The sequence below is a fragment of the Tamandua tetradactyla genome, chromosome X, assembly GCF_023851605.1.
Source record: "Tamandua tetradactyla isolate mTamTet1 chromosome X, mTamTet1.pri, whole genome shotgun sequence".
Taxonomy (NCBI): domain Eukaryota; kingdom Metazoa; phylum Chordata; class Mammalia; order Pilosa; family Myrmecophagidae; genus Tamandua; species Tamandua tetradactyla.
In genome coordinates, this window is record NC_135353.1 from 154554960 (window position 1) to 154832051 (window position 277092).

Here is a 277092-nt window from a genome sequence, read left to right on the forward strand (position 1 = left end):
TTCCTAAATGTCCTTTTAAAAAGCTTAAGTAGAAAGATGTTGTAGTCATGGATAGTATGACATAGTGTTATGAGTGGCAATTCTCCACAAATTAAATCTCTGACTTCACTATACTTCCAATTGAAATTCCAGCAGGGTTTTAGGGAGGAATTAGAAAAACTGATTCCAAAATAACTTAGCATGTAATTCATGAATTTCTAAGACAGTTCTTAAAAAAGAGCAAAGGAGAAGTCACTCCATATATTAACACCATATGCCATAGTAACAGACAAAAAGAAAAGAGAGCTCATGATCACTCACTCATGTACACATAGGAATTTGGCATATGATTAGAGTGGCTTCAAGACCATTGGGGATAGTAGTCAATGAGAGGTGGTGTAAGGGTTATGGGGTGTATGAGGTTTTTTTTATTTCTTTTTCTGGAGTGATGCAGATGTTCTAAAAATGATCATGGCGATGAATACACAACTGTGATGATATTGTGAGCCATTGATGGTACACCATGTATGGACTGTATGTATGTGAAGATTTGTATATATATATATGATCATTGGGGAAAGGAGGGTTATTTTATAGTGCTGGGAAAACTACTTCACTTAACAGAAAAAAAAAATTTGGATCCCGACCTAGCCATATACAGAAAATAACTTGCTTAACAGTAAAGGTAAGTCTATAAGCTCATGTACGAAAATGTAGAAGAGTATCTTGGGGGTAGGATGGATATATTAAGACCCCTAAAGCACAAGCCATAAAGGTGAAAAATTGGTGGGTTTTTATCATTTGTAATCATCATGGAAAATTTTGGATCAGAAAGATATCATCAATGGATGCTAAATCTAGGAGCAATTTTTCATAGGAGTAGGATATTTGCATGGGCTTAAAGAGCTTCCCCACACATTACTTATTAGTTGGAAGAGAAAATCAGTAACTGTAAGGGAGAAACTGGACAATATCTTGACTGGATTGTCAAAATGCCAGCCACTGGCAGGTGGACATCTTGTGCCTCTGCCATCACACAACCTGGGCAGTATTCTTGCTGAGAACGCATATCCTGAATCTAATGATGAGGAAACTCCATGTGAGGAATATTCTAATTAAAAACAACAAAAGAAAAGTATTGAAAAGTTAATTTCATAAAAGGCAGGCTGTGAAGACCAAAGAGACATGTCAACTAAATGCAGTAGCTGATCCTAGACCAAATCCTATTCTAGAGGGGGAAAAAGTACTATAGAAAACATTGGGTCAACTGACAAAATTGGAATAATGAGAATCAATTAGATAAAACTATTGTATTCATGTTAAATTTACTGAAGATGTTAACTCTGGTGTAGTGAGAATAATCTTATTCTTAGGAAATACACACTGATGTATTTAGGGGTAAAGGACCTGCATATATATATGTAACTCTTACAAATGGTTGAGGAAAAAAACAGAAAAATACAAATGATAAAGCAAATGGGGTAACATGTTAACAATAGGTGAATCTTGGTAAAGGATGTATGAATATTAGTAAACTTTGATTCTTGACATTTTTCTGAATTTGAATTTCCATATAAAAAGTTTTTAAAATCGATGGATTTTTTGCATAAAAATTAAGGAGTTTTGCTAATCTTAGAAAAGGTTAGCAAACTAAGAAATATTTGCAACATTTAAATCCACAAGGAATTATCTAGAATGCAAGAAACTCCTGGAAATCGACAAGAAAAAGACAAGAAGCCCAATAGAATAAAACGGACAAGGATAAGGATTGAATAGTCAATCTACAGATGGATAAAACAGATTGAATGGCTAGTCCATGTCTGATAAATACATAATTTACAATGGCTAGATCTTGAAAACAATACCGAGCAATGAAAACCAAGCAGGATATCTGTTGTGCAGTGTTGTATATATAAATTAAAAGTGCATGCACATCTTCACAATTATATATACTTTCAGCAGAGAGTTGCAAAAACATTAAATGGGGCCTCCGACTAGGAAGAGGAACGGGAATGGGAATAGAGATCAAAGGGGGCAGGGAATAGAATAAAACTAGAGGAGTGCTACACTGATGATGTCAGCAAGCCAACAGCTCAAGAATTTGATGATTTAAAGTCGTACCCAAGGTCTTTAATAAGAGGGAAAAGAAAAAAAAGGTGAGAACAGGAAAAAAGCAAAACGGCTCCTATGCCATTATTAACTTGGTTCAAGAAACAGCCAGCTTTCCATACTGACCAAAAGGGGGAAAAGAAATGTAACAAATAAGGTATCAGTGGCTGAGAGAGTTCAAACAGTCTAGAGGCTACTCTGGAGGTCACTCTTATGCAAACTTCAGTTAGACATTACTACTATCATAGTTTGCCAACCCGCAACCAAAACCATCCTGCCCATCCTAAAGAACACCTATCCTAAAGAACACCTAGGGCATTATAGAAGATTCTACAAAGGTTCCATGCACTAGGGTGACTTTCCAGAAACCTACAACCTCCAGATGGATCCCTGGACCAGATAAGTCCTGAAATGCAAAGGGGCTAGCCTCTCCAGAACATCAACTAGTTCCATCCCGTATCCCATATTATCGACAGCCCCTTCCAACATGAAAAAGTTAGAATAGGCATAGCCCAAACACCCCTAAAGAGTGGGAGAAAGATCAAAGATGATGGTCAAGTTATACAGAGAAGGTAGGGTTTAACAAATGAGTATGAGCGCTGAATCATTATATTGATATTTTAGTCTTCAGTATCTTAGAGCAGCTGGAAGTAAAAACCTAAAATTGTAAAATTGTAACCCATACCAAACTCTGAAATCTGTTCTACAACTAAAAGTTTCCATGTGCTTTGAAATTTATTTCTTTTTTGTATATATGCTATTTTTCACAGAAGAGAAAAAAAGTCGATTGTAATGATAAATGCACAGCTTATATGATGATGTGAACCATTGATTGTGTACTTTAGATAATTACATGGTATATGAATATATAATATATATCAATAAAAGTTAAAAAAAAATTTAAAGAGAGAGAAAATAAATACATAAAACTTAAAAAAAAAAAAGAAAAAAAGAAAACAGCCAGCTTTCAGCACAGCCCAGGATACCAGCCCCGACTTGTCCACTTTCTCCTGTATCTGTCTGAACTCTCCTTCTGGCTTTCTTACTACACTCGCACCTTCCTCCGGACACATCTTTGGGCATGTCGGGAACACGTTCATCACTGAAACATTTGGGGGCCGAAAAGGGACTCTCTGAGCTTTTCGCCAAGAATTCTGATGCGGTCTTTGGACGGTTTCAGCTTTTTGTTTTTTTAATTGAATTATTATTTATATACCTTAATGTTCACCTGCTTAAAGTGTACAGTTCAGTGGTTTTCAGTACATTTACGCGGTTGTGCAACCATTACCATAATCTAATTCTAGACCATTTTCATTATCCCAAAAAGAGACTCTGCACCCATTATCCAGCGTCATCTTTCATCAGGACTTCTTCTCCCCGCTTAGGGTGGAAATAAAAAACCTCCAAGCGAGCTGGTCACCATCCAGGAGCGAGGCTCGCAGCCTGGGTGGACTCAGGGAGGAGGCTAAACCGGGAGGGGTTATCACTTGGCAGACTGGGCCTGAATAAACGCCGGGAGGCTGGGCGAGCCGTGCAAAGAGGTCTTTTTCAATTATGTGTGTTTTTGAAAAGATACACGCACAATGCATTTCCAGGGGTAAGAAAGCACACAATACCCTCCCCCCAAACACACATCCTTCCTCGACCCCTTACTCCCAAGGCAACACGTTTAGCAGTCCCTTGCGTTTCTTCCCAGAGAGGTCCTCTTCGCAGAGATTTCTCAAGTGCGTATTATAATTTGCACCGGAGGAAGAAGGGAAACCCTGGTGAGGCTTTTGGGCGGAATCGGTGGGGGAGGGGGGAGGTCGTTAAGCCCAAGGTCGGAGGAGGACGTGCGCTACGTTTCCTTGAAGGGCGGCCCAATGGCCTGCTGCAGTGCCGCCTCGGAGGACCGCACGCCTGTCGGGGATGGGGGGGGGGGGGGCGCACTGAGCGCGAGCCGCCGTGCACCTCGAAGACTCGAACCAAACTGTGTGTGGAGAGGGGTCTCAGAAGGCTCCCCTGGCACCTCTAGGGTTCCCGGGGCCCCCCTTCTGGTGCCTGCACACGTGGCACTGGCCCAGGTGGGAACCGTTCCCGGAGCTCCAGCGCTGGGTATATGTGCGGATGCCTAGTATGTGTGGATGTGTGCGAGCTATCTGAGGAAGTGTGTGCACGGCGTGTGAGAACATGTGCATGCTGGGTGAGCACAGTGTGCATGTGGTATGTTAACTCTGTGCTCACACGCTGTATGAGGATGCGTGCACATTGTGCACGTTGTGCATGAGAAACTGCACCCTCTGTGTATACACGCTTTAAGTGTGTGCGTGCACTGTGTGAGGAAGTGTGTTTTCGCTGTATGTGCACGTTGTGCGTGCATGCTGCGTGTAAGCGCTGTATGAAGAGGTGCCTGCCTGTCGTGTGTGTGCACGCGGTGTGCCGGCTGGCGTGCGCATCGCATGTGCACGCGGTGTGCGCGCGCGCGCGGGGTCGATGCGGCGCGGCGGGAGGGGCAGTGCGCCTGTGCAGCCCGCGCAGCCCAGAGGAGCGCGCGGAGGCTGTGGGGCCGACGCCGGGACCCAGGGGTCTGCGCGCGGCGCACCTTTCCCTGGAAGATGGCCGAGCCCGGCGCGGTGCGGACCTCGCCGCCCAATGCCCGGCTTCCAGGTAGGGGCCCCCGGGGTGGGAGGGTGCGTAGGGTCTTGGGCGCCCGGGAGCGCTGGGGGGCGGGGCGGATTCGCTCCGGCAGCGCCGGGCAGTGGCTTTGGAAGGTCTGAGGCGCGGGCGCAGCGCAGAGCTTGGGTAAACGCCCTGCCCCCGGGCCGGACGCGTGGCCGGACCCCCTCCTGCGGTGGCCTGAGTGAGTAGGTGCGCCGGAGGGTGGCTCGGGGGTGGGGGACTGACAAGTGGGTTTGGGGTGGGGGTGTCCGGGCCCACGCTTGGTGCTGGAGGGGGTCCCGGGAGGTCGGTCTCTCTCGTTGCCGAGCAGCCTGTGGTGGTGGTGGAGGGGTGGACACCAGGGCCGACGGAGCGGGCTCCTGGGGTCGCCTTGACCCGCGCGCCCGTCCTCTGCGCGTCCTGGTATACGCACGCGAGCGGCCACCGCATCCTGGTGGCGAAGGTGCCCCATCGTCGGCGCTTCGCGACGTTCCGCGGGGGTCAGAACAGGCTTGATACTGTTGGCGGGGGTACTGGGAGCGCCAGCGAGCGACGGGGTGCCGCTGGGCCGGCGGGCGCGTTCCCTGGACCGGGTGCCCTGGGCACCTAGATGCGCTCACTGAGGCCTTTGGAGCGGGCGGTCCAGGTGTCTGGACCGACCGCGGGCCCTCACGTGGCGGCGAGGCAAGGGAATCTCCTAGTTGCCAAGGCTGCAGCTGCTGGAGGCCACGCGGGGCTGGTTCCCAGACTCGCTGCCCAGTAAGGGAACGAGGCACTGGGCAATTTTGAGGACCTTAGGCAGAATTTCGCATAAGGTGGTCTTGCTTCTTCTGATGCTGACGTTCTGTAAAGTGGTTGCAGGTAGTGTGGGGATGTAAAAAGCGTGTCCTGGCGACACCTATGTATATACACACACACAGAGGCACATATATGTTAATGCGAGCCATTTTTAAGACACTTTAAAAACGTGCAAACAACAAAGCACATAAATCTGAAATGTACAATTGGATGAATTATCGAGTAGTGAAGATATGAATATTTTATATCAGATGGGCCAAGGAAGGGAAAGAAATCAAGAGAAATGTTTTCTAGTCACTTAAAACATGCTTCTCGTTTTTGGGGGCAAACTCTTTTCTGATTGGACCCCTAGAGCCTCGTTTATAGATGGAGGGGGTGGCTTAAATCATTTCCAGTTTGTGTTTTTCAGCATGCGTTCTTCTAAAGGCAGAATTTAACAAACGTTACAGGGTAGTGACATAAGTACATTTAAAATATGTACTTCTGTTTTCATTCTCCGTGCTTTAGAAACTCAGCTGCATCTGCTAGCCAAGAAACCCAGAACCCACCCACTCACCTGAGCAGGTCCTCCCTTGTGGATTTGGAGTAGAATCTTGGAAAGGGGAAATTCTTGAAGTTTACATTTTCATTTGACTGGGAGTTTAGGTAATGGGTTTCCTTAGATGTTTTGTTGTACTAAGGAGAGGAGGAAAGAGGCTTGTGTGGTTTATTTGAAGGAATGAATGGGGGGGGGGAATTCTGTGGTTCTTGTTGGAAACTTTTGTGGAACCATTTAATGTGCTTTATACTAACATTAAGATGAGCTTGAAGCTATTTTCCATCATTTGAAATCGGAAATATGGAAAGGCATGTCCTGCGAAGGTTTACAGTACTAAATAAACTTTTGTGTACATTGGGGTTGGTGTGGAAAAATTGGAGTGTTCGACCTCAATGGCAGGTGGCACCAGGTTTTGTTCTTTTGGGGATTACTGAGGCCAAGTACTTAGAAAAATAACCTCAGCTTCAGAAATGTCTTGATTCTTGAGGTTTTATTATAATTCACCCTGGATGCTGATCATTCTTGGTCGCCCAAGGCCTTATGATTTGGGATCCATTCCTAATGAGAATCAACCGGCAGTTCTTGAGCTTCAACTACGTTCCTAAGCTGGTGCTGAGCACTGTGAGGACCTGAGATGCTTAAGCTCCCAGTTGGTTTGTCCAGTTGCATCTCAGCATGGTTGGGAGGATATGGGTTGGGAGTGGTTTTCCTGGAAGAATCAAGGGATTAACTCTGGTTGGTTTGTCTAGCAGCAGGTTCTTCTGATACTGAAATTCTGTGCCCGTTTCCATAACCACCAGCAATGCCTTCTTTCTTTCTAATTACCCCTAGGGTGGAAATTACCGAATGTACTATTTTTTTTTTTTAGTGCTTGTGTCATATGCACAGTATAACAAATGAGGAGCAGTGCCTGCTTACATACCCTGTGCCCTCAGGTACAATCACCAAATCTCTGCTGTCACACTGTCCTGTACTCACACAGGTCCTGTGTCCCCCTCAGCCTGAAATGCCCCCTTTTCTCCTTTCTGTGACCTACAGAGCTCCCTCTCCTTTTGGCATTTCACTCCCTTTAGGCTCCTGTCAGTGCAGATTAATGAACTTCCTCCTGTCTGGGCCTGCACCACCTCCAGTGAAGCACTCTTCCTCTGCCCATTGGTTTCTACAGACGTCCCTGGTGTGCCTGTAGCCACTGCAGTGATTCTGGGGCCAAGCAGGTTGAGTTCCCCACTGCCCAGGCATGAAGGCTAGCACTCCCTTCCTATTGTGCCATCTTGGGGGTCCCTTGGTTTTCTCATCTTAAAAATGTACTTGAGGACAACTCTGGGAGATAGAGGCACTATTTTGAGAAGGAATGAACTGATACCCATAAAGCAGTACCTGACATGTACGACCTGACTGCTCCAGCAGTGTCAGGCACTGTTGGCTACAGGCTGTCCCTGTTAGGTCACAGGCTTGAGGGCAGGGCCTGGGTCCAGGTCATGGTTGTCTCCCTCAGGACCACCTGGTAACAAACACTGGGAGACTCCAGCTGTTCTTCTCAGGTGCAGTAGGTATCTGATCATCATCTTCCCCACTCTCAGAGCTTTTTCACACAGTAGGTCTGTAATTGATGTCTGCCAAGTACATTATGCTGGGTGCTAATACACTGGGTTGAGTGTTCCGTAAATACTCAGGAGTTGAATTAAATAAGTATGTGGGTGGAAGGGATCTGAGCTGATGAAACTACACAGCATGTTTCCTGAGGCCTATTGAGCCTTCCAGTGTATTCTGCAGGTAAACCTTATTGGACTACGTTGGCTGCTTTTGCCTGTTATTCCCTAGCAAGGGGGAAAGTCCTCCAAGATGAGACGAAAGAAAGATTTCTGGGATTTTCTCTTTGGATGTGGCACTTCAGGAACTGGAAACGTTGCCCACCTGCTGCCTTCTCTGGTAGAGATGCTGTGTGGGCCCCCTCCACCTTCTGTCCCTCAGCTCAGCCTCGGGTGGGTTCCCTGTTGTCCTACCACCTGTGATCTTCCATTCCCTTCCCTTCGATCAGGAGCAAGTAGTGGGTCAAACTGCAGGTTCTGTCCAGCCTTCCCCTGGGGATGTAGTTGGATGGTGCCAAGCCTTAAAGGCTGAGAGTTAGGCCCCCAAGACATCAAAGTTGTTCATCCTTTTTCAGAGTTGGATTGTAAACCATTCTTGAATACTTTAACCTTAAAACTGCTTGGATCTAGGGAGGACAAGTTGAGTGCATGTGCATGTGTTTGTGTGTGTGTGTGTGTGTGTGTGTGTGTGTGTGTGTGTGTGTGTGTGTGTGTGAGAACGTGTTAACATGCGGAGTCCCATTGGCAGGGTTAAGGATCACTGGGGTCAGGAGGGAAAGGCACAAAGTTGTATTCGACTGTGGGGCTTCTGGCTCTGTTGTGTGGTGACAATGTAGGACGTGGGTTTACAGGACCTTCCGGGCAGACTGCTGAAAGTCTTCCTGACTGATGACTGACCCTGGGGACATGCCTGGTCAACTGTATTGTTTCTGTTTCTACCCCTCCTTCCTCTCCAAGATAAAAGGATGCTTTCCTCTCATTTAGGTGCCCCATCTTCTGTAGTGGTTATTTTTTTACAAGAAGGTTTCATCTTCTGTAGCAATGACATCGATCGAGTTATGTAACAGAAGAATGCACAGGGTTGGTTTGAGCAGGAGAGAGGTGGGGAGTTCTGGGGGATGTTGGTAACTGCACTGATGGGCCTCGTTGGGAGGATTTAATAAGACATAATCCTCAGTGTGTGCTTGCCATAGTAAGTGGTCAGATGTCAGGTGGTGTGATGATGCTGAGGGCACTGATATTATCGGGTTTGGGGGAGTGTCCAGGTGTGGAAGTGGCTTTGACAGCAGAATTGAGATTTGAAAACATTCCATGGCCCTCACCTGCAGCTTCTTTTGAAAGGAAGGACATCAGAAATGAGGAGGAGATCAAGGGGGGCTACCCTTGGTGTGCCGTGGCGGTATTGGTCCCTGCCCACTAGTGTCTTATGTGGCCACCTTCAAATGTGAGGAGGGCACCATTGGGTCATTTGTGCCTCTTGTGCCAGCCTGGCCTTGGGATCCCCCCTCTCCTGCCTCTGGGGGCCTTCTGAATGTGGTCCCTGATCTGACAGAAAAGTCAGGAACCATTCAGTTTCCTCTTGCCTAGAAAGACTTCCTCTTTTTTAAAACCTTGTGATTAGCAGAATTTAGGTTGTGATTCATGCAAAAGGAAACAGGTATGAGTGAGCCATATGACATACATAGTATTTGAGGGAACAGCTGTCACTAGCCATGCCAAATGCCTGCCATCTCCTGGAATGGCAAGATCTGTCCACACGGCACACAGCTCCTGGCTGGTGCTGCGTTAAATCACTATCTGAACAGACTTGCCAAATAGGCTGACTCTTGGTTGTCCCCCGCCCCACCGAGAGCCCTTTGCAATGCTTGTGGCTCCTTTGTCATCTAGGCCTCTTCACTCCCCTCACCCCCTATTTTATGTAATAGCAGCTTATCGAGATAGAATTCACATCCATGCCTTTCACCCACTTAAAGTGTGCAATTCAGTGTTTTGTCATATATTCACAGACTTGTGCAACCATCACCAGTCAATTTGAGAATATTTTCATCACCCCAAAAAGAAAGCTCCATACCAGTTAGCAGTCGTTATCTAGCCCCTGCCCCCACGTCCCTAGCCATTGGCAATCATTAATCTGCTCTGCCACTTTGGAGACCTCTAGGCTTCTGCCATGGTGGTCTTCAGCCTTTGGTGCATGCACATGTAGTCACCTAGAAGTCCATGGGTGGTTTTCATGCATTAGAGGTTTGGAAACCATAATTCTGTACTCTGCATCCTTCAAATCCAAGACTTGCTTTCTCCAGGAAGCCTTGTCTTACCACCTCTTGTGCACTCCTGACTCTCAGGGCTTCCCAAGGACTCAGACAGAATCTGAGTGTAACCTCCCACAGAAATCTGAAGTTATAGACTGCATGTGTGTTAATTTTAGCTCCCCATGTAGTAAAAGCTGCTAATTGATGAGCACTCACTGTGCCACGCACCATTATAAGCACTTGCCATGCATTATTTTACTTTATTTCCCACATCTGCTTTTTGTACTGTTTTTATCCTCATGTTAGAGATGGTTTGGTTGCCTCATTGCTGTGTAACCAACCACCCTGAACCTTAGAAGCCTTACATAACAACAATTTATTTCTCATGATTCATTGGGTTGGCTGGGCCCAACTGAAATGGTTCATCTGCTCTATGTGGCATCCTCTAGAGCTCAGCTGGGCTGAAATGTCCAAGATGGTCTCTCATTGTCCAGCTATCTAATCACTGGGTATCTCAACTGGGCTACCTAACAGCATGATGGCTGTGAGTCAAGAGTGAGAAGGTAGGGCCACGGTGGCTCAGCAGGCAAGAATGCTTGCCTGCCATGCCAGAGGACCTGGGTTCAGTTCCCGGTGTCTGCCCATATTAAAAAAAAAAAGAAAGAAAGAAAGAAAAAAAGAGTGAGAAGGTAGAAGACCTCTTAAGGCCTGGGCTTACAAGGTCCAGAATATCAACTTCTGCTGCATTCTAGAGGTCAAAGCAAGTCACAAGGCCAGCCCGCATTCAAGAGGAGGAGAAATATTCTCCACCTCCTGATGGCAGGAGTGGCGTGCCTACTAGGCTGACTATGAACTCCTAGTGGTCCTTTTTAGAGATTGTCTACTCGAATGCATGTGTAAATTGAAATGAAGAGAGTGTAAGTAATTAGCCCAAGGTCATGCAGTAAATGCAAGGTGGGGACTCACAACCAGGTGAGTTTGCCTCCACAGGTGTGTATTTGTAACCTGCATGCCACTGTGCCTCCATAGACAGACTAGAACAGGCTCCTTTCACACGTGGGCCATGCTTTCCACATGTTCTGTGCCATCTAAGATCTACCTCGGTACTGTCTATACAAATACAAGGGTTTTGTGTGCCTTTTCCTTACTAGATACTTATTTTTCTCCCCAAAGTGATGAGGACCTCATTTCTTAATATCATAGCAAACATTTTATTGACTGAAAATACTTAGAGGGAGAGAAGCTCCAGTTAACAGAATTTCCTGGCTTCTTAGAAATTACCCCCCTATCGTCTTTATACCAACATGTATCGTTGAGAATGTTTGAAGAAGTACCTTAATGTTTTCCTGCCGTTGGGTGTGATTGAGGACTGAGGCTCTTGCTGTGTTCCTAGGTCATCACTCTTTTTATTTTTTTAATGGAGGAACAGAAAGATAAAAGGAATTTGGCCATTGGTGACATTTGGAAGAATTTAAAATTAAAGAAAAATTTCTATTAAAACTATTTTAATTTTTAAATTCTTTTTTATATTTGATTTTTTATTTAGGTTTCTTTTGGTTTGTTTATTTTTTTTTTGTGGGAGTAAGGCAACTTTAATTTCTCTTACTGTATTCTTCAGCTCTGCTTGGTTTCTTTTCAAAATTTACATCTCTCAATTGATATTCTCTGTTCATCTATCATTTTCCTAATTTCCTTTACTTTTGTTTTTCCCTCTTTTTTTTTTTTTGCATGGGCAGGCATCAGGAATCGAACCTGGGTCTCTGGCATAGCAGGCAAGAACTCTGCCTACTGAGCCACTGTGGCCTACCCATTTTCCCCCTCTTTTTAAAAACATTTGTATTGAGATATCTTTATGTACCATACAGTCAATCTAAAATATACAATCAGTGGCTCACAATATCACCACATAGTTGTGTATTCATCACCATGATCATTTTTAAAACATTTGCATCACTTCAGAAAAAGAAATAAAAAGGAAAAAGAAAAAACCCATACATCCCATACCTCTTAACCCTCTCTTCATCGACCACTAGTATTCAATCTACCCAAATTTTTTTACCTCTTATTCCCCCCCATTATTTATTACTTTATTTTCATTATTTTTTTACTCATCTGTCCATTCTCTGGATAAAGGCGGCATCAGCCACAAGGTTTCCACAATCACATGGTCACATTGTAAAAGTTTTATAGTTATACAATCATCTTCAAGAATCAAGGCTACTGGAACACAGCTTAACAGTTTCAGGTACTTCCCTCCAGCCACTCCAATGTACCATAAACTAAAAAGGGATACCTATACAATGCATAAGAATAACCTCCAGGGTAACCTCTTGACTCTCTTTGAAATCTCTCAGCCACTAACACTTTATTTTGTCTCATTTCTCTTTTCCCCCTGTTGGTCAAGAAGGTTTTCTCAATCCCATGATGCCAGTTCAACCTGGGTCATCACTCTTGAAGAGTAGTGGAAGACTGTTATATGCTAAGCCAGTGGTGATTAAGGTAACCTGAGAAGGACCAGGTGTTTTGTTGTTGTTGTTAGTTTTTTCTCCCTAATTTCCAATCTGTTGTAGTGATAACTTGGTAAATTACAATAAAAAAGAATTACTAGAAGAATAAAATAGGAAAGACATATAAAATACAAATCTCCATTTTAAAATACTGAATCAAATTTAATATTAGATTAAAAGATATCAGTGGATATCAAATTACTCTTTCAAATTGCTGTGTTTCTAAATGCTTCTTCTCAGTGTGTGCCCTTACTGCGGACTGAAATAGAACAATTAGAAGACTGGCCTGGGTGCATAGACCATACTTTGACTAGCTCTGCTCTGGGCCAGCATTTCCCAAAGGGTGATGGGATGCAAGAGGATTTTAGTTTGCATACATGCAAGCTTATTTTTTTTTAAATGTTGTGTTAATACTTCTGTAGATTCTTTAATTGTGTTATATTTACAACTAGTACATCAAACTGTAATTTTGTGAATATTATTAGAATGAGTGAAAGGTGGAAAAAATCAATTTAAAGAAAAGCCCTAAATAATAGGGTTGATGCTGGCTAATACAAATACAATGCAAACCACATCTTCTAGTTTTCTAGCTGCTGAAATGTAATATACCAGAAAAGGAATGACTTTTAAAAAGGGGGAATTTATTAAGTTGCAAGTTTGCAGTTCTAAGGCCATGAAAATGTCCCAATTAAAGCAAGTCTATAAAAATGTCCAAATTAAGGTACCAACAAGAGTGCCTTAATTTTACCTTCACTCAAGAAAGACCGATGAAATTCAGGGTTTCTTTCTCAACTGGAAGGGCACATGGTGAACATGGGATGTCTGCCAGCTTCTCTCTAGGCTTCTTGTTTCATGAAGCTCCCCCAGGGGCATTTTCCTTCTTCATCCCCAAAGGTCTCTGGCTGCATGGGCTTTTGTGGTTCTCATGACTCTGAAGCTTTTTCCAAAATGTTCCCTCTTTTAAAGGATTCCAGTAAACTAATCAAGACCCACCTGGAATGGGTAGCGTTGCATGTCCCTCTAATCAAAGGTTAATACCCTCAATCAGGTGAATCACATATCCATGGAGATAATCTAATCAGACTTCCACCATACAGTACTGAATAGGGATTAAAAGGAACAGCTGCCTACACAAGGTGGCTCAGGATTAAAACATGGCTTTTCTAGGGTACGTAATCCTTTTAAACCAGCATACCATGTATGTAATTTTTAATTTTCTAGTGGTTGCATAAAAAAAAAGGAAAATGAAACAGGTGAAATTAAATAAAACTCATTTAACCTAGTATATCAAAAGTATTATATTCCAACATATAATAAATATGAAAATTATTAATGAGATATTTTACATTCTTTTCTTCACACCAAGTCTTGGAAATCCAGTGTGTATTTTATACTTCTAGCCCTTCTCAATTTGGACTAGCCCCATGTCAGATGCTCAGTAGCCACCTATGGCTTAAGGCTCCCAAATTGGAGAGCTCTGACCTAGAACATTTCCATCACAGCAGAAAGTTCTCTTGGTCTCAGATGAGCTTCATTGTCACTTGGTGTACTCTAGCATTTGAGAACGGTTACCTTGCTATCAAGCATGGTTATTAAGTGCAGTGCGTGTGCTGAGGTATTGAGTACATCTCAGTGAAACTGCAAAGACATTTTGATAAAATGGTGTCCCCTTCAAGAAGGCAAAACAGGCTTGGGTCTCCCAGACTCTTAAGGCAAGAAACTGCTTTTTGCTTTTCGGGTCTGGAGAGGGGAGTGTCTGGGGTTGTGACTGTGGGGAAGGGAGAGGCTGTTGTCTTGAGGATCCCAACAGACAGTGGAATGTCGAGGGGCTTAGTTTCCTGTCAATTGCTCATCTGTTATTGAGGGAAGACATGGCATAAAAACAGGGAACCACAGAAGGGCAGAGCCATCTTAGCCAGCTCAGGATCTAACAGGTTCACCAGAAAACGCCCTCTGGGGGTGGGGTCATGCTGGGCTGGGCGAGGGCGGGTGTGGCAGTCTCCCCATCCCCTACGCCCCCACCCCCCCCACCCCTGCCCCATCCTACCTTCTACAGCCATGTTCACGGAAGCTGCTCACTCATTACAAGCGACAAGTACCTGTTTGGCTGATAGAACCAATGGGCTCCCGTTGTGGGACCGTTTCCCCACAGTCACAGGCTGCTCCTGTGTCATTCATCCTCAGGGGATCAGGCGGGAGAGTGGGCACTGGGTATGCAGGGCCATCCTGGGCATTACTGGGCAGGGTCAGTTCCCAGATCCCAGTTGAATTTAGGGCCTGCAGGACAAGTCCATGCCTGGATCAAGTTATCCCCCTCCTGAAAAGTTGGTCTCTTTTCACCTTTGGACAGTGAGCCCCAACGAGTTGACGGTTGGCTTGGTGAGGCAGCCAGCATGGAACCCCACTTGCTATGGGAGACATGTTGGATTAACTTCCCTCTCAGCTCCAGTTGTCTATCCCTATCTTTGTTTTTTTCCCCCTCTCTTGCCTACTTCTTTTCATATTTGTTTCTGCTGTGTTTTATCTAAGCAGTGGTAATCCCTTCTGGAACATGGGAGCAGGGCAGGCACAAATGAGTGCCTGAAGTTAATAAATGCAGAGCACAAAGGCCCTCGCAGTGCTCCTCCCCCTCCCCCCAGTGCTGGAGCCCTTTATTAGTAGTGCTCCATGGCCGGTTTCAAAACAACACCTTCATGTGATCGCTGTTAATTTGAAATAACCATCTGAATTGTAAACTGGGCAATACAGAGTTTTCCTGTAGTTGATGCTGTGCTTCATTTGTAAAACCATTTTTCCTCCCTATGGGATGTCTGTATGTCCTGTGATTGGACACAGAGACCTGCCTTTTTTGGCACTCCGCTTAGAGAGAGAAACATAATTGTGCAGGGTGCTAGCATCACCTCTTAGGAATTTTTGGTCTTTTCTATATTATTAATTTTGTGTGCTCGGTTCACTTGAGTACCAGTCAGGGTGACAATTGGTGGTGAAATATTATGACAGCCTTCAGTGGAAGCTTTCCTTGCACTTGGAAAATTTTATTTTCCCAACGGAGATATGTGTTATGAGCAAAATTTAACAGTGATCATTTCCGTTAGCTAGATAACCAATATTATTTAAGCAGCTTTAGTCAGGTCTTCTGACCGAAAGCTCTCTTTAAAATAATTACTAATTGTAGACTTCCAGGTCAAGATGGCAGCTTAGCAACATGCACATTTTAGTTCGTCCTCCAGAACAACTACTAAATAACCAGAAACAGTACAGAACAGCTCCTGGGGCCACGTCAGTGACCAGACACACAGCGTACCCCAGTCTGGACCAGCTGGACCAGCTGCGAGCACCCCCCAGAACCGTGAGTTCTCAAAGCTGCGGTGGCCAGCGCCACTCCCCCACAGACTGCTTCCCAGAGGGGAAAGGAAAGGACTTTACCAGCAGCATGGACTGGGCACAATCAAACGCCAATTGTGGAACTAATTAACAAATTCTGACTACTAAAAATAGGCCCCCAGCTTAGGTGAACCTGATGAAAGCGGAGGTTGCTCATTTTTGCCACAGCACCAAGGGGGCAGGACTGACAGAAAAAGGGGGGGGGGAAAGAAGGAAACAGAGGTTTTTGTGGCTGTGTATCTACAAGGCTTGACTGCCTCTGGATACAGCCGCAGGACTTTTCAGGCTGCAACTGCCCCAGGCATAGGCAGAAGTGAGCTCTTTTGGGGGCTTATCTGGAGCCTGTGCCTTCCCCAGGGAAGGGGTGAAGCCCCACCCAGGTGGAATCCCTCCATCAAAGAATTCAGACACCAGGGCTTGGTAATTTGAAGCCATTAAAACCAGTCTACAACCTCTCCTCTGTCTCCACCATGCCCCCAGCAGGGAGAGTCTGCCAAAGTTAAAGGTACTGCATCATCTTATGCTGGTGGGACCTGCAGTCAGACAAGAACCACATACAGGGCAGGATAAGTAAAACAGAGTCCAGAGACTTCATAGGAAAGTCTTTCAACCTGCTGGGTCTCACCCTCAGGGAAAACCGACGCAGGTCCTGATAGGAGGCCAGTTTGGTCTGGGAAAATCTGGCTGGGGTCTATAATATCTAAGTAGACCCTCCTAAGTGTGTGTGGGGGAAAGGCACCACACAAGCAGGGCAAGAAACAAGAAAACAAGAACTGAAAAATTCTCCTCTGTTAAACAAAACTTAAGCTAAAGGTCCAGATAAAGCTGAACAGAATGTCAAAGAACAGGTAAACAACAAATTCATCCAGCAAGAAAACCCTAGATAAAAGAAGTGAAATCAATCTCCAGAATAAACTAATTAAGGTAATTAAATGCCTAGACACCAGCAAAAAATAACAAATCACACTAGGAAAATTGAAGATATGGCCCAAAGGAACAAACCAACAATTCAAATGACATACAGGAGCTGAAACAATTAATTCAGAATATACGAACAGAAATGGAAAACCTCATCAAAAACCAAATCAGTGAATTGAGGGAGGATATAAAGAAGGCAAGGAAAGAACAAAAAGAAGAAACTGGAAGTCTGAAAAAACAAATCACAGAACTTATGGGAATGAAAGACACAGTAGAAGAGATGAAAAAAAACAATGGAAACCTACAATGGTAGATTTCAAGAGACAGAACATAGGATTTCTGAACTGGAGGACAGAACATCTGAAATCCAACAAGAAATAGAAACTATAGGGAAAAAATGGAAAAATATGAGCAGGGACTCAGGGAATTGAAAGACAATATGAAGCGCACGAATATACATGTTGTGGGTGTCCCAGAAGGAGAAGAGAAGGGAAGAGGAGGAGAAAAACTAATGGAGGAAATTATCACTGAAAATTTCCCAGCTCTTATGAAAGACTTAAAATTACAGATCCAAGAAGTGCAGCATACCCCAAAGAGAATAGATCCAAATAGACATACTCCAAGGCATTTACTAATCAGAATGTCAGAGGTCAAAGAGAAAGAGAGGATCTTGAAAGCAGCAAGAGAAAAGCAATCCATCAGATACAAGGGAAGCCCAATAAGACTATGTGCAGATCTCGCAGCAGAAACCATGGAGGTGAGAAGACAGTGGGATAATATATTTAAATTATTAAAAGAGAAAAACTGCCAACCAAGAATTCTATATCCAGCAAAATTGTCCTTCAAAAATGAGGGAGAAATTAAAACATTTTCAGACAAAAAAATCACTGAGAGAATTTGTGACCAAGAGACCAGCTCTGCAAGAAATACTAAAAGGAACACTAGAGACAGATACAAAGGCAGAAGAGAGAGGTGTGGAGAAGAGTGTAGAAAGGAAGACTATGAGTAAAGGTAAAAAGAAGGAAAATTAGATATGACATATAAAATCCAGAAGGCAAAATAGTAGAAGAAAGTACTACCCATGCAGTAATGACACTGAATGTTAATGGATTAAACTCTCCAATCAGAAGACATAGTCTAGCAGAATGGATTAAAAAACAGGACCCATCTATACGCTGTCTCTACTCAAAGGACACGAGGCTAAGGACACAAATGGACATTTACACACCAATGTTTATAGCAGCATTATTAACAATTACCAAGAGATGGAAACAGCCAAAATGTCCATCAACAGACAGTTGGCTAAACAAACTGTGACATTTACATAAGATGGAATATTAGACAGCTGTAAGACAGAATAAAGTTATGAAGTCTTAAGGACATTGTGCTGAGTGTGATTAGCCAGAAACAAAAGGATAAATACTGTATGGTCCCGCTGATATGAACTGACATTAGTGAATAAACTTGGAATATTTCCTTGGTAAAAAAAAAAAAAATTTACTAATTTTAATTGCCATTTTCTTACTGCAAAACATTTCCCTGCTCTCCTTTTTTCTCCTGTAATCACCCACCCAAATTTCCACTTCACTTGATTTTGTTTTTGTCAGTCATGCATTGCTTCTAAAAAGTAATTGCTTTGTATTAATGGTCCATTAATTTCTACATATCTCTAATCTTCTGGGATGGGGGTAACTCTTTTTATAGAAGAACAAATAAGTGAGAAAAATAGACCATTCTCACTATTCCCTGATTAGAAGCTGTCTCCTAGTTTCTCTCAGTTTCTACCAAGGGGTCTAAGGGGCCTCAGTGCCTTTCCTACTACCTAGGAGTGGTAAATGCCCATCATGGTACATACTTTCATCATTACTTCTTAAAAATTAAGAAGGATTCTTTCCACTTTGGCATGTAAAGACGACTTAAGACTAAGTGTCTCATATAATCAGGCTAGTTCAAGCAGGAGATAGCACATGCATGTACAATGCTGTCCAGTAGAACTTTCTGCGATGATGGAATGTTCTGGGTCTGCACTGTCCCATACAGTAGCCAGTAGCCCACATGTAGCTGTTAAATGCATGAGGCTAGTGCAACTGATGAACTGAATATTTTATTTTACCTACATTTTATTAACTTAAATTTATTTTTGGCAGTAGCTCCCAAATTGGACAGTACAGATGACTAGATGTTGACTAACCTTGTGAGATTAGGTTCAGAAATGAGGAATAAGTTTCAGACCTCAAACAAATCACTTCAAACCCATCTGTTTTGGGTTCTTCTGTATGAGCTCTGGTGTTTGGCAGTTGTCAGTCAACCACTTGCAGAAGCATGCAGGTCACCAAGAATGGAACTGGCAGCTCCTTGTCCACTGGCTCCTATGGTTCATAACAGGCCTACAGGACATCAATAAAATCTGGTAGCCAAGACTGATTTCTGGTTTCTAGTGGGCCTGGGGTACCTGTGGTCAGCCAGCCTCTCTCTGGCCCTACCTCAGTTTGTCAAGTTGGCCTGTTGGAAGGCTAAAGACTGAAGCCAGAGTCTTTGGTTACACAACTTGATTGGTATTTTCACTTCCTAGGCTGCTTAAAGCAAATACCATGAGATGGATTGGCTTAAACAATGGGAATCTGTTAGCTTATAGTTTGAGGCTGACAAAATGTCCAAATCAAGTCATCATCAAGATGATGCTTTCTTCCTGAAGACTGGCTGATGGTAATCCTGGGCTCCTTTGCTATATGGCAGGGCATATGGTGGCATCTGCTGGTGTCTCTCTCTCTCTCTCTCTCTCTCTCTCTCTCTCTCTCTCTCTCTCTCTCTCTCTCTCTCTCTCTCTCTCTCTCTCTCTCTCTCTCTCTCTCTCTCCCCCTCCCTCCCTCCCCCCTCTCTCTCTCTGTCTCTCTGTCTCTCTCCATTCTGCTTATAAAGGAGTAATAGGAATAAGACTCATCCTGAAGGAGGTGGGTCACACCTTAACTGAAATAGCCTCATCAAGCATACCCACAGGAATTGATTAGATTAAGAATGTATTTTTCTGAGGTACATACAGTTCCCAACTACCACAGTTGGAGAAATCACATTGCCTTTCAGGGTTTATGAAACCCTTCAATGAAAGTATGAGATAATGAGGACTTGGGTGAGCAGGGAGGATAACTTTTTCAGCAAGAGGTTCGCAGACCTGAGAACCTCATGGCAAGAAGTGACATTGGTGAGGGCATTTGGAGGCATGTGTCTTGGGCATCACAGCTGAATTGGTCATGTTTCCTGTTCTCTAGAAAGTGCTCTCTGAAGTAGATAAGCCTCAGCATTCTAGTTCCAGCTTGCTCCTCACAAAGTGTGGCCTCTCATGTTGGCCCGTCAGAACTCAGTTCCTTGTCTGTAAAATGAGATGGTGCCCAAGGTGATCTTACTGGTGTCTTTTACCTCTGAGATGCTGTGTTCCTCCACAGCTGACCCAGGGGGTGGGAAAAGGGCCGGCTTGCTCTTCACCCTTCTGGTTAGCAGAGTCCCACTGGCTTGCAGTCAATGGACTTACCACCCTGGCCCTCCCCTGCTGACCTCCAAGTCTTGGGTTCTGCCTCCTCCATCTTGTCTGACCTCATCCCCACTGCCAACGCCTTGGATTAGGCCCTGTCAGCTCTGGCCTGACCTTTATCATGAGAACCATCATGGTCTCTGTCCTTCCGTCCAGGTCAGCCTCCCTGTTGCAGCCAGTGGAGCCATCACAACACTCTCTTACTTAACCTGCTCTGACATCTGCCTAGCACTTGCTGGAGAGTAAAGTTTAAATTGCCGGTGGGGTTTCCCAGGAGTGTCAGGATGGACTTTCCCAGGGGTGTCAGAGTGGGGCTCCTGCCTACCTCTCCAGCCACCCCACATCCCAACCCAGCCATCGACCCCCCAGCTGGTGGTGTCCGTCACACTTGGTACCCTCTTGCATCAGTGCGTACTGTTCCCTTCCTCTCTACATCTGCCGTGTTCATCCTTCAGTCCTCAGCTCATTCCTCACACCTCATCTCCCTGATGCCTTCTCTGACCACCCACACTTTTGGTGGTGGTTTCCTCTCTCTCCCTTTTTCCATTACAGTGTTGATCATGCTAATGCTAGCAAAGCATGTGCAAATAAACTTGGGCTTGGCATGTTAGTATCTCACGTGCACAAATCTGAAGTACATAGCTTAATGAATTTTTTTGTATCCACCACTCAGATCAAGAAACTAAACATTCCTTGCACCCAGAAGGCTCCCTCGTGCCTCCTCCTAGTCCGTACCAAGCCTCCGAAAGGTAACCACTGGAGTGACCTCTTTGAACTTTAGTAAAAGAGAGTCACAAAAAAAGAGATTTATACCTGTTTTTTCCCACTCAACATTAGGTCTGTAAGATTTAACCATGTTCTGAGTGTATGAGTAGTTAATTTCTTTTCATTGTTGAGTAGTATTACATTTTGTGAATATATCACAATTTGTGTTATCCATTCTTTTGCAAATGGATGATTGGGTTATTTTCACATATTGACTCTTGAATAATACTGCTGTGAACCTGCTTGTATGCGTTTCTTGATACCCACACATGCAGTTCTGGTGGATACATGTCTAGGAGTGGAATTATTGGGCATATGGGAGACATATGTTCAGCTTTAGTAGATGCTGCCAAATCCTTTTTTTTTTTAATTTATAGACAAATCTTCACACACATACATTCCATACATGGTGTACAATCAATGGCTCACAATATCGTCATATAGTTGTGTATTCATCACCATGATGCCAAATCCTTTTTAAAGTGGTTTATATTAATTCCTTACTGCTGCTGTAACAAATTACCACAAATTTATTATCTTATGGTTCTGGTGGTCAGAAGTCCTAAAGCCAAGTTGTCAACAGGACTGTAGCCTCCTTTCTGGAGGCTCTAGAGAAGAATCTGTTACCTTGCCTTTTTCAGTTTCTAGAAGCCCACTTGCATTCTTTGGCTCGTGGTCCCCTTCCTCCATCTTCAAGGCCAACGCATAGCATCTTCAGCGCTCACATGTGCACTTGCTCACTCACACTCTCTCTTGCTCGCTCACTCTCTAACCTCTGGTTCTGTTGTCACAGCTCTTTCTGACTCTAACTCTTTTGCCTCCCTCTTCTAAGAACCCTTGTGCTTATCTTGGAGCCACAACACAGTCCCATCTGAGAAGTCCTGTTTGCCCTGTAAGGTACCCTAGTCCCAGGTTCCAGGGATTAGGACGTGGCCATCTCTGTAGAAGCATTATTCTCCTCCTGCCTGGCTGTATCCTCTTGCATTCCTTCCAATAGCATATGAGTTCCAGTTCCTCCATGTCTTTGTCAGCACAAAAATAAGACTGATTAAAATTATCAGTTATTTTAATTTTAGCCATTCTGGTGGGGGCAGTGGAGCACACTATGGTCACCCCCACCCCAGGCCTTGTGAGCTCCTTTACCCATGAGAGACCTTTATTATAACTCATCAGTATTATACTCAAAACATTTGTTCACATGCCCTGTCTTAGCCAAATTGTACACTCCTTCATGAAGCTGGGCACGTAGTAGGCGCCGCAATGAATGCTACTTGCATAAATAAACGTATGCAGGTCATTTTCAACAGAGAAGGGAAGCAGAGCTGCCGATAGAAATGAAAGCCTGTGATTAAGTCCCATCTCTGACTTGAGCTCCCTGGATCCATGGTTGGGTTTCTCCAAAATCAAAGTAGGACCAGCGTGAGGAACCTGGCTCCTAGCTTCTGCACGTCTTCCCCAGGATGGTTAATCTTTAAGTGAGTAATGCCCTATAAAGGAGGTTTGGGTCACTGCTCCTGAGGGCGTTGGTTGGAAATGACTTCACTGTGTATGTAAATGAGGGAGGAAAATGCAGTTCCGGCAGGCCTCTGGGGAACCTGATCTTGGACCTTTTGCATGGGCTCAAGGTCTTCTTTTCTCTGGACTCTGCTCATGTAGAAAATACTGCAATTGCAGAGGAAAAGCCTGGAAGGTGAGTAGTCCTGCTTTATCTGAGGGAATGCAGTGTGTGTACTTAAAACCCCCTTGAGAACTCAAGGTGGGAATTTGTGAGGGAGGTGAAGCCAGAAGAGCAGTGAATTTCCAGTGTCCCTGGATACTGCGTGGTGGGTGCGATGGATTGGTGAGAGGGAGACAGAACCAGAAGGTGGGATTATTAGTAGACAAAGGGCAGACAGGATCGTGGCTTCCTTTGGGAATCTCCTGACATGAGTAACCTCTTTCTAGAGTTCTGTTTCATTCCCAGAGTTGATTTTGCTGGGCACACACCTGTGTTACGAGGGCTCTAAGGTCTCGGGGCCTCAGTCTTATCTTGGCAGGCTGCTGGGTTGTTGGCAGCATTCCTGAGGCTTGGCATTACTTTGACCCTTCAGGGTGCAGTCTCGGTGCAAATGAAACCTCGTGCTGTGGCCGAGGACTCTCACTGCCCTCCCAGGCAAACCTCTTATCTTTTGGTCAGGACCTGGCTGGTCCGTAAAACTATTATCTCAGGCCTGTCCCTGAGCAATTGATCCCTCTTTAGAAACACTCTGCCGGTGTCAGGGCTTTCATGGCTTGAATAATTGCAAGTCTAATGCATAAATTGATTTGATAATATGAAAACCATGCCAGAATGAAGGCACAAGTGTGCCTTGAGAGCCGGGGCCAGTCGACACCAGGTCAACTGTGCCGGGCTTAATAGGGCCCTGGTCACATGGGGAAGGTGTCCTGGGTGGTCTCTGAAGTTTCCTGCGAGGCAAGGCTGGTGTATTTGCTTTGTGGAGGAGGTAGCTGCGTTCATGTTGAGACTGCCTCTCTCAGATTTAGAGCCTGGCTCCCTCTTTCGTCCTCCAGCATGGTGAACCAAGGAGGTTGAGGGACTGCCCCTTGGGAGTTCCTCTCTGCAAGCTTCAGGTCTGGAGACTAGAGGGGGTCTTGAGAGAGAATGTGGGGTGATCTGCCTTCTGTAAACAGGTAGGTATTAACTTTTTACAAGACAAATATCGGATCTTCACTCACTGTTCTCTGTGGCTGAAGGGGTGCCCCTCACTTCCTGGGCCCAGAAGTTCTTTATGTTCACACAAGTCTCCATCTCCTCATTGCCTCACCTCTTTTTTTTATTTTAATTGACAGATTTTCAGACACATGCAGTTCATACATGATGTATAGTCAGTGGCTCATAACATCATCACATAGTTGTGCATTCAACACCATGATCATTTTTTAGAACATTTGCATCACTCTAGAAACAGAAATAAAAAGAAAAAAGAAAAAAAAATTCATACATACTATACCCCTTACCCCTCCCTCTCATTGACCACTAGTATTTCCATCTACCCAATCTATTTTACCCTTTGTCCCCCTATTATTTATTTATTTATTTACTCATCTGTCCATACCCTAGATATAAGGAGCATCAGACACAAGGTTTTCACAATCATAGTCACATTGTAAATGTTACCTCGTTATACAATGGTCTTCAAGAATCTAGGCTACTGGAACACAGCTCGTTTCAGGTACCTCTCTCCAGCCACTCCAATACATAAACTAAAAAGGTATATCTATATAATGCATAAGAATAACCTCCAGGATAACCTCTCGACTCAGTATGAAATCTCTCAGCCACTGAAACTTTATTTTGTCTCATTTCTCTCTTCCTCCTTTTGGTCAAGAAGGCTTTCTCAATCTCTTGATACTGGTCTGGGCTTATCCCAGGAGTTCTATCCCACGTTGCCAGGGAGATTTATACCCCTGGGAGTCATTTCACATGTAGGAGGGAGGGTAGTGAGTTCACCTGCCAAGTTGGCTTAGAAAGAGAGGCCTCTCCTCTTGCCATACCCTCGTGATCATGTAGAGCGGTTACTCGGCCTCCTTTCCACAAAACCTTCCAATCTCCTGAGGTGCAGTGGCCAAGCAACCCTAGGACTTTCTATGGGCTGCACCTGTCTGGTACCTTCCTAGTATGACTTTTGGTCTGGCTTTCACTCTGGTGACATCAGCGTTTCCCTTCTCTAATGTTTTGCACACATTTCCTGGAGTGTAGCACTTTCACTCCTTTCTTCAGTTAAGCTATTTCAGTTCAACAAGAATTTACCACTTAAGACCTTAAGCTGATCAGATCCAGGCTTGTCCACTAACTTTGGGACTATGGGTCAGTATCTTGGTCTTTTCACCTCAGTTTCTTTACCTCTTAAGATGGGGATAATAACAGAAATGCCCTCAATGGGTTGATGTAGAGGTTTTTGGATATGATGCATGGAAAGTGCCTAGCAGAGTGGTTTGCCCACAGGTTGTACCACATGACATATTGGGGTGGCTGTCATCATCCACATTTGGGGTACAAGATACCAGGCTGGAGGTCTGGTAGCATAAAATGCATTTTTGCATATAGTATGCATTTATATCAATAAATTTACATTTATATACAGGAGCTAGTGACTTGGGGAGACAGGCTGTCTCTAACTTACTATAATCCAAGACAGGCACTGAAAAGTACAGTACATGGAAATATTAAAATGGACCAGGAGGCCACAGACGAGCAAACATCTCATTCTGACTGGAGGGCCAGGGACAGTTGTGTGTGTGTCTGAGTCCCCCACCGCAGGTGAGTTCTTTGAAAGGGACAGTTGCTTACACTTGGGTTCCTTGTGGTCAGCAGGACAGCGCCACCAGTACTCAGTAGGGTGCTGACATATTCCCATGTGCTCCAGTTTCTGCACAGGAATTGGTGCTTCTTTTCCTCCCCCTCGAGCTTCATTTATATATTGACATTCTTAAAAGCTGCAGTGGTATCCCACTCAGGAGCCTGTAGAGCCACTGCCATTCCTTTTCTTCCTCCTATGAATGCGTCTGAGTCTTCTCTCCTAGGTACTGTTTCTCATTGTCCTGGGCCACCTTTCTCTTCCCATTTTGTGTGGTTAGCATTTATATATAAATGTATATTATACATAAAGGTACAGATATTATGTACATTTACATTAATGTAAATATATTCTGTTATATAAAAATTTACATAAATATAGTTTATCTTTAATAATATAACTATATTTATACATAAGTATAAATGTATATGTTATATATAAATGTGTACATTATGCATTTATATAATTTTTTTTTTTTTGCTGAAAGTACAGAGAGTAATAGAGGGGAAAGCCTTATTTCCCTACCTCCTTCTCTTTAACACACACTGCTAGATGCTTTACCCCACAAATTGGCCCAAGGCTCAAGAGAAGATCATTCATAAATAAGGGGGATAAGGGGTGAAATAAATTGGGTAGATGGAAATATTATTGGTCAATGAGAGGGAAGGGGTAAGGGGTATGATATGAGTTTTTTTTCTTTTTATTTCTTTTTCTGGAGTGATGCAAATGTTCTAAAAAATGATCATGTGATGAATAAACAACTATGTGATGATATTGTGAGCCATTGATTGTACATCATGTATGGAATGAATATGTGTGAAGATTTGCTAATAAAAATATTAACAACAACGAAAAAGATCATCTGATTTTCCTGAGCTGAAGAGGCGGCATGCAGCTTTTGATATGAGAAGAGTTGTGTGGCATGCTGTAAATTTTTCAGTTGAGGGTTTTAGATTTTGCACTTCCAGTACAGTAGCCACTAAGCCACGTGTGGCTGTTTAAATCTGTATTAGTTAAAATGAACTAAAAGCAAAAATTTAATGCCTCAGTTGCAGTAGCCACAGTGCAAGTGTTTCATAGTCACACGTGGCTAGCGGGTGCCTCATTGGGCAGCACAGCTCTGGAAGGGGCCTGCGTGCCCCACTGAAAGTTCAGTTGGCCAGCACTGGTCTCAAGAGTTGTCTGCAGTTGTAGACTACTTCTCAGATGTCCATCCCTGGCCGTGATGTTTTTGATCCTTCTTCCAAATTGACTGAGTTGAACATCTAAGGCTTAAATCTAAATGCCTAACCAGCTGAAACTTGACTAATTCAATTACTTTTTTATTTTTTTTACCTCCTTAAGTTAATGGAAAAAGGTGTTCATTTTCTGAAGACTTTATTGTGTAGCCTTATTGCTCTGAAGTGGATATCATATGGGAATGCTTAGAGGCAAGGCATCTTTTTTTTTTTAACTTTTTTATTGTATAGTATAACATATATACAAAGCAAAGAAATAAAAAAGCAATAGTTTTCGAAGCACTCTTCAAAAGGAGTTACAGGACGGATCCCAGAGTTTGTCATGGGCTACCGTACGATCCTCTCAGAGTTTTCCTTCTGGCTGCTCCAGAATATTGGTAGGCTAGAAGGCTTAAATATTTTTTATCACCACATCGGCTTTTTTTTTCTTTCTTTTTTGTGAAAAATAACATATATACAAAAAGCAATAAATTTCAAAGCACACCACCACAGTTAGTTGTAGAATATATTTCAGAGTTTGACAATGGGTTACAATTCCACAATTTTAGGTTTTTACTTCCAGATGCTCCAAGATACTGGAGACTAATAGAAATATCAATTTAATGATTCACCAATCATATTTGTTTGTTAAACCCTACCTTCTCTGTATTACTCCACCATCACCTTTGATGTTTCTCCCACTGTTTAGGGGCATTTGGGCTATGCCCATTCTAAATTTTTCATGTTGGAAGGGGCCGTTGATAATATGGATTAGCAGGATGGAACTAATTGATGTTCTGGAGAGGCTGGCCCCTCTAGGTTTCAGGACTTATGTGGTCCAAGGACCCATCTGGAGGTTGTAGGTTTCTGAAAGTTATCTTAATGCATAGAACCTTTGTAGAATCTTATATAAGGCCCTAGGTATTCTCTAGGATTTTCAGGAATAGTTTTGGTTGGGGTTTGGCAGGTTATGATAGGTAGCAATGTCTAACTGAAGCTTGCGTAACAGCAACCTCCAGAATAGCCTCTCTATTTGAACTCTCTCTGCCACTGATACTTTATTAATTACACTTCTTTTCCCCCTTTTGGTCAGGGTGGAAGGCCATTGGCTTTTTTTTCAGCATTGAAAATTTATTTTTGAGAAAAAATTATTATTGAGATACAATTCACATAACATAAATTTCACCCTTGTAAAGTGTACAGTTCTGTGGGTTTCACTACTGTGCAACCATCCCTAATAGCCACTGACTTATAGCCTCCTAGGAAGCAGAGAGAAGGAGCATGTGAATTTTAATCTTGAAGGTGGCTTGGGTGTAAAGAAGGGAGCTTTTGGAATTACCATGAGACCTGTAAAGAAGGGGAAGGATCATTGTACCAAAATCCTTGAAATGCCGCACAAGTATTAGCAAGAATATTCTGCCCACTGTGAGGCTTTTAGACCTGAAATTCAAAAAAGCTCCCCTGCTACCTGACATATTTTCAGCTACTGGTGAAATTATAGCTACTTATTTTATGGAACAGATGTTGAATAACCTTACAAATGGGTCAGAACTCACTAGTTCTGGGAGCCTGGGTCTGTAGGAGCAGATAGGCCTGTATGTAGCTTTTTCCTTCTTCGTTGCCGTTCCCACGTTTGCTTTGTCATTAAACCTCTGCCTTTGTCAGACGCTGACAGTCTGACAATCGGAGAGGTGCCTTCCCTGGCTGGGAACTGGTTGAGTTTCCTTCACTGTTCTGATCCCAAATCCTGCAGCTACTTGTGTTTCCAAACATTAAATAAAACCGGTCATTTACAGTGAATGTTATATAACCTTACATATTTGATTTCAGATTGCTCTGCTTTGGAGGAAGTAGTAAAATTCATCCCCTTTTGTTATGTATATTCACAAATATATATATTTAAGTATATTCGTATGTATCGGGGTGCTTTGTTTTTTGCTTCTTCCCAGTATGTTGTTGTGGTTTTAATATTTGATGTTGTGGGGATGGCTTTATTGTGGTTTCCTGATACTTAGCTTGTTCTTCTTCCTTGTTTTAAAAATAACAGCTTTATTGAGAGAAAATTCACGCACCATACAGTTCTCGTATTTAAAGTGTACAATTCGCTAGTTTTTAGTAATATGCACAGAATTGTGTAACCACCACCACAGTCGATTTTAGAACATTTTTGTCACCCCACATGGAATCCCCACACCCATTAGCAGGCACTCCCTATTTCCCCTCAGGCCCAAGCCATAGGCAGTCACGAATCTACTCTGGGTTTTTGGCCAGCCTTCTTGTACCCTTGTTTTAACAGTGACTTTTTTCCTCCCAACTTAGAGTATAAATCACCCACCCGGCTTTCGCTCCCTGTGCCCTTCTGCCTTTTCTCTCTCTTTTTTTTTTTAAACTCTTCGTGGGTGATTGGCAGGTGAGCTGTAAACCCACCTTAAAAAGCGACCCAGCTGCAGGAATTATTCCCGTAGAAGGGAGGGGATAGACAGAGAGCCGCCGGCGGGCCTTGCCCCGTCCTTTACGTCGGCGGCTTCCGTGACGTCACGAGGGCCCGCCTCTCTTTTTCCTGGCGGCTGCGCCCGCGAGCTGAGTATCGCGAGGCTGGCGAGAGCGCCGGCTGGAAGCGGCTTTGGGATTGCTCGGTCGGTCGGTGACGCGGCCTGTGAATCGGGGATGGGCTTTTCAAAGTACGGCCAGTGGGAGATCGTACCGGCACAGAGACAAAGTGCTAGCCTTAGAGGTGTACAGTACGGTTGCTAGATGCGTCAGTTCGGTCATTTGCTTCTCTTCTGACAGAACAAAATATTCAGTAGCCTCTCATGGTGGAACAGTTTCCAACCCCGCAAATATCTCTGTATGCCAACCCCTGTTATTGGCAGTGAGAAAATATCAGTGGCCTGGGGCAGAAACAGTTGGTTCATTCAGGATAGTTTTTTGCTTGCTTTTGTAGCCAAGTGACATTGGTTTGAATCCTAGTTCTGCTGCTTTTAGTATCTATGTGCCCTTGAGCCTCGGGCTCCTCAGTGATGGAGGGAGAGTAAAAGACCTATTTAGGAGGCTGTTGTGGAATTTCACGTACTTCACCCAGTGCTTGGCACTGAGTAAGAGCTCAATACATGTTAGTTGCTTTTAAGCGGCCGGGTTTTGTTGTGTGCCTGCTGTATATAAGGTGCCAGGTTAGGCCCTGGGAGGTATAAGCCAAAGCCTCTTGAGGGGAAGCTGAGCTCCCTTTATGTTACAATCGTGCCTTGAGCTCCCGGTCAACTCAGAATATGATTTGGCTGAGAGTAGGTTCTTGTTAGGAATCGTAGATATTGTAATTTCTTGCGAGCAAATTAAGACATTTTATCATTTCCTCTTGGCCACTGATTAGTTTTAAACAACCTTGACAGAGGGGATGGTCAAGTTCCCCCTTAATCAACCTACAGACTGTTTTTAGTGTTTAAAAAAAGGCATGTGGAGTGTTCATTCCTGGGCATGCTATATATATATCTTCCTCTGGATTTCCTCTCCCTATTGCTGGGCGGGGACAAGTGCCAGCAAGTCCTTTCTGTGGAATTTTGTGAGCTACATGAGAGGGTAGCACAGCATGCTCCTAGAACAAGATCTGTCATGCTTCTCCTTGTGTTCAGGTGTGTGCTTGGGTTGAGAGAAATAGAACAAGCTCCTGTTTGGGGAGGAAGTTTTGGTTTTTGTTTGATTTTTTAAAACAAAATGGTGAACATTGTGATAGTAGAAGTCCTGTCTCTGTTTGAGCCTCAGAGGACCTTTTTTAACTTGGGTCTAAATAATCAAATGGCTGGTTGGAGTCAGGTGTGGGCTCAGCGCTCAGGCTCCCAGGAGGACAGTGGCAGGGTGTGGGCATTATAGCGCCTCCCAGAGTCCTCTTCAGATACATCCTTAGCCTCTTACTAGATGTGGCCTTGGGAAAAAAATCTTTGAGGCCCTCCATTTCCAGTCAGTAATAGGGGATTAATAACACCTGCTTCTTGGAGGGAGTACGAAGGATTAGAAAAAATGCCTCTGAGGTAGCCAGCAGGTTGCCTGTAGTGGATCAGAGCTGTTGAGTTGTCATTATAGGCCTGGAACAGGCTGGTAAGCCTGTTCTGTAGCATATTTCCTTGGGCCCAAACAAACATCCCTCAAGTATTTAGTCCAGGGCGGGCAAATTGTGTGGGATATGGATCCGACACCTTCCTATCCAGTCTGGAAGTAGCCTTGATAGCCTTCCGATTCCATGCTCCAGGGCCCCACTACCAGTGGCTTCCATCCCCACAGCGTGCTTTGCAGATGAGGTCGTAATGGTTAGATGTGTGCCGGCCTACACCTGTCAATTCCTCATGGTAATTTCTTTTGAACGTCCTGTCTATACATGAGCCTGGCTGAACCTCAACTCTCTGTAACACCCTTTGCTCTGTTTTTACAGCTGCTCTTATTTTCTACTGAAGATCTCTATTCATCCTTGTTCCTTTCTAGTTTCTGTTTCGGCAACATCTCTTTTAGTGTGGAAATTCTCAGAAGCTTTTTTGAAATGACCTAGACAGATTCTAAACACAGGTGGCTAAAAGAAGCTCTTTATCCATCTAACAAGTGTTTACTGAATGCCTAATATGTGCCGAGCCTGTGATGGATAGATGATGGGTTCAACATAATCCTTGCTTTCAAAGAGCTGGGGCTGGTAGAAGAAGTGGACAGACCTATGTGACAAAGACATAACTAACCTCATTTTGCAGAGGAGGAAAGGAGGTCAAGAAAACTGTTTATGTTATGTTACATTCATTTTAAGTTTATGTTATGTAGCTAGTGGGTGGAGCTGGATTTGTTTCTAACAGCATAAGGGTACAGGCTTTGGGGACATGCTCCTTACTGGCTGGCAGTTGGGCATCCAAACAGAGGGACAGCCAATGGCAGTGGGTGCTGGAGCAGACTGTTAACAGCTTGCCCCATAGCTGTTCTTCTTCTTGCAAAGCTCAGGTATCAGGGTATGTGGCAATGGGGTCAGGCTGTGAGTCACTTCATGTCATTCTTGGTACACTTGGTAGGTCCATTCCTCTCTGTCATGTGTTCACTCTCCTGGCCTCCCTTGTAGCCATGTGACCCAGTACTGACTAAGCAGACATAAGAGGAAGAACACTGAATATGTTTCTGCGATTGGAGAGAAATGAGCATGAGAGAGCCCCTTCCTCCCCATTTTGCCGTTTGCGCTCCTCCTTTCTTCTTTTTGCTTGGGGAGCTCTCTTTAAGGATATGATGCTTGGAGCTGTGGCAGCCAAAATGTGAGCATGAGGAAGCGATACACTGAGGATGGCTGAGTGGAAGAGCAAAAGGATCTTAGGTCCTTCATTCTCCAACTACTGAACCAAGCCGTAGACTCCATAAGACATTTTGCTAAATGAGATCATAAATCTCTTTGTGGTTTAAGTGGTTTAAGCCTGGGCTACTCAAAGTGTGGTCCATGAACTGGTAAAATCATCATCACCTGAGAGTTTGTCAGAAATGCAGATTCATGGGCCTCATTCCAGCCCTACTGAATCAGGATCTTTGGGTGTGGGAATCTGTGTTTTTACAAGCCCTCAAAGTGATTCTGACTGATACAAGGTCAAATTTGAGAACCACCCAAACTTGCTTCCATCTAAGAGCATTCTTGAACCTGATCCAGTCAGGTTCGATAAGAAAAGACTTGCCATTTACTAGTCAGTTTTCATTGTCATGGTGAGAACCAGGTTTGTCTACACTGGCAGCCAGGTTGCCAGTAGCTGTGACACAGATCCATTGACTCTGTGGTTTGATGATGCTCTTCCCAGGGGACCACCCATTAAACCTCCCTGGGCCCTGGGGGGGTCAATGCCTGGGTCTTCAGGCACCTGTCTGAGTCCAGCCCATACCCACATACTTCCTGGGGAGCCTTAGAAGTATTTTGCCTTTGGAACTGAGTGTGACACGTAGGTGATCAGGTTAGGCATTTAATTATTTCCCCTAAAGAAAAGAATTTTTTTATCTAATATGTAGAGGCTGATGGGGGAAGACATTAGGGTTAAGGATCTCACAGATTTACAGATGGAATGATGTATGAGGTTGTTCTAACAACATGTACTGAGAGCTTGCTTTGGGCCGGGCTCTGCACTGGGTGTTGGTGGTAAACAAGATAAAAAAAAGTTGTGGTGGACATTTGCACACTGATGTTCATAGCAGCATTATTCACAATCACCAAAGGATGAAAAAACAATCCAAATGCCCATCCTCAGATAAGTGGACTAACAAAATGTAGTGTAGACATACAATAGAATATAATGCAGCTGTAAGACAAACTGACATCCTGAAGCACGTGACAAGATGGATGAGCCTTGAGGACATAATACTGAGTGAAATAAGCCAGATACAAAAGGATATATACTATATGATTCCACTTTTATGACCATGGTAAAGATAAAATCGGAGGTGTATAATACAGAATATAGGGGACTAGAGATACATAGAAGCTACAGATGAGTAAACGATTAGCTAATGAGATTGAACTCAAATATAAGGGAATAGATAGAAGTGAAGGTAGTTCGTTAGTGGGTCTGTATATTGAAGGTGAACATAATTAAAAGGGGTTGCATAGATCTATGTGTCCCACTGATTAACACTACAAATATAAATAAGTTCTTGCACGAACTACTTCAAAGGTATGATTCTTGTACAAAGATGTTCAGGGTACGGGGGGAGAATTCTGTTGCATGCTATGCACTGTGTTTAACAGGATTACATCAACAGTACCACACCAACAACAGGGGTAAATAGTGGGGGGGGGGGGGGCAGGGACAAGAGTTGAAGGGAGGTTTAGATTTCCTGTTTGGTGAGGATGTGTTTATTGGTTGTCTTTCTCTTGGGAACAGTGAAATTATCTAAAATTGAGAGTGTTGATAGACCATGGACTTTGGGCATTATACATTATGCCTGATGAATGCAAGTAGCTGAAGGATGCGCTGACTGAGAGGCAGATTGGCAAATGATGGTGTATACATATGATCGAATATTGTGCTGCTACAAAAGGAACGAAATTGTGAAGTGTGCAACATTGTGAGTGAATCTGTGGGACATTGGGTAAGGGGGATGGGCCAGAGACAAAAGAGCAATTGTTGTATGGTTTCCTTTAGAGAATGCTTATAGGAGAACAGGGACCTAAATTGTGGGCTCTTGTGGCAGTTACATTTAGTCCAAAGTGGTGATTATTATTTCTGGATTTTGAGAGGGTGTTTTTTATATATATATATATAAAACCTCATATTTAGAGATAAGAGGGAAGCCAATCAGGTTGGGATTAAGGTAATTCAGAACACAGGGGTAAGAAAGACATTGTCTGTGTTTTGGAACCTCACCTACTCTTTGGGACCAAAGGCGGAGAGGTTTATTTTGTCCAGAAGCTAAGTTTTCTGTAACACATGGTCTAACTCAACCTATCTGGATAGCTCATTTAAATAATTGAAGTGCGGGGAGCCCAGAATAAGAATGAGGGCCTTTGATCCTGTGTAGCTTAAAGTGGTGCCTGGATTTATCTTAGAATATATTAAGCAGATGATCAAAAAGTATTGGCAAAGTCCCTTGAGGGATGGGAGAAAAAAATATGCAACTATGAAACTTTACCTCTGGGGAAACCCTTGATACAGTGTCAGACACTGGGGACACTCAGATCGATAGGCCAAGCTCTTGGTATTGAGTCTTGCTCTTGTGAAGCTTATGTATATAGCGGAGAAGCTTAGCTTACCTATAGGTGTGCCTAAGAGTTACTTCTGGAGGACCTCTTTTGTTGCTCAGATGTGGCCTCACTCTCTCTAAGCTTAACTCTGCAAATGAAATCATTGCCCTCCCTACTATGTGGGACATGATATTCAGGGGTGAGGGTCTCTGTGGCGGCGTGAGAGATGACTCCTGGGGATGGGTCCAGCCCTAGCACCATGGGATTAGCGGTGCCATCCTGACCAAAAGGGGGGAAAAGTGTAACAAGTAAGGTGTCAGTGGCTGAGAGAGTTCAAGTAGAGTCAAGAGGCTACTCTGAAGGTCACTCTTATGCAAGCTTCAGTTACACATTGCTACCTATCATAACTTGCCAACCAAAACCATTCCAGCCAATCCTAGGGAATACCTAGGGTAATATATAAGATTCTACAAAGGTTCCATGCACTGGGATAACTTTCCAAAGTCTGCGGCTTCCGAATGGGTCCCTGGATCAGGTAAGTCCTGAAACCTAGAGGGACCAGCCTCTCCAGGGTTTCAGGTGGTTCCATCTCCCTACCTTATATTGTGGACGGCCCCTTCTAACATGAAAAGGTTAGAATGAACATAGTCCAGGCATCCCTGAAGAGTGGGAGGGAGATTGGGGGTAGTGGTGGAGTTGTACAGAGAGGGTAAGGCTTAGCAAACAAATGTGATTGCTGAGTCGTTATATTGATGTTTCCTTTGGTCTCCAATGTCTTGGAGCAGCTAGAAGTGAAAACCTGAATTTGAGGAATTGTAACCCATACCAAACTCTGGGTTCTGTTCTACAGCTGATTGTTATGATGTGCTTTAAAATTTATTGCTTTTTTGTATGTGTGTTGTTTTTCACAAAAAGAAAAAAGGATCAATTGTGATGATAAAAAAAATATTTATTCCTTCTGTCCTCTGGTGTTCTGGGAGCAACTAGAAGGAAAAATCTGAGATGATGGTGTCATGGCCCATGACAGGTTCTGAGATCTGTCCTGTAACTACTTATTGAAGAGAGCTTTGAAAACTATTGCTTTTTTCTTTCTTTGTTTTATATATATGTTATACAATAAAAAAGTTTTTTTTTAAAAAAAAGGTCATGTTGGAGCTGGATCCATGAACTGGTAATTATTATTATAATACAGTGTCACAACTGCAATGATAGGGTGGGAGGGACCAAAATGACCCCTCCTGGGACAGAGTAGGGAAGGCTTCTTGGAGGAAGTAGCACTCATCCTTCAATCTCAGAGTGTGTTGTATGGGGTAGGGGGTGGGGGAGGTGTTCCAGACAGGGGTCACAGCTTGTGCAAAGGCCCGAAGGTGGGAAGAGCTCCTGGCTCCTGTGGCAGGAGGGCACAGTGCCTGGGAAAAGGCTCTGTTTGAGCTTTCAGACACAGGGATACATTTGAGAAGCAAACTGAGATGGAGACAGAAAGATGTTTAAATGATTTATTAATGTGAACTGGGCTCTTAGATGTTTTAAATGGAAATAATTTATTTACAGCTTTTTATTACAACCCACTAAATGCTGCTGTGAACTAAGCAGGCATGTCACAGACATTTCTTCCACCCCCCTGCCCTATCTTGCTTTATTCCCTCTGCAGTCTGTCAGGTCATTCCTCATGCGTGTGGGGACTTGTTGACTATTTTTCAGTGACCTGCCTCAAACCCCTTTAACTCCCCAAGCCTCCATTTTATGTCCTGTGAAGTGGACCCAAGGAGTATTTCCCTCACTTGACTGATATGAAGACCCACCTGGGCTTGTTGAAGTTTCATTTTCTCTGCCTCCTCCTGGGAGATGGTGGTTCACTAGGTCTGAGAAGGAATTTCAGAAACCGTGTTTTTTTTTTTTTTTTTTTTTTTTTGACAGAATACCAAACTATATTTACTGTTTACAGTAGTAAAGAACAACAAATAATGTACAAATTGGTGAATAAACACAACAGAGCCAACAAAACATCCCACCATAGCCTGTACAGCAAAATGCCAAGGAAATGAGGACATTTGCAGCAATATTTCAAGCAGGCAAGAGATGAGTGGTCATCGTCCAACCGCTCAGGTGACTATAAAAAAGGCAGAGAATGGCTGTCAGGCAGCAATGGATCCTGATTGAAGGACAACAGGCAGAACTATGGAAAATTTTAATTGGCATAGATCCCAAAATATTTCACAGAACCAAAATCACCATACTAACGCATAAATTCAATACATATTTGGAAAGCAGTAGAGCAAAGGTCCATGAGCTCCAGAAGAATAACACGAAGTCATCTTCCCATGGGTCTTATTTTTTAACCACACTTCGAATAGCTCTTTTACACAATGATGTAACTGCAAATTCAGCAATACTTAATCTTACTTTTTTATATATAGACCATAATTACTCATCAGAAGCAAATACTAGAAGAAATCTGAGGCCACAATGTTATTATCAAATGAGAACTGTGGTAATTACCTTCTTTCATATTTAAAAAAGGAGGGAAAGCCAATGCAGCCTTGCTCGGTGCTGCCCGGTGCCCGAGCAGTGGCGTTGGGCATCCTGGGCCTCAAAACCTGGAGAGGCCTCATGGAGCAGGGGATGCTTGGGGCTGTAGTTCCTCCTTTTACCTTTTAAGAAGCAATGCAATATTTCCCCCTCAACTTAGCCATATTATGACAAAACTTAAATTTGCAATATTTAGCATTTTAATAACAGTAAGTCAAATTTTGCCTTCCATCCCCATACCCCCCTAAAACTTGTCCAACAGAAACACCCCCACTGTGGTGGACATGAGTTGGTCACATGATTAGGAAAAGCAATGGGGTGGGGCATACAGAGGTGGGGAGGACTGGCAGCACCTGGGAATAAGATCGCTATCCACAGACTAAAAGTGGACATTCAGGTCACAAGTTTGAGGGAAAAATCTAAGAGTAAAAACAAAAACAAAAGAAAAAACTGGCAACTGATTTTACCTAAACAAAGATAATTCTTGTTGGCCCAATTTAAAGTTGTAGATTAATCCCTGCAGATATAGTTTTGAGTTGCACTCACAGTGCATCAGAGAGAGAGGAAAATAATTTTGGTGAGTGTCCTTGAGTTTCTGCAGACTCCTTTGTGATTGGCATGTTCATGTGTTTACTATTTAAGAGCAAATACAAGGGCAGGTGGCATGGTGTTTCAATGGTGCTTCTAGATGCTGCGCCCACTGGGGACCTCACGGACTGCCCCCGTCTGCTGCTGGACCCCGCCGACAGCATCTCCCCCTGTCTGCTGCTGGAAGACGTCAATGGTGTCCTCGTCCTCCATTTCCAGCTGTGCTGGGGTATCTGTTTCATTAATTGGTTGCCCATCAAACCTGAATCTAATTTGTCTCATTGACAAGCCCTGTCTCTCGCAGTACGCCTTCATCAGCTTGCTCAGCAGAGTGTGCCTTTTGATTTTGAACTGGACAACTGACCCATCTTGCCCAGCCACTTTCAGATTGATGTGATCATTCTCTGTCTTTACTCCCTCCTTGGGTTTCTCCTCAGACATGGCTGCTGCGGTGGCGGCTGCAGGGGGGAAGGCAGGCAGCGCGCAGCGGGCGAGTCCAACTGTATGTTTTTAATTAACCTTATTGAAGTATAATTAGCACTCATTTAAAATGTGCAGATAGGTGTGCTGTGAAAATGTATACGCCCCAATAACTACCACCACAGTCGATATATAGACCATTTCCATCACCTCCACTCCTGCCCCCACCCTGATTCCCAGCCCTAAGCAACCATTGATCTGCTTCCTGTCACTATAGATTAGTTCTGCCAGTTTTAAAATTTCTTATAAATGGAATCGTATAAAATGTACTCTTTTCTGTCAGGCTTCTACCACTCAATATGTTTTTTTTCATTCATTGAGTGTTTGTTATTTTTCAGGTAATGAGTTAAATCCTTTACAAATGTATCACATATAATGCTCACAACAGCCCCACAAAATAGGTATTATTATTGTTATCATTTTACAGATGAGAGGGAGGGTAAATGACTTGGGTCAAATCTCATAGACTTGGCTGAGCACAGTGGCAAAGCCAATGTTCTCTTCCAGGTCTTCCTGGCTCCACCAGACTCAACTCCTTTTTTTTCTTCTAATTTTTTTAAATTAGAGAAGTTGTAGGTTTACAGAAAAATGTAAAAAATACTAACACTTTGCATTAGTGTGGTACATTTGTTACAGTTGATGAAAAAATAGTATAATTGTTCTATTAGTTATAGTCCATAGTTTACATTAGGTCCACTCAGTATGTTTTTAAGATTCATACATGTTGTAGTATGTTTTTAAGATTCGTACATGTTGTATGAGTGTAAGTAACTCACTACCTTTTATTTCTCAGTAGTGTCCCACTGTGTTTGTGCTGCATTGCTGTTTTATCCATTCTTTTGCTGATGGACAATTGGGTTGTTTCCAGTTTTGGGCGATTATGGACAAAGATGCTGTGAACATTCATGTGCAGATATCTGTGTGGACACACGTTTTCATTTCTCTTGGGTACTATCCTAGGAGTTGGATTGCTTGGGTTTCCTTTTTATTTTATTTTTTTATTGGGTTTCCTTTAAAAAAAAAAAGACTGACCACCCTACCCCTCTCTATGTGGGACATGACTCCCAGGGGTGTGGACCTTCCAGGCAACGTGGGACAGAAATCCTAGAATGAGCTGAGACTCAGCATCAAGGGATTGAGAAAAACCCTAGAATGAGTTGAGACTTAGCATCAAGGGATTGAGAAAACCTTCTCACCAAAAGGGGGAAGAGGGAAATGAGACAAAGTGTCAATGGCTGGGAGATTCCAAACAGAGTTGAGAGGTTATCCTGGAGGTTATTCTTATGCATCAAGTAGATATCATCTTGTTATTCAAGATGTAGAGGAGAGGCTGGAGGGAACTGCCTGAAAATGTAGAGCTGTGTTCCAGTAGCCATGTTTCTTGAGGATGATTGAATAATGATATAGCTTTCACAATGTGACTGTGTGATTGTGAAAACTTGTGTCTGATGCTCCTTTTATCTACCTTGTCAACAAATGAGTAGAACATATGGAATAAGAATAAATAATAGGGGGAACAAATGTTAAAATAAATTTAGTTTGAAATGCTAGTGATCAATGAAAGCGAGGGGTAAGGGGTATGGTAGGTATAATCTTTTTCTTTTTTTTCTTTCCTGTGTTCGTTTTATTTCTTTTTCTATTGTCTTTTTATTTCTTTTTCTGAATTAATGCACATGTTCTAAGAAATGATGAATATGCAACTAAGTGATGATATTGTGAATTACTGATTATATATGTTGTTTTATTTTATTTCTTTATTTTTTAATAAATTTTAAAAAAGCTGCCCAGCTGTTTTCCAAATGGTTGTACCATATCACATTCTCACCAGCAGTATATGAGAGTTCTAGTTTCTCGCATCCCCACCAGCACTTGATGTGGTCTGTTTTCCATGGTATTATTTTATTTTAGCCATTCTAGTGGGTGTAGAACGTTATCTCATTGTGGTTTTACTTTGCATTTCTCTGACTGAAGATGGTGAACATCCTTTTGTGTGCTTATTGGAATGTGAAGTATCTGTTCAAATCTTCTGCCCATTTCTTTGACTTGTTTGCCTTATTATTGAACTATACAATTTTTATTTGCTTGTATTTGGGGTTTTTACATCTTTATTCACAAGTAGCGTTGGTGAATAGTTTTTCGTGTGTGTGTGTTAGGTTTGAAGTGCCTTCTGTTTTCCATAATAATTTTTTAAATATATTCTGGATACAGTTTCCTTGTCAGATATCTGTATTGTGAATATTTTCTCCCTGACCAGTCTACCTTTGCATTTTCTTAATGGTGTCTTTTGAAGAGCAGAAGATTTCAATTTCAGCAAAGCCCGATTTTTTACTTTAAAAAAAAAATAGTTTGAGCTTTTTGTGTTCTAAGAAATCCTTAGGTTTCTATGCCAAATTCATAAGGATTTTCTCCTGTTTTTCTTGTAGAAGTTTTGTAGATTTAGGTTTTACACTTTGGACCATTTTGAGTTAATTTTTGTATCTGGTGAAAAGTATGGGTTAAGGCTCATTTTTCTTGCATGGAACATTCAATTGTTCCAGCACCTTTTGTTGAAAAGACTTCTCTTCCCATTAAATGACCTTGACCCCTTTGTTGACTATTCAATTGCTCAAATATGTGTAGTCTATTTCTGGACTCTCCATTCTGTTCCACTAATCTATGTGTCTTGTCATTTTGCCAATATCACCCTGAATTTTAATCAGTACCCCCAGTTGGTTCTCATGATCATAGCAGTTTGGGAAACACTGGATTAGTATTTCCTAAGGACTTTTCCAGCAATAATGGTTTTAAGTCAGTATATAATCTGCAGCTCATCTTCAATTTGTACCCTAGCTCCTTGCTACTCAGTGTGGGGTCCACAGACCAGCAATGTCAGCATTACCCACAAGTTCCTTAGAAAGGCAGAGTCTCTACCCAGGCCAAGACTGACTGGGGATTCCTATCCAGTTAGCCTTTAAAAAGCACTGCCCTAAATGTCATTCCCCTCAAGTGGTGGCTTTCCAGCTTTTTAGATCATGAATAACTCCACAATTAAAGATACACATTGCAGTATGTATCGCCATGTAGCTGAAAAATGTTTTTACAAGATATGTTCCCTTACTGACAGTATTTGTGCTTTCTTTTTTCTTTTCTCTCTTGTCCTACTCCACCTCTCTTTTCTTTCCTTTCCCTCCCTTTCATCCTATTACAGATTTTTTGAGGTGTAATTTATATACCATAAAATCTACCCATTGAACAATTTGAGTTTATAGAGTCATGAAGCTCCCCTCATGGTCAGATTTTAGAACACTTCTGTCATTCCAGAATGTCCCCTTGTACCCCTTTGCAGTTAGTCCTATACTGTTTATTTAAAATTCTAGTAACTAACTACAATTTGCAAGGATTCCCAGACTTGAGTCAGACCAGCCCTGCAGAAGTGCTCAGACACAGCTAAATGTTGTTCTTTGCTATACCAAGAGCCCTGTAACATGACTTCTAAGCACAAAAGTAACTTAACCAAAACTGCTTAATATACTTCTGTCAAATATCAATGCTTCATATAATTACAAGAGATTTAATGTGTAGAGATTAGTTGCTGAATCTGTAAGTTAGAAGAATCTTGGACTGTCTAAGATACTTGTGTACTGGTCTTCATAACAGTATTATTCACAGTAGCCAAAAGGTGGAAACATCCCAGGTGTCCCACAACAGATGACTGGATAAACAAATGTGATCGCTCCATAAAATGGAGTATCATTCAGCCATAAAAAGGAATGAAATACTGATACGTGCTACAACATGGTTGAACCTTGAGAACATAATGCAGACACAAAAGGATACATATTGTATGTGTCCACTTATATGATGTGTCAGTTTGAAAATAGTATGTACCCCAGAAAAGCCATGTTTTAATCCCTCCAATCTTGTGGAAGCAGCTGTTTCTTTTAATCTTGATTCAATAATGTAGGTTGGAATCTTTTGATTATATTATCACCATGGAGATTTGACACACCCAATTGTGGTATTAACTTTTGGTTAGATGGGGATGTGACCCCACACATTCCAGGTGGGTCTTGATAAGAGTCTTTAAAAGGAGAAGCATTTTGGAAAAACACCACAAATGAAGAGCCTAGAAAAATGACAGAAACCTCAGAGCCAACAGAGAGAGCCAACAGAAACTTCAGAGCAGAGCTGACACAGATGCGGACACATGGAGAACAGAGACACAGATGTTTGGAGATTCTTAGAGCCCAGCAGACATTGCCATGAGATGTTAAGCAAGCCAGAACCTGGAGAGAGCCAAGGGAAGCCAAGAGATGAAAGCCAGCCCTGGAGAAGCAAAGTGAGGAACTCCGACAGGAATAGAGGCTGAAACATCGGGAGCCCAGGAGCAAGGGGCCAGCATGCCTTCCCAGCTGACAGATGCATCAGCCTTTCTTGAATTAAGGTATCTTTCCCTGGATGCCTTAGTTTGAACATTACCATAGGTTTAGAACTGTAAACTTGTAACTCATTAAATTCCCCTTTAGGAAAGCTATTCCAGTTGTGGTATATTGCATTCTGGCAGTTCGCAAACTAACACATATGACAGTTCCAGAATAGGCAAATTTGTAGAGACAGAAAATGGACTAGAGGTACCAGGGGCTGGGGTTGGGAGCATGGGGAGCTATTGCTTGGTAGGTTCAGAGTTTGAGGTGATGAAAAATTTTTGATAATAGGTGGGGGTGAGGGCAGCACAACATTGTGAATATAATTAATGACACTGATTATACATTTAAAATGATTAAAATGGCAAATTTTATGTTCATATATATGTTACTATAATAAAATTTCAAAAAACTTTAAAGAATTTTTACTTCTTTAAACCTTCCAGTGGATTTTCCTCCATGTTTTTGAACCTGGACTTCCTTTTGGTTGTGAGCTAGACCATGACAGTTTGCAGACAGGATAAATGATTTTAAATATTTTCCTCAGCAGCAGTCCACATGAATGTGGAACATTATAATTTCTGAAAATCGAGAGGGATAAATTTGTGAAGCTTTATTGTCTGAGGCAGGTCCCCAAAATTATTTTCTTAGATGAGTTAGAAGCCCAGAGTTGAGTATTGCATAGTTGGAGACTTCGTTTGTGTATGTGAAATGTATTTTCCTTTTGAGTCAAAGTCTATACGGTTATGTGAGCCATGGGGCTGGCTCCCAAACATACTTGAAATTGGGGGGGGGCATGACCTGGTTTCTGTGGGCTCAGCCTGGACCCACCTGTGTGGGGTGAGGATCAGGAGGAGGCAGGAGAACAAGATTGGGTGCAGGGTGGACCTTGTGGTGTGAGGGGGCAGGGTGAGGAAAGGACAGTGGGAAGAGGCCCCCGTGGAAGGACTGGCCACGCCTCAAAGTCCCCTGTGTTTCAGGTGCCTTTTGCATGGTCCTCATAGACACCTATCTGCATAGAGTAAAGGACTAAGAGGTAATCCACCAAAGTGGGCTGGTTATCAACTTGAATGATCACCTGAAGGAAAACTGAAGAAAGTGTTTACTCCATACCTACCTTTCTTAAGTTTGGTGACCATCTAGGCTATATATGGTGTGCTTAGAAGCCTTGTGCCTTGTGCTTAGCAGAGAAATCTAATTGTTAAACCTCAAAAGATTGATACCATGCCTGATGAAAGTGCTCAGTGTGTATCGATGAGTGAAATCTCCGGTTACCTTGGGAACACAAACTTCATTCCCATTACTATAAAAAGGAACACAGTAGCTGCATTGTGAGGCAACCTACATTTTATGGGTTCTTTATGGTGAAAAGGTGCCCAAAGAGAAATACCTTCTTTTTTTTTTTTTAAATAACTGATCAAATACATAAAACTTTCTTTTAGTGCTGCTCAAATAAAATAAACCCACTTTTCAAATGCTTATTGGTTTTTGTGGGATCAAATCCACTTCCATCTCTCTCTCTTCCCTACTCCCCACCCCTTTGCCAATGTCCACAGAAAGGAGACAGGATATTAGTTGTAAGACACAGCATGAATTGTTTTCATCAGCAGGGATTATGATTAAAGGGTGTGATTTGTGCCAGTGTCCTTGGAGGGAACTCTTTGCCAGGTAGGGCCTATGCAGGCCTTTGGGAACACAGATGGAGCATGCTTTACCTCTTCAAGGTGGCATGTTGAAAGGATGATGGGCCTTCTCACTCCAGATCTGAGGCAACCCACTTCTTTTTTTGCCTCCGTTGCTGAGTCCCACTGTGGTTTCCCTGCACTGCATCTAGGAATTGGGGGAATTTGGGCATTTGTGTCATTAGATTGTTATAAAAACCTCACTACTGGTATTCGTGCACTTTGCCACAGCCCTGGATAGGGGAACAGATGATGCCTATTGATGCTGTGGAACACTTATGAGAAGTCTATCAATTCTCTGTTTTTGAAGTATTCTAAAAATAGGACAGATATTGCTAGTTTATAACATAGTTGCCCAAATGGGAACCATGTTTATTCTGTGTCTTATCATTTTATAACCTTTCTGGTATGCTGTGGATTGAAGTAACATGAACCAAGGTGTGTAGTGGGTACTGTAGGAGGTTTTTCTGTTACACATAGTGTAGCTTATTGGAGTAGATTTTCTCAACCTTGGTACTGTTGATATTTGGGGCCAGATAATTCTGTGTTGTCAGGGCTGTCCTGTACATTGAGGGCTGTTTAGCAGCATCCCTGGCCTCTACCCACTAGTTGCAGGTAGCCCCCCCACCCCCCAAGTTGTGACAACCAAAGAAGTCTCCTATATCGCCACATGTCCCCTGGGAGACAAAATTGCCCCCAGTTGAGAGCCACTGTATTAGAATATAAGAATTTGTGCCAGTTTTAAAAGCAAAGGTCATATAAAAGCACTGGCTTTTGGTTAGCTGTAATAGAAATGTATGTAGGGACCTTTAAGTGTGCCATTTTGGCTAATTTAAATGAATCTGATGAATCTGAGACATAATGGCCTTGGTGGGCTAGCAGGCTTAAATGGTAACAGCATATTATTGTTCTTTGATGAAGGTTTTTGCTGGTGAAAGGTAACATGCAGGATTTGAAAATTCATACATTAGCTGTTTTTATCTTCCTGCAATGAAAAACAAAGAAACAGTGACAGTCACAAGAATTGAGGGGCCTGGATTCAGACATAACTGTAGTGCACAAAACCTTTTGTGTTTGTTGATTTTTAAAGGCAGGGACCTTTTCTGTAGAACACTTGAAATAGAAGCCTGCTTGTGTCCATGAACCTTGGGACTTCATCTTTTGTGTCCTTGCTGTTTTTCAAATATCTTTCCCAGAATCAAATATCGAGATCCACTTTTTCCCTTTTCTTTTATCAATGTAATAATCTGTAATTGTATTATTTTCAAAATGATCTTTTGACCACTGGTAGCAATAAGTAGAACTTAAAGATACATGCCTTTTGTTTTTCCTGTGAAGATTTTAGCAGGGATGGGATGGAGGGTCAGAGTGGGTAGGGTGTAAATTGGATCAACAGGCTGGAGATAATCTGCAAGGTCATCCAGAAGGCAAGCTAGACTGCTCCAAATGTTGAGTGAGGACACACGTTTTGCTCTGGTCTTGCATTTAAAAATAATCTATTTGTGCCAGGAAACTGTTTCTGCCTCATGGTCTCAAGGTGCCCTTGAAGATCTTCCTTGTTTAAGAATTGTGTTGTGGCTGGGCCAAGGATGCAAAAAACACAGGCAAGGGGAGACCCTGATGAACAGACTTTTCAAGGAGGAAAGGAACAGGGTGGCAGCTTTTAAGTCATTTTCATGTCTCAAAATTATTTGCAGTACAGAAAGTGATTTGGTTTTCTGGTCCCTTTATTTCCCCTTTGTATTTTGTTTGAGACCTAAGGAGTCCTCTTGGAGCTTAGGCTGGCTGGTGGATGAAGCAGGCCTCAGCCCTTGCTGATGATTTGGATGTGGTTTTTGTGGCCCTGGACCAGCTGGAGTAACTGGGGTCATCTTCCATGTTGAGGCTGGAGCTGCCATAAGTGGAGACTGGGAATGGAGGGGCCTGGAGAAGGAAAGAGAAGAGTGGCTCACTTGGAATGGTTTGAGCTGCTCACCTGTGGTTGAAGTTCAGGTCTCGGGCCTACTGAGATGGCAAAGGGGAGTGGCCAGTCTGTTAAAAGGGGGCTGCTCTTGGTGGGGTCTGAAGGTTCCTGCCAACCCTGTAACAATGAGGACAGAGTGACCCCAAGTGACCAATTCATGCTCTCAGCCATCATCACCATTTCCAGATGAGAAGGCTGGGGCCACTGGGGTTAGAACCTGGGCAGCCTGACTTTGGAGCTCCAGCTCCCAGAGGCACTGGACCCAGCTGTCTTCTCTGTACTTTCTGGGGAGGGAAGGGCATTTCAAGGGCCATTGTGTCTGCACAGTTGCATCAGATGAGACTTTTCTCTTTACCCAGTGATGCCCTATCTGTGCCAAAGCCCTGTGTGTCAGGCCCCCCCACTCCATCCCTAAAGGAACCCAAGGTGAAGTCTTCTTCCCACAGCAGAAGTCTCCATACTCAACTCTGCTCACCATACTTGCTCCTTTTGTGGAGCCAGCCCCTCCTCCCCTGTTTTTATTGTGATCACCCCCAGTGGCATGGGTAGTGGCCAATTTCTTGTTGCTGAAGAACCAGGCACACAAAAATAACTCCGTGATGAAGAGAAGAGCACAGAGCAGGGAGCCATGGAGGAGGAGGGAAGATGATGGCATAGCTGCTATGCAGGGAAGGAGGTGCAGATAGAGAAGGAGGCACAGATGGGAAAGGAGGCACGGAGAGCATCTCAGAGCTGTCATGCAGTTCCTCTGGGGAGTCCCATTCTGTGCCTGCTGTGCATGCTCCATTTAACTAGCAAAGGCTGTTGGAAACAGAAAGCTGTGCATGTGTTTTTTTTTTTAAAAAAACATTTAAACATTTTTTTACTGTGAAATATAGCATATCTACAAAAACAATAAATTTCAATGTACATTGTAACAAATAGTTGTAGAATAGATTTCAAAGTTTGGTATGGGCTACATTTCCACAATTTCAGGTTTTTCCTTCTTATTGTTCTAAGATACTGGAGACTAAAAGAAATATCAATATTAATGATTCCACAGTCATACTCATTTGTTAAATTCTATCTTCTCCGTTATAACTCCTCCTTCGAGCCTTCTCCCAATCTTTAGGGGCATTTGGGCTCTACCCTTTCTAACTTCCTCATGTTAGAAATGGGTGTCAACAATATGGGATAGGGGGATGGAATTAGTTGATGTCCTGGAGACGCTGGCCCTTTTAGGTTTCAGGACTTACCTGACCTAAGATCCATCTGAAGGTTGTAGGTTTCTGGAAAGTAATCTTAGGTCATGAAACTTTTGTAGAATCGCAGATAGCCCTAGCCGTTCTTTAGGGTTAACGGGAATAGTGTTGCTTGGGGTTTGGCAAACCATGGCAATTAGCAATATCAAGCTGAAGCTTGCGTAAGAGTTGCCTCCAGAATAGCCTCTCAACTCTGCATGTTGGGGTTATTTTGAAACCATGCATATTTGTATTCTATTTATTACCGAAACATGAATCCAGGTAAATCCTGCTTCTACACTTGGTGAAGGAGCCAGGGAAGGAGTTAATTTTTTGTTTCATGGTGCTCAGCAGATGCTGCCTCAGTTGGGTTTTTCTAGCCTTTGTCTTGTTTTGCTATTTTTGACGTGGTTCATCTCACCTCCTAAGTAAGTTAGCCCCACAGAACAAGACTTAGAGTAGAGACCGTGACGTCTTGGGAAGTTGGGCCAGAGGGATTCCTGGGGGGATTTAGTGGGGTTCTTGGGAAGACTGAACTGTGGTGCTTATGATTCCATGCCTGGGACTCGGAAGGCATCTGCCTCAGCTTCTCTTGTCTGTGTTCTCATCTGTCATCAGGGGAAGTGAGCTGACCTTGAATTCCACTGCGTGCCTAGCATTTTCACAAGCCCCAACCCCCACCCCTGGGAAGTATGTAGTAAAGGTGGTGTGATGGTTTGAATCTGTGATCTGTGATGGACCCCAGAAAAGCCGTGTCCTTTCATCGTCATTCAGTATTGCTGGGTGGGAGCATTTTGATTGTTCCCATGGAGATGTGACCCACCCAATTTTGAGTGGTAACTTTTGATCAGATAGCTTTCATGGAGTTGTGACTCGACCCATTAATCCTTTAAAAGAGGATACATTTTGGAGAGAGTCTCTTCTTAGAGCCTCAAGGCCGAGAGAACCAGAGTCCATCAGCCAGAGACTTTTGGAAATGATGAAGGAGAACGCCCATGCGGGAGCTTCATGAAACAAGAAGCCAGGAGAGAAAGCTAGCACACGCCACCATATTCGCCATGCGCCCTTCCAGCTGAGAGAGAAACATTGAACATCATCAGCCTTCTTGAACCAAAGTATCTTTCCCTGGATGCCTTAGATTGGACATTTCTATAGACTTGCTTTAATTGGGACATTTTCTCAGCCTTAGAACTGTAAACTAGCAACTTTCATTTAATTCTCCTTTTTAAAAGCCATTCCGTTTCTGGTGTATTGCATTCCAGCAGCTAGCAAACTAAAACACCTACTAAAGGAAAGGATCCCACTTTTACTGATTTACCAGTAGGGGCATGTGTATGCAGGTGTAGACAGAAACAAGCAAACAAACTAGGAATGGTGGGTGACTGATACTGCTTGTAGAAGATGAGAAATCAAGAGAACATACACCTGTGCCTAATATAATATTTATGGAGAAAGAATGTTCATCCTGGTTTTACCCTGAAAGTATTGTAATAAGTATATCTTATCATTCTCTTTAGGACAGCATTGCTTGTTTTCAGGCATGTGAAACAGGAAGACTTCAGTAGTAGAAAAAGGAGAAGCACAAATAGGAACATGTGTAATAGATTAAGCTAGCATCAAATAGCTAAGTTTGTTGAGCTCCTACTATGTACTGAATACAGTTACGCATTGTAGATGATCTCTCATTTAATCCTCACAGTAAGATAGGTACTTACTCTTCTTACCCCTATTTTATAGAAGGTGAGACTTGGAGAAATTCTTATAGGACTTTGCTGTTTGTCTCTTCTTCCATTAACCCTATACAGATAATTTTGTGACAGCCTGGTGATTATTATATGGCAGATTTCGGGATAGACATTTATTCCTATTATTGTTTGACCTTCATGTTAATGTGCTCTGCTTTTCTGGATTGTTTGGACTTCACCCAGTTCTACATTTTTTTGTTTTGTTTATTTTAAGCCAGTCATTCTCTTAGCTGTACAAAGTGTGATTTAAGGAAATAATTTAGGAATCATTTGAGTCATTTAGTAATGGCTTTTATCAAGTGTGCATTTCTCTGGATAATGTAGTTCAGTTAACTGTTTTAGGAGAAACCTCTATGAATTCAGTGAGCATATTTTTAGAAAACATAGAACCAGAGATTTTTTTATATTCCTAAGGTAGTTGTTAAAGTACTCTATTTCTCTAGTCCTTTCTTTTCCAGGGCATTTTGGCACCTGTATACATGCTTTAAAGTGTATTCTTGGTATTGCTCAGAAGTGGTGGGTTCTCTGCCCAGTGTGCTCAAATGACCAATTCCTGAGACACCAGGGTTTCAAAGAGAGAGAGCATTTATTACTAGGAACAAGCAGGAGATCAGGATGGCCTATTAGCCTAAAAATCTGTCTCCCCAAACTGCAGTAACTCTGATAGTTTTAAATTATCAAAAGATGGGCAAGTTTTAGGATAATGAGCACAATGGCCCTGGATGATATAATTAGAGGTGATCTAATTATTGAGCATGCACATATTGATGACATGCTTAGTCACAGAATGTATGTAAGAAAATGGCACCCTTAATATGATGATGGGTGTAATTTTTAGTATTATAATAAGTTATAGGTCACTTATAGGTTAAGTTTAACTACTGCACATGTCAAACAGGCCTATTTTGGTTAGATCCAGCCTCGTTTATCAAGACAGCCTTAGAATTAGGGTGGGTTAGTTCTGGACTGACTCAAGGCCCTTCATTAGTAAACATTAGGGGCTTTCTTTAGCGATTATAAAACTCTGAAGTTGAAAAGCCGGATAAAAGGGATGCAAGTGAGGGTCAGTCACAAGGTTTTTTTTTACAGTCTCAAGGGCACAAGATAAAGGCTTTACAATCATCATACATACATACATACGTCTATACAACCCCTTTCAATCTTGTTCATGCTCAATATGGTAATATTACTTATAGGAGTGCAAGGGTAGTTCAGTGGTAGAATTCCCACCTGCCATGTGGGAGACCCAGGTTCCATTCCTGGCCCATGTACTTCCCAAAAGCAAACAAACAAACGAAAAGACAAACAAAAACAAAATAAAAATTCAACAAATGGTGCTGCAATAAGGGGATACTCATATGGAGAAAGAATGAAATGTGACCCCTACCATGCAGCATACAAAGAAAAATAAAATATTACTTATAGACCCACTGGAGAACCACCTTCACTTCTATCTATCCCCTTACGTTTGAATTCAACCTCATTAGCTATCTGTTCACCTGTCTCTAGCTTCTATGTATCTTTAAGTCCCCTATATTCTGTATTATAAACCTCTAATTTGACTTTTACATTGGTCATCTGGTTTATTTCACTCAGCATTATGTCCTCAAGTCTCATCCATCTTGTCATGTGCTTCAGGACATTATTTCGTCCTACTGCTGCATAATATTCCATTGTATTTATATGCCACATTTTGTTAATCCACTTGTCTGTTGATGGGCATTTGGATTGTTTACATCTTTTGGTGATTGTGAATAATGCTACTGTGAACATCGATGTGCAAGTGTCTGTTTGTGTCACTGCTTTCGGCTCTTCTGGGTATATACCAAGTAGTGCTATTGCTGAATCATAGGGCAACTCGATATTTAGTTTCCTAAGGTACCGCCAAACAGTCTTCCATAGTGGCTGCACCATTATACATTCCCACCAGCAGTGCATAAGTGTCCCAGTTTCTCCACATCCTCTCCAACATTTATAGTTTCCTGTTTGTTTAATAGCAGCCATTCTTATAGTTGTGAGGGGGTATCTCATTGTAGTCTTGATCTGCATTTCCCTTATAGCTAATGAAAATGAGTGTCTCTTCATGTGCTTTTGAGCCATCTGTATTTGCTCTTCAGACAAATGCCTATTCATATCTTTAGCCCATTTTATAATTGGGTTGTTTGTTCTTTTGTTGTTGAGTTGTATGATTTCTTTATGTATACAGGATATCAAACCTTTGTCTGATGTGTGATTTCCAAATATTTTCTCCCATTGGGTTGGCTGCCTCTTTGCCTTTTTGACAAAGTCTTTTGAAGTATAGAAGCATTTGATTTAGAGGAGTTCCCATTTATCTTTTTTCTATTGTTGCTTGTGCTTTGGGTGTCAAGTTTAGGAAGCTACCTCCTATTACTAGGTTTTGAAGATTTTCCCTACATTTTCTTCTAGTTTAGCTCTAGCAGTTACTTCAGCTCCCGGATTTCTCTGCCAGCAATCTTTTTTTTTTTTTTTTTCACATGGGCAGGCACCAGGAATTGAACCCGGTTTCCTACATGGCAGGCGAAAACTGCCACTGAGCCACCATTTCCCTCTCAGCAATCTGTTTTTAACACATCTTCCAGGTGACTCTAATACATGCTAAAGTTTGAGAATCACTGGATTATTATTGCTCCACCCCACCAAAAAAGAAAAAAAAATGCTCCAGAGTTGTTAAGCTGTTTGGGGAAATAGCATCTTCCTGAGACACAAATTTCAAGTTGAAGGCACCTGGCTTGGCTCTTGTCAGAGACAGAAGTGCAATAAATGTCAACTGAGAGATCTTTGCAATCCTATGATTTCCATGAGGTTAGTTCTTGCTTAGGTATTTGTATCTGAAATAAATATCCCAAATAAATAGCAGAACCCCACATAATAGCCAAATAAATAGTTCAGTAGTTCAATTAATCTCAGTAGAGATTAAAAACAGTTGAGATCTTTAATGGAGCAGAATGTCAGAGGATGGAATTCCTAACCCACAGCTCTTTGTTCTTCTGACTTCCAATATCAGACACTCCCTTGTACCTTCCAGAAGTCTTTAGCAACCTTTCCTGTGCCTGACTCCCAGCCATAATTCTCCCCACTCACTAGCACCCAAGCATGTCTCCTGGCTTCCTTCTTCCCCATCTCTGTTTCACTTTCTTCTCTCTGGCCCTCCAATTCATCTCTCCCCTCCCGCATTCCAAAGAAGCCCCATTTTATTTTAGAGAACATACAAAGTCCTTTCCTCATAAGGAAAAGTTCTGTTCCCCCTTTCAGGGTAACAGATGTACGACTTCCACAATCCCCAACCTTCTCTTCTACCGGTTGAAGTGTTTGTAGAGATAGCTAATGCATTTGTTAAGGTCGTGAACGTCATCAGTGAACATCTGATTCCCAACCATCTTCTTCTTTCTGATATAGCACTGCAATTCATTGCCCTTTCAGCTTTGAAGCCATCTGGGACCTTTGATTAGTTCTTTGGGGTGCTTTTCAAAGTTTCCCAGATCCCGATGTTGTCATATACCCCAAACATGGCTCTCTTCTCATTCCAATGATCCACCACCTTAGGGGGTGGGAGAGCGTTCTAGTTTGCTAGCTGCCAGAATGCAATATACCAGAAATGGGCTGACTTTTAAAAAGGGGAATTTAATAAGTTGCTAGCTTACAGTTCTAAGGCTGAGAAAATGTCCCAATTAAAACAAGTCTATAGAAATGTCCAATCTAGGGCATCTGGGGAAAGATACCTTGGTTCAGGAAGGCCGACGATATTCAACGTTTCTCTTTCAGCTGGAAGGGCACACGGTGAACATGGCGGCGTCTGCTGGCTTTCACGTGGCTCTACCAAAAGGGACTCTCTCCAAAATGTTTCCTCTTTTAAAGGATTCCAGCAAGCAACTCCACCTTCAGTGGGTGGAGACACACCTCCATGGAAATCATCTAATCAGAAGTTACAACGCACAGTTGGGTGGGTTACATCTTCATAGAAACAATCAAAATGCTCCCACCCAGCAATATTGAATGATGATCAAAGAGGATGGCTTTTCTGGGGTCCACCATAGATTCAGACCAGAACAGAGGGTGAGCCTCACATGGAACAGTCCTGGAATGCCCCCTGTCATGGGCATGACCGAGTAGGTATCCGTCCCAGGAGCGTTAGGATTGGCCAGGTAGAAATGTGGCATCTTTGGTGGCTACCGCAGATGTCTCCACCATCTGGGACAGGAGGTCCCACTACAACCAGCTTTTGGTCCCTTTTCTAAGGTTGATTAATCAAAAGTGATTCACTTCAGTCCTGAAATTCTTTGTACCCATACTCTCCATCTATATAAAAAAAGCCCAAGAACTGACCCACCACATTGAATGGGCAGAATGGAGGAAGTTGAGAAAACAGTTCTCTTTCTAATGGAGGGGAGGGATAGAGGCATCAAGTGGCCTCTGAACAGTTCCACCCAAGATTCTAGAATCCAAGATTCTAGGATCTGAGATTTTGAAAATGCTAATAGTACAGAGTTTTCTTTTTTGCACATCATATGCTGGTGTGATTAAGGGTTAATTTATGGATGGGTTGATGTATGGATGCTCTCTCGGAGGGCCTTTAATGGATATGAATTTCATTTTGAAGAAAAGTCAGGTTGCCAGACAGGAATGTTCTTTAACTGTTAGTGCTTTTTTTTTTTTTAATTTTTTATTAATTAAAAAAAAAATTACAAGAAGCACAAACATTCCCAACACATACACTCAGCAATTCACAATATCATCACATAGTTGCATATTCATCATCATCATTTCCCACACATTTGCATCAATTCAGAAAAAGACATAAAAAGGCAACAGAAAAATATAACAAACAGAAAAAAAAATTTTACAGGCCATACCCCTTACTGATCCCTTTCATTGATCACTAGCATTTCAAACTAAATTTATTTTAACATTTGTTCCCCCTATTATTTATTCTTATTCCATATGTTCTACTCTTCTGTTGATATAGTAGCTAAAAGGAGCATCAGACATAAGGTTTTCACATTCACAGAGTCTCATTGTGAAAGCTATATCATTGTTCAATCATCATCAAGAAACATGGCTACTGGAACACAGCTCTACATTTTCAGGCAATTCCCTCTAGCCTCTCCATTACATCTTGAATAACAAGATGATATCTACTTGATGCATAAGAATAACCTCCAGGATAACCTCTCGACTCTGTTTGGAATCTCTCAGCCATTGACACTTTGTCTCATTTCCCTCTTCCCCCTTTTGGTGAGAAGGTTTTCTCAATCCCTTGATGGTGGGTCTCAGCTCATTCTAGGGTTTTTCTCAATCCCTTGATGCTAAGTCTCAGCTTGTTCCAGGATCTCTGTCCCACGTTGCCAGGAAGGTCCACACCCCTGGGAGTCATGTCCCACGCAGAGAGGGGGAGGGTGGTGAGACTGCTCGTTGTGTTGGCTGGAGAGAGAGGCCACATCTGAGCAACAAAAGAGGCTCTCTTGGGGGTGACTCTTAGGCCTAAATTTTAAGTAGACTTGACCTATCCTTTGTGGGGTTAAGTTTCATATGAACAGGGTTCAGCGTTTCTCACAATGGCGTGGCTGGCTGTCTCCTACTTGACGCCGATGACTGTAGTGGAATGTGACGTGAATAAGAACTGAAACTTAGACCGGGTTGCAAGCAACACTTGATCAGCGTGAAGCTACCCAGGAGCTCCTCGCGGGCCACCCCCACAGCCCGCAGTCCACAGCCCACAGCCCGGCAGAGGCCGGAAAGCAACGCTCCTGCGCCATGGGAACCCGGGCCGAAGGTGAAAAGCCGGGAGCGGAGTGGGGCCGTTGGAGCCCAGGAGCGTACAGAGCAGCGTGTGATTGGGGGACGCCGCACACTCCCAACGTCGCCGTGGTTTGACACACATGGCACCATACTGTCTGGTTCCCTGGCCTTTGTGTCCCTGGAAGCTTAATCCCTGCCAGAGGAAAGCAAGTTTGATTTTATTTTGGATGAGTTTGTTCTTGCAGCAAGATGTTAATAAAATAAAACCAAGACTAAATGTGTTAAATGGGCTTGCCAACAATATGGATGATTTGAAGATAAACACAGATACTACTGGTGCTAAAGAAGAACTCCTAGATGACAATTTTATCTCAGAAAAGGAGAGTGGAGTTCATAAACCAAAAGATTGTCAGCCATCATTTTGGAAAAACAATACGTTGACTCTGCCTAAAGAATTGTTAAAGGACGAATTTGAAAAAGCCTTAAGCGGAGGCCAGTGTACTCTGTACATGCTGGGGCTCCTACTGATTGTAGTGAAAACTTTATCTTGCCTAAAGGAGTTGCTGTTGATGGACCAGTTTCACACTCCTCCTTAACTAAGACTTCCAATATGAATAAAGGCAGTGTTTCATTAACCACTGGACAGTCTGTGGATCAGCCAACAGCCAAATCTTGTTCAACCTTGAAGGTAATAGTTGATCTTCAGCTGTCTACACCCCAGAAAGCAGGTCAACAACAAGTTTTATTTTTGTTATTAGATGTAGCACATGCTAAGAATCCAACCCATTCCATTAAAAAACTACCTACCCCTGCTTTGGTTGGTTGTGACATTCAGAATTCTGTAGGGAGTAGTATAAAGTCAGATGGCACTTCAGTAAATCAAGTAGAGGTGGGTAAAGATAGTGAAGATGTGTTGGTAAAAGATGATTGTGTCAACACATTAACAGGAATTTCCTTAGGTACAGATGAATTTAGGTAAAAAAAATGATACAAACTGGGATCCCCAAAAAGAGTTCATTCAGTTTCTTATGACTAATGAAGACAGTGTGGATAAAGCTCCAGTTCACTCTAAAGGAGGTCAAGAAAAAAAGAGAAAGAGGAAAATGGATGTAAGCAAGATAACCCATTATACTGAGGATTGCTTTAGTGATTCTAATTGTCTACCCAGTAAATAAAAAACGCTAGAAGTAAACTTTTTGGAATAGAGTGAAGAACTATAAGCAGTATACTTGCAGGAATATGCATTATCAAAAGTGAAGCCTGAATCAACTGATGAAAACTTGAAATCTGTGGATGCTTTTCAACATCTAATTTATAACTCAGGTAAGTGTGGAGAAGACAGTTCACCTGTTCATACTAGCACTTTTCTTTCAAATACCTTAAAAAAGAAATGTGAAGAGAGCGATTCTGAGTCACCTGCACTTTCAGCACCAAAGGAAGAGCCAGCAATTCTACCCCTGTACAAAGTGCAATGTGAATTTTAGGAAGAAAAATCACCCCCACAGGCATATGATGTGTCATTTAGATGAAAATAGTCACTTTCACCGTCTTAATGTCCCAAGGCCATATGCTTGTAGAGAATGTGGACGGACATTTCGAGATTGCAACTCACTTCTCAAGCATATGATTATTCACCAAGAAAGAAGGCAGAAGTTGATGGAGGAAATTCGTGAACTGAAAGAACTACTGGATGAAGGGAGAAGTGCACAGTTACAGTGTCCTCAGTGTGTGTTTGGTACCAATTGCCCTAAAACATTTGTGCAACATGCTAAAACCCATGGAAAAGATAAAAGGTATTACTGCTGTGAAGAGTGTAATTTCATGGCAGTGACAGAAAATGAGTTGGAATGCCATCGAGGCATTGCCCATGGAGCAGTGGTAAAATGCCCTGTGGTCAGTTCTGATGTATCTCAGAGAAAACCACCAAAAAAGACTTTCATTAAAGACTCTGTTACAGGGTCATCAAAAAAACAACTACCTATGTATGTAAGATGTGTCCTTTTACTACTTCAGCCGGAAGTATTTTAAAAAAAACACATGAAATGGAATGATTTCTAAATGTTGTGTTAGTTAATTTTTTTAATTAATAATAAAAAAAAAGTTTCATATGAACAAACCCCAAGACTGGGGGCTCTGCCTATAGTTTTGGTTGTCCACACTGTTTGTGAGAATATCAGGAATTCAACTTGGGAAGTTGAATTTCTCCCCGTTCTCACCACTCCCCGAAGGGGGCTTTGCAGATACTTTTCCACTCACTGATCGAATCACTCTGGGATTCATCAGGGCATCACTCTGGACAAACCAACAAAATCTCATGTCCTACCCAAGACTCCAAGAATTTATGGTGTTCAACCAAGCTATCTACATAAGTTATATTAGGAAATGCACTAGTCAAAATACAAATTTTGTACCAAATAAACATTTTTTGCTTTAGTCTCACACATAAGGTGAAATTTTAAAATATTAATTACCATCTATTTTCAGCACCCTGCAGTAATGACATTCCTTGTTGTTCCTCATGCAAAAACATTTTTAAAATTGTACCTTGTACATTTCACTGTTATTATACACTCTAGGCATTCCTAGATTATACCATTTCAATCTTTAACATCTATCTTTCTGATTTCAATATGTCCCCAGCCCTCCTCCCTCTATCATTCTCACATGCAGCTTCATTCAGTGTTTTAACATAATTATGTTACAGTTAGGTAGTATTGTGCTGTCCATTTCTGAGTTTTTGTGTCCAGTCCTGTTGCACAGTCTGTATCCCTTCAGCTCCAATTATCCAATATCTTACCCTATTTCTATCTCCTGATGGTCTCTGTTACGAACAAAATATTCCAAGTTTATTCACTAATGTCAGTTCATATCAGTGAGACCATACAGTATTTGTCCTTTAGCTTTTGGCTAGTCGCACTCAAAATAGTGTTCTCAAGGTCCATCCATGTTGTTACATACTTCATAAGTTTATTCTGTCTTAAAACTGCATAATATTCCATCGTATGTATATACCACAGTTTGTTTAGCCACTCGTCTGTTATGGACATTTTGGCTGTTTCCATCTCCTTGCAATTGTAAATAATGCTGCTATAAGCATTGGTGATGTTAGTGCTTTTGATTTTCATCACTCTTGCATTAAAGCAGTCATCCTGAGGTATGTGTGGATGTTGACAGGACATACTGGGAATTGAGATTTAGTGTTGTACTGAAATAAATTCAAATGGAAAGTTTAGTACCTTTATAGGCATTTAATTGGTTTTGAAGTTGTAGTTGAAAACGATGAGGCAGGAATATGTGATGTTTTCTGATTAAAAACAATATATCTCCATGCAAAGGTGAAAAGTTTCTAGATATTGGTCAATTGATTTTCAGTTCCCACTGACAGGATTGAAGTTCTGTGAGATTTCAGGCTTTTTGTATTATTTTGTACTATATTTTTACAGCCACCATTACCCCTTTCTGGAATTTCCACTTTCCTGCCCTCCGTTGATCTGAATCTGATCCCCTTTCCCCATCTCCCAGAGAGCAACAAAATCCAGAAGAAATCATTGGGTCAAGGGTCAGAGAGATAATTAGAACACTCCCACTAAATGTGACATTGGGTGGATCACCTGGCTTTCTGGAGTCTCCATTTCTTTAATCTCGAAATAACCCCCTCCCCCACCCATCCAAATAAAAAATGGCCACTAACACTTATGAGCATTTATTATATGGAAATTCTTTCCACGCATCATTTAATTTAATCATCACAACAGCTGTTTATTACCGTTCATTTATCATTTCTTGGCAAATTATTTCATCCCCTTCCTTTTTGTTTTTTAAAAAACAGTAGGTTTTTTTTTTAAGGTTCATTTATTTTTTTCTCCCACTACTAGCATTTACTTTTGCTCCCCATTTTACAGAATATAATTAATAACAGAACGCTTGGGATTGTGTAGCAAGTACACTTTACAGGAATATATATTATTTTAAAAAAACCCAAACGAACAACATACATTTGCATTCTATTAAAAATGCATTCTTGGAACCAGATGTATCATCTGCATATTTGGGTGGGAAAAAAACAAACTTGGAGACTGGGAACAGGGCCATAGCCGAGATTAGGAATCTTCCCTAAGGTTGTTCTATGTTTTTGTTTGTTGGCAAAATTTAAAAATTTGAAATATGATTCACACAATGTTCACCCTTTTAATGTGTAAAATAAGTCATTTTGAGTACATTCACAATGCCGTGCAATTCATCACTGCTGTCAAATCCCTGAACATTTCCATCACCCCAAAATCTCATACCTGTTAGTATTCTTTCTCAAGTCCCTCTTATCCCCATCCCCTTCATTCCTTTTTGTGGCTGAATGATATTCCAATGTATGGATGTGCCACATTTTATTTATTCGTTCAATAGGTGATGGACATTTCTGCTTTATGGCTACTGTGAATAGTGCTGCTATAAACATTCATGTACAAAGTTCCCCTCCTTTTTTACACATACCACTCTTTTATTGAGGGGTACCCTCCCAGGGAACTAAGAGTGAGAAGAGAGTAGATGTGAGCCAGGGAAGCAAGGAGGGGAAATAAAAAGTGGTGTGTTATCAAGCTGACCACAACTTTGCAAGCAAACACAGCTGAATGCTTGGACCTACAAGACATGTCCAGAGAGACTGTATGAGATTCCTCTAACTTAGAAAAGTTCACTGGGAGAAACAAGGGCAAGAATTCATCCATTGTCTCCTTCTGTCCCTCACTGGTCCAGGTATATACCAGGGGTCCTTGAGGCCTTTGTCCTTCCGATCATGTTTCCTGGCTGCTCTGGGTAGTCTCTGGTGAAGCCACAGCCTCCTCAGTTCCAGTCTGGCTATTGTAGATGCACAGGGGTCACCTTGCTGTTGGTGCCCTGTCTGGGGCCTCCTCTGGGGCAGTGCTAGTGGCAGCTTCTAGGACATACGGCTGAGGGGAATGCATAAACCATTGCAGAGCCGTTGTGACTGACAAGTGGGACAAGCGGCTGAAGTCCAGGGTCAGGGAGCACATGGGATGGACTCATCTGGAGTAGTTCCAGCAGGGCCCTGGAATCTGCTGGGTATAGGAAGTGCTGTTTGTTTGCTTTTGGTTGATTGGCTGGTTAGTCCTCTGGGTTTATTGCTGTTACCCCAAAACTGCAGATATGACGCCACCTTATTTCTCGTGTCTTGTATCTTGACTAGGCATAGCTGGGTGGCTCTCACTTGGGGTCTCCCCCGAGGTGGCAGCCAGAGGCAGTGGTGGCTGCAGGCTTCTGGGAGCTCAGCTGGGCTGGAGGTCCAAGATGGCCCCCTCTCCAGGCTAGCCATAGGTGCTGGCTGTTGACTGGAAACTCTGTGGTGGCTGCCCACTAGAGCACTTGTACACAGCTCTCTGTGTGACTTGGAATTCTCACAGCATGGCTGCCAGTTCCAAGAAGACGAGTCCCGAGGGCATACATTCCAGGAGAGTGTTTCATCCCCTTTTAAGTATGGGGAAACCGAGCTTTAGAAAGTTTTGAGTGGAGCATGCCGTGCAGCCAGCATGTCACAGGATTGTGGGAGGTAAGGAAATGTGCGTCTTCATACCACCTAGGGCCTGACATGCAGTAGGTGCTCAGTGCTTATTACTGCTCCCCCTTCATGAATTCAGAGCATTTGTTGAGTGTTTGCTGTGTACAAAGTACTGTGTTAGGCCTTTTGGTGGCTACAAGAACAAATGGGACATAGACCCTGCCCCTAAGAAGCTTCTATCCTGATAGATCACATGGAAAGGGGGCAAGTGAGACAGGGCTGAGGGAGGAGCTTCCTGTGTTTCAAACAAACACTTGAGGAAGACCCTGAGGAGAGAGCAGGACTCCAATGCAAATTAGAGTGGAAAAGGCTGTGAGAGGCAGAATACTGATGGGATTTAGAGGAAAGATTCATTTCTACTTCAGTGTGTACATGCGTGTGTGTGTGTCTGTGTTTGTGTGTTTATGCATGTGTGTGTGCTGGGCCGTGGGAAGCAGTAGGGCAAGCTGCCTTCCTGTCTTCAAATCCCCTCCATAAAACTCTAGCAGGTTAATAGGTAAAAAGATGCCAAAAATGTTGGTTGTTTTAATAGACATTTCTGGTATGAGGTTAAAATGCCCTACAGATGGGGATATTTCCATGAATGGGGCATAATATTCATGGGTGTTCTTTCAGCAAGTATTTGACTACCTCCCCATGTGTGAGGTACTGGGTATTGGAGATTAGACAAGAACTTAGAGGGCGGGGGGCAAATGAACAGGTTCAGACAGTAGCACATGAGTCAATAACACCCGCAGTAAAGGGAGATTCAGTGGGGTGGGGGCGTGTGGTTTTCATCCCTTCTGTGGGCCCCACATTATGCTGGGCTTTGGATGTCCAAAGAGCCAAAGGGAGCCCCTTGCCAGCTAGAAGCAGCATAGGCTAGGACAGTGATTCTCAAAATGCTGTCCCAGGACCAATGGCATCATCAGGGAGTGAGTTAGAAAAGCAGCAGTTTGTTTTCCCAAGCCCTGCAGGTAATTCTGATACGTGATCAGGTAGGAGAACCTCAACCCTGGCTTCACATCAAATTTCAGGCCAGTTAAGTGAGACTCTAATTTTTTTATTTTTATTTTTTGCATGGGCAGGCACCAGGAATTGAACCTGGGTCTCTGGCATAGCAGGCGAGAACTCTGCCTGTTGAGCCACCGTGGTTCGCCCACGAGACTCTAATTTTTAAAAATATTTTTATTGACAGATCTTCACACATATGCAGTTCATACATGGTGTACAATCAGTGGCTTACAATATCATCACATAGTTGTGTATTCATCACCATGATCATTTTTAGAACATTTGCATCACTCCAGAAAAAGAAATAAAAAGAAAAAAGAGAAAACTCATACATCCCATACCCCTTAACTCTCCCGCTCATTGACCACTAGTATTTCCATCTACCCAATTTATTTTACCCTTATCCCCCCTATTATTTATTTATTTTTTATCCATATATTTTTAATCATCTGTCCATGTTCTCGGTAAAAGGAACATTAGATAAAAGGTTTTCACAGTTGCACAGTCACATTGTAAAAGCTGTATAGTTATACAGTATTGTTCAAGAATCAAGGCTATTGCAACCCAGTTCAACAGTTTCAGGTACATCCCTCTAGCCACTCCAATACAACATAAACTAAAAAAGGATATCCATATAATACGTAAGACTAACCTCCAGGATAACCTCTCTGTTCTGTTTGAAATCTCTCAGCCACTAAGAATTTATTTTGGCTCATTTCTCTCTTTCCTCTTTTCGTCAAGAAGGCTTTCTCAATCCCATGATGCTGGGTTCTGGCTCATCCCAGGAGTTCTGTCCCATGTTGCCAGGGAGATTTACACCCCTGGGAGTCATGTACCATGTAGAGGGTAGGGCAGTGAGTTCACCTGTCAAGTTGGCTTAAAGAGAGAGGCCACATCTGAGCAACAAAAGAAGTTCTCCGGGGGTGACTCTTAAACATAATTATAAGTAGGCTCAGTTTACCCTTTGAGACTGTAATTTTTAAAGCTCCCCAGGAGATGCCATTGGGTAGCCAAGGTTGAGAAGAAGTGGTCTGGGGAAGATCACCACAGTCCCCTTTGTGAAGTGTACACAAGTAGCAGGAATGAATCAGTGGCTGTGAGGCCGTGGTGGGTTGGGAATGACCAGTTCTGCCAAAGGAACCAGGAAGGGCTTCCCAGAGGAGGTACAAGGCTCTCATTGGGTTTCCTGTTTGATGAGCTCTTGGTTGCTGGTTCCCTTTCTTTTTTTTTTTGCAGATATTGCCGTTGCATGGATGAAAGTATGATTGGGAAGGTTACTTTAAAATTCATTCAGCGCAATTAATTTTTAAAAGTCAAACACAGCTGGCTTTCCCTAAAAATTCTGTATTTCAATAAAGGTTCTTACCAGGACCATGAATAATTGACTAATATCAACTTATTAATATTCTAGTAGAGTGCTTCAGGCTAATAAAATTCATTTTTTAATTAGTTTTTAAAATGCATCACTGTAGCCCCAGGATAATGGGAATTCAGAATAAGAGCAAATCAGTGAAGTATGAGATTTTTATATTGCTCTGTTGCTATAAAATAGTTGTTTGACTGCTAACTATCCTTGTTTTATTCACTTTTCCTGTGGGGCTAACTTGCCCAGGAAAGGGTCTTGGTTTCAGTGGGGCCTGCTTGCCTCAGTACTGTTGCTCTGGGAGGCATTATTGAACCAGTAATGGGGCAGGGGTGCCTCTGACATGGGCACCCTTCATCCTCTGGATGCAGCACCTCAGACGGTGGCCCTGCTCCCACTCTGTCTTTGGGGTCTTTCCTAGGGCTCCACACTTTGGCCATAGGTTGTATGGTGTTTTTGATGTTGTTGTTGTTTATTTAACTTTCTATTTTGAGATCATTGTAGATTTACTTGCAGTTTTAAGAAATAATACGGAGATCCCATGGTCCTTTTACCCTGTTTCCACAAATTCTAACACCTTGTAAAGCTCTAGTGCATTGTCATAACCAGGATATTGATGTTGCTATAGTCAAGATAAAGAAGAACAGTTACATCCCCTCCAGGATCCCACATGCTATCCTTTTGTAGCTACCCCCTTCCCTCTTGCACCTTGTCTCTAACCACTGGTAGCCATTGATCTGTTCTCATGGACCCAAAGATAAAATCAGGTCCCTGGTTGAAAAAAAAAAGAGAGAGAGATGATAAAGGTACCCATGTGTGCTGGTTTGAAAGGAAGTATGCCCCCTAAGAAAAGCCATGTTTTAATATAAATCCCATTCCATAAAGGTAGAATAATCCCTATTCAATACAGTATATTTGAAACTGTAATCAGATCATGTCCCTGGATGATGTGATTTAGTCAAGAATGGTTATTAAACTGGATTAGGGGGTGACATGTCTCCACCCATTTGAGTGGGTCTTGATTAGTTTCTGAAGTCCTATAAAAGAGGAAATATTTTGGAGAATGAGAGATTCAGAGAGAGCAGAGAATGCTGCAGCACCACAAAGCAGAGAGTCCACCAGTCAGTGACCTTTGGAGATGAAGAAGGAAAACGCCTCCCGGGGAGCTTCATGAAACCAGAAACCAGGAGAGAAAGCTAGCAGATGATCCCGTATTCGCCATGTGCCCTTCTAGCTGAGAGAGAAGCCCTGACTGTGTTCGCCATGTGCCTTCTCACTTGAGAGAGAAACCCTGAACTTCATCGACCTTCTTGAACCAAGGTATCTTTCCCTGGATGCCTTTGATTGGACATTTCTATATACTTGTTTTAATCAGGACATTTTCTCAGCCTTAGAACTGTAAACTTGCAACTCATTAAATTCTCCCTTTTAAAAGCCATTCTGTTTCTGGTATATTGCATTCCGGCAGCTAGCAAACTAGAACACCATGTAATGGAAGGTGTATAGGAGGAAGGATGATTTGGTAGATAAAACTAAACATTTTAGGATTAGGGGCCATATAGGAAGAAGGCTTCCTTTTGGAACAAAGTTCAGCATTACCTCTGAGTATACCATATCAAGAGGGTGTCCCCACTTGCCTGGAGTCTGTGAATCTGGTTGAAATCTGGCTGTGTTGCTGCAGTGATAACAACTGCTCATGTCCATGGCCCCTGGCAAATAGGGGCCATCTGGTTTGTGCTCTGCCCCTTCCTCGTCTCAGGAGGAGGGACATCCAGCATCAGATGGTAAAAGCTGGAGACCTGTGAGTTAATCATTTGGCTCCTCTTCAAATGGATGTTCTAGAAATGTTTGCTTGATAATCTTTTGAAGGAGAAAGAGGCTGGTGCAGTGTGGAGGAAGGAAGGAGGCCCTCTGTCAGCCTTCCTTGCCCGGCCCCAACTCAGCCCTGAATGAACCTCTCAGATCTTCCTTAGCCACATCGGCCTCAGAACAGCTAAGGGTGAAGGGAGAGAATCACAAGAGCCTGACTTCACTTTCAACACTGGCTACTGAGGGAACCATTGAGCCACTGAGTACTTGAAATATGCCTAGTGTGATGGAAGACCTGGGTTTTACATTTTATTTCATTTTGATTGTCTTAAGTTTAAATAGCTACATGTATGTACAGCACAAATGATTCCACATTACCCACATTGGGCTTTTTGGGCCCCTTGGACCCGGTCAGTGGGGCCAGAGCTGAATCACCTGGAACCAGCGAGGGGAAGCCTAGGGTTACCTTCCGCAGCCAGCATCAGCCTCTTAAAAAAAAAAAAAAAAAAAAAAGTTGAGCAAATATTTCCAAAACTTCAATGGGAAGAGGAACCAAATAATTAGCCTGCCTGGACAGTGTCCACATCTGTGCCCAGCCCAGGCCAGCACTTGGCTCAAAGTAGCAATTAATATCTCTTTAATGAGACAGGACAGGCCTTTCACTTCTGCCCTCCTAATGTGCAGGCCCATTCCTGGATCTAGGATGGGATTTGTTTCTGTGAGCATTACTGGGTAACAGCTTTCATTCATGGGCAGTAAGATAAAGTGTTAAGTGGTCTTATTTGGCAAGAGAGCCTCAGAGAAAGGCAGTAATGAAGAGCATGGGTCCTGGAATCCGGTTCTGGGGTTGGAATTTGGTTTATCTACTTTCTCACTGTGTGACTTAGGACAGATTACTTAACTTCTCTGTGCCTCTGTTTGTACACCTATAAGATGAGGATCATAATAGGGTCATCATTGGGTTGTTGGGTGGAGTAAATGCAAGCGTGGCCCTTAGTGACTGCTCGATTGTTACCTCCTATTATGATGCTACTGCTGACAAGTCTCTGAGCCTGATGATATGAAGGCTTTCAGAAAAGATCATTTGAAGGTGTGACTCTTGCCTGTGCCCAGAAGGGGGCAGCCAAAAATCATGCATGTATGTGGAACAAACAGCCTTCTCTTTGTAAAACCTCAAGGTAAAGTGGCTAGTTGAAAATGTGCTTGGCCCTTTTTTTCTCTTAAGTTTTTTTTTCTTTCCTCTGTTGAAAAATGCTTTCAGCAGTTCTCAGGCTGCACCTCAGATATGAGGCAGGCCCAGTGACAGCTAGAGAGTGATGTGGACAATCCAGAGTGAAGTTTGTGGCTTGCCTGGGCAAAGGAGATGGTGTGGGTGGCGACGCAAACTCTGGATGGCATAGGGCTTTTCTTTGTAGCTTGTCACATGGAACTAACTCTTAATAATCATTAATCTTATTTTATTTATAATAATTAATTATTAATCCTAATAATATTGAGGTAGAGACCAGAATCTGAAAGTGTTCAGAGAAGAGAACAAGGGTATTTATCTTGCAGCGCCCCTGCCCCTTAGCACATGCCTTCCTCTGAGCATCATGTGTGGGCCTTAGGCCTATTGTGTGTGAGGGCCAGTGGACAGAGCTGGGCAGACCCACAAACAAGGAAGGCATGTCAGGCCACATGTAGCCTACCTGGGAAGTGGCAAATAGAGACTCAAAGGGAAAGAAAGTTTCATGAACAGTGTGAGTACAGAGCATCATGGGGTCTGGGGAATGGTTGGAGTCTTAGGGGTGGGAGGAGTTTAAGTGAGAGGTGGGATGGAAGAAGGGGGGTGATTCAGGTGAAGAGGCTGTCTGAGTGGGCAAGTGCCTGGGAGAAAAGGACAGGCTAAGGCCTTGATGGGAGGAGAGTTTGGAACGACGAGCTGAGGAGTTGGGCCTTGAAATTCTTGACTACATTCATATTGTTGGTAGCAGCATAATGATGAAGAGTTGACTGAAAATGAACACGGAAAATGGCACCTATAGCCTGGGCTTGGTTTTCCAGCTATTTTTCTCTAGAGCTTTATTCTCCCCAAAACATTATGCAGGCTGGGAAATCAAACACATAAGGAGACTCATGACAGTTCTGTATTCGGCACGTCCATCCTCCATCTGCCTTCCCACTGCCCACGCTGCAGGGCCAGGCTCAGCGCCCCTCCCCAGGGTGGCTGCAGGAGTGCCTCTGAGAGCAGTGCGGGTTACCATGGCAGCGAGCCAGACTATGAAGTCAGCATGCTTGCGCACGGCTAAGGAGGAGAGCACCCACGCTGGCAGGGTGAACTTGGCCATACTAATGCTAAAGCCAAGTTCCCCAGAATGTGCTGCTTAAATATTATGGAGATGATACTCACGACCAACCAGTTATAAAAGAGTACACTAAATTATCTCTAATCCTAAAACTACCACAAAGGTAACTTCATTTGTGATTTATAAAGCCTTCAGGGTCCTGCAGGGGTTGGGTGGAGCTGTGGAGCCCCTAGGACTCTTCCGTTTTGGGAGGAGCTGCATTTGTTTCATCTTGTTTAAGATAGATATTAAAGACATTTAAAGGACATATGAACAGGAGTATATTATATTTCTGTCATCTTTGTGATTCTAAAATAATAAGACTGACTTTGGAGCAAACTTGGCAGACCTGAAATTGAGCCTAAGTGTTGTATTTCAAGGTGGTCATCTCACTAGCTTGTATGTGCCCCTCACCAATGTAATATCACATTTCAGATATTACAGTGGATGGTGTCCATGGAAGAGCCGATAGCCAAGACCTTGCCTACCTTTGTGCTTCTGCCCTCCCCCAGCTTTTCTGTGTCAGGCCTGGAAGCTGGTGCTGGTGGAGGCCTGAGGAACATCTATGCACATTGCCCTTCTGCTTTCCGACCCTTCTGGGGCCACACCCGGGCACAAGGGGATTGGAAAAGGGCTTGGGCCTCCAGGACTGGCTGAAAGGCACTCCAGCAGGGTTTGGTGGGCAAGTGTGGGAGCTGTGGCTGGTTCTTGAGCTCTGAGTCCGGGCCCCATGTGGTGGGGAATGATAGGTGAAGTAACAGGTGATGGGCCAGACTCAGCACATTCCTGACCACCTGTGGCCCTCTCTGAAGAGCTCTTCTGTCATGTTTTCTCTCTTGTAGGCATGGATGGATTTCTAAAATCTGATGAGAGACAACGGCTAGCCAAGGAAAGACGAGAAGAAAGAGAGAAATGCCTGGGTACGTTGTGTACTTTGAATGTTTGGGTCCAAGGGAGCAGAAAAGTGGCTGTGTCTTTTCTGAAGATCCACAGACAGGGCTTGTGAATGAAGAGAACTAGACAATCGTTAGGTGAATGCAAAGAATTGGGGGTGAACTTTACACTGCAACTGGCACATTTACAAATATTACTTTACATAATTCTCATCACAGTTCACGCTGTCATTTAGCAAACACTGAACCTCTGCTGTGTTCTAGGCACTGGGCTGGGAGCTAGGGACCTGATGTCGAAGAAAGAGATCTAGTCCCTGCCCACAGCCTGGGCAGGCCCCAGTACCCTAAGGGGTGCATTGTACAGGCTCACTTCTCTCCCGGGTGGCCAACCTTGGGAGGATCAAGAACATTGGCCCTAAAATCACTTCCTTGTGCTAGGATGGGAACCTGTGTTCAAAAAAACTGTGTATAGACATAAGTATAGTATGTTCGCCACAGGGTGGTTTCCCCATGAGCTGAGACAAATAACGGTGAAGGAGGGAGTTTTCAAATGTCTTTCAAGCTTCAGACATTTCTTAAAACTCCTTGGGTTCCCGGAACGAGAGAGAGGTCTTCCCTCTAATTGTCTATGTGCTCTGTGCTCTCCCACTCACCCGGTTTCCATGAAGATTTGGGGGATGTCCATCCCCTCCCCCTCTCCCTTCCCTCCCCTTCCTTCCCTCTCTCCTTTCCTTTCCCTCCCCCCCTCTTCCCCTTATCCCTTCCCCCTTCATCTTTCTCTTTCTCCACTGCATAATTTTCTTTGAGATAAACTCCTCAAGAGGAATAAGTTGATATGGACATTTTTAGGGCTTTTAATATACATCTCCAAATTATTCTCTGGAAAGGTTGTTCCAATTCACACTAAGTGTAGTCTCACACCTTCACTTAAGCTCCTTGGATTATACCCTGTTGCTCTCAGGATAAAATTCAAATGCCAGTGTGGCCTGCAAGCTGTGGTGTACTGGTAAATGTTGAACCACCAGCTCTCCCAGGGGCAGAGAAGCCATGATTTGTAGTGATGGTTGATGTCTGTGGCATAAATACCATAGACACATCCAGTTTCAAGGTATTCACAGTCCAAAAAGTAGCTCACAAATTTCCTTACCTTTCAGCAGTCATCTCTGGCAAGGCTGTACCTGCCTCCAAGATCTCCAGGGCTGTACCCCCTTCTCATCCCTACATCCTTGCTCCAGTCCTTATTTAAGTATTCATAATGTCACTTTGCCATTGTCCTGGGTGCTTTCTTGGGTCAGGACTTTGCATGCACTGTGCCCTTGACCTCCAGTCTCTCCTTCCTTGGCTGGTTGGTTCAGGCATTGCCTCCTATGGGGAGCCCTTCCCTTACTTGGCCAGGCTGACTGAAGGGCCTTTAGTTGATGTCTTGAGGGGAAGGCCCATCTCAGGTGTGTTTGACCCCACTGTCAAGCTCAGCACCTAGTGTGTGGTTGATGCACAGTTCATATGTTGTTGAATGAATGTACACTTAATGGCTGTCATTTATCCCAATGCAGGGTACAGCTTAGCCACTGGGCCTTAGTCTGACTTAACAAAGGCCACGATGATACTGGCTCTCGTGTGAGCGCCCTTACTGTGCACTTTCTGTGCATGGTCATGTTTTGTCTTCACAACCTGGGACCATCCCCACTTCACAGAGGAGGAAACCAAGGCACAGAGATTATGTAGTTAGCATGCCCAGGGTTACCCCACTAGTGGCAGAGGGGCCATCCCCAGAACGCTTCGGTGCAGACACTGCCTCCTAGGTTATCCAGCCAGGCTCCGAGGGTTGGGAACACGGCTCTTGCTTCTTTGTCTGGGCCATAATCCTAGTGTTGGGGAGTGCTCAGGTCGTGACACTTCTGCTCTCGTTTCCCCAGCTGCGCGGGAGCAGCAGATCCTGGAGAAACAGAAAAGAGCCAAGCTCCAGTACGAAAAACAAATTGAAGAGCGGTGGCGAAAACTGGAGGAGCAGCGCCAGCGGGAGGACCAGAAGAGGGCAGCTGTGGAAGAGAAGAGGAAACAGAAGCTGCGGGAGGAGGAGGTGAGGCCCCTGGAGCTGGTCTGAGCCCTTTTGGTGGCTCACCCTGGGCTTAGTGCTCTCGGGTAGGAGAGCTGCTCCTGAACCTTCTCTCTGGTAGCTCTCCATGTTTTCTTTTCAGTAGCATGATACCATACAGCAGAGGCAGCACTAAAATCAGAACAAGGGGACTTGTCCACTCAACTCAGGTGCTGATGTGCTGTGTGACCCTAGGCAAGCCCGTTGGCCTTTCTGGGCCTCGATTTGTTTGTCACCAAAGCATTCAAAGCTGGATGTGGTGGCCTCCAAGGCTTCTTGCCAGGCCTTGGAGTCATACCTTCTCTGACTCTAAATTAAGGAGAGGGGTGTTAATAGAGGCTCAGAGATATATAGCTGGGGGTCACAGCCAGCTGTCTGGGCTCTAGGGCAGACTTAGGCTAGAGGGAGAATAACCTGCTTCTGAGACACTGCTGGAAAGTTGAATGGTTTACCTTCAAATACAATGATGCTAGTGTGTTTAAATTTTAATGTAGTTCCTTGCTTTAATCATCCTTTCTCACCAGGTACCTTTTAAAAAAGAAATAGCACACACACACACAAAAGAAATAGCACGTAATTACCCTTACTGAGTCCTTTATTACTAAACTTTGAAAATATATTTAGAAAGCATATTTGGGGTATAGATTTTCTTAACAAGTATATTTTAAGGATGTAAAATCATAACCTTGTATCAAGTGATGATCATTTTTTATTCATGAGGTATAATGAGTCATCTTTCAGCATGAACAATACATTCGTTAATCTCCAACACTGTAGGATGCAAAGAAATTTATATAAATCGTGGCTATCTTTACCTTTCCTTTTTTTTTAATTTAAAAAACACATACACACATACGTGTACAAACACATACAGAGGCACATATACACACAATTAAACCCATCTTTGCCCAAGAAGCGACCATTTAAATGGTGGTTTCTTATTGAATGAGGGTCTGAACCAGGGCCTCAGCCTGTTGTTGGCAGCAGCCTGACAGCTGTGGCTTCATCCACTGCTTGTTCAAATCAGCCCTCCCACCTAGCAGCTGGTAACCAAGGGAAAATCATGTGACCTTTCTAACTCTGTCTCCTCAGCCCAAACCAGAAAATACTACCACCTGCTTCCCAGGGTTGTTATGGGAGTTGAAGGAGGTGACTCTTGTGAAAGTACCCAGCAAAGGATGTTGCACAGGATAATGGCCAAGAAATGTTTAGGTTCCATGAGTTTCTCCAGCTAACCTTGGCCGAAGCAAGGTCAACAGGGAGCTGCCCAGAAGATATTACAGCATAGGGTCTCTAGACTGAGAAGAACACCAGGGTGGGATAGGCTATTTCGGCAGCTCGAGATGTGCGCCTCCTTTCCCCACCTGTATGTAGCTGTCCTAAGTCCCAGGATGCGCCCACTTTCTTCATGTCCTCCATTACTTGGTGACTTAGACTTTTTCCACTTCCTCCCTGGTCTCTTGATTTTGATTCCTGACATCCTGCGGAACTGCTGATTCAAGGAGAAAGCTTGACACTGCTGCTTCCGGGAAGGGGCACTGCGAAGTTACATTAGACATTTCCTGAGCCTCTGACACAGCCTATGTTGTCACAGGGCTGCTGCCTTTGAGGCACTCTTTGCCTATGATTTTTCTCTATGGAATGTTAGTGCTGGAGGCATTTTAAATTTAGCAGTTAGGCTCCCCTTCTCCCTCTCTCTCCTTCAGATTAGGGAATGTCATTCCAGAGGATGACCATTCCTGATGGAGCTGATTATATTAGCTTCCACAGAATTTTCTATTCACTTTGTATTCTCCTCTCGCTCTGCTTTTGTAAGCACAGATATAAACTGGGCTGGTTACCCTCCCTTCCCAACCGCCATCCCCACACTCCCTCCCTTCTTGCCCAGGCACAGCAGGACAGGGCTGAACGCTGGGCCTGCTGTGTTTGTGTAGCAACCCAGAGCAGCAGCAGCATCCTTCTGCCACCTGCTCCTTCCCTCAGGTCCCTGGGAGACCTGGTTGTAGCTTTGGGACTTTGTATACTCTAGTCTGGCTTGTTAACTATATCAGTGATGGCAGTGGCAGTCCTCAGCCTGGGTAGATTTGTTTGGCATTTGCATGGGTTATCTTTGGGGAGGATGGCAAAGTCTCCACTTCAGTAGCCCCTTTCTGAAGGAAACCCTCTGTGGTTGTCCCATGATTCACTGGTGTGCTCTGGGGCTGCTGCCTGCTTGGTAGTTTTCTGTGGAGAATCTTGATTCTCTTCTCAGTGCCAGATTTAAGTTCTTCTTGTCACATTCTGTCTCTGTGGACCAGGGAGAAGGGAAAGCTTCTGCATGAAGACTGTTCCTCCTGTGCAGTCCATTTTGCTTCTCTAGACTATCAGAAATTGTCTGTGTTGCCCACCAAGTCCTACCTCCCTGGGTCCTGGATTTAGGAGCTCATGGGAAGCCTTTTGAAGCCCCACCCCCTCACCCTCTAGCTCTCCCGCCTTGTCTTGTCCCTAAAGTTACCATGACAGCCTCAGATCCCTGTGGATGAGGCCTCCTTGTCTGCCAGGCAGAAGTAGCCACCCCAGCATGCCTGGCTCCCAGAACTCTCAGGGGCTGGGAAGGGTAGAGGCTGGTCAAACCCATGGGAGAAGTGGGGGCTTCCTATGAACTACTGCGACTCTGACCTTAAGCTCATTCTCTTGCTGGAGGCTGCCTTCTCCCTAAGGTGGGTTTCTCTGACCCTCACATGCCACACAGCTCTCAAGAATCAAGCTTCTGGAAGAAGCTCACATAGCCTATTGTGGACTAGGGCTGCCAACACAATATGCTCAACTATTCTCCATTGGCCATGGGGCTGTAGGTTCCTGACTAGTGGCCCTGGAAAATGTGATTTCTGTAACAGTCGACTCCGTGTTCCTCAGGCTTACCAGATTGCTAGGAGAGAAGGCCTTGTTCAAAGACTATCTTAATCTCTGCAAGTTATTTTGACATGTCAAAACTCCTCATATTCTGCTTGCTTGATGCCTAACAAACCTACTAGGCTGGGTGTGAAATGGGGAATTTCTGAACTTACTTACCAAAACTAAAAACTACACTCAGCTGAGGGCTGGCTGCTGGGGGTGGGGTGGAGAGGCATTGGCTGGCCAGGCATCATGCCACCTCCACAACCTCCCAGCCAGGTGTGGACACGTTTGTTGAGAGAAACAACTATCCCCCACCCCCACAGAGCCCTGCTGTCATCATCCGAACACATCTGCTACAAGGGCAGTGAAGAAGGCACAGCCACCCACTACTCCTGCCAGAGATGGCTGGCTGGGTGTCAGTGCTTGACCAGGTCCTGCCGAAGGTCGTTTATACTGCTCGAGCAGCTCAGCAGGTCACCTTGGTTGTGACTCTGGTCCAAGCTCATCCAGGCAGATCTAGAGCCAGAGTGTTCGACATCCCAGGTTGGGTTAAAGTCTGTCTGATGTTGAGACCTCTTTTTCCTCCCACTACACCCCACCTAATAGAGGATGTTCTCAGGACAAGGATTTGCCTCTTCCTTTTCCCATCCTCTATTGATCATCAGAGGATACTCAGGAGAACTAGAACCTGGCAAGAGTTTCAGTGTGCAGTATACAGCTATAAGATTTGTTAATACTATTTTTCTGATGTGATTGAACGTGCTCTCTCCTCCCCACTCTCCCTCTTCCTCTCCCTCACCTTCACTCCTTCCCCTCCTTCCCTCTATAATGCTTAGCATTTCCTTTAAACAGTGATTCTCAGAGTGTGGTCCCAGAAACAGCAACATCTGCATCCCCTGGGAACTTGTGAGAAACGCAGATTCTCAGGGACCACCCCAGATTGAGTCAGAAATGCTGGGCATAAGCCCCAGCAGTGGTCTAATAGGCCCCCCAGGTGATTCCGATGCACATTGAAGTTGGAGAGCTGTGGCTTGAAACTACCCTGCTTGTAATCCTCTTCACACTCAGATTGGTAGCATTGGTTAGGGGCTCACTGTGGCAGGTACTGTGCTAGTCATTCTCCTGGAAACTAGAGTGATCTGGTGATGGAGGTAAATATTACCCCCCACCCCACCTCCATTTTATAGATGAGAAACCTGAAGCCCAGGGAGGTTACATAATTAGCTCAAGGTCATTGGGCTAAAAAGGGGCAGAGCTGGAAATTGAATATTATAAGTCTCAACTCCAAACCCAGGATTCTTTTCATTCCCTCATAGGGAGCAACAGAAAAATAAGCACACTAGGCACTGCTAACTTTTCACAAAAGAGTAAAGTGGACAGTTTTTGTCTTTGACACTGCTAATCTACCACTTCTGACTTCTTTGTATTCCTTAAGTGTCCTTGCCAGAGTGCTTGTTTACCACCTGTTCTTCATCACCTCTTCCAAAACACTGCATGATACAAAGTGATTGTGTCTTTCTCTAGGGCATAGCTACACTTTACTAAGGATATGCAAGCCCAAAGGAATGGTTCTTTAATGGTGGAATTTGGAGCAGCTCAGTGGACTGGGGGTAGAAGCAGATATATATATATATATATATATATGTATGTTTAAACATTTTTATTCACACACCATGCAATCCAGCCAAAGTGTACAATGACTTTCAGTATAATCACAAAGCTGTGCTTTCATCACCACAATCAATTTTAGAACATTTTCATACCTCCTAAAAGAGAAACCCCGTGTTCCTTATGCCCTTCTATTATTGACACTTAGCATTGGTGTGGTACCTTTGTTATAATTGATGAAAGAAAATTAAGATATTACTGTTAACTATAGTCTATCATTTACATTAGGTGTATTTTTTCCTGCATATATCACCCTATTACTAACATCTTGTAATTGTGACATACATTTGTTCTAATCACATGCTTATTGTTTTTTTTTTTGTATGCTGTATGGTGGGGTCACATTTCATTATTTTTCCATGTGAGCAGCCCGTTATTCATGCTTATTCTTACATTTGTACAATTAATCACCTTCCTCATCCACAACAGGGTTCACTATGTTATACAGTCCCATGTTTTCTCCTCTAGCTTTTCTTCTAGTGATATACCGACCCTAGACTTCTTCTTTCAACCACAATCACAGACCTGGTTCAGCACTGTTATTTACACATGCAATAATGTGCTGCCATCACCGAGGCAGAGAGATTTTTGTTAGGGTTACTGACCAGTTCAGGGGAAGGTCTGGCTTGGAATCAGAATGTCCTTATAATCATGCTCTGCAGATAGCTGCTGGTGTGTCTCGGTATTCTTTGTTCTCATGGGTCCTCTAGTGGGTGAGAGACTGTCTGATGAAGCCTTCTGGCATGTAGAAAATCTACCACCGCCCACCCCAAGCCGAATTCACTCTAGGATGAAAGGTGTCAATACTTACATTAGGTCATCTGTTAAATACTTTGTTAAATCCATATAATAAAATACTATGTAGCCCCAGTCTCAAGTGATCACACTTCAGGGGCCAACTGGTAGAGTTCTGTTTCCGCTAAACCCAAACTCCATTGGGGTTGGTAGACTGTCAGGGTTGGGACAGGGTTAGGAGGATGAACTCTGCCAGCAGCTGCACACTCATGATCGTAGAGTTTCTGGCCAAAAACTAGAGCGCAGTTAGCTGCAAGTACAAATCTAAGACAGAAAGGAGGGAGAAAAAAGCTCTTTCTGTTCATAGGTCCCTGAAGTCAGTCTCTTAGCAAAGTATTATTCAGAGAAAGATTGCACAGAGGAGGCTGAGCTATGGGAGAGAAAATGCTCATCTCATCCCTCTGCTGTGGACAAAGAAATAAATCCACATACCTCCTAAGTGACCTTTATTTGTTTCTAGTAAGTGAGATGAAGGAGCCTTTTGCCAGATCTTTAAGTGACAGTTGCTCAGTAGATGCTGCTCTAAATTAATTTTACTGGCTTTTTAAAAAAATTTTAAACCATGAGAAAACATCTTTTCTGCAGTCAGGCTAAGTTTAGCCTAGTTCCTGAAGCACCTCAGGGTTGGGTTTTATGAGGGCTAAAGGGTATGGGTTTAACAGTTTTCCTTGTGTCTGGCCTTCTCCAGTAGAGATGATAAGAGGATTTGGTATTTGCAGTGTCATGGGGGTAGTGTGGGGGTGGGGAGGTGCAGGGCAGGGCCTGCAGAATTAGAACAGTTTCCTTCTAATGTCAAGGAAATATTTGCTAGCTTTCTGGCCCAACTTTTTGAAAGTACTATTTTGATTTATACAAGAGAGTGCTTTGGTTACATTCTTTGTTAAGAAAGAGAAACCTTTGGTCTGGAAGGCTTTCTCAATCCCTTGAGTCTCAACTCATCCCAGGATTTCGGTCCCACGTTGCTAGGGAGATTTACACCCCTGGGAGCCATTTGCCCATGTAGTGGGGAGGGCAGTGAATTCACCTGCCAAGTTGGCTTAGAGAAAGGGGACACATCTGAGTAGCAGGGGAGGTTCTCTGAGGGTGACTCTTGGGCCTGATTTTAAGTAGGCTTGGCATATCCTTTGCATGGATAAGTTTCATAGGGGCAAACCCCAAGATCAAAGGCTTGTCCTTTTGATTTGGTTGTCCCCACTACTTGTGATAGTATTAGAGATTCTCCAAATGGGGAGGTTGAATATTTCCTCTGTTCTCCCCAGTCCCCCAGGGGGACTTTGCAAATGCTTCTTTATTCACAGCCCAAATATATATTACTCTGTAATATATTGGGCGTCACACTAACCTAGATAAACCAACAAAATCTCCTGCTTGCCTTGTTCAGGATTCCATGTGCTTATGGTGTTCAACTGAACTACCCATACAGGTTGAATTAGGAGACACACTGCCCAAAGTATGAATTTTGCACCAAATAAGCGTCTCTCTCTTTGGTCTCACACAGAAGTTGAAGTTTTAAAATGGGGATGATATTTTTTTACCCTGTATTCTGATTTACTTTAGTCCTATCCAAATCAGCTTCATTCATATCTCTACTCGAAGTCTGATCAATTTTTAAACAGTTCCTGTATAGGGAACTTTCATAGCGGACTTTCATAGCTTCAGAATTCTAACTCTGAATCTTAGGTGTCACATAAATACCTGAAGTTTGGGGAATGGCCAGGTTATAAACAAACAGCTCAGTATCTCAGAATTTGGAAATAACAGTTACAACTCATGAATATATGTGACTGCTGTAAGAGCTTACAATCTCAGACCCTTTACAGTAGGCCCCAACCTGACCCATGTTCTCGACTTCAGTTCACTGAGTTTTTATATTATAGTTAGTGACATTGGCATTTTTGAAGAATACAGTCTGTTGTTTGGTATCATTTATAAAAAGTTCCTGAGTTTAGAAAAAAAAGGGGGGGAACCTTGTTGTTGTTTAAAAATTAAGTTCTCGCCTCTTACCCCCACCTCCACCTACCTAACTCTGGGAATGTATAATGCATGGATGTTTTATTTTGATTTGAGAAGGTTCCATACCTTGTCTCTTTTAAATTTGAAAATATGCACTATTACCCCCAGAATCCTACATAGCAGAAAAGTATTATGTATAGAGGACAATTGATTCCCTTTTAAGAAGTTCTGAAATAAAATTGCGGCTGCTTGTCAAAATAGATCTCAAAGTCATCTGTCACCCCCAAGAGTTATGCTTAATAAGGCTACGAAAACTCAGATGACATTTTAATTCCATTTTTCACAAATCAGAATGTTTTATGCTTTCACTTGGAGGTGGATGTAGTTGGTACTGGAGCAAAATTCCAGTTCTGCTGAATTGAGCAAAACGAGGTTTGAGACAGCCCACAAGGAGTTAATGCTTGGCTGGCATTATTCTTAAACAAATTACTGGCCTGGCCCAGTGGTGGCTTCTGAGCAATAGCCTGGAGTTTGCTCTCCACCTACTAAGAACACTCTGTGTGGTGGGGGAAGCATGTGTGTCCTGGTTTGGAGGGGTTCCATTGACTGCAGTACAGAAAGCCCCCCCCCCCCCATTTGGTGGCTCTCCAGAAGCACTGAGGCGTGGCAGTGCGGGTGGGGGGGGGGCTGGGCAGCTAATTTTGTATTCAGTGCTGACGCTGACGTTTTGCATGAACTGGGCAGGAGCGGCTGGAGGCGATGATGCGCAGGTCCCTGGAGCGGACGCAGCAGCTGGAGCTGAAGAAGAAGTGCTCGTGGGGAGTAGCGCTGGCTGCCGGGCTGGGAGGACGCGAGGGTGAGTGAAGGAGCTGGGCCTGCATTGCGGGGGTGCGGTGAGGATCTGGGGAACCCTTTGCACAGATTTAAGGGGACCTTCTCCAGATGTGATGTTTAAGCCAGGCTTCCTGTGTATGCATTTCTTATGAAGGGGGTTTGTGCATTCCTGTTGCTGGCAAACAGCAGTTAATGCAATACCTGGGTTTTCAGGAGAGCAAAATGCCCAAAAGGCTAGTAGAAAAAAACAAAGAATCAGAATGCAGAGCCTGGTTGAACACCACCTGGCAGGCCAGGGATGCCCATTTCAGGGATGGTAAGCCGCAGTCAGCTGTCACTTCTGGACAGGCTGGAGAGGCAGGGCAGCAGTTGCCTGCTAAAAGGGCTGGGAGTTTCACTTCTCATCATTAATTTTTGTTGCCCTTTCAATTCTGTTTCAAGGTGATTTCTTTCCTTATCGAGTTCATCATCCTCATAAAATTTTCAAATGTTTACTTGAATGTATGGATCGTTCCTTGTCTTTAGATTAAGACTAGTCTAGCTTCCCTTTCTTTGGTGTCTTGCTGCATTTTTATAATCTTAGCATTCTGTCATGCAGGAGTTGTCTACTAGCTCTTTCTGAGAGCAGAAAGGTTTAACTAAATTTCTAGTACAGATTCTTGACTTTGCTGTTTTGTGCTTTTAACTTTTTGACAGGGAATATACTTTTTTCTTTCAGTTTTCTTGTTTGAGAAGTCAACAACCCACTTTAGTTACTCTATCTAATTTCTTCATTAAAAACTAAAAGCCACCAAAAACTTGGGTCTTTTTTATTTTACCTCTCTGTGCTCAGTTTTTTTTTGTTTTTTTTTTTGCTGTGTAGGTGAATCAGAAAATACCCCATCCCCTCCTCTAGGTTTAGCAGCCAGCACCCTCCCTCTGGAACCAGGGACCACTGCCACCGCTGCCGAGTCCACCAACGGTATATCCGAGCATCACTGTTCTGATCATTTGCCTCCATCACCAACTTCTCTGTCTCGAGCACTTTTATAATTTATTTCATAGTCTGAACGGTTATAACTTATTTTCTAGAGATATGAATGACATACATGTATTTCTTTGTTCCTTTGTCATCATGGAGCTGTGCATGCTTTACATCCTTGTGCAGTGGAGACATTTCATCCTTAGCTCACCAATTTCTACCTTGAAAATTTTGTCATTGTTTGATTTTTGTGCATTTAGATCTTTAACACTCTTGTTAATCACCTATTTTAGGTATTAGGTAGCAGGAGCTCAGATCGCTTTGGGTGATAAAAACCTTTAATCATACAGAGTCCCAGATGGAAAGCTTGTGCTTGGTATGAATGTGATGGATTCCTAGAGAGGGGTTAGAAAGGGAGAATAGTAGGGAGTTTCTGTGCGATCTTCATCAGTCCTAACACTAGGGACCTAACTGAGTAGATAGCTTGGCTTTGTTCTTGATTTCTAATAGGTTTTATGTGTCATATACAGACTTCAGAAATTCTTATGGTTTAGATTAAAAACAGAACACGCAAATCTTTGCTTCCATTTCAGAATGGCTTTACAAATGTAACTCATTCTCTCCTGGCAAAGGAAAAAAAAGATCTAAAAGGACTGCAATATTTACCAGCAATGCAGATGGTCAGATTACAGCAGTAAAAATAAATATCCATGGTTTACAGCATTGCTTTCACAAAGAATAATCATTATTGGTGTTGCTTAGTAGCAGAGAGCTTGCTACATGGCCCAGTTAATAGTATCATTTCCGCCCTCCACCCTCCCCATAGACATGCAAGTAGAGTTGAATAATCCCCCTCTGGGAAATCAGTACCCAGGGCCTTGGGCACCAAATTTATGGGGGGTGCCAGAAATCTCTGTAATCAAGATAAAATAATATTTTAGTGCAGTATTTTAAAAATATAATAATGCAGTAGATTTTTTTTTTTGGCATGGGCAGGCACTGGGAATTGAACCCGGGTCTCCGGCATGGTAGGCGAGAGTTCTGCCACCGAGCCACTGTCACACCACCATAATGCAGTAGTTTTAAGAACATAAAAATATGAAAAAGTAAAAAATATTTTTAAAAAAATAATGCAAAATAATCCATGATGAACTGGTGTTCAGATCTCTTAAGACTAGCATAATGCTTAGTCATGTTGGAGCCTGAGGCAAAATACAAAACATGCACCCTTACATTCATGGCTTTACATGCTTTTTAATTTTGTAATTTTTTTTCCAGAATATTAAAGTAGTTGAAAATTATTGAAAAGTAAGTGTATTAAAACTTACATCATTTCAATTGGAGCTGAAGGGTTACAGACTGTGCAACAGAACTAGATACAAAAACTCAAAAATGGACAGCACAATACTATCTAATTGTAATGTAATTATGTTAAAACACTGAATGAAGCTGCATCTGAGCTATAGTTTTTTTGTTTGTTTGTGTTTTTTTCCTTTTTTATATATATTTATTTTTATTATTTTTATTTTTTTCTCTATATTATCATTCTATATCTTTTTCTGTTGTTTTGCTAGTTCTTTTCCTAAATCAATGCAAATGTACTAAGAAATGATGATCACACATCTATGTGATGATATTAAGAATTACTGATTGCATATGTAGAATGGAATGATTTCTAAATGTTGTGTTAGTTAATTTTTTTAATTAATAAAAAAATTTTGTAATAAATACATAAATAAATATCACACACACAAAAAAACTTACATCATTTCAAGTTTAAATATTTTATTTGTACCCGAGCAGAATTTATTATAATTTTATTTCAGCTTAAATTAATGTAAACTTGTTTAAGTTTACATCAATAAAAATTAAGTTTAAATTAATGAAAACTTATTTAAGATTGTCACTTGGCCGAGAGAAATTGTCAAACATGGAAGTCTTCTCTGTTGAAGACGTGATGAGCTAAGGGGTAGATTTTGGAAATGGAGTTGCTTCCATTCAAGCTAAGGGCACACAGTTTTCCTTTGGCTGCAGGCTCTGAGGTGGGCACACGCAGCCATCTCTACGTTTGCTGTAATGATTCACTTCAGAAACCAGTCGAAAATACAGGCTGGTAAATGAGAACACCAAAACCCAGAGCCACATTTTATAATCCTGACCATCAACAGTCAAAGCATTTGAGAAAGGGCCATTTTGACCCCATCTCTTGATAAAAAGAAGAAACCAAAGTCATTCTGCTTCAAATACAGTTTCTTCCATACAAATTATATCCCTCTCCAACCCAAGCTAAAGATAACAGAGAAAGTCCAGTTTCAGAGCACAGTCTCAGTCAGACCCTAGGGCATTTTCCAGTGGCGATTTATCTCTGGGTCCAGGTTGGTTTTGTTTTCATGTAGTCTGAATATACTTAAAAAATACCCTGGACAAAAGGGGGAAAATTCAGCTTCCCCAAGTAAAGAATTCTTGATATTCTCATGAGCAGTGGGGACAGCCAAAGTAATAGGCTGAGCACCCAATCTTGGGGGTTGTACATATGAAACGAGGGTAGACTAAGCCTACTTAAAATTAGGCCTAAGAGTCACTCCCAAGAGAACCTCTTTTGTTGCTCAGATGTGGCCTCTCTCTCTCTCAGCCAACACAATAAGCAAACTCAGTGCCCTCCCCCTCTCTGTATGGGACATGACTCCCAGGGGTGTGGACCTTCCTGGCAACATGGGACAGAAATCCTAGAATGAGCTGGAGCTTGGCATCAAGGGATTGAGAAAACCTTCTCGACCAAAAGGGGGAAGAGCAAAATGAGACAAAATAAAGTGTCAGTGGCTGAGAAATTCTAGAGTTGAGAGGTTATCCTGGAGGTAATTCTTACGCATATAGATATCACCTTGTTAGTCAAGATGTAATAGAGAAGCTGAAAATGTAAGAGGAGGGAACTGCCTGAAAATGTCGAGCTGTGCTCCAGTAGCCATGTTTCTTGATGATGATTGTATAGTGATATAGCTTTCACAGTGTGACTGTGTAATTGTGAAAACCTTGTGTCTGATGTTCTTTTTATCTACCTTATCAACAGATGAGTAAAACATATGGAATACAAATAACAGAGGGAACAAATGTTAAAATAAATTTAGATTGAAATGCTAGTGATCAATGAAAGGGAGGGGTAAGGGGTATGGTAGGTATGAATTTTTTTCTGTTGTCTTTTTATTTCTTTTTCTGAATTGATGCAAAAGTTCTAAGAAATGATCATGATAATGAATATGCAACTATATGATGATGTTGTGAATTACTGGTTATATATGTAAAAAAACTGAAATGGTCATAAGTTAAGAATGTTTTTGTTGTTATATATTTTTTTATAATTTAAAAATTAATTTTAAAAATCACAAAAAAATAGGGGAAACGAATGTTAAATTTAGTAGATTGAAATGCTAGTGATCAATGAAAGGGAGGGGTATGAAATATGGTATGTATGCATTTTTATCTGTTTTCTTTTTATTTCTTTTTCTGAATTGATGCAAATGTTCTAAGAAATGATGATGATATTGTGAGTTATTGATTATATATCAAGAATCGTAAGATCATATGGTGAGAATATTTATGTTTGTATGTGGTTATGTTTAATTAAAAAAAAAACCTGGACATAAGGAAATTCTTTGCTGAGGAATTAGCATGGCTCTCATTAAAATTGAAGAAACACTCTTGCTCCACACCACTGGCTGCTGTAGCCTAAGCATTTCCAAATTAGGATAATTAGATATCAGGGTGATGAAAGCACATGTGCTGGGCCACAGCTGTTTAGGAGGTATGTGGGTAAGGATGAGTGGGTGGGATATATTCTTCTTGGGCTACTGTGGTGGAAATACCAGTATCTTTAATGTGTTTCTCTGCAGCATGTGACAAACTTTCAACATCAACCATGAATTTACCGAAGCCAACAGAGTCTCCCATGAGCAAACGCCTGTCTTCATCCACTGTGCCAATACCCTATTCCCCAGACCGAGGCAAGTGAACACTGAGATCTGTTCTCTCCCCAGCAGTTTGCTTCTTTACCTTTGGCCTTTGTTAGAGCCCCCTCTTGCACCTTTTGCAGATACCGTTGTCCTGAAGTTGTGGTTTGAATGTGGGAGCCCTAGGGCCTTGCTAAGTGAGCTTTAAGAAAGTGGAGCCACTCTTTAGGCCAGGTTGTTACTGAACAGGGACAGGAATTTAATGACATTCTTCCAGTCTGAAAGAGAATGTTCCATTTCCACAGTGCATGGAGGAGTTATCCTGCCCAGGAATTAATTGACCAGTGGGCAGATGTGACCATTAAAAAAGGCAAATGCCTGGTTATACAACATGGCATATTAGCCAAAAAGAGGAGAACCGATGACTCAGGGTTACATAGGAGACTTCCCTGTGTATAAAACCAGAGCTCTGCAGTTGTGGCTTGGAGACCTGCCTATTTTTTCAATGAAAACAGAGGCCCAGAACTAGTATGAGGCCCTTAAGGGGAAAAGAAAGGGCGCCTTTCCAGGCTCTCTGTTTCAAGGTGGGAGATATGTATACAACACTTGCCAATTTGAAACACTGAATAGATGTAAACCCTTCTGTGTTGTAAGTGTTATAAGGCCTCTCCTAGAGGCTCAGGAAACTGCATGCGTACTTTTCAGAGCATGTAATTTAAGGGGTGGGGGGAACCTCTCCCTGTGGTAAATGCTTATTTTAAAGCACTCTTTAAGAAGTGTCAGGTGCCATAGAGTATTTAACACATCCAGTCATCACCCACGGTTAAGGAGGATGACTTTGAAGGGGCTAGTGTGTCTTCCTAGTTGTTTTTCTCTGGTCCTGACCTTGCACTTCTGTCACAAAGGCGTGCCACAGGTGTCAGAGGCCCCGGAAGGGTCAGGATGCTGCTTATCTCTGAGGCAGTTCCTGGGTCAGCACTGGAAACATTGACTTAACTAAGAGCTGGATGAGGAACCACCTACACATTCTTAATTCTATGTACTATTTCACTAGCAACTGTATTCTGTAGGTTTTTCATTAATTCACGTGGTTACAAATTGATGTTCAATTCATTTTCTGCATTGATTAATATGTAGAGATGTCACTAATTGTTATATATTATCAGCAACTGAATTAGCTGCTTGTGGATTATAAATTGAAGTTTTTTTCATCCAAAAACTATGTGTACTATTAGTGAGTGCCAAAGAATACAAACTAATTTATTAGAAAAGTTAATCCACTGCAATGCGATACATTCCAAAACCATACAAATGACATTTTACTCACTGAATTTCAGATTCTGAGTACTACTATCTTCCACTAAAGTTGACAGTTGACTATTTTTATTTTGTGTGCTTCTCATTTGATTGTTGCCCTTATTTACATGGAAAAAGTACAGAAGGTATGCATTTTAATATTATTATAAGACTGCATATTTCATTAACCAAGTCAGTGGTTAATATTTCTTAACAGAGGACCTAAAGCAAGTGTTTTGTAGAAGTGATTTATATATTTTTTTCAGTATTAGGCCTGCTTGATGAGTAAATGGGTTCTTGAGCTCATATACCATCTTGGGAGGTGGACGAATCCTTTTAGGGTGATACAGATCACTGTACTATAATAACATTTTTCATAATGTCTGGCACTCCAGGAGAATTAATGTGCTTTCCCAAACTCTTAAGTTATTCATCATTTGTTTTCTTTTACTGTGATCAACTCCAAAGGCATCCTTTGCTAGAATATTTCTCATTTATTTTCCACATTTGTTCTGCCCCCCCAAAGTTAATTTGCATCATACACTAAGTTGTTTTAAACGTTTGGTTTTTATTTTGTTTTGATTTTGTGTTTTTAAACTTTTGTTTGATTCCATCCCTCAGCTCATCGCATGCCCCTTAGTTCCATGGAAACCTATCTTGTTATGCGACTGTTGACACCCACACAGGCTTCTTTAGCCAGAAGCAGAAGTGCTCTCATACTTTCTGAGCAGTCCAGTGATTCAGGTAAAAGAGGCCATGCTGGTAACACAGAGGAACTTGCCTGAAAGGGTGATGATTGGCCTTTGAGTTATTTCCAAATTTTTACCCTTTGCTTCTCATTTCCTGACTTAATATCTCCAACAGTTAATATTTTCAGCAATTAATAATGACAGTGTTTTGCTATTGTTATGTTTCTTTTCTTTTAAGTGTCCCAAAGGTGAGTAAACTATTTTACACTAAAGGTATGTGAATTAGAAAGATTACTATTTGGTAGGCTATGGAGGTTAGCAGCCTTTATTTTAGGAGATAGTATAGGAAAGTAACCTGTAGGACCAGTCTCTGGTGTCCCATAACCAGCTCTATGGCTTGCTAGCTCTGTTACTTTGGGGAACTTAATTAACTTCTCTAAGCCTCAGCTTCCTTCTCTATAAAATGAAGTTACTTTAAATTGTCAGGAGGATCAATGCATATAAATGAAGTAGCACAACGTTCAGCACAGAGTAAGAGCTCAACAAATGTCTAGAGCCTTGCTAATCAGTATGATCCATGGACCAGCCACATTGGCATCCCCTGGGAGCTTGTTAGAAGGGCAGACTCTCAGGCTCCACCCCAGTCTTATACATTAAAGTCTGAGAAACACTGGATCAGACCATGAGAGCTCTTTATCAAAGCAGAGTGAATCCTCATGGATAGAGGTCAAAGTTGACTTTCTCTTTGTAGATAGGCAGTGGCATATCCATGTAAGGTCAGGCCTGTACTCAGTTCCTGAGATAGTGTATTCACTGAGATGACATATAAATCGCATGTAAACTTCTACCTGGTGGTAGCTGCTTCCAAATAGTTATGCCATTTCTGCAAAGAACATATACATATGGCCAAATAAGCACATGGCAAGATGCGCAACATCATTAGGGAAATGCGAATCAAAACCACAAAGAGATACCAGTTCATACTTACTAGGATGGCTAAAATGAAAAAGACAAATAATACCAAGTATTGGTGAGGATATGGAGAAATTGGAACCCTCTTACATTGCTGGTGGGAATGTAAAGTGGTGCTGCTGCTTTGGAAGAGAGTCTGGCAGTTCCTCAAAAGGTTAAACATACCCATACCAAACTCTGAAATCTGTTCTACAGCTAAATGTTGCGATGTGCTTTGAAATTTATTGCTTTTTTTGTATACGTTATTTTTCACAAAGAAGGAAAAAAAGTCAAATGTGATGATAAACGCACAACTATAAGATGATATTGTGAACCATTGATTGTACACTTTGGACAATTACATGGTTTGGGACTATATAATACATATCAATAAAAAATAAGTAATTAAATAAAATGTGAAAGATTAGAAAGGAAAAAAAAATGAAAGCACCAAAAATGTATCAATAAAAAAAATCAAATGTACATACTAAAATTTCAGTATACACATATTCATCATGGTATTATTTATAACATGTAAAAATTGGAAACACCCAAATGAACAGATAGACAAAATTGATTAAATAGATTATAGTGCCATATCGATTGGTTTTTCTTTTCCATTGGTTGTTTTTTTTGCATGGGCGGGCACTGGGAGGTGAACCTGGGTCTCTGGCATGGCAGGCGAGGATGCTGCCACTGAGCCACCGTGGCCCACCCTCCATTGGCTTTTAAACATAACTTTTTAAAACCACATGTTCCATCAACAGCTAATAATATAGGAAACCACTGCACACGATAAATATTATAAAATTTATCTGGAGAATGATTTTGTTTTAATAACATATATATTTGTTTAGAAGAGTACTGAATGAAATAGGATAAAATATTTTTTTTTAAAAAAAAGGGTTAACATGGAGTTACTATATGGCCCAGCAGTTCTACTCAGAGGCATAGAGTCAAGGGGATTGCAAACATGTCCACACAAAAATTTGTGTGTGGATGTTCAGAGCAATATTATGTTCATAGTAGCCATAAAGTAGAAACAATCCATCAGCAGATGAGTAGATAAGCAAAATGTGGTCTGTCCATACAATGGAATATTGTTCAGCCATAAAAAGGAATGAACTACAACATGAATGAACCTTGAAAAAGTTATGCCAAGTAAAAGAGGCCAGACACAAAAGGCCACATATTGTATGAGTCCATTGACAGAAAATGTCGAGAATAGGCAAATCCATAGAGACAGAATGTAGGTTACTGGTTGTCAGGGATGGGGGATTGAGATGGGGAGTGACCACTTAATGGGTATGGGGTTTCTTTTGGAAGCAGTGAAAGTGTTCTGGAATCAGAGTGTGGTGATAGTTGCGCAACATTGTGAATATACTAACAGATATTGAATTGTACACTTTAAAAGACTGAATTTTATGGTAAATGAATTATATCTTAATTTAAAAACAAATGCTGGTATGTGTAGAGCGGAATGAGCATGTGTTGGGAATGTTTGTGTTTCTTTCTTGTAATTTTTTTTTAATTAATAAAATTTTTTTTTAAATGCTGGGAAGTAAGAAGTATCCCTGTTTTGAGAATGGGGAATGTGTTGGGAGGTCCTCAAGAGGGTCCCTTTGCTAGGAGGATTCATAGGACTCAACATCTAATCATACACATGGCTGTGATGGGTACATGACAAAATCAGCAAAGGGGAAAAGTGTATAGAGCTAAGTCCAGGGGAAAGCAGGTGCAAATTTGCAGAATTGTCTCCCAGTGGAGTCATGTGCAGCATATTTAATTCCTCCCCAGCAACCAGCTGTGACAACACTTGTAAAGTGTTGCCAACCAGGGAATCTCGTTAGAAATTCAGTGCCCAGAGTTTTGTTTTGTTTGAGAGCTAGTCATGTAGGCACCCCTGCCTGGCAGGTACCCAAATTCTAGCCTTACAAAAGAAAAGCAGGTATTTACCATAAACCATATTTTTGTATAAACAATTTAGACCCAGGGACCTGCTCTTACCAGTTACGGGATTGGGAGCCCTCCTGAAATTGAAGTTCCCAGATGCCAACCAAGGGCTGACCTTGCCAGCAGGCCCTTCCAAAGTTAGCACTCAAGCCTGCTGTGTCCACTCTTTTCTACAAGAGGAATTGAAGTTGAGAGGTTAAGTAACCTGCCCTAGGTGTTCTATTAGGTGACAGCACTAGGTCAGTCTGGCTCCAAACCCCAGACTTTTAAGCCTTGAAATGAACTTGATTCTTGAGTATTGAGCCTTTTTAGGATAGTATCTATTCTGTGTACAGTAGAAAAAGTGTGATTTTGAGAATATGTTTCACCCATGTCACATTTTAACAGAAATCTGTTCTTCCTAACTCCTTGCTCCTCCCTTACTTTTCCTATCTCTCTGGCTATTATACTGTAACTCTCTAGTATTCCATACCTGTCCTCGTATAGCTCCTGCTGGTCCTCTTAAATCTTCCTACAAGTCTTCGCCCACCCGAAATGCTGAGAGGAAGAAGGCCACATCAACATCTGGTGTAGGATATGCAGGAAAAGGAGTCCCAGCAGGAGCAGAGGCCTCTCTGGTAGGTGTAAAGCCCACTTACTCATCCCCCTTGGGACTCTGGTTCATCTGACAATGTGATCGATTATTTCCTGTGCTTGACCCTGGGGATGGGGTGGGTACATGTTCTATCAGTTTCTTAAGGGACTGCTCAAAGGACAGATTTGGTGTAAAACTTTACCCCATTTTTGCCAATCATTGAAGTGTTTACACCCTCCTGATTCTTAGTGCCTTAGAGAAAATTCCTAAAGACCTGTCCTTGTTATATAGTCTGCCATCTGGAGAACAGAAGTCAGGAGGAATGTTCCAAATATCCCCTCATTGCTTTTTTAAGAATGCCTGATTCTGGGCCAGTCTTGCATGTATAGGTAACTAGAACTGAGATTCTAGGTCAGCTGTCATCCGCAACAGTGGCCTCTAAACTTTTTTTGATGGTATGCTGACACCGTCAGTGACACACATGTTGAACAGGTACCCCGAGTGTATGTATACTTACTAGAAATTGTGCATACCTTACTACTTTGATTAATTATCAGTTGCTACATACAAATTACCCCAAACCTTAGCAACTGATCATCTCGTAGGTTCTTTGGGTCATAAATTAGGAATGGCTTAGCTGGGCAGTTCTGGCTCAGGGTCTCTCATGAGAGTACAGTCAGGATGCCAGCTGGGCTGCCATCATCTGAAGGCTTGATGGGGCCTCTTCCAGGATGGCTTGCTTACCTGGCTGTTGGTAAGAAGCCTCTGTTCCCTACTCCATGGGCCTCCCTGTAGGGCTGATTGATTGAGTGTCCAAATGACACGGCAGCTGGCTTTCCCAAAGTGAGCCATCCAAGAGAGAGAAAGCAAGGAGGAATCTACAGGATCTCTTACGACTTCATCTCAGAAGTTAAACACCATCACCTCCAGTATGGGCTATTCATTAAAAGCAAGTCTCTAAGATCAGCCCACACTCACTGGAAGGGGAATTAAACTCAGCCTGTCGAAGGGAAGATTATCAAAGAATGTGTGGACCTATTTTAAAACCACTGCATTATTCTACCATTGGGTATTTTATATTTTATAATCTGTATGTATTTTTTTGTATCTAATGTACCCTTGAGGGTCTCAAACGAGAAATGAATGTTTCAGATTCGGGTTTTACTATAGGTTGGGTTACTATGGAGCAGTGCTGATGTATGTGGGTATGGGACCAAATGAGGATCTGCTGCAGCAAAGTGTAGGGTAAGAGGAGAAGAACACTAGCCTTTGTGGAACACCCACTGGCTGCTAGACACTTATAGCCATGTCCTAACTTTTGAGGTGAGAGTAATGAAGAAGTCTCAGGGGAATGGGTGGGCCTGGAGGAAGTAATTATAGTCCCCAGTATACTATGTATTCTGTTCAAGATCCGTAGCTCTCTGTCTTGAACATTATAACTGCGACATTTTACCCACTCATAATTGTTTTTGCACTGAATGTATGTCTTTATACTCTTCACAGTTTCTGTAGGTCCAGGACCATAATATGGTTTTGTTGCTAACTTTTTGCAGATAACAAAGGGAAGAAAAGGTTTGTATATTTAGGCTGAAGACTATTATTATTTATTTTATTGGATGACCTAAATGTCACGACTTTATGGTGCTTGCTTCCCTGCAAAAATTCCTGTTGTGTGACGCACCGTAGCTCTGTATTGGTCCTCTGAAGGGAAGGTTTACATCTCTTCCACTCGGGATATTTTTTGAAATTGTAGGAGTAGTGCAAATCCTGGGCCTTGGCTACCCTGTTCTGTATACTCCTTATAGACGGAGAAGGTAAAGAGGGAGCCGCGAACAGCATCTTCTGTTTCCACCATGGGCGTTGGGTCCCCCCTGAGAAGATGTGACTTTCCAGCAGGCATTTCTAAGAGATCATCGTCTCCAGTGACATACAAGTAAGCATCTTTCCATTTTTCCACAAAGTCCATTTGGCGGGAGATGTGTCTGATTAGGATTTGTGTCTGCTGATTGGTCACCCATGGGACATTGTGAACCACAAAGGCTGAGTAGGAAAAATGGCTGAGTTTGAGTTATCCAACTTGACCATCAGTGTACCTCCTCGATAGAAGATGGGCCATTAAGGCATTTGTTGCCTGGGAAATAGAGGATTCTTACTTACCAAGCTGATCCATTCAGCATTTTCTTTGCAGGTCCCTGAATTTTGTTCTGCTTTTCTCACATTCTCCTTCTTTCTCCTCTAATTGCATCTGGAATGGAATGATTGTATCATGCTTTTATGCCTACTCAGGCTTGCTTGCTCACTTGCTCACTCACTGAGACAGTGAGACAAGACCAACAATAAGTTTTTTTATTGAAACTAATATATATATTGCTTTTGTATGCTGTTTGGCAGGGTCACATTTCATTCTTTTTCCATGTGAGTATCCGTTATTGCAGCACCATTTGTTGAATTTTTTGTTCGCTTGTTTGTTTTTGTTGGTTTCTTTGTTTGTTTGGGAAGTACATGGGTTGGGAATCAAACCCGGGTCTCCCACATGGCAGGCAAGAATTCTACCACTGAGCTACCATCACACCTTCCTGAAACTAATATATATTTTTAATAACTGAGTAAACTCATCAATGAAACCATGTAACTGAAAAGCAAATTTGAACTCACTGCATGACGGCTGTCTTGTCATTAAAATATTTTACTGTTAGTAACTGATGAGAGTAATGTGTAGATTGAAAACATCTTCAGTTGTATCAAGTTGAGAGAGAAATTATTTCATTTGGGAAAACAGAAAAGTTTTTATAGGGAGAGAACCAGATAAACATTGTTTCACGCATCAGTTTGATTCAGAGAATGTAGGATAAAACACAAATATAGTAAACACCTGGAATTTTGTTTAAAATATCTTAAGGTAAATATCAGCTCTTATTTCAAATTTGTTGCTTTCTACTGGAGACTTTTTCACTATTCTTTTGCTCAGAGATCACTATCATTTTTCTAGACTATTAATACCAGTTATTGATGGATCTGTCCCCCATAAGGAAAATCCTATGGAATTAATAGCATCTTGTTTTCTTTGTAAGTTCATTGCACCCTGCCTTTGCTAGTTTTGCCTGTCTTTGGCTATGGTATTGATCTCTTGCAATTTCTTTAAGTCTGTTAGGTGGGCTGTACGATCTCTGTTTTCTCTTTATCTCATTTCTGAGTCTTTTCAGCTTCCATCCACTTGTCACTTTTCTGGTGTTATTTTGGGACATTTATATAAACAGAAAGAAAAGCCTAGTTCATCCTGGGTTTTTTTTCCAGATTTCACCCCTCTCTTGTCCTTGATACTGAATCGTGGTCCCTGTGTGGCTATTCACTCATCATCGTCATCGTTGTAAATTTCACTGAGGTGAACAAGGGAACTGTTGCCCTCCATAGAGATGAGAATTTGATTCTTGGAAGCAAGCTCCCAGTCTGCTCTGTGCTATTTCTTTTCAAGTAGGAAACCTCAAAGAAGATTGTGTTTCCAGAACTATTTTATCTCTTAAAGGACACATCCTCCAAATTTCATATGAGCTTTCCCTGCCCAAAGAGGTTTGAACAAAATCCCAGGTTATTTTTAATGCAGTTCAATTTAGAGAGATTTTTTTACTTCTCCTATATCTGGAACAGTAATTGGTCCCTAGTAGGTGCTTATTAAATATTTGTGGAATGAATAAATGCAAGTCACTGTGCCAGGTGCTCCAGAAAATTGCAAAGTGAGTGAAAACAGTCTCTATTTCAAGGACCCCTAAGCAAGGAGAGAGGGAAGATGTGTCTACAAGATGAGTATAGTACCAGGCCCCAGTCCAAAGACTTGCCCAGCTTTTCATCCCTTGACACAGCTCAGCTGTTGTCTTCTCCAAAGCCACCCAGAGCTAAATTCACCCCCTCCTCTGTGCTTGCCTAGCATCACTTGTATTCATTCACTCATCTGTTCAACAAATATGTATTGAGCGCTTACTCTCTGTCTGGGCTCTTGTGAGGGCTGTGGACATGGGGATAAGGAAAGCAAAGTTCCCTGCCCTCATGGTGTTTACATGGCAATGAACAAGCAAATATAATGTCATGGGGTTGTGGTGCCCTGAGAAAAAATGAAGTCGAATAAGATGATAAGGTAATGGAGGGGAACCAGCTAGATGGGGTGGTTGGGAAGGCTCCTCTGAGGAGGTGATGTCTGCAGGAACCTGCATCACATGAGGGAGCAAACCAAGTAGACCCATGCTTCATTGCACTGTGTTAGAATTTTACATTTGCTTCACCATCTCCTGCTAGACTGATCATGTCAGGGGTGGGGCCTGTCTTGATTTACTGTTGCACAGTAGGTGTTCAGTATCTGCCTGTGATATGAAAGCAAGAAGGGAAGGAGAAACCTGGTAGACAGGGGCCAGGAGTGGATGGGCAGGCAGGTATAGGAAATGCTAGGACGAAACCAGCCCAGGAATTCATGCCCTTTGCTACTTCTTTCTTGGCCAGTCATTGGCTTATTCTCATGCTGATCAGTTCCTTACACATTTTCTCTTCTGGGCTGCGTATTGCACAGAGGATGATGGATGCCAGCTTCTCTACCTGCACTGCAGAGTATTCCCGGCCACTTCAGTAAAGAGAAAGGAATGGAAAGGCCTTTACCTTCAGGGCACTATACATGTCATCTCAAATTCAGGCAGGAAGTAGAATAGATGTTAACACAGCCAGACTTGCTTGTATCCTGTCAAAACTACCAGACTCAGGCGGTGCTACAGTAGCTCCCTGGCAGAATTCTCACCTGCCTTGCTGGATACCCAGGTTTGATTCCCGGTGCCTGCCCATGCAAAAAAACAAACAACAGCAACAAAAAACTACCAGACTCATTCTCTCCTTAAGAGATGCCCTGGGTATGGAAATTGCTTCTGGTACCTCTAAATCAGTATTGCCAACCTGAGAGATAACAGGAGAACTAAACCTTTCTTGATAGTAAACCTTTCTTGATTTTAAAATGTTTCAACAAAAGATAGTTTCTCCCCGATGAAAATGCGTAGCTGAACTACACTGGGTATGGATCCGTACTGAAAAACATGGGAACTTTAGTAGACCATAAGTAAATTCTGAAAATCTGACCAAACTCCACAGCAGTGAGAAAAAGTGAATTGTACCTGTCCACAACCACACAGTGGGTCCCAGGAACATAGTGTTGAGTGGAAAAAACAAGTTGCTAAAGAACGCAATGGTGTGACACGATTTATACTGGATGCCCAGATTTATAAAACTAATATGTTTTTAAGAATCTTCAGGTAGTAAATGATTTTTAGAATATGAAAATGGCAAACATAAAACTGAGGGTGATGGTGGTCTCCAAGTGGGGAGGGAGAAGGATTGGGATCAGAGAGAGGCACAGGCCACAGGAGAGTCCCACATAAGGATGCTTTCTTTCTTTTGGATTGGGATGGGTATGTGAACATGTATTGTAGCATTTTTGCACCTTACATATTTTATAAAAACTCAAAGCACAATACTCAAAGACAATAGAAAAGAAACATGTTTATTTATTTGTTTGTTTTACTTATTTGTGTTTTTAAATGGTACCTTGCTCAAAGTCAGCCCCAACCAAAATGGCATTTTGACATTCCTTCTGTGCAGTCCAAGTGTCTGCATTTTAAACCACAGTGAAAATGACACGGCTTTGAAAAGGGGCTTAGTTAGCCCTTTGAACTCCCATCCCAGAGGCCAAAAGGGTCATGCAATTAACCATCCCCTTTCCCTTTTCCTGTGACCTCCTAAACTCTGATGGTACTTTGTTCTCTTCCCTGATCTTACATAAATTTAAACACTGTCAGGTGGCTGTGCATATTAATAGCATTGATCTATTAAGCATTCAAGTTTATTTTTATTGTTCACATTGTCAGGTAGTTGCATGGATTTTAGAAAACTAGCTTCAGTAACACTATCAATGATATGGATGGAGCATAGTTCTCTTCCTGTAACCTAGAGAGAAGAAATCAAGTGTTGCCAAGTGGATTTGCCAGGCCCTTTTTTGCCCCTGAGTGTTTATGCTGCCTGTACTCCTAGTTCTTCAGTGCAAAATAGTCTCTAATGGTTTTATATTCTTAGAAATATATTCTAAGTCAGTTTGGTCATTATGATGGGTAATATTTCAGTCATCTATTGCTACTCTAACAAATCACCCCAAAATTCAGTGGCTTCAAACAATTTGCTGTTAATTCTCACAGCTCTGTGAGTTGACTTGGGTTCCCTAGGCCATTCTCGCTTGGGGTCTTTTGTGCAGCTACAGTCTGATGACAGCTGGGGTACAGCCACCTGGAGACTAACTTGAGCTGGAGGTCCACAGTGGCCTATTTATATGACTTGGCTGGGGCTATCAACCAGAGTGCATACACACCACATCGCCATGTGGCTTAGGCTTCTCACAGCAAGGTGGTAGTAGTAGGTTCCAAGATGGAACATCCCCCAGGGCAGGAAGCGGAGGCCGCCAGACCAGTTAAGAACTCTTCCTGAATTGTCACAGAGTCACGTATCTGCTGTACTTTGTTGGTCAAGGCAGTCAGTCCAGCTCAGACTCGGTGGGAGGGAAATACAAACTCAAAAAATCATGTGAGATGGGAGATATTGTAGCGGTCATCTTTGGAAAATACAATCTGCTAAAGATAATCACTTCCAGAGATAGTTCATAGCTGAGATCAACGTTTGTATTAGGAATCCAGTTTACTTTCACTTTATCATGCATTGGAAACAAACATATTCTACAAGAGGGGAAGAAATAAAGATGAATTGTCCTGGATGGCTCAGATTCTGTACATCTACATTGTTCAGACTCACAGGCTCCTGGAAGGCTCCTGGCCCAGCTTATTCCTTTAATGTCTGAGGGTATTTAATTGACAAATACTGGAAGCCATTCTGGAAGGTGTTTCTGGTGTGCATGGGCTGGTCGGACCGTACCCCAAGATGATGCTATCACCATCATTCTCAAATAGTTTTTCATATTCTTATCTGATAATTTTTTTGAAAGGGAAAATTGAAAACATTAAGTGGTTTCTGCTCTTCACAGTTATGTACTTGCCCAGTCTGTAGTCCTATATACTTTTTAGTCTTACCAGAGGATAAATTGGGTTTAGATCAGCCCTACAGAAGAATTGCAAGGCTATAACAAAGAATTCCTGTGTTCCTTTTTTTTTTTTTTTAAACAGTGGAGATTTATTACTTATAAGTTCACAACTCTAAGACTGTGAAAATGTCCAAATCAAGGCAACAACAGGATGACACTTTCTCCAGTGAAAACTATTCACTGGAGAGCCAGGGCTGCTCTGTCACGTGGCAAGACACATGGTGACATCTGCTAGTGCTTCTCTCCTGGGCTTTGTTACTTCTTTTGATTTCATCTCTTAGCTTTTGTATGTGTTATCCTTTCATGTAGAAATCCAGTAAAAGGATTAAGAACTACTTTGAATGTGGTGGCCCGCATCCTTTTTTTTAAAAAATATGCTTATTGATAAATCTTCATGCATATATATTCGGTACATGGTGTATAATCAGTGTATCATCACATAGTTGTGTATTCATCACCATGATCATTTTTAGAACATTTGCATCTGTTCTAGTTTGCTAGCTGCCAGAATGCAATATACCAGAAATGGAATGGCTTTTCAAAAGGGGAATTTAATAAGTTGCTCGTTTACAGTTCTAAGGCTGAGAAAATGTCCCAATTAAAACAAGTCTATAGAAATGTCTAATCAAAGGCATCCAGGGAAAGATACCTTGGTTCAAGAAGGCCGATGAAGTTCAGGGTTTCTCTCTCAAGTGAGAAGGCACATGGCGATCCTGTGTTCCTTTTATGCATTATGCAGTAGCTTTTGCTGTATCATTCTCATCCTCCTCACACACTCTCACATTTCCTTTCCATAGACACACATATACACACATATACATGCTTTCCCTGAACCAGTTGAAAGTTGTAGGAATTATGCCTGGTACCCCTAGGAATGAAGACATTCTTTCATATAAGCATATATAATTACAAAATTGAGAAAATTAAACTTTCATGTAATATTATTACCTAATGTACAGTACAGTCACATTTTGCCAATTGTCCCAACAAGGTCCTTCATAGCGTTTTAGTTTCCTGGGCCAAGATCCTACCCAGGATCCCACATGGCATTCAGTTGTCTCTTCTCCTTAGTCTCCTTTAATCAGAAATGGTTCCTTAGCCTTATATTTTTCTGACCTTGGGATTCTTAAAGAGCACTGGCCAATTATTCTGAGGACTCTCCTTCATTGGGGTTGGTCTGAGGTACCCTTGTGATTAGGTTCAGGTTTTACATTTATTTAGGGCAGAAAGACCACGGAAGGAACCACAAAGGGACATCATGTCCTTCTTAGCTTGTTTTATTACTGTTGATGTTGGTTTTGATTCTTGGGTAAAAGTGGTGTTGTGTCCACCAGTTTTCTCTGGTGTAAAATTGTTTTTTCTTTTTGGGAAATAATAAAACCTCGACTAGAAACAGAGATATTTCAGAATATTGGCTGGACTCTCCTGATGAGGCCATCCAGTTGGTGGTATATGTTCACCATCCCTGGAAATCAAGGGGCTTTAGAGAAAATAGAACTAGATTCCAGGATGTGGAGGGAAAAGTCCTTTGGAGTTGTGCTTTACAGTAAATGCCCACGCAGGAGCACCACATGCTTTCCTGAGACTTATTCTGGCTGCTCTACTTACAGAAGTGTCTATTCATCTTTTCTACCAGTGGAACCCCAGAGGTTACATATAATCCTGCCTTATGTCGCAGGAAGGCCTCTCTCTGCCACCCACAAGCAAAACTTGTGAATCCCCTTTGTTATATTTTTAATGATGGAGGTGTTGAGCCTTAAAAAGTCAAAATAAAACTAAAAATTAAGCCAGAGGAAGAATCACATGACCTGGCCCCAGCTCTGGCTCTCTGATCTATTAACATCTCTTTGGGGAAGGCACTTTAAGCTCTTAGGACTTTGGTTTTCTTGTTTAAAATATGGCTACTCGATTTCCCCACCTACCTCATTGAATTATTGTGGGAATCAAATAGAGCCTTAATGAAGAGACAAGCAGGTACTGCAAAATAAAACTCTATAAAAGCAAGGTTTTATTATCATTAGTGTTATTATAATCTACACCACTAATGGGTTCCCCTGATTAATTATTGTTTACTTTCCTTTATCAGCCAAGATAGCTGTTTCCAGGAAATTGGAAAAAATTTAAAAAAATAGCTTAGTCAGACTTCACTTGGCTCCCAGTAATGAAATTGGGGCTGGCCGGAGAGCCATGGTCCTGAACTCAGCATTACCTTGTTCAAAACTGCCCATCCTTAGCAGCTTTTGTAGAGTGGCTGGCAGGGTACTAAGTCCACATGAGGTAGTGGCAAGGCAGTGTGAGCAGAAAACACTACAAAAATATATATAAGATCGTGTGTGTGTATGTGTGTGTGTCATTTTTCTAACTTACTCTGATTAATAAATAAGGCAGTAACTGAAGTAGATAGGAGAGTACAATAAGACGTTTCTTAATACATTGAGTTTAATCCACCCTGACTTCTCAGGTAGAAATTATTCTTAAATGTGTGCTCATAGGCAATGTGCAAAGTTTTATTTAGAATAGAACCTCAGTCTATTGTGTGAACAGAACCCACACATGACAAACCATTCTGTTGAGGCGAATTGAAGCAAAGCTGCTCAGAGGCTTGCACAGCCTCCCCATCCCCTGTTCCGCTGCAGCCCCAGGCCAGCCCGGCCTTTCTTCCTCGCACTGAAATCTTTCCCCATGTTTCCGTTTGTCTAAATGGATCTGACAGAACCATCTGGTCCAGTCACACTGACCGAGGGTATGAGTTGATTTATGCTTCATTCATTCTCTTCTGGTAGTGAACTATTTAAACCAGACCTCTAGGGGTCATGTGGGACCCAGATGCTGGTCTGATGGCTGGGAGGCTGGAAATTTAGAACAGCTGGGTTCAAGTTCGTCCCTGTTCCCCCAGGTCTGGATCTGGAGCCTTATCTGTCAGGGTAGAGCTCCCCCGGGCAGAGCTCCCTCTCCAGGCTTGCCAATTAGAGAAGCGCAGAGTGTGTGGTCACTGCAGGGGGACTCCCAGAGAGGAACTCGAATGGGCTAAGCTGTGCATGCCCAGTGCCTTCGCTTGGTCTCACCAATCAGAAAAATCAGGGACAAGATAAAAAAGAGTAGATGGCTTTTCACTGGTACTTGCTATACCAGGAATTTGTATTTATTGAGCCAAGATTGAGATGTTTTCATCGGTGGCATTTACCATAATGTGGCAGTCTGCCCTAGTACCTCTCTCTCTCACTCTGAATCCAGGGGTGAGTCCTTGCCGTCTCCTCCTATGCACTGTTGCTGGAACAAGGCTGCACCTAGTATCTACTGCCATTCTAAGGAATAGGTGACATATTTGCTCTGAGCATGGAGTAAGACAGTCTCTCGAGAGTCCCTCGTGGTGGCTCGAACAAAAATGGGTGCTGGTTTTATAACTGTGAGCTGGTGGCTTGAACAAAAATGGGTGCTGGTTTTATAACTGTGAGCTGGTGGCTCGAACAAAAATGGGTGCTGGTCTTATAACTGTGAGCACCACTCCTCTGAGTGGGCCACTGTCAGCTTGAGAGAAAGTGGGGGTGGGGCACACAACACAGAAGTGTGATCACAAGTAGTGATCAGGACCCCAGATGAGAGCTAGGAAGGAAGGCTTCCCCAAGCCATAGTTCTCCCACCATATGTTTGTACAGTTTATTTGAACCTAAAAGCAAATTTTTGCAGCTGAAAGGGAAAAAACAAAAACAAAAACAACTATACTCAGTGGAACAATATCAATGTAAGAAGACAGGACTTGGCATTTTCCCCTGTTGCGGTTCATCCTCTTGACTTGGGTCATTCTTGCCTGTGGCGATCATTTGAAATTTTATTTTATCATCTCTGTAATCCAGTGTCCATGTGAACAGTAACACCAATCTCTAATAGCTATTAAGGGCCTACTCTGTGCCAGTTCTGATAAATTTATCCTGGTGTCTTAGTGATCCCAGATTCAGGTTTGGCAGCCATTGCAACACAGGGTATAGAGCAAGAGTTGTAAGGCTGGAGTCAGGTAGACATGGGCTTGACTCCCTGCTCCATCATCTATTCTTTCACCTCTCCATGCCCAGTTTCCTCATCTGTAAAGTGGTTGTAAGACACTGTCTATACCATACAGGTTTTAGACAACTGAAAGACACATACACATGTATATACACACTTAGCACAGAGTCTGGTGTGTAGAAAGCTCTCAGTGAACAGGGTACAACTTTGGAAGGAGCTAGTAGAGGCCTGAGCTCCAGCAGGGACCCCAGGTCTGAGGTGCTGTATGAGAATCTTAGAGGCACTGATAAATTACCTCTTAACTAGAGTTCTCAGGAACTTATTGACATGCCTCACAGTCACCATGGGGCTTAGAACCCTGTCCCTCCAACCAGAGCAGATCCATTTTTATCTGCCATATACAGATAGAATGTGTGTGTGGGTGTGTGTATATATATCTCATCTCAGTAGTTCTCCACAAGGGGGCAATTTTGACCTTGAAGGGAATTTGGCAATGTCTGAGGACATTATCAATAATCAGAACTGGAAGGGAGCTGCTACTGGCATTTACTGGGTATAGGGGAAGGATGCTGCTAAACATTCTACAATGCACAGGATGACTCCCCATGACAGAGTTATCCAGCCCAAATGTCAATAGTGCTGGGATTGAGAAACCCTGGTATATATGCATATGCACCTATATGCTGGGTGGGGGAATTCTATGCAAAATTTTTATTTGGAAAGAGTCTAAGGAAAAAATTAGGAAACTTTGGTTATATAGTGCGTATGGAAAAAAAAAACACCTGTTGCTGAGAGGTCTGAAATTCTGTGTCTCTTGGGAATGGTGGGAGAGCCCATGTGGGGGCTGAGCCAGATGAGCCCAAGGTAGAGGGAGAAGAGTCTGCAGAATCAAGGCCCTGTCCGTATGGGTGAGGTGTCACAGTGGTCCTGTGCAGCTCCCAGCCTAAGTGGGTGATGGTGCAGGCAAGTCAGCCTGGCCAGGATGGAGAAGAATCTTTCTCGGGTTAGAGTGGTCCATCTAGGAAGCAGATGGCCACCATGGAAGTGTGAGCTGGCCTGATTCTGCATAATTAAAATGGCTGATACTGAAACTGCTGAACTTAATAAGCTCAGGTCATGTTAAAGAAGTATTCATGGGATAGAGCAATCACTTCTGCCCACTGCCCAACCACTCCCACCCTGCTGTGCAACCCTTGTCCTTGTGTCAACTGGCGTACTCCCTGTGCAGAGATGTTTTTAATGTGATGATGTCATTGGAAAACTGGTCCATGTCTTGTGCAATGGTCATACTACTGAAGGATTACTGTCCAGCTCAAGACCAAGTTTAATATTGATCTGATCATATGTTTCTTCCTTATCATCAGGATCTGATTAGGTAACTGTTTAAGCCTCTGGTGAGAAACCGGCCTTAAATATGTTGTGGTCTCTGCTGTTTTTATGGCTGTTTTTCTAGGTCAGAAGCAGTTGGATAATAGCTATTTCATATGGTTGAACGTGCTGCAAGATTGAAAGTGACAATTTGTAGTTTCTGTACAGATTACTTTGTTCTTCCTAAAAGAACTGTGTAAAAATGCTTACAGCATCCGCATTCAAACTTCTAGCTAAACTCAGGTGTCTCCAGCTAAGCCATTACCTATGTCACCAACAATCAGCCCTCACTGAGGAGTCCAGCCTTGACTGGCCTACACACCAAGCGGACCTTCTTCCAACAGGCACAAAATAGTCTCTGTATTTTAACAAAGTGGTGTTTCCCTGCATAGAAACGGGCTTGTCCTCACCATGTGTATCTGTCCAGTAGAAGGAAAAGAGATTTTTTTAAACCTCAAGAACCTCCAAAGAGACACCCCCACCCCTGGGCTGCCTCTTTCCCTCAGCATTTGAAAAGGAACTGGATCATGCATTGCCACATGCAGAATCCACAGTCAACCGGGTATTCATCTAACAAGAGGGAGCCAGAAAATGCTTCATTCTCCATCCTTACATTCTCCATCCTTACCTGCAGTGAAATTAGGGCATGATGTCACCATGTGGGCTACTTAAAATATTTCCATTCCATGAGGGAAATTTTATGGATACCATATGTTCCTGTTAGGATGATAGAACTTTAGGAACTTCTGAGTATATATGCTAAGCTTTACATTTTTCCTCTTGAAGGACAAATATGTGAAACTTTTTAGTACTAAGTGTCTTAGGAATGGAAAGTAATTATCTTATGGTATGGATTTTTTTTTTGGTTACAGGTCTGCTTCAAAAGCATATCCACAATCTCCAAAGTATGTGAAGCCATCATATCCAGGGTCTCCCGTGAAATACCGCCTTTCCTCTTTTTCCAACCAAGAAACTCCCAAGAAGAAAGCAGAGAAGGAAAAGACCAACAAGGAACGGGAAGGTGCCATGAGCCAGCAGGCGTGTGGATCACCCGGGGAGGAGGCCCCTGAGAAGCACGTTGTGGACAGGCATCTCACTGAGAAGCACGCTGCAGGAGGGAAGGCTGAGAGCCACGAAGGTGGGCTACCCACGAAGGTGGGACACTGGCATCAGGGCCTTGGGTTTCCAAACAGAGTCCTCTCTCTGACCTGACCTAAGTGGAAGCTCTCATGCTTGGGGGAGAGTGAGCGATTTTTCAGTGGGATGACTTCCTCCCTGAGGCCTTAGGCTTGCAGCTTGCTCCCCTTCTCCTGAGGTTGCCCTGGGGGATGCAACTCAAGGTCTATCTCTGCTAATGTTGCAGGAGCTTACACATGTGCTAAGAGCCTTGCAGCCAGCTGGTATCTGCAGCTCACAGCCAGAGAGGGTTTTGCTTTCATCCTTTATGTCTTTATGATGTAGTGAGTTCACTCCAAGGTGGGCAGCTGTGGTGGCTGCCATGGGACTTGCTTGGTCCTCTGGCTCTCCTCCTTGCCTTCCACCACGAAATGATCCAGGTTGGTGGCTTCTCATGCTTGGAGGCTAATTGTGCTAGTCCAGGCAACATTTCGCATCACTCCTTTGGGTTGGATTGTTCTTTCCTAAGTGGCAGCTGCTGTGTGAGTAGTGCCATTCTGCTCATTCACCTTAATCTTTTCTCTTTGATGGCTCTCCCCCCCCCCCCCCCCCCCCCCCACCACTCAGCCTTGGGCAGGCCCACAGCAGGTACCACCGATGCAGGAGAGGCCGCAAAGATCCTGGCTGAGAAGAGACGACAGGCCCGGCTACAGAAGGAACAGGAGGAGCAAGAACGACTGGAAAAAGAAGAACAAAACAGGTACTATGGTGCTCGGAGTTTTGGGGTTGGTATGTGTAAAGGCTGTGATGGAAAGGGCAATTCACCTTTCTCTTCACAGTTTTGATGTTGATCAAACTTCAGCCACAGTGTAGGAACCTAGAATACCTGATTTGCCTGGAAGGTATTTGGGGGACTGCAGCTACTATTAGATGTAATTAACAGTGATGGAACTTGACTCTTTTCAGATTACCTGGAAACTCATAGCTCCTGGATCTCACTGTTAAATGCAGCTTCCCTTTCTCCTCTTTGAGACCTGCCAGGTCTCGGAGAACTATCAAGGGAGTTTTAACTTTGTTTATAGAATAATCCCCCCTGAGAAGACAGAAGATTCCACATGTAGAGATCTTGATTCTCCTTCCTGAAGTTGTATTTTCTCATCTGAATTATCCTAACTCAACCCCAGAGTGAGAGAGAGGAAAGTTGAGCAGGATCCCCGAGATGGGGCAGAAACCAGCTTCATAGCAGTGGTCACCAGTGAGGTGTGGGGAATCCCATCCTTGAGCAATATGGGAAGATGTCATTGCAGTGGTTCCCAAACTTAGGAAGGTGTCAGAGTTATCTGGAGAACCTGGTGAAAATACATAGTTACAGGGCCCTGTCCTGCTTTGGTAGCTTTCCAGATGCTTCCAGTAACACCCAAGTTTGAGAACTACTGCATTCTTAGTAACAGGGCACTTTGTCAAAATAAAGATACTCCTGCCTTTTCTGATCTTTATATTCGGAGAGGAGTAGGAATGCATTTTTCAGGACAAGATAGATTTTATCATTAAATTGATAAAGGAAGCATTTAGAATCAGAGTGTAATCCAAGACCATTTAGAGAATTAACATGACAGGAAGCAAGCAATGCTGTACCACTCCCACCATTCCTCCTAATTGCCAGCCAGACAGCCAGAGTCCTAATGGACATCTTTGTTGACTTTGACCTTGTCCAGCTTGCCCTTGTTTCTCAAGCCTCTCTGGTCTCTCCTTCTTCCACTCTGCATCCTCTTAACTGTTGCTTGGGCTCATGGCCCTCAGTCCTGGTGAGCCCCCCGCCCCCCAGCAGCATTGTTCCTGCTACTCCATCATTGCCTCTATCATGCTACCAGTTTCCTCTGCCTTCAGAGAATTTGGGGATGGGGTTCATGTTGAACATTTGGAGTACTAAACTAACTGTGCTCTCACCTCACCCTTTACTCTCATTTTCCCTTTGCCTCATTTTATCATGTTTTTCTTTCTTTTCTAATCTGTTTTTTAAAGCTAACTTCATCCTGTTTTATAAACCTTAAATATGTTCTGGAACAAGGGAGACCCTAAATAACGCATGCTGATGACTCCTCAGTCTTTGCTTACAGCCAGCTCTCTGTCTCTGTTTCTCTCCTAATTAATTAAAATGAAAAAATCAGTTCTTCAATCAAAGTTGCCACGTTTCAAGTGCTTAATAGCCACATGGGGCTAGGGAGCCATGGTATCTGGACAGGACCTTGTAGAACATTGTCCCATATGCTTCTCCCATTCATCATTTCCAAAGCAGAACTTATCATCTTCCTCTTCCTTTCAGAGGCTTTGCACCCTCATCTACCCAGGCAGACCCAGTCAGAAGTCTCTGAGCCAACTCACAACCCTTACCTTGCCTTCCCCTCCTGTTGGTTGTCCAGTCCATTCTGGGCTGCCTTGTGACCATCTCTGTTTTCCCCTTTCCCCTCTGGTCCCTCCACTCCTGCATGAGCTGCAGCCCCTGCTGTCTCCGACCTGAACTGTGTCTGCGTTAGGCCTCCCAGAGCGTGTCCATTGTCCAATCCATGTCCTTAGTGACCCATCTAAAATAAATGTGGTCCTGCTCCGGTCCTTAAACAAGCCTGTGATGTCCTAGACCACACATGAACTGACCACTACCCACCTCTCTTACACCTATACTTCCCATTCTCCACTGTTCTTCTGCCCTGGGCACTAGTGCACAAACTTCCCTGCCTCCCACCTCCCCATGCACACACCCTCCGTCCAGCCACGTCTCAACTTATACCAGGCCCCCACATGAACACACATGCCTTCTTGTCCAGATACCTCTTCATTTCTCAAGATCCAGGTAAGACTTTGCTTCCCCTCTTGTACCCGGGATAGACTCCTAATTCTGCACCCTTAATGAACCCATCTACAACTGAGGAGCAAAGCCTCACTTGCTTACAGGCCTGTTTTCTCCTAGTAAGTACCTTATGGGGCTGGAGACTGTTTTCAGATCCCAGGTGCATGGCCCTCAGTAAATGTACCTGGAAGAAGGAGGAGGAGGAGGAGGAGGAGAAAAAGACCCTACTAAGAAACCATTGCAATAGTAGATTAAGAGAATGCAAGGGTTATAGTAGTTATAAGGACAGTAGGATTGGAAAAACAAGGAGAACAGCTCACGTCAAGTTGTGCAGCTCAAGTCTACAGAGACTTTAACAACTCAAGAGAACACAGGCAAATTCAAAGGTGATGCTAAGATTTGATGCTAAGGACCTAGGAGAATGATACACCCAGGAAATATGTAGGAAGGACAAGAGTAATTGGTTTTAGAGGATAAAACTTATCCATTCAGTTCTAGATATATTAAGTTTAAGGTGTCTCCAAAATATCTGGGTGATTGGAAATTGAAGCCTGCAGCCTACATAAAAATTAGAACAGTACATTTGACCCCAAACCAATTTTCCTCTCTCTTGCCAGAATGTGAAGCTTTGCATAGCACCACGTGGGAGGTGAGAAAGGAAAGCGCCAGACAGCTTTGGGCTGGAACACAGCGGACACTTCTTGGACTAAGATCCTCCCTCATGTCTGTTTTGTGTTTAGCATCAATAGTTAAAGCCACAGAAATGTTCTTGCTAATGAGAGAGTAGGGAGAACAATAAAGATACTTGACCCCAACTGTTGAAAGCCCAATTATTGTTACAGTCTGGTGAGGGAAACTCCATCCAAGTCAGGAATGAGGGAAACCACCCAGAAATGAAGGGCTCACCAGGAGTACGGACCACCAGGCCCTAGGAAGGAGCACAAAAGCTGCTCCAGTCCCAATCAGCCATGACTTTGGGGCCCTCTCGGAAGCCAGGACAAGTAATCCTAGAATCTGGGGTTGCCACTGGGGGAAACACCAGCAGAAACTAGCAAGCAAGGGATCTGACTCTGGAATTCAAAAATGGATCACCTTAAGTCACATTGAAAATCTCAAAGAAGTGCTAGGAGTACACGTAGAAAGATGTTCAAGTAAGCCAGCCCCCATGACCAAGGGTGTGTGACTAGGCTGCAGCTGGGTGTCCACATGATGATTCATAGGTGTTAAATGCCACAGGCAGAGCTTCTCAGATTTGAATGATAGCCAGGGCAGGCAGGGGCCGTCAGGTGTGGGGTATAACAGGGCACAGCACCAGCTGAGACAGGAAGAGAGTTCCAGGAGGAGGAAGGAGTGAGGGTAACCGTGGCTACCTCGGCCACCTTGTGCATGCTATTGGCACCTGCAAGATGTGGCCAGAGCAGAGAAAAGGCTCTTGGTCTTGGTGTTGAGGAGACAAACAGAGATTTGGGAGGCTGCATTTCAAGAAGAGTGGTAGACACATAAACTAGATTGAAAGAGGTTGGGAGTGGAAGCACTGGCTTTAAGCTGGGCTTTCAGAGGTTCCTGAATGAAAGACTGGGGAGAGGGGACCTAGCAACTTTGTTTAAAATACTGGAGACCTGAGCATTTTTGCAGACAGTAGGAAGATGTGTGTGGAAGGGAGACACTGGCCACAAAAGAAGAGAAGAAGTAATGGGAAGAACAAGCAAGGAGCCCAGGGAGGGCATGGAATTCATAACACAAGGGGAGGAATTCACTATCCTTTGCATCTAAGCAGAGGAAGGTAAGGGGAAGCCCAGACAGATAGCCTGAGTCTTCTCTGTGAAGAGAAGGATGGCAAAGATCAAGTAAGGTGGAGGCTTGTTAGGACTCTTCCCATAAGGGTCTGGGGGAATGAGGATAAAAGGATGGTGGGGGGGGCAGAAGGCCACTGGGCCTTGTTTGAGCTTTACTTTAACCACTTCCTTGGCAGCCCAGGAGGAATGCCAGTGAAGCCTGGAGGCAGGCAGTGGAGTGGCCTCCATGCCATCCCAAACATGTTTGGGAGGGGATCAAAAGAATGGGGCCCTGAGAGCAGAGGGGTGCAGACACAAGTGGACTGCATGGGAGACAGAGAGACAGATCAAGGTCAAATCAAAGGAGTTTATTTCAGAATTTAGGATTTTGAAGGGTAAGCTTTTAAAAATGCAAACCTTTAGGCGCGCAAGAGGAGTCCAGCGAAGCCCATGTACACACTGCCAGATTCAACAGTGACCCTGAGCACGGGTCAGTCATGTGGTATGAGATATCCTTCTCTGGCTGATGGGAAAGGCAAAAACAGAAAATGAGACCAGGAGGAGCATGAGCAATAAGGGCTGTTATATGGGGACCCTCTTCAATAGCCAGTGTTGGTGATGAGGAAGGAGGGGACTTGGGATGGGTGAGAGGAACAAGGTTGGGGAGGGTGACAGAAATACATGCAGATATTACAGGTACAGTGAGCTTTGGAGGGAAACCAGTAATGAAGGCAAGGGCAGTGGTGTGGAGGTAGCCTATAGCAGAGGGGTGGTGGGAAAATGGTGACATCCACTTCTCTGATTCTTTCAGCCAGGTAAAGAAGAATGCTCATCCTTGGAGAGGAGTTTGAGGGTCCTGCTTTCCCAAAGGGAAGCCAGCTTTGAGCCACTAGAGAAAGCAAAATATGGTGTATGGGAAAACTTCTGTCTGGGAGAGGATGGAAATTCTGCTGTGCAGACCCCATGGAAGGGATAAGAAGAGTTTAATGGGCCTGTGTGTGTGTGGGGGGGGAATTGAGGTTGCAGGTGATAATTGAGGATGATGGAGGCTTGGGGGTTATTCTCTGAAGTCCTGATGGGAAATTAAGAAATAGAGGGGGTTTTAGATCCTGAAGATGAAGATAACTCACCCTTTGTGAATTTGTTTGTACATTAATATACAGGGTGCCCTTTGTATATTAACTGCTTTTCTGGGACAGTCACAACTGGCTCCTTAGAGAGAAGGGGCAAGAAATTAAATGGTGCTCTGATTAACCTTGGGATAAATCTTGTGATCCACATGTTTGGTTTTGAAAATCCTAGGTTGGGCATACTTAGCTTTTCATGGAGGAATCTAAGAGAACTGGAGTCTCTTTCTGATCAGGCCCCATATTGCTCCTCTCTAGAGTTCTCCAGAGTATTTGTTAATAATTTCAGTGTTCCAGCAATGCTTTTAGGCACTGCAACCTCTGCTGACACAGAATATGTTATCAGCATACTATTATACTGCCTTGGGCTAATATCTTTAAGTAATCTGTTTACCTTTTAAAATATTTATTTGGTGACACATAGGCAATTAGCCACCACAGTTCCTGAAGGCAACCTTTAGGATTGCAGGAGGCTCCTTTTAAGTCTTGACCTTTTTGGAACAATAAAACAGCACTCCTGTAACTCAGTGACACATGGTTCCAAGAGAAGGTTATTTCTGATACACAAATGCACTTATAGAGCACTTAAAAGGATGTTGAGGATTGGGGAAAGATTATTTTTAAATGGCAAAACTAATATGAAACCCTCCTAGGGCCAGGATTGTAGTGTTTCCCATGTATTATCTCATTTAATTCACACAGGACTGCCATAGAACAGTAGTATAGTTACTCCCCTTTTAAAATGAACATCAGGGGTGGGCCATGGTGGCTCAGCAGGCAGAGTTCTCACCTGCTATGCGGGAGACCTAGGTTCGTTTCCTGGTGCCTGCCCATGCAAAAAAAAAAGAACATCAGAAATCTTGCGTGACTTTCTAAAGGCACACAGCAAGTGGCACAATCAGGTCTTGCCCATATGTCATATTGCCATTCAATTAAACTTTGGAAGGTAAACATGATTATCCACATTGTTTAATATATAAGGAAAGTGACACACATTTGAGAAGGAAGAACATTAGAAATGTTAACAAAGAAAAAGCCCTTACACATTTATAGAATTCCCCACTGTTTAAAGCTTTTTATCATTATATGTTGAACCATTCCTCCATGGATGAAAGATGTCTAAGCGCCATTAAGTTTGATATAGCAAAGGATAAAAATCAAAATAGATTATTATAAATTGCCAAAATAAATGAAACTAGACGATTTTGATTTAATTTCCACATTAAATGCCAAGTTTCTGTTGAGTTTTTTCTTCCATTTGCTGCTTCAGAAGTCATGTACTGATTAGAACCCAAAGTGAATTTTCACTCATAGTCACTGCTCTTAAGTGGCTGACTGGCATGTTTGTGGCCAGTGAAACATACCCGTTTTTTTTTTTTTTTTCTAGCTTCAGCCAATTTTAAATATTTATTTTGCCTTAAAAATATTTATTTTTTTAAAGTATTGTCATTAAATAAGAATGATGGGATTGACTTCCTATCTGCTTGTGGGTCATTTGTAGATTGACTAGGGAACATTTGTGTCTTCACTACAGTTTATTTCACAAATCAATACATCTTTAATCTTTGTATCGCTGAATGTAAAAGCAACCTTGGATAATACGTTTTTGTAACTATGTGGACTCTAGATCAAGAGTGGATTTCTGGGGCGGGCCATGGTGGCTCAGCAGGCAAGAATGCTTGCCTGCCATGCCAGAGGACCTGGGTTCGATTTCCGGTGCCTGCCCATGTTAAAAAAAAAAAAGTGGATTTCTGAGAAGAATGAGTTATTTGGTTAAGTGGGTACTAATTCAAATGCATGTATTTGTTAATGTGTTGAGCAGTGCTCTGCTGTCAGCACACCTCAATCAGTCCATCTTAAGCATGCCTTCATCTAACCGACAGTTATGTTCTTAAAAGGCTGGAGAGAGAGGAATTGAAAAGAAAGGCAGAGGAGGAAAGATGTCTTCTAGAAGAAGCTTATAAGCAGGAGGAGGAAAGGAAGAGGCAGGAAGAGGAAGAGAAAAGAAAGGCAGAAGAGGAGGCCAAGCAGAAGGCTGAGGAGGAGCTGTCATTGAAAGAAAAGCAAGAAAAAGCCATGCTTGAAAACCAGGTACAGTATGAGTCCTCAGATATATGAAGGCCTTAGTTAATGTTAGATAAAATTTGTTAAATCTGGATGACTCATAATAGTTACTTGAAGTTGTTTTTAACTGCCTAGGCCAGTTATTAAATATGTTACTTTGAGCAACAAAAGTGAACTTGATCATGATTGCTTAATGTCAGTTTGTCCTTCCCCAAAGGCAGGCCCTGAGAGAAAGATTTGCAGGCAAGTAGTTTATTTGGGGGATGGTCCACAAAGCTGGTGGGGAGTGAGAGGAAAAACAATAAAGGGTGGAGTGATGAGTAGATTACTTTGGCTAACTGGGATTCAGTACCATTGGGACCTTCTAAGAGACTGTGGAACATGCCTTAGAATTCTCCCTCTGCGGGATGAAGAAGCTGAAGTATCTATTAAATTCTGCCCCTTGCTGTTGAGGGTCATCCCCAAAGGAGTTAACTTCCTGAAATTTCCTAGCCACATGTACACTCTATGGCCAGGACTGTCCTCAAAAACAAGAAGACCTGGGCCACAGATTAAGAGGTGTCTGCCGGTGATTTGCACAGTGGACCGAGAATATTAGAATGGGGCACCAACCCCATCTGCCATGTCATAAAGCAGGTTGTGTCAATCTATGCCAAATATTGGAGCAGCACCTACTTTGGGGCAGATGATGAGTTGAAGGAACATGTGCAACCCCCCAGGGAATTACTACAGTTTTTTCTTAGTTGACTAAAACCTGTGCCTTGGTTTACTTGCTTCTATCAGAAAGAAGCAGCAGAAGCAAAGGCCCAGGAGGCAGCTAAACAGATGCGTCTAGAAAGAGAACAAATCATGCTTCAGATTGAGCAGGAGCGACTGGAGAGGAAGAAGGTAAGGGCTGTGGGATCAGGAGGACTTAGGAGAGAGACAAAAACAAGAAATGAACCCCATTCTGTTCTGCAGTTGCGGGGTAGAATGCTCTTTTAATGGCAATTAGGTCAAGTTGGTTGATAGTGCTATTCAGAACTTCTGCATCTATACTGATTTTTTGTCACTGTGTTCTATTAATTACTGAGAGAGGAGTGTTAAAAGCTCCATCTGTGATTATGGATCTGTCATATTTTTCCTTTTAGTTCTGTCACTTTTTGTTGAATATATTTTAAAGTCCTATTGTTTGGTGAATATGCATTTTGGATTGTACATATTCCTGTTGAATTGACTCCCTTTATCATAATGAACTGTCCTCCTTTAAATAATACTTCTTGTCTTAAAGTCTACTTTATCTGCTATAATATAGCCACCCCAACTTTTTTTATGATTATCATTTGCATGGTAAATCTTTTCCCATTCTTTTAATTTGAACCTGTATGCATCCTTATAAATCTGCCTCTTGTGAACATTGTGTAGTTAGGTCTTGTTTTTTAATCCAGTTTGACAGTCCTTGTCTTTTTTTTTTTTTTTAGAACAACATTTTATTTATATATTTATTTATTTTAATTTTTAAATTAATGAAAAAAAAATTACAGGAATGAAACACATACATTCCCAATATGTGATCATTCCTTTCTACATATATAATCAGTAATTCACAATATCATCACATAGCTGCAGATTCATCATCATGGTCATTTCTTAGAACATTTGCATCAATTCAGAAAAAAAACGAAAAAGACAAAAGAAAAATAAAATGAAAACAGAAAAAAAAAACCATACACACCATATCCCTTATTCCTCCCTTTCACTGATCACTAGCATTTCAAACTAAATTTATTTTGACATTTGTTCCCCCATTTTATTTTTATTCCATATGTTCTACTCATCTGTTGACAAGGTAGATAAAAGGAGCATCAGACACAAGGTTTTCACAATCACACAGTCACACTGTGAAAGCTATTCCATTATACAATCATCATCAAGAAACATGGCTACTGGAACACAGCTCTACATTTTCAGGCAGTTCCCTCCAGCCTCTCCATTTCCTCTTAGATAACAAGGTGATATCTATTTAATGCATAAGAATAACCTCCAGGATAACCTCTCAACTCTGTTTGGAATCTCTCAGCCATTGACACTTAATTTTGTCTCATTTCACTCTTCCTCCTTTTGGTCGAGAAGGTTTTCTCAATCTCTTAATGCTGAGTCTCAGCTGATTCTAGGATTTCTGGCCCACATTGCTAGGAAGGTCCACACCCCTGGGAGTCATATCCCACGTAGATAGGGGGAGGGTGATGAGCTTGATTGTTTGTTGGCTGGAGAGAGAGGCCACATCTGAGCAACAAAAGAGGTTCTCTTGGGGGTGACTCTTAGGCCTAATTTTAAGTAGGCTTGACCTATCCCTTTGTGGGGTTAAGTTTCATATGAACAAACCCCAAGACTGGGGGGCTCGGCCTATGGCTTTGGTTGTCCCCACTGCTTGTGAGAATATCAAGAATTCAACTTGGAGAGGTTGAATTTTCCCCTGTTCTCACCATTCCCCAAAGGGGACTTTGCAAATACTTTTCCACTCACTGATCAAATCACTCTGGGATTCACTGGGGTATCACTCTGGACAAACCAACAAAATCTCATGTCCTACCCAAGGTTCCATGTACTTATGTTGTTCAACCAAGCTATCTACATAAGTTATATTAGGAAATGCACTAGTCAAAGTATAAATTTTGTACCAAGTAAACATTTTTTGCTTTAGTCTCACACATGAGGTGAAATTTTCAAATATTAATTACCATCTATTTTCAGCACCCTGCAGTAATGACATTCCTTTGTTCTTCCTCATGTAAAAACATTTTTTTAATTTGTACATTTAGTCACTATCATTATACACTCTAGGCAATCCTAGATTATACCATCTCAATCTTTACCATCTGTCTTTCTTTCTGATTTCATTTGTGCCCCCAGCCCTCCTCCCTCTATCATTCTCACATTCAGCTTCATTCAGTGTTTTAACATAATTATATTACAGTTAGGTAGTTGTGCTGTCCATTTCTGAGTTTTTACATTCAGTCCTGTTGCACAATCTGTATCTCTTCAGCTCCAATTACTCAATATCTTACCCTATTTCTGTCTCCTGATGGTCTCTGTTACCAACGAAATTCTCCAAGTTTATTCACTAATGTCAGTTCATATCAGTGAGACCATACAGTATTTGTCCTTTTGTTTCTGGCTAATCTTATTCAGCATAATGTCCTTAAGGTCCATCCATGTTGTTACATACTTCATAACTGTATTCTGTCTTATAGCTGCATAATATTCCATCGTATGTATATACCACAGTTTGTTTAGCCACCCATCTGTTGATGGACATTTTGGCTGTTTCCGTCTCTTGGTAGTTGTAAATAATGCTGCTATAAACATTGGTGTGCAAATGTCCGTTTGTGTCCTTGCCCCCATGTCCTTTGAGTCGCATTCCCTAATCCATTCTGCCAGTCCATGTCCCCCGACTGGGAAGCTTAATCCATCAACATCAGTGTTCTTACTGCCCAGGCTTTTTTGCCTTTTGGCTTTTATATGTCCTTCTATTCTGAATTAAATGTTTCAGCTCCTGTATCTCATTTGAATTGTTGGTTTGTTCCTTTGACTGGGCCATATCTTCAATTTTCCTAGTATGATTTATTATTTTTTTGCTGGCATCTAGGCATTTAATTATCTTAATTAGTTTATTCTGGAGATTGCTTGCACTTCTTTTACCTAGGGTTTTCTTGCTGGATGAATTTGTTGTCTCTCTGTTCTTTTACATTCAGTTCAGCTTTTTCTGCACCTCTAGCTAGGTTTTGTTTAACATAGGACGACAATTTTTCAGTTTTTGTTTTCTTGTTTCTTGCCCTGCTTGTATGGTGCCTTTTTCCCCCCACCTTGAGGAGGGTCTACATAGGTGTTATAGACCCCAGCCAGATTTTCCCAGACCAAACTGGCCTCCTATGAGGAGGAAAGATTCACCTGCATCGGTTTTCCCTGAGGGTGAGACCCAGCAGGTTAAAAGACTTTCCTGTGAAGTCTCTGGACTCTGTTTTTCTTCTCCTGCCCAGTATGTGGTGCTTGTCTGCCTGCAGGTCCCACCAGCATAAGATGATGTGGTACCTTTAACTTTGCTGGGGGCATGGTGGAGACAGAAGAGAGGTTGTAGGCTGGTTTTAATGGCTTCAAATTACCAAGCTCTGGGGTCTGAATTCCTTGAGAGAGGGATCCCACCTGAGTTGGGCTTCACTCCTCCCCTGGGGAAGGCACAGGTTCCAGATAATTCCTCAGAACGAATTTGTTTCTGCCTATGCCTGGGGCAGTTACAGCCTTAGAAGCCCTGCCACTGTATCCAGAGGCAGTCAAGCCTTTGTAGAAACACAGCCACAAAAACCTCTGTTTCCTTCTCTTTTTTTCCTTTTTCCGTCAGCCGTGCCCCCTTGGCGCTGGGGCAAAAATGAGTGACCTCTGCTTTGACCAGGTTCACCTGAGCTGGGGGCCTATTTTTAGTAGTCAGAATTTGTTAATTAATTCCACAATTGGCATTTGGTCGGCTCAGCCCCTGCAGCTGGTGAAGTCCCTTTCCTTTCCCCTCTGGGAAGCAGCCTGTGGGGGAGGGGTGCCGGCTGCCTCAGCTTGGGGAACTCACGGTTCTGGGGAGGCTCGCAACCGGTCCAGCTGGTCCAGACTGGGGTACGCTGTGTGTCTGGTCACTGACGTGGCCCCAGGAGCTGTTCTGTGTTGTTTCTCGTTATTTAGTAATTGTTCTGGAGGACGAACTAAAATGCGCACATTGGTAAGCCGCCATCTTGGCCTGGAAGTTCCAGTCTTTGTCTTTTAATTGGAGCATTTAGTCCATTTACATTCAATGTAATTATGGATGGAGTAGATTTTAAGAAGGCTGATTAAAAGATCTATTCTAATGGTGTCCTAGGTCCAGTGATGGTGACAGGATGACACGAGAATTAAGACAGACACAGATCTCTGGAACCAGGAGCAGGGGATTCTTGAACTTCTAGAGCCAAGAGCACTTTGCTAGTTTTGCTCCAGCTATTTATTAGTGGTTACTTCAAAAGGCGGGAGGAAGTAACATCAAGTTAATCTTTAATGTTAATTACAATTACGCCAATATGTAAAATATGAGAAAATGCAAAACCCTTTAAGCTAAATTGTTTATCTGTGAAATCTTTTCAAAGAATAGCACATTCCAGCCCCCAGCCCTTTTACCCTTCAAAGCTTCTTTGTAGGAGACTAGCCACCTGTAATGTTCTGCAAGAGATACGTGACCCAGTGTTCCAGGTCACCATCTCAAAGTTTAGCCTGGAAGTCAAAAGGTCTGTTTCCCACAGTCCAGTGTGGGCTTTGTAGTGCTATTGGCCTGTGAGCCAGAAGACCGATCTGTGCCTTTTCTTCCTCACTTGCATCTCACCCTTGCTTTCTGTAGAGTGGTCCTTTTAAGGGGAAAGTGGTGATTTGTTAAATTATGGGTAACCTAAGGGGAGGAAGGAGAAAGATGGAATATAAATTGAATGTTGATTCTAAATATTTCCTGATCCACTTCTTAAGCATTTGACCTTGTTCATAGGACACGAGGTATACATCTGCAAAACCATTTGAAAGCCATTCTATGCTTATGATCCTTTGTCAACATTTGTCCTTTATGAGTTTTCTGAGAAATGTGAAATTGCCTAGTAGACACAGATATTTTCATGTTTCTGGTCTTGTAATCCTCTTTCTTGATTCTTTCTGATTCCAGAGAATAGATGAAATCATGAAGAGAACAAGAAAGAGTGATGTATCCCCAGAAGTAAAGGTACGAAATTCAAAGTATTATTTAAATAATGTATGTACTAAGAAAAGAATGGCAGAATGCATCCAGTGAAATTGTAATTCTTGGGGAGTAGCACCCAGAAAAAAGTGGACTCTTCCTATTTTGTTCCTGGCTAGATTAAGGAGAATGTATGTGACTAAAAAGCCTCACAGAGGAGTTTCAGAGACCTAATGCTAGTCAAAGATTTCCTCAGAGAAATAAAGGAAGGGAGGCAGGGAGAGGCACAATAGCCCATGAATGAAAAAGAGAATAGCAATATAATAAGGGGAACTCAGCTGATGTATAATAAGCTCAGAAGAGTCAAAATTACCATGGGACACGTAAATGGAACAAGGATCATTTACCCTGGCAAGATCTCAGATATCCGCTCTTGCTTTAAATAATCATTTATCTTTCTATGTAAAATTGGCCTTCCATCTTTTTATCCACCTTGTATTTGTTTTCAGAAGGAAGACCCTAAAGTGGGGATTGAACCTGTTGTAGGTGTGGAAAATAAGACAAAACCAGTTGTCCCTAACAAGATAGGTGAGTGTGAGATCTGATTCCTGGGTTATTTTTAACAGGCAAGGGGCTCGTTTAAAGCCTTCTTCAGGGGAAACCACCTATGGATTATAAGAGTGTTACCACTGGAATATGCAAGTCCACCTCCTTCTTGCCCAGAGAATATACCTGCCTAGGATCCGTTGTTTGATTGTGAAAGCCATAGGCTTCCTCAGTTCTCTAATCACCCCAGCACAGGAACAGGAGTCAGGCAATCCACTTTCCTAAGACACTTTCCTAAGATACTTTCCAGGAGCTTAGCTGCTGACCAAGGTTTTAATAAGAACGGACTCTGCTGGTCTGTGGAGTTTCTCCTGCCTTCCAGACTTCTTGGTAGTCCAGTTCTTTTCTCTTCTGTATTTTTAAACTCCTTAGGTTTGAATATTCCATGGCAGCCAAAGTCAGGAAAGGCTTCTCCACCTCACAGTCACTGTTCCCATTTCTCCTTTGTCTTATGGCTCAAGAAAATGCTACCAAGAGCCTGGGGACCTGTGCAGTATGTGACATTCAGCCTCCTGGATTTGTCCTGAGCCCTTCACAGACAGGGACAATGTGATTTCTCTTCTTTTGCCCTGTGCATAGGGGATTACAGGTGATTATTTGTGGTTCTTCTCACAGAAAATGTGAGGCTGGGGATTAAATTGATTGCCTCAATATATATTCATGCCCCCTGCTATTTTGTTGTTTGGGATATTTTATGATTCACCCAATGATTTTGTGTTCTCAATTAGAAATCAATGGGTTGAATACCTGCCAGGAAGTTCATGGTGTGGGGCGTGCTGCCCCAGAAACTTTTCCCCGAGACATTTGCTCTAATGGGCTTAAACCAGTCGGAGGACTTATTCATCTCGATGCTCTTGATGGGAAATCAAACAGTCTGGATGACTCAACTGAAGAAGTTCAGTCTATGGATGTGAGGTATGTTGATTTTTTTAGCATTTAACTGTTATCTCTTTCCCCCAGACACAACTGCCGACTGTTAGTTGATTTCTTCATCTTTTCCACAACCAAAGTAGGTTTGGTTGATATTACAGGAAAGCTATTGTGGCACTATCATAGAATCTTGGGTCAGGGTCCCTAGAAGCAGAGCCTGGGACAGGGATTCTCATGCATGCAATTTATTGGGGGAATGCTTTCAGGAGAAAGGGGAGGGAGGGACCCCAGCCCAAACAGGGGAGGGTGCCAAGCAAGAAAGTGGACTCATCTGATCTCCAGGAGCACTGGAGGATAAATTTTACACCAGAAAGTTGTCCCCCTGAGATAAGGAAGGTGGCCATTGTACACTGTATCTGTCTGTTATCAACTGTGGGCCATGGCAGAGTGTGGGGGCTGCCTGGGCCTGGGGGCACCCTTCAGTCAATGGCAGTTCTTCAGAGAAAGGGTGGAGCTGTGAGTCTGAGGCAGAAAACTCTGTCAGCAGCTGGTGGATGGGTATACCCACAGGTGAAGGGGAGCAGGGCAGACCACCAATAGGGTCCACCCACTATCTCCAGTGTTTTGGATTTAAATCAGTTTTGAATTGGAGACGTGATAAAGGAACTAGTGTCTGCCCAAATCCTAACTAAACACTTTAGGAATAATTCTTAAACTGGTCTCATGTTTGTGGATGACCCCAACTGGTCAGTACATCCCAGACAAAACGAGAACCCAGCAGGGGATTGGGGCAGAGGAGTTGGAATTGATAGCCCTCGTCAGGGAAGCAGAATGCTGGCAGGACCCCTACAGCCCTCCCCCCAGGTCTCCCTGGTTCTCGCCCCTCACCATCATGACAGGCTTCCTCTAAGTGGTACCACTCTCCTCCAGGAGAAAATGCAGAGGCATCTTAAGGGTTGATCCAACATCCCCCTTGCTGCCATGTTCAGCCAGCTGTGCTTATCATTTTATGCCTTTGTATTGAGGGGCAGTGGGTGGGATGCACACGATATGGCATTGGCCAGGGCTTCAGAAAGGAAACGGGCTTTGTGTGCACCCCAAGGTCTCCCTGACACCTCCTCTGTTTGGAGAGAAATGATGCCTGGAGGTGACTCCCAGACTTGTGGTGGCATTCTCTCTTCTCTGGGCTTGGGGACTCCAAGAATGTACGTGGGGAAAGGTGGAGACAGGGTGCTGTTTCCATCATCAGGCAGTTCTCCCAAGCCCCAGACACCAGAAGCGATGTTGGATCAGCTGCTGTCCTTTAAGTGCGTCAAGGCCAGGGAGACAGATCCTCTCTCTGAGCTTCTACTGTTCGAGTTTTTCTAGGTTCTTTTCTAAGATCTTATCCAAGAAGAAAAGAACAGAAGAATTTGGCAACAGCCTTACTCTGACAGTCAAGAGAGACTCCTGGGGAACTTCCGGGCCAAGATGGCAGCTTAGCAATGTGAGCGTTTTAGTTGGTCCTCCAGAACAACTACTAAATAACCAAGAACAATACAGAACAGCTCCTGGGGCCACGTCAGTGACCGAACACACAGCGTACCCCAGTCTGGACCAGCTGGACCGGCTGCGAGCCCCCCCAGAACCATTAATTTCCCAAGCCGCATCGGCTGGCACCCCTTCCCCACAGGCTGCTTCCCAGAGGGGAAAGGAAAGAGACTTTACCAGCAGCAGGGGCTGAGCCCAACCAAACACCAATTGTGGAATTAATGAACAAATTCTGACTACCAAAAATAGGCCCCCAGCTCAGGTGAACCTGGTCAAAGCAGAGATCACTCATTTTTGCCTTAGCGTCAAGGGGGCAGGGCTGATGGAAAAAGAAAAAAAAGAAAAGAAACGTGTTTTTGTGGCTGTGTTTCTACAAAGGCTTGACTGCCTTTGGATACAGTGGCAGGGCTTCTAAGGCTGCAACTGCCCCCCGCATAGGCAGAAACAAGCTCATTTGAGGGCTTGTCTGGAGCCTGTGCCTTCCCCAGGGGAGGGGTGAAGCCCAACTCAAGTGGAATCTCTCCCTCAAGGAATTCAGACCCCTGGGCTTGGTAATTTGAAGCCATTAAAACCAGCCTACAATCTCTCCTCTGTCTCCACCATGCCTCCAGCAGGGACAGTCTGCCAAAGTTAAAGGTACCACATCATCTTATGCTGGTGGGACCTGCAGGCAGACAAGCACCACATACTGGGCAGGAGAAGAAAAACAGAGTCTAGAGACTTCACAGGAAAGTCTTTTAACCTGCTGGGTCTCACCCTCCGGGAAAGCTGACGCAGGTGACTCCTCCTGATAGGAGGCCAGTTTGGTCTGGGAAAATCCAGCTAGGGTCTATAATACCTTAGTAGACAGACCCTCCTAAGGGTGGGGGGGGAAAGCACCATACAAGCAGGGCAAGAAACAAGAAAACAAGAACTGAAAAATTCTCCTCTGTTAAGTTAGAGGTCCAGAAAAAGCTGAACTGAATAGCAAAGAGCAGATAGACAACAAATTCATCCAGCAAGAAAACCCTAGATAAAAGAAGTGAAAGCAGTCTCCAGAATAAACTAATTAAGGTAATTAAATGCCTAGACACTAGCAAAAAATAACAAATCATACTAGGAAAATTGAAGATATGGCCCAGTCAAGGAACAAACCAACAATTCAAATGACATACAGGAGTTGAAACAATTAATTCAGAATATATGAACAGACATGGAAAACCTCATCAAAAACCAAATCAATGAATTGAGGGAGGATATAAAGAAGGCAAGGAATGAACCAAAAGAAGAAATGAAAAGTCTGAAAAAACAAATCACAGAACTTATAGGAATGAAAGGCATGGTAGAAGAGATGAAAAAACAATGGAAACCTACAGTGGTAGATTTTGAGAGGCAGAAGATAGGATTAGTGAACTAGAGGACGGAACATCTGAAATCCGTCAAGAAACAGAAACTGTAGGGAAAATAATGGAAAAATATGAGCAGGAACTCAGGGAATTGAAAGATAATATGAAGCACACGAATATACGTGTTGTGGGTGTCCCAGAAGGAGAAGAGAAGGGAAAAGGAGGAGAAGAACTAATGGAGGAAATTATCACTGAAAATTTCCCAAATCTTATGAAAGACTTAAAATTACAGACCCAAAAAAAAAGAAAAAAAAATTACAGATCCAAGAAGTACAACATAGCCCAAAGAGAATAGATCCAAATAGATGTACTCCAAGATATTTACTGATCAGAATGTCAGAGTTCAAAGAAAAAGAATCTTTAAAGCAGCAAGAGAAAAGCAATCCATCACGTACACGGGAAGCCCAATAAGACTATGCATAGATTTCTCAGCAGAAACCATGGAGGCAAGAAGACAGTGGGATGATATATTTAAATTATTAAAAGAGAAAAGCTACCAACCAAGAATTCTATATCCAGCAAAATTGTCCTTCAGAAATGAAGGAGAAATTAAAACATTTTCAGACAAAAAAATCACTGAAAGAATCTGTGACCAAGAGAACAGCTCTGCAAGAAATACTAAAGAGAACACTAGAGACAGATACGAAAAGACAGAAGAGAGAGGTGTGGAGAAAAGTGTAGAAAGGAAGGCTATGAGTAAAGGTAAAAAGAAGGAAAATTAGATATGACATATAAAATCCAAAAGGCAAAATGGTAGAAGAAAGTACTACCCATGCAGTATTAACACTAAATATTAATGGATTAAACTTCCCAGTCAAAAGACATAGACTGGCAGAATGGATTAAAAAACAGGACCCATCTATGTGCTGTCTCTACTCAAAGGACATGAGGGCGAGGACACAAATGGACATTTGCACACCAATGTTAATAGCAGCATTATTTACAATTACTAAGAGATGGAAACAGCCAAAATATCCATTAACAGACGGGTGGCTAAACAAACTGTGGCATATACATACGATGGAATATTATGCAGCTGCAAGACAGAATAAAATTATGAAGTATGTAACAACATGGATGGACCTTAGGGACATTATGCTGAGTGAGATTAGCCAAAAACAAAAGGACGAATACTGTGTGGTCTCACTGATATGAACTGACATTAGTGAATAAACTTGGAGAATTTTGTTGGTAACAGAGAACATCAGGAGATAGAAATAGGATGAGATATTGGGTAATTGGAGCTGAAGGGATACAGATTGTGCAACAGGACTGAATTTAAAAGCTCAGAAATGGACAGCACAACTACCTAACTATAATACAATTATGTTAAAACACTGAATGAAGCTGAATGTGAGAATGATAGAGGGAGGAGGGCTGGGGGCATAACTGAAATCAGAAAGAAAGATAGACGATAAAGATCAAGATGATATATTCTAGGAATGCCTAGACTGTATACTGATAGTGACTAAATGTACAAACTAATTAAGTTTTTGCATGAGGAAGAACAAAGGAATGTCATTATTGCAGGTTGCAGAAAATAGATGGTATTTAATATTTTACAATTTCAACTAATGTGTGAGAGTAAAGCAAAAAATGTTTACTTGGTACAAAATTTATATTTTGACTAGGGCATTTCCTAATATAACTTATGTAGATAGTTGGTTGAACAACATAAGTACACGGGACTTTGGGTAGGACATGAGATTTTGTTGATTTGTCCAGAGTGATGCCCCAGTGAATCCCAGAGTGATTTGATCAGTGAGTGGAAAAGTATTTGCAAAGTCCCCTTCGGGGAATGGTGAGAACAGGGAAAAAATTCAACCTTCCCAAGTTGAATCCTCAATATTCTCACAAGCCGTGTGGACAACCAAAGCTATAGTCTGAGCCCCCCCAGTCTTGGGGCTTGTTCATATGAAACTTAATCCCACAGGAGATAGGTCAAGCCTACTTAAAATTAAGCCTAAGAGTCACCCCCAAGAGAGCCTCTTTTGTTGCTCAGATGTGGCCTCTCTCTCCAGCCAACACAACAAGCAAATTCACCACCCTCCCCCATCTATGTGGGACATGACTCCCAGGGGTGTGGACCTTCCTGGCAACGTGGGATAGAAATCCTAGAAGGATGTGAGGCCCAGCATCAAGGGATTCAGAAAACATTCTCGACCAAAAGGGGGAAGAGTGAAATGAGACGAAGTGTCAATGGCTGAGAGATTCCAGAGTCTATCTAGAGGTTATCTTGGAGGTTATTCTTACGCATTAAGTAATATCACCTTGTTATCCAAGATGTAGTGGAGAGGCTGGAGGGAACTGCCTGAAAATGTAGAACTGTGTTCCAGTAGCCATGTTTCTTGATGATGATTGTATAATGATGTAGCTTTTACAATGTGACTGCGATTGTGAAAACCTTGTGTCTGATGCTCCTTTATCTACCTTGTCAGCAGACGAGTAGAACATGTAGAATAAAAATAAATAATAGAGGAAACAAATTTTAAAATAAAAAAAAAAGAGAGAGACTCCTGGGGACAGGACCCCAAATCCCAGCCCACCACTCATCTGAGCCTGGCTTTCCTCATTTGTACAACACAACGTGCTCCCAGCTGAAACAGTGATGAAGCTCAGAAAGAAGAAGAGAAAAAAAAAAACAGGCTTGTGGGGCAGGAGAAGCAGCAGCAGTGGGTGAGAAACAGGGCCTCACTCTGTAGGGAACTCTGTGGATCGCAGTGGTCATCATTAGCAGTGGCCCTTGACCTTAACTGAGCTCTACCTCCCAGCAGCTCCCCCTCAGACTCTTCCCCAACACAATCATGTTCACACTGCTAGAAGCCCCATTACAGAGAAATGTTTATTTTTCGCATTCTACAGCTTGTGGTAGTGGAGGAAAAATAGTTTGCCCAAGGCCATGCTGCTGGGAAGGCACAGCCCCTGGGCACCCTCTGGGGACACGCACATAGAGTCCTGTGTCATTTAGGGTCCTTCCTCAGCTCACTCATAGCTTTTAGCCTTTGCTTTCTGATTTGGTTTCTCATCATCAAGGTTCTCTACTGCGGTAGAGTGCTGGTGCCTTGTGGGTTTTATTTTCTCAGTCTTCACAGTTCCATTCAGTCCACTTCTGTTTTCTCATCCACCGGGGCCTATGACCACCAACTATGAGGTTGGAACTGACTTGTGTTTTTTACCCTGTGTTACACATGAACTCTGACTCTCAATCCATCTTCTCTAGAGTAATGGAATAGAGTAGATTAACAAAAATGCTACAAAAAGAACTAATAGGTTATACTGTGTTCTCCACTCCTCCCACTTTCTCTCCTACTTTCTCCCTCCCTCCGTCTTTCTTTCTCTCTCATGTCTTCTAGTCCCGTTTCAAAAGAAGAACTTATCTCCATCCCAGAATTTTCCCCAGTGAGTGAAATGATTCCTGGGGTATCTCTGGACCAAAACGGAAGTGGCCATGCCCGAGCACTCCAAGACCTCTTAGATTTCACTGGCCCCCCCACGTTCTCCAAGAGGTCCAGTGAGAATCTCAGCCTGGATGACTGTAACAAAAACCTCATCGAAGGATTTAACAGTCCTGGCCAAGAAAACACTCTGAACACCTTCTGTTGACAAATACAGCATCCCTTTAGTGAAAGGTACCATCTTTTGACAAGATTCTAAGTCCTTAACTCTCAAACTGGGATTTGTGGAAATAGGACAGACATCACTTGGCCTCCTAGATGGCCAGTTTTACTTGAAAGATGCAAATAGTAATGTATGTATGATATGTGTTGTGGCACACACAAGAATCGAGATGGATTCCAAGTAAATCCTTTATATGAGCCCCTTTGTAGCAAGACTGAGAAGCACTGGCTAAAGGTTTGACCATGAGTAGTTTTGAGTGGCACCTGCACCTTTTCTAGAGGCAAGAAGAGAAGGCTTTAATAGTGTGGCCAGACATTGTTAGTGAAGTGGTCTTCCCCCTAGTTTTACTCAGTGATATCTCACATTCTGTCTGGAATCATTCATGTGTGTTGAGGAGTGTTGGGCCAAGTACCTTGCTCCTCTGTTGACAGGTCCTGTATTCTTACAAATGAAACATCTGTTCTTAGGTCATACCCAAAGTGCTTCTAGAAGCACTACTCATCTGAGTTGGTTACATCTGTAGGTTTTATCCACCCTCCATTTTGGTGCACTTGGTTATATACGCTGCACATTTATTTGATTTACTTCAGTTTGGGGCTTTTTCATTTTTGAATAATGAAAACACATCATTAGAGTCTGTCCTCAAATTCCATCATAACTGAATAATCCCTATTGCTCCTCCCATTTTAGGTTCTAAAAAATATTTTTTGATTCTCAGCAGTCTTTTGGTCACTCCTCTGCTGGAACAGAATTTGTACCGCCTGTAATGATTTTGGCCAGCGTTTTAGTTCCCAAACAAAGAAACAGGTTGGGGAGGCCACCTAGTTGGGGCACTGTGTTTTGTGTACTTATTTCCACCTGACCTCAGCTTGTGGCTGGGGACAGCATGTTTTAGAGTTTCCTTTTCTCAGTTTTTGGGAAAGCAGTTATGGTCATCTCACACGTGAGAGGGAAAGAATATGTGACAGGTCATTTTTAGAGTTAACTATCCTAATTTGGACAAAGAAGGATAGTTTGTCCTTCTTGGACACTTAAATTATTTAACTCACTTAAGCATTCTATTTCCCTGACAGTTACTTGACATTACTTATTACGAGGTGGGTTTTTTTTGTTGTTGTTGGTAGCATACCTTGACTTAATTAACTTCCCTTCAGTTCACTTACCTATTGAACTGTGAGGACAAGAAAATCCATAAGACTTAGAAAGTATTCATGGCTCCTCAAATCTATTTCCTGTGTCTCTTAAAGAAGTGCAAAATGCCCGTTGCAAAAAAAAATCTCGACTGAACAATTTTGTTCACACTGCTTGTATATTTTCATTTGTGATATAGTCTAGTGCTGAAGGTCTTCTCCACCAGAGGTTGGTACCTCCCCTGCTTAGGGGGTGCTGCAACATGTGCTGGTGGTTCTTGTGACATGGCTGGGGGGAGCACTGGCATTTGGAAGGCACACCTCAGGGCATTAACCATCCTGAAGGTTTTAGGACAGTCCTGTACAAGGAAAATCTGACTGACATAAGAAAAATAGTCCTATAAAAAAATGCTGTGCCACTTCTGTTGAGAAATGCTGTGTGAGCCGAGTGAAAATAAAATGACCAAGAAGGTAGAAAGTCCCATACTCAATAACTTTAGTGAGAGAAAATAGATATTACACATGCAAAATACTGGTCTTCTTTTGTTGCTCTCACCTGGTTTTGTTTTTGACTTGACACAGGTGGTGTTTGGAGAACCCGTGAAGCTGCTGGTTAGTGAAATCCCAGCTGCTGGCCATCTGAAGAAGCTTCTGTTATCCTTAGCCTCTGGATTCCAAATGATTCACTCTGAATATAATTGTATTCCTAGGTAGTATGTCAAACATTGGCCATGCTTGAGACTTTTGCCTTGTTGGGCTTTAGCGAAGTTTCATTTTACAGTTCTATTTACAAGCTTCAGCTGCTGGTAAAGCACTTCCTGTACTTCTCTATTATCATAGTGATCTTCTGAATAACCTAAGTGATGCCAGCTTGGAAATTTATTCTATATTCATCCTTATTCCCAAAGTTGGAGCACATAAGCCTTTAGATGTCTTTTCCTGTAAATATTGTAGACACTTACCCAAACTCTACTTAATCATATGCAGAACTTGAGCTGCGTATCTCTTTGTCTTTGTTTAAAAGAAGAAATTCGGGAGCTCTCCCTTCTCCCCCCTCCCAGGGTTTCTTTGTTGGAAGATACGATCAAGAAACCCTTCTTTATTATTAAGCTTAGCTACCTGCAAAATGCATTGCCCTGCATTACTCATTTGAGGCTAAAATAATAAGTTTGGTTGAGTTAGGTAGTTATTAAACAGTGTATAGTGATTTCTGTTCTATTACATATATACTTGGGCAACTGCATATAACTAGGACCCTTTCATGTTGCACCTTAAACCCTCTGAATTGTACTCCCTCCAAACCATTCAGTGGCTTTTGGATTGAATGAATGAATGATGTCTCATTTATGGGTAGTTGGTTGGTTTTCATGTTGTTGCTATTATTTTTCTCTTGGGTCTTGAGAGTTTTGTTTGTTTGCTCAACTCTAATAAAGCCAGACATAAATGACCAGTGCTCTGAAACAATGGGGCTCTGAGTGGGACCCAGTAGGTCACTTTAGCATAAAAACATCTGGATGAGGGAAAAATAACACGAGAATGTGTACTCCACACATTTTATACCATATAATGATGTGTTCTATTACTTTCAGTTCTTGCAGTATAATTTGGTTTTTGAATTGAGATGATCTCTTTGAAATATATATATTTTTTTTACTTATACAATAAATGGTTTGGAAGGACCCATAATTCTGAGAGAAGTTTGCAACCAGAAGGTATAAAGAAGTCTCAAATAGTGATCTTGTTCATGTGCTTTTAAAACCAGCTACAATTTAAGAATTTATTAGTTATGGAAACTGTGTATGTTTGTGTATGTGTATATACCTAATAAAATACATACCTCCAACAATGCAGTGTCACTGATCTTGGAATATCGGGTAAAAAAAATCCCTTTGATGACAAGCACACAGAAAATGATAGCATGGTTGAACTGCCTCGCCATCTTTCCTGCAGCTTTATTTTGCTAAGTGTTTGTCTCTTTGTGATCCATTGTACCTCACACAGCCGTTGTGACTGTGGTGATGCCTCATTTGCATGATGTGTACATTATGTTTAACATGAAATACATTTTCACTCAAGAGTCTGATGGCTCCCTAGTGTTTTTTTGTTTCTGTAAATTTGGTGAAGAGATATGCCAAAACCAAACCGAGTTTAAAAAAATCTTTGGGGGTTGAGAGGGAGGGGGAGAAAGAGGGAGGGAGGGAGGAACCAATATGGTTGTCTTTTCCCTGTGAAACTCATTAAAAAGTCCTACATGTGCTTGTTACATGTGTGAAGTGTTACAAATTGAAGGCATTGTGGAAATATGCTTATTAAGTGATCAGCTTTCCCTAGAACACAATGAACATTTCTGCTATTTTTTCATACCCCAAGGCAGAGATATTTCTAGCTGTCTAAGATGAAATGAACCTTAGTGTAATCTATGAATGCTTTTCAAATAGCAGTTTATCATTTAAATAAAATATCATGGGAATGTTGACCCTTCTTTTTAAGTAAACTGAAATCCAGACCAGCTGTTTTGTATCTCATTCAAGGGCTTGTCCACAGCAAAGGAGATGGTACCTGCCAAGACCAAGAGCCAGGTTGGCAGGGCAGAATGAGAATAAGGATGACAGACCCACTGTGGTAACTTCTGGGCTGCCGTCTCTCAAGCTGAGGGCCCAGTTAACACCCCACACTCCACCTCTGCTGATAGAGGCTCTGGTCAGGGCATGGGAGTAAATATTTTGACCACTTCCATATGCGGGCCTCTGACAGTGGCATTAGTAGTAGCTTCTGTTATCATAGGCTCTAGCCATAGGGTCTCCAAGGGTGACTGCTTATTCCTAAGAATAATTTCTAGTTTGTAAGAGCATTCTTATTTTTTCCTGAGTATGTGCATGTTTCCCATTAATCAAATGCTTTTGTATACTAAATTTAGAAATCAGGCTTAGTATAAAGAATTCATTTGTTTCTAATAAATTCTTTATACTAAGAGTATTCTAATGAGGTATACCTATCACACTGGGCACAATGCAAGAAGCCCTCCATTCCCACGCCTCGGCATTTTTCAGGAAGTACAGATAAAGATAGAAGAAAATGGAATGAGCACTCATAGAAGTATTAGAAAGGAGAAGCTTTCCAGATACTCTTTTTCTGGGTAAACCCAAGAGAAACACTGAAAAATTATTAGAATAATTTCATAGGGGAGCCAACTAGTAAATAAGTAAAAGTATAGTTTTCTTACACATTGACAAGCAGGAAATAAGAGGAAACAATCCCAACAAGGAACAAAATTCCTAGAAATAAGAAGCTATATTGAAAACTTAACCAAGGGACATTAGACTAGATATAAATAGACCTATTCATGTGAAGAAGGCTGACAATAGAGTGGCACTCATATTTGTGCAGTACTTGTAAATTAAATGACTTTCCAATCAATGGAATTTCATTTTGGCAACTTGAGAATACAATTGTAAAATTCATGTAAGAAAATTAACACAAAGGCAAACTTTTATAAAATCAGTTTTCAAAAAGGGAGAACTTCTTCCACAAATAGTAAAATATATGGTAAAACTTTCATAATGCAAACAGTATATCCTGATAGAGAAGTAGACAGAATTTGGAATAGAAATAGAGATCAGCAACATGAGAATTTAAATTTACAGTGCACTGTAGAAAGAGTATGTGGTTTAGAGTTCAGCATCTTAACCACTGTGAGGAAATGATAGACAGAAGCAGGAACCAAGGTGTGCGTACAGATATGGTTCAAAGTTGAAGTCAAGGCTAACATTTAGACTCAAGGCTTGGCAACGGCCTCTAAGGACCCTGAGCTGACGTGCACCCTTGGGACGTGGCAGGATCTCCAGAAGTAGAAATCAGAAGGTTTAAGTATCTCCTGTGGGAGCAGACCATAACCCATCAGCATTTACTGAGTCCTTGCTGTGTACAAATATGACTCCGGCAAGCTATGAGGTAGGTATGAGAAAGTAATTTATTGAAGGGCACAGCTAGAATTTTGCATAGCTGGGTTTTGATTCCTGTGCCCCAGCTTCTTTACCCAGGTGAGATTACCAGTCTGTTCTGTCCCACCACCCCCACCTCAGGAGCAGCAAGCGTTTTGCTAGAGCACTGATTTTAGCTATGAGGGGCCAGGACCCCCGTGGGGCATTTTAGTTCTGAGTGTGCTTTAAAAAATAAAATTGAGATATAATTCACATACCAGAAAATTCCACCCTTTTAAAATGTACAGTTCAGTGGATGTTTTAGTATATTCACGAAGTTGTGCAACTATTGCCACAATCTAATTCCAGAACATTTTCATCTGAGCGTGCTTTGGCAAGGGTTTTTAATCCATCTATCTACTTAAAACATCAGGGCTTCGCTTTATCAATTATTGGTTTAAGTTTTCGTTGCATCCAGAAGCAAGAAAATGAGATTCGAAAATAGTCCATTCTCTGAACCGGTTACTTCCCCCTTTTTCCCTCCTTCTGGGCCAAATTAGAGTGGTGGCCATGTACCTTCATTAACATGGGGTGTGTTGGGTTGTTTCACATTCTCTGTACATAGGGTGGATCAAATGCCAAACAAAGACTCACTTATCAGATGCCCTGCCTGGGCCTTCTAGGTCAATGAAACAAACGGGGTAAAGCTGTGATTTAAAACGCTCTAAAAATCCTGAACCTTTGGAAATGTGCCTTTAACAGTGACCATTGACTCGGGTGTGCGGTGACCTACAGTGACTCTACTTGCCCTTGGGTTTCTGTGACAGATCACCCATGTTAACCAGTAGGAAGGGAGCGATTCAGTACCCTCTTTTCTCTTCATTCCCTTGTAGGTCCAGGTGAGGGGCCAAGACTCTGGGCATCTGCATTGTGGAAAGAAATGATCACTTCTATAGCCCAGAGCCTGAGGGGCACCTTGCAAAAGACAGAGGACGCTGAAAAAGACTTGAGGTGTTGCACTTGGAGAATCCACTCTTCCTTCCTCTCTCCCTTCATACTCGCAGTAAAAAACAAGAACCTATCGGGGATGGTTCTGGACAGCAGTTAGGCAATTTAAAAGTTCAGTCCTTCCAATTGGCACTGGGGGATTGCTGTTGTTAGGAGAAAGGTCTAGAACTGGGAGCCTTTCTGGACTTCCAAGAAACAATTAGGGTTAACTTTCCCTATTTCAACTCATCTCAAGAAGGGCAAAATTCAAGGAATCGAGTCCCAAGGAATTGATCGCTTTACCTGAAGCAATATATTTTTAGAATTAGAGCCCACAGCTCTTGGTTAGCTAGACTTGTCTTTTAATTACGTTTTCCTAATAGTGTGTGTAGGCTCGTCTTTGAAACAATAGGAATGTTGTCAGAAAAGTAGGGATGACTCAGAAGAGGTTAGAGTATGCACAAGAGCCAATCAGAGCTTGCTGGACGGTATTAAGTCACCACTGTGGGACTCATGGGTGGTTTTAGAGCAAACTGGATCTCAATAGTACCACTGGGAGGAAAGAATTTCATTTTTTAGGTGGACCCTGGCCTGAAGGGTTCTCAGGGGTCCATCCGCCCATGCCGTGACAGCCCTGGTGGCTGGTAAGAGATGTTCAATGTTCACCAATGGGAAGAAATCATACAGAACTTGGAAATACGGTAACAAGACAAACGCCCGGCCTTTCAAAGTCCTACTAGAGGAACAGCTAGATTTCAGAGTCTGAAACTTTGTATGACCAACTGTATACCATCAATTAGGACCCAGTCTCTGTTGTTAAACATTCATTTGTAGACAAAGTTGCAGATGATTTTCATCCTGTAGAAAAGATAGCTCCACAGTTTATGTGGATACTTTTTTGGCCTTGTAGTACAGCAGTTTTGTATCTGACTTCACAATGTTATTCCAGCATTCTTTTTTGCACTATGTGAGTGTGCACGCATATGTACGTAAGTGTGTGTAATAACCAACTCTCATGTCCTGCTTTGAACCAGCTTTGTTTTCCTGCTCCGTAATGAGCAAAACCCATTTTTGACATGTGTTTGCTATATATTTATATCAGAATTGTGCTTTTAGTCTTTGGGAAACTCTTAATTTGAAAATGGGGAAGACTCAAGTCCTCAGCAGGATTTGGGAAGTTTTGAACAGTATAATAATGATGTTTAAAAGTTTGCATTTAGTGCTAGTGTAGTGAATGGGGTGGTTATGCCACCTGGAAGGCCCTCCTCTTGAGGACCGAGGCACTTGTCTTTTCACCTGCAGGAATTCCTCTCCTGTTGCCCGTGGCTGAAGGGGGCTGCCTCACCAAGGTTATACCCCTTAACGGAGCAGCCTGTTTCCAATGACTGGATAATTCCAGTATCCAAAGATCCAGACCACTGTATGTCAAAATGGAGCAAGTCAGAAGGGCTGTCCCAGCTTCGAGCTCCCTCTGGGATGGGTTCAGGCCTTTGTTGAAATTGCATTGCAGCCCAACTTTTCCCTCCTCTTCCTTCACTCCCCCAGAGCGGGTAGCCAAGCATCGTGCTAGGGGCTTTAAATGAATTATCTCTTTTAATCTTAAGAACAACTTTCTGAGGTAGGCACTGCTGTCACCTTGCTCAGTTCGCAATGAGGGCCTTGTGACTCAGATTAAACCGCCTGTCCGAGGTCACATACAGTCAGTGAGTGCAGAGCTGAGCTCCAAACCCAGGCAACAAGCTCAAAGTTCTTGCCTGGTGAAGTCAAAGAGGCCTCCTAGAGGCACTTGCCAGTCTACAGAGTCACCTAGTTATATCTGCATGGTTCTCAGTTAATCTCAAACCAGCTTCCCTCTCCAGAAGTTCTGGACTTTGCAGATCCCTGGGAATTTTCTAGCTGGGTCATTTAATCCATCTTTCTGTTGTTCACTCCAGCAGAATACATGTGTCTTCTATCTGGGAGCATAGGCAGTTGATGTGAGATTTTTTTTTTTTTTTGCCTCGCACAGAAGGAAACCCATTTCATAAATGCTCATTTATCAAGCAACTATGTACGAATATCTACTCCATGCCAAGCATTTTGCAAGGGATGGGGATGGAGCAGAGACCAAGACTAGATATTGTCCCCACCCTCCTGGAGCATAGAGTCTAGTGGAAAAGAGAGACAGTAGACAGACAATGTTAAAAGCTCTTATTTGCAATTTTGAGGGTGACAAGTTCAGGTCTACTATTGTCTGTTTGGGAATAGACATTTATTGGTGTGGTGCTTTGATGAGTGTCTATCTCACACTCTGGGGTGTAAGCATCATGAGAGCAGGATGGCCATAGTCCTCCCACCTAACAGGAACTTGTGTGAGTCCTCTCACAAGTTCAGTAAATACTTGTGAGTGAATGAAAAAAGGGTGGTTACTGAGAAAATCTATGGATTAAAATTCATGGCCTCTGATCTGCTTCTCTTTTTTCCAGACCCATATTCTAACATGAGATGAAAGCCCCAGGGACCCTGTATTTTCTTATGACCTGTTGGATCCCCAGCATCTAGACCAGCACTTGTTACAGAACAGATGCACAACAAGTCTTTGCTGAATGGTCTTTTATTGAGAATATACCAGTTTGGATGGCTCCAGTAAACACAGAATACCCAACTAAAAATGGCTTCGATATTAAAGGTAGTTATTAATCTTATATGACAAGCTTCCAGAGGCAGCTCAATGACATCAGGATTCTGGGTCAGCATCACTTTGAATGTCTTGGCTGTTAAGGAGGTTGCTGCGGCATGAGGATCCATCCCCTCCTCACGTGTGAAGAAGTTAGTGGTAGGCTGCTCCTTGTACTTCTCTCTCCTTTTACCATGGAGGGAACTTTCCCAGAAGCTCCCAGTCGACTTCTGCCTTCTTAATTGGTCAGTACTGGATCTTATACCTACTCCCTAAGAGGTAACTGGCCAAAAGGAATGAGATTACTATATATATTAGTTAAGGCGATGATAACTTCTGTAAAAAATAATCCCCCAAGATGCATAATGGCTCAAGCACAATAGAAATGTTTTTCTTGCTCCTGTGAAATCCAAAACAGATGGGCTTGATTGGTAGGTTGTTCTCCTCTGATTGGTAATTCAGGGACTAGGCACTTTACATTTGTGGCTCTTTCATCTTCCAATTTTATCATGTTTTCCTATATCAAGCAGACAAAGTAGGTAGAGTATGGAGAAGAAACACAGCTTCCCAAGCTTCCCAACCACCCTGGCCCCAAGGGACACACACAACTTCCACTCAGGATTCACTGGTAAAAAATAGTCACATGGCTCTACTTAGATGCAAGGGATGCTGGAAAGCGTAGCCTCTGGCTGGTTTGCCTCTTATCAGAGAGATTGATATACTGTTGTCAAAGAAAAACAAAAACTTCAAATCCAGACTTAGTAAGGAGAGACTTTATTTGAGTTATTACAAGGAGGGAAAGGGACTATTGCAATAAGAAAGTGAAATCACAATGAAATCTGAACTTAAACCCCATTAGCTCTTGCGATTTTAAAAACTAGAAAGAGCTAATGGAAAAATATGGTGGACATTAAGGGGAGGATCACATGGTGTTATCTCTGCTGTTTACTGTTAAGGCCAGAGAGAACATGTTCCATCTAGATTCTGTAAGGGCCAGGGTGAGAGATGTCAGGGACCTGGAGTAAGGAAGAAGCCTGAAGTTAAGTCAAATTAAAGAGAAGTTAAATCTATCTTTGTCAGTAACACAAAGGGTGTAGGTGTGGGTTTATAAAAAATATCATATTTTGGTTGAACTCAAATGTAAGGGAATAGATAGACATGAAGGTGGTTCATTAGTGGGTCTATAAGTAATATTACCATATTGAAAGTGAACATGACTGAAAGGAGTTGTATAGACCTATGTGTCCCAATGATTAGCACTATAAATATAAATAAGTTCTTGCATGAACTAAAAAATACATATATAATATTTATTTTTATTAGAGAAGTTGTAGGTTTATGAAACAGTCATGCAGAAAAAATACAGAGTTCCTATATACTGCTGCCTTATTATTAATAATTGCATTAGGGTGGTACCTTTCTTACGATTGATGAAAGAATAGTATTATACTATTAACTATAGTCCATAGTTTACATCAGGGCTCACTGTTTGTGTTATACCATCTTACGATTTTAAAAAATTGTGTGTGTGTATATATATATATATATACCCAAAATTTCTCCTTTTAACCATACTCAAATACACAATTCAGTGTTGTTAATTATGTTCAAAATGTTGTACTACCATCACCACAAACAGAAATTCTGTACCAATTAAGCATTAACTATTCATTCCCTACCCCCACCCTGGTCCCTGGTAAAATGTATTCTAGTTTCTAACTATGAATTTGCTATTTCTAATTATTTTATATCACAGATTATACACTAACTATTTGTTTCTGTGTCTGACTTTTTCCACTCAACATGATGTCTTAAGATTATCCATGTTGTTGCATGTATCAGAACGTTGGCAGAATAATATTACATTGTATGTGTTCTAGTTTGCTAGCTGCTGGAATGCAATATACCAGAAACAGAAAAGCTTTTAGAAAGGGGAATTTAATAAATTGCTAGTTTACAGTTCTAAGGCCGAGAAAATGTCCCAATTAAAACAAGTCTATAGAAATGTCCTATCTAAGGCATCCAGGGAAAGATAACCTTGGTTCAAGAAGGCTGATGAACTTCAGGGTTTCTATCTCAAGTGGAAACGCATATAGCGAACACGGTCAGGGTTTCTCTCTCAGCTGGAAGGACACATGCGAACACAGCTTCATCTTCTAGCTTCCCCTCCAGCTGTCTGGGAGGCATTTTCCTTCTTCATCTCCAAAACTCGCTGGCTGGTGGACTCTTTGCTTCATGTGCTGTGGTGTTCTCTGCTCTCTCTGAATCTCCAGCTTTCTCCAAAATATTTCCTCTTTTATAGGATTCCAGGAAACTAATCAAGACCCGCCGGAATGGGTGGAGACATGTCTCCACCTAATCCAGTTTAACAACCACTCTTTTTTTTTGTATGCAAATGTTCACAGCAGCTTTATTCACAATAACAAAAAAATGAAAACAGCACACATATCTATCAGCAGGTGAACAGATAAATAAATTGTAGTATATCCACACAATGGAACATTACTCATCAATGGAAAGGAATGAAATGTTGACACAGGCAACAATATGGATGAGTCTCAAAATACATGCTTAGCAAAAAAAAAAAAAGACACAAAAGTGTACATACTGTATGATTCCATTTATATGCAACTGTAGAAAAAACAAATCTATAGTGACAGAAAACAGAGTAGTGGTTGCCTAGGGATGAGGGTGGGAGGGGATTGAGAAGAGGCACAAGGGAACTTCTTGGTGTAATAGAAATATTCTATACCTTGTTTGTGATAGTGCTTATATATGTATATATTTGTCAAAACTCACCAAAATATATTGTCAAAACTCACCAAAATGTACACTTAAAATAGGTTCATTTGATTTTATGTGTAATGACATGAACTAAAATATATTGGGCACCTTGGCCTCTTGCCTGACCTATTAACAACCACTCTTGATTGAGTCACATCTCCAGGGAGATGATCTAATTACAGATTCAAACAGTACTGAATAGGGATTAGAAGAAATGGCTGGATTTATAAAATGGGATTAGGATTAAAGCATGGCTTTTTAGGGTACATACATCCTTTCAAACTGGCACAGTATGTCTATACCATATTTTATTAATCCATTCATTGGTTGATGAGCATTTATGTCTGACATTTCACCCAACCGGTCTTCAAAGTTCATCCATGTTATTGCATGTGTCAGAATTTCATTCTCTTTTTTGACTGGATAGTATTCTATTGTATGTATATATGCACGTTTTGTTTATCCAGTCATAGGTTGATAGATACTTTGATTGCTTCCATCTTTTGGCAATTGTGAGTAATGCCACTACAGATGTTGGTGTGTATTTTGCTGCTCTTGGGTGATGTGTTCTATATATGTCTGTTAGGTCTAGTTGGTTTATAGTAGTGTACAAGTTTTTAATTTTCCTTGTTGATCTTCCATTACATTCAATCCATTATTGAAATGGTGTATTGAAACCTACTATTATTTTAGAATCATCTGTTTCGTTTATAATTCTTGTACCTTCTTTTTCAACTGACCCCTTTATCAGTATATAGTGACCTTCTTTGTCCCGCTTAACAGTTTTTTACTTAAATTCAATTTTATCTGATATATCCCCACCTCTCTTTTGGTCACTATTTGCATAGCATATTTTTTCCATCCTATCACTTTCAACCTATTTATGTCTTTGAATTTAAGGTGATTCTCTTATAAATAGCATATAGTTAGGTCATGCTTTTTTATCCATTCTGACAAATGCTGCCTTTTGATGGAAAAGATTAATCTACTTGCATTTAAAATCACTATAGGTAATGCATGACTTTTTTCTGCTTGTGCTATTTGGTCTTTGTTAGTCTTATACCATTTTGTCCCTCAATTATTCTGTTAACACCTATTTTTATATTCTTTTATTTTTTTTGTATTGGATCATTTTTGAGTCCCTTCTCATTTCTTTCTGTATATATATTTTTTGTGATTACAACGGGGCTTAAACTCAACATCCTTAATCTACAACAATCATGTTTGATTTGCTACCAATTTAATTTCAATTAACATTCTATCCCCACACTTTTTTGTTATACTTGTTACAAATTATATCTTTATACATTGTATGCCCCAAACCATAGATTTATTGTTACTTTTATGCATTAGCATTTTAGGACCTTTTAGAAGTAAAAAAAAAAAAAATGGAGCTACATGCCAAAAATACAATACAATAGTACTGACATTTTTATAATTACCCAGGTTGTTACCTTTACTGGACATCTTTACTTCTTTACGCCACTTTCAACCACAGTCTAGCGTTCTTTCCTTTCAGTCTGAAGAAGTCCTTTTAGCGTTGCCTGTAGGGCAGGTCTAGTGGTGATATGCACCCTCAGCCATCCTCACATACCTGGGAATATCTTAATTTTTCCCTCATTTTTTTAATGACAGTCTTGCCAGATAAAAGATTCTTGGTTAGCAATTGTTTTCTCTTAGCACTTTTTGTCCCACTGCCTTCTTGCCTCCATGGTTTCCAATGAGAAATTGGAAATTAATCATACTGGGATTTCCTCATGTATGACACATTGCTTTCCTCTTGAAGCCTCCAGAACTCTCTCCTTGTCCCTGGTATTTGACAGTTTGACTATGTTTCTGGGTGTGGCTCTCTTCAAATTTATTCTGTTGGGGATTTGTTGAGCTGGGTTTCTTGAATGTGCACATCCATGTCTTTCATTAAATTTGGGAAGTTTTCTGCCATTATTTCTTTGAATATTCCACCTGTCCTTTCTTTCTTCTTCTGGCATTCCCACAATATGCCTATTGGTATGTTTATTGATGTCACATAGGTCTCTTAGGCTCTGTTCATTTTTTAACTCTTTTTCCTTCCAGTTCACTGATTCTTTCTTCTGCTAGCTCTAATCTGCTATTGAAACCCTGTAGGGAATTTTTCATTTCAATTATTATCATCTTCAACTCCAGTATTTTCATTTGGTTCCTTTTTAAAATTTTCTATCTCTTTATTGAGATTCTCATATTGTTTCTTGTTTCTTGATAGCCTTTACTTCTTTTTCTGTGTTTTCCTTTAACTCTTTGAGCATATCAAGGATCTTTTTATTTATTTATTTTAAATTTGTCTGGCATGTGGTCTTTGTTGCTGATGGTTTCTGGATTTTTATGTTGTTTCTTTGAATGGTCCATCATTTCCTGTTTCTTTGTTTGTCTTGTAATATTTCATTGCACAATGTACATTTTGCTATTTTAAAGTATTAACTCTGGTAGTGATATGACAAGAGAGTTCCTTGAGTGCCAGGAGCTCACAAAAGTAAACAAATCAACACACACAAAAAAACATGTTTTGCAGTCTTTGAAAATTAGCTCTGATTTGGCTGGTTGCCTTCTTCAAAATTTATCCCTCTTATCAAGAAAATCAGCAGGACAGGAATGTGAAGTGCAGTGTCTTCTCTGTCTTATCTGATTCCCTGGAGCCTGCTTCTTGTCCTGGGCATGTGCTTGCTTGTGGCCTTAAGAATTACCCCATTTACAGGAAGTGGCATGTCCCCTCTATTCTCTATGAAAAGACTTTCTGTCCCCTCCTGGGTGTTCTATGAGTTAATGCAGGTAATCCTTTGCTTCAGGCTGCTTTGACTTAATTGTATCTTGTACTGCTTTCGCTGTCTGCAAGCTGCTTTTGCCTGTAGGACAAGTTCTGGGAGGGCAAGCCTGAGGCAAGTTTCCTGATTTAGTCTTCCAGGCTTCCATCTAGGTAGATTGGAACTCACATACAGACACCCCAATATGCACATAGAGGTCACTCTTATCCCCCTGGAACAGGGCCAGGGACCCACAATGGGGGTGCAGGCTGATTCCATACTATGTTGGGGAGGGTATGTGGGATGAGCTAGCAAGGGCACCACGACCTTTGCTTATTTTTAAAGCTGTGTTTTCTTGATTTGTCAGTTGCCCATTTACTGCAACCCTTTAAGTTTTCTGGAGTTTTGAGGAACATGGGTCTCTGGAGTTTGCTACGGTTCAAAGATACTGTGGGGAAAGGTACCCTGGGACTCCTTATACTGCCTTCTTGGTTGACAGAAACTTCAGGACTTCTTAATCTATGTGATTTTCCAGGATCATAGGGTTCCAATAAATTTCAACATTGCCAGTCCCCACTTTTGTTCAAGATGAATGATATATTTTGTTGCTGAACAATTCAGAGGAAACATAGGTCTGAGCAGGGTTAGAGAAGGGCCTAATAAGTTTCCTGAACACTATTGTTGTTATTGCTCCTGGAAAATCAGGTAAAACATCTGTTAAGAGGTGGTGGCAAAAGGTCAGTTGTTATAGGGGAAAATCTTCCAGTTATTCAGTACTGCTCATTGAGTTTTTTGAAGCTAAGCTATCAATGCTCTTGGTGATGTTGTTCCAGCCATAGAGCTTTTAGCTCACAGGTCTTCTTCAGATCCCGTGGGAAAGAGCCAGCCAGCTACCAATCAGCCTAGAGTCCCAATAAGAATCTTTTTTTTTTTTACTTTTTAAAATTTATTTATTTATTTTTAGTGTATTTTTTTTTTAACTTTTTTATTAATTAAAAAAATTAGGAAACAAAACATTAAGAGATCATTCCATTCTACATATACAATCAGTAATTCTTAATATCATCACTTAGTTGCATATTCATCATTTCTTAGAACATTTGCATCGATTTAGAAAGAGAAATAAAAAGACAACAGAAAAAGAAATAAAATGATAACAGAGAAAAAAAAGATTATACATACTATACCCCTTACCCCTAGCTTTCATTTACCACTAGCATTTCAAACTAAATTTATTTTAACATTTGTTCCCCCTATTATTTATTTTTATTCCATATGTTCTACTCTTCTGTTGATATAGTAGCTAAAAGAAGCATCAGACACAAGGTTTTCACATTCACAGAGTCTCATTGTGAAAGCTATATCATTGTTTAATCATCATCAAGAAACATGGCTACTGGAACACAGCTCTACATTTTCAGGCAGTTCCCTCCAGCCTCTCCGCTACATCTTGAACAACGAGGTGATATCTACTTAATGCGTAAGAATAACCTCCAGGATAACCTCTCGACTCTGTTTGGAATCTCTCAGCCATTGACATTTAGTCTCATTTCACTCTTCCCCCTTTGGTCGAGAAGGTTCTCTCAATCCCTTGATGTTAATTCTCAGCTCATTCTAGGGTTTTTCGCAGTCCCTTGATGCCGAGTCTCAGCTCATTCCAGGATCTCTATCCCACATTGCCAGGAAGGTCCACGCCCCTGGGAGTCATGTCCCACGCAGAGAGGGGGAGGGTGGTCGTCATGTTGGCTGGAGATAGAGGCCACATCTGAGCAACAAAAGAGGCTCTCTTGGGGGTAACTCTTAGGCCTAAATTTTAAGTAGACTTGACCTATCCTTTGTGGAGTTAAGTTTCATATGAACAAACCCCAAGACTGGGGGCTCAGCCTATAGCTTTGGTTGTCCACACTGCTTGTGAGAATATCAAGAATTCAACTTGGGAAAGTTGAATTTCTCCCCACTCTCACCATTCGCTGAAGGGGGCTTGCAAATACTTTTCAAATCACTGATCAAATCACTCTGGGATTCATCGGGACATCACTCTGGACAAACCAACAAAATCTCATGTCCCACCTGAGATTCCAAGTACTTATGACATTCAATCAAACTATCTACATGACTTATATTAGGAAATGCTCTAGTCAAAATCTAAATTTTGTAACAAATAAACATTTTTTGCTTTAGTCTCACACATAAGGTGATATTTTAAAGTATTAATTATCATCTATTTTCAGCACCCTGCAATAATGACATTCCTTTGTTCTTCCTCATGCAAAAACACGTTTAAAATTTGTACATTGTACATTTCACTATTATTATACACTCTAGGCATTCCTAGATTATACCATCTCGATCTTTACCATCTTTCTTTCTGATTTCATTTATGTCCCCAGCCCTCCTCCCTCTATCATTCTCACATGCAGCTTCATTCAGTGTTTTAACATAATTACATTACAGTTAGGTAATATTGTGCTGTCCATTTCTGAGTTTTTATATTCAGTCCTGTTGCACAATCTGTATCTCTTCAGCTCCAATTACCCAATATCTCACCCTGTTTCTATCTCCTGATGGTCTCTGTTACCAAGGAAATATTCCAAGTTTATTCACTAATGTCAGTTCATATCAGCGGGACCATACAGTATTTGTCGTTTTGTTTCTGGCTAATCACACTCAGCACAATGTCCTTAAGGTCCATTCATGTTGTTACATACTTCATAACTTTATTCTGTCTTACAGCTGCATAATATTCCATCTTATGTAAATGTCACAGTTTGTTTAGCCAACTGTCTGTTGATGGACATTTTGGCTGTTTCCATCTCTTGGTAATTGTTAATAATGCTGCTATAAACATTGGTGTGTAAATGTCCATTTGTGTCCTTGGCCTCATGTCCTTTGAGTAGAGACAGCGTATAGATGGGTCCTGTTTTTTAATCCATTCTGCTAGACTATGTCTTTTGATTGGAGAGTTTAATCCATTAACATTCAGTGTCATTACTGCATGGGTAGTACTTTCTTCTACTATTTTGCCTTCTGAATTTTATATGTCATATCTAATTTTCCTTCTTTTTACCTTTACTCATAGTCTTCCTTTCTACACTCTTCTCCACACCTCTCTCTTCTGCCTTTGTATCTGTCTCTAGCGTTGCTTTTAGTATTTCTTGCAGAGCTGGTCTCTTGGTCACAAATTCTCTCAGTGATTTTTTTGTCTGAAAATGTTTTAATTTCTCCCTCATTTTTGAAGGACAATTTTGCTGGATATAGAATTCTTGGTTGGCAGTTTTTCTCTTTTAATAATTTAAATATATTATCCCACTGTCTTCTTGCTTCCATGGTTTCTGCTGCGAGATCTGCACATAGTCTTATTGGGCTTCCCTTGTATCTGATGGATTGCTTTTCTCTTGCTGCTTTCAAGATCCTCTCTTTCTCTTTGACCTCTGACATTATGATTAGTAAATGTCTTGGAGTATGTCTATTTGGATCTATTCTCTTTGGGGTATGCTGCACTTCTTGGATCTGTAATTTTAAGTCTTTCATAAGAGTTGGGAAATTTTCAGTGATAATTTCCTCCATTAGTTTTTCTCCTCCTTTTCCCTTCTCTTCTCCTTCTGGGACACCCACAACATGTATATTCATGCGCTTCATATTGTCTTTCAATTCCCTGAGTCCCTGCTCATATTTTTCCATTTTTTTCCTATAGTTTCTGTTTCTTGTTGGATTTCAGATGTTCTGTCCTCCAGTTCAGAAATCCTATGTTCTGTCTCTTGAAATCTACCATTGTAGGTTTCCATTGTTTTTTTTTTCATCTCTTCTACTGTGTCTTTCATTCCCATAAGTTCTGTGATTTGTTTTTTCAGACTTTAAGTTTCTTCTTTTTGTTCTTTCCTTGCCTTCTTTATATCCTCCCTCAATTCATTGATTTGGTTTTTGATGAGGTTTTCCATTTCTGTTCGTATATTCTGAATTAATTGTTTCAGCTCCTGTATGTCATTTGAATTGTTGGTTTGTTCCTTTGACTGGCCATATCTTCAATTTTCCTAGTGTGATTTGTTATTTTTTGCTGGTGTCTAGGCATTTAATTACCTTAATTAGTTTATTCTGGAGATTGCTTTCACTTCTTTTATCTAGGGTTTTCTTGCTGGATGAATTTGTTGTTTACCTGTTCTTTGACATTCTGTTCAGCTTTATCTGGACCTCTAGCTTAAGTTTTGTTTAACAGAGGAGAATTTTTCAGTTCTTGTTTCTTGCCCTGCTTGTGTGGTGCCTTTCCCACACACACACACACACACTTAGGAGGGTCTACTTAGATATTATTGACCCCAGCCAGATTTTCCCAGACCAAACTGGCCTCCTATCAGGAGGAAAGAGTCACCTGTGTCGGTTTTCCCTGAGGGTGAGACCCAGCAGGTTGAAAGACTTTCCTGTGAAGTCTCTGGACTCTGTTTTTCTTATCCTGCCCAGTATGTGGCGCTTGTCTGACTGCAGGTCCCACCAGCATAAGGTGATGCGGTACCTTTGACTTTGGCAGACTCTCCCTGCTGGGGGCGTGGTGGAGACAGAGGAGAGGTTGTAGGCTGGTTTTAATGGCTTCAAATTACCAAGCCCTGGTGTCTGAATTCCTTGATGGAGGGATTCCACCTGAGTTAGGCTTCACCCCTCCCCTGGGGAAGGCACAGGCTCCAGACAAGCCCCCAAAAGAGCTCACTTCTGCCTATGCCTGGGGCAGTTGCAGCCTGAAAAGTCCTGTGGCTGTATCCAAAGGCAGTCAAGCCTTTGTAGATACACAGCCACAAAAACCTCTGTTTCCTTCTTTGTTTCCCCCCTTTTTCTGTCAGTCCTGCCCCCTTGGTGCTGGGGCAAAAATGAGCAACCTCCGCTTTGATCAGGTTCACCTAGGCTGGGGGCCTATTTTTAGTAGTCAGAATTTGTTAATTAGTTCCACAATTGGCGTTTGATTGTGCCCAGTCCCTGCTGCTGGGAAAGTCCTTTCCTTTCCCCTCTGGGAAGTGCCCTGTGGGGGGGGGGGGTGCTGGCCGCCGCAGCAGCTTTGGGAACTCACGGTTCTGGGGGGTGCTCGCAGCTGGTCCAGCTGGTCCAGACTGGGGTATGCTGTGTGTCTGGTCACTGACGTGGCCCCAGGAGCTGTTCTGTACTGTTTCTGGTTATTTAGTAGTTGTTCTGGAGGACGAACTAAAACGCACACGTTGTTAAGCCGCCATCTTGACCCAGAAGTCCCAATAAGAATCATGGAAGTCAGGTGTTAGTTCTTAATAACACCAGGTAAGAAGGGTAGGAGAAAACATTGGCAATGTTAGTTTGGAAATTTGTAGCCTGATATTGAAGGAAACTACAAGAACTGAAAAATTGATATGGGTTGAGAATGTATGCAAGATGACAGGATCTAATTTAATTTACAGGTAGGTCCTGCAAAACCATCAGCTACATGCAGTTTACAACGAGATGCAAAAGAGCTCAAGGACAATGAACAGAAGCAGAATTTGATAACCCACAAGGGTATGCTTTAGTTTTCTAATGAAGCTCAAAATTTCTCTCCCCAGTCACCTTCCCTTTTAATCAAAGATAATCCCTAAGAAAATTAACTTGATCATGAATTACAGCTGGTTTCATCAGATTTGGCCTAATTATTTACAAGAATTAATTTATCATATATGCCTTTTTAAGTTTTCTTGCTGGAAGTTCTCATATGGAATCTCAGATCAAACTTTAAAAAGTCACTTGAGGCTAAGAATTCACCACCAGATTTCACCTGTACAAACTATAGATTTGGGTGAATTTTTCTTTTCATGAGGTCCAGAAAGTATCATGTGGCTCCTGGGCTGCCAGGAGGTGACTTTCTTTACCTATCTGTAAGACTGGGAACCCTGTAAGCCAGGTACCAGGCTGGTTTTCTAAGAGTGTTTCTAAGCATTATTCCATATAGAAAAGCCAACCTTAGCTCCTTAAAAGTATCTGAGTAAATGAGCATCATTCTTAAATATAACATTTTAGGCAAGCCTTGGTCATACCAATGTTTCCAAATATGTCCTGTTTATGAGGATAGATTCTTCTTGACCTATGGAAATAATTATATTGCCATGAAAATAAGAATACACAATAAGAATTTCCAAATTTGGGAGCGATCAGACAGAGAGAAAAAGATAAACATTTCATTTCTGTTTACAAAACCATAGTGTAGGGCAGTGCAAAGGTGGCTCAGTGGCTGAATTCTCGCCTGCCATGCCAGAGACCCAGGTTCGATTCCCAGAGCCTGCCCATGCCAAAAAAAAGCATAGTGTACTAAGTTGTTATGAGTTATTAAGGAAAGAGAAAGGGGTTCCTTGTATCTAGAAAATAGAACATTAAAGCATCAGTAATATGCCAAACAAAACTCATAGTCATTCTGTCTGTATTAGTTCATTCAGTCCTATATGATTAATTCTTGTTCTGCTCAGTCTTGGGTCAGCAGTCTCATGAATCCATCAGCTTCTCCACTAGAGTTCTAGAAATCCTGACTGAGTCCAGTGGTATGGCCTCAAAGTTATTTAAGCAATGTTAGTGGAAATCCATGCTCAGGAGTCCTGGTATGGTTCTTTCCATGGGTCTCTGAGACAGTCCCTCTTTGTTGAAGACAAAACACTCTGACCTGTAGGTGATTGCAAGTGTTTCCAGGAAGCATCAGGGTAAAATAAAAAAGTATCTGCAGATGATAAAAGACTTAAAATGAGTGTGGTTGACTTACTACATTTTTGCAAAAGTGGAAGATCTAATGAGAGTTCATTACAAAATAATGCAATTGAAAAGGAAATTTGGCTGCTTCTGTGGTGTTGGGGAATGAATCATGTCTTCCACAAAGACACGGCCATGTCTTAATCCGCGTTCCTGTGGGTGTGAACCCATCTGTAAACAGGACCTTTTGAAGATGTTGTTAGTTCAGGTAGGACCAAATTAAATCAGGATGGGTCTTAATCCATATGACTGGAGGCAGTTAGTAGAAGTCAGAAGTCAGCGGAAAATAAAAGAGCAGATACAAGGAGAGAGAAATGGCTATGTGATGAAGAACTGTCATTACCAGAATGCTACCAACTCCAGGAGAAAGCACAGCCCTGCCGACATCTTGATTTTGGATTTCTAACTGCCAAAAGGATAAGACAATTATGGCTTGTTGTTTAAGCCAACCCATTGTATGTTGTTTGTCATAGCAGCGCTGGCAAAGACAAACATACGGCATGTAACATTTTTATTTTTATAAGAATAACTGAAGTTATAACCAATAATGCTATTCTGTTGTTGCCTAATATCAGACAGAGAAGTACCAGGACATATTATGGACAGTGAGGACAGTGACAAACCTCTAGGAACTTCATATCATTTCTGAAATATTTATATTAATAACATTTTACCCTTTTTTACCTTTCAGGTAACCTTTTTTAGGGAAGGTTAAGCATCTTCAATTTGACAATGCTTCCTTTGCAACTCATATGTGTAACACCTCTTTTTTCTCAAGGTGAAAGATCTTTTGTTATTTTTTAGGGACCCCAAAGACAACTTGAAATGGAGAAGATATCAATTAGGATCATTTGGGGAAGGTAGGATGTCAAAGTTGTCAGGAGGTTTGAACACTTAATAGGATCATAGGTCACTGAAAAACAATACTTGGCTCCCTAGTATACTAAAGTGACAAAAAAAGATTTTAAAAGTAAATATAGGAGGTAACATGATTGTATTAAACCTTAGTCCTTTTAAAAGTGAGAATACTTGGTTCTCTTAAATGATAGAGGACAAAATAAAGTCAGCATAACAAAGGAGATTTTTCAGATAAGACAGTCTTTGCCTTCTAGGCAGATTACTCAGAAGGATAAAGAAAAACCTTCCTTTTATAACCTCTTACTTAGAGCAGACTAATAATGCAACAAAATTTTGTCATTTTAACAGAGAAAACCAAATTCTAGTTTTTATGAGTTCATCCATTTTATTTGACACAAAAACTCTTTAAAAAACCACATCTTCTGAATAAACCTATCAAATTTTAACCAACTTTGACCAGGATAAATAAAATTCCTTTCTGTGAACTTTCTACAATATCCATATCCATTTAGCTTTTGCCCGGCACTTTCCTTTTTCTCATTCTGGAACAACCATTCATTCTACTTTAGGACAATTTTACTCTTTATTCCTAACAAAAATATATCCTGAATACCTTAATACTTAGCATCTGAGGTTTTAAGTTACCAAAAAAGATCTTGGAAACTGTCTTTAAGCTGAAATATTATAAAACATAATTGTAGGGTTTGTCAGAATAATGATTCAATTTGGTTAAATGCAAATTTACATTTTTCATCATTTAAGCATCTAGTCAATGTAATGCTAGCCTATTTGATCAGTAAACCTGTATGAGTTTAGGCTAAAAATAGAATAAAAATGTATTTTTGTATTATTCTTAACTCTGATAACTCAGAAGTCATACCTGTTTTTATTTTTAATTATTTTAATGCAATTTTAATAAGACATATTCACATACCTTATAATCATGCAAAGTATACAATCAGTGCTTCACAGTAACATCATGTAAGTTGTTTATTCATCACCACAATCAATTTTTGAACATTTTCATTACTCCAAAAAAATACATATAAGAATAAAAATAAAAATAAAAATGAAAAAGAACACCAAAAACATCCCATACCCCTTTTCCCCGTTGTTTATTGTCCTAATTTTTCACTCATACCTATTTTTGTCAAGCTAACAATATTAAACCTGCCCCATTTGCCAAAGACTTACCTAAATTATGTGAACTTGAGTTTTTAAAACAAATGTGTTAATTTTTATAAGAATACTTTTGTTTTAACATTGGAAGTATTAGAAGTCCAGTTTCCTTAGTTTCTGGGACTCAAGGAATAATTTAGTTGGTGGTTTGTTTTTTTTTGACACCTTAAATATTTAGTTTAATTTAATGGCTATGGAAACACAATGCCAAATAATTTAGTTTATATAAACACTTATCTCGAAGTCAACTAGAATAGAGGTCCTTTAAAGGCTTTTATAAGTTAATATGGTAATACCATCTGCAGGTAGGAAAATGTTATATATACATAACAAATCTACATAAACATACAGACACAAATGGAGAGTTCATAGATTCAGTTCTAAAATTTTCAGCCATGAAGCAGATATAAACATGGAAATACAGAATTCACTGGTTTACAGCAAAGAGCTGGCTCTTGGCCTTGCCCCACCTTTTCATTTTTACCAGGATTATGTTTCTGTTAGATGGGACAAGTTGAGGTTACCTGATCAGTAAGAGGGCTGAAGCATCCACACCAATAATTCTGAAGGAGACCTTTAACATGTCTTTTGCCAAAACGCATTATCTTACAGAAGCTGTGGACTAAATTTTAGGCCAAGGACTGAGAGAGCCCAAACGGCCATCTAGGTGTGTCTAAAGTCCATCCTCAGCTGGGCCCGTGAGCTGGAGGTCCCTCTCTGAAGGAGCCCTTGAGGGCACTGAGCTTGCAGTGGCTCCAGTGGGAATGCAGACCATGGAGGAGAGAGCCAGAGGCCAGCCCCGGGTGTGGCCCCATCACAGGGACATGCACTTCTTGTAGGTCAGCAGCAAGTACTTGGCCAGGGAGAAGAGGAAGGTGGCTGTGCACACAACTGGTATGAGAAAGATCCAAAAATATTTGATAAGAGGCCATGGTGTATACCCAATCATATCTTCCATTTTGTCCTAGAAGCATCTGGCTTCATAAACCCAAGCCACAGGGAGGGAAGAAGGCACATGCCACTGGCTGCATAGTAACCCAAGAGCTGAAACTCATAAAGAGCACCTCTGTGAGCAGGACCAGCCCTACAAGGAAGGAGATGACACACACGCCGAGGATGAGAACACAAGGGTGTCTGTGTCCACCAGGACGACTACCAGGCTTTTCATGCACACAGGAGAACCACTGTGAAGAAGCAGCAGCAGGCCCCCAGCCTGGGAATGGGGGTGGGGGTGGGGGCCGTGAAAGCCAGGCCAGGGACCCACAGCAAAGGAGCAGAGACACACAGTCCAGCGCCTGGGCCGGATCCAGGCCACGTGCAGATCCATGTGGGGGGCCTGTTACATAGGAGCAAAAGGAAACTTCCCCCCTAAACTTACCATCACCTCCCCCACCCTCCCCTGGAAAACGTCTGGGAGATTTCTCTTTTTTTTTTCTCCAGAAAAATAAATAAAAAGATAATAGAAAAAATTCATACATTCCATACCCCTTACCCCTCCCTCTCATTGACCATCTACCCAATGTATTTCCATCTACCCAATTTATTTTAACTTTTGTTCCCCCTATTATTTATTTTTCTATCCATTTTTTTTTACTCATCTGTAAAGGGAGCATCAGACACAAGGTTTTCACAATCACACAGTCACATTGTAAAAGCTATATCATTATACAATCATCTTCAAGAAACAAGACTACTGGAACACAGCTCTACAGTTTCAGGTACTTCCCTCCAGCAACTCCAATACACCATGAACTGAAAAGGGACATCTATATAATGTGTAAGAATAACCTCCAGGATAAACTCTCAACTCTGAAATCTCTCAGCCACTGTCACTTTAATTTTTCTCACTTCTCTCTTCCCCCTTTTGGTCAAGAAGGTTTTCTCAAACTGGGAGATTTCTTAATTTACTCTGTCTTCCAGGATCACAATGTTCAGATAAAATTCAGTATTATCACTGTGGAAGGGAGAGCACAAGTAATTTGGTAGATAGTTGTCTCTGCCATGTCACAGTTGACATAGACCAGGGCTGTTAAATAGAAATATAATGGGGGCCACAAATGTAATTTTCAATTTTCAAGTACAGGGCCTGGAAGCAAAGGGCAGTAAATATTTTTTAGTTCTATTATTTCAAAACCAACCACAGAGTCCATTATGTTTTCTTTCCTTCCCAGGCTAAAGGAGAGTGGGAATTGGTGTGCAAAGTTAAGAAACCACGGAGGCTAGCTAATAAATATGGGTGTGAGCAAAGCAAATTTATCAGGCAAATGGAATTTTTGAAGACTTAATGACTTTTGAATTGGTTTTCAGGTTGTGCCAGGATATAAAAATAGACTATTTCTGGTAGTCATGATGAGACATCAAGGATTTGGGGGAAGTGCTTCTGGGATAATGAAAAATTGAATAAAGGGAGTAACAAAACTTAATATATATATGCATGTATGTATATATATTATTTTTTTGCAGTAAAATTAAGTTTTAAACCTAATCATTCCATTTTACCTTGCATTAATGTAGGTCATTGGCATCAATTTTTTCAAAATAATCGCTGAGTTGTGACACGTTGTTTTTAAACCCCAAACACTATATTATTTTCAGAACCAGGGTCAAATCCCTACATATGCCACATTACAGAAGAAATGTATGTTCATCAGAAATAATTTCTGGAACCAGAGGGTTGGTAGCAACTACCAAATTTTGTTTAGGAATTTGTCCTCCATTTTCAGTTGGAAAACAGACAGAAAACAGACTAGAATGAGCAAAAAGAAATCTGCAACATAAGCCTGTCTAAAGCCATTTTCTTCCAAACATTATAAGTCATTTCTGTCTGCACTCTTCTGTTGACTAAGCCATTAAAAAAGCAAAAATAAAGGTCAGCCTCCACAAAAAATGGCTATATTATGGGACAAAAGAGGAGGAGGAAACAGGGCCAGCTAAGCATTCATTACATATCACATTTTATCAAACAACAAAACCAAAGTCAAATAGTTAAGAAAAAACTTGCCTGGTTCTGTCAGTCCTGGGTCATAAGCACTAATGTAGATGCTGAAAGCACAACCAGCACATTACAAATCATCTGTACAAAAATAGTAGGAAAAATTTGAACTAACAGCATTTCAAGGGACAAGAAAGCAATTTGTCATATCTCATACTTTTTCTTAATCACACATCAATATTATCAAAAGAAAGGTATTCAGAAAGTCAGCTGGAGATACATCTCAGGGCAGCTGGTAAGTTTCCCCAGAACCAGTTTCCCTTCTCCCAAAATGAGAATGACAGTGGGTACCTTGTCTAGGTCAAAGCCCAAATCACTGTTTTTAATTGTATATTTCTTTTTCTGGTCCAAGGGTTTGTAAACTAAAACGTCAAACCTTTCATGTCCACCTACCAGTTTTCAGAGAATGTAAGCAATAAGCAGTGGTTCTCAAACTTGAGCATGGATCAGAATCAGCTGGAGGGCTTGTTAAAACACAGTATGCTGGACCCCCTCCAGCATTTCTGATTCAGTAGCTTTAAGCAGAAGCTTTAAGGTGGAGTGTATGATCCTGCCATTGCTCATTTTCTTCTGCCACGACACTAAAAATGTCTCAGACAGGGTCTCTTCCTTTAGTCTGGGTTTCAGAAAGAAGAATCAAAGCTTACTGTCATGGTCAGGTTCATGTGTCAACTTGGCCAGGTGGTGGTACCTGTTTGTTTGGTTGGGCAAGTGCTGGCTTGTCTGTTCGATGAGGACATTTCATAGAACTAAATCATGATCATTCCATTTGTAATCAGCCAAAGGGGAGTGTCATCTGCAATGAATGATGCTTAATCTAATCACTGGAAGGCTTTTAAGGAGGATTCAGAAGAGACAGTCATTCTTCCTGCTTCAGCCGGCGAGCCTCTCCTGTGGAGTTCATCCAGACACTTTACTGGAGTCACCAGATTCACAACCTGCCCTACGGATTTTGGACTCTTCCATCCCTATGGTTGTAGAGACAACCTCTCCTGAGAGTTCATTGAGACCTTCATCAGAGTTACCAGCGTGTGGCCTGCCCTACAGACCTTGGACTCTGTGTTCCCATGAGACACTTTTACGTGAGACACTTTTAGAAATTTTATATCTATGAATATTTCCTGCTGATTTTCTCTAGAGAACCCTAGCTAATACACTGACCAATGATGGATTTGAAATGTAAGTGGGAAATAAACATTTGTTATAAACCACTGAGCTTTGCAGACTGTTAGTGTAGCATAGCTTAACTTATTCTTTCTAATACAGAATGCTTGTATTAATCATACTTGTTATTTTACTGCAGATTTGGCTTTGCATGAAAACCAAAGAAAAAGAATGGAAAGGGAGTCAATAGTCCATTTCTCTTAGGTTTGTTCTATGTATATGTGTATGTGTGCAATTCATATACATACTAAGAGCTATGTGACCATGTGCAAACTACTTAACCTCTCTGTCCACACAAGTAGATGGCAAACAGGGCTAAGGGCCATCTACTTGTGCTATCTATTAACAAATAATAAGTGTGGACAACAATCATCTTGTTCAAAGATGAACAAAAAGAAAAAATATATATCCATGAAGTATACAAAAACCAACCATGGGAGAGAAAAAAGAGCTTTCTTCTGAGAATGATTGTGGAATCCAAAAAAAAGCTTTCTTCTGAGAATGATTGTGGAATCCAAAAGAAAAATTTCAAGACCAGTTTAATGTCCTATTGCAAGAAGACAGGCCTCTATAAAACCAGAACAGAAATTCATATGGAAATGAAGGGATGAGATGAAAAGTCAATAGGATGACTTCAAAGAGAGATTAAGGAAAGAATGTAAGGAAACTAAAAAACACAATACCCGAATTTAAGTCAACATGGAAGCACAAATAGTGCTGTAGGAAACCACATTAGTAATTTCAAAAGCAAATGAGGTCTACTAGAATGCCAGAAGAGGATAAAAAGATGACAATGTCAAGCAGAAAACTAACATAGTTGATTGCTCTTTCTAAAAGAGAGACCAAAAGAAATGGAGCAGAAATAATTTTCAAAGATAGAATGGAAGAAAACCTCCCTGAACTGAAGCCACGTATGTGCAGCTAAATAGGACTCACACCAAACAGAAGGGTCACAACCTGCAATGGAGGGGAGGGAAAAGCATTATTCACTTTTTTTTGTTGTTGTTAGTGCAGTTGTAGCTTTACATTATTCATTCTTAAAATGCAAGAATTTCAATATGGCTAGAGCATTGAGTACAAGGAAGAGAGTGATAAGACTTTAAAGTGGTAAGCATGAACCAAATAATGAAAGGCATTATATACTGTTCTGAGGAATTTTTTCTGCAAAACAGGAAGCAGAGTCATCATGTAGGAAGAGAGGGAGATGCTGATGGTTGTAGGGCTCGAAGAAAGTGGTAAGGGTTTGGAATAGCAATTACTGGAAACAAACGGGGTCACATAAAAGGGACACATAAAAAGATTACTAAGAAGCTTCAAGTCTTCATAAAGTTGTAGGGCATCATTCTATATAATTGTGTGGCTCCGCCTCCACGACCACCTCCCCAGCAGTGCTCAAAAGCCCAGATGTAGGAATGGAAAATGCTGGAGTGTGCTAAGGTGATGGCTTGATGTTAGGAGTGTTAAACAGTAAAGCAAGGGGCTCTGCTTACAAAAGTGGTTGCAGTCCAAGGCATGGGTTTATGTTAGGTCAAAGGTTCACGAGATATGAGATCTGTGTGGTCTTTGAAGACCAAGTATATTAGGATTATGGAAGAGAGTACTGCAAAGATGAGGATTGTGGGTCTAAATAAATGGGATTTGGGAATAAGATTTTAGAGATAGAGCAAAATAAGGTGGAGAATGTCTAGATTTTCAAGACTATGAGCCTGGGAGTGGATGAACAAAGTAGAGTAGAGGGGAGGGTTGAGGAAGTTAAGGGACCATGAGGCCACAAGGGACCATGAGGCCACAGTGTTGGATGGCTCCAAGGGTTGTTGGATTCATCAAGATGATGGCAGTAATTCAGGTGGACAGGAAAACTAATGCAAAGAAGTCAGTAGATGGATGAGAGCGACATGGGAGGGTAAACCGTGATTCTACCATAGGACAAACCCTGAGAGAAACTTTGCAAGAGGTAGAAAGATTACCAAAGTATCCAAGAATTAAGACATACCACTTTTGTGCTGGTGGATGGAGCACGGCAGGGGCAATCAAGGGAGTGGACCAAGATGAGTCAATCTTTTGAATTGGATGGTGGAGACATGTTGGCACCATCAACCTACTCGGGAGGTCCCAAGGGGAGGCTCTGTTTTCTGGGGAGAAGCTAAAGATGAATTTCAAGCATAGGGGATGGCTAGAGGTTAGGGGAATGGTTAGGGATGGAGTCGACAGGAAGTGAGGTCACAGAGGTGCAGGTCAGGAAAGTGGGTTCTGGAAGGGCTTTGAGGGCCTAGGCTCTGGGGACTGATAGCTGGAAGGCATAGGTCCATCTGGTTCCCGTAACCTTTGCCTTGCGCTGCCTCAGTCGTCCTGGCGTGTCCATCTGCACAAGGCTGGATGGCCCACGAGACCCTTAGCGAGCTCCAGCCCCTGCCTGATAGGCGACCTCCAACCCCTGATCTTCAACCTCTGACCCTCAACCCCTAGGACCCCTGGAATTCGAGCTCCGCCTCCCGTCGCCCAGTGCGAGCTTTCCTTCTGGGCGGACAGGCGCAGGCGCTCTGGCGGGAGCGGGCGGGCGCCAAGGTGCGCAGGCGCTCTGGCCCGAGCGGCCCGGGCGGGGCACCCTCGCGGGCAAGGAGTTGTTAACTGGGGTCGGCGCGGGGAGCGGGCTCAGCGCGAGGCCGCTGAGAGTGGGCGGGGCCAGGGTGGGGGCTAGGCAAGGCGGTTCCGGAAGGAAGTAGTTCCGGGTCTCGCGGCCCAGCTGAGGGATCCATGGTAACGCTGCCGTGGGGGACGTCGGCAGTGTAAGGGGTGAGGCCCGAGTGGCCAGTGGCGGCGGCGGCGGCGTCGGCACCGGTGGCGTCGGTGGCGGTGACCTCCCAGCTGGTGAGCGGCCCTGGGGGGCGGGAGGGGCGCGGAGTCCCTGGCCGGCGGGGAGGGTGTGTCCGCCTCCCGGGAGGGCGGTTCTCCGTGTGGCTGGTGGGGCCGTGGGGAGGAGGCGGTAGCCGGGCTCCGACTCCCCGAGGATGGTTCCCCTGCGCCCCGCAGCTCGCTTGGCCGGCGCCTTCCTTAGGCACGACGACCCTGCCACCTGCCGTCGTAGCCCGGTTCCTCCGCCATAGTCCAGCAGGCTGCGGCCCCCGCGGCTCCGAGCGTCTACCATGGCGGGGGTGCGCGGTGTCCGCGGACGGTGCCCTTGTCCCTTAGGCGGCCCCGGACGCGTCGCCTGTGGGACCCGAGCCGAGAAACCCCTGCTTTGTCCTTTTGCTGAAACGCTCCCTCCCCGACGCGGCACCTTCCTCTGGTGACGTCAAGAATGAGTAGCGAAAGCTGCCCTTTATCCTGTATTACAAAGTAGAACTTGCCTTTTTAAAAACATATACTGAAAATTGGCGCATCCCGTGTGCTTCCTGGGGCGTATTAGGGAACTGGGCCAGTCACTGTCAGGATTGTCCTACCGGCAGGTCAGGAGGGAAAGCAGTGGGAGAGAAACTTATCCTCTGAATGTTTTCCTAAGGAGATACGTTTTAGAGCTTCCTCTTAGGTGATTGCTTTTTCTTTTCAGGGATAAATTAAACACCACGGGTAGAAATCAGAAAGGTCTCTTAAACTTCTGGCCCGTCAGCCTTTTTACCATTTTTTCTGAATGTGAGCAGGTTCAAACGAAAGGCTAGGATTTGAAAAGTAAGGGTCTTGGTGGAAATTCATGATTGCTGTATTTTTCAGTGGTGTTTTAATGGTAATTGTATAGTGATGCTTTATCTTTTAATGGTATTTTAATAGTATGGCTGTAAAAATTTTCTTTCCAAAGCCCCGCTGTCCCCGACCCCCACCAAAAAAAAACCTGTTTAAATGTCTTATTAAAAATGTAAGACATATATACACAAAAGTTCTGTAATATACAAAATAACCACGAAGAAACTACCATTTCACCATTCCAAATAATCATTGTTGATATTGTTACACCCCCCCCCCCCGTCTTTTTCTATGCAGAGATGAATAGTGAATTTTTCTAAAGTGGATTCTCTTTTGTAACCATTCTTTTTCTAACTACCTAGGATGCCGTTACATAGCTGTAATAAGTTTAAAATGGACTATTCCCAATTTTTTACTACTTGAACACATTGTTGGATAAATGTAAAAGCCTTTGAATATCCATGATTACTTTCTTAATATACATTCATTCCTAGATGATGGAATTGTTGGGCAGAGTATGTACATAAAGGGTTTTTTTAAATGTGTATTGTTCAATATCCCTTTGGAAAGGATGTATTATTTTGCACTCCCGCCAACAATATGTGTGTCCTTTCCCACACCCTAGCAAAAGGCAGAATTTAAAGCTTTCTATAGAAACACTTTTGGGCCATTTATGCTTTTCTCTCCAACCAAGTACAGGTATCCTTCTTTTATTTCTCATATTTTTTCTTATTTGTTGATAGCAATTCAGTTTCTCGTCTTTTATTTCACTCTTATTGATATAGTAAAGACTATGAAAGTTTATCTAGACAAAAGCATAATAGAGTGAACAGGAGATTTAAAGTCAGGATTTTCTTAAGTTCCATTATATGTGATTACCTTATACAAGTCACTTAACTTTTTTAAGGGACTATTTCCTCAGCTCTGAATTAAGGATTATAATATATTGCCTTACTGTACTTTTCTTACAGGATGGTTTTAAGGGTCAAATAAGACATTAATGGAAAGTACATTTAAACATAGATTTTATTGCTCTTATTGCCATCTTGTAAAAATTTCAGGGCACGGAAGGATCTTAAAGTTCATATATATATATATATATTTCTTTTTTTTTTTTTTTTCATAGGCAGGCACCAGGAATCAAACCCGGAGGGGTTTCATATATTTTTAAAAGTAAATTTTGAATTGAAAAAGCTATTTTCTCATACCTTTTGCCTTCTTATTGTTTCACTCTTTAAATTTGGAGTTTTATACTGCTGCTCTAAATTATATTCAAAATGATACTGGATTGATGAAGCAAGGTGAATGAATGAATCTGTACAGATGTTGAAGGAGCAGATATTGGAAGGTGCTATTAAGGTCTGAAGGGAACAGATAAAAAGCTAAATAAAACATAATTCTTTATCTCATGATAAATAAAACATAGTCTTTGTGCCCTACAGGTTACAGACAGCCCAGACAGCTAGAGGGCATAAAAACTGCTTTCCAAATTTAGATGGCAATTTTAGATGTGATGCAGAATGTCAACTATTCTCTCCTGTGCTAAAGTCCAGTTCTGCTGACTGAGCAAGTGATGGGCAGTCTCCACAGGGTCATCTTTCTGAAGGTAGGAGTGGCAAGGTAGGGAAACTATTTGTATTGGAGCCTGAGAACCTGGATTCTAGTTTCAGGTCCTCCACCTGGGGCAGATTGGTTAACCTTTCTGGCACTTGGTTTCTTCACCTATGAGGAGGAGGTAATTCCACCTTCCTTAAAGGCTTGTTGTGAGGATTAAATGAGATAGTATTTGTAAGACACTTGGTAAACCAGGAAGGATCATTCTTATCTACTGAAAACAGCATCTCCAGGAAAGAAAATAGATCTGGTCCAACTTTGTATTCCTAGCCCTCAGCAGTCACTGATACCTAATAACCTTTCCTAAATTAACATGGAATGTGACCACAGATTAAAAATTCAGTTTAGACCAGTGAAGAAGATAATATGGAAAAGTAGAATATTGGGCACAATTGACTATATTATTTGCAGTTAATATTAAGGACTCAAAGGAAACATTAAGCTCATTAGACTGCCAGTCATCTTTACTATGTATGTCATTCTGCTTTAAAGCCCCAATGCCAGACAAATTAACAGTGCCCTTCTTATCAACAGTCAACGTACTCTAGTTGCTCCCATTTCCAAACTTCCTCCCTAAACCCCTCATCTGGTTCCAGCTGCTCCTCAGTTTCTCTTTGTAACTTCCCTACCAGACTGTTTAAAGGGGTTGTCTAAAATTGACTTTCACAGTTTCCTGACCCATTTAGTCTTCAAGCTGTACATTAACACTTATCATTCCTTTTATTTGACCTCTATGTAGCATTTATTGTGAAAGACTACCTTCTTGAAACATCCTTTGATTTCTGAGATTCTACATGCCAGGGTTCCCTTCTTACAGGCTGTTCTTTCTCAATCTCCTGTGCTGGTTCATCTTCCAGGAAATATTGGTGTTCCTACAAGATTGATCCTTCTTGTGTTATCCTGTGGAATAATTTATAGAGCATTGAAGCTATCTGGTATTTGAAGGTAGAATTCCCTTATGAAGCTCTCTGGGCCTAATGCTTTTTCGTAGAATATTTCCTTAACTTTCTCTGTTTCTTCTATGGACAGTGGTCTTTTTAAGCTTTCTAATACTAATGGGATCATTTTTGGCCATCTGTTATTTCTCTAGGAAATTATCCTTTTCATCTGGGGTTTCAAATTTATTTGCATAAGGTCTACAAAGTAATCTCTTAGGATTTAAAAAATTTTCCTCTATTTTATTGATTATTTCCCTCATATCATTTCTTATTTTGTGTATTTGTGCTTTTACCCTTTTTTACTTGATTAATTTATGTAGTGGTTTATGTATTAATTTTTTTCAAAAACAAAATTTTAAATTATTAATTAGATCTAATTTTCTGTTCTTGGTCTCATTAATTTATACTTTTATCTTTATTTCCTTCATGTGCTTTCTTTTGATTTTCTTTGCTATTTTAATTTTAGGGAGAGGGGTTTAAATTTAATTTATTATTTTTAATAGAACTTATGTTTTAGGGCCATTTTAGATTTACAGAAAAATTGTGCAGAAATAAGAGGGTTCCTTTAGACTGCCCCCCATGCAAACCCCACAGTTTTTCTTATTAACATCTTGCATCAATATGGTGCATTTGTTACAGTTGATGAACCTATATTGATATATTATTATTATATAAAGTCCTTAGTTTGCTTTAGGGTTCATTCTTTGCATTGTACAGTTCTATGAATTTTGACATACATGTAATGCCATTTATGCACTATTGCAGTATCATATACTCTGCCTTAACCTATGATACAGTATCATATTCCACTGCCCTAAAAATGCTGTGTGCTCCAACTGCTCATTCCTCATTCCATCCCCCTGTACTCTTGATAACCACTGATCTTTTTGCTGTCTGTATAATTTTGCCTTTTCCAGAATGTCATATAGTGAGAATGACACTATATGCAGATTTTCAGACTGGTGTCTTTCATTTAGCATTAGGCTTTTAAAGTTCTTCCATGTCTTTTTTTTTTTAATTAACAAGCCAGCACAACATACAAACACAGACATTCTTAACATACAAACATTCCATACATGGTGTACAATCAGTGACTCACAATATCATCACATAGTAGTATAGTCATCACCATGATCATTTTTTAGAACATTTGCATCATTCCAGATAAAGAAATAAAAAGAAAAAAGAAAAAAGAAAAAACTCATACATACCATAACCCTTACCCCTCCCTCTCATTGATCACTAATATTTCCATCTACTCAATAGATTTTAAACTTTGTTCCCTCTGGTTTTTTTCTACACCCCTTACCATTCTTTTTTCATTGATCCCTATTATTTCAATCTACTCAATTTGTTTTAACATGTTTCCCCTATTATTTATTTATTTTTAAATTTATTTATTTTTAATCCATATTTTTTACTCATCTGTCCATATTGTTGATAAAAGGAGCATCAGACACAAGTTTTTCACAATCACAGTCACATTGTGAAAGCTTTATTGTCATACGTTCATCTTTATGAAACATGGCTACTGGAACACAGCTCTGCAGTTTCAGGCACTTCTCTTTAGCCTCTCTAATATGCCTTAAACTAAAAAGGGGATATCTATATAATGTGTAAGAATAACCTCCAGGATAACCTCTCAACTCTGAAATCTCTCAACCACTGATACTTTATTTTGTCTCATTTCTCTCTTCCTCCTTTTGGTCTAGAAGGTTTTCTCAATCCCTTGATGCTGAGTCCCAGCTCATTCTAGGATTTCTGTCCCACGTCGCCAGGGAGGTTTACACCCCTGGGAGTCGTGTCCCATGTAGAGAGGGGGAGGGCAGTGGGTTTGCTTGCTGTGTTGGCTGAGAGAGAGAGGCCACATCTGAGCAACAAGAGAGGTTCTCTGGGGGTGACTCTTAGACCTGATTTTAAGTAGGCTTAACCTATCTTTTGCAGGGATAAGTTACATATGAACAAACCCCAACATCAAGGGCTTGGCCTATTGCTTTGGTTGTCCCCACTGCTTGCGAGATTATCAGGAATTCTTCAAAGGGGGCAGTTGAATTTTCCCCCTTTCTTGCCATTCCCCCAAGGGGACTTTGCAAATGCTTCTTTATTTACTGTGCAAATCACTCTCTCCATGCCTTTATGTAGGTTGATAACTCATTTCTGTTTATTGCTGAATAGTACTCTATCGTATGGTTATACCAGTTTGTTATCCATTCACCTATTGAAGGACATCTTGGTTGTTTCCAGTTTTTGACAATTATTAATAAGGCTGCTATAAACATTCATGTGCAGGTTTTTAAAATAGCTATTCATTTAAAAAAAAAATATTTTTGTTGACAAATCTTCACAAACATAACGTCCATACATGGTATACAACCAGTGACTCACAGTATCATGACATAGTTGTGTATGCTTCACCATAATCTTTTTTTATGAAACATAACCACATATAAACACAATCATTCCATTCTTGTTATATAATCAATAACTCACAAAATCATCACAGTTATGTATTCATCATCATGATCATTTCTCAGAACAGTTGCATCAATTCAGAAAAAGAAATAAAAAGAAAACAGAAAAAAACTCATACATACCATACTCCTTACCCCTCCCTTTCATTGATCACTAGCATTTCAATTTACTAAATTTATTTTAACATTTGTTCCCCCTATTATTTATTTGTTTTTTAATCCATATGTTCTACTCATCTGTCAAAAGGGAGATAAAAGCATCAGACACAAGGTTTTCACAACCAAACAGTCACATAGCAAAAGCTGTATCATTATGCAATCATCTTCAAGAAACATGGGTACCGAAACACACCTCTATGTTTTCGGGCAGTTCCCTCCAGTCTCTCCATTACACCTTAACTAAACAGGTGATATCTATTTATTGTGTAAGAATAACCTCCAGGATAACCTCTCACGTCTGTTTGGACTCTCTCAGCCATTGACACTTTATTTTGTCTCATTTCGCTCTTCCCCCTTTTGGTCGAGAAGGTTTTCTCAGTCCCTTGATGCTGAGTCCCAGCTCATTCTAGAATTTCTGTCCCACGTTACCAGGATGGTCCTGGTAGTCATGGGTAGTCTCCCAGGGTAGACACCCCTGGGAGTCATGTCCCACATAGACAGGGGGAGGGCAGTGAGTTTCCTTGTTGTGTAGGCTGAGAGAGAGAGGCCACGTCTGAGCAACAGAAGAGATTCTCTTGGGGGTGACTCTTAGGCCTAATTTTAAGTAGGTTTAGCCTATCCTTTGAGGAGTTAAGTTTCATATGAACAAACCCCAAGATTGGGGGCTCAGCCTATTGCTTTGGTTGTCCCCACTGCTTGTGAGATTATCAAGAATTCTCCATTTGGGAAAGTTGAATTTTCCTCCTTTCTCACCATTCCACCAAGGGGACTTTGCAAATACTTTTTTATTTACTATTCAAATCCTTCTGGGATTTATTGAGGCATCACTCTGGTCAAACCTACAAAATCTCATGCCCTACTCAAGGTTCCATGTAGTTATGGTGGTCAGTTAAGCTGTCCACGTAAGTTATATTAAGAACTGCACTGCTCAAAATATAAATTTTGTACCAAATAAACATTGTTTGCTTTAGTCTCACACATAAGTTAAAATTTTAAAATATGAATTGCCATCTATTTTCAAGACCCTACATTATTGACATTCCTTTCTTCTTTCTCATGCAAAACATTTTAAAGTTTGTATATTTAGTCACTATCATACACTCTAGGGATTCCTAGATTATACCATCTCAGTCTTTATCGTGTATCTTTCCTTCTGATTTCATTTGTGCCCCAGGCCTCCTCCCTCTGTCATTCTCACATTCAGCTTCCTTCAGTGTTCTAGCATTATTGTATTACAGTTAGGTAGTATTGTACTATCCATTTCTGAATTTTACAGTCAGTCCTGTTGCACAATCTGTATCCCTTCAGTTCCAGTTACCCAATATCTACCCTATTTCTATCTCCTGATGACCTCTGTTCTTAACTGAAATTATCCAAGTTCAATCCTTAATGTCAGTTCATATCAGTGAGACCATACAGTATTTGTCCTTTTGTTTCTGGCTAATTTCACTCAGCATAATGTCCTTAAGGTCCATCCATATTGTTACGTACTTCATAACTTTGTTCTGTCTGTCATGGGCTACCATATGATCGTCTCAGACTTTTCCTTCTAGCTGCTCCAGAATGTAGGAGGCTAGAAGGCTTAAATATTTTTTTTATCACCACAATCGACTTTTTTCCTTTATTTTTTGTGAAAAATAACATATATACAAAAAAATCAGTAATTTCAAAGCACAGCACCACAATTAATTGTAGAACATATTTCAGAGTTTGATGTGGCTTACAGTTCTACAATTTTAGGTTTTTACTTATAGCTACTCTAAGATAGAAATTAAAAGAGATATCCTTTTACTTTCAATCTATTTGTATCCTTGTTATCTAAGATGAGTCTCTTATAAGTAGCACATAGCTGGATTATCTTTCTTAATCCATTCTGCCAGTCTGTATCTTTTAATTGGTAAATTTAGTCTGTTTGCATCTATATAATTGTTACATCTTCCCATTGAATTGTCCCCTTTATCACTATATAATGACCATCTTTGTCCGTTGTAACTGTTTTTGACTTAAAGTCTATTTTATCCAGTGTTATTATAACCACTCCAGCTCTGTTTTGGTTAATGCTTGCATGAAATATTTTTTTCCAGCCATTCACTGTCAACCTACTTGTATCTTTGATTTAAGATAAGTCTCTTCAAGACAACATATAGTTGGTTCATACTTTTTTATCCATTCTGCCAATCTTTGCCTTTTGACTGAAGTGTTTAATCTGTTTATGTTTAAAGTCACTACTGATAATACAGGTCTTTCTGCTGCCATTTTTCTATTTAGCTTTTTGAGTTATATACCTTTTTTTGACCCTCACTGCTGTTAAAGCTTACTTTCATATTTTGCTTTCTTGTGTTGTACCGTATTAAGTGCCTTCTCATTTCTATCTAGATATATTTTTCAGCTGTTTTCCTTGTGATTACCATGGTGTTAAAATTTAACATCCTAAATAAATAACAATCATATTTGGTTTGATGCCAACTTAACTATCATGCACATATACTTTTCTCATACCCTTCTGTCCCCGCACCACTTTTTGTTCTTTTTACCACTTATATCTTTGTACATTGTATTTCCAAAAACCTAGATTTACATTATTTTTTATTCATTTGCATTTTAGCACTTGTAGGAACTGAGAAGTGGAATTACATCCTAAAACAATATACTGCAATAATACTGGCATTTATAATTCCCCAAATGCTTATCTTTACCACAACTCTTTATTGGTTTATGTTTCTTTGAACCACTACCTAGTATCCTTTAGTTTCAGTCTGAAGAAGTCCCTTTGACATTGCTTGTAGGGCAAGTCTAGTGGTGATAAACTCCCTCAGCTTTTGTTTACCCAGAAATGTCATAATCTCCCTCATTTTTGGAAAAGATTCTTGCCAGATATAAAATTTTGGCTAGCAGCTATTTTTCTTCAGCATTTTAAGTATTTCAACCCGCTGCTTTCTTTCTTCCATGGTTTTTAATGAGAAATTGGCCCTCAGCCTTATTAGGAGTTCCTTGTATGTAACATGTCACTTTTCTCTTTGCAGCTTTCAGAACTCTTTCCTTGTCCTTCGCATTTGAAAGTGTAATCAATATGTGACAGGATGTATTTTTCTTAATGTTTATCCTGTTTGGTGTTCTCTGAGCTTCTTGGATCTGCATAATCATTTTTTTCCCCCTAAGTTTAAGGAGTTCTTTGTCATTGTGTTTTGTTGTTGTTGTTGTTTTTGTTTTTTTCCATATGGGCAGGTGCTGGGAAACGAACCCAGGTCTCCAGCATGGCAGGTGAGAACTCTGCAACTGAGCCACCATTGCCTGCCTGTCATTATGGTTTTTTTTCTTTTTTTCTGTTCCTTCTGCCCCTTTCTCTCTTTCTTCTCCTTCGGGGACTCCCGTAATGCATATATTGGTGCACTGATAGTGTCCCATAGCTGTCTTAGGCTGTTTTCACTTTTAATATTTCTTCTTTCTTTCTCCTCCTTGGCTTGACTCATTTCAAATGTCTTGTCTTCAAGTTCATTGATTCTTTCTTCTGTCAGCTCCATTCTGCTCCTGAAACCCTCCTGGGCATTTTTTTCATTTCAGTTACTGTGGTCAGCAACTCCATTAGCTCTGTTTGGTTCCTTTTTAAAATTTCTGTTTCTTTCCTTAGACTCTAATATTGTTCATTCATTGTTTTCTTGAAATCCTATAGTTCTTCCTTTGTATTTTCCTTCATCTCCTTAAGCATTTTTAGGGTCATTTTTTAAAAGGTTTTGTTCGGTATGTCCACATTCTTGTCTTTGTTGGTGTTTTCTGTATTTTTATCCTCTTCCTTTGGATGGGCCATCATCTCCTGTTTCTTTGTCTTGTACTCTTGTTGTATACTGTACATTTTATATTTTAAAATGTTAACTCTGGAACTTATTCCCTGAGATGTTGTTTCTTGGTTTTGTAACCAGCTGGTGATAAGATAAATTTTCTTGAGCTTCAACTCTCCTATTAGGAAGGTCTGCCTGAGGTGAATGCACTGCGCAGGGTTTTCCCTGTCTTACTGGGTCTCTGTCTTGTCCTGGGCTTTTGCTTTTTAGTTGTTTTAGAATTCCCCTGTTTACTGGGGTTTGGTTGCCCCTTCTGTTTCCCAGGGGACAAGCGTCCCTCTCCCAGGTATCTGAAGTTGGCAGGCCTTTGTCCCAGACTGTCTGCCTCTATAAATTTTTACACTCCTTTTATTGTCTCATGCTGCTTTTGCTTGGGGGAAGTTTCAGGGAGCATAACCCCAGGAAGGACTTTCCCAATTCAGTCTTTCCCAGCCAAAACAGGGCCAGGGACCCACACAGGGGCCACAGACTGGCTCCAAAGTACCTTGTGGGGGATTCAGGAAGGGTGCCTGAAGTTTCTCCAATGGTCCCCCAAAGCTGAACTTTATTGGCCTGCCTAGGAAATGCAGCCCTTTGGCTAATTGTCTCCCTCAGCCCTGAGGAGGCCCTGTGTCTTTAAATCTCTACTGCCTCTGCCCTGGCCAGCAATGGTTGAAATAATGACTGTTGCTGCCTTTGTCAGTGCAGGGTTGAAACAGTGGGTATCACGGCCTTTGCTGTGGGGTTGAAACAGTAGCTGCCTTCAGAGCTGGGGTCTAGTGATCCCAATTTGGTAATCAAAACCTGTGATAAGTGGTCCTTTGTGCACACTCCAGGTCTGGGGAAGAGAATTTTTATGTCCCTTACTGTCCACATTAGCTAGCCAGGGACTGGATCCTGCAGTCACCTGCTGTGAGAGTGGGGGATCACTCCAGTAAGCTGCTGTAAGGAGAGAAAATGGTTCTTTACCGTAATTTCTATGCCTCTTCCTCCTGCTCTCCCTGGATGCTATACAGTGTTCTTCTGGAGTTTCCAAATAATTGTTTCATACTGTTCCTGTGTGTTTAATAATCATTTTGGTGGAAAAATTGAGTCCCAAAGCTCCCTACTCCACTATATTCCCTGGAAGTCCTTCCTGCATTCACTTTTAGGGGTTGCAGTGGTGAGGTGAGCGGTAAGGAGAAACCAGCAAAGGACACAGAGGAAGGTTAAAGAAGTAGAAGGCAAACCAAGAAACTAGTATTCTGAAATCCAAGTGAAAACAGTGCTTCAGGGATGAAGATTTAAGTGGATAGACTGTCAAATACTACTGGTAGATCAAGGAGGAGGAGGACTGAGAAGTAATCATTGGATTTAGCAATATGGATTTCGTTAGTGGTCTTGACTAGGGCTAAGTTGTGCAGTGGTAGGGCAGAAAGCCGGATTGTAAGGAGTCAAGCAAGATTAGGAGAAGAATTGAAGGTAATCACTGGTATACAGGCAGCCCTTTTTAGGAGTTTAGTTGTAAAGGGAGAAATATGTGGTCTGTGCATGGTGGCTGTATGATTCATGGGCCCATGGCAGTAATTTTGAAAGCCACCAAAGGGTATGAGTCCAGTAAATTAAGAGCTACTTAATTATAGTTTCAGAACTGAGGAGGACTTACGAAATGAAAAGAATAGCTAGTAGAGAAGATTATACCCTAATGACGTATTTTTAAAATTCAATTCCTAGAGCTACTGCTTTCTTCTAAAGACTAAGGAATATTTGAAAAAAATCAAGTTTTGAATTGCTTTTAAAAATACACGTATGGGCAGTGTGATGGTAGCTCAGTGGCAGAGTTTTCGCCTGCCATGCCGGAGACCCGGGTTCGATTATTGGTGCCTGCCCATGAAAGAACAAGCAAACAAACAAAAGAATATACTTATTGGACATTTTTTGTTATAGTACAAAATAAACAAAATAAACATCTAATGGTTAATTAAGTTGTATATTTTTCTGGTGAAGTGTTAAGCAATTGGATATTATAATTGGAAATTCAAATTCTTATTATCCAACAACTTTAAAGGTCAGGATATACCATCAGGGCTAAATATTTTTACCGTGATTATATGAAGTGTTTATGTACATGGTGGAAGATGGGAAGATAGTAGTGGCTGTGTTTTGATGGAGGGTGGGTAATTTTTTTCTCTTTTTTGAACTTATTTTGTAGTTGCTATCAGACATTATTCTAGGTGCTTTTCCTAGTTTAGCTCAGGGGCCAGCAAGCTACAGTGCATTTGGCCTGCAGTGCCTGTTTTTGTATGGCCCTTGAGCTAAAAATGTTTTTTGCACTTTTAAATAGTTGTTTGAAAAACAAACAAACAAAAAAGATGGGTTGCAGACCTTATATGGTCCACAGAGTTTTAAATTATTACTGTCTGGCCCTTTACGGAAAAAGCTTATTGATTCTTTAGGTCACTTTATCTTTACAACATTCCAATCAGGTGGGTCCTGTTATTATTACTCCCATTTTACAGATGAGGAAACTGAGGCACAGAGTGGTTATGTAGTTTTTTCTTCTTGGCATTCACTGTGATTCAGACCAGACTGTAGGCTCTTTCTGCAAACTTGCTAATACTATGTTTCTTTGCAGAGTGAAGAGTGAATATTGCTCACATGTCAAAGGATGGCTCGGTCACGGTCTAGATCCCCTAGGTGGAAACCCAGGTGAGCAGTTCTTATCTTAGCAGAATAAGCTTAGATTTGTGATGGGATGGTACCGGTCAAGACCTATTTTAATAAGCTCCTAGGACCTGATTATTCACAATAGGTGCTTTTTAGTGGTAGAGGTTGTACTTTTAAATTTGAAGAGCTAACAGCTTTTTTTATTTACCAGCAGTAGCTAGAATTAATCCATAATAAAAAGAAATGCAATGACCACAGCCAAGGAGAGTGAGAGATATCGTAAGGGTGATACATTTTTTGTAATAGTCAGTGATTTAGAACTCTTCAGTGTGTTTTATTTTCTTTCATAATCAGAATGTTTGAAGAAATTGAGGGTTAGGAAGTACAGAGGTCCCTATTTGTTTATCTTCTTCACAGCAGAATAATAGAGTTTTGAATGATGCAGTTATAGTTCAGTGATCCTCTCTGCTGTCATTTGTATAAATAGTATATATAATAAGATGTGAATGATTCAACTACTGTTGTAAACCTACTAAAGACTGGCAGGTGCTAGGAATGCAAAGGCAAGGATAACATGTGATATGGCCTCAGCAAACATACAGGTTGGCTGGGGAGATTGACACTGAAGCCAAATAGAACACAGTGTGAAAAGTGCTATACTACTGATTGGGGTTCCTTGGAGTCACAGGGAGGGAATAATTAGTTCTGCTTTTGTGGAGGGAAAAGGGGATACTTAAAAATTTTAAAAAAAAAGATTTTAGCTAGGTATTTAAGGATGAGTAGATGTTTTTTTCTTTAAACATATCAACAAACACGAACATTCTTACCATGTGATCATTCCATTCTTGATATATAATCAGTAACTCACAATATCATCACATAGTTGTATATTCATCACCATGATCATTTCTTAGAACATTTACATCAGTTCATAAAAAGAAAATAGAAAAACTCATACATACCATACCCCTTACCCCCTTCTCATTGATTGCTAGTATTTCCACCTGTCTAATATATTTTAGTCTTTGTTTCCCCTATTTTTTTCTATATCCCTTATCACTCCCTTTCATTGATCACTAGCATTTCAATCTACTAAATTTATGTTAACCTTTGTTCCCCCTATTATTTATTTTTCTATTAATTTTTTTAAACATAACAAACACAAACATTCTTACCATATGCTCATTCCGTTCTACATATATAATCAATAATTCACAGTATCATCAAATGGTTGTATATTCATCATCATGATCATTTCTTAGAACATTTATATCAATTCAGAAAAAGAGAAATAAAAAGAAAACAGAAAAAAATTCATGCATACCATATCCCTTAACCCTCCCTTTCATTGATCACTAGCATTTCAGTCTCCTAAATTTGTTCCCCTTATTATTCATTTATTTTTTTAAAAATTTTTTATTAATTAAAAAAAATTACAAGAAACACAAACATTCCCAACACGTATACTCAGCAATTCACAATATCATCACATAGTTGCATATTCATCATCATGATCATTTCCCAGAACATTTGCATCAATTCAGAAAAAGAAATAAAAAGACAACAGAAAAATATAACAAACAGAACAAAAAAATTTTACATGCCATACCCCTTACTGATCCCTTTCATTGATCACTAGCATTTCAAACTAAATTCATTTTAACATTTGTTCCCCCTATTATTTATTTTTATCCCATATGTTCCTCTCATCTGTTGACAAGGTAGATAAAAGGAGCATCAGACACAAGGTTTTCACAATCACACACTCACATTGGGAAAGCTATATCATTATACAATCATCATCAAGAAACATGGCTACTGGAACACAGCTCTACATTTTCAGGCAGTTCCCTCTAGCCTCTCCATTACATCTTGGATAACAAGGTGATATCTACTTAATGCATAAGAATAACCTCCAAGACAACCTCTCGACTCTGTTTGTAATCTCTCAGCCATTGACACTTTGTCTCATTTCACTCTTCCCCCTTTTGGTCCAGAAGGTTTTCTCAATCCCTTGATGGTGGGTCTCAGCTCATTCTAGGGTTTTTCTCAATCCCCTGATGCTGAATCTCAACTCATTCTGGGATTTCTGTCCCATGCTGCCAGGAAGATCCACACCCCTGCTAGTCATGTCCCACGTAGACAGGGGGAGGGTGGTGAGTCTGCTTGCTGTGTTGGCTGGAGAGAGAGGCCACATCTGAGCAACAAAAGAGGTTCTCTTGGGGGTGACTCTTAGGCCTAATTTTAAGTAGGCTTGACCTATCCCCTGTGGGGTTAAGTTTCATATGAACAAACTCCAAGACTGGGGGCTCAGCCTATAGCTTTGGTTGTCCACACTGCTTGTGAGAATATCAAGAATTCAACTTGGGGAAGTTGAGTTTTCCCCCATTCTCACCATTCCCCGAAGGGGACTTTGCAAATACTTTTCCACTCACTGATCAGATCACTCTGGGATTCATCGGGGCATCACTCTGGACAAACCAACAAAATCTCATGTCCCATACGAAGTTCCATGTACTTAAGGTGTTCAATCAACTATCTACATAAGTTATATTAGGAGATGCACTAGTCAAAGTGTAGATTTGTACCAAATAAACATTTTTTGCTTCAGTCTCAATTTCAATTTAGTTGGAATTTTAAACTATTAAGTACCATCTATTTTCAGCACACTGCAGTAATGACATTCTTTTGTTCTTCCTCATGCAAAAACATTTTTTAAATTTGTATGTTTAGTCACTATCATTATACACTCTAGGCATTCCTAGATTACACCATCTCAATCTTTATCGTCTCTTTCTTTGTGATTTCATTTATGCCCCAGCCCTCCTCCCTCTATCATTCTCATATGCAGCTTCATTCAGTGTTTTAACATAATTACATCACAGTTAGATAATATTGTGCTGTCCATTTCTGAGTTTTTATATTCAGTCCTGTTGCACAATCTGTATCTCTTCAGCTCCAATTACCCAATATCTCACCCTATTTCTATCTCCTGATGGTCTCTGTTACCAAGGAAATATTCCAAGTTTATTCACTAATGTCAGTTCATACCAGTGAGACCATACAGTATTTATCCTTTTGTTTCTGGCTAATCACACTCAGCATAATGTCCTTAAGGTCCATTCATGTTGTTACATACTTCATAACTTTATTCTGTGTTACAGCTGTATAATATTCCATCTTATGTAAATGTCACAGTTTGTTTAGCCAACTGTCTGTTGATGGACATTTTGGCTGTTTCCATCTCTTGGTAATTGTTAATAATGCTGCTATAAACATTGGTGTGTAAATGTCCATTTGTGTCCTTGGCTTCGTGTCCTTTGAGTAGAGACAGCATATAGATGGGTCCTGTTTTTTAATCCATTCTGCCAGACTATGTCTTTTGATTGGAGAGTTTAATCCATTGACATTCAGTGTTATTACTGCATGGGTAGTACTTTCTTCTACTATTTTGTCTTCTGGATTTTATATGTCATATCTAATTTTCCTTCTTTTTACCTTTACTCATAGTCTTCCTTTCTACACTCTTCTCCACACCTCTCTCTTCTGTCTTCATATCTGTCTGTAGTGTTCCCTTTAGTATTTCTTGCAGAGCTGGTCTCTTGGTCACAAATTCTCTCAGTGATTTTTGTCTGAAAATGTTTTAATTTCTCCCTCATTTTTGAAGGACAATTTTGCTGGATATAGAATTCTTGGTTGGCAGTTTTTCTCTTTTAATAATTTAAATATATTATCCCACTGTCTTCTTGCCTCCATGGTTTCTGCTGCGAGATCTGCGCATAGTCTTATTGGGCTTCCCTTATATGTGATGGATTGCTTTTCTCTTGCTGCTTTCAAGATCCTCTCTTTCTCTTTGACCTCTGACATTCTGATTATTAAATGTCTTGGAGTATGTCTGTTTGGATCTATTCTCTTTGGGGTACGCTGCACTTCTTGGATCTGTAATTTTAAGTCTTTCATAAGAGTTGGGAAATTTTCAGTGATAATTTCCCCCATTAGTTTTTCTCCTCCTTTTCCCTTCTTTTCTCCTTCTGGGACACCCACAACATTTATATTCATGCGTTTCATATTGTCTTTCAATTCCCTGAGTCCCTGCTCGTATTTTTCCATTTTTTTCCCTATAATTTCTGTTTCTTGTGAGATTTCAGATGTTCCATCCTCCAGTTCAGAAATCCTATGTTCTGTCTCTCGAAATCTACCATTGTAGGTTTCCATTGTTTTTTTCATCTCTTCTACTGTGTCTTTCATTCCCATAAGTTCTGTGAATGTTTTTTCAGACTTTCAGTTTTTTCTTTTTGTTCTTTCCTTGCCTTCTTTATATCCTTCCTCAATTCATTGATTTGGTTTTTGATGAGGTTTCCATGTCTGTTCGTATTTCTGAATTAATTATTTAGGCTCCTGTATGTCATTTGAATTGTTGGTTTGTTCCTTTGACTGGGCCATATCTTCAATTTTCCTAGTGTGATTTGTTATTTTTTGCTGGCATCTAGGCATTTAATTACCTTAATTAGTTTATTCTGGAGATTGCTTTCACTTCTTCTATCTAGGGTTTTCTTGCTGGATGATTTTGTTGTCTATCTGTTCTTTGATGTTCTGTTCAGCTTTATCTGGACCTTTAGGTTAAGTTTTGTTTAACAGAGGAGAATTTTTCAGTTCTTGTTTTCTTGTTTCTTGCCCTGCTTGTGTGGTGCCTTCCCCCCCCACACACACACCTTAGGAGGGTCTACTTTTAGATATTATAGACCCCAGCCAGATTTTCCCAGACTAAACTGGCCTCCTATCAGGAGGAGAGAGTCACCTGTGTCGGTTTTCCCTGAGGGTGAGACCCAGCAGGTTGAAAGACTTTCCTGTGAAGTCTCTGGACTCTGTTTTTCTTATCCTGCCAGTATGTGGCGCTTGTCTGACTGCAGGTCCCACCAGCATAAGGTGATCCTGTACCTTTGACTTTGGCAGACTCTCCCTGCTGGGGGTGTGGTGGAGACAGAGGAGAGGTTATAGGCTGGTTTTAATGGCTTCAGATTACCAAGCCCTGGTGTCTGAATTCCTTGATGGAGGGATTCCACCTGAGTTAGACTTCACCCCTCCCCTGGTGAAGGCACCGGCTCCAGATAAGCCCCCAAAAGAGCTCACTTCTGCCTATGCCTAGGGCAGTTGCAGCCTGAAAAGGCCTGCCGCTGTATCCAAAGGCAGTTAAGCCTCTGTAGATACACAGCCACAAAAACCTCTGTTTCCTTCTTTTTTTTTTTTCCCCCTTTTTCTGTCAGTCCTGCCCCCTTGGTGCTGGGGCAAAAATGAGCAACCTCCGCTTTGATCAGTTTCACCTAAGCTGGGGGCCTCTTTTTAGTAGTCAGAATTTGTTAATTAGTTCCACAATTGGTGTTTGATTGTGCCCAGTCCCTGCTGCTGGTAAAGTCCTTTCCTTTCCCCTCTGGGAAGCGGCCTGTGGGGGAGTGGTGCTGGCCACTGCAGCTTTGGGAACTCACGGTTCTGGGGGGTGCTCGCAGCTGGTCCAGCTGGTCCAGACTGAGGTACACTGTGTGTCTGGTCATTGACGTGGCCCCAGGAGCTGTTCTGTACTGTTTCTGGTTATTTAGTAGTTGTTCTGGAAGACGAACTAAAATGCGCACGTTGTTAAGCCGCCATCTTGACCTAGAAGTCCTATTATTTATTTTTAATCCATATGTTTTACTCATCTGTCAAAACCGTAGATAAAAGGAGCAACAGACCTAAAGTTTTCACAATCACACAGTCACGTTGTGAAAGCTATATCATTATACAATCATCTTCAAGAAACGTGGCTAGTGTAACACAGCTCTACATTTTCAGGCACTTCCCTCCAGCCTTTCCAATATACCTTAACTAAAAAGTTGATATCTACTTAATGTGTAAGAATAACCTCCAGGATAACCTCTTGACTCTGTTTGGACTCTCTCAGCCATTGACACTTTATTTTGTCTCATTTCGCTCTTCCTCCTTTTGGTCGAGAAGGTTTTCTCAATCCCTTGGTACTGAGTCCCAGCTCATTCTAGTATTTCTGTATATGTTGCCAGGAAGGTCCACACCCCTCGGAGTCATGTCCGGTGTAGAGAGATGGAGGGCAGTGAGTTTGCTTGCTGTATTTGCTGAGAGAGAGAGAGGTCATATCTGAGCAACAAAAGAGGTTCTCTTGGGAATGACTCTTAGTCCTAATTTTAAGTAGGCTTAGCCTGTCCTCTGTGGGGATGTTTCATATGAAGAAACCCCAAGATTGAGGACTCGGCCTATTGCTTTGGTTGTCCCTGCTGCTTGTGAGACTATCAGGAATTCCGCACAGGGGGAAGTTGAATTTTCCCCCTTTCTCACCATTTTCCTAAGGGGACTTTCCAAATAACTTTTTTATGTACTGTTCAAATCACTCTGAGATTTATCGGGGCATCACTATAAATAAACCTACAAAATCTCATGCCCTACCCAAGATTCCATGTACTTATGGTGTTCAATTAAACTGTCCACGTAAGTTATTTTAGGAAATCGTCAAATTATAAATTTTGTACCAAATAAGCATTTTTTACTTTACTCTTACACATAGTTTTAAAATATGAATTACCATCTATTTTCAACACCCTGCAATATTAACATTCCTTTGTTCTTTTGTTTTATTAATTTTTAAAAAATACCTGAAAACACCAAATGCAAACATTTTTAACTTTTGATCATTCCATTCTACATGTATAATCAGTAATTCACAATATCATCACATAGTTACATATTCATCATCATGATCATTTCTTGGAACATTTGCATCTATTCAGAAAAAGAAATAAAAAGAAAACAAAAAATTCATGCATACCATACGTCTTACCCCTCCCTTTTATTGATCACTAGCATTTCAATATAAATTTATTTTAACATTTGTTCTGCCTATTATCCATTTTTATTCCGTATGTTTTACTCGTCTGTTGATAAGGTAGATAAAAGAAGCATCAGACACAAAGTTTTCACAATCACACAGTCACATTGTGAAAGCTCTATCATTATGCAGTCATCTTCAAGAAACATGGCTACTGGAACACAGCTCTACATTTTCAGGCAGTTCTCCCCAGCCTCTCCATTACATCTTGACTAACAAGGTAATATCAATTTAATGTGTAAGAATAACTTCCAGGATAACCTCTCAACTCTTGTTTGGAATCTCTCAGCCATTGACACTTTATTTTGTCTCATTTCATTCTTACCCCTTTTGGTTGAGAAGGTTTTCTCAATCTCTTGATGCTGAGTCTCAGCTCGTGCTAGGGGTTTCTCAATCCCTTGATGCTGAGTCTCAGCTCATTCTAGGATTTCTGTCCCATGTTGCCAGGAAGGTCCACACTCCTGGGAGTCATGTCCCCCGTAGACAAGGGGAGGGCAGTGAGTTTCCTTGTTGTGTTGGCTGAGAGAGAGAGGCCACATCTGAGCAACAAAAGTGATTCTCTTGGGCGTGACTCTTAGGCCTAATTTTAAGTAGGCTTGACCTGTCCTTTGTGGGGTTCAGTTTCATATGAACAAACCCCAAGATTGGGGGCTCAGCCTTTGGCTTTGGTTGTTTGCACTGCTTGTGAAAATATCAAGAATTCAACTTGGGGAATTTGAATTTTCCCCCTTTCTCACCATTCCCTTAAGGGGACTTTGCAAATACTTTTTTATTCACTGTTCAAATCACTCTGGGATTCATCGAGGCATCACTCTGGACAAACCAACAAAATCTCATGCCCTACTCAAGATTCCATGTACTTAATGGTGTTCAGTTAAGCTGTCTACATAAGTTATATTAGGAAATGCAGTAGTCAAAATATAAATTTTGTACCAAATAAACATTTTTTGCTTTAGTCTCACACATTAGTTTAAATTTTAAAATATGAATTACCATCTATTTTCAGCACCCTGCAGTAATGACATTCCTTTGTTCTTCCTCATGTAAAAACATTTTTTAAATTTGTACATTTAGTCACTACCATTATACACTCTAGGCATTCCTAGATTATACCATCTCAGTTTTTATTGTCTGACTTTCTTTCTGGTTTCATTTGTGCCCCCAGCCCTCCTCCCTCTATCATTTGCACATTCAACTTCATTCAGTGTTTTAACATAATTGTATTACAGTTAGGTAGTATTGTGCTGCCCATTTCTGAAGTTTTTACATTCAATCCTGTTGCACAATCTATATCCCTTCAGTTCCAATTACCCAATATCTTACCTTATTTCTATCTCCTGATGGTCTCTGTTACCAATGAAATTCTCCAAGTCTATTCACTAATGTTAGTTTTTGTCCTTTTGTTTCTGGCTGATCTCATTCAGCATTATGTCCTTAAGGCACATACTTCATAACTTTATTCTGTCTTACAGCTGCATAATATTCAATCGTATGTATATACCACAGTTTGTTTAGCCACTCGTCTGTTGGTCGACATTTTGACTGTTTCTGTCTCTTTGTAATTGTAAATAATGCTGCTATAAACATTGGTGTGCAAATAACTTTTCTTTGTTCATCCTCATGCAAAAACATTTTTTAATTTGTACATTAAGTCAGTGTTCTAGTTTGCTAGTTGCCAGAATGCAATATACCAGAAACAGAATGGCTTTTTTAAAGGGGAATTTTATATGCTGCTAGTTTACAGTTCTGAGACCAAGGAAATGTCCCAGTTAAAACAAGTCTATAGACATGTCCAATCAAAGGCATCCAGGGAAGGATACCTTGATTCAAGGAGGCCGATGAAGTCAGGGTTTCTCTCTCATCTGGAAAGGCACATGGTGAATACAGTCAGGGTTCCTCTCTTATCTGGAAGGGCATTTGGTGAACATGGTGTCATCTGCAAGCTTCTTCTCCTGGCTTCCTGTTTCATGAAGCTCCCTGGGAGGCATTTTCCTTCTTCATCTCCAAAGATCGCTAGCTGGTGGACTTTCCTTCACGTGGCTATGTCGTTTCTGCTCTGGTCTCTCTCAAATCTGTCATTCTCCAAGATGTTTCTTCTTTTATAGGACTTCAGAAACTAATCAAGACCCACCCAGATGGGTAGAGACATGCCTCTACCTAATCCAGTTTAAGAATCACTGTTGATTAAATCACATCAGAATGGTTGCCTTTACAAAATGGGATTAGAATTAAAACATGGCTTTTCTAGGGTACATACATCATTTCAAACCAGCACAGTCACTGTCATTGTACACTCTAAGCATTCCTAGATAATACCATCCAAGTCTTTATTGTCTATCTTTCCTTCTGATTTCATTCGTGCCTCCAGCCCTCCTCCCTCTATCATTCTCACATTTAGCTTCATTCAGTGTATTAGCATCATTGTATTACAATTAGGTATTATTGTGCTGCCCATTTCTGAATTTTTCCAATCAGTCCTGTTGTGCACTCTGTATCCTTTCAGCTCCAATTACCCAATATCTACCCTATTTCTGTCTCCTGATAGTCTCTGTTCTTAGTTGAAATTCTCCAATTTTATTCACTAATGTTCATATCAGTCAGACCATATAGTATTTGTCCTTTTGTTTCTGGCTAATTTCACTCAGCATAATGTCCTCAAGGTCCATCCATGTTGTTACATACTTCATAACTTTATTCTGTCTTACAGGTGCATAATATTCCATCATATGTATATACCGCAGCTTGTTTAGCCACTCGTCTGTTGATGGACATTTGGGCTGTTTCCATCTCTTGACAATTGTAAATAATGCTGCTATAAACATTGGTGTGCAAATATCTGTTTGTGTCCTTGCCCTCGTGTCCTTTGAGTAGAAACCTAGCAATGGTATTGCCAGATCATATGACAGTTCTATACTTAGCTTCCTGAGGAACTGCCAAACTGCCTTCCACAGCGGTTTTACCATTTTACATTCCCACCAACAGTGGATAAGTGTGCCTCTTCTCCACATCCTTTCTAACACTTGTTGTTTTCTGTTTTATTGATAATGGCCATTCTGTTGGGTGTGAGATATCTCATTATGGTTTTGATTTGCATTTCTCTAACAGCCAGGGAATTTGAGTGTCTTTTCATGTGCCTTTTGGCCATTTGTATTTCCTCTTCTGAGAAGTTTTTGTTCATGTCTTTTGCCCATTTTGTAATTGGATTGTTTGTCTTTTTGTTGTTGAGTTGAATAATCTCTTTATAAATTCTGGTTATTAGACCTTTATCTGATATATGATATCTAAATATCATCTCCCATTGTGTAGGCTGTGTTTTTACTTTCTTGACAAAGTTCTTTGATGCACGGAAGTGTTTAATTTTGAGGAGTTCCCAATACTTTCTTTCTTTCTTCAGTGCTCGTGCTTTGGGTGTAAGATCTAGGAAACCACCTCCCATATTAAGATTTATAAGATATTTCCCTATCTTTTCTTCTGAAAGTTTTATGGTCTTAGATCTAATGCTTAGGTCTTTGATCTGTTTTGCGTTAATTTTTGTATAGGGTGTAAGATATGGATCCTTTTTCGTTCTTTTGCATGTGGATATCCACTTCTTTAGGCACCATTTATTGAAGAGACTGTTCTGTCCCAGGTGTATTGGCTTGACTGCCGTATCAAAGATCAGTTGTCCATAGATGAGAGGGTCTACACCTGAACAATATATTCGATTCCATTGGTCAGTATGTATGTTTTTATGTCGGTACCATGCTGTTTTGACTAATGTAGCTTCGTATATGCCTTAAAGTCAGGTAGTGTGAGACCTCCGACTTCATTTTTCTTTCTCAGGTTATTTTTAGCTATTGAGGTACCCTGCCCTAAGGATGGGTAGAATTTGTAAAAGCAGAAAAAGTAAAGTATTCCAGTTAAATGGGACAGCAGCAGAGGTGTAGAGCTGCAAAAGTGACTAGTATGTTCTAGGACTTTAAAAAAGACCATAATTGAATACACGAAAGGCAGACCAGGATTTTTCATGTTGATGTGATTTGACTATTGTGCTTATTCATTTTGGTTATGAAATGAGTAGTTGATCATTTCTTTAGCAGTTTTCATTTTGTAGTTCACAAGACTGAATTGTAATGGGGATGAGTTCTAGAAAGAAAGGGGAATGTAAAGAAGCAAATGACTTTAAAATGGAGGGACTCAAGGTTATTTTATGTTACTCTCTTGCATTAAGCCTTTATGAGAGGCGCGAAAGACCCTGCCAAGCTTAGTGCTTGATATCTGGATTCCTTCTTAGGGGCTTTTTGTTGAGGACTGGAGACACTGATATTTTATCTTACTTGCAAGTTAACACATTAGCCAGCCAGGAGATACTCCTGGGTTTAATACCCCTGGGTATTATACCCCATTATTACTCATGGCACTGCAGTGAGCATAAACTTCATGTTCATGTTGATTCCTCTAGCACCAATTCCCCCTAAGGGTCCTGCAGAGTAGCTGGCTGGGTGGATGTGGGGAAGCAGTGGGTTTAGCATAGAGCTGAGGAACCTGAATTTAGGAAACCCACCTTGGGCTTTAAGCAAACCTATACAGTCTTTACCCTAGAGGGAAATATTATCTTATTATTTCAGATAGCAAACATATCAGCCCTCTGCCCCTGAGGGAGACATTATCTCTATCTTGAAAGTCTGTTTGCCTTGGAACAAAAGTGTCAGTGCCTCTGCACTATCACAAGATGAGCAGAATTCAAGAGAACCATGGAGAATTGTCTCCAAACAGACTCCTTGAAACTTTTTTATCCCTTTAGGAGAATTGAGAATGATAACCATTCCAACAATCTTCAGAAGAAAGGGACTTTATAAAATAACACAGTAAACCACATGGTATAAAACATTTCAAAGCAATATTTAATGAGAGGCAAGAACTAAATAAGATTTAGTTCTTATTTCATCTATTCTGAAAACCCTCTGTCTCTGGTTTAAGTAGGTCATATTAAGCCGAACTTAGTCTCTTGTCTTTAAATTGACTAAATTTTTCTGCGTTTGTTTACATAGGTCTTTATCACCAGTATCTAGAAATTCTGAACACTGCAGGCAAAGACATTCTCATGGGCATTATGACTGTGAATATAGGAAGGATCCAAAAAGACCCGTTGCTTGGAGAATGGACAGTGAAAAATATGAGAAACATGGACAGAGTAAACCAAGGATTCCTTCTCGTGGAAATCTAAATTACCGATCTTATGAACATAGACCACCTTCCCCAAACATAAGAAGAAATTCTTTAGAAAATTCATATACTTATAAGCCTCATCGAGTATATTCACCAGGAAGAGTGGACGATAATAGAAGATTTCAGTACATGCCCAAATATTCAGAAAGTGTACCCTATAAAGAGCATGAGAGGAATTGTTATCCCCAGAAAATGCAAGCAAGATATATTCCTGATGACTACAGAGGTAGAGGAAGTGGAAAAGGAGAGAAACCACTTCACAGGTCAATAGCAGATTCCTTTGGATTTGAAGGAAAGTGGAATGAAGATGAGTTGAGGTACCAGAGGATTCAAGGAGAAAAGTATTCTAAGTCACCTAGAAGAGGCTTTGAAGACTTTGACACAAGGAGCTCTTTTCAGAAGAGGTATAGGAAAATATTAAACCTGGGTAATTTGGTATAAAGCCTCGAGTGAAAAAGTCTATTTACTTTATGGTTGAAGACAACCACCTTGAAAAGCTTTTGTCTAAAAAGATAAAAAGCATTATAATTTAGTTATGGTCTACTAGTAGTAGTGAAGTATTTATTTTTATAGTAAATCATGTTGATGGCTAGAATATAGAAAAGAGATGGTATTTTCCTCTTTAACTACCTTGTGCCTCTATGAATTGGCTTGAGGGATTATAGGTTAACTTGCCACTGCGTTCTGCATTTAAAGCCATGCTGTCCAACATTCTACACATATAAATTCTCACTTTCTTCTCTGTAGTGCAAGTATAAACTGCTTTATGTCAACACAGGTATCCTGAGGATCGTGACTTCAGAAAATATGGACACACATCAAAAAGACCTAAAGACGAGGAGAGGTACGAAAACAGAGAGCCTGCCAGAAACCCAAAGTGGAAGCCCGAGCATTCTCTTCCATGTTACCAGGAAAAGAATGATCAGAGGAACTTTGGACCCGACTATTATCGACATGCTGAAAAAGAACACTCAGAGACCAGTTCAGTAACCAAGATATCCTATGACTATCGCCACAGACATCATAAACCCTCTGATGGGAACCTAAACTTCTCTGATGAAACAACTCAGAAGTACTCTAAAGAAGATAGGAAATACTGTGCTCAGAAAGGCCCTGTAAATAGAGACTTGGATTGTTTTAATATTGGAAGAGGGAGAGAGACTGAAGATGGAATAGTCAAAGAACCCTTTAAACCATCTAAAAAAGATGGCCTTGCCTTTGCTCATTCAAATAAAAGTGATGTTGATTTAACACCGTTTAATGAAAAACAGAAGGGAAAAATAAGGAAAGAAGGGGATTTCAGAAAAGAGAGCAATCCTTCCAGTAACCAAGTTGATAAAGATCTAAAACTTTCAGATGTGAAACCCTCATCTGTCGGTCATAGGAGGAAATCACTTACAATTAAACTAGATGTGAAGGAAACAGTAGATGCATTCAGGTATTATCTTTGTTTTTTCCTTATGATATTTAATAAATGTTTCTGTCACCTTTATAGCAGCTTTGACAATGGAATTAATATTGTGTTTAGAATCTGCTGAAGTGGGTTGCCTGGATTTTTCAAAAAAGCCTTGTCATCAGGGTGGATTCTGTGATTAGTATTATGGGGTGATCTTCTGTCTGCTTCTTTCCTCATTGTGCCTCAGGATGCTTTTTGGAAACAGGGCAATCCATGGAATTGTTCCTTTTCATGTTTTTATGCTACCAGATTTTTCTTATTCAGGGATAGTCTGGGGGTGGAACTCAAGGAGAACTATTCCTTGCTGTTTCTCAGATTTTGTGTTCCCTGTTGCCTGAAATTCCAAGAATTTTTGAGCTAGAGGAGACCTTCGCAGGCCTTGATTTTATAGAGGAAGAAAGTGAAGCCTTTCCCCCTTTATAAGATGAAAGATAAAGTGATTTGTCTAAGTCAGAGGGGCTGGGGCTGAAATCCACATGTCCTTTTGTGACTCAAGGAGGTGGGAGACTTTATGTGGTTCTTGCTGCAGTCTGAAAATGACTGGGGCTCAACTGAATGGATTATCCTAGGAGGAGGAAATTAGACTAATTTAAGAAGATACCTATTTATAAGAAATTTGGTTTAGCAAATTTATAAAAAGAAACTTAGTTTAGAAATTTTGTTTAATGACTTTTAAAAATAGGTGACTATATCAATAGGTTGTATTCTAAAGCAGACTCATGTCTTGTTCCATTAGGAGTATTGCCTTTGTTTATAGAGTCTGAGAAAAAACACTACAGTTGGCTATGTCAGCTAAGTCAGTTCATTACCTTAATACACTACCAATACCATGTTGATTTGGTGCATTTATGTTTATAGTTGGCTAATAATTGTATTTGAATCAAAAACAGAAGAGAAAACAACATCCAAGGGCTAGGATAGGAGGGGGAAATGGATAAACACACAGTTGTTTTTTTGTTTTTTAAAACAAAATGTTTTTTGTTCCTTTTCTTAAAAGACATAACAGTCCTTCTCCCCGATTTTTTCCTTGTATTCATTTTCACTAGCAAAAATTTTTTAAAATATACATGTGTAAAGTTATATGTGTGCTGAAAGCATTTATAAATATAGTTACATTATAGAAAGTTGGGAAAGTAGAAGGGAAAAATACCCCATATTCTGCTACCCTAGGATAATTTTATTAATATTTTAGTACAGTTTTTTATTTTTCTATGTGTATTTATACATAGTTGTCATAATTATATATTAATGATTTTATATCTTTTTTCATTTAGTATGTCTTACATCATTTTTGTACTGTTATATTTCCTAGTAGTTCTTAGTCTTAAGAGCACAAAGGCTTCTGTAGGCATCAACTTTAAGGATGTTACCTTAAGCTTTTTTCCTCTAACATTATAACATGAAAATATTCAAAGAAAAGTTGAAAGAATTATATACCCACCATCTAACGTCTACAGTTAACATTTTACTGTACCTTTGTAATTACATAATCTGTCCATGTGTTCATCTTATCATTCCATCTTATTTTCTTGATGTATTTCAAAGTTGCAGACACCTGTACACTCCTTTGAAATACTTCAGTATTTAATTTTTGCTTACAGTTCATTATTTTCTTTTGAGGTAAAATTTACATAAAGTGAAATGCACAAAAAAATTAAACTTTTTATCTTTAAAATTATATAAAGGCAGTGATTCCCCCATATTTAACAATTAAGTGTTTTGATACTTAAAATAATTAATAAAGTGGTTGTAGTACTTTTAAAGAATGCTACATGTACCAATTTTGAAGGGTTTTTAATAGACCTCCTTAGTGATACTGAGCATTAGTGGAACTGAACAGTTAAGTTTATAATTTTTTTTTGAGAAATGGAAGCTTAACTTTCATATATTACAAAAATTAGTTGCCCCAAATTGAGGCTGCTGCATCTTTTGTTTTGAATTGACAAACTATAGTTTCGTAAAATTTCATGACCTGTCCGTGGGGCTGGGCACAGAGTAGGAGCGCAGCAAACATTTTAATACCTGCCCTGGCCCTGCAGGAAAGCTTGTGTAATAACTTCCTTAGAAGAATAAATGACTTAATATATGTACATTTTCAGTATGATAAAGTATCATAGTCAACAAAATTCTTTCTCTAATTATTTGTTGGTAAATGAGTTGCATAAGAGTTTTTTTTTTGGATTTAATTATGTATTGAGTGATGAAGTATCGGTAAAACAAAGGTAGTTAACGCCCTTAATAGAAATATTTTCTCAGTTGTTAACACAAATTAGATTTTTCTCTGCTAGAAAAGATTAAAATAATGATAAAGTGCAGACAAAAGTTTATTTGTTGGTTAAAATCTGGAAACTTTATTTGCTGTTTTTGAAAGACTAAGATCATTAATTTTGTGCATTTGTTTACTTTTTTTAGCTTTGGTTATAAACTGATAATTATTCTTTCAGTTACGAGTTTGGTAGAAAGCATAAGATTATCATATAGTGATTTTTCTAGATTCCAGCTTCTATCTAGCACAGCAGTAGGTAGGCACTTGCTGGAACGTTCATTGCATAATTAATGATTCTCTTAACAAAGACTATATTCTAGTGACCCACTATGTCAGATACTTCTCAGAGTTAGAAGTTATATATGAGTTATAATTAATATACTTCACAATGTAACATAAAGAAATCACAGTATGCCAGTTTGTCCTAAGGTTGTTGTGTACCCAAACCATGAACTGTTGTATACACCTACCTGTATGTCTTGGGACAGATGAAGGGAGGTGATGGTTTAATATTGGGCAAAGTAGGTAAGGGACTTGCCCATGGACAGGCTAAGAGGGAACTGAGGAGGAGGATGAGGTACCAGTTTCCAGAGCAGAATAAGCTGATGATGATGGACTCCTTTGATGGTGGAATGGTTACATAGGCTCTATTTGCTTTTTTTTTTTTAATTTCCCACTGAAGAGACACTTACCTGACTGCCATCAAGTCTTTCCCCATTTTGAATGGGCATGAAGGGGATGGTGGACCCCAGAAGACACTGAGCCCTGACATTTTGAGCAAAGGAATGACTCGTAGGTGGGGGAAAATGTGGAAAACTATAGCTAGGATTGAAGAAAGGTAACCTAATTGCACAAGTTTCCTATGATGGGCTCTGTTCATCTGGAGGCAAAATAAGCCCTAGGTTGTAATATGCAGACCTGCTACCTCATTGTTAGGTATTATAAAAAATTAACCTTTCTCCCTGACATTTTCATATACTCTTTTTAAAATTAAAGGGTAAATTAATTGAAAGTTCCCTTTCATTCTTATTTTTTCACCCTCCCTTCTTAGTGTCTCTTAAGGGGGCCTTGTATAAAAGTATGAATATTCTGTTGAGGGTTGGTGTACAATGGTGTGGACCACTAAAACAGCTCTGACATTGGGTAGGTCACCTGGCCACACACCTCTGGGTCTAAACCAGCATTTCCTCCTGGCTCTGAGTCTGCTTCCTTTGGCCATGTATTGATAATTATTGAAGTTGGGTTGGTGAGCCCATATGGCTCATCATTATGAGTCTCTGAACTTTTGTATGTATTTGAGATTTTATAATATTAAAAAGGTTAAATACTTAGAATTTTTTTTAAATGTTTTTATTGACAAAACAACATACAGACAAACGTTCTTAACATACAAACATTCCATACATGGTGTGCAGTCAATGGCTTACAATATCACATAGTTGTGTGTTCATCACCATGAGTATTTTTTAACATTTGCATCACTCCAGAGAAAGAATAAAAAGAAAAAACTCATGCATACCATACCCCTTATCCCTCCCTCTCTTTGACCATTAATATACTTAGAATTTTAATTTGGTCTAAGTTGGTAAAAAATGTAAAATAAAAAGTAAGCCAAGAAAGTTAAAAACAAAATTAAATTGACCTCACTTGAAATGTTAATATCTTATCTTCTTTTTAGCTGAAACACTCATTTCAAATTGACCAAGTCATTTTCTAGTCATTCATTTGTTCATTCAGTGGATATTTTTTGAGGATCTACTCTATGTGAGACAGTCTGTTAGGTACCCTGAGACTATAGATCTGTTTAAGATTGGGTTTCATCTCTTCTGGTTTTATAGACAAATTAGGGTAGCATTGGTAATACAGTACTATGGCACAGAGACTCATGAAGTTGATGTGCAACTCAGCATATAATGGATAATATTAAGCTGGGAGATTTAGAGGTTTCTTGGAGAAGTTGACATGTGGGCTAGGCGTTGAAGGTTGGTGTGTTTTAGGCATGTGGAGATGGGATGAAAGATATTTTATATGTCCAGGTTAGACAAAAAAGCACCCACAAGAACTTTGAGCTGTGTGGTTTGGAGTAGTTGGTGTTCTGTCAGGTGGATTGGAAGGATGTTGGGGCTGTGGGCAAGCCTGTTAAGGGCCTTTTGTGAAAAAAGTAAGGAGATGCTGAATTAGGGGAGTAGCAGTTTCCCTAACCCTTTTCCCTCAACTCTAGAAATTCTAAATGTTTTCTTAGGAAGATAGGAGCACATAACATAATAATTGTTAAAGTGCTTTATAAACTGTAGGATGATGTATAAATGTTAGTTATTAGTTGAAAGAAAACTGTGGAAGGGAAGCTGTATGTAAGTTATTTGGATTTTGTTGTCTATTACATGTTCCCACAAAGCAAGGTGTTATCATTTGGTTGTTGTTGGGGTTTTTGTTAATGTTGTTTTGCCATGCAGTGGTTGTTTTATTAATTTTTTTTAATGGATCCTAAAGGTTTGAAAGAGGAAATTAAGGTTTAATGTAGCTTTTTATGTTTTCTTAGTTATTATGCACAACACTCAGGTAGGATGTTGGTAGAAATACCCTTAAACAGAATAGAAGCTGGGGAATGGGGAGGAGGGAGAACGGAGGAACCTTGCAGCGTCGATTGAACTAGTATCAAAAATGGTATTAGAATACAAGTTCTTGGCTATATTTTAGTCTTTGAAACTGTCCAAAATGTATCTCAAGTAAGAACATTTGGTCTTTTCCGCTTAACTACTTGCATTGAGGGTATTTTCTGCTATTAACTTATTAACTAGTACCTATCAAAGGAAATGGTAAAAAAGAAAAGGAGTGGAGGTGATTAAATTTACAAATGTAAATACCTAGAACATTTTTCATTCTCTAAGTCTCAGAGAGTGTTTTTCTTTTAACAAAAGTATCATAATTGTTTTTAAAAGACTTAAGTTTTGGGTTTATGTGTGTATTTTCTAGAAAATGATCATTTAAATATTTTTATTGTAAATAAATTGGTAAAAAATGTAAAATAAAAAGTAAGCTGAGAAAGTTAAAATTAAATTGACCTCACTTTGCAATGGGGGAGTTCTAGAATAAATTTTAAGTGATACTAAGTTTAAACACTAAAATTTCAGGAATTAAGTCTCTTTTAGAGTATGCCACAACATTCATGGATTGAGGGTTTTGGGTGGGGTAGGGAGTTATGCCAAAGATTAATTTATAATAAATTACAAGTAAATTACAGTAATTATCCCATGAAAAATTGGAAGCCTTTATCAGCTGGTTTTACCTTGGTAAAAACTGAGCCTAACTTGAAGGTTATCAATTGAGTTCCCCTTGTGGGTGGATCTTGTTGTTGTTGTTGTTTTCGGTGCATGGTCCTGGAATCAAACCGAGTCTCCTGCATGGAAGGCGAGCATTCTACCACTGAACCACCCATGCACCCTGTAGGTGAATCATTTTTATAGTTCTATTTAAAAATCTTATTTTTTTCTCCAGTAACATTTTTTTGTATGTGTGTGTGTGTCTCTCTCTCTCTCTTTTTTTTTTTTTTTTGCATGGGCAGGCACCGGAAATCGAACCTGGGTTTCTGGCATGGCAGGCGAGAACTCTGCCTGCTGAGCCACTGTGGCCCGCCCTCTAGTTAACAACATTTTTAAAAGTTATTTTTGGTATGGAGCAGGCTTTTGTAACATCGAACCCCTTTAAAAGAGAATATTTGTAGTTCTTTGTTAGTGGAGTGTGGGGGCCATTCTAACATTTATTTAGTAAATGTCTTTTAGCCAATTATCAGATACTCTTAAGGAAACTTGGAGCAAATTAGGAGGAAAGAAGGGAAATCACAACAGTGGCATCAGTCTGCTGCACCATCATTTTTCTGGGTTTCTATGTTGACAGGGAGATGTCTTCTACAGTGCTGGTTTGAGAGCAGGGAGCATGGAAAATCAGATGGAATCCTCTCCTATGATAAGTTATAAATAGGCACTTAAAACTGTCTTAGAGGAGTTAAATTTTTTAGTCAAACAATATCTGTAAGCCCTTCATAACCATGCAGCAGTTTTGGATTTATGGCTGTTAGGTGACTTCTTAAGTGAATATGTTCATGCAGGCATGCATACCCCAAAACATATCCATCTGATTAGTTTTTGTTATATCATTTATTCCAGTAGTATTGCTATTGTTTAAAACATACTTTGGGGCTCTTTTGGATTTATCTTCAGAGCCTGTAACATAATTTATCAAGAACCCAAGCAATTGTAAATCTCAGTTGTTTGGATGGTAAACCTGATTTTTGGGAATAGCTGAAGGCCATTTAGAGTTAGATATAGAAGAGTAAGATGAGTGCAAGCTGGTTAGTGCCATTTGAGGCCCAAAATGAGTTGTAAATGTAAAATAATAAAAAATTTTCTTTTGTGACCCATAAACCACCTCTAGGAGAAGATTTTAAGAGTGGTTTTAAGCGAGAGCAGCATTCTTGAAATGAACGATAGTTTCTCTTTATGACACTTGGAAGGATGATATTCATTTGACTCCTCAACCTCTGGGATATAAAACAAAGCAGCTAAGATACCTTTCCCATAGGGCTATTGTAAAGATAATGTTTATAAGTACCAGGCCCAATTTTTGGCAGGTGTTATGCCTTCAATAATTGGCTGTCTATATTGTCCTTGTCGTCATCGTCATCATCAGCATCATCGTCATTTTATAGTAGTGTCTAGAAGTTAGGAGAGCTCTTGACAAAAGTTGTAAAGATTAAGAAAGCTTTAAAGTGGTGAGATAGCTGGGGTCATATTATAAATGTTTGTATTTCTTTCAAGGTACATTTAGAGTAAACACTGTCATTGGTATTAATGATCATAACTTTGCTAACAACAAAGACTTTTCTGAGAGCTGAGTAAGGATCTGTAAGTGATTAAATGCATCTCTTAACAAAATTTGATCTGATCTGAAAACACTGTTTTAACATTTCATTACTGATGTAGAAAGTATGAGGAGTTTTATGAATTCACAGAAGTTCTTATGTTTGATATCGGCCCTTAAAATGTGGTACTTTTTTTTGAGAAAGCACAAGCTTGCTGGAGTTAAAATTTTATGGCCATTTGAGAGTAGAAAATAATTGAATTGAATATGTTTTGCGTATTGAGTATTTTGAGTGCTTCCTGTATTTTTTAAGTGAAAATTTGAATTTTGAGGATTTTATTAATGAAAGTAGTAAATATTTAATGATCTCTGATTTGAAAAGAACTAAAAAATCTTGTATCTATAGCTGTTTTCTCCTGCTGGTTATTATATATGCTTTATGGCATATGATTTATTGCCTTATTTATAAGAAAAGGTAAGCATCTTTTTAGTCTTATGAAAATCTTGATTAATTTTTAATAGTTCTTTTCTCAACAAAATATTTTGTTTCAAATTTAGTTAAACATTTGCAAATTATTTTAGGGTTGCTTCTAGCTATTCCACAGAGAGGCAGATGTCACATGATTTGGTTGCTGTTGGCAGGAAAAGTGAGAACTTTCATCCAGTATTTGAACATCTTGACTCAACTCAGAATATTGAAAAAAAACCTACAGGAGAATTTACTCAGGAAATCATAACAATTATCCATCAAGTTAAAGGTTGGTATATTTTGCCACATACATTAAGAATTACACAAAAATAATTTGCTGACTTTTCATGAGGTATAGGTAAATATTTCGTGATGTAGTTTAATAGTAATTAATATTTCATTGTAAGTTTGATCTTCAATTTGGAGATTTGATGGAGAGAGTATAAGGCATCCATTCAAAACTTAGTTATTCTTTACGTGTGGTTCCAATAACCTTGTGCTTCAACTAGTAGATTCAAAATTGCAATTTAGAAATGGATAGAGGTTGGTTACTGCAAAAGACACACATACTGAGAGTAGCAAGAAGCAATAACTGATAGCCTAACAGGGAGAAGGAAGCTGAAAACTCCCTGTGTCATAAGGATGATACTGAGTGATCAATAAAAAATTCTAGTTTGATTTGGGATACTTAGTTTATGACATCAGGGAGTTACTTAATAAATATTTTTGAAGATTTGCATTAAATTATTTTATTCTATTTTTGATTCTGGCAGATTTCCATTAATTGGATAATTCAGTCATGCAGAACAACTGTCCCCAGTGATATTGTGCAATTAAGGCAATTCTAAGTATTTAAACTGGAGGCCTTCAAGAATTTCAAAATTTTTATCTTGTATGTCTTACTAGATGATTACCTTAATCTTTTTTTAACCTTCATAAAACATTTTTCAAAAATGAAGTATTTTCTCTGCTTTCCTTAAACTAAGGCATGTATTTACTTTAAAGCATGCAATTTGTCTGAAACAGTTTATCCTCCCAGCTCAAGCCTCTTTGACCCAAAGAAAGTGATTCTTGGCAGAAATGGAGCTGGCATTGCAGAAGAGTTCAGGTGCTTGTCCCAGAACAGGGTCAGTAAGTTAGGGAAAAGGATTGCTTAAGTAGCATTCTGATGGGTGAAACCTATCATCTTTCTCTCTATCCTCTTAAAAGCCTATAGCATACCTATGTCGGAATATTTCCATGAACTTAAATTAATGTGAATTAAAGTAAAATGGCATTGGGAGGCCTTCTATAAGATGTAAACATGGCATTTAGCATTTGTTCAGAATTTTTTTTTAATGTTACAGAGTTGTTTTTGGAGTTAACTTTTACTCTAGATGAACTGCAGAGCCCGGTGCCATCTTTTCCCAGATATAGCAAGATTTTACCTTGGAGAAGAAAGGTCCTCATTTTGAGAGAGCCAGCATCTTCCACCCTACCCCTACCCTCCCACCTCCCTTCTCCTGACAAGTAAGCAGGCATGTCAAATAGGAGCAAAATCCTTGGATTATTAAGTCAGTTGTTTTTGCTATTATCGTTTGGGTTTGGGGCTTAGGAAAGCACATGAGCACCGTGAATTAGTCTGTGAAATAAATTTAGGTCCCACATTATTTTCAAGAGAAAACAGATTGGATTTTCAGTAGTCCCTTCTTCCTGTTTTATGTATAATCTTTTAAATGGGATCAGTTTTACATTGAGATAAAACCATTTGTTTCCTTTTTCAGCAAATTATTTTCCATCACCTAACATTACTCTACATGAACGTTTCTCAAAAATTCAAGATCCACAAAATGCAGATGTAAATGAAATTAAATTGAATTCAGATCCAGAAATTCACAGGTAATGATTGACTATTGTATTCCCATTTAATTTTTGGGAATAAGCCTCAACAGATTCCAAAAGGTGCTGTTTCTTGAGCTTGCTTATCTGGGCTTGCTCTAGATTTTAAGACTGCATTTCCTACCTAAAAACAGGACTGACCTAAGCAGTGGGTTAAAAAAGAGCCAGTGCACTTTGATGGACTAGGTTGTTTTGTAGCCATTGACTAGTAATATTTAATTGTGTAGGACTTTTGAAAATCTTTACCGACCTAAGTTTGATTCTACTGTGTCTATAATAATCATCTACTGAAGTATCACTGGAATAATGAAAGACAGTTGTTGAGCCATTGAAATCATGGGTTGCTTCATGTGGTCAGAAATGGCTATTGTGAGGGCAGCTGGCTGAGAACCTATGTCTTCTTCTGCTGGCACTTTTCCAAGCAGGTAGTGCACCCTGTTTTGTGAGCTGATTCATTGTCAGAATGCAGTATATCTCTGGAGCAGTTTAAGGTTATACAAACTAGTGATTTGAGAACCATTAAAGATTCACTGTAATGTCATTCACAAGATATATATGCTGGAAGACTGCCATATAGATGAAAAACCACCTCATAACAAGTTTCTTTTACTTCTTCCAAAACATACCTTTATTTCAAATTCTACTTGATAGTGAATGGGATCAAAGTAACTGTGTATAACATAATTTAAATGTAATCTGCCTTTGTTATTTTAGGAGAATAGATATGTCTTTGGCTGAACTTCAGAATAAACAAACTGTAATATATGAATCAGAACAGGTAAGTGAATACAACTTTTGATGAGAGTCTATCTTATTGATATACTAATGGGAAAGGGAATTGGTGACAGGGAGTAAAAAGGGGTTAAAGTAGATGCGGAGGGATTGAGACCTAGGAATCTGAAATTTCAAAAGCTCTCCAAATGATTCTGATTATCAGCCAACTTGAAATGAGAATACTGATATAGTGGGATGAGAAACAAAAATATTCCCGAAGAGGGACTTTTACCAAGCAAGGTCTTGCTGCCCAGTGGACAGAGAAGTCAATGCCATGATGTTGGGATTTTGAGAAAAGAAAGAACTTTCATGCAAAGTTGACAGGTATGGAGACAGGAGCCTCCCTGGCTCAACTCTGTCTCCTTGAGTCTAAAGAGATTAGGGTTTTTTATGGGGTCCAAACAAAGGGAGATGGAGATAGTGACTTTAAGTTGGCATATATTGATTGGTTATGTTTTGTTTGTAGTTAATAGGATGTGTGCGAGGACAGGCCCAAGAAGTCCTTGAAAATTGATAAAAGCCAATTGGGGCAAGCATTTAGTTATAGGTTACAACAGTGTTATAAATTGCTTAGTTAACGTGAGATAACAAGTAAAGAAATAGAAGCAAGCAGGCTGTAAAAAACTGACAAAAGCCAGCTGGGGCAAGCATTTGGTTACAGGCTACAACAGTGTTGTAAACATAAGATAACAAGTAAAGGGATGGAAATAAGCTAAAGTAATATTTACAATTCCAAGTAAAACTACTGAGTTGTTCAGGACAGTCCCTAAGGAAAATAGCTTTATAAGATTGGCACAAAATTACAACCTTTAATATTCATTCCAAAACGGTTTTACACTGTAGATTAGCTTGCAAGAAGAATGTTTGATACTTATTTATACAAAAGAAGTTATATGAAATATATTTTTAATTTGTACATGGAATATATGCAGATAAACTAAATTTCATTTGCTATTTCCCTCCTGTTTCCTATAGAATATAAGAAAGATTCTACAGAATAAGAACTAGTAAAATAATGGAAATAATATAAAATTTCTTTATTGTTATGTGTTTTCTGTGGTTCCCACCCAACATTTCCCTCCCACCCATTTCTTTATTAGTTATAAAAACTATCTTAACTAGCCAGAGGAGAAAAGGACTGGCTTTTTTTTTTAAGAAATATATCAAGTTCTGAAAGAACTGCTGATTTACTCAGTGAGAGTTAAGAATTTTTGTAGAGGAGAGATTTTACTACATTTCTGATAGAATATATAAATAATTTTTCTGGTTACAATTTTTATTGAGCTTATGGAGATAGTTTAGTTTATTGAATAAATGATATTTTCAGAAAACTTTTAATCATCCAAGTAATATATCATCTTTCCTTGTACTTACTGTATAGCTATATCATAGCATATGCAGTTTTGCCTGGTTTTTCTTTTTGCTTAAACCATAATAATACTCTTAATATAAAATCTCTGAACTCTTCATGACCTTTTTTCATTGAGGCTTTTAAAGTTTTTATTAACTTTTTCAATAAGTAGTTTTCCATGTTATATAATTTTTATTACCAAAGCGATTGTACATTATTCCTTTGAATTAATTTGCCATAATTTAACCATTCTTTCTGTCCTCAGTGCTTTAAAATTTTTTTTGTTTTTTTAAATATAATACTTTGAATATATTGGAGTAGGTAGCCTTTTCTTTGGCATAGAATTCCAGAAGTGCAATTCCTGGTTCAATGTTATGAATTTTTCTGTATATTGTCAATTGTGTTTCAAAATATTTGTATCAATTTATGCTATCATTAGCAGGATGAGTATAAGATAACTTATTTAGAACTTTTACTTAAGGCTCTTGTTAGATATGGTCTTTGTGCAACTAACAATAATGTGAATGGTTTGTCTTCTGTCAAAATTCCTCAGACTCTGGTCAAAATAATAGATCCAAATGACCTACGACATGACATTGAAAGGAGGAGAAAAGAACGCTTACAGAATGAAGATGAGCACATTTTTCACAGAGTTAGTGCTGCAGAGAGGTAATGAGTAGCTAAAAAACATTCTGTTAACAGGGAATTTGGGTTTCAATATATTTTTCAGGTTTTTTGTGTGGTAATTACTTTCATTTTAGTATAAGAATTTGATCCTTCAGGTCTATTTTATTTGTTTAACTGAAATCTATTAAAACGATTCAAAGTTATTCAGTGATGATCATATGCTGTTGGGTTTAAACAAATGAATATTATGGGGATAGGTGAGTACTTGAGGTCTTTATAAGTGTAACAGTTTTTAAAATATTATTAGGAGCCAGGACCAGGATGTTTATGGGCTATATTACTCAAATTCTTTGAGACTCTGATACAATCTGCGTTTTAGATTCTGGTATTTTTTTGAATAGTACAAAATTTCCTGAGATCAATACAGTTCTCTTTTGGAACTCTTCATGTATATCTGGCCATGAACCAGAGCCAGGTGTAGAAAACGTAGGGAAGATTATAGAGTTTGAATTCCACCTCTGCCAGTTTACAAGCTGTTTGATCTTGGACAAACTTGTTTAGTCTCTGAAGTCTCTCCATCTATAAAATGGGAATGACCATTAAATGAGCTGATACATGTGAAGTACTTATGCCATGGGTGGCAAATAGGTTGCCAATAGATCCTCATTTTTCTCTCCCAATCCTGTTCCTCTTCTTAGGGAGTCTGAGTATTCTATATTGGCCCTAGTTCATCTCTATTTCTGGAAACTATATGAAACTCAGGACAATTGTGGGACCCCATATGATTATGATATATAATTGAATGGGACAAAATTTTTAGTTTGTCCAAGAGTCCTCAGACTATTTGGATCTCCCAGAAAATGGGGATATATGAATACGAAGGGCCAGTGCTAATTATGTTTCCATAGTTCAAATTACTAAGACATTTAACTAGACTTTTATATCAGGTATATAACTAGCTAGGCTTTAGTCTAAATACATAGAGCTTGTTAAAACTGGACTTGATTCTAGCAATAGTTTGGGATTAATTAAAAGGCAGAGAAAATATGAATTGAGACCTATGAAACAGAATTGAAAATAAAATAGTTAAAATCTTGTCCTTTAGTGGATGAAAGTCTTCAGTTTCTTCATATGATATGGTTCATACATGTTATGGCTATGCTCTTTAGTGACACAAACTTTTTGTCATGATATTCTTGATTTAGCAAGCATAAGAAGCTCTATACTAAGAAACAGGATTTTAAAAATCATTCTTAAGATGATCAGCATATTATACAAACCATTAATGTTCCAGAATATATCTTCACCCTCTGAGATGGTTAAGAATTTGACTTTTAGGTTAGACCTCAGTTCAGGGCCTAGCTCTGTAGCCTCCTAGTTGTGTGACTAATCTTGGGCAAGTTATTCTCAGTTTCATCTTTAAAATAGGGATAAGAATTATTCCTACCTCACAGTGGTGGTGAAAATTAAGTAAAGTAATGAATTTAAGGAATAGAGTAGCTGGTCCACATTAAGTACTATTAATGTTAGCTTTGAGAATGGTGTGTTGTAGGGTGCAAAGATGTCTTCCTGCAAGGTGTCTTTTTCCTGGCCCTGTCAGATTATTTTATTTGCATGGGATAGTTGGTATGGCATAGTGGAGCAATGATTTTTTTTAATCATTAAGAGAATTTTTACTTCCCATAAAATTCACCTTTTGAAAGTGAACAGTTCAGTGGTTTTTAGTATGTTCACAAAGTTATGCAACCAGCAGCCATCATCACTGAATTCTAGAACATTTTCATCACTGCAAGGAAGGAAGTCCCATACCTGCTTGCATGTATCAGTACTTCATGCCTTTTTATTGCCAAATAAGATTCCATTTTATGTATATACTACAATTTGTTATCTCTTCATCAGTTGATGAACATTTGTGCACAGGTTTTTGTGTGGATATATGTTTTCATTTCTTTTAAGTATAAAACTAGGAGTGGAATTGCAGGGTCAAATGGTAACTCTATGTTTAACTTTTGAGGAACTGCCAAACTCTTTTCTAAAGCAGCTGAACCTTTTTACATTCCCACCAGCAATGTATGAGGGTTTCAGTTTATCCACATCTTCACCAACACTTGTCATTGTCTGTCTTTTTAACTGTAGCCATCCTAGTAGGTGTAGAGTAGTATCTCATTGTGATTTTGTTTTGCATTTCCTTAATGACTTATGATATCAAGCATCTTTTCTTTTGCTTATTGACCATTTGTTGAGTTGTAAGAGTTCTTTATATATTTTGACTACTGCCCCTTTATCAGATATGATATGCAAAGAAGATTATATAAAGCTCATTATTTATATAAGTAGGAGTACATGCTAAAGATAAACATTTGTAAAAAGTGAAGTATAAAAATAGAAATACAAAGCATTCTTTATCTCAGTCAGAGATGACTACTGTTAATACTTAATATATATAGTTAATGTTTAGTATATTTCCTGTGATTTTTCTGGGCATGTGTATGCATATTTTAAATCACTGAAATTATCCTCAATTTACATTTGCACCCTGCTCTCTTCGCTTAATATTGTGTCATTAGCATTTAACAGAGGCTTGGGATTTTTTTTTTTTTTAACTTTTTATTGTGGTTACAAAGCTACAACTCAAAATTTCCCGTTAACCATTTTCAAGTATACAGTTCATAGTAGTATGAACATGCTCATTTTAAAAGACAAACACAAAAGGCCCAGAATTGGCCATCCGTAGCCAAGAACCACACTCGTATGAGCACCAAGTAAGGATGCCAGTTAAATTAGATTTTTGGACAGACAGTGAATGATTTTTTTAAATTTTTTTATTATTAATTTAAAAAAATTAACAACAAAAAAATGTTAACGTATCATTCCATTCTACATGTACAATCAGCAATTCTCAATATCATTACATAGTTGCATATTCATCATTTCTTAGAACATTTGCATCGATTTAGAAAAAGGAATAAAAAGACAACAGAAAAAGAAATAAAACGATACTAGAAAAAAAAAGATTATACATACCATACCCCACTTGATATTTGAGACACATTGTATTTTTTTTCTTTATCAGAGACATTGTGGGTTTCAAAGCACTCACAGAATTTCTGTACACCATCTACCAACTACAACTTGCACTTGTGTGGAAAATTTGTTATAATTGATGATAGCACATTTTTTTATAGTAATATTGCAGATTACTCAGTTAAAACAAGGTAACTACAATAACAGTATACCTGTAGACAGCAGTTAACAATCCCCCCTTATTGTTGTTCATTCCTCAGTCTTGAGGAATTTGGGATGAAGACCACTCTGACTGCCTCAGGCTGAGGAGGGATGTATATATTTTGGGGCAGAAGAATGAAATTATTTTGCTCACTGTTGAAAATTGCTCCTTGCTTTCAGAATGGGGCTGAACCATTCTTATCTTTCTGTTAGTTGTCCAGGACAGACCAGAAGAAGTGGAGAGTGGAAGTTGACTGCCTGTCTACTGGGTTTCAGAGTTCGGCTGGCATAGGCACAATCCAGAGGCTTTAAGTCTCTGAGAAGTAAACTTAACAAATAAATTGAAAATTATAGATTCAAGTAAAAGAAGTAGAAGAATGATTATGGAATTTATACATCAGTATAACTAATCCTATTGGAGAAATAGCTTCATAAATTCCCAGATAGGGCCTGCCAAGGGGCTTGCCTATGTGGTCCCTAGGGAGCCTGAGGGATTTTAACATTTCAGAAAGCCTTGAGTATCTATTCCATGTCAGGTTCTGGGGTCAAAGCTGGAGCTACAAAAGTGGAACCACCCACATTGCCTCCTCTGTAGGAATTTCAGCTTGTTCACTGAGACAGGTGCACCAGCATTTACAAACATAGTATGATATGTATTACTACCCAAAAATGGTACATGTGCACATAGGAGGGCCACCTATTCCAGTCTCAGAGAGGTTTAGGAAAGACTGCCTGGAAGAGGTACAAATAGACCTAAATCTTGTGGTTAATCTAAGAGGGAACTACATGGGTAGAAGAGTGGAGGCAAGAGGGATTGTGGCGTATGCTGGCACAGTGTACATGTTGGGGAGATTGGTGCAATGCAGCCAGCAAGGCAACAAGGGCCAGAGCATGAGGAGCCTTGGGGGTTGTAATGAGGAGGATAGATTTTATTCTGATGCCAGTGGGAATCCATGGGAGGGAAGGATTGAAGCAGGGATGAGGTAGTAGGTAGTTTATTCAACACAGGGCAGAACCTCCACAGGACATAATAAGGGTCTGAGGAATATTGTGAAAGATGGGGAATGTGACAGGGAGAGGAACCACCAAAACTGTGGAGATGATGCTTCTGGCAACAGAGAAGCCAGAGGAGAGCCCTTCTTCCCCATAGGAAGATGGGGGAGAGGCATCGTGCTAGGATTCTAGCAGGGGAGTTTCTGGGCTAGTGTGGCAGGTGACCTTGGTCTCAGGACCTTGTAATGAGAAGAGAGGAGAGTCTTCCCTTTGCTGCTGGGTTCCAACCTTGTCAGAAGCCTCTCTACCAGTGAGGGGACCCTGAGCCAATGACACATTTCACTTCTGATGAATGAACTGGGTTCATGATCAGTCAGTGCTTTCACTAATGAGAGTCTGTTAGCAGTGAGGGTTCAGTGTTATCAAACGATCTAGACCTGTGGTACCCTGTCTTTCTTCTGAAAACAGACATTATACATATGATTTCAGTGGGTTACAACCCCTAGCAAGCTGGTCCTTGGGTTGAGAACTCTCATCCAAAGAATATTGTTTTCCCCTTGTTGCTAACTTCAAAACTTAGCTAAATAACATTGGTTGAAAAATGAAGCTTCTAGCCCTGATAACTGTCACTGGTAATTTTAGTTGTGGTAGGTAATCAATATTTTACCATTGTGCTATTTTAATTATTTCCAAAGGGGGTATTTTGATTTTTTCTTGTATCTTTGTTGGGTAAGGGTAAACTAAAAAATTCTCATTTTCTCTCTTTCATTTTATTAGAAATAATGAGCACTCCAGTTTTTCAAAGTTGAAGAATGCTCATGCTGATGGATTCCAAAAACCTATACATTTTATAAAATCAAATTTTAGAAAATTTATTCAGAAACCTCACATGGTAAGATTGTAGTTCCAATTTTTCATTTTTCTCCATTCCATTCTCTTCACATATATTTGTACAAGGATCACTGGTATTTTTCATAATGTTTGTAATTGTTCGTTGAGTATGTATTTCAAGATTCTGTTGTGGCTTAAACTTAAAATGAGAATCTCTTATTTGATATAGCAGGATTTTATTGGATTTATTATAGGCCCAGCTTTCATTAAGATAATTTTTTGAACTTGATTAAGATAAAATTTACATACTATAAAATTAACCTGTTTCCGGTATACAATTTAATGCTTTTTAGTATATTTACTAAGATGTGAAACCAGCTACATAATCCTGTTTTCAAACACTTTCATCTCAATAAGAGCCCTCATGCCCGTTTAATTATTTCCCACTCCCTGCCACTAGTCCACTTTCTCTTCCTAAGATTTGTTTTTTTCTGGACATTTCTTATAAATGTATCATACAGTATGTGATTTTTTTGTGTCTGGTTTCTTTCACTTAGCAGTATCTTTTTTGAAGTGTATCCATATATTAGCAGGTATTAGTTTTTCATTTTTTTCTGTTGCTGAATATTATTTCATTGTGTGGATATACCAATTTTATTTACACCAGTTGATGGACATTTGGGTTGTTTCTACTTTTTGCTATTATAAATAATGGTACTGTGAGCATTCACGTGCAAATCTTGGTATGTACGTATATTTTCATTTCTCTTAGGTACATACTTAGGAGAGGACTTGCTGGGATGTGTAGTAATTCTATGTTTTACTCTTTGAGGAACTGCTGAAATGTTTTTCAAAGTGGCTGCAGCATTTTACATCCCCACCAGCAATGTACAAATGCTCTCTTTTCTCACATCCTTGCCAGCATTTGTTAGTCTCTGTTTTATTTAGTATAACCATTCTACTCAATGAGAAATGATACCTCATTATAGATTTAATTTGCATTTCCCCTAAACGTAATTACATTAAACATCTTTTCAGATACTTACTGGCTTTTGTATATCCTTTTAAAATCAGAACATCTGTTCAGATCTTTGTTATTTGTCTTATTGTTGATTTATATATTCTGGATACAAGTCCTTTATCAGGTCAGTTATTTGTAAATATTTTCTTTGGGTCTGTGACTTTCATTTTCTTAATGAATAAAAAGTTTTGAATTTTGATGAGATCCAATTTATTAGTTTTTCCTTTTTTGAATCATGCTTTTGGTGTCATATATGAAATATGTTCCTGGTTGAAGGTTTGAATATTTTGCCCTATGTTTTCTTCTAAAGGTTTTATATTTTCAGCTCTTACATTTAAGTCTCTGGTGTATTTTGAGTTGTGTGTAGTGTGAAATACTAAGTCATCCTTTGGCATATGAATATCCAATTCTCCTAGCAACATTTGTTGAACTACTTTGGATATTTTATTCCTTCCCCCAAAATAAGATAAAAATTATGTAAATACATGTTATTTTGTCTTCTACATTCTTGCAGTTGCCTTTGATGCGTTAGTATTTAAGCCCTTAACATAAAAGATAAAAACAACCCACCTCATATTGCTTCCTTCTCGTTTATTACAACCCGCCTCATACTGCTTCCTTCTAGTTTATTATGAGAATCAGTGTATTTTCTGATTTTCTTAGTCATTTCTGATAAAAAGGGAAGGTGTACATGTGAGGAAAGTTAATGATAGAATTGTTCTAAATCTTGTAATATGCACTCTAATATAAAGTGTATAATTAAGATCACATATCCATTAATTCTAACTTAATTAAGTAAACTAATGGTAGAATAAATTTTATGTTGTTATTACAGTATGGTAATAGAGTAATTCATGTTGTGATTGCTTAAATTTTAAGTTTAAAATAATCAGTTTCTGATCGAAGGGTATTTGAGCCCTCTGGCCTTCCTGTGTTGTGGAGCAGCTAGAGGGAAGGGTATGGGGGGATCATGTGGTGGCCCCTGGTGCACTCTGGGATCTGTCCTGTGGCCGCTAGTTGAGGAGTGCTTTGAAGACTGTTGCTTTTTTATTTCTTTGCTTTGTATGTATGTTATACTATACAATAGAAAAACATTTTTTTAAATGATCAGTTGCAGAATTTGTGATCACTATTGTAAAAGTCTGTTTACGAATGACAAGCAGAAAGTGTCCCAGGTAGTCAGAAAAGTGCTGATTCAAGGCTTAAAAGCAATATTAAAAAGAGTATATTTTCTTAAAGGATGTTTACTGCAGTAAAGTGGTTTTTGTCATATTACATTAGTTTCTTTTTCATGATACCGTTCCCTTATTTCAGGTTATTTCAAGACAAGAAGATTATATTGTACCTGCGTTATATATTTTATTTAAAGATCTATATTGGTATCGCATATTCAACACAAAATTTCCCATTTTAATGATTTCCATGTGTAAAATTTAGTGGTAGTCATTACATTTATACTGTTGTGTTACTGACCCACCATCCATTATCAAAACTTTTTCATCACTCCAAATAGGAAGTCTACCCATCAACCAATAAACTCCCATTTCCCCCACCCCTACCTTTGTTAACCTGTAATCTACTTTCTATCTCTGTGAATTTGCATTTATACTTATTTCATGTAAGTGAAATCATAATAACATTATCTTCCCTTTTTTATTGTGACTTACTTCAATTAGCATGTCTTCAAGGTTCATCCATGTTATTGCATGTGTCAGAACGTCATTCCTTTTAATGGCTGAATAATATTTCGTTGTATGTATATGCACGTTTTGTTCATCCATTCATCTGTCAATAGACACTTGGGTTGCTTCTACCTTCTGGCAATTGTATTTAATACTACTATGAACATTGGTGTGCAAATGTCTATTTAAGTCCCTGCTTTCAATTCTTTTGGGCATATACCTAGAAGTGGATTTTCTAGGTCATAGAAATTCTATATATAACTTTTTGAGGAACTGCCAAAATATTTTCCACAGTGACTAGACCATTTTACATTCTTACCAACAGTGTGGATGAGGGTTCCTATTTCTCTGTATCCTTGCTAATTTTTTTGGTAATAGCCATTCTGGTGGATGGGAAGTGGTATCTCATTGTGGTTTTTATTTGCATTTCTCTAATAGCTGATGATGTTGAGCATCTTTTTATCTGCTTATTGGACATTTGTATATCTTTGCGGAAATGTCTATTTAAGTCCTTTGCCCATTTTTAAATTGGGTTGTTTGTCTTTTTCTTGTTGAGTTGTAGGAGTGTTTCATATACTCTTATTAATGTAAGAGTTATACATAACATAATATATAATGTAATATAAGGGTTGTTAAACCCTTATCAGATATATGGTTTCCAAATATTTCCCCCCAGTCTGTAGGTTGTCTTTTCACTTTCTTGATAATGTCCTTTAATGTGCAAAAGTTTTTAATCTTAAGTCTAATTTATCTATTTTTTTTCCTTTGGTCATGCTTTTGTTGTAAAGTCTAAGAATCCATAGCCCAATGCAAAGTCCTGAAGATATTTCTCTCTGTTTTCTTCTAAGAGTTGTATAGTTTAGCTATTTTGTTTAGGTTACTGATCCTTTTTGAGTTAATTTTTATATATGGGGTGAGGTAGGGGTCTACTTTCACTCTTTTACGTGGGTATATCCACTTTTCCCAGCACTGTTTGTTGAGGAGACTGCTCTTTATCACGTGAATTTTGCACCCTTGTCAAAAATAAGTTGGCCATAGATGTTCATTTTTGTGGTCTCAATCCTATTCTCTTGGTGTATGTATATGTCTGTCCATATGCCAGCACCACAGTTTTGATTACTGTGGCTTTATAATAAGTTTTTTTTTTTTTTTTTTAAGAATTTTATTAGAGAAGTTGTGTATTTGTAGAAAAATCATGCACAGAATACAGGATTTTCATACACGACATTACCACAACCTTGCACTGGTGGAATACAGTTGTTAAAATTGATGATAGTGACTTCCGGGTCAAGATGGCAGCTTAACAACGTACGCAGTTTAGTTTGTCCTCCAGAACAACTACTAAATAACGAGAAACAGTACAGAACAGCTCCTGGGGCCATGTCAGTGACCAGACACACAGCATACCCCAGTCTGGACCAGCGGAACCGGCTGCAAGCACCCCCCAGAACCGTGAGTTCCCAAAGCTGCAGTGGCCAGCACCACTCCCCCACAGGCCGCTTCCCAGAGGGGAAAGGAAAGGACTTTACCAGCAGCAGGGACTGGGCACAATCAAACGCCAATTGTGGAACTAATTAACAAATTCTGACTACTAAAAATAGGCCCCCAGCTTAGGTGAACCTGATCAAAGCGGAGGTTGCTCATTTTTGCCCCAGAACCAAGGGGGCAGGACTGACAGAAAAAGGTGGGAAAAAAAGAAGGAAACAGAGGTTTTTGTGGCTGTGTATCTACAAAGGCTTGACTGCCTCTGGATACAGCAGCAGGCCTTTTCAGGCTGCAACTGCCCCAGGCATAGGCAGAAGTGAGCTCTTTTGGGGGCTTGTCTGGAGCCTGTGCCTTCCCCAGGGGAGGGGTGAAGCCTAACTCAGGTGGAATCCCTCCATCAAGGAATTCAGACACCAGGGCTTGGTAATTTGAAGCCATTAAAACCAGCCTATAACCTCTCCTCTGTCTCCACCACGCCCCCAGCAGGGAGAGTCTGCCAAAGTTAAAGGTACTGCATCATCTTATGCTGGTGGGACCTGCAGTCAGACAAGCGCCATACACAGGGCAGGATAAGAAAAACAGAGTCCAGAGACTTCACAGGAAAGTCTTTCAACCTGCTGGGTCTCACCCTCAGGGAAAACCGACGCAGGTAACTCTTTCCTCCTGATAGGAGGCCAGTTTGGTCTGGGAAAATCTGGCTGGGGTCTATAATATCTAAGTAGACCCTCCTAAGTGTGTGTGTGTGTGTGTGGGAAAGGCACCACACAAGCAGGACAAGAAACAAGTAAATGAGAACTGAAAAATTCTCCTCTGTTAAACAAAACTTAAGCTAAAGATCCAGGTAAAGCTGAACGGAATGTTAAAGAACAGATAGACAACAAATTCATCCAGCAAGAAAACCCTAGATAAAAGAAGTGAAAGCAATCTCCAGAGTAAACTAATTAAGGTAATTAAATGCCTAGACACCAGCAAAAAATAACAAATCACACAAGGAAAATTGAAGATATGGCCCAGTCAAAGGAACAAACCAACAATTCAAATGACATACAGGAGCTGAAACAATTAATTCAGAAATACGAACAGACATGGAAAACCTCATCAAAAATCAAATCAATGAATTGAGGGAGGATATAAAGAAGGCAAGGAAAGAACAAAAAGAAGAAACTGAAAGTCTGAAAAAACATTCACAGAACTTATGGGAATGAAAGACACAGTAGAAGAGATGAAAAAAACAATGGAAACCTACAATGGTAGATTTCGAGAGACAGAACATAGGATTTCTGAACTAGAGGGCGGAACATCTGAACTCTGACAAGAAACAGAAACTATAGGGAAAAAAATGGAAAAATATGAGCAGGGACTCAGGGAATTGAAAGACAATATGAAGCGCATGAATGTACATGTTGTGGGTGTCCCAGAAGGAGAAGAGAAGGGAAAAGGAGGAGAAAAACTAATGGAGGAAATTATCACTGAAAATTTCCCAACTCTTATGAAAGACTTGAAATTACAGATCCAAGAAGTGCAGCGTACCCCAAAGAGAATAGAACCAAATAGACGTACTCCAAGACATTTACTAATCAGAATGTCAGAGGTCAAAGAGAAAGAGAGGATCTTGAAAGCAGCAAGAGAAAAGCAATCCATCACATATAAGGGAAGCCCAATAAGACTATGCGCAGATCTCGCAGCAGAAATCATGGAGGCGAGAAGACAGTGGGATAATATATTTAAATTATTAAGAGAGAAAAACTGCAAACCAAGAATTCTATATCCAGCAAAATTGTCCTTCAAAAATGAGGGAGAAGGAGTCTGGAGAAGATGGCAGCTTAGTAAGACGCGCGGGTCTTAGTTCCTCCTCACAGCAACTAAAGAAACAGAAACAATACGAAACAGCTCCCGGAGCCACGACAGACACTAAAAAGACAGCATACCCCATTCTGGAACGGCTGAACGGGCAGGGAGAATCCGCTGCGGTGAGATACCTGAGGGGCGCGCGCTTTCCCGCGCCGGGGCGGCTGGCGACCGGGGTCCCTTCCACACACGTGGCTTCCCGGTCCAACTGGGAACATTGGATAGCGGAGCCCTCCCGCCACGCTTGGCGTCTCGGGCCAGCTGGGCAATTTGGACCAGTATTCCCCCAAGCCGCGGTGGCCGGCGACCCCCCCCTCCATGCGCGGTTTCCCGGGCCGACTGCGAGATTCGGATTGGCAAGTTAAAGGAGCCACAGCATCTTTTACTGGTGGGACCCACAGACAGACGAGTGCCACGAGTGCCACCTACTGGGCAGGAAAAGAAAAACAGAGCCCAGAGATTTCACAGAAAAACCTTTCAACCAGCCGGGTCCCACACCCAGGGAAATCTGATCAAATCCCCAGACACCAGCAGAAAATAATGGATCACGCTCGGAAAATTGAAGATATGGCCCAGTCAAAGGAACAAACCAATAGTTCAAATGAGATACAGGCGCTGAGACAACTAGTGCTGAATATACGAACAGAAATGGAAAACCTCTTCAAAAACCAAATCAATAAATTGAGGGAGGACATGAAGAAGACATGGGCTGAACAAAAAGAAGAAATAGAAAATCTGAAAAAACAAATCACAGAACTTATGGGAGTGAAGGACAAAGTAGAAAAGATGGAAAAAACAATGGATACCTACAATGGTAGATTTAAAGAGACAGAAGCTACAGTTAGTGAACTGGAGGATGGAACATCTGAATCCCAAAAAGAAACAGAAACTATAGGGAAAAGAATGGAAAAACTTGAGCAGGGGATCAGGGAACTGAATGACAATATGAAGCGCACAAATATACGTGTTGTGGGTGTCCCAGAAGGAGAAGAGAAGGGAAAAGGAGGAGAAAAACTAATGGAAGAAATTATCACTGAAAATTTCCCAACTCTTATGAAAGACCTAAAATTACAGATCCAAGAAGTGCAGCGCACCCCAAAGAGAATAGACCCAAATAGGCGTTCTCCAAGACACTTACTAGTTAGAATGTCAGAGGTCAAAGAGAAAGAGAGGATCTTGAAAGCAGCAAGAGAAAAACAATCTGTCACATACAAGGGAATCCCAATAAGACTATGTGTAGATATTCTGGCAGAATGGATTAAAAAACAGGACCCATCTATATGCTGTCTGTACTCAAAGGACACGAGGCCAAGGACACAAATGGACATTTACACACCAATGTTTATAGCAGCATTATTAACAATTACCAAGAGATGGAAACAGCCATCAACAAACAGTTGGCTAAACAAACTGTGACATTTACATAAGATGGAATATTATGCAGCTGTAAGACAGAATAAAGTTATGAAGTATGTAACAACATGAATGGACCTTAAGGACACTATGCTGAGTGTGATTACCCAGAAACAAAAGGACAAATACTGTATGGTCTCGCTGATATGAACTGACATTACTGAATAAACTTGGAATATTTCCTTGGTAACAGAGACCATCAGGATATAGAAATAGGGTGAGATATTGGGTAATTGGAGCTGAAGGGATACAGATTGTGCACCAGGACTGAATATAAAAACTCAGAAATGGACAGCACAATATTATCTAACTGTGATGTAATTATGTTAAAACACTGAATGAAGCTGCATATGAGAATGATAAAGGGCGGAGGGCTGGGGCATAAATGAAATCAGAAAGAAAAATAGACGATGAAGATTGTGATGGTGTAATCTAGGAATGCCTAGAGAGTATGATGATAGTGACTAAATATACAAATTAAAAAAATGTTTTTTCATGAGGAAGAACAAAAGAATGTCATTACTGCAGTGTGCTGAAAATAGATGGTACTTAATAGTTTAAAATTTCAACTAATGTGTGAGACTAAAACAAAAAAATATTTATTTGGTACAAATCTATACTTTGACTAGTGCATCTCCTAATATAACTTATGTAGATAGTTGATTGAACACCTTAAGTACATGGAACTTTGTATGGGACATGAGATTTTGTTGGTTTGTCCAGAGTGATGCCCCGATGAATCCCAGAGTGATTTGATCAGTGAGTGGAAAAGTATTTGCAAAGTCCCCTTCGGGGAATGGTGAGAATGGGGGAAAACTCAACTTCCCCAAGTTGAATTCTTGATATTCTCACAAGCAGTGTGGACAACCAAAGCTATAGGCTGAGCCCCAGTCTTGGGGTTTGTTCATATGAAACTTAACCCCACAGGGGATAGGTCAAGCCTACTTAAAATTAAGCCTAAGAGTCACCCCCAAGAGAACCTCTTTTGTTGCTCAGATGTGGCCTCTCTCTCCAGCCAACACAGCAAGCAGACTCACCACCCTCCCCCTGTCTACATGGGACATGAATACCAGGGGTGTGGACCTTCCTGGCAGCATGGGACAGAAATCCCAGAATGAGCTGAGATTCAGCATCAGGGGATTGAGAAAAACCCTAGAATGAGCTGAGACCCACCATCAAGGGATTGAGAAAACCTTCTGGACCAAAAGGGGGAAGAGTGAAATGAGACAAAGTGTCAATGGCTGAGAGATTACAAACAGAGTCGAGAGGTTGTCCTGGAGGTTATTCTTATGCATTAAGTACATATCACCTTGTTATCCAAGATGTAATGGAGAGACTAGAGGGAATTGCCTGAAAATGTAGAGCTGTGTTCCAGTAGCCATGTTTCTTGATGATGATTGTATAATGATATAGCTTTCCCAATATGACTGTGTGATTGTGAAAACCTTGTGTCTGATGCTCCTTTTATCTACCTTGTCAACAGATGAGAGGAACATATGGAATAAAAATAAATAATGGGGGAACAAATGTTAAAATGAATTTAGTTTGAAATGCTAGTGATCGATGGAAGGGATCAGTAAGGGGTGTGGCCTGTAAAATTTTTGTTCTGTTTGTTATATTTTTCTGTTGTCTTTTTATTTCTTTTTCTGAATTGATGCTAATGTTGTGGGAAATGATCATGATGATGAATATGCAACTATGTGATGATATTGTGAATTGCTGAGTGTACATGTTGGGAATGTTTGTGTTTCTTGTAATTTTTTTTAATTAATAAAAAATTAAAAAAGAAAAAAAAGAAGTGGCTTAAACTACATTCTGAAAAAAAATTGATGATAGCAGTTTTTGGTATTTGATCTTTTTTTTTTATCATCACATGGTTGTATATTCATCCTCATCATTTCTTTGAACATCTGCATAAATTCAGAAAAAGCAATAAAAAGAAAACAGAAAAAAATTCCTACATACCATACCCCTTAACTGATCACCAGTATTTCAGTCTACTACATTTATTTTAACATTTGTTCCCCCGATTATTTATTTATTTTTAATCCATATGTCTTGCTTGTCTGTCAATAAGGTAGACAAAAGGAGCATCAGATACTAGGCTCTCACAACCACGCAGTCACACTGCGACAGCCGTATCATCATACAATTGTCTTCAAGAAACGTGTAATAAGTTTTAAAATCGGGCTGTGTAAGTCCTCCAACTTTTCTTTTTCCAGGTGATTTTGACTATTTGGGTCCCCTTGTCCTTCAGTATGAGTTTGATGATTAGCTTCTCTGTTTTTGCAAAACATGCTGCTGGAATTTTTATTAAGATTGTATTGAATCTGTAAATCACTTAGTATGTTGACATCCTAACAATATTTGGTCTTCAATCTATGAACATGGAATGTCTTTCCATTTATTTTAGGTCTCCTTTCATTTCTTTTAGTGATGATTTGTAGTTTTCCCTGTACAAGTACCTTACATTTTTGGGTAAATTTATTAGATACTTGATTCTTTTTAGTTGTACTTGTAAAAGGAATTGTTTTCGTGATTTTCTTTTCAGATGTTCATTGCTGCTCTATAGAAACAGAACTGATTTTTATGTGTTGATCTTGTAACTGCCACTTTGTTGTATTCATCCATCAGCGCTAGTAAATATTTTTTTGTTTGCATCCTCTCTCTTTTTTTTCTTGGGTAAATAAATTTACCCATAAATGTAAGGTACTTGTACAGGGAAAACTAAAAATCATCACTAAAAGAAATTTCAGATTTAGAAATGGCCCATCAATTTTTTTTTATTTTAACATTCATTCCCCCTGTTATATATTTGGTTTTAATCCGTATGTTTTACTCATCTGTTGGTAAGTTAGATAAAAGGAACATCAGACAGAAGGTTTTCACAATCACACAGTCACATTGGAAAAGCTGTATCATTATATAATCATCTTCAAGAAACATGGCTACTAGAACACAGTTCTACAGTTTCAGGCAGTTCCCTCCAGCCTCTCCATTACAGCTTAACTACAAAGTTGATATCTATTTAATGTGTAAGAATAACCTCCATTATAACCTCTCCACTCTGTTTACAATCTCTCAGCCATTGACACTTTATTTTGCCTTATTTCATTCTTCCCCCTTTTGGTAGAGAAGATTTTCTCAGTCCTTTGATGCTGAATCCCAGTTCATTCAAGGATTTCTGTCCTACATTGCCAGGAAGGTCCACACCCCCGGGAGTCATGTCCCACATAGATGGGGGAGGGCATTGAGTTTGCTTGTCGTGTTGGCTGAGAGAGAGAGGCTACATCCGAGCAACAGAAGAGGTTCTCTTGGGGGTGACTCTTAGGACTAATTTTATGTTGGCTTAGCCTGTCCTTTGCAGGATTAAGTTTCATATGAATAAACCCAAAGATTGGGGGCTTAGCCTATTGCTTTGGTTGGCCCCACTGCTTGTGAGAATATCAAGACTTCTCCACTTGGGGAAGTTGAATTTTCCCCCTTTCTCACCATTCCCCCAAGGGGACGTTGCAGTGGCCCATCAATTTTATTGATTTTCTCAAAGAACCAACTTTTGGTTTTATTGATTCTATTGTTCTGTTGTTCTCCCATTTATTAACTCTGCTTTGATCTTTGTTATTTCTCTTCTTCTGTTTGCTTTGGCGTTAGTTTGCTGTTCTTTCTCAAATTCTTCCAGGTATGCTGTTAAGTCCTCTATTTTTGCTCTCACTTGTTTTTTAATATGGGCATTTAGGGCAATAAATTTCTCTCTCAGCACAGCCTTTGCCGCATCCCACAAGTTCTGACAAGTTGTATTCTCATTTTCATTGATCTCTAGATAGCTACTGATTTCTCTAGCAATTTCTTCTTTGAACCACTGGTTGTTTAAGAGTGTATTATTTAATCTCCATATATTTGTGAATGTTCTCGTTCTTTGGTGGTTATTGAGATCCAGCGTTATGCTTGTGATCAGAGAAAGTTCTTTGAACAATTTCAGTGTTTTTGAATTTATAAAAACCTGTTTTATGACCCAGTATATTATCTGTCCTGGAGAATGTTCCATGAGGACTAGAGAAGAATGTATATCCTTGTGTTTTGGGGTACAATAACCTATATGTGTCTGTTAGGGTCTAATTCATTTATCAAGTTATTTAACTTCCCTATTTCCTTGTTGATCCTCTGTCTGGTTGTTCTATCTATAGAGGAGAGTGGTGTATTGAAGTCTCCTACTATTATTGTTTTTTTTAAATTAATTTTTAAATTGTTTTTTAAAACATGTAAGAATGAACAAATGCAAACATTCTTAATTTTTGATCATTCCATTCTACATGTATCATCAGTAAGTCACAATATCATCACATAGTTGCATATTCATCATGATCATTTCTTAGAACATTTGCATCAATTCAGAAAAAGAAATAAAAAGACAACTGAAAAAATTCATACATACCATACTCCTTACCCCTCCCTTTCACTGATCACTAGCATTTCAATCTAAATTTATTTAAACATTTGTTCCCCCTATTATTTATTTCTGTTCCATATGTTTTACTCATCTGTTGATTAGGGAGATAAAAGGAGCATCAGACACAAGGTTTTCACAATCACACAGTCACATTGCGAAAGCTAGTATCATTATACAATCATTTCAAGAAACATCGCTACTGGGATTGAACAATGATATAGCTTTCCCAGTGAGACTGTGTGAATGTAAAAACCTTGTGTCTGATGGTCCTTTTAGCTACTGTATCAACAGAAGAGTAGAACATATGGAATAAAAATAAACAATAGGGGGAAACAAATGTTAAAATAAATTTAGTTTGAAATGCTAGTGGTAAATGAAAGCGAGGGGTAAGGGGTATGGTATGTATAATCTTTTTTTTCTCTATTATCGTTTTATTTCTTTTCTGTTGTCTTTTTATTTCTTTTTCTAAATCGATGCAAATGTTCTAAGAACTGATAAATATGCAACTATGTGATATTAAGAATTACTGATTGTATATGTAGAATGGAATGATATCTTAATGTTTTGTTTGTTAATTTTTTTTAATTAATAAAAAAGTTAAAAAAAAAAAAAAAGAAGAAACGTGGCTACTGGAACACAGTTCTACATTTTCAGGCAGTTCCCTCCAGCCTCTCCACTACATCTTGACTAACAAGGTGATATCTGTGTAATGCATAAGGTAGCCTCCAGGATAAGCTCTCGTCGCTGTTTGGAATCTCTCAGCCATTGACACTTTATTTTGTCTCACTTCACTCTTCCTCCTTTTGGTCAAGAAGATTTCCTGAATCCCTTGATGCCGAGTCTCAGCTCACTCTAGGATTTCTGTCCCACATTGCCAGGAAGTCCACACCCTTGGGAGTCAGGTCTCACATAGACAGAGGGAGGGCAGTGAGTTTGCTTGTTGTGTTGGCTGGATAGAGAGAGACCACATCTGAGCAACAAAAGAGGTTCTCCTGGGGGTGACTCTTAGGACTAATTTTAAGTAGGCTTGACCTATCTTTTGTGAGGTTAAGTTTCATATGAGCAAACCCCAAGATTGGAGGGTCAGTCCGTACCTTTGGTTGTCCCCACTACTTGTAAGAATATCAGGAATTCAACTTGGGGAAGTTCAGTTTTCCCCCTTTCTCACCATTCCCTGAAGGGACTTTGCTAATACTTTTTTACTCACTGTTCAAATCACTCTGGGATTTATCAGGGCATCACTCTGGACAAACCAACATAATCTCATGCCCTACTCAAGATTCCATGTACTTAACGGTGTTCATTTAAGCTGTCTACATAAGTTATATTAGGAAATGCAGTAGTCAAAATATAAATTTACCAAATAAACATGTTTTGCTTTAGTCTCACACATAAATTAAAAATTTAAAGTACTAATTACCATCTATTTTCAATAACCTGCAGTAATGACATTCCTTTATTCTTCCTCATGCAAAAACATTTTTAAAATTTGTACATTTAATCACTATCATTGTGCACTCTAGGCATTCCTAGATTATGCCATCTCAGTCTTTATCGTCTGTCTGTCTTTCTGATTTCAGTTGTGCCCCCAGCCCTCCTCCCTCTATCATTCCCACATTCAGCTTCATTCAGTGTTTTAACATACTTATATTACAGTTAGGTAGTATTGTGCTGCCCATTTCTGAAGTTTTTACATTCAGTCCTGTTGCACAATCTGTATCCCTTCAGTTCCAATTACCCAATATCTTACCCTATTTCTATCTCCTGATGATCTCTGTTACCAGTGAAATTCTCCGAGTTTATTCACTAATGTCAGTTCATTTCAGTGAGACCATGCAGTATTTGTCCTTTCATTTCTGGCTAATCTCACTCAGCATAATGTCCTTAAGGTCCATCCATGTTGTTGCATACTTCATAACTTTATTCTGTGTTACAGGTGCATAATATTCCATCATATGTATATACCGCAGCTTGTTTAGCCACTCGTCTGTTGATGGACATTTGGGCTGTTTCCATCTCTTGACAATTGTAAATAATGCTGCTATAAACATTGATGTGCAAATGTCTGTTTGTGTCCTTGCCCTCATGTCCTCTGAGTAGATACCTAACAATGGTATTGCCGGGTCATATGGCAATTCTATATTTAGCTTTTTGAGAACTGTCAACTGTCTTCCACAGCGGTTGTACCATTTGACATTCCCACCAACAGTGGATAAGTGTGCTCTTTCTCCACATCCTCTCCAGCACTTGTCATTTTCTATTTTATTGATAATGGTCATTCTGGTGGATGTGAGATGATATCTCATTGTGGTTTTGATTTGCATTTCTCTAACAGCCAGGGATGTTGAGGATCTTTTCATGGGCCTTTTGAACATTTGTATTTCCTCTTCTGAAAAGTGTCTGTTCAAGTCTTTTTCCCATTTTGTAATTGGATTGGCTGTCTTTTTGTTGTTGAGTTGAACAATCTCTTTATAAATTCTGGATACTAGACCTTTATCTGATATGCTGTTTCCAAATCTTGTCTCCAATTGTGTAGGCTGTCTTTTTACTTTCTTGATGAAGTTCTTTGATGCATAAAAGTGTTTAATTTTGAGGAGTTCCCATTTATTTATTTCTTTCTTCAGTGCTCGTGCTTTGGGTATAAGGTTTATAAGACCGCCTCCAAGTATAAGGTTTATAAGCTATTTCCCTACATTTTCTTCTAACAGTTTTATGGTCTTAGACCTAATGTTTAGGTCTTTGATCCATTTTGAGTTAACTTTTGTATAGTGTGTGGGATATGGGTCCTCTTTCATTCTTTTCCATATGCATATACAGTTCTCTAGAGACCATTTTTTGAAGAGACTGTTCTATCCCAGGTGAGCTGGCTTGACTGCCTCATCAAAGATCAATTGTCCATAGACGAGAGGGTCTATATATGAACACTCTATTCGATTCCATTGGTCAGTATATCTATCTTTATGCCCGTACCAGGCTGTTTGACCACTGTAGCTTCATAATATGCCTTCAAGTCAGGCAATGTGAGACCTCCGACTTCATTTTTTTTTTTCCTCAGGATACTTTTAGCTATTTGGGGCACCCTGCCCTTCCAGATGAATTTGGTTATTGGTTTTTCTGTTACTGAAAAGTAAGTTGTTGGGATTTTGATTGATGTTGCATTGAATCTGTAAATCAATTTAGGTAGAATTGACATCTTAACTATATTTAGTCTTCCAATCCATGAACACGGTATGCCCTTCCATCTATTTAGGTCTTCTGTGATTTCTTTTAACAATTTCTTGTAGTTTTCTTTGTATAGGTCTTTTCTCTCTTTAGTTAAATTTATTCCTAAGTATTTTATTCTTTTGGTTGCAATTGTAAATAGAATTCTTTTCTTGATTTCCCCCTCAGCTTGTTCATTACTAGTGTATAGAAACACTACAGATTTTTGAGTGTTGATCTTATATCCTGCCACTTTGCTGTACTCGTTTATTAACTCTAGTAGTTTTGTTGTGGATTTTTCAGGGTTTTCGACATATAGTATCATATCATCTGCAAACAGTGAGAGTTTTCCTTCTCCCTTTCCAATTTTGATGCCTTGTATTTCTTTTTCTTGCCTAATTGCTCTGGCTAGAACTTCCAACACAATGTTGAATAACAGTGGTGATAGTGGACATCCTTGTCTTGTTCCTGATCTTAGGGGGAAAGTTTTCTGTTTTTCCCCATTGAGGATGATATTAGCTGTGGGTTTTTCATATATTCCCTTTATCATTTTATGGAAGTTCCCTTGTATTCCTATCGTTTGAAGTGTTTTCAACAGAAAAGGATGTTGAATTTTTTCAAATGCCTCTTCTGCATCAATCGAAATGATCATGTGGTTTTTCTGCTTTGATTTGTTGATATGGTATATTGCATTAATTGATTTTCTTATGTTGAACCATCCTTGCATATCTGGGATGAATCCTACTTGGTCATGATGTATAATTCTTTTAATATTTTGCTGAATTTCATTTACTAGAATTTTGTTGAAGATTTTTGCATCTACATTCATTAGAGAAATTGTTCTGTAGTTGTTTTTTTTTTTCTTTTGTAATATCTTTGTCTGGCTTTGGTATGAGGGTGATGTTGGCTTCATAGAATGAATTAGGTCGCCTTCCCTCCTCTTCAATTTTTTTGAAGAGTTTGAGCAGGATTGGTACTAATTCTTTCTGGAATATTTGGTAGAATTCACATGTGAAGCCATTTGGTCCTGGACTTTTGTTTTTGGAGAGCTTCTTAATGACTGATTCAATTTCTTTACTTGTGATTGGTTTGTTGAGGTTGTCTTTTTCTTCTCAAGTCAAAGTTGGTTGTTCATGCCTTTCTAGGAAGTTGTCCATTTCATCTATATTGTTGTATTTATTAGCATAAAGTTGTTCATAATATCCTGTCATTACTTCCTTTATTTCTGTGGGGTCAGTGATTATGTCTCCTCTTCGGTTTCTGATCTTATTTATTTGCATCCTCTCTCTTCTTCTTTTTGTCAATCTTGCTAAGGGTCCATCAATCTTATTGATTTTCTCATAGAACCAGCTTCTAGTTTTACTGATTTTCTCAATTTTTTTCATGTTCTCAATTTCATTTATTTCTGCTCTAATCTTTGTTATTTCTTTCCTTTTGCTTGCTTCAGGGTTAGTTTGCTGTTCTTTCTCCAGTTCTTCCAAGTGGATAGTCAATTACTCGATTTTTGCCCTTTCTTCTTTTTTGACATGGCATTTAGAGCAATAAATTTCCCTCTTAGCACTGCCTTTGCTGCATCCCATAAGTTTTGATGTGTTGTGTTTTCATTTTCATTTGCCGCGAGATATTTACTTATTTGTCTTCTAATTTCTTCCTTGACCCACTGGTTGTTTAAGAGTGTGTTGTTGAACCTCCACATATTTGTGAATTTTCTGGCACTCTTCCTATTATTCATTTCCAACTTCATTCCTTTATGATCTGAAAAAGCTTTTTTATGACTTCAATCTTTAAATTTGTTGAGACTTGCTTTGTTACCCAGCATATGGTCTGTCTTTGAGAATGATCTATGAGCACTTGAGAAAAAGGTGTATCCTGCTGTTGTGGGGTGTAGTGTTCTATAAATGTCTGTTAAGTCTAGCTCATTTATTGTAATATTCAAATTCTGTGTTTCTTTATTGATCTTCTGTCTAGATGTTCTGTCCATTGATGAGAGTGGGGAATTGAAGTCTCCCGCTATTATGGTAGATGTGTCTATTTCTCTTTTCAGTGTTTTCAGTGTTTGTTTCATGTATTTTGGAGCATTCTGGTTCGGTGCAAAAATATTTATGATTGTTATGTCTTCGTGCTGAATTATTAGTTTTATTAATACATAGTATCCTCCTTTGTCTCTCTTAACTGTTTCACATTTGAAGTCTTATTTTTGGATATTAGTATAGCTACTCCTGCTCTTTTTTGATTGTTATTTGCATGAAATATCTTTTCCCAACCTTTCATTTTCAACCTATGTTTATCTTTAGGTCTTAAATGTGTTTCCTGTAGACAGCATATAGATGTGTCTTGTTTTTCAATTCATTCTGCCAGTCTATGTTTTTGATTGGGGAGTTTAATCCATTAACATTTAGTGTTATTAGTGTACGGGTAGTACTTTCTTCTACCATTTTGCCTTTTGGATTTTATATGTCATATCTAATTTTCCTTTTTACCTTTACTCATGGTTTTCCTTTTTATACTCTTCTCCACACCTCTCTCTTCTGTCTTTTCGTATCTGTCTCTAGTGCTCCCTTTAGTATTTCTTGCAGAGCTGGTCTCTTGGTCACAAATTCTCTCAGTGATTTTTTGCCTGAAAATGTTTTAATTTCACCCTCATTTTTGAAGGACATTTTTGCTGGATATAGAAATCTTGGTTGGCAGTTTTTCTCTTTTAGTAGTTGAAATATATTATCCCACTGTCTTCTTGCCTCCATGGTTTCTGCTGAGAAATCTACGCACAGCCTTACTGGGTTTCCCTTGTATGTTTTCGATTGCTTTTCTCTTGCTGCTTTCAAGATCCTCTCTTTCTCTTTGACCTCTGGCATTCTGACTAGTAAGTGTCTTGGAGAACGTCTATTTGGATCTTTTCTCTTTGGGGTACAGTGCACTTCTTGGATCTGCAGTTTTACGTCTTTCATAAGAGTTGGGAAATTTTCAGTGATAATTTCCTCTGTTAGTTTTTCTCCTCCTTTTCCCTTCTCTTCTCCTTCTGGGACAACACATATATTCGTGGACTTCATATTGTCTTTCAATTCCCTGAGTCCTTGCTCATATTTTTCCATGTTTTTCCTTATAGTTTCTGTTTCTTGTCGGATTTCAGATGTTCTGTCCTGCAGTTCACTAATCCTGTCTTCTTGCCTTTCGAAATCTACTATTGTAGGTTTCCAGTGTTTTTTTCATCTCTTCTGCTGTGCCTTTCATTCCCATAAGTTCTGTGATTTGTTTTTTCAGACTTTCGATTTCTTCTTTTTATTCATTCCTTGCCTTCTTTATATCCTCCCTCAGTTCATTGATTTGGTTGTTGATGAGGTTTTCCATGTCTATTTGCATATTCTGAATTGACTGTTTCAACTCCTGTATCTCATTTGAATTGTTTGTTTGTTTCTTTGGGCCATATCTTCAATTTTGCTAGTGTGATTTGTTTTTTTTTTACTGGTGTCTAGGCATTTAATTACCTTAATAGTTTATTCTGGAGATTGCTTTCACTTCTTTTATCTAGGGTTTTCTTGCTGGATGAATTTGTTGTCTCCCTGTTCTTTGACATTCAAGTCAGCCTTTTCTGGACCTCTAGCTTAGGTTTTGTTTAACAGAGGAGAATTTTTCAGTTCTTGGTTTCTTGTTTCTTGCCCTGCTTGTATGGTGCCTTCCCCCCCCCCCCCCACCCTTAGGAGGGTCTTCTTATGTATTATAGACCCCAGCCGGATTTTCCCAGACCAAACTGACCTATCATGAGGAAAGAGTCACCTGTGTTGGTTTTCCCTGAGGGTGAGATCCAGCAGGTTGAAAGACTTTCCTGTGAAGTCTCTCGACTCTGTTTTTCTTATCCTGCCCAGTATGAGGTGCTTGTCTGCCTGCAGGTCCCACCAGCATAAGATGATGTGGTACCTTTCACTTTGGCAGACTCTCCCTGCTGGGGGCGTGGTGGAGACAGAGGGGAGGTTGCAGGCTAGTTTTAATGGCTTCAGATTACCATGCCCTGGTGTCTGAATTCCTTAAGGGAGGGGTTCCACCTGAGTTGGGCTTCACCCCTCCCCTGGGTAAGGCACAGGCTCCAGACAAGCCCTCAAAGGAGGCTTGTTTCTGCCTATGCCTGGGGCAGTTGCAGCCTGAGAAGTCCTGCCTCTGTATCCAAGAGCAGTCAAGCCTTTGTGGTAACACAGCCGCAAAATCCTCCATTTCCTTTTCTTTTTCATTTTTTCCATTAGCCCTGCCCCCTTGGCGTCGGGACAAAAATGAGCAACCTCCACTTTGACCAGGTTCACCTGAGCTGGGGGCCTATTTTTAATCGTCTGAATAGTTAATTAATTCCACAATTGACATTTGGTTGGACTCAACCCCTGCTGCTGGTAAAGTCTCTTTCTATTCCCCTTTGGGAAACAGCCTATGGGGAGGGGCACCAGCCGACACGACTTTGGGAACTCACAGTTGGGGGGGGGTCTCGCAGCCGGTCCAGTTGGTCCAGACTGGGGTACGCTGTGTGTCCGGTGACTGACATGGCCCCAGGAGATGTTTTGTACTATTTCTGGTTATTTACTAGCTGTTCTGGAGGACGAACTAAATTGTGCATATTGATTGCTAAGCCGCCGTCTTGCCCACCAGTCTTCCATTGCCAATACTTTTTGATTATCTGCTTAATATACTCTGGGATGTATCCAGGCATTACATTAAGCTATTCACTATTAAAGGCTCTCGTTCTTTTTCTGGGCTCCCTGTGTTTGGACTGTTTAATTGACCTTTCCAGACAGGGTGAGTTAGATTATGTGCTGCAGAAAACCTAGGTTCTGGACATAGTAAAACTTTCCTTTGATCTCAAAGACTAGGTGAAGTTTTAAAATACATGCAATGTCTTCCTTACCCCTGTATTCTGAATTACCATAATCCCAACCTAATCAGCCTTCATTCTTATCTGTAAATACCAGGTTATACATATATGAAACAGCCCCTCAAAATCCAGAAATGGCAATTACCACTCCAGACTAAATGTAACTGCTATAAGAGCTTACAGTCTAGGCCCTAGTTTTCTTATAAGTATTTACTAAATGGGATCATACAATATTTGCCCTTTTGTTTCTGGCTTATTTTGCCTCACCAAATGTCCCACGGGTTCATTCACAATGTTCCATGCCTCACAAGTTCATTCCTTTCTGTAGCAGCATGGTGTTCGATCATATGTTTACACCATCATTCAGCAGTCTACTTTGTCAGTGCATCTTTCAGTCACCTCTGTCTACTGGGCCTCATGTAAAATGTCCAAAGTAACAGTTCATCAACACTCTTAATTTTAGATAATTTCATTGTTCCCAGGAGAAAGATAACCAGTAAACACTCCCTCACCAAATAGAAAATCCAAACCTCCCCCTAACTCTTTTTCTTCCCACCATTAAGTACCCCTGTTATTGCTATAGTGCTGTTGATGTTTTCCTGTTAAACAGCCCAGAGCATACAATATCATTTTTCCCCCTGTGGTAGTTAGGTTCAAGCGTCAACTTGGCCAGGTGAAGGTGCCTCATTCTGTTGCTGTGGACATGAGCCATTGCCATGTGAAACTCATCTATCACTGATTGCGTCTGCTGTTGGCTAAGGGGCATGCCTCCTGCAATGAATGATGTTTAATTTAATTGGCTGGATGCTTAAATGAGAGAGCTCAACACTGCACAGCCCAAGCAGTCCAGCATACCTCATCTCAGCACTCACAGCTAGGCCCAGACCTTTGGAGATGTAGAAAGGAATCACCTGGGTAAAGGTGTGGGAACCCAGAAGCCTGGAGAGAAGGCCAGCAGAGATCACCCTGTGCCTTCCTGTGTCAGAACGAACCTCAGATGAAAGTTAGCTGCCTTTCCTCTGAAGAACTATAAGTTTTTAACTAAATAAATCCCCCCTTTATTAAGTCCTAATCCATCTCTGGTGTGTTGCATTCTGGCAGCCTTAGCAAACTAAAACTCCCCCTATACCCCTAAATAATACACTCTTTGTATAAGATTCATACCTTTGCAGTAGTTCATGCAAGAACTTATTTATATCTGTAGTGTTAATTGGTGAAACACATGAGTCTATACAACCCCTTTCAGTCATGTTCATCTTCAATATGGTAATAGTACTTATAGACCCACTAGTGAACTGCCTTCACTTCTATCTATTCCTTTACAATTAAGTTCAACGTCATTAGCAAACTGTTCACCCATCTCAAGTTTCTGTGTATCTCTAGGTCCCCTGTATTCTATATTGTAAGCCTCTGATTTTTCCTTTACCATGGTCATAAAAGTGGAATCGTACAGTATCTGTCCTTTTGTTTCACTCATCATTATGTCATCAGTGCTCATCCATCTTTTCATGTGCTTCAGGACATCATTTTGTCTTACTACTGCATAATATCCCATCATATGTGTATACCGCATTTTGTTAATCCACTTCGACTGTTGATGGGCATTTGGTTTGTTTCCATCTTTTGGCAGTTGTGAGTAATGCTGGTATGAACATCAGTGTGCAAATGTCTGTGTCATTGCTTTCAGCTCTTCTGGGTATGTACTGAGTAGTGCTATTGCTAGGTCATAGGGCAACTCAATATTTAGTTTTCTGAGGAACCCCCAGACTGTCTTCCATAGCAGCTGTACCATTATACATTCCTACCAGCAGTGCGTAAGTGTCCCAGTTCCTCCACATCCTCTCCAACATCTGTAGTTTTGTTTGTGTAATAGCAGTCATTCTTACAGGTGTGAGGTGGTATCTCATTGTCTTGATCTGCATTTCTGTTATAGCTAATGAGAATGAGCATCTCTTCATGTGCTTTTTAGCCATCTCTATTTGCTCTTCAGAAAAATGCCTATTCATATCTTTTAGCCTATTTTATAATTGGGTTGCTTGTTCTTTTGTTGTTGAGTTGTATGTTTTCTCTCTGTATATAGTATATCAGACCTTTGTCTGATGTGTGATTTCCAGATATTTTCTCCCACTGAATTGGCTGCCTCTTCACCTTGTTGACAGTCTTTTTTTTGTTTTTTAATATTCTCCCCTAAGCTTTTATTACATTTCTAGATTGAGTACCCAATTTTGAAAAAAATAAGCATACACATTTTTAAGAGATACCTTTCTCTATATACTTAATTTTGATGCTTAATGATCCAGAATTATTGCTAAGAAAACTACTGCTATGCTGGGAATTATAAATAAAAGCTGCTGTAGTGTTCTTTTGTTGTTGTTTTGTTTTGTTTTTTACTATATGATATTCCATTCTATATATATACTCAGTAATTCAAAATATCATCACATAGGTGTATATTCATCATGATCATTTCTTAGAACATTTCTATCAATTCAGAAAAAGAAATAGAAAGAAAACAGAAAAAAATTTATACATACCATACCCCTTACCCCTCCCTTTCTTTGATCACCAGCATTTCAGTCTACGAAATTTATTTTAACATTTGTTCCCCCTATTATTTATTTTTATGCTGTATGTTTCACTTGTCTGTCGAAAAGGTAGATAAAAGGAGCATCAGACACAAGGTTTTCATAATCACAGTCACATTGTGTAAGCTATATCATTATACAATCATCTTTAAGAAACATGGCACATGTTTCAGGCAGTTCCCTTCAGCCTCTCCATTACACCTTAACTAAAAAGGTGATATCTATTTAATGAGTAAGAATAACCTCCAGGATAACCTCTTGACTCTGTTTGGAATCTCTCAGCCATTGACACTTTATTTTGTCTCATTTTGTTCTTCCCCCTTTTGGTCGAGAAGGTTTTCTCAATCCCTTGATGCTCGGTCCCAGCTCATTCTAGGATTTCTGACAAAGTCTTTTGAGGCACAAAAGCATTTGATTTTGAGGAGTTCCCATTTATCTATTGTTTCTTTTGTTTCTTGTGCTTTGGGTGTAAAGTTTAGGAAGCTACCTCCTGTTACTAGGTCTTGAAGATGTTTCCTACATTTTCTTCTAAGAGCTTTATGGTACTGGTTCTTATGTTTAGGTGTTTGATCCAGTTTGAGTTAATTTTTATATAGGTTATAAGGTAAGGGTTCTTTTTCATTCTTCTGGTTATTCATATCCAGTTCTCCCATGCCCATTTATTGAAAAAACCGTTTTGTCCCCGCTCAGTGGATTTGGGGCCCTTGTCAAAGATCAGTTGACCATGGATTTGGTGGTTTAGTTCTACGCTCTTGGTTTGATTCCATTGGTCAATACATCTATCTTTGTGCTAGTTCCATACTGTTTTGACCACTGTGGCTTTATAATAAGTTTTAAAATCTGGGAGTATTAATCCTCCCACTTCATTTTTCTTTTTAGGATGTTTTTAGCTATTCAGGGTCTCTTTCCCTTCCAGGTGAATTTGGTAACTAGCTTTTCCAAGTCTTCAAAGTAGGTTGGTGGAATTTTTTTAAACCATTTTTTAGTTGTAAAATATAATATATATATATTTGTATATATATATACACACACACATGCACACATACACACAAGGAAAAGAAAAAAAAACCAATAATTTTCAAGGCACACTTCAACAAGCAGCTACAGAGCAGTTCCCAGAGTTTGTCATAGGCGACCATGCTGCTGGTTTTTGGAGCAGCTAAAAGGAAGAATCTGAGTTGAGGGCATGGTTGATGAAATTTTGATTGGTACTGTGTTGACTCTATAGATCAATTTGGGTAGAATTGGCATCTTAACTATATTTAACTTTCCTATCCATAAGCATGGAATGTCTTCCCCCCTATTTAGATCTTCTTTGATTTCTTTCAGTAACGTTACGTAGTCCTCTGTGTACAAGTTCTTTTTTTAATTTTTAATTTTTTAAAAAGTATCTTTATTGAAAAAATATACAAACATTCTTAACATACAAACATTCCATATATGATGTACAATCAGTGGCTCACAATATCATCACATAGTTGTGTATTTATCACCATGATCATTTTTTGAACATTTGCATCACCCCAGTAAAAGAAAGAAAAATGAAAAAGCTTATATGTACCATACCCCTCACCCCTGCCTCTCATTGACCACTGGTATTTCTATTTATTTTAAGTTTTGTTCCTCTATTATTTGTTTATTTTTATCCATTTTTTTTACACATCTGTCTACATCCTAGCTAAAAGGGGCATCAGACACAAGGTTTTCAGAATCACGCAGTCACAGTATAAAAGCTATATCATACTATCATCTTCAAGAAAGAAGACTACTGGAACACAGCTCTATAGTTTCCCTCAGCCACTCCAATACATCATAAACTAAAAAGGGGATATAGATATCCTTTTCATGTATAAGAATAACCTCCAGAATAACCTATCAACTCTGTTTGAAATCCCTCAGCGACTGATACTTTATTTTTTCTCATTTCTCTCTTCCCCCTTTTTGTCAAGAAAGTTTCCTCAATTCTTTGTGTACAAATTCTTTACATCCATAGTTAAGTTCATTCCTAGATACCTGGTTCTTTTAATTGCTTTTTTTTTTTTTTTAACATGGGCAGGCTCTGGGAATCGAACCCGGGTCTCCAGCACAGCAGGCGAGAATTCTGCCACTGAGCCACTGGTGCACCGCCCTTAGTTGCTATTTTGAATGGAATTTTTTCCTTAATTGACTCCTCAGCTAGGTCATTGCTTATGTATAGAAACATTACTGATTTTTTTTAGGGGGGGGGAGCTTTTAAAAAGGGGATTTAATAAGTTACAAGTTTACAGTTCTAAGGCTGTAAAAGTGTCCTAATTAAGGTACCAACAAGAGGTTACCTTCACTAAAGAAGGGCTGATGCCATCTCAAACACGTCTGTCAGATGAAAGGAATGTGGCTGGCTTCTCCTGATCCTTGTTCTTGGTTCCATTGCTTCCAGCCTCTGTTTCTTGTGCAGGTTCCTTCCTTGGTATCTGTAGGCCTTCATTTAGCTCTTTTGGGACACAATTCTGATTCTCACTTGCTTAGTATCTCAGGCGAAGGCACATCGTGATATCTGCTGGGCCCTACATCTTCAAATTTCTGGGTCTCATGTTGGCTTTGTCATCTCTGAAGCAACTGTTCTCCAAGTGTCTGCATCTGCATTTCCACATGTCTGTGTCTGTGATTGCATTGGAGATTTCTTCAAAGTGTTTCCCCTTTTAAAGGGCTCTAGTAAACTAATCACGCCCCACCCTGAATGGGTGAATCACATCTCCATCTAATCAAAAGGCCACACTCACAATTGGATGCACCCCTTCTCTGTGAAGATAATCTAATAAAAAATTTCCGCCCTACAGCTGCCCCCACAAGATTTGATCAGGTTAAAATATTGCTTTTCTGGGGTGCATAATAGTTTCAATCAGCATCTTGTACCCTCTGGACACCAAAAAAAGACATGTTCTTTCCATATACAAAATACATTGATTCCGTATTGTATTCCATACTCTTAACGGAATATTACATTTCAGTAACAATACAGATATAATACAAAGTCAAAAACCAGTATAAAATCTCATCAAAGTCAGCTACAGGCATGGCCTGTTCTAAGGCAAAAATTCTCCTCTGGCTCTGGACCTGTGAAACTCAGAACAAGTTATCTGCTGCCAATATACAAAGGAAGGGCAGTCATAAGGTACATGTTTCCATTGTGATAGAGATAAATTGAGTTGTAAGTGGGTCACTGGATGAAACAGTTCTGAAAACATGTAGGGCCAACACCATTAGATTTCAAAGTCTGAGAGTCATTTATACTCCGGTCTTCAGAAAGCAGCAGTCCTACCCTTTATAAGGGCCTATGTGGTGGCTTTGCTCTCTCTCCAAATGCTGGTGTGAATACAACACTGGGCCTCATTGAGGAGGACCATCTTTTTCTCAGTTCCACCCTCTCCATACACTGAGACAGCACCCAGGATCTCTGCCATCTCTGGGGAACATGCTCAACACCTGCAGAACAATGGGCTTGCCCCAATCCTCCGTTATGCGCTCTATCCTCTCTGAGGCCTGAGGCAGCATAACTCTTCCTGAGCAATGAAGTGGAAGGTCCACCCTCTGCTTTTGGAGCAGACTCACCCTTTCCATGTGTCTGGGAGGGTTTGCTTCGCTGGTCTGAGATTTTTCTGGCTCCAGACCTTTGCTTCCATGGTTCTGCCTCTGAAGCCATTTTTCATTCAATTTGTCTGTTTTCTGTCCCTTTTAGTCCAGACTTGCAGTGAGTCTCTTCATACAGATCTCGCCAAAGAAAAAAACGAAAAAAAACTGTTGATTTTCCATGTACTACGCAAGGATCAAAGCCATCAGACGATAGAACATTCCAGAAATCCTTTCTAGATAACTCCATCCCTAATCCTTGCTTGTCCTATAATGGCTAACTCCTTCCATGTTTGGTTAAATCCCCATGTGGGGCCCTATTTACTGGGGTCTCACTTTCTGGCATCCCACATATTTCCAGACCATCAGTTTCTGGTTTCTGTGGACCCAAGAGTTCAGTTCTCAATATCTCATTCCTCTGTCATTTTACTATAAGTTTCAAAGAGCAGCCAGGCTGCATTTTCCACATTTGGTTTGGAAATTTCCTCAGCTAAGTATCCCACGTTGTTGCTTTTAAATTCTAATTTCCATCTAACAGCAGCATACAATTTTGCAAATTTTTGTGCAACTTTTAAACAAGGGTCACCTTCCTTCTAGTTTTCATTGGTGCATTTCTCATTTTTGTCTAAGACCTCGTAAGAGGTATTTTTAGAGTACACATTTCTACCAACGATCTCTTCAAAGCATTCTAGGCCTTCTCTATCAAGAGCCTCACAATTCTTCAAGAATCTCCCCCTTATCCATTTAAAAACCCATTCCAACATCTTTGGTATTTACAAACCACAGCACACCACTAATCTGGTACCAAAATCTGTATTTGTTTATAAATGGAACAGCTTTTAAAAAGGAGATTTAGTAAGTTACAGGTTTACATTTCTAAGGCTGTGAAAGTGTTCTAATGAAGGCACCAACAAGAGGTTACCTTCACTCAAGTGTGGCTGATGCCATCTGGAACACCTCTGTCAGCTGGGAAGAAACATGGTTGGCATCTGCTGGTCCTTGTTCTTGGATTCATTACTTCCAGCCTCTGTTTCTTGTGGGGGTTCCTCACTTGGCATCTATAGGCCTTCACTTAGCTCTTCTTGGATACAACTCTGGGTTCTGGCTTGCTTCGCATCTTATAAGAAAGTAGATGGCAATGTCTGCTGAGCTCCTGTGTCTCCAAACATCTGGGTTTCATGTTGGTTCTGTTAGCTCTGAAGCAACTGTTCTCCAAGCTTCTGCATGTGCATTTCTAAACATCTGTGTCTGTGCCTGCATTGAAACATTACTGATTTTTGCATATTAATTTTATAACTGCTACCTTGCTGAATTTGTTTATTCGTTCAAGTAACTTTGTTGTAGATTTCTCTGGATTTTACAAGTGTAGTATCATGTTATCTGCAAATAATGAAAGTTTTGCTTCTTCCTTTCCAATTTTTTTCCTGCCTGATTGCTCTCTTTTTCCTACCTGATTTCTTTCACTATTACTTCTAGTAGAATGTTGAATAATAGTGGTGACAGAGGACATCCTTGTCTTGTTCTTGATCTTAGGGAGAAGGCTTTCAGCCTCTCACCATTGAGTATGATGCTGATTATGGCTTTTTCATATATGCCTGTTATCATGTTGAGGAAGTTACCTTTGATTCCTATCTTTTGAAGTGTTTTATCAGAAAAGGATGTTGAATTTTGTTGAATGCTTTTTCAGCATCAATCGATGATCATATGATTTTTCCCTTTCCGATTTGTTTAATGTGCTCTGTTACATTAACAGATTTTCTTGTGTTGGACCCTCCTTGCATTTCTGGTATAATTATACACCACTTATTCGTGGTGTATAATTCTTTTAGTGTGCTGTTGGATCCAATTTGCTAATTTTTTTTCAGAATTTTTGCATCTATGTTCATTAGGGAGATTGGACTGCAGTTTTCCTTTCTTGCAGCATCTTTGCCCAGTTTGAGTGTTAAAGTGATGTTAGCTTCATAAAATGAGTTAGTTTTCCTTTTTCCTCAGTTTTTTGGAAAAGTTTGAGCAGGATTGGTGTTAGTTCTTTTTGGAGTGTTTGATAAAATTCCTCTATGAAGCCGTCTGGCCCTGGGCTTTTCTTTGTAGAAAGATTTTTGATGACTATTCAAGTGTCTTTATTTATGATTGGTTTGTTGAGATTTTCTGTTTCTTCTTAAGTCAGTGTAGCTTGTTTGTGTGTTTCCAGGAATTTGTTAATTTCATCTAAGTTGTCTAGTTTGTTGACTTATAGTTGTTCTTAGTATCCTCTTATGATTTTTTTGTATTTCTTCAGGGTCTGTGGTAATGACTCCTCTCTCCTTTCTGATTTTATTTGCATCCACTCTTTTTTTCTTTGTCAGCCTTGCTAGTGACCCATCAATTTTCTTGATTTTCTCAAAGAACCAACTTTTGGTTTTATTGATTCTTTCTATTGTTCTTTTGTTTTCTCATTCATTTAACTCTGCTTTAATCTTTGTTATTTCTGTTCTGTTTGCTTTGGGGTTAGTTTACTGTTCTTTCTCAAGTTCTTCCACGTGAGCAGGTAAGTTCTCAATTTTTGCTCTTTCTTCTTCTTGTTTTTTTTTTTGCATGGTCAGGCACCAGGAATTGAACCCAGGTTTCCAGCACAGCAGGCGAGAACTCAGCCACTGAGCCACTATTGCCTACCCTCTTTCCTCTTGTTTAATATAGGTATTTAGGGCAATAAATTTCCCTCTCTGCATAGCCTTTGCTGCATCCCATAAGTTGTGATATGTTGTATTCTCATTTTCATTTGTCTCCAGATAGCTACTGATTTCTCTAGCAATTTCTTCTTTAACCCACTCATTGTTTAAGAGTATGTTATTTAATCTCCTTATATTTGTGGAAGTTCTTGTTCATTGGTGGTTATTGAGATCCAACTTCACTCCATTGTGATCAGAGAAAGTACTTTGAATAATTTCTGTGTTTTTTAATTTATAAAGACCTGTCTTGTTCCCCAGCAAATCATCTATCCTGGAGAATATTCCATGACCACTAGAGAAGAATGTATAGCCTGGTGTTTTGGTGTATAATGACCTATATGTGTCTGTAACGTCTAATTCATTTATCAGATTGTTTAAGTTCTGTTTCCTTGTTGATGCTTTGTCTCGTTGTTCTGTCTGTAGAGGAAAGTGGTGTTTTGAAGTCTCCTACTATTATTGTTGAAACGTCTATCGCTCCCTTCAGTTTTGCCAATGTCTGTCTCATGTACTTTGGAGCTCCTTGATTGGGAGCATAGACATTTATGATTGTTGTTTCTTCTTGGTTAATTGTCCCTTTTACTCATCTATAGTGTTCTTCTTTGTCTCTTATGTCTTTACATTCAGAATCTATTTTGTCTGATACTAGTATAGCTACTCCTGCTTTCTTTTGGATACAACTTGCGTGGAACACTTTTTCCGTCCTTTCCCTCTCATTCTATTTGTATCCTTGTGTCTAAGATGAGTCCTTGTAAACAGCATATAGCTGTATTATATTTCTTAATCCATTCTTCTGATCTGTATCTTTTAATTCGTAAGGTTAGTCCATTAACATTCAGAGTTATTACTGTAAAGGCATTTCTTGAATCTACCATATTATCCTTTGAATTTTATTTGTCAGATCTATATGTCCTTTTCCTTCTTTCTGTTTTTATCCTTTAGAATGCCCTTACTGGTACTCTTCAATCTGTGCCGTCCTCCAGACCTCTCTCTCCTTTCTTTTGTTTCAGCTGGCGGAACAAGAGCTGGTCTCTTGTTGAAATATTTTTTCAGGATTTATTTGTCTGTGAAAATTTTAATCTCTTGCTCAGTTTTTTTATTTTTTTATTTTTTTACTTTTTTATTTATTTATTTATTTTTCTCCCTCAGTTTTGAAGGACAGTTTGGCTGTGTAGAGAATTCTTACCTGGAATTTAATATCTCTGTCAAGATATTAAATATATTGTACCACTGCCTTCTTGCCTCCATAGTGTTAGTTGAGTAGTTTGAACTCAGTCTTATGTGGTTTCTCCTGTACGCAGTAGATTGTTTTTCTTTTGCTGCTTTCAGGATTTTCTGCTTCTCTTCAATATGTCACAGACTGATTAGTATGTGTATTGGGGTAGGCCTATTTAGATTTATTCTGTTTGAAGTTTGTGGGGCTTCTTTGATTTACATATTTGTGTCTTTTATAAAGGCTGGGATGTTCCCCCCCCACCACCATTGTATCCTCCACTAATCTTTCTAGCCCTTTTCTGAGACACTGATGATTCTTATATTTGTGTACTTCATTTTGTCTATCATTTCCCTGAGATCCAATTCAAAATTTTCCTTTGTCATTTTCTCTTTTATGTATTCAAAATCAGTTGTCCTGTCCTCTAGTTCATTTATTCTTTCTTCTGACTCTTCAAATCTGCTGTTGTATGTCTCAGGTATATTTTTTATTTGGTCTATGGCATCTTTAATCTCTGTGATATCTATTTTTCTGTTTATTCTTTCAAATTCCTCTTTATGCTCTTCTAGCTTTTTCTTGATCTGTTTTATGTCATTAGCCATCACGCTGATTTTATTTAGTAAAGTTATGTGAACATCTTTAATTAATTGTTCCAAAGTCTGTGTCTTCCTTGGTGTTTTAAATTGGTAATTAAACTAGTCTGTATCTGTCTGCAACTTCATATTGTTAGTGATCCTCTGTTGTCTTTGTGGCATGGAAATATCTTGATAGGTTTACTTTGGAAGTTGATTTCTTTCAGTAGTCTTAAAGCTTTGTATTTGTGGAATGGGTGTGAAACAAGATGGGGGGCGTGGGGACGGACACAACAGTGAAGTGATGGGTTGTGGTGCAGGTATGTGCATGGGTCAGGGTCTCTACGCTGGTGCCTGTGAGCATGGGGTGCAGGTCTTGGTATTGTAGTCGTGCATTGCAGGGGCTTTGGGGGCAAGGTGCAGCTCACAGCCTTGGAGCAACGGAGCAGTGTGTGGTGTGGGGGACACAGAGGTAGGGTGCAGTGGGAGGTAAATGAGGGGACTGAGAGGATGCATGGGGACTGTTATGTGTCAGGATGCAGGTGAGTGTGTGAACTGTGTGAATTGTGAGTGTCAGGATGTAGGGTATAGGCAGTAGAAGTCGGGGTACAGGGAGGTTGGGGCACAGGTATGTCCTTGCGCAGGGGAAGAGATCCAGGGGCACCGGGATGCGGTTGTGCGAGTGTGTAGGGGCAGGACAGGTCACAGAGGTTGTGAGATGTGCGTATCTGGTGGGTGATGATGGGTGGGTGGGGCACTGGTGCGATTCTGCAGGTGCAAAGGTGGGGTGGGGTATAGGTGCCAGCTAGTGCAGCCAGGGGGCTCTCTACCACAGATGTGCCCTAGAGCACCTGCCAGGTGGGGGAGAAGGACACTTGTGCTGTGGGGTGGGGCAGAGGGCTGGGGTGCAGGGGTCAAGTGGTCCGTGTACATATACATGGGTGCCTATCAAGGAGGAAGTGGCTGTGCTGGTGTGTGGATCTGGGGGGCAGGGCCCTAGTGTGCACATGCACAGACCTCAGGGGCAGCGGGGTTGGATTGTGCCTATGTGGGCTGGGGGTGGCTTTGGCCTGGATGTGCAGGTCAGCACTTGTCCAGGGCTGAGTGGGTGTGGGATGAGTGAGCACATGCACATGCATGTGTCTGGGTGGCCGGATGCTGGTATGCATGTCCACCAGGCTCAGGGGGCCTGAGCAGATTTGTGTGACTGTATAACCTGGGTGCGAGTGTGGTCCAGGTATGAAGGTCAGCACCTGCAGCCTGGATATGCAGGTGACTACCCGAAGGACAGGGAGGTGTGGACCAAGGGGCTGGCTGTGGGTGCACGGGTCTCAGGAGGGATGGGGCAGCGCTGTGTGCTTGTGAAGAAGAGGTGGGTCAGGCTGGGACAGGCTTGTATACATGCACAGAGTGGGCCAGGATGCATGAGGAGGGGGTGGAGCTGGGGCGGGGCATGCTTGGAGCATGGTGGATGTCGGGTGATGGGATTCAGGTGTGGGGGCAGCGCACATGAGGATAGTGTGTTCAGGAAACACCGCTTGGCTTACTTCTTGTCCCTGTCTCTCTGTCTGTGCACTCCTGAGGGCTCCGGGCCTCTGTCTGAAAATAGATGTTCTAGGCTGTTTGCACTGGCTGGATGGTCTCCAATTCTCTGTGTCTCAATTCTGCTTTTCAACCGGGGCCTCCCTGTGTGATGTAGGAGACCCTCCCAAGTCACTTACACCCTGGAATCTCCCTCCCTGTCTTTTTTCTGTCCCTTCTCTAACTGTTATTTGGAGCAGGGGTGAACTCAACCTATCCTTTTTCACCATCTTCCTGAAAGTCGTAACTTGTTTTATGTAAGTTACAATAGGCTATTTTGCTAAAATACCATAAATAGATTACAAATAACTGGCAAAAATAGTTTAACATTCTGCACAGTTTCAAATCTAGAAACTTGCATGTTAAATGTTGTGATTTTACAGTGTCAAACTCTTAAATAAGACTACAGAGTCTGGGGAAGCCTGTAAGTTGTGATTTCCCTTTCCTGAAGCCACATTGCAGTTTTTAATTAAGTAATAGCTCTTCAGCCCTTCAAAAAAACCAAATCTTTATAATGGTTTCAGAACTGTATAAAAGATGGAAAAGTATATTTCTTCAAATACTATAGTTTTGCTTTCTCAAGGACTCCTTTAAAACACAGAGAGGTAATGGAGAGGAGGAGGGGCCAAGATGGCGGCTTAGCAATGTGTGCATTTTAGTTCATCCTCCAGAACAACTATTAAATAACCAGAAACAGTACAGAACAGCTCCTGGAGCCACGTCAGTGACCAGACACACAGTGTACCCCAGTCTGGACCAGCTGGACCAGCTGCAAGTTTCCCCAAAACCATGAGTTCCCTAAGCCACAGCGGCTGGCACCTGGCACCCCTCCCCCACAGGCGGCTTCCCAGAGGGAAAGGAACGAGACTCTAAACCTGGTCAAGGCAGAGTTCGCTCATTGGACTCACGGAAAAAGAGGAAAGGGAAGGAAACGGAGGTTTTAGTGGCTGTGTTTCTACAGAGACTTGGTAGCCTCTGGATTCAGCGGCGGAACTTCTCAGGCTGCAACTGCCCCAGGCATAGGCAGAAACGGGCTGCTTTCAGGGCTGTCTCCCACCTTTGCCTTCCCCAGGGGAGGGGTGAAGCCCAACTCAGGTGGAATCCCTCCCTCAAGGAATTCAGATCCCAGGGTTTAGTAATTTGAAGCCATTAAAACCAGCCTACAATCTCTCCTCTGTCTCCACCACGCCCCCAGCAGGGAGAGTCTTCCAAAGTTAAAAGTGCCACAACATCTTTTGCTGGTGCGACCCGCAGGCAGACACGCCACATACTGGGCAGGATGAGAAAAACAGAGCCCAGAGACTTCACAGGAAAGTCTTTTAACCTGCTGGGTCTCACTCTCAGGGAAAACTGACCCAGGTGACTCCTTCCCCCTGATAAGAGGCCGTTTTAGTCCGGGGAAGACCCAGCTGGAGTCTATAATACCTATGTAGACCCTACTAAGGGTGGGGAGGGAAAAGGCACCTTACAAGCAAGGCAAGAAACAAGAAAACAAGAACTGAAAAATTAACCTCTGTTAAACAAAACCTAAGTTAGAGGCCCAGAAAAAGTTGAACTGAAGGTCAAAGAACAGATAGACAACAAACTCATCTAGCAAGAAAACCCTAGGTAAGATAAGTGAAAGCAATCTCCAGAGTAAACTAATTAAGGTAATTAAATGTCTAGACACCAGCAAAAAATAACAAATCACACCAGGAAAATTGAATATATGGCCCAGTCAAAGGAACAAACCAATAGTTCAAATGAGGTACAAGAGCTGAAACAACTAATTCAGAATATACAAACAGACATGGAAAACCTCATCAAAAACCAAATCAATGAATTGAGGGAGAATATGAAGAAGGCAAGGAATGAACAAAAAGAAGAAATGGAAAGTCTGAAAAAAACAAATCACGGAACTTATGGGAATGAAAGGTACAGTAGAAGAGATGAAAAAAACACTGGAAACCTACAATGGTAGATTTCAAGACACAGAGGTTAGGATTGGTGAACTGGAGGATGGAACATCTGAAATCCGACAAGATACAGAAACTATAGGGAAAAAAATGGAAAAATATGAGCAGGGACTCGGAACTGAATGATAATATGAAGCGCACAAATATACGTGTTGTGGGTGTCCCGGAAGGAGAAGAGAAGGGAAAAGGAGGAGAAAAGCTAATGGAAGAAATTATCACTGAAAATTTCCCAACTCTTATGAAAGACCTAAAATTACAGATCCAAGAAGTGTAGCGCACCCCAAAGAGAATAGATCCAAATAGATGTTCTCCAAGACACTTATTAGTCAGAATGTCAGAGGTCAAAGAGAAAGAGAGGATCTTGAAAGCAGCAAGAGAAAAGCAATCCATCACATACAAGGGAAACCCAATAAGACTATGTGTAGATTTCTCAGCAGAAACCATGGAGGCGAGAAGACAGTGGGATGATATATTTAAATTAGTAAAATAGAAAAACTGCCAACCAAGAATTCTATACCCAGCAAAATTGTTCTTCAAAAATGAGGGAGAAATTAAAACATTTTCAGGCAAAAAATGACTGGGAGAATTTGTGACCAAGAGACCAGCTCTGCAAGAAATACTAAAGGGAGCACTAGAGACAGATACGAAAAGACAGAAGAGAGAGGTGTGGAGAAGAGTGTAGAAAGAAGGAAAATTAGATATGACATACAGAATACAAAAGGCAAAATGGTAGAGGAAAGTACTACCCAAACAGTAATAACACTAAATGTTAATGGACTGAACTACCCAATCAAAAGACATAGACTGGTGGAATGGATTAAAAAACAGGATCCTTCTATATGCTGTCTACAGGAAATACATCTTAGACCCAAAGATAAATATAGGTTGAAAGTGAAAGGTTGGGAAAAGATATTTCATGCAAATAACAACCAGAAAAGAGTGGTGTAGCTATACTAATATCCAACAAATTAGACTTCGAATGTAAAACAGTTAAAAGAGACAAAGAAGGATATATGTACTAATAAAAGGAACAATTCAACAAGAAGACATAACAATCATAAATATTTATGACCCAACCAGAATGCCCCAAAATACGTGAGGCAAACACTGAAAAGGGAAAGAGACACATCTACCATAATAGTTGGAGACTTCAATTCCCCACTCTCATCAATGGACAGAACATCTAGACAGAGGATCAATAAAGAAACAGAATTTGAACATTACAATAAATGAGCTAGACTTAACAGACATTTATAGGACATTACACCCCACAACAGCAGGATACACCTTTTTCTCAAGTGCTCATGGATCATTCTCAAAGATAGACCATATGCTGGGTCACAAAGCAGGTCTCAACAAATTTAAAAAGATTGAAATCATACACAACACTTTCTCAGATCATAAAGGTATGAAGTTGGAAATCAATAATACGCAAAGTGCCAGAAAATTCACAAATACGTGGAGGCTCAACAACACACTCTTAAACAACCAGTGGGTCAAGGAAGAAATTATAAGAGAAATCAGTAAATATCTCGAAGCAAATGAAAATGAAAACACAGCATATCAAAACTTAATGGGACACAGCAAAGGCAGTGCTAAGAGGGAAATTTATTGCCCTAAATGCCTATATCAAAAAAGAAGAAAGGGCAAAAATACAGGAATTAACTGTCCACTTGGAAGAACTGGAGAAAGAACAGCAAACTAACCCCAAAGCAAGCAAAAGGAAAGAAATAACAAAGATTAGAGCAGAAATAAATGAAATTGAGAACATGAAAACAATTGAGAAAATCAGTAAGACCAGAAGTTGGTTCTATGAGAAAATCAATAAGACTGATGGGCCCTTAGCAAGATTGACAAAAAGAAGAAGAGAGAGAATGCAAATAAATAAGATCAGAAATGGAAGAGGAGACATAACCACTGACCTCGCAGAAATAAAGGAGACAATAACAGGATACTATGAACAAGTTTATGCCAATAAATACAACAATGTAGATGAAATGGACAACTTCCTAGAAAAGCATGAACAACCAACTTTGACTCAAGAAGAAATAGATGACCTCAACAAACCAATCACAAGTAAAGAAATTGAATCAGTCATTAAAAAGCTTCCCAAAAAGAAAAGTCCAGGACCAGACGGCTTCACATGTGAATTCTACCAAACATTCCAGAAAGAATTAGTACCAACCCTGCTCAAACTCTTCAAAAAAATTGAAGTGGACGGAAAGCTACCTAATTCATTCTATGAAGCCAACATCACCCTCATACCAAAACCAGGCAAAGATATTACAAAAAACGAAAACTACAGACCAATTTTTCTAATGAATACAGATGCAAAAATCCTCAACAAAATTCTAGCAAATCGAATCCAGCAACACATTAAAAGAATTATACATCATGACCAAGTAGGATTCATCCCAGGTATGCAAGGATGGTTCAACATAAGAAAACCAATTAATGTAATACACCATATCAACAAATCAAAGCAGAAAAATCACATGATCATCTCAATTGATGCAGAGAAGGCATTTGACAAGATTCAACATCCTTTCCTGTTGAAAACACTTCAAAGGATAGGAATACAAGGGAACTTCCTTAAAATGATAAAGGGAATATATGAAAAACACACAGCTAATATCATCCTCAATGGGAAAAAACTGAAAACTTTCCCCCTAAGATCAGGAACAAGACAAGGATGTCCACTATCAACACTGTTATTCAACATCGTGTTGGAAGTTCTAGCCAGAGCAATTAGACAAGAAAAAGAAACAAGGCATCAAAATTGGAAAGGAGGAAGTAAAACTATCACTGTTTGCAGATGATATAATACTATATGTCAAAAACCCTGAAAAATCCTAGTAAAACACAGAGAACTTTCTACCCAGCATAGTTTTTTTTTCCATCATGTGGATGGTATATGTGTAGGTGTGTACATTGACATTCTCACTCAGAAACCAATCTTTGTTACACATTTGCAGACTCGTTTAAAAAAAAAAAGTTTTCATTAGAGAAGTTGTAGGTTTACAGAAATAACATGTAAAAAATCTAACGTCCCGTGTACCCTACCCCCATTATTAACACTTTGCATTAATGTGGTACCTTTCTTATGATTGATGAAAGAATATTATAATTGTACTATTAACTGTAGTCCATAGTTTAAATAAGGGTGTATTTTTTCCAATATACCACACTATTATTGATACCTTACATTAGTGTAATACATTTGTTATAATTCATGAAAGAACATTTCTACAATTGTGCTCTTAACTATAGTTTATCATTTATAGTCAGGTTTACTGTATTATCTTCTAGTGTATACACTCTAAAATTTCTTTTTTTAACCACATTCACATATATACTTCAGTTCTGCTAATTAGACTCACAGTGTTGTGATACCATTATGGCCATCGATTTCCAGAATTTTACAATCAACCAAAACAGAAATTCTGTACAGATTAGGCATTAATTCCATATCCCCTACTCCCATCCCAGACCTTGGTAACATATATTCTATATTCTAACTCTGTGAGTTTGCATATTCTAATTATTTCATATCGGTGAGATCATATAATAATTGTTCTTTTGTGTCTGACTTATTTCAGTCAATTTAATGTCTTCAGAGTTCATCCATGTTGTTGTATGAACCAGAACTTTTTACTTTTTAATGCTGAATAATATTCGATTGTATGTGTATACCACATTTTGTTTATCCACTCATCATTTGATGTGCACTTAGGTTGCTTCCATCTTTTGGCAATTGTGAGTAATGCTACTATGAACATCAGTGTGAAAATGTCTGTTTAAGTCCCCGCTTTCAATTCTTTTGGGTATATACCTAGAAGTGGGATTGCCGGGTCATATGGTAATTCTGTACTTAGCTTTTGGGGAAACTGTCAAAGTGTCTTCTACAGCAGCTGTACCATTTTACATTCCCAGCAGCAATGAATGAATGTTCCTATTTTTCCATAGCCTCCCCAACACTTGTAATTTTTGTTATTTAATGAGTGTGAAATGGTATCTCATTGTGGTTTTGATTTACATTTCCCTAATAGCTAATGATGATGATCCTCTCTTCATGTGTTTTTTAGCCATCTGCATACCTTCTTTGGAGAAACGTCTATTGAAGTCTTTAGCTCATTTTTTAATTGGGTTGTTTGTTTTTTTATTGTTGAATTGTAGGATTTCACTATATATTCTGGATGTTAAACCCTAATTGGATATGTGGTTTACAAATAGTTTCCCCCATCAAGTAGGCTGCCTTTTCACTTTTGTGCTAAAGTCCTTTGATGCAAGAGGTTTTTTAATTTTAGGAGATCCCATTTATATATTTTTTCTTCTGTTGCTTATGCTTTAGATGTAAAGTTGAAGGAACTATTGCCTGGCACAAGATCCTGGAGTTGCTTGCCTATGTTTTCTTCTAGAAATTTTATAGTCTTGGTTCTTATATCTTGGACTTTGATCCATTTTGAGTTAATTTTTGCCTATGGTGTGAAATAGGGTCCCTTCCCCGTTTTTTTGTAGTTTCACTGTATATATACTTTTAAGAAAAAAAAAACAAAAAAGCCAGGCAAACCCAGGTTGTCTGGGCAAATGAACATATTAATTTTTCTGTCATGTCACATATTATATTCTTCTATCTCAGTTTTTTTTTATACACTTGATATTTGTGCCCTTTATTATTTTACCGAACTTAAAATTATTTTACCCAGTCTTTATATTGGGTTTACATGATGTTCATTTGCTTCCAGGAAATTCCTAAACTGAATTCATCAAATCTGGCATCTCTATTTTTTAGCTTTTTTTTTTTATTTTTTATTTTTTTATTTTTTTATTTTTTATTTTTTTATTAACGAAAGAAAGAAAAAAATAAAAATAAAAATAAAAAAAGAAATTAACACAACATATTTAGAAATCATACCGTTCTACATATGCACTCAGTAATTCTTAACATCATCACATAGATGCATGATCATCGTTTCTTAGTACATTTGCATCGGTTTAGAGGAACTAGCAACACAACAGAAAAAGATATAAAATGTTAATATAGAGAAAAGAAATAAAAGTAATAATGATAGTAAAAAACAAAACAAAAAAAACCCTATAGCTCAGATGCAGCTTCATTCAGTGTTTTAACATGATTACTTTACAATTAGGTATTATTGTGCTGTCCATTTTTGAGTTTTTGTATCTAGTCCTGTTGCACAGTCTGTATCCCTTCCGCTCCAATTACCCATTATCTTACCCTGTTTCTAACTCCTGCTGGACTCTGTTACCAATGACATATTTCAAGTTTATTCTCGAATGTCCGTTCACATCAGTGGGCCCATACAGTATTTGTCCTTTAGTTTTTGGCTGGACTCACTCAGCATAATATTCTCTAGGTCCATCCATGTTATTACATGCCTCATAAGTTTATCTTGTCTTAAAGCTGCATAATATTCCATCGTACGTATATACCACAGTTTATTTAGCCATTCTTCTGTTGATGGACATTTTGGCTGTTTCCATCTCTTTGCAATTGTAAATAATGCTGCTATAAACATTGGTGTGCAAATGTCCGTTTGTGTCTTTGCCCTTAAGTCCTTTGAGTAGATACCTAGCAATGGTATTGCTGGGTCGTATGGCAATTCTATATTCAGCTTTTTGAGGAACCGCCAAACTGCTTTCCACAGTGGTTGCACCATTTGACATTCCCACCAACAGTGGATAAGTGTGCCTCTTTCTCCGCATCCTCTCCAGCACTTGTCATTTTCTGTTTTGTTGATAATGGCCATTCTGGTGGGTGTGAGATGATATCTCATTGTGGTTTTGATTTGCATTTCTCTAATGGCCAGGGACATTGAGCATTTCTTCATGTGCCTCTTGGCCATCCGTATTTCCTCTTCTGGTAGGTGTCTGTTCAAGTCTTTTTCCCATTTTGTAATTGGGTTGGCTGTCTTTTTGTTGTTGAGTTGAACAATCTCTTTATATATTCTGGATACTAGACCTTTATCTGATATGTCATTTCCAAATATTATCTCCCATTGTGTAGGCTGTCTTTCTACTTTCTTGATGAAGTTCTTTGATGCACAAAAGTGTTTAATTTTGAGGAGCTCCCATTTATTTATTTCTTTCTTCAGTGCTCTTGCTTTAGGTTTAAGGTCCATAAAACCACCTCCAGTTGTAAGATTCATAAGATATCTCCCTACATTTTCCTCTAACTGTTTTATGGTCTTAGACCTAATGTTTAGATCTTTGATCCATTTTGAGTTAACTTTTGTATAAGGTGTGAGATGCAGGTCTTCTTTCATTCTTTTACATATGGATATCCAGTTCTCTAGGCACCATTTATTGAAGAGACTGTTCTGTCCCAGGTGAGTTGGCTTGACTGCCTTATCAAAGATCAAATGTCCATAGATAAGAGGGTCTATATCTGAGCACTCTATTCGATTCCATTGGTCGATATATCTATCTTTATGCCAATACCATGCTGTTTTGACCACTGTGGCTTCATAATATGCATTAAAGTCAGGCAGCGCGAGACCTCCAGCTTCGTTTTTTTTCCTCAAGATGTTTTTAACAATTCGGGGCACCTTGCCCTTCCAGATAAATTTGCTTATTGGTTTTTCTAATTCTGAAAAATAAGTTGTTGGGATTTTGATTGGTATTGCATTGAATCTGTAGATCAGTTAAGTAGGATTGACATCTTAATTATATTTAGTCTTCCAATCCATGAACACGGTATGCCCTTCCATCTATTTAGGTCTTCTGTGATTTCTTTTAGCAGTTTTTTGTAGTTTTCTTTATATAGGTTTTTTGTCTCTTTGGTTAAATTTATTCCTAAGTATTTTATTCTTTTAGTTGCGATTGTAAATGGAATTCGTTTCTTGATTTCCCCCTCAGCTTGTTCATTACTAGTGTATAGAAAAGCTACAGATTTTTGAATGTTGATCTTGTAGCCTGCTACTTTGCTGTACTCATTTATTAGCTCTAGTAGTTTTGTTGTGGAAATTTCCGGATTTTCGACGTATAGTATCATATCGTCTGCAAACAGTCATTCTATCTCAGTTTTTAAATGAAAATTATTTCTAAGTGCCCTGTGTTGTGTGATTTGATCAAAATACCATGTATATATGGCACAACCCTTTCTTAAGCCAAAATAAAAACAAAAATTAAGAAACAAAATTTTATTTTGCAATGTTAGATTAAAAAACAAAAGCAAGCTCTATTCTATACTTAAATGTTAACATTATTTTTCGTGTCTTATTTCTCAAAATTCATAGTAACCTAAAGTTTAATGACACTGATCCCATTATTTCTTCCCATATTTAATACACAGCAAGGGACTAAAATATATTTGTTGTTTAGGTATAATTTGGGGCACAGTTATAAAACGTTTAATTTACAGATTAGCCCTGTACCTGGACATCACTTAACCCATTAGGTCTTTCTTGAAGTAATTAGTATATATCCTTCAGGCCAATCAGATATTCTCAGCTATCTGATTCTGCTACAAGGTAAAGTCAGACCAAAAATAAGATTACTAAGTAAAAGAAGCTTCCTTTTCTTAAACCAGTTCCCAGGAGTTCCATTTGTTAAAACAGTACATACCAGAAATTCTATGCCCTAATTGATCCTTTCCAGGGTACCAGCCTGTGTCTTCATTTTTATAAAAGGGAGCAAAAAAATACCGGTTGTCTCGCTCTTAGAAGTGATTTGTAGATTTAATGAGATTATATCAACATACTCTGTACCCTACAAAACATAAATTGATATTAATGATAGCTACATCATATTGAGCATCTAAGTCTTAGGAATATTACTGGAAGATATTCCTAATCCTCAACAGAACTCTGCAAAAGTTTTAATTAAGTTCATTTCACAAAAGAGGTAATAGAAGCTCAAAGAAATTGACTGATTTGCTACGGTCAAATACCTGGAAAGAGGCATAGTCAGGATTCAGCTCCATATTACTCCAAATAGAGGCTCTTCTTTTCCTTTCTTTTCAGAGCTAAAACAACAGCACCATCTGATGTCCTTAGCAATGGTGTATGGGATTAGGAAAAGGGAGGAAAATCACTACATTATAGCCTACCCTTTCAGCACCCAGAGAAAAAAAACCCTGATAAAATCTGTTTAAATTTTAGAATAGACCACACACCAGCTGAAAACCCCTGGACTTCATACCTTTTGTTTTTTTTAATTGCTTTGATGCATCTAGTATAAGGGGAAGAGTGAAAAATAGATGTTTTAGATGTAAGAATATAGTATTCCATCCCAGCCAGAGCCACACTTAGATTTTTCCTAAGTACCATTCTTGTCATATTATTAAGCATAAACACAAATCACAAATGACATGAAACAGTAAAAACATAAAGATATTCTTTGTTTCTGGTAAACAACTGAAAAATAACAGCAAATTTTTTGAGAAATGCAGAAAAATCCTTTTTTAGATAGTAGCTAATATGCCTCCCTTAGGGATTAGACACTTTTTTGTTTAAAACACTAATACAGCCATACTTTTTTAAAAAAATTTTTATTGTATAATATAACATATATGCAAAGCAAAGAAAGAAAAAAGCGATAGTTTTCAAAGCACTCTTCAATAAGTAGTTACAGAACGGATCCCAGAGTTTGTCATGAGCTACTGTGGTAGTTAGATTCAGTAGTCAACTTGGCATGGTGAAGGTGCCTAGTTCTGTTGCTGTGGACATGAGCCAATGGTACGTGAACCTCATCTGTTGCTCATTACATCTGCAGTCAGCTAGGAGGCGTGCCTGTTGCAGTGAATGATTGTTGATTTAATTGGCTGGTGCTTAAATGAGAGAGCTCAGCATAGCACAGCCCAAGCAGCTCAGCATGCCTCATCTCAGCACTCTCAGTTCAGCCCAGGCCTTTGGAGATGCAGAAAGGAATCACCCCAGGGAAAGATGTTGGAACCCAAAGAGGCCTGGAGAGAAGGCCAGCAGAGATCACCCTGTGCCTCCCCACATAAGAAAGAGCCTCAGTTGAAAATTAGCTGCCTTTCCTCTGAAGAATTAATGAAATAAATCTCCTTTTATCCAAAGCCAATGTCTCTGGGGTGTTGCATTCCGACAGCTAGCAAACTGGAACAGCTACTATACCATCATTTCAGATTTTTCTTACTAGCTGCTCCAGAACATTGGAAGCTAGGAGGAATAATTATATTTTTTTATCATCATACTCTATTTTTTTTTCTGTTTTGTGAAAAATAACATATGCAAAAAAGCAATAAATTTCAAAGCACAGCACAATTGGTTGTAGAACAGATTTCAAAGTTTGGTATGGGTTTTAATTCCACAATTTTAGGTTTTTACTTCTAGCTGGTCTAAGATACCGCAGACTAAAAGAAATATCAATATAATGATTCAGCAGTCATACTCATTTGTTAAACCCTACCTTCTCTGTATAACTCCACTATCACCTTTGATCTTTCTCCCACTGTTTAGGGGTATTTGGGCTATGTCCAGTCTACCTTTTTCATGTTGGAAGGACTGTCAGTAATAAGGGGTAAGGAGACAGAACTGGCTGTTTTGGAAACCCTCTAGGTTTCAGGACTTAACTGGTCCAGGGACCCATCTGGAGGTTGTGGGTTTCTGGAAAGTTACCCTAGTGCATGGAACCTTTGTAGAATCTTTTATATTGCCCTAGGTGTTCTTTAGGATTGGCTGGAATGGTTTTGGTTGGGGTTTGGCAGGTTATGGTAGGAAGCAATGTCTAACTGAAGTTTGCATAAAGAGCAACCTCCAGAGTAGTCTTTTGACTTTATTTGAACTCTCTCAGCCACTGATACCTTATTTGTTAATACTTCTTTTCCCCTTTTGGTCAGAATGGCATAATATAGCCATACTTTTACTCCTTATAAAAATCAAGCCTCCTAGTACAAATGGTATTTACCATACTTATCTTTAAATTGCTTCACTAAAAATGAAGTTATAATATACACACCAATTTCTAACCTCTTAGAACATCTGTCCAATAGATTTTAGTCAGTATAGTGAATAATTGCTCAGAAAAGCTGCACAGCTTCAGTTGCAATGTGATTTGGTAGCCAACCTTCTTGTTTTCCAGTAAAAAGGCGATTTCATTAGCAGAAACATTGGGCTCTTTGAGGTTTCATCAATCAAGAGAACGTTTCTGAGCAGCTTCTGAGCAACATTTCTCAACAGGTTAATCACAGATCTGGGGTCTTTACTCCTCATAATGGCATTGCCAGATGCAATCATGTTAGCTCCTGCCTCTACATATTTAAGGACAGTGTCAGGACCTACTTCATTGTTCACCTCTGTGTCCAAAGACAGGAACTGGGTCTTCAACCATTGAACCTTTGACCTCATATCTTGCATGAATTTCTGCCCTCCAAACGCAGGTGTTGCTGTCATAACCAAGGCCATATCTATCTGATTAGCTTATAGTGTCAAATACTCAACTGTAGTTTCTAGTTTGAGGGCCAAGCCAACCTTCATCCCATTCTCTCATATATCTTTGATCAAAGCTCCTGGGTTCTTAGTAGCCTTGAGATGACAGGCATTTTGGTTGGCTCCTGCTACAGCCATTGGCTTTACCCTCTGTTCCGGCCTGCACACCATCATGTGCATGTCAAAGAAAGGGTCCTGGCTTTCGGAGGCTTTTTACCACAGGGTGACCAAAGGTGGTGTTGGAAATAAAATGCCTGCCCATTACCTCCAGATGCAGATAATCAGCCCCAGAGTCCAGTATCTGGAGGCACTCTGCCCCTAAATTGGCCAGATCACTGTTGAGTATAGACGAACTGATCTTGCAGCCAGTGTGATGGTGCTGGTTCTTTCCCTCATTCTTTTGCATATGGATATTCAGTTTTCCCAGCACCATTTGTTGAAAGAGAGTAGTCTTTTCCATTTGAGTATATTTGGCAGCCTTGTCAAAAGTAAATTGGTCACAGATGTGAGGTTCTGAACTCTCAATTTGATTCTATGGTTCTATGTATCTACTCTTAGGCCAGTACCATGCTGTTTTGACCACTGTAGCTTTGTAATAAGTTTTGAAGTCATGAAGTATGACTCCTCCCAACTTTTTTCTTCAAGATCGTTTTGGCTATTGGGATCCTTTATCCTTCCAAATAAATTTGATAACTGGCTTTTCCATTTCTGCAAAGTAGGCTGTTGGAATTTGGGGGGGGGGGGATTACATTGAGTCTGTAGATCATTTTGGGTAGAATTAACATTTTAACAATAGTCTTCAAATCCATAAACATAGAATGTCCTATCATTTAGATTTTCTTTGATTTCTTTTAGCAAAGTTTTCTAGTTTTCCATGTAAAAGTACTTTGCATCCTTGTTTAAATTTATTTTTAAATATTTGATTCTCTTAATTGCTATTGTAAATGGAATTTTTGTCTTGATATCCTCTCAAGATTGCTCATTACTAGTATATAGAAACACTACTGATTTTTGCATGTTGCTCTTGTACCCCACCACTTTGCTGAATTTATTAACTCTAGTAGCTTTGTTGTAGAATTTTGGGAAGTTTTTTGATTATGTCATCTGCAAATAGTGAAAGTTTTTCTTCTTTTCCAATTGAGATACCTTATATTTCTTTTTCTTGCCTTATTCGTGTGGCTGGAATGTCCAGTAGTGTATTGAGTCACAAAGGTGATAGTGGGCATCCTTTTCTTGTTGCGGATCTTAGAGGAAAAGCTTTCAGTCTTTCACCATTGAGTATGATGTTAGCTGTGGGTTTTTCATATGTACTGTTATCATGTTGAGGAAGTTTCCTTCCATTCATATTTTTCTAAGTTTTTTTTTTTTAATGCTGTATGGTCGGAGTCACATTTCATTCTTTTTCCATGTTACTATTCCATTAGTGCAGCACCATTTGTTGATTTTTGGGAGGGGAGGGGGGTAGTCCATAGGCTAGAAATCGAATCTGGTTCTCCCACATGGCAGGCGAGAATTTTACCACTGAATTACCCTTGCACCCCCTCTAGGTGTTTTTGTCAAAGAAACTGTGTTGAATTTTGTCAGATGCCTTTTCTGCATCAGATGAAATGATCATGTCGTTTTTCCCTTTGTTTTGGTAACATGGTGTATTACATTAATTTATTTTGTATGTTGAACCACTCTTGCATACCTGGGATAAAACGCACTTCATGGTGTGTAATTCTTTTAATGTTCTTTTGGATTTGGTTTGCTGGTATTTTATTGAGGATTTTTGCATTAGTGTTCATAAGGGAAATTGGTCTACAATTTTTCTTTTCTTATACTATCTTTATCTAGCTGTGGTGTGAGGGTGAAAGTGGCTCGATAGAATGAGTTAGATAGTGTTCCCTCGTGTTCAATTTTTTGGAACAGTTGGAGCAGGATTGGTATTATTTGTTCTTGGAATGATTAGCAGAATTTACCTGTGAAAGTATCTGGTCCTGGGCTTTTCTTTGTTGGGTAGTTTCTGATGACTAATTCAGTCTCTTTATTTGTAATTGGTCTGCTGAGGTCCTCTATATCTTCTGGAGTCTGTGTGGGTCGTTCATGTGTTTCTAGGAATTGGTTCATTTCACCTAAGTTGTCTAATTTGTTGGCAAACAGTTGTTCATAGTATTCTCTTATGATCCTTTTTATTTTTTTGAGGTTAGTAGTAACGGCCTCCCTCTCATTTCTGATTTTTTTTTTTGCATCTTCTCTCTTTTTTTCTTTGTCATTCTAGCTAAGTGTCTGTCCATTTTATTGATCTCTTCAAAGAATCAACTTTTAGTTTTGTTAATGCTCTCTCTTGTTTTTTAATTCTCGGTTTCATTTATTTCTGCTCTAATATTTGTTTCTTTCTGTTTGCTTTGTGTTTAGTTTGCTGTTCTTTTTCTAATTCTTCCAGGTGTGCATTTAAGTTAGGTCTTTGATTTTCACTCTTTCTTCTTTTTTTTTTTTTAAATTTTTTATTAATTAAAAAAAATTAACAAAACATTTAGATATCTTTCCATTCTACATATACAATCAGTAATTATAAATATTATCACATAGTTGCAGTCATCATTTCTTAGTACATTTGCATCGATTTAGAAAAAGAAGTAAAAAGACAACAGAAAAAGAAATAAAATGATAATCGAGAAAAAAAAGACTATACATACCATACCCCTAACCCCTGGCTTTCATTTACCACTAGCATTTCAAACTGAATTTATTTTAACATTTGTTCCCCCTATTATTTATTTTTATTCCATATGTTCTACTCTTCTGTTGATATAGTAGCTAAAAGGAGCATCAGACATAAGGTTTTCACATTCACAGAGTCTCATTGTGAAAGCTTTATCATTGTTCAATCATCATCAAGAAACATGGCTACTGGAACACAGCGCTACATTTTCAGGCAATTCCCTCCAGCCTCTCCACTATATCTTGAACAATAAGGTGATATCTACTTAATGCGTAAGAATAACCTCCAGGATAACCTCTCGACTCTGTTTGGAATCTCTCAGCCATTGACACTTTGTCTCATTTTGCTCTTTCCCCTTTTGGTCGAGAAGTTTCTCTCAATCCCTTGATGTTAATTCTCAGCTCATTCTAGGGTTTTTCTCAGTCCCTTGATGCTGAGTCTCAGTTCATTCCAGGATCTCTGTCCCACGTTGCCAGGAAGGTCCACACCCCTGGGAGTCATGTCCCACGCAGAGAGGGGGAGGGTGTTGAGACTGCTCGTTGTGTTGGCTGGAGAGAGGGGCCACATCTGAGCAACAAAAGAGGCTCTCTTGGGGGTGACTCTTAGGCCTAAATTTTAAGTAGGCCTGACCTAGCCTTTTTGGGGTTAAGTTTCATGTGAACAAACCCCAAGACTGGGGGCTCAGCCTATAGCTTTGGTTGTCCACACTGCTTGTGAGAATATCAAGAATTCAACTTGGGGAAGTTGAATTTCTCCCCACTCTCCATTCCCCGAAGGGGGCTTGCAAATACTTCTCCAGTCACTGATCAAATCATTCTGGGATTCATCGGGGGATTACTCTGGACAAACCAACAAAATCTCATGTGCTACCTGAGATTCCAAGTACTTAGGACATTCAATCAAACTATCTACATGAGTTATATTAGGAAATGCTCTAGTCAAAATATAAATTTTGTAACAAATAAATATTTTTTACTTTAGTCTCACACATAAGGTGACATATTAAAGTATTAATTATCATCTATTTTCAGCACCCTGCAATAATGACATTCCTTTGTTCTTCCTCATGCCAAAACATTTTTAAAATTTGTACATTGTACATTTCACTATTATTATACACTCTAGGCATTCCTAGATTATACCATCTTGATCTTTACCATCTATCTTTCTTTCTGATTTTATTTATGTCCCCAGCCCTCCTCCCTCTATCATTCTCACGTGCAGCTTCATTCAGTGTTTTAACATAATTATATTACAGTTAGGTAATATTGTGCTGTCCATTTCTGAGTTTTTGTATCCAGTCCTGTTGCACAGTCTGTATCCCTTCAGCTCCAATTACCCACTATCTTATCCTATTTCTATCTCCTGATGGTCTCTGTTACCAACAACATATTCCAAGTTTATTCACTAATGTCAGTTCATATCAGTGAGACCATACAGTATTTGTCTCTTAGTTTTTTGCTAGTCTCATTCAGCATAATGTTCTCAAGGTCCATCCATGTTGTTACATACTTCATAAGTATATTCTGTCTTAGAGCTGCATAATATTCCATCGTATGTATATACCATAGTTTCTTTAGCCACTCGTCTGTTGATGGACATTTTGGCTGTTTCCATCTCCTTGCAATTATAAATAATGCTGCTATAAACATTGATGTGCAAATGTCTGTTTGTGTCTTTGCCCTTATGTCCTCTGAGTAGATACCTAGCAATGGTGTTGCTGGGTCATATGGCAATTCTATATTCAGCTTTTTGAGGAACCGCCAAACTTCCTTCCACAGTGGTTGCACCATTTGACATTCCCACCAACAGTGAATAAGTATGCCTCTTTCTCCACATCCTCTCCAGCACTTGTCGTTTTCTGTTTTGTTGATAATGGCCATTCTGGTGGGTGTGAGATGATATCGCATTGTGGTTTTGATTTGCATTTCTCTAATGGCCAGGGACATTGAGCATCTCTTCATGTGCGTTTTGGCCATTTGTATTTCCTCTTCTGAGAAGTGTCTGTTCAAGTCTTTTTCCCATTTTGTAATTGGATTGGCTGTCTTTTTGTTGTTGAGTTGATCAATCTCTTTATAAATTCTGGATACTAGAACTTTATCTGATATGTCGTTTCCAAATATTGTCTCCCATTGTGTAGGCTGCCTTTCTACTTTCTTGATGAAGTTCTTTGATGCACAAAAGTGTTTAATTTTGAGGAGCTCCCATTTATTTATTTCTTTCTTCTGTGCTCTTGCTTTAGGTGTAAGGTCCATAAAACCGCCTCCAATTATAAGATTCATAAGATATCTCCCTACATTTTCCTCTAACTGTTTTATGGTCTTAGACCTAATGTTTAGATCTTTGATCCATTTTGAGTTAACTTTTGTATAGGGTGTGAGATACGGGTCCTCTTTCATTCTTTTGCATGTAGATATCCAGTTCTCTAGGCACCATTTATTGAAGAGACTGTTCTGTCCCAGGTGCGTTGGCTTGACTGCCTTATCAAAGATCAAATGTCCATAGATGAGAGGGTCTATATCTGAGCACTCTATTTGATTCCATTGGTCAATATATCTATCTTTATGCCAGTACCATGCTGTTTTGACCACTGTGGCTTCATAATATGCCTTAAAGTCTGGCAGCATGAGACCTGCAGCTTCGTTTTTTTTTCCTCAATATACTTTTAGCAATTCAGGGCACCCTGCCCTTCCAGATAAATTTGCTTATTGGTTTTTCTGTTTCTGAAAAGTAAGTTGTTGGGATTTTGATTGGTATTGCGTTGAATCTGTAAATCAATTTAGGTAGGATTGACATCTTAACTATATTTAGTCTTCCAATCCATGAACACGGTATGCCCTTCCATCTATTTAGGTCTTCTGTGATTTCTTTTAACAGTTTCTTGTAGTTTTCTTTGTATAGGTCTTTTGTCTCTTTAGTTAAATTTATTCCTAAGTATTTTATTCTTTTTGTTGCAATTGTAAATGGAATTCTTTTCTTGATTTCCCCCTCAGTTTGTTCATTACTAGTGTATAGAAACACTACAGATTTTTGAATGTTTATCTTATAACCTGCCACTTTGCTGTACTCGTTTATTAGCTCTAGTATTGCTGTGGATTTTTCAGGGTTTTCGACGTATAGTATCATATCATCTGCAAACAGTGAGAGTTTTCCTTCTTCCTTTCCAATTTTGATGCCTTGTATTTCTTTTTCTTGCCTAATTGCTCTGGCTAGAACTTCCTAAACGATGTTGAATAACAGTGTTGATAGTGGACATCCTTGTCTTATTCCTGATCTTAGGGGGAAAGTTTTCAGTTTTTCCCCATTGAGGATCATATTAGCTGTGTGTTTTTCATATATTCCCTTTATCATTTTAAGGAAGTTCCCTTGTATTCCTATCCTTTGAAGTGTTTTCAACAGGAAAGGATGTTGAATCTTGTCAAATGCCTTCTCTGCATCAATGGAGATGATCATGCGAATTTTCTGCTTTGATTTGTTGATATGGTGTATTACATTAATTGATTTTCTTATGTTGAACCATCCTTGCATACCTGGGATGAATCCTACTTGGTCATGATGTATAATTCTTTTAATGTGTTGTTGGATTCGATTTGCTAGAATTTTGTTGAGGATTTTTGCATCTGTATTCATTAGAAAAATTGGTCTGTAGTTTTCGTTTTTTGTAATATCTTTGCCTGGTTTTGGTATGAGGGTGATGTTGGCTTCATAGAATGAATTAGGTAGCTTTCCGTCCACTTCAATTTTTTTGAAGAGTTTGAGCAGGGTTGGTACTAATTCTTTCTGGAATGTTTGGTAGAATTCACATGTGAAGCCGTCTGGTCCTGGACTTTTCTTTTTGGGAAGCTTTTTAATGATTGATTCAATTTCTTTACTTGTGATTGGTTTGTTGAGGTCATCTATTTCTTCTTGAGTCAAAGTTGGTTGTTCATGCTTTTCTAGGAAGTTGTCCGTTTCATCTACATTGTTGTATTTATTGGCATAAACTTGTTCATAGTATCCTGTTATTGCCTCCTTTATTTCTGCGAGGTCAGTGGTTATGTCTCCTCTTCCATTTCTGATCTTATTTATTTGCGTCCTCTCTCTTCTTCTTTTTGTCAATCTTGCTAAGGGCCCATCAGTCTTATTGATTTTCTCATAGAACCAACTTCTGGTCTTACTGATTTTCTCAATTGTTTTCATATTCTCAATTTCATTTATTTCTGCTCTAATCTTTGTTATTTCTTTCCTTTTGCTTGCTTTGGGGTTAGTTTGCTGTTCTTTCTCCAGTTCTTCCAAGTGGACAGTTAATTCCTGTATTTTTGCCCTTTTTTCTTTTTTGATATAGGCATTTAGGGCAATAAATTTCCCTCTTGGCACTGCCTTTGCTGCGTCCCATAAGTTTTGATATGCTGTGTTTTCATTTTCATTTGCCTCGAGATATTTACTGATTTCTCTTGTAATTTCTTCCTTGACCCACTGGTTGTTTAAGAGTGTGTTGTTGAACCTCCACGTATTTGTGAATTTTCTGGCACTTTGTGTATTATTGATTTCCAACTTCATTTCTTTATGATCTGAGAAAGTGTTGCATATGATTTCAATCTTTTTAAATTTGCTGAGACTTGCTTTGTGACCCAGCATATGGTCTATCTTTGAGAATGATCCATGAGCACTTGAGAAAAAGGTGTATCCTGCTGTTGTGGGGTGTAATGTCCTATAAATGTCTGTTAAATCTAGCTCATTTATTCTAATATTCAAATTCTCTGTTTCTTTATTGATCCTCTGTCCTGATGTTCTGTCCATTGATGAGAGTGGGAAATTGAAGGCTCCAACTATTATGGTAGATGTGTCTATTTCCCTTTTCAGTATTTGTAATGTTTGCCTCACGTATTTTGGGGCATTCTGGTTCGGTGCATAAATATTTATGATTGTTATGTCTTCTTGTTGTATTGTCCTTTTATTAGTAGATAGTATCCTTCTTTGTCTCTTTTAACTGTTTTACATTTGAAGTCTAATTTGTTGAATATTAGTATAGCTACTCCTGCTCTTTGCTGGTTGTTATTTGCATGAAATATCTTTTCCCAACCTTTCACTTTCAACCTATATTTATCTTTGGGTCTAAGATGTGTTTCCTGTAGAAAGCATATAGAAGGATCCTGTTTTTTAATCCATTCCACCAGTCTATGTCTTTTGATTGGGTAGTTCAATCCATTAACATTTAGTGTTATTACTGTTTGGGTAGTACTTTCCTCTACCATTTTGCCTTTTGTATTTTGTATGTCATATCTAATTTTCCTTCTTTCTACACTCTTCTCCACACCTCTCTCTTCTGTCTTTTCGTATCTGTCTCTAGTGCTCCCTTTAGTATTTGTTGCAGAGCTGGTCTCTTGGTCACAAATTCTCTCAGTGAATTTTTGTCTGAAAATGTTTTAATTTCTCCCTCATTTTTGAAGGACAATTTTGCTGGATATCGAATTCTTGGTTGGCAGTTTTTCTCTTTTAGTAATTTAAATATATCATCCCACTGTCTTCTCGCCTCCATGGTTTCTGCTGAGAAATCTACACATAGTCTTATTGGGTTTCCCTTGTATGTGATGGATTGCTTTTCTCTTGCTGCTTTCAAGATCCTCTCTTTCTCTTTGACCTCTGACATTCTGACTAATAAGTGTCTTGGAGAACGTCTATTTGGATCTATTCTCTTTGAGGTGCGCTGCAGTTCTTGGATCTGTAATTTTAGGTCTTAGTTGGGAAATTTTCAGTGATAATTTCTTCCATTAGTTTTTCTCCTCTTTTCCCTTCTCTTCTCTTTCTGGGACACCCACAACACGTATATTTGTGCGCTTCATATTATCGTTCAGTTCCCTGAGTCCCTGCTCATATTTTTCCATTCTTTTCCCTATAGTTTCTGTTTCTTTTTGGATTTCAGATGTTCCATCCTCCAGTTCACTAATCCTAACCTCCGTCTCTTGAAATCTACCATTGTAGGTTTCCATTGTTTTTTACATCTCTTCTACTGTGTCTTTCATTCCCATAAGTTCTGTGATTTGTTTTTCCAGACTTTCCATTTCTTCTTTTTATTCATTCCTTCCCTTCTTCATGTCCTCCCTCAATTAATTTATTTGGTTTTTGATGAGGTTTTCCATTTCTGTTCATATATTCTGAATTAGTTGTTTCAGCTCCTGTATCTCATTTGAACTATTGATTTGTTCTTTGACTGGGCCATATCTTCAGTTTTCCTGGTATGATTTGTTATTTTTTGTTGGTGTCTAGACATTTAATTACCTTAATTAGTTTATTCTGGAGATTGCTTTCACTTATCTTACCTAGGGTTTTCTTGCTAGATGAGTTTGTTGTCTGTTCTTTGACCTTCGGTTCAGCTTTTTCTGGGCCTCTCGCTTAAGTTTTGTTTAACAGAGATTAATTTTTCAGCTCTTGTTTTCTTGTTTCTTGTCGTGCTTGTAAGGTGCCTTTTCCCTCCCCACCCTTAGGAGGGTCTACATAGGTATTACAGACTCCAGCCGGGTTTTCCCGGACTAAACTGGCCTCTTATCAGGGGAAAGGAGTCACCTGCATCAGTTTTCCCTGAGGGTGAGACCCAGCAGGTTGAAAGACTTTCCTGTGAAGTCTCTGGGCTCTGTTTTTCTCATCCTGCCCAGTATGTGGTGCTTGTCTGTCTGTGGATCCCACTAGCAAAAGATTTTGTGTCTCCTTTAACTTTGGAAGGTTCTCCCTGCTGGGGGCATGGTGGAGACAGAGGAGAGGCTGTAGGCTGGCTTTAATGGCTTCAAATTGCCTAGCCCTGGGGTCTGAATTCCTTGAGAGAGGGATTCCACCTGAGTTGGGCTTCTCCCCTCCCCTGGGGAAGGCACACGTGGCAGATAGCCCTGAAAGCAGTCTGTTTCTACCTATTCCTGGGGCAGTTGCAGCCCGAGTAGTCCCCCGCTAAATCCAGAGGCAGCCAAGCCTCCGTAGAAACACCCTCAAAAACCTGTTTCGTCCCCTTTCCTCTTTTTCAGTTAGCCCAATAAGTGACCTCCATATTGACCAGTTTCGCCTGAGCTGGGGGCCTATTTTTAGTAGTCAGGATTTGTTTATTAATGCCACAATTGGTGTTTGCTTGGACTTGGTCCCTGCTACTGTTAGAGTCTCTTTCCTTTCCCTCTGGGAAGCCGCCTGTGGGAGAGGGGCACCGGGCGCTGGCCGCCATGGCTTGGGGAACTCACAGTTCCGGAGACTCACAGCCGGTCCAGCTGGTCCAGACTGGGGTACGCTGTGTGTCAGGTTATTATTGTGGCTCCGGGAGCTGTTCTGTACTGTTTCTGGTTATTTAGTGGTTGTTCATATATGCTGTTGTATGTTTCTAGTATATTTATTTTTATTAATTTTTTAATTTTTAAATAATTTTTTATTAACTAAAAAATATTGCAAGAAAGAAACGCAAACATCCTTAATATATGATCATTCCGTTCTACATATATAATCAGTAATTCACTATATCATCGCATAGTTGCATATTCATCATCATGATCATTTCTTAGAACATTTGTATCAATTCAGAAAAAAATAAAAAGACAACAGAAAAATAAAACAAAAACAGAAAAAGAAAAAAAAGAATTTTACAAACCATATCCCTTACCCCTCCCTTTCATTGATCACTAGCATTTCAAACTGAATTTATTTTAGCATTTGTTCCCCCTATTATTTTTATTCCATATGTTCTACTCGTCTGTTGACAAGGTAGATAAAAGGAACATCAGACACAAGGTTTTCACAATCACACAGTCACATTGTGAAAGCTATATCATTATTCAATCATCATCAAGAAACATGGCTACTGGAACACAGCTCTACATTTTCAGGCAGTTCCTTCCAGCCTCTCCATTAAATCTTAGATAACAAGGTGATATCTATTTAATGCATAAGAATAACCTCCAGGATAACCTCTCAACTCTGTTTGGAATCTCTCAGCCATTGACACTTTGTTTCATTTCACTCTTCCCCCTTTTGGTCCAGAAGGTTTTCCCAATCCCTTGATGCTGAGTCCTAGCTCATTCTAGGATTTCTGTCCCACATTGCCAGGAAGGTCCACACCCCTGGAAGTCATGTCCCACGTAGACTTGGGGAGGGCAGTGAGTTTGCTTGTCATGTTGGCTGGAGAGAGAGGCCACATTTGAGCAACAGTGGAGGTTCTCTTGGGGGTGACTCTTGGGCCCAAGTTTAAGTAGGCTTAGCCTATCCTTTGCAGGGTTAAGTTTCATATGAACAAACCCCAGGATTGGGGGTTCATCCTATTGCTTTGGTTGTCCCCACTGCTTGTGAGAATATAAGAATCTCAACTTGGGGAAGTTGAATTTCCCCCCTTTCTCACCATTCCTCCAAGGGGACTTTGCAAATCCTTTTTTATTCATTATTCAAATCCTTCTGGGATTTATCGAGGCATCACTCTGGACAAACCTACAAAATCTCATGCCCTACTCAAGGTTCCATGTACTTATGGTGTTCTATTAAGCTGTCCACATAAGTTATAATAGGAAATGCACTAGTCACAATATAAATTTTGTCCCAAATAAACATTTTTTGCTTTAGTCTCACACATAAGTTAAAGTTTTAAAATGTTAATTACCGTCTCTTTTCAACACCGTACATTATTGACATTCCTTTGTTCTTCCTCATACAAAACATTTTAAAATTTGTGCATTTAGTCACTATCATTATACACTCTAGGCATTCCTAAATTATACCATCTCAATGTTTATTGTATATCTTTCCTTCCGATTTCATTTGTGCCCGCAGCCTTCCTCCCTCCATCATTCTCACATTCAGCTTCCTTCAGTGTTCTAATATTATTTTATTACAGTTATGTAGTATTGTGCTATCCATTTCTGAATTTTTACAATCAGTCCTGTTGCACAATCTGTATCCCTTCAGTTCCAATTAACCAATATCTACTCTATTTCTCTCTCCTGATGACCTGTTCTTAACTGAAATTATCCAAGTTCGTTCCTCAATGTTAATACCATATGGTATTTGTCCTTTTGTTTCTGGCTAGTCTCACTCAGCATAATGTCCTTAAGGTCCATCCATGTTGTTACATATTTCGTGTCTTTATTCTGTCTTCACTGATTAATAATATTGCATCATGTGTATATACCACAGCTTATGTAGCCACTTGTCTGTTGATGGACATTTGGACTGTTTCCATGTCTTTGCAATTGTAAATAATGCCACTATAAAAATTGGTGTGCAAATGTCTGTTTGTGTCCTTACCATCATGTCCTCTGAGTAGACACGTAGCAATGGTATTGCCTGGTCATATGGCAGTTCTCTACTTAGTTTTCTGAAGAACCACCAAACTGCCTTCTACAGCAGTTGTACCATTTACATTTCCACCAACAGTGGATAAGTGTGCCTCTTTCTCCACATCCTCTCCAGCAGTTGTCGTTTTCTGTTTTATTGATAATGGCCATTCTGGTGTGTGTTAGATGATATCTTATTGTGGTTTTGATATGCACTTCCTTAATAGCCAGGAAAGTTGAGCATCTTTTCATGTGCCTTTTGGCCATTTGTATTTCCTCTTCTGAAAAGTGTCTGTTCAGGTCTTTTGCCCATTTTGTAATTGGGTTGTCTGTCTTTCTGTTGTTGAGTTGAACATTCTCTTTATATATTCTGAATACTAGATCTTTATCTGATATATCGTTTTCAAATATTGTCTCCTATTGTGTAGGCTGTTTTTTTATTTTCTTGACGAAGTTCTTTGGTGCAGAAAAGTGTTTAATTTTGAGGAGTTCCCGTTTCTTTCTTTCTTTCTTTCTTCAGTGCTTGGGCTTTGGGTGTAAGGTCTAGGAAACTCCCTCCTATTGTAAGATTTATAAGATATTTCCCCACATTTTCTTTTGGCAGTTTTATGGTCTTAGATCAGATCTAATGTTTAGGTCTTTGATCCATTTTGAGTTAATTTTTGTGTAGGATGTGAGATACGGATCCTCTTTCATTCTTTTGCATGTGGATATCCAGTTCTCTGGGCACCATGTAGTGAAGAAACTGTTCTGACCCCAGTGAGTTTCCTTAACTGCCTTAACAAAGATCAGTTGTCGACAGATGAAAGGGTCTATATCTGAATACTCTATTCAATTCCATTGGTCTGTACATGTATCTTTATGCCAGTACCATGCTGTTTTGACCACTGTAGCTTCATAATATGCCTAAAGTCAGGTAGCGTGAGACCTCTAACTTCATTCTTCTTTCTCAGGATACTTTTACCTATTTGGGGCACCCTGCCCTTCCAGGTAAATTTGGTTATTATTCATATTTCTATTTCTGTAAAGTAAGTTTTTGGCATTTTAATTGGTATTGCATTGATTCTGTAAATCAATTTAGGTAGAATTGACATCTTAACTATATTTAGTGTTCCATTCCATGAACACGGTATGCCCTTCCATTTATTTAGGTCTTCTGTGGTTTCTTTTAACAATTTCTTACTTATTTTTCTATATAGGTCTTTTCTCTCTTTAGTTAAATGTATTCCCTAAATATTTTATTCTTTTCATTGCAATTGTAAATGGAATTTTTTCCATGATTTTCCCTCAGATTGTTCATTACTAGTGTATAGAAACACTACAGATTTTTGAGTGTTGATCTTTGTGGTAGTTAGATTCAGGTGTCAACTTGGCTAGGTGAACATCCCTAGTTCTGTTGCTGTGGACATGAGCCAATGGCATGTGAACCTCATCTGTTGCTGATTACATCTGCAGTTGGCTAGGAGGCATGCCTGCTGGAATGAATGATGGTTGATTTAATTGGCTAGTGCTTAAATGAGAGAGCTCAGCATAGCACAGCCCAAGCAGCTCAGCATGCCTCATCTCAGCACTCTCAGCTCAGCCCAGGCCTTTGGAGATGTAGAAAGGAATCACCCCAGGGAAAGTTGTTGGAACCCAGAGGCCTGGAGAGAAGGCCAGGAGAGATTACCCTGTGCCTTCCCACATAAGAAAGAGCCTCAGTTGAAAGTTAGCTTCCTTTCCTCTGAGGAACTATACATTAACTAAATAAATCCCCTTTTATTGATAGCCAGTCCATCTCTGGTGTGTTGCATTCCGACAGCTACCAAACTAGAACAATCTTGTAACCTGCCACTTTGCTGTACTTGCTTATTAGCTCTAGTAGTTTTGATGTGGATTTTTGGGGGGTTTTCAACATATAGTATCATATTGTCTGCAAACAGTGAGAGTTTTACTTCTTCCTTTCCAATTTTGATGCCTTGTATTTCTTTTTCTTGTCTATTAGCTCTGGTTAGAGCTTCCAGCACAATGTTGAATAACAGTTTTGATAGTGGACGTACTTGTCTTATTCCTGATCTTAGTGGGAAAGTTTTCATTTTTTTCCCCATTGAATATGATCTTAGCTGTGGGTTCATATATTCCCTTTATCATATTGAGGAAGTTCCCTCCTATTTCTATCCTTTGAAGTGTTTTCAACAGGAAAGGATGTTGAATTTTATCAAATGCCTTTTCTATATCAATTGAGATGATCATGTGGTTTTTCTGCTTAGATTTGTTGATATGGTAGATGTATTAATTAGGGTTCTCTAGAGAAACAGAATCAACAGGGAACACTTTGCAAGTATAAAATTTATAAAAGTGTCTCATGTGACCCCAGGAACGCAGAGTCCAAATCCACAGGGCAGGCTGTGAAGCCAACGACTCTGTTGGAGGGTCTAGATGAACTCCGCAGGAGAGGCCCACCAGCCCAAGCAGGAATGGGGCCTGTCTCCTCTGAGTCCTTGTTAAAAGGCTTCCCGTGATTAGATTTAGCATCACTAATTGTAGAAGACACTCCCCTTTGACTGATTACAAACGGAATCAGCTGTGGATGCAACTGACGTGATCATGACCTAATCCTATGAAATGTCCTCATTGCAACAGACAGGCCAGTACTTGCCCAATCAGATACAGCTACCGCAACCCGGCCAAGTTGACACATGTCTCCAACCATGACAGTATATTACATTAATTGATTTTCTTATGTTTAACCATCCTTGCATACCTGGGATGAATCCTACTTGGTCATGGTGTATAATTCTTTTAGTATGTGGTTGGATTCAAGTTGCATGAATTTTGTTGAGGATTTTACATCTATATTTATGAGAGAGAATGATCTGTAGTTTTCTTTTTTTGTAATATCTGTGCCTGGTTTTTGTATGAGGGTGATGTTGGCTTCGTAGAGTTAGTTAGGTAACTTTCCCTCCTCTTCAATTTTTTTGAAGAGTTTGAGCAGGATCAGTACTAATTCTTTCTGGAATGTTTGGTAGAATTCACATGTGAAGCCATCTGGTCCTGAACTTTTCTTTTTGGGGAGCTTCTTAGTGACTTATTTAATTTCTTTACTTGTGATTGGTTTGTTGAGGTCGCTTATTTCTTCTCGAGTCAGTGTTGGTTGTTCATGCCTTTCTAGGAAGTTGTCCATTTCATCTACATTGTCGAGTTTATTAGCATAAAGTTGTTCATAGTATTCTGTCATTACTTCCTTTATTTCTGTGGGGTCAGTGGTTATATCTCCTCTTCCATTTCTGATCCTATTTATTTGCATCTTCTCTCTTCTTTTTGTCAACCTTGCTAAGTGTCCATCAGTCTTACTGATTTTCTCATAGAACCAACTTCTGGTTTTGTTGATTTTCTCAATTGTTTTCATGTTCTCAATTTCATTTATTTCTGCTCTATTCTTCGTTATTTCTTTCCTTTTGCTTGCTTCAGGGTTAGTTTACTGTTCTTTCTCTAGTTCTTCCAAGTGGACAGTTAATGCCTCTATTTTTGCTCTTTTTTCTTTTTTGATATAAGCATTTAGGGCAATAAATTTCCCTTTTAGCACTGCCTTCACTGCATCCTATATATTTTGATATGTCATGTTTTCATTTTCATTTGCCTCGAGATATTTACTGATTTCTCTTGTAATTTCTTCCTTGACCCACTGGTTGTTTGAGTGTGTTGTTGAGCCTCCATATATTTGTGAATTTTCTGGCACTCTGCCTATTAATGATTTCCATCTTCATTCCTTTATTATCTGAAAAAACGTTTTATATGATTTCTATCTTTTTAAATTTATTGAGACTTGCTTTGTGATCCAGAAAATGGTCTATCCTTGAGAATGATCCATGAGCACTTGAGAAAAAGGTGTATCCTGCTGTTGTGGAGTGTAATGTTCTATAAGCGTCTGTTAAACCTAGCTCATTTATTGCATTATTCAAATTCTCTGTTTCTTTATTGATCCTCTGTCTAGATGTTCTGTCCATTGATGAGAGTGGGGAATTGAAGTCTCCAACTATTATGATAGATGTGTCTATTTCTCTTTTCAGTGTTTGGCTCATGTATTTTGGAGCATTCTGGTTCTGTGCATAAATATTTATGATTGTTCTGTCTTCTTGTTGAATTTTTCCTTTTATTAATACATAATGTCCTTCTTTGTCTCTTTTAACTGTTTTACATTTGAAGTCTAATTTGTTGGATATTTGGTATAGCTACTCCTGCTCTTTTCTGATTGTTATTGCATGAAATATCTTTTCCCAACCTTTCACTTTCAACCTATATTTATCCTTGGGTCTAAGATTCGTTTCCTGTAGACAGCATATAGATGGGTCCTGTTTTTTAATTCATTCTACCAGTCTGTGTATTTTGATTGGAAAGTTTAATCCATTAACATTTAGTGTTATTGCTGTATGGGCAGTACTTTCTTCTACCATTTTGTCTTTTGGATTTTATATGTCATATCTAATTTTCCTTCTTTTTCCCTTTATTGATAGTGTTCATTTCTACACTCTTCTCCACACCTCTCTCTCCTGTCTTCCTATTTGTCTCTAATGCTCCCTTTGGTATTTCTTATAGAGCTGATCTCTTGGTCACAAATTCTTTCAGTGATTTTTTTGTCTGAAAATGTTTTAATTTCTCCCTCATTTTTTACATGGGCAGGCACCGGGAATCGAACCTGGGTCCTCTGGCATGGCAGGCAAGCATCCTTGCCTGCTGAGCCACCGTGACCTGCCCTCTCCCTCATTTTTGAAGGACAATTTTGCTGAATATAGAATTCTTGCTTTGCAGTTTTTCTCTTTTAGTAATTGAAATATATCATCCCTCTGTCTTCTTGCCTCCATGGTTTCTGCTGAGAAATCTATGCATAGTCTTAATAGGTTTCCCTTGTACGTGATGAATTGCTTTTCTCTTGGTGCTTTCAAGATTCTCTCTTTCTTTGACATCTGACATTCTGATCAGTAGGTGTCTTGGAGTACGTCTGTCTGGATCTATTCTGTTTGGGGTACGCTGCACTTCTTGGATCTGTAATTTTAAGTCTTTCGCAAGAGTTGGGAAATTTTCAGTGATAATTTCCTCCATTAGTTTTTCTCCTCCTTTTCCCATCTCTTCTTCTGGGACACCCACAACACATATATTCGTGCACTTCATGTTGTCATTCAGTTCCCTGAGTCCTTGCTCATATTTTTCCATATATTTTCTTTTGCTTCTCATATTCAAGATGTCACCTCCTCCAGTTCACTGATCCTATCTTCTGCCTCTTGAAATCGGACACTTTAGGTTTCCATTTTTTTTTCATCTCTTCTACTATGCCTTTCATTCCCATAAGTTCCGTGATTTGTTTTTCCAGACTTTCGATTTCTTCTTTTTGTTCATCCCTTGCCTTCTTTATATCCTCCCTCAATGCACTGATTTGATTTTTGATGAGGTTTTCGATGTCTGTTCGAACATTCTGAATTAATTGTTTCATCTCCTCTTCATTTGAGTTGTTGGTTTTTTCCTTTGGCTGGGCCATATCTTTGATTTTCCTAGTATGAAATGGTTATTTTTTGCTGGCATCTGGGTATTGAATTACCTTAGTTAGTTTATTCTGGAGATTGTTTTCACTTTTTTTCCTAGGATTTTCTTGCTGGATGACTTTGTTGTCTGTCTGTTCTTTAACATTCAGTTCAGCTTATTCTAGACCTGTAGCTTAGATTTTATTTAACAGATCAGAATTTTTCAGTTCTTGTTTTCTTGTTTCTTGCCCTGCCTGTATGGTGCCTTCCCCCCCTCCCGCTTAGGAGGGTCTATTTAGGTTTTCTAGACCCCAGCCTGATTTTCCCAGACCAAACTGATCTCCTATCGGGAGGAAACAGTCAGCTGCATCAGTTTTCCTTCGGGGTAAGACCCAGCATATTGAAAGGCTTTCCTATGAAGCCTCTGGGCACTCCATTTTTCCTATCCTGCCCAGTATGTGACACTTGTCTCCCTCAGGTCCCACCAGCATTAGGTGACGCTGTACCTTTACCTTCAGTAGACTCTCCCTGGGTTCTGAGTGGGCTCACAACCAGTCCAGCTCAGCTGGTCCAGTATGCTGTGTGTCTGGTCACTGACGTGGCCCCAGCATTTGTTCTGTACTATGCCTGGCTATTTATTATCTGCTCTGGAGGACAAATTAAATCCCACACCTCACTAAGCCACCATCTCGGCCCTCCTCCCTATTTGTCTTGTGACATGTTTGAATATTTTTGACAGAGATGTGTATGTATTCCCACAGCTAAGCTACATGCTTTGTGTTCTTAATCCTATGCTTTTAAAACATTTGTTTTTTAAGTGGTAAAATGAGCTTTTCATAGATGGTCATTCGTGCTTTAAAAGTTCAACTTCTGGGGGCGGGCCGCGGTGGCTCAGCGGGCAAAGTGCTTGCCTGCTATGCCGGAGGACCTCGGTTCGATTCCCGGCCCCAGCCCATGTAACAAAAACGGAGAAACAGAATACAATAAAACAAGAAAATGTTTAAAAATGTTTCCCTTTCTTCCTTCCTTCCTTCCTTCTATCCTTCCTTCCTTCTCTCTGTCTTTCCTTTAAAAAAAAAAAAAAAAAGTTCAACTTCTGTGTGAGACTAAAGTAAGAAATGTTTACTTGGTACAAAATTTATATTTTGACTAGTGCATTTCGTAATTTAACTTATATGGACAGTTTAATTGAACACCCTAAGTATTTCGAACCTTGAATAGGGCGTGAGATTTTGTAGGTTTATCTAGGTTAGTGTGATGCCCTGATAAATCCCAGAGTGATTTGAACAGTGAATAAAAAAGTGTTTGCAAAGTTCCCTTGAGGGAATGGTGAGAAAGGGGGGAAATCCAGGTTCTGCATTTGGAGAATTCCTGATATTCTTGCAGGCAGTGGGAACAACCAAATCAATAGGCCAAGCGTTCAGTCTTGGGGTTGGTTTGTATGAAACTTATCCCCACAAAGGATAGGCTAAGCCTACTTAAAATTAGGCCCAAGAGTCACCCCCAGAGAACCTCTTATATTGCTCAAATATGACCTATCTCTCAGCCAACATGACAAGCAAACTCACTGCCCTCCCCCTCTCTACATGCGACATGACTCCCAGGGGTTTACATCTCCCTGACAACATGGGACAGAAATCCTGGAATGAGGTGGGACTCAGCATCAGGGGATTGAGCAAACCTTCTCGACCAAAAGAGGAAAGAGAGAAATGAGACAAGATAAAATGGCAAAGTCTGAGAGATTTCAAACAGAGTTGAGAGGTTATGCTGGCGGTTATTCTTACACATCATATAGATATCCCCTTTTTAGTTTAAGGTGTATTAGAGAGGGTAGAGGGAAGGGCCTGAAACTGTAGAGCCGTGTTCCAGTAGCCATCTTTCTTGTAGGTGATTCTATAATAATATAGCTTTCACAAAGTGACTGTGTGATTGTGAAAACCTTGTGTCTGATGCTCCTTTTACCTATGGTATGGACAGATGAGTAAAAAGTATGGATTAAAAATAAATGCATAATAGGGGGAACAAATGTTAAAGCAAATTGAGTAGATTGAAATACTAGTAATCAGTGAAAGGGAGTGGTAAGGGGTATGGAAAAAAATAGGGGGAACAAAGGTTAAAATCTATTGGGTAGATTGAGATACTAGTGGTCAATGAGAGGAAGAGTAAGGAGTATGGTATGTATGAGTTTTTTCTTTTTTCTTTTTATTTCTTTTTCTGGAGTGATGCAAATGTTCTACAAAATGATCGTGGTAATGAATATACTATGTGATGATATTGTGAGCCATTGATTGTACAGCATGTATGGAATGTTTGTATATTAAGAATGTTTGTGTTTGTATGTTTTTTTGTCAATAAAAATATTTTTTAGAAAATGAGCTTTTCAAATATACTTTAAAGTAGATTAACCCATACTAACACTTTTTTCATACAGAATTATCATACTATGCTCAGAAAAGACATCATCACTCACAAACCATTTGAAATTGAGGGAACCCACCAAAATACAAGAGGCTTCAGAAGACCTTTTAAGGTATTGAGTGTTATTTTCCTTTTAATTCTGGCTTTTGGTTTATGCTTTGGACATAATGTTTTAAGTATGTTTTAGTAAATATGTTTTAGTAAATTCAAAGCTATTTTGTAATAATCCTACACATAGTAGCTTAAACTAGTTTCTCTGAACATTTGTAGTTAACTGTAATCAGTTTAATGATGACCCCTTTCCTCAGGACTTGATTTTTAAATATTTTTTTTTTGCCAGTGGAACCCTTTTTTCAAATATGACATGGAAGTACAAATACATAAAACAGAGGTGGAGTGACTCTAGGTGGAAAGGCAGCAAGGTAGCAGAGCCTCCCTTTGACTAACCCCTTCACTCCTAAGATGTAAGCACCAATATGTTGAGCTTTCTCCAGGATTCATAGATTGAAAAGTCCTGCCAAAAGAGAAAATCTATCAGAGAAGATTCTCTTCAGGCGGCTTTATCGTTGTAATTTGATTGTATTCTAATTACTTATACTGCTATGTCTGATATAAGTAATAGCTTTTGAAAACCAACACATTTCATTTTGTGTGTCTGTGTGTGTGCTATGCAATGAGGAGGTCACATTTCATTCTGTGACATGTGAATATCCCATTACTGCTGTACCATTTGTTGAATGTTTTTTGGGGGGTGGATGGAGGCAGGGGGCTGCATGGATCGGGAATTGAACCCGGATCTCCCTCATGGCACACCCCCTCTGAACTACCGATGCGCCCCCTCAACGTATTTAATTTATCCAGAATACCTCATCCCCCAAATATGGAATAAGAATTATAGTCCAAAGTATTGTATTTTCCTCTCCTTGCCTTCAAAAGTGTAGGTGCTTTTAAATTTTATTTTGAATGAATAACTGGCTTATGATAAGCACTTTATTCATATTTTCTGCTTAACCTTGTCTCCCCAACTACTTCTTCTCTTCCAAAGAAACAAAATAATTTGAGCCTTTTTGTGAAAGCTGGTGTTAGAGTAGTTTGCTTATTAGGAGGAAGTTAGTATGAACAGAAAGACAGTATAAACTATCCCAGATCCATAGAGTAGGAAGGTAGTTGAGTGATCATTGAATACTTGGCTTCTCAAGAGTCAGATTTTCTAGATTTTGAAAGTTTTTTTTTTAACCCCACTGGGAATAACACAATTTATAGCTCTTGCGTAGATAGCATTTTTAACCAGTGGTGTATATACCTAAAAACATTAGGTTTTCAAAAATAGCTGTGGTCATACATTATATAAATATGTGTTATACCATCTTATACTTTTGAATAGTTAGACATAAAACCAACTGAAAAGTTATGTTTGCATAACTTAGAGACAATGTAGATGATATTTCAGATCCAATTGGTTCCTATGTGTGGCTGTCCTCATTGGTCAGATATAATTGATAGTAGTATTTTTTTAAGATTGTCACGAGATTTATTTCCTGTTAACCTTCTTCCCCTTAAGGAAAGTTTTCTTATCATTAATTAGTAGAAAAATTTTTCAAAATATATGCAATAATCTTTCTTTTTGACTAGCCATTTAAATATGTGTGATGTTATATGATTATTTGAAATTTCACAATTCTTTATAGTAAAATAATAGGTAGAAATAATCCTTCCTAACAGGAAATTTTTTGTTAAAATTTACTTTTTATGTGAATTGGACTAGTTCAAAGCCAGATACTAATTACCTTAGTAGATATGTAAAAATGGGCAACAAAAAATGAGTGTATATGTGCAGTATGGGAACTCTATACTTTCTACTTGATTTTTCTCTAAACCTACAACTGCTCTACTAAAAAAAAAAAAAGGCAATGTAAATCTTAAGATTAATGAATAAAGCTTGTGCATACAGTCTGAGCACCGTCGTGGAGTCTCATTATAATTCTGTTTAAGTAAAACTTTTATAGTTTTAAAATAATTGTAAAACAGGCCTGGCAGAAATACCTTTTAATAAACTTAAATGCTTTATTATACATGACATATCCATTTCTAAAATAATTGTGAAAGGAGGAATCTACTTAATTTTTATAATTACTTTAGTCTAATATACCACTTGTACATTTGTTTTAACATCATCCCTAATCTATTTCCTATTATAAGTACTCTGAGGATGGAACCTAAATGAAATAAACCAAAACCTAGATTTCCAAAAGATTAAAACACATTCCTATGAAGTCTTTGAAGTATTGTAGAAGCCAAATATTGTGTATGCTCTATTTAAAAGTCTAAACAGTAGTTGGACCATAATTTTAAAACCATAATTTAGTTTAACACATATTCATCAAATGAGTAGCTTAGTATCTTAATGCTGTATGTCTTCAGTCATTTCTCCTTCTCATGACTTTGCAGCTGTCTTCTTTTTAAAAAGAAGCAGTAACTCCAGCAAAAGTAACTCGCCTGACTAAGCCTCAATCTCTTCTTTCTGGCATTGCTGGGTTAATCTGAATTTTGTTATCAGAAGAGGAACAAATAGTGTTTGAAGAGGCTTTTTATTTAATGTAATTTTTGTAGTGTTTGTGAACAATTTTATTGACTTCCCTAGATACTAGTTAATAGTGTGTTTAGTCTAATGATAGAATTTATTTAGGAATTATTTCGCATTTCATGTTGAAGGAATCTTACCTTTCCTTTGACGTCACTGTAAGTGTATGCAGGTTTATTCAGACCTTAACTTTCTATAAACTAATTTTTTAAAGAAATTTAGCTTTTGTTTTAAGCTTTAATAGCTCACAAATAGTAAACCCTTCTCCCTAGGCGTTCTAAAAGGGACCACTATTAATTCTATCCCATTTATTGGACCCTGCTCATCTAGTAGTTGAGATGTGACCCATGGGTATTTTTTATTTTAGGTAATGAAAGAATTTGTTTAACAGCACCCTCTCTATACAACTGTGTGACCAAACATTTACATGTAACCACATTATATTTTCTTTTTTATTGTGAACATTTGCTTGAAAGAATTGAGAACACAGATGAGCAGATAATACATTTTACCCTTGATAATTACCAATCTTCTAGATAGAATTCTGATTTTATAAAAAGAACACATTTAGGAATAGGTTTCGTATGCAGTGACTCCTGTTTTGAAGGTATACTTTTTGTTGTTTTGAAGACAACTTTTATTCTGACCCTTGTCTCTACCCAATAAATGACAACTGGTTGAGTCCCTAACTAAAAAGAGATTGAAGAAAAGGCTTTTTGCTTGTGCCATTAAAAGAACTAAATGCTATTTTATGCTCTTCAAGCCTGGAGAGCCTTTTTCTTGGACTTCTTTTGAGACCCTTGGTGGAGATTCCTGTTGGCTGAATCAGAAAGACCAGCTGCCTGTCATGTGCTCAAATGGAATCTCCACTAAATTGTTAGCCCATGAAGGGAAAAGAATGGGTCTTTTTAGTACAAAAAAGATGTTTTACTTTTTGTACCTTGTACGTAGTGTTAGGTATGAATTTAGTTAAAGAAGTTCAGAACAATTTTGAAGTTAGATATACCTGAGAGAGCATGTTGGGTTACCACAACCTGTCATACTTTCTCCTGACTTCTTGAGATTAGATGTCCAATATTCAATTTATGGTGAACTTGTCCTTGTTTAAAGTCTAATTTTGCCTAGGGTTTTTCTTCACACAGTTTCAAATTTATTTTATATAGGAAAATTTAATTCAGCAGTTTTAGGGAGAAATCCCGTTTCATAGTCAATCACTTATAGAGACCATATATGAAACTTTGGGCCACTTCTCCCTTCTGTTTTAGATATTTTGGGAGGATGACTGGAAATGCAGGTGAGCATGAAGGAATGTGTGATATGGGTACAGTAGGAGGGAGGTTTGGAGAATGTTGGAGAAGAAATAAAATAATTATATTTTTGACTAACAAAAGTGAAAAATCTCCTGCCTTCTCCCACCTCCAACAGTCAGTTAACAAAAGGCTATTCCTCTTATTAAATAAGTGAGAAACATGCAAATATTCATTGTGCTCTAATACCTATTGCAATACTGGACAGAATACAGACTAGGAAATAGCCTTTTTAAGTATAACTCCTATCTTGAGAATATTTGCTGCAATGGAATTTTTTTTTTTTTTTTTTTTTTTTTTTTTGCATGGGCAGGCTCTGGGAATCGAACCCAGGTCTCTGGGCATGGCAGGCAAGAACTCTGCCATTGAGCCACTGTTGCCCGCCCTGCAATGGGATTTTTATGGTAAAGAAAGACTGATTTGAAGGTACTTAGTAAAATTAAGAGAGTTTTTTAGTTTTGAATAGCTGTTGGTATTTCTGGTCTCCACCCCCCACCTCTCTGCTACATACCCAAAGACACTTTGGGGGTTGATATATTTCACCATGAATCAGAGGAATAATTTTAGCTCATTAAAAGTTTTGAAGGTTGTATTTCTCCCTAGCATGATAAATATAAAAAATTAACCTCATTTTTTTAACTTCCCAGTTTTTAAAATTGGGTTTATGTAAGTAAAGATTTGTTTTAAAGAAAATTATTAGTGTATAAATAAGCCAGGAAGCCAGTTTGAGGGAAACTTTATTACTATCATAACACCTTCCCTTTTAATATCTGAAGTGCCTGGAGTCAGAGCAGCTCTGGAATATCAGGTATTTTTCCATCTGCTATACCAGTAAACTTAGGCGCTGTTATTTTAACATTTAATTACTTTTTCCTTTACAGGCCAACTTTAGCAGTGGCAGATTGCAGCCCCATTATAAATCAGGCCTAGTACAGAAGAGCTTGTACATTCAGGCTAAATATCAGCGTTTACGTTTCGCTGGTCCAAGGGGATTTATCACTAATAAATTCAGAGAACGATTACTGAGGAAAAAAAAGGTTAGTTGGATTATGATCACTTGAAAATGTTGTGACTTTTGAACTCCTAAATTATCTATGTTAATTAAAATAAATTGGGTTTTTCATTTGATTTTGATTTAAACAACCTGGATTTTAAAAAGGTTCTTATATTGCGTGATAGTCAAATCAAAATTTCAAGGGTTAATATGAAGTTATGTTTCAAGTTAATGTGAGACTGTTTAACCGTAAAATACTTTTAGCTGTTATACCTCAAATGTTTTGAATGTGCTAATTGTTTGAACTTTTTTACTCTAGAATTTTTACTGTAGAATTTCTGTTGTATGGTTAATCTTTAAAATGACAATTCGGGTAAGACTTTTAATATTTTAGCCTTATAAGAATGTGAATTATCTAGTTACCAAAAAATATTGAACTGACTGTATTAAAAGGTTAAATAATTGCAAAATACAATAACTCTTAATGACAGCGAGTTTCTTTACTTGATGATTTTTATTATTTAAATTAGCCATATCAGAATTTCAAAATGTAACACAAAAAGGATATAAAATTAACTTGTATATGATAATTATATTTTAAATGAGAATCTTGGCATTGCATGAGTTAATGGAAGCATGTGTATCAGTTTTTTTAATTCATTTTGGTTCATAATTTTGAGCTAATTATTTTCTTCTGAGAAATGTACATATTTCTAGTGTTGCTGTCAGATAGCCCAGTTGTGGCTTTATGAATTTTATAATCGTAAATGTTTCCCTAAATATTCATGCTTATGAAATCTTTACATTGAGCTTTCTTAGTGATTTTAATAAAACTTAACATTTTTTTGAAAGATGGACTGGTAGAATGAAGCTGACAACTGATCATTTTAAAAATTTTGGAGTTAAATAGAGCATTGTATGTAATCACCCCATTCCCCAGTTTTCACTGAGTGCCTTAAAAGAAGTTTTTAATTTCATTGTATATGTCACTCTTGGTTTTATAAAAGCCATCCCTTTTTTTAAAACGTGAGTGTAATTGGGGTCATTTTCCCCCTTTGTATGCTTCCCTGCTGTCAGGCTGTACCAGGGCTTAGAGTGAGGTGCTACTTTTCTTCCCTGCCATCTATGGCAAGTTTCTTTGAAGCAGACCTTTTGTACACTTGTTCCCAATCACAGGTGTCAGCCTTACTGTTCTCAAAGAAGCTAGTCATTGATCTGTGCTCTAGAGGGAAGGTTGAGGCTGACTTTTTTCTCAGTTGCAAGGTCGAGTTTCTGGTAGATGGTATTGGCTTCTGTTCTGTTAGCTCTCTGAGTTTTGAGTTTTAGCTTCATTCACCTCCAGTTTTTTGTTGTTGTTGTTTTGAGAGGTTATTTTTTTTATTTTTATTAATAAAACCAATCAACATACAACACCAACATTCTTAATGTATGAGTATTCCATACTTGGTATGCAATCAATGGCTCACAATATTATCACATAGTTGTATATTCATCACCATGATCATTTCTCAGAACATTTACATCACTCCAGAAAAAGAAAAAAGAAAAAACTCATACATACCATACCCCTTACCCCTCCCTTTCATTGATCACTAGCATTTCCATCTACCCAACAGATTTTAACCTTTGTTCCCCCTATTATTTATTTATTCTTAATCCTTATTTTTAACTCGTTGTCCATACCATAGATAAAAGGAGCATCAGAACAAGGTTTTCACAATCACACAGTCACTCTGTGAAAGCTGTATCATGATACAATCATCTGAAAGAAACATGGCTACTGGGACACAGCTCTACAGTTTCAGGCCCTTCCCTCTAGCCTCTCTAATACACCTTAAACTGAAAAGGGGTTATCTATATAATGTGTAAGAATAACCTCCAGCATAACTTCTTGACTCTGTTTAAAATCTCTCCACCTCTGACACTTTTATTTTGTCTCATTTCTCTCTTCCCCCTTTTGGTCAAGAAGATTTCCTCAATCCCTTGATACTGAGTCCCAGCTCATTCTAGGATTTCTGTCCCATGTTGCCAGGGAGGTATACACCCGTGGGAGTCATGTCCCATGTAGAGAGGTGGAGGGCAGTGAGTTTGCTTACCATGTTGGCTGAGAGATAGGCCACATCTGAGCAACAAAAGAGGTTCTCTGGGGGGTGACTCTTAGGCCTAATTTTAAGTAGGCTGAGCCTATCCTTTGCTCACCTCCAGTGTTACCTCTACCTTTTAGATGATTTCAGGCTCCTGAGTGCTTATATGACTATCTGCTTAGGCCTGCATTTTCTGTATAGTCATTGAACTTGCTCCAATATATCATTCTTTCCTTTGCCTCAGCTTGCCCAGTTCATTTTGGTCACCTCATTCCTTCAAATCACATTGTCCATTAGTTCCACTTAACAGTAAGTAGCAATCAGATATTAGACTTGTATCATAGGACAGGAAAAGTATGTAGCTTCTAAAATATAGCAGTTGTAGTTAGAGTCCAGTGCAGGTCACAGCCCACCATCCTGTTGCCTTCTACTGCTATCTGAATGCTTGTGTTCCCAACATACTGGATTTTTAAAAAAATCATGGTCTGCTACTTTTCTAGTGTCTTTTCCTCTTTTTCCTTGGCCTACCCTTCAGGGTATTGTATTGTAGCTATTTTGACATGGGCTTTTCCAATCTGGCCAATGTCAGTACCTACAAGCAAGCCATAACCAGGTTTTTTATAGGTCTGTGTTTGAACAAGGCCCAGCTCTATGAGTATAGCATCAAATCAGGTACTCTTCTATTAGCACCCTACCTAACAGTTGGGCTCCACACTTCTCCTAATTTTCAGGGAAAGGAGTGAGGCATCGCCTCTGCTCTTTCTGCTAAGGTCTGACCTAAGCTGCATAAAGTGAACTTCGTCTGTAAGTTGTCCCAGTAGTACTCTGCCACTCTGGAATCCCATTCCGTCAATAGAAACTGATGACTTGGACTTGTTACTCCATCTTACCTCTGTCTTCATGCCCTAAAATAAAGAGGAATCTTTGGTTTCTTCCATTGTTGCTTCTGGTATCATCAAATATATAGCCCTTAAATTAGGGGCACTGTTATATGTGTATACACACACACACATACCCACACATTCATATTCTCTAAAACATTAGTGTACAAAACCATTGTGTCAGGGGTCTCCTTCACTTGAAGAACTTAAAGGACTCAGTGTCTTGTCATCGACATTGCTATGTTTTATTACAGCAAAAGAGTACACGGCAAAATCAACAAACACTAAAAGGTACATGAGGTGAAGTCCAGGTGAGACCAGGTACAAACTTGCAGAGTAGAGTCCTGTCCTGGTGGAATCACACAAGATGTGTTCATTTCCTCCAGCAACCAGTTGTAACAACATGTGTGAAATATTGCCAACCAGGGAAGCTTTTTAGAGACTCGGTGCCTAGGCTTTTTGTTTGTTTGTTTAATCGATGGCTCTCATGTAGGCACCCCAGCCAGGCACAACCCAAATTCCAGACTCCCAGAAGGAAAGCAGGTGTTCAACATAAACCATATTGTTTGTATCGGTTTAGGCACAATGAGCCACTCTTAGCATTTAAGAGTGAGTCATTGTTATCAGCCACCTGAAATCAAAGGTCCCAGACACCAGTCAAGGGCTAACCTTGAAAGCATGCCTTTCCAAGGATAGCAGTTAGGAACTGCTATGTTAGTTCTTTTCTGCATAACCACATTTTTAAAAATTTATTTATTAATTTAAAAAAAATTAACAAACGAACTAAAACATTAACATATATAATCAGTAATTCACAACATCATTACTTAGCTGCACATTCATCATTTCTTACATTTGCATCAATTCAGAAAAAGAAATAAAACAAAAACAGAAAAAAAAGTTTATACATACCATACCCCTTACCCCTCGCCTTCATTAGCATTTCAAACTAAATTTATTTTAACATTTGTTCCCCCTATTATTTATTTTTATTCCATATGTTCTACTCGTCTGTTGCCAAGGTAGATAAAAGAAGCATCAGACACAAGGTTTTCACAATCACACAGTCACATTGTGAAAGCTATATCATTATTCAATCATCATCAAGAAACATGGCTACTGGAACACAGCTCTACATTTTCAGGCAGTTCCCCCTAGCCTCTCCATTACATCTTGAATAACAAGGTGATGTCTATTTAATGCGTAAGAATAACCTCCAGGATAACCTCTTGACTCTGTTTGGAATCTCTCAGTCATTGACACTTTGTCTCATTTCACTCTTCCCCCTTTTGGTCGAGAAAGTTTTCTGAATCCCTTGATGCTGAATCTCAGCTAATTCTAGGATTTCTGTCCCACGTTGCCAGGAAGGTCCACACCCCTGGGAGTCATGTCCCACGTAGACAGGGGAGGGTGGTGAGACTGATTGTTGTGTTGGCTGGAGAGAGAGAGACCACATCTGAGCAACAAAAGAGGTTCTCTTGGGGGTGACTCTTAGGCCTAAATTTTAAGTAGGCTTGACCTGTCCTTTGTGGGGTTAAGTTTCATTTGAATGAACCTCAAGACTGGGGGCTCAGCCTATAGCTTTGATTGTCCACACTGCTTGTGAGAATATCAAGAATTCCACTTAGGGAAGTTGAATTTCTCCCCATTCTCACCATTCCCCAAAGGGGACTTTGCAAATACTTTTCCACTCACTGAATAAATCACTCTGGGATTCATTGGGGCATCACTCTGGACAAACCAACAAAATCTCATGTCCTACCTGAGATTCCAAGTACTTATGGTGTTCAATCAAACTATCTACATAAGTTATATTAGGAAATGCACTAGTCAAAATATAAATTTTGTACCAAATAAACATTTTTTTGCTTTAGTCTCACATATAAGGTGAGATTTTAAAATATTAATTACCATCTATTTTCAGCACCCTGCAGTAATGATAGTCCTTTGCTCTTCCTCATGCAAAAACATTTTTAAAATTTGTACATTTAGTCACTATTATTATACACTCTAGGCATTCCTAGCTTATACCATCTCAATCTTAACGTCTATCTTTCTTTATGATTTCATTTATGCCCCCAGCCCTCCTCCCTCTATCATTCTCACATGCATAACCATATTTTGAAGAGCTTAATTTCACAGATGGTAAATGTCCAAAGAGAGGGGAGAAAAGAGCAATATGATAGGAATGGTCAGAGGATGTATGCTAAGTACTTTGATTTATCCTGTCCTCACTCAGAAGGTTGATTATAAGCTGAAATCATCAAGAACAGCAGGACATAGAAATGACTAAAGTCAAAGATCATGTTTGACAGTAGGATGTAAGACTGGGTTGATAATGTAGCATGGGGGTGGGAGGCAAATTATAAAGGACCTTGAAAGCTGGGTAGAATATTTAGAATTTAATGTCGTACAAGTAGGACATCTTCCTAGACGGAGAAGGAGAAAGTAGTACTTTAGAACAATCCCTGGTTAGCAGTGGGTAAGTGGAGTTCAAGGGAAGAGAGATGAAGTGGGGGAAGACCAACAAGGGAACATTTGCAATGACTCAGGTTTCAGATTATAAAAACCTAGACTTGGGTGGTACTCATATAGCAAGTTAACCATTCTGCTTAAAATAGGCTTTCAAGTAATCGGAAGGGAGGGGGTCAGTTTGAGAGATTGTGTAGAAGAAGCTATATCAAGGTTGAAGGTAATTCAAAATACTGCACATTTTATAAATAGGATTTCAGTTGAAATTTTAAAAAGAAGTGTTGTTGGACTTTCCTTTTAAAGTTATCAATAGGTAATAGATGGTTTTATTTGAAAATAGCTTTGTTTTTATATTGTAAATGAATAAAAAATAGGATACAATGAAGTCTACTTCTATTTTAAGGGAATGACATTGACAAAAATGTGTATGTATTTATTGAACATTTCATTAATAAGGAGAATAAGAATGTTCTATCAGCACTGTTTTTGTTTGGAATTAAACGTTTCCATACTAATGTAAATGTCAAGAAATAAATCAACTTTTAAATTTCTTTCAGTTTTAATAATGTAAGATCCTATTAAAAGGTAAGGATATATGTATTAATAAATTTTTATTTTTTAATGTCTCTGGAAAACATGCCATTTTGTCATTTTTGCTCTTTTATTAGTTGCATGGTCTTATGTCCAGTTTGTGGTTGGCAATTTAACATTTTGGATAGTATCACAGTATAGGATCCACGTTCATTACCCTTTAATCATAGTCTTATCGTTCTTGTGAATTCCTTTTCCTGTATTTATTGAAGCCTACTGAATGCATTTTTTTATGTTGAAGGTAGTAATCCAAAAGCAAGGAAGCTTCCCCGCCCCCAATAGTTTTCTCTGCTGTTATGTCGATAAGCTAGAACAGTTCATGTAGTTTTAGAGTTAACAATGATGAAGAAGATAAAATAATGGTTATCAAATTATGAAACATTTACTAGTTTGAGGTTGTGTATTTGTTGAGTTGTGCTCTATACTTGAGGGACTAAGGTTTAAGAGTCTCTTGCTTTTATGCCTGGAATAGTCCCAGTGAAATCCTCCCAAGTTGCAGAATGCTGTTTTCATCAACTTACTAATACCAGTGTATTTAGTACCATTTGTTTTCTTTGTCCTACTGACTTGTCATTTGATATCTGCTTTGATGTGTTTTACTGTTACTTTGCATCTTTGGGGTTTAACATACCTTTGTAGGGATCTTAGGTACAAGTAGTACTATATAAATTAAAATATTTTGAAAATACAGTGCTAACAAAACTCTAGCTCATATAACTGACTCTTCTTTTGAAGTCTGTATTTCTTTTGTTTTCTCTCAATAGGAATTTACAAACAGTGCCACAGAAATCTAATCTGGAATTGTTACAAATGGAAATGAACACTACAGGAGGATATTCTGGAGCATCTCTTTTTATCTGGAGTTAAAATTGGCACCAAGGCACTAGTACTGTAACTTTCTTGATAAAATAACTTTATTTTTCAGTAATAGAATGCTGCAACTTTTTTACACCTAACAATTGCTTTTAAATCACAATATTCAATTAAAAAATTGTATTAAATACAGGGTTGTTTTTTGTTTTTTGTTTTTTTGGCAAAAAGTCTCAAAAGAGTCTCTAGAAGGGCATTATTTGTTGATGCTTTTTCTTCTGAGCATGGTTTCATAGAGATAACTTCCTGAGTTATGTCCAGACATTTACATGTTGAAAGCTTTGCTTATGTAATAAAAACAAAAAACGAAAATATCCGAATTGCAGTGTCTGTACATGAAAGAACTTTAAATAGCGGCCTTATGGTTAGCAGATTTTATACTGGATTTTTCTTTTTCTGAGGACATTTTGGCTTATAACTTGAATAGTCTTAAGTTTCTTATGATCAAGGTCTATATAATTCATACATTTCATATTACAATATAAGAAGGCTAGAGAAAAGGTGCTTCAAATTTTACATGAGGTAGTTGTGAGTGCACTGAATTTTTAGTAATAGGTTTGTTCTGTTTTTTCCACAACTATTTGCTCTTTTCAAATTTCAAAATGCTATTGTGGAAAATATATAAAGATTTTGTAATCTATATTCCATCTTATTTTTCCCTCAGGGTAAGCTTATTGCATATCATATTTTTAAAAGCTTTTTAAAAACCTGACAGGTGAGATCTCCTATTTGAAAATTGTGCTTTACAACTACAGCATTATACATTTTGCAAGCACATCTTACAAAGTACTTATTTTCAGTTCAGTTGATATCTATTGAGTACCTACTATGTGTAAAGTAAAACTTACGGGATTTTAAATGAAATTTTAGGTTCTAGTATCTTAAATCTTTAGTTTTAGTTATCCTGCTTAGCAATACATATACATTCCCAATTAAATTTTTGTGGAATGTCTATTTGTAATAAAATAAAATATTGCTGCTGATTCTGCTTGAAGAAGTTATTTGCCCATTTGTGAGAACATTATTTTAATTTTGTATGAGACTTATAGCTTTGTTTAAAACAATGTTCTGAGCTTTCTAAGTCGAAATGTGAACATAGGTAAGAACTTGGTTTTTCATGACTGATTATGAAAAACTCTACTATAGACATTTAATCTTGCATATGTTTTTAAAAGCCATGTCCTTATGTGAGTCAGCAATAAGAGGGGTGAGAGCACTTGATTCATTGCTAATCGGGTATTAAATTTAGGTATATTGCCTATCTTATGCTATATATCATCTCTATAGTAAGGTTTTCCAAACTTTTAACATTCCGCTTCTGGTAAGAAAGAAATGCATGCGCATACAAGTATGACAGATTCATGTTGTATTAGTTACTTATAAAAATCTGTCTTAAATTTTTAAGTAATTTTTTTGTTGCTTGTTCTCATATTCTGGGATACTGTTACTAGCCTTGAATATTTTGTCATTTGCTTAAGAAATGTTTATTGCATATGTATTGTGTTGGGATTACAGCAGTGAGCAATAGAACAAGAAACATGGCCCAGCCTTTATGGTATGAACAGTCTAATAGGGAAAATAGACCTTAAACATAGAAATGTAACTCAGTGAACAGCATTGATTCTATTGCTCTGTTTTTCACTTGTTGTAGCCGTTAAGGGTAGGATGGTTGATTCAATAGTAATCATTCCACAACTAATTTCCTCTTTGGGAATATTTGGATAGATTTTTGGCACTCTATCAAAATGTATAGCATGTTATTTGCAAAAATACCTATACAACATGGATGTATTGAGAAAACATTTAATGTTTTAAAATCTAAAGCCTAAAAAGAAAGGTTTTCTTATAATTTAGAACAGAAAGTAAGGACGGACCATGAGTGTCTTCTTCACTATAGTATCCCTAGCATCCAGCATCATACTTAACACATAGTAGGAACTCTTTAAATATTAGTTGAGTGAATGAATAGTAGTGAAGATAATATGTTTATTAGGAACTAAATATCTAATTTTCATATGGAGGTTGAACAAAAGGTTAACCATGTTTTTTATTGACTGGAAAGAACTTGAATTCTCTATTGCATAGACTTTAGAAGAGTTTTGTTGTCCGGTCTCATATATCATTGCTGCCTCCCCTGTGTGCTAGGCCCTAAGTTGGCACTGGAAAGACAAGGGTAGTAAGACAGTCCCTGCCTTGAGGGATGTCAAACTATTGGGGAAGAGATTCACAAAAACAGATCATTGCAATATAGTGTTAAGTACTAAAACAGACATATATACAAAAAGTTGAGAGAAAAATTGGCATTCCTGGTTGAGCATCTTCTGATCACATTTCTTTCCTGGTGGTTTCACAAACCTCAGAAGGCACTGTTCAGTTAGTGGTTTTCAAATTGATGAGTTGGGGAAATGGATAAAGTGTGCATTAGATTTCTCTGTACTCTTATAATTGCATGTGAATCTACAATTATCTCAATAGACGTTTCAATTTAAAAAAATACCCATTATCTCATCACAGAGAAAACTATTATAAATACTTCAGAGAATACTTTTTTTGAGAAAACTATTATATTTTCGTTTTGTAACCAACTTTTTTTAATTAACAGTTTTCTGTAACAGTTTATGTATATGCCTAGTATATGTACCACATTTTATCCAATAAGTCCCACATTTTTTAATAGTTTAAAAAAAATGATGGGAATACTTCCAGGTGGAAGCAGGAAAAGTAAAGCTGGATTGGAAACTCTTCATTACCTAGCAAAAGCAACCACCAGCCACAAATTCACCATCAGCAATCAAACAAGGAAGTGGGGAGAAAATTCGAACGCAGCAAGGTGTATTGTGACTTTGAGCCCTCCCCCACCCCCCATAAGCAGTACTGAGTAAAGAATTTTGGTAATTGTCACTAATGGGCCCTAGTGTGGACAGAGGAACACTGAGGATGACCAGACCATGTGGAGAAGAAACCTTGGGAAGATAAAGACTTTGCTGCTATCTCAGGACCTCAGCAAAAGGGGAAGGATTCACCAGGACTAGACATTTCCCAGGACTCAGAGAAGCCTGAGAAATCAAAAGACTGCAGGAGTGAAATACACTTTTGGGTCCAGTGAGCCCTGTATCTGGACAATTAATGGGAACTCAAAAGAGAGTGGATACCAGGTTCTCCAACAAGGTTCCAGTGAAAGGAATGGTTATGAGTTCTGAGTCCATTAAAATGTAGAACTAAGATTTAAAACTGAGGAATCACTGTTGTAGGATAGAATGTAAATGTTATAAATCTTGAGAAAGAAAAATAATGTACATTGATAGACTGGGACATGGGGGAGGGAAAGCGGGACAAAGACTGAGAACTAACCATTGCATCTTTCATGGCCAGGTGTCATATCAATCCATAATGTCTTACGATTGTATTATGTAATGGGGGAGGGGCAAATTAATGACCAACCTCAAATTTGTCACAATCCTTCTTTCTTGACATAGAGCAGTGGTTCTCAAAGTTTGTGGTCCCAATGGCCAACATCAGCATCACTGGGAACTTGTTAAAATTGCAAATTATTGAGCCCCACCCTCAGATCTGTTGAATCAGTGATCTGTTTTAACAAGTTCTCCAGGTGATTCTGATGCTTGTTCAAGTTTGAGAATCACTAACTTGGATCATGTAGGAACCAAGAACCCTTATGGTGAAGAAATGTTTATCTAAAGTTCAGCAACCCTTTGGTTTCATTTCTAGTTTTTGTTTTTGTTTTTTATTTTGTATCCAAATAAAATTAAATCTAAAGCTTTTAAAAATAAAAGGTATAATGTTCCCACCATTGATGTTGTCTGTAAATATAAATAGACAGGTCTGGGAATATGCCCTTCCACTGTTAACACTAGTGATTGTTGCGTGGTGGGATTGTGAGTGACTTTTTTTGTGTGTGCTTTTCTATATCAGTTGAATATAACGAATGTTGTATCATTTTTTTATAAAATAAAATCATCATTCTTTTTTTTTAAGTGGTAATATTTCATCCTGTACATCGTATGTTACTACACATCCTATGTGCTGCCTGCTTCACCTTATTCCAGTGGGTTTTCCCCCTGCCATTCCTCTTCTCACATAAGAAAAGTGGGAAAGCTTATCAGTCTATCATAGCATGGTATCTTAACTTTTTAATTAAAAGTTAAAAATCAAATTAAGTTGATTTGCATTAGTTAACATTTTATATAAAATGTAAATTCATTTTTCTGCTTTTTTAAAACTTTATTTTGAAATACATTCCAACTTAAGGGCA

General features: G+C 39.9%; 2 protein-coding genes and 3 pseudogenes across 13 annotated transcripts; 3 read left to right on the plus strand and 2 right to left on the minus strand.

The window, feature by feature from the left end:
- The first annotated feature begins 4635 nt into the window (after window positions 1-4635).
- Window positions 4636-126470, plus strand: MAP7D2 (MAP7 domain containing 2). 7 transcript variants are annotated; one of them, XM_077146733.1, is made up of 18 exons: window positions 4636-4734; window positions 67493-67570; window positions 69460-69623; window positions 77676-77787; window positions 78628-78726; window positions 82614-82724; window positions 84588-84710; window positions 88022-88176; window positions 89939-90066; window positions 101487-101752; window positions 102358-102490; window positions 109376-109568; window positions 110325-110429; window positions 115246-115302; window positions 115767-115845; window positions 116592-116778; window positions 123002-123277; window positions 124979-126470. In XM_077146733.1, the coding sequence occupies exons 1-17, from the start codon at window positions 4683-4685 to the stop codon at window positions 123249-123251; spliced, it is 2292 nt and encodes a 763-aa protein (XP_077002848.1). In that variant the 5' UTR covers window positions 4636-4682; the 3' UTR covers window positions 123252-123277; window positions 124979-126470. The 7 variants fall into 7 exon arrangements, with proteins under 7 accessions (XP_077002848.1, XP_077002854.1, XP_077002852.1 ...); XM_077146734.1 differs by lacking the exon at window positions 4636-4734 and adding an exon at window positions 65332-65504; XM_077146735.1 differs by lacking the exon at window positions 4636-4734 and adding an exon at window positions 66611-66774.
- On the minus strand, window positions 37113-37783 carry LOC143670120 (small ubiquitin-related modifier 3 pseudogene; annotated as a pseudogene).
- Window positions 54820-58888, plus strand: LOC143671036 (zinc finger protein 644 pseudogene; annotated as a pseudogene).
- Window positions 126471-152972: 26502 nt separating the features above from the next.
- BCLAF3 (BCLAF1 and THRAP3 family member 3) lies at window positions 152973-276782 on the plus strand. Of its 6 annotated transcripts, none has more exons than XM_077145210.1 (13): window positions 153116-153298; window positions 155551-155714; window positions 165720-165793; window positions 177671-178252; window positions 178627-179286; window positions 187070-187185; window positions 188660-188774; window positions 189489-189552; window positions 191453-191568; window positions 196522-196636; window positions 261056-261154; window positions 265812-265967; window positions 272717-276782. In XM_077145210.1, the coding sequence occupies exons 3-13, from the start codon at window positions 165753-165755 to the stop codon at window positions 272744-272746; spliced, it is 2094 nt and encodes a 697-aa protein (XP_077001325.1). In that variant the 5' UTR covers window positions 153116-153298; window positions 155551-155714; window positions 165720-165752; the 3' UTR covers window positions 272747-276782. The 6 variants fall into 6 exon arrangements, with proteins under 6 accessions (XP_077001324.1, XP_077001325.1, XP_077001322.1 ...); XM_077145207.1 differs by having other exon boundaries at window positions 153117-153298; window positions 155551-155728; window positions 187010-187185; XM_077145205.1 differs by having other exon boundaries at window positions 153117-153298; window positions 187010-187185.
- Window positions 240855-241333, minus strand: LOC143670424 (ribulose-phosphate 3-epimerase pseudogene; annotated as a pseudogene).
- Window positions 276783-277092: the final 310 nt, after the last annotated feature.

Coding starts and splice junctions, on each gene's coding strand:
- MAP7D2 (XM_077146733.1), top strand. CDS start 4,683: ATGGCCGAGCCCGGCGCGGTGCGGACCTCGCCGCCCAATGCCCGGCTT. Junction 4,735..67,492: donor GCCCAATGCCCGGCTTCCAG/GTAGGGGCCCCC, acceptor TCTCTCTTGTAG/GCATGGATGGATTTCTAAAA. Junction 115,303..115,766: donor ATGTATCCCCAGAAGTAAAG/GTACGAAATTCA, acceptor ATTTGTTTTCAG/AAGGAAGACCCTAAAGTGGG.
- BCLAF3 (XM_077145209.1), top strand. CDS start 165,753: ATGGCTCGGTCACGGTCTAGATCCCCTAGGTGGAAACCCAG. Junction 187,186..188,659: donor AATTATCCATCAAGTTAAAG/GTTGGTATATTT, acceptor TTCCTTTTTCAG/CAAATTATTTTCCATCACCT. Junction 196,637..261,055: donor TTATTCAGAAACCTCACATG/GTAAGATTGTAG, acceptor TTTTTCATACAG/AATTATCATACTATGCTCAG.